The sequence below is a fragment of the Lygodium microphyllum genome, chromosome 10 (assembly GCF_053477565.2).
Source record: "Lygodium microphyllum isolate KBCC chromosome 10, Lygodium_microphyllum_v1.1.10, whole genome shotgun sequence".
NCBI classification, from domain to species: Eukaryota; Viridiplantae; Streptophyta; class Polypodiopsida; order Schizaeales; family Lygodiaceae; genus Lygodium; species Lygodium microphyllum.
The window spans coordinates 76,060,472-76,326,184 of NC_141144.1; the positions used below are offsets into that span (position 1 = coordinate 76,060,472).

Below are 265,713 nucleotides of genomic sequence, written 5' to 3' on the forward strand. Positions count from 1 at the left end.
CCTTCCTGAACTTGAGTAAAATGCTTGGACTTGTTTACCATTTTTTTCAGATGAGTCACCCTGCATATTGATCTCTTTGGTAATCATGAGAGAGATCAGCTCATCAAAATCTGGAAATGGCTTCCGTACGTATACTGAAGTAACAAATGATTTCCATACCTTCTTATTATTAAGGCCACTTAAAGTGGATGAAATCACATCATCATCATCAGGCATTGCATCAACTGATGCTAAAGCATCTGCAATGCTTATCACCTTTAAAACGTACTCATTGATAGACATTTTTCCTTTCTTCAAGGTATTCAACTCTTGCTTGAGTTGAAGCTTCCGTGCTTTTGTATTTACTGAAAACACGTTCTCAAAAATTGTCCAAGTTGCATGTGAATTTTTTGCATTTCTGATATATCTCAACATCGTATAATCAATGACTGTAGATAGCCAGTACATCACCTTTTTGTCTTTTGCATTCCATTCTTTCCATGCTTTTAATTCATCTGCAGTCCAGCTCTGGCTCATTTTCTTCACCTGAAACAAACTCATAAAGGTCCTTTCCAATAAGGAAGTTCATCACACGAAACTTCCATGAATGGTAATTTTTTTTGTCAAGCTTCTCAATAATGAGATTTCCACTGTTCTCTATCATTATCACAAAAAAGGATACAACACAACAATACACCAAGCAACCTTTTTCACAGATCGCTCAATAGTACATGTAATTTGCAACCTGTTTGTAGATGAAACTTATGTTTGCTTCCTGCAAAAACCTCAAAAATTACAAATTTAAAATCTGAAACCTATGCACCTACTTTCGGTTAATACAGTTGAAATCACAGTGTATCCTGAAACTGTTATATGCAACCTTGTGGCTCTAAAATGGGGCCTGAAACGGCCTCAGATGCCAAAAAGAACTACGAAAAAGTCCTAAAGAACTAATATGCAGAATATACAATGCTTTTCTCGCACAGCAAATCTCACAATAATCTAAGATTTTCACTCTACCCTGCTTTCGGTGCCTCCACATGCACTATTCAAGAAAGAGAGAGTGGAAGAATGGGAGAGCTTCTTACCCATTGCGTGCTTGCTCGAACCTTGCTTTTTCTCCTTCACTTTAGCCTTCAAAATTAGCCTCTCTCAATGGCGTCGCTCTGATACCATGTCAATAATCGTGTGGTGGGGGGAGACTTGCTTGAGCAACTACGCCAAACACACATTGTATACATAAGAGGAAGCTCACTCAAGAACACAAGAAGAGAGATGGAGGCCAAAACATTTTCTTGCTGATTTCATCTTCTTCTTCTTCCACACACTATACAATATACACAAATTATAGATAAGATACAGCATAAAGGAAAGTGACGTATTAAGTCAAACAGTGCATAACAAACTACACCAATCGACTGGCGCTATATCTTTGCAAGCTGTAAATAGGTGTAACAAACTAAATATAATAAGTGATAAGTCAGTGGCTATGTGAGTATCATAATGACCACCAACGTACTAAGCGTAAACGTGTAGACTCATCTAGCCAGGCGGTCCATTATCAATGTTCGTGTGTGTTGAGCTTGCCATCTCAATACTTTCCATGGTCTTTCGTGCCTTGCTCACCACTATTGATTGCAATGGTACTAAGATGGAGTGTGAAAAAAGAATCGTGCAAATGGGTCAGGGTGATAGGCCTAACCATAGGCGAGACAAGCTCCCTAAGTATGTATTGCCCTTGATGTGCCCTGAACAATTGTGGGGGATGTGTAAAGGGCTAGGGGACTAGGGATGAAGCCAGTCAACCAAGGTCACTGGACGTACCTAATTTGAGGACCCCTAGGTGTTGTGCAGTGATCTGGGTGCATTTCTTCTTTTTTTCCTTTTCTTTTCTTTTTTTTGTTCTCTTTTTTTTTTAATAACATGAATACAACCATTGCAATATGTTGAGACTATCAAATCTAAAGGTTGTGAAAAATGGATATTACAAAGATGATTGTGTTACTAGCCTCAATGCTAGAGGAACAATTGTTGAGATGGAGAGATACACTTGAGATTTTACAAACCTCTTTGTAACATGTGAGACATCGTGCAATTGAGGTATCAATTGTAGTGAGCTGGATGTAGAGTTTGGTCAAGAAAGAGAGAGTAGCCAATGACTATGCTTTGGGCCATGCTCAAATGTAATGTGTGCTTTCTACATGGGTGATTTTCTCTTTCCGCAGCAAGGCTTTCATCATGGCTCTTTGTTCTTGCTATTTCTATTGCCTTTTCTATAATGGCTCTTTGTCGGGTTGGTGGTCTTGTGGTGACTTGGACATTGTTTATTTATATACCTGTTTATAAATCAACCTACGCTTGATTACCATTGCTTATGTGAGTGGGCTAGCTTTACTTCTTTTGGTATTATTTATATACAATCACAAAACACATTGTTTATTTATATACATGTTTATAAATCCATGTTACTTCGTGAGGATAAAAGCCAATCATAGAACTTGGAGTGTGGCACACACATCTAGTACTCGTGGTAGCCTACTCAATAACAACAAGTATTTTACAACATCGAGTAGCATGGTACCTTGTCCAAGTCTACTAGCAACATGTAGTATTGCATGTCATAGTTAAGCGTGGTTCGTCAGCTTTCTCATCAGAGATGAGTTGCATGCATTCATGTAGGAGCTTGTCATAGTGCTCGTTATGATATTCTTGCTCTTCTTAGGATAGAGGATATGGCAAGTATTCCTCAAGCTGCTCCTTAGGGAATGTGCCCATGTCTGCAAGGACGTAAGCACATGCGAATAATTTGAGTTTAGCCTCCAAATTGGTCAAGCACTCTATGACACTTCTATGTTCTATGAAGGCTTGCTTGGTTGCTATCTCATGCAAGGTTCTAGTAGTTTTCCTAGGCTTTAGCATAGCTAGGGACTTAGGCCTAGATGAGAAAGATTGGTCAATGCTAGGATTGCTTATATTCTCGAGGTTTTCATGTTTCTCCTGAGGCTTTATTGCTATTGTGTCATGGTTCTCCTCGGATGTGACCGGTATAGTTATGTCAACGTGTTGTGATAGTGTTGTATCCACTCTTGATTGGTCAATGTAAGTTTTGTTGTTGATGGATTGAGTGTTGCAAGAAAGCGTTAATGGTAATGGTTGATTTGACTTATCAGAACACACGGATGTGTCTAAGGTTTCGCCGCTGTTAGGAGAGATGGAAATGGGTTCATTCATGGGTGGGACTATATGCTTTATTCCTTAGCTCTTCAACACTCTTTGTCTCAATCTTCTTAGTGTCTATAACCACTTGCAATTCTTGTTGTTTTCATTGTTTTCTCCTCTTTTTCTTGGGAAATTGAGGTGTATCCTTTAAAGATTCAGGACCCTAAACTAGGTCAGCTGTTGATGTACTTGGTTGGTGGGCCTCAGCCTTTTCTTTCTCTAATGTGTCCTCATGGGACGTAACTGCGACCTGCTGAACAACCTCACTGGGTTGTGAGGGTACAACTGCCTCTCTTCTTGGACTTTAGCTAATTCTCTTTTGTTTAGCCCCTCATCCATTTGCACTGGCAGTTGCTTCTAGTTCTGGATGTTTGCTCCATACTCTTGTCTTTATCCATTGGAACATGCCTCCATTGCTTCTTATCAGTGCCGATGTTGTGTTTAGAGCTGTTTTTCTCTTGCTCAGGAGGTTTGGGTGACTCTAGTATAGAACCAAGAAATAGTTTAGGATATTTATCATCATGTAAGCTTGGACCAAACCAGCTGAAGAAGTTAGGGTTGTATTGATGGGAAGCATAAAGATCTAGGATTGCAGGGTCTTGAGTGAGGCAAAAGACATATGTGCTAACATCAAGTACCATTCTCCCTACTCCTAGATTGCTAGTCACATGTAGATCTTCTTTTAGAAGCAGTTTATCGTATAAGGGATGTTTTTGGATCGTGGCATAAAGCTGAACCTCATGGACCATTGCCAACACTCGTAATGAGGTTGGGGCAACTTACATGGGATCATGTATTGATTTCCAAAGGGCTTTCCTTTGCTCAACGAGTGTCATTAGCTGATGGCTAATTTTGGCTACCAAACTTTGGTTGGAGTACCATTTCTACACAAAGTCGCCTTATTCTTTACCTTTTCATTTTATTGCTTCGAGCTTTTCCTTGTTTGTCTTATATTGAGCAGTATAGAGTGAGGGTATCAAGTGCAATTCTCTGGCCGTGGCCTTTGGGATGTCCTTTATGACTTTCGCAGTAGCAACAACTACATAGCTGGAGCAAACATGTTGTTGCTCGTCCCAAGTCAAGGGTTTGGCTATGAGCTTTGTGTGCTCTGGTGTTGGCCTTCCAATGTCCACATGGACATATGCCTGTGTGATGGTTGTTAGCTTTGATCAAGCTTCATCATGCACTTAATATCTGGTTCATTAGTTAGATGCACCATCTCCTTGGCAAATCTTCGAGAGATTTCTCCTCAACCCTAGGATTTACGTGCTTTGGAAGTGCTAAAGGTGTCAAGGATGTTGGTTGCGACACATCTTCCACATGTGAATTACTAATGAAACGTTCCTCAAGGGCCATCGTCACGGCCAAAGGCTGTGACTGCTGGGATTCCTGATTGGAAGTAGTAGCACCTAGTTCAATGGCTAGGCTACTGTTGGTAGACTGTGGTGTCAAGTCCTTAAGTAGATCAGAAGTGGTCATATCTTTTGTTGCCCTGTGTGCATTCATTTGTGCAGATCGAGCTAGTCATGCAAGATTACACAAGCATATCCTTAGGCTGAGAATTAGGGATGGTGTCATGTCCTGCATCTTGGACATTTGGAAGCTTAGATGGAGATTGAGATAGGGATTGAGCACCTGCACTCGACGACTGCTGTTCAACTTCCTATGTTTGTTTAGGAAAAGAGGGTATAGGAGATTTGGGACTCCTAGGTGGACTTAGCAATGGGTAAAATATTTGCTCATGGCTATTAGACGATTATGCCATTTGCTTTGTTAAGAAATCAGCCTTATCATGAGCAACATTGTGCTTGTGGTGCTCATTATCCTCTTAGAAAGTCAAAGGCTCCTTGGGCACTAGTGGTCTGTGCACACTTGACGGTTATATCTGACATCTGCTTGTTAGGCATGTTGGTTGAGGATCTACCTTTTGAATAGTAATGTTTGGTTTCTTGCTTTGAGACTTAGTTTTTCGATTAGATCTCCTCGAGACAGAGGTGGTTTATCAGGGGGTTTTGATACCCAAATCCATCGGTTATCTACGTAACACCCTTAAGCATGTAGCCACACTTTGGATATCCATCACGGCATTGTGCTGGCTCTCCATCGATACCTTCATCTATAAGGCTTAGGCTTCTTTTATAGTCTTCTACAATATTTGTAAGTCCAAAGCCTATCCTTGGCATTGTCTCCTGGCCTTCTTGTTTCAAGCATAGCCTTGCTCACTGGTTCTCTATGTTCAACATGCGCTTCTATCAACTCTTTCAACAAGTCCTTGCTCTCGTTACTAGGCTTTCCTGGCATGTTAGAATGTTCCTTGTCTTTTCCTCAAGATTTGATGACACTTTGGATATCCATCACGGCATTGTGCTGGCTCTCCATCGATACCTTCATCTATAAGGCTTAGGCTTCTTTTATAGTCTTCTACAATATTTGTAAGTCCAAAGCCTATCCTTGGCATTGTCTCCTGGCCTTCTTGTTTCAAGCATGGCCTTGCTCACTGGTTCTCTATGTTCAACATGCGCTTCTATCAACTCTTTCAACAAGTCCTTGCTCTCGTTACTAGGCTTTCCTGGCATGTTAGAATGTTCCTTGTCTTTCCCTCAAGATTTGATGAGGTCACCCTTACTAAAAGTTGTGATTACCCTCGCACCCGGTAGTGTCAAGTGTATCCTCTGTGCTACATAATTAGCTTCACACTTCATCACCCCTTTGAAGGGTCCTTTCCACGATTAGCACTATTTGGAGGAACATGAAATAGGATAGGCAAGATTTCAGTTTCAATAGCTACAAGGATTTTACACTTCTCTATAAGTGCTTATGGGTGTCCCATGTAGGGACTAAGAGTTGCATTAGTTGGTATGAGCTCTGGTTGGCCTAGTAGGGTCCATGCTTCATAGGTCAAGATATTAAAATCAGCTCCTTCATCGATGAGAGCATCGACATAGTGCTCTCTTTTTGCGGTGAGTTTGACCCTAAGATAAACAGGTGTTACTATGTCTTTATCTTCCGGGCCTTGGCTTATAAATTCAAGCCTTCTAACACATGCATTTGAGTCCTCAACTACACAACCAGCTGTGGATTCTCTGTTAATGTCTTGGGTCGTCTGTGCACTGCCATTCAAGGTGCACCTATCGTCAGGATTGTCATGTCTAGTTATCCTCGCAGTTGTAGCTTGATGTTATTGTATTCTACTTTGACTAGATGCAATTCTATTGCAACCTATACATGTTTTTGTGGTATGGCCTTTTCGCCCTTGTTGGCTAGATTGGCCCATTGAGGTTCTAGGGTCTCTGTTTGTCTGTTTTCAGGTATGGGCTTTTGGTGGTTGTTTTGCGAGTGAGAATCTATGCTTGTGTAGAGCCATTACTACACTAAGGTCATTTGGAGTACCTGTCATGGTGTGTGTTTTTTCTCCAATCTACTTGGGGGAGGTGCCGAGGGGACGGAGCCCCCTCTATGGGGGTCCAAGGGGGCAATCCCCCCTAGCCCGCAAGGCCATTACGCTAAATACCATGTGTGATTGAAAGGACCGTGTGTTCATAGCCAAATTTTGAACTACTGACTCTAGATTTCAGCTTGGTTATAGATCTATGATGTGCTTTCGGCTCTATATGGTCTCTAGGTCAGTTTCAAGGCTTACATGTATTGAATTTGCATTATGTTCACCTGTCAAATTTTGACAGTTTTCTGTCCGATTCTCAGGAGTCTGATTATCAAAATCGAACGTTCGATTTTCGATTGGGGTTCGATCAGCCGATCGGACGGTTAGAGTCCGAGTGGTCCGACTATGGGTTGGTCTGATTTTTGTGTGTTTGATTTTCATGCGTCTAATTCTGGGAATCGGACATTCGATTATGGGATGTTCGATCTTCGTATATCCAATTCTAGCAATCGGATGCTTGATTTGACAAGTGTCCGATTTTGGATGGTTCGATTATGGGATCTTTGATTTTGATTGGTCCGATTTTTGTGCATCCGATTCTAGGATGTCCGATTTTCAAAATTGGACAGGGTATGTCTGATCAGACAGGATGGGTTGGTTTGAGTCTGAAAATGAGACTGTTCAATTTTGGGAATCGGACCGTCCAAGTCCGATTTTGGGAATCGAACTTTGGTAACAGTGTCCAATTCCTGCGAATGAGTTTCAGGGATGACAAAAATCAACTCAATTCTAACGATTTTGGTTACGAGGGGTCGCACAAACTTCCAAAACGTAAGAATAGACCCTAATGAAGGATTGTGTATACCTAGAATAGCAAATAAACTCCAAAGTACAAATCGGCAAATAAATCAAACCCTCTTGCCCTATTATGACAGTAGAGACCCTAATGCCTATTTTTCTTTTTTTCTTTGTTTTTTCGTATCCCAATGCATCTAAATCACAAAGAAAAGAGCTACACTACTCCAACCTACTTTTCCAAATTCAAAAAACCAAAAACCTACTAGCTAAGGAGATCGAATACCTCTTCAAACTCCCTCGCTTCCTACCTATCTACCTCAAGCACCGGTTCGAGGAAAACCCTACTTCAATGCTCGATTCGAAGCACACAAGCACTCAAGACTTCAATCCGTTGGTCTCGACAACGAAACCAAAGTATAGAGGCGAACCGCCAAGACCCTTAGACTGCTTATTATTTCAAGCATTTCAAGCCGAGCACTAATGGCTACCTCTCACATAGCCAATGCCCTATCTCTCTTTATAAGTGTAGTAAGCTTATCTCCGTGCCCAATTGAGTTGCCTCCTCTCTCGAGCAGTTTGATAGCTCCATGATCCAAGTGCAAGCTTCAAGTGAGCTCGATCCTTAAGCTCCATGCTCCAAGCTCCATTGCCATGAGTAAGAGAAGAGAAGAGAAGAATATAGGAGAGAATGGAGAGCTTCTCCACCACAGTCCCTCACCCTCACACACTCACACTTCCTCTCTCAAGCACAAGCTCAAGCAAGCAAGCAAGAAGAAAAAGAAGAAGAAGAAGAAAAAGAGAGCCACTTTTGGCCACATACAAGAGTGAGCTTCTCATTCACTTTTCAACTTTATATACAAAACCCTAAATCCCTTTTGGGCGGTCATTCCCTTATCCCTTTGTAACATGGCCAATCATGGCCTACGACCTTTTTCCCATTGTCCCCTTATCTTCCTAGCTTTCTTCTTATTGCCCCCATCTACCTTTATAATTTGCACGAGTGAGAGCATGTCGCTCTTAAAATAAATCATGGTGCACCTTGTGCTCTATTCACTTGCACTTTTTATTGTGCGCCTTTCTCGTTGATTTAAGACTTTTTTACACTTCTTGTGTTTTCAGATTCTTCTTGGTACGCCTTCGTCTTTTCCGTTTCACTTCTGCCTTGGCCTTGTCTTCTGCTTTAGATTTCCTAGATTCTCCACCTTGTTCGTCTAAGGGTTAACAAGGTTCAACCTCACTAGAAAGATCCAGGCCACTTATGAAGTCTTCGCTTGATCCTTCCACTGAGTCATATGGATCCATGTGGGATTTCCTATGAAGATACTTTTGTGTTTAGTACAAGGCACAAGATTGAACATCTATATCCATCACACAAATGCACAACATTCTGTGTAATCCATTACTATTACACAAACATACCCACACCTACCATGTGCAAATTTGTCCCTTGTGAAGTGTGTTGTAAGCCTTTTTGGGTGAGAATTGTTGAGTTGTAAATTATAGTAGTTGTTTAGGTAATCATTTGGCTAGCCTCTAAACTTGATCATCTATGAAGAGCATGTATATTTGATTTATCTCATTCCCTATATCAAAGCCATAGCATCCTTGATTACATATGCTCTATGCTCTGCATTTGGAAGCTTCATAGTCATTAAAACTCATGTATGAATCTCAAGAAGCAATGTTGGCAAAAATAGATTTTATCATTCAAATGTATAGGTGCAATGTATTGTCACACACACACACACACACACACATTATGTATAGAGATATGTATTTGAAATCTTGACCACAGTCTAGATATCAATTTTTGGTACGTCCACGTATTTGAAACCCAAATAAATATGGTCAATGTGTAGAGTAATCTTTCCATGAATATATCATATCTTTTGTATCCCCTTGATCTTAAGGCTTGACTAACCCTTAATAGGAAAATCTTGTGGAGAAAACCTTAAGCCTTTGAAGGACTAGATTCTCACACATTACTCAAGTGATATTCATGGTTTGATTTACACATCCAAAAACCTTAAGGAACTTGCTCTATTGTCCACATTAAGCATTGAGAGCAACTTTGCCCTTGGTAGAATTGCAAAGTTCTATACATCTATGCAACTTTGCACTATTGGTTCCTAATAGTGCATACATGACTACAAAAATTCATGCCACTACTTTCCATCACCATAAGATCCACAAAGAACCACATCATCAATGTCATGGATGTGTTGAGATTACCCCAACCAAAGCCTATGTTCAGTTTAGAATACAAGAGGAGCCTATAGTCTAATATTGGACTTATTTTTATGGTTTTGCATATTTAGTATTTTTTAAATGCAAAGATAATGTTTCCTTGCAATTTTTTTATCTCGAAGACTTATTGTTAAGGGATTGAGACTCAAGTTGTCCTTGCTTGCAAGATGTAAGGGATCACTTTTACCTTTGGTTTGATTGTGTTGTTAAGATGTTGAGGTGTAAATTGTAGTGGTAGTTGTTTAGGTAATCATTTGGCTAGCCTTTAAACATGATCATCTACCAAGACCATGTGTATTTGATTGATTTCATTCCCTATATCAAAGTCATAGCATCCTTGATGACATATGCTCTACGCTCTACATTTGGAAGCTTGATAGACATCAAGACCCATACATGAAACTCAAGAAGCACTATTGGCAAAAACAAATTTTATAATTCAAATGTATACGTGCAATGTATCATCACTCACATTTTATGTATAGAGATATATATTTGAAACCTTAAACACTATCAATTTTAGGTAAGTCCACCTATTTGAAGGCCCAATAAATATGGTCAATGGGTAGATCCATCTTTTGACGAACGTATCATATTTTTATCTCTCATATCTCCTTGATCTTAAGAGTTGACTAACCCTTGTTGAGCAAATCTTGTGGAGAAACCTTCTAGCCTTTGAAAGACTAGGTTCTCACCAATGTTTGCATTACTCATGTGATATTCATGCTTCAATTCACACATCCAAAAACCTTGAACTTGCTCGATCAGCCCCACTTAAGCATTGTGGACATCCTTTGTACATGAGTACAAAAAAAATTCATACCATTATTCTCTATCAACAATGTCGTGGATGTGTTGAGATCAGCCCAACCAAAGCCTATATTGGGTTTTAGAATTAAAGAGCCCCCTTCCCCCTCGGATTGAGATTTAAGATAGAAGAGTCTGTAAAAAACAAAAAGGTTTTCAAGTATTCTTCAACAATTGACTTTGAACTAATTTGGATCAATTGGTATGATTTCAATACAAGCAATGTGTGAAGTATGCAATGCATGTGTACATTTTAGAATTGTTATATTGTTCTTTGAATCCTTATTACCATACAAAAGGCTTTCACATATAATTTGAGTTGGCTCTCATGACTTTGATGTTAAATCTCCCTACAATTATAGCAGTTAAAGAAGGATGGGGATTCTTAACTATGAATTCCATGGCAAAAGCGTACAATCTGTAAAACTATACAATGTATGTATAAGCTTTACAATGATTGTATTCTTCTTTAAACATTGTTACCATACAAGACAAAACAAGGAGTGGAATTGAGCATATAGACCACCAAGTCTATTTAGAAAAGGATACATCGAAGATAAATTTTGTCAATCACCTTTCAACATTGAAACTTTTTGTGTATTATACCAAATTGTAGGTCACAACCTAGTACATTTAGATAAATATAGCATAAGTTATAGCATATTTAGTGATAGTAATTATTACAACACAACCTAGTACAAAAGTTTTAAAGTATAATTCATCAACACCTAACTCTATGCTAATTTGGATAAATAGACATGATTCCAATAGAGGTAATGTGTCAACTATGAAATGTATGTGCAAGTTTTAGAATTGTTATATTGTTCGTATATTTGTGTTCGACTTGTGTTTGGGTCCACATTACGTAATTTTGTCTCCTAGCAATATATGCAAGCATGCTTTCTTTGCCTTGAGTAAGATATTCTAGGACATAGTTTGATCACTATGTACTAAAGCTCTACCATTGAAATTTGATTCTTTAGTGTTCATGCTATAAGTGTGTTTCAAGACGAGAAGTTTCACTTGCTTCCACTATGTTATTCATGAAAATACAATCACTACCAAAATGAGCTCCAACATGAATATACATGAAGTTGAAAATAAATCCTCATGTTAGGAGCACGCATGAATTACAAATGGAACAAGGCCATGCATGAAGTTGAAAACAAATCCTCATGTTAGGAGCATGCACAGAATATTATGATTAAGAACATGTGCTTGCAATAAAGGGAAAACTGCAGAAGTAATCACTACAGACCAGACATTCACAAGTGTCAACATATGTGGCATCATCATGAAGTGGCCTACTACAGGCAACAACTCGGAAGAAACACATGGAGTTCCACCAATTTTTGCCTTGTTGGGACTTGCTCCCTTATTATGCTAAAGTTCCTGTTGAAATAAGAATTAGCTCAGCCACCAAACAGACGCCAGTTGAGAATCTTAAAAGTAGCAAGCACAAGTCGAAAGATTTCTGCTGCAGGCATCACTCCAGCAAGCTCAGCAGGAACAGTTGTTCCAGAGCCCATGACTTCTGCACTCTCACTCTGTTCACTGATTGCAGAAGTACAAAGATGAGTAGACAGTTGCAGGAACAAAGCTCCTCATACAGAAATATCAACAGAGGTGATCGAATTCCAACTGAATGCAAAATTACAACCAGAATTAGCACAACTTATTACATGATTAAAACACAGACCTTTTTTGGGATGCAACCATAGTATGATTAGAACTTACAACATGACCACACTTAACAACTTAGTACATGGTCAGAACGCAACCACTGTTGTCATCAATCATTAATGCACATCACAGATAGACCTGAGCATGTGAAAGGTAGGGTAGGTCCAGCTATGTAATCCAATCCCAATTCTGAAGGACCAGACAGTTAAAAAAAGGGTGAAGTGCTACACTCATCACCATGTGGTATCTCATGATAGGTCACCAGCAGCTAATTCTAAAGCTTGAAACATACTTTCTCATCATGTCTGTCCATGACCAAAATCTAATGCAACAAGAATACAAAAGGGAAAGCGACAACAGGATCAAAGCAGACAAAAGGGAACCAATGCAGGTCCACCGCTATCTTGAATATTGTCAATCAGCTGAATTATAATAAAAGGTGCATCCATCCACATGTTCCAGTAAAGTCACTTATGAAGATACTGGCACAATGTACATTCAGCATTACATGCACATCATGGAGCTTGTGTAATGCCATTTCAATAAGAACAAATAAAATTTCTCTGAGATCTAAATCTATAAGAAAATAAGTCCCATGAATGACTTGGACATGGTATCATGGCACATGATGATGTGACATATTGACCTTGGCAATCCTGTACTAATCCATATCAAACTAAGATATGTTATACACTACTCGTGTGGGTTTTTCCGTATTGATATGTATGTTGCCAAAGTGATATCTATGTCTGCCTTAGGATTTTTAAAACACAGATTTTTGTCCAATCTGTGGAGGTAATCCGTGGAGGTGGCACCATTGGTGGCAGAACCAATACTCGCTATGGCAATGATATTCGTGGCATGGAGGGAGGCCATATTGACCACCATGATACTTTTTTAAGCTTTTATGCTTTTCTTGAAGCCTATATAGGCTGCCTATCCAAAGTGAGAGAGATTATCCTGGTTTTGAAGTCGCATAAAAATCCGAGAACCTAACTATTCATTTCTATTAGAAGAGTACATGTTTTGACACCATACTGCTGGTGTGACCAGTGTGCTTGCTGGTGCTATTGACGTGAAGGAGTGGTCTGCTGCTATTGTAGGTTGGAGGCAAAAATAACTGGGAGATGGCAAAATAAGTGGTCTGCTGCTATTGTGGGTTTGTGAAGCTGAGAAGGCAGAGGAGTTTGCTGCCTCTATTTTGTGGTGGTTGAGGCCAGGTTGGCTGTCCATTGTGTGGCAAAGAAGGCAAGGAACCAAGTTAGTGGTTGAGGATGCTTACCTTGAAGGCCTGGCAATTTCAAGTGTGCCCACGGAGGTGTGGAATCGACTTGTGGAGTATTAAGTCCTTGCAAGTTGGAAGAGCGTTGGAGAAAGACCTCCCCTAAGGTGATTTGAGTTTTTCTACTCGCCTACGTGTTATGGAGTTGTAGGAGGATTGTGATGCTAATGCTCTCAGTTTCCGAGCCTTGGGTGGAAAGCTTGGCACTCCTTGATAAAGAATGAGTATGAAGGTCCCACCATGTCTGATATTGAGAGTTGTTTTGTGTCTACCATTCCTAAAGAGGTTATCCTTGCCAAGGAGTTATCCTCCTTGTGTGAGAGCTACTAAGTTCAACAAAGAGCAGCTGTAAAGTAGACACGCCTTCATATACCATGTACCAATGAGTTGTGGCCATGAAATTTGTGATGCTATATTATGTTTCTACGAGCTACAAGAAGTCTTGAGTTATTGTACACATGTTTTTGGTATATGGTGTCGACCTTATTCCATCTTTCTCTTGGCTTGAAGTGCCTTGGGCTTTGCAGTGAATTTGAAATCTTACTAGTTTTTGGATCTAAGGTAGTGTTCTAATTTTCTCTCTTTTAAGCTTCATATCTTTGAGATGCCCTTTGCCAAGGATCTTTCTACAAGATTCAGGCAAAAAAAATTTGCCATAGAGTTCAAGTTGTTTCTTTGGAAATGGTGCAATTTGTTGAAGACTTTAAAGTGGTATGCATAGTGAGTGATCTAAAAGAAAAAAACTGATTGAAGATCTTTTGTAATAAGATACCAAGAGTGGCTAGAGAATGGTTGATTGAGTATACGATCCAAGAAGCTACTAAAAAACCACCAATGGCCATGCATATGAAGATGCAAAGCTAGTCTTGATTCAAAAGTCTACAAAGATAAAGCATGTGCAGAAGGAGAACTAGAGTGTGGTGCAATTCACTCAATGGTTTGAAGCTCTATGGAGCCAATGGAAAAGGATTTCAGTGAAAAAGAGCCCCTAGCTATGTTTAAAAAAGATTGCAGTATAACCAATCTAAGGGCCCCAATCTGTCTCAAGTTGGGAGTTAAGAAACTTGAGACTTGTCAAGAAGTAGTGATAATCCAATACTGTCCGTTTAGTTCCTTGCAACCTCTGTTTGCTGTATGTCCATAAACTGCAATCATGCTTGTGAATGAGTCCTCCTGCAAAGTCTCAAAAAATCTGCAACTTAGAGACAGTATGTATAGCAAATCTTGATACTTATTTAATTGAACACAGAATGCCAGCCTTGGCTCCTAATGCAAATGAGGAAGAGATGAAAAAGCACACTGATTCTGAGCTGATAGTAAAATGCAATAAACATGCTCAGGATGCTCCCAAGCATCGATCAGACAGGTCATCATCATAAATGCCAGAGGTTATCTTCAAGCTGCCAGTCAATCAGACGTGTTACAGTATTTAGATTGGGAACATTTGCTGGAATTCGCAAACACCTTGCTGCCTGAATATGTGGAACACAATCATGATAACCTTCCAGAATTTGATGTGGAGGATGTTCTTGATACAGATGTGAGCATGAAGAAGCTGTTAAAATCTTTTACTTATTTTCATGAAAAAGGTGTTATCTTGTACTTCACTGCTTGAATCTCCTTGTTATGGATTAGGCAGCGGCTACTATGCAAGAGGAATGTGCGGAATAAATTTTTGTCTCTTCGAGAGGCTTTTATGAAGTTGTGTTACAATCAGCTGACCAACCAACATACAAGACCCTTCAGCAAGCTCTTGTTGTTCTTTGACAGACACTTGGTTCATGTTGTACCTTGGAGACCCATGCTTGACTTTTAGCAGCTGCTTAAGCAAGAGTGTACTATTTGGGTGGAGGTTGAAGGCTGGCCAGTTGTCTATTGGCCACCCTTGACAGATGCCATGACTGCAATTGGGAAGGTTTTAGCCCCCCCAATGTAGATGCAACTACAAGGAATTGAGTATGCATGCTTTGGGACCCAAAAATGAAACATCCTAATTAGCAATGTAATAACTGCATGGACATGTATCCTTGGTTCAGGCTGAAATGGGGCAGATTTGTTGTTCATTGCCTCTCTTGTGAGGAATCGGGTCACTTCATGGTGGAATGGGGAAATATAATGTGTGTGTGTGTGGGCTACAGCCAGCTCGATTGCATGTACGTTGTACATGAGTCATGATGACTCTCTTCTACTGAAGATTTTGGAGGTAATAGTTCATCAGCAATATGTGCCTTTTTGTTGAGGACTGAATTGACTTGTTTTCAAGGTGGTTCCATACGTAATGTACGGCACGTATAGATACGTACTATATGTCGTTCTGTATGGATAAATTTTTTATGTACATAAAAATATGTACCTTTGTAAAAAAATAATAAACAAGAGGATATTTTAGGGTGTTTCCCACTGTACATTAAGCATAAAGATATATACATTCCCTACTTAGTACTTATGACCATGTCACATCACAATTGAAACCTTTAAGCATTAAACACAGTGTGACAAGAAACGGCCGGAACGGTCCCCCGGCACGTGGAATCGCCGTCCCCGGCATGTATCTGTCGCGGACCGCGTTTCCAAATGATGGAACGTTCCCTGTCCCGTTTCAGACAGGGAACGCCACGTGGCAAAAATTACCTACGGACTGCTCGCTAACTGTTTCCGCATGCGCCCAGTTCTCCTGCGTCCTGCTCCCGCCTGCATCCTGCTCGCACCTGCTTCTGCCTGAGGCTTGAGCCCAGTCCTAGCCTACGTCTTGCTCCTGCCTGGGCCCTGCATCCTGCTCCCGAGACCCGCCTGCATCCTGCCCCCAGGCCCCAGGGCCCAGCCACCTTCTTTCTCTTCCCTCTTCTTCTTTCTTCTCTTCCTTCTCTTCCCTCTCTTCCTTCTTCTTCTTTCTCTTCTTTCTCCTCCCACCTCCAACCTCTTCCTTCTCTTCCTTCTTCTTCTTTCTCTTCTTTCTCTTTCTTCTCTTCCTTCTCTTCTTCCTTCTCTTCTTCCTTCTACCTTCTCTTCACTTCTCCCTTCTCTTCTTCCTTCTTCCATGAGCCTTCTTCTTCTTCTTCTCCCTTCTCTCCCTTTTCCTTCTCTCTCGACTCTTGAGTGAGTCTTCACTCTTGAGCCTTCTCCCTTCTCTCGAGCCTTCAATAATCAATTTTCAGCCTTCAAACTTTCCTTCTCTCGACTCTTGAACCTAAGACCTTCAATTTTCAGCCTGAAATCATAAATAGCTTCATCTTCCCGCCCCGCTCGTCGGGTTGGTGGTTGAGGAAGAAGGTCTGATGATTGGTCATGGTGGGAAGAAGTAAATGCTGACCGCCCTTTGAGTGGTGGAGGATCTCAACCATGGACTTGCAAGCTTTGCCCATACAAGCGAACTAGTGGAGCAAACAAGGTAATTCATTGAGCCGAGCATTTGTATTTCAAATTTTTATTGATTTTAATTTTTCAAAGTTACTTAAATATTAGAATATGGACTACCAATTGCCACTTGTTCCATTTTAATATTTATGCATAATCAGGTCCGAGCTCATCTCCTACATGAGCCAAATTCAAAGGTGCAGTTTTGTCCAAATGTGACCTTGGAGAAGCAAAGGGAGCTTCGTGACTATGTAGCAGGTCAACAAGCTTATCTTGCATCTAGACCACGACGTGTTGCAGTTGACCCTGCAACTTTTGTGACACCATCCCCATCAGATGTATCTAGAGCAGGGTCAGTATCAGGAAGTGCTACCTCCACACCTACTGCAGGCATTGCATCGGCCATGGCATCAACAACACCACATGTTGCACGTAGACAAAGCACACTTGATGCTAGTTGGGATCCCAAGAAGAAGGAAGAGGTGGATACATCAGTGGCATGTTTTTTTTTATCATGACCACATTCAATTTCGTACAGCCAGGTCAGAGTATTTTAAATTGATGTGCAAGAAGATTGGTGAGTATGACCCTTCGTATGTACCTCCATCATCAGAGACCTTATGCACCACTTTGCTCGACAAGGAAAAGCAACTTGTTGAGCAAGCAATAGTGACTAGAAAGAGCATATGGGCTAGAAATGGAGTTTCCTTGATTGCTGATGGTTGGAGTGATACACGCAAGCGATCCATTCATGGAATGGTTGCTTATTCTCGTAGGGAAATGTGTTTTATATCTTCACATTATGCATCGGGGACAGGAAAGTCAGCAGATGTACTTGCAGCAGCAGAGTGGGTTACAGGTGTTGAGCTTATTGGCCTAGAGCATGTTGTGGGATTTGTTGCAGATGGAGAGCCTGCAAATAGGACAGCAGGTGCTATTATTCAGGGATATTATCCGCATATCACAGTTTCATATTGTATGGCTCATTGCTTGAACAACCTACTAAAGGATATTGGTAACCTGTCATGGATTGCACATGTCATAGAGCAAGGAGCTCAAATGGTTAGCTTTGTTTTGAATCACCAATTTCTTCGCCATCACTTCTCTTTGCGGTCGAAGAAGACACTTTTAAAATACTCTGATACCAGATTTGCCTTTAACTTCTTGATGCTAGGCAGGTTAAGAGAATGCAGTGGTGCCTTGAGGCAGTTATTTCTTAGTGATGAGTTTACCACAGGTATCTTATGCTTGGAGAAAGCAAATAACTCCACTTTTTGGGATGATGTAAAGCGAATAGATGCTATGGTATCACCCATTGTACATTTATTGAGGGTTATGGATGCTATGCAACCTTGCATTGGCAAGGTATATGAGGCTATGGATAGGCTGAATGAAAAGTTGCAAGAGTTGGCACCAAATGATGAGGCGTATGAGGAAATACACCATTTAGTTGTAACGAGGTGGAACTCCTATAGCTCACCCATGCATGCAGCTGCATTTGTTGTGGATCCTGAGTTCCAGGGCAAGGGTCAGGAGAATGACAGTGAGGTTATGGATGCATGGAGACTTATATTGTCTCGTCTAGTGCCTGATCATGGCACTAGACGAAAGATCAGAGATCTTCTTTCATGTTATAGGACCTTTCGGGATTCTTTTGGTTGTGGGGATGCACAGGAGGATCGCTGTAAGATTGGGGCAGCTTTGTGGTGGAAGGACTATGGTTCAGATGGTCCTGAGTTGCAGCAACTAGCCATCCGTATTTTGAGTCAGTCAGTTAGCTCCTCTTGTTTGGAGCAATTGTGGCGTACCTACGCTCACATTGCTTCAAAGAAGAGGAACCGTCTTGGTGTGGAGAGGGAAAACGATCTAGTATTCGTTAGTGCTAATTTGAGGATGTTATGTAACAGTATGACAACAAAGCCTGATCCATTCACAAAGTGGGAGATGTAGCAAGAAAAGGAGACACATGCTGATGTTGAGGGAGATGCAACAATTCATGATACACATGATGATGAGGCTGGCACTTCAGGAGTGGCTAGAGCAGCCTCAGATCATGATCATGATCTTTGATTTAGCTTACTTATCACGAGTCTCATGATACATGACACATTTACATTATATATGATATTATGATCATTGATGACACTGTGACACTTGGGTTGTTGACAGTTATGCCATGCCGATATTATATTTGTACTTGAGTCTTGCAGTTGCCCTTTGGGCTATTTTGACATGCCGCATTTTGCTTTAGTCTAGAGATTAGACTTTATATTTGCAATCTTTTTTGGGGCAATGAGCATGTTCTTTCAAAGATTAAACTTTTAAGTTTTTTGGCAATGGTACCATAGGCATGTTCTTTTAGCTTAGACTTTGAAGTTTAGTTCATTGTTCATTGTTTTATCATTTATGATTTTTGGCATATGTATTATGGATTTTATTATTTATAATTGAATAGCTTACCTCTTGAGCCTTGTAAGTTGCAATTCAATTTCTAATGAGTAGTTTTAGAATAATGCATGATATCTTAAAGTTAAAACTTAAAATGATTTGTCCTTGTGGATTATATACCTTGGTTTTACGTTTTAACACTCCAGAGTCCACATGGATTATGAGTGAAATATTAATTTTTTTTCATGAATTTTGATTTTTTAAATGCCGTTCCCATTCCCACGTCCCCGTTCCCTAGGTTTGGCGTTCCCGTCTCCGTCTCCGTCCCCATCCCCATCCCCGTTCCCCGTTTCATGTTTCTATGATTAAACATTTAACACGTGCATAATACTGAATAGTGAAAACTGAAATTTGAGACTATCAAACTAACATTGAGGAAGTCTACATGATAAAGAGCCAAAACATAACATAGTACACTGCATCAAACAACGTACAATTGCTAACAAGGAAGTTATGAACAATCCACCAAGGTGACAAATGTCAAGTCAAGATGGCTCCTAATAGAGCATACATATGTCATAACCAAAAACACCCAACTGAAATATATGAAAATTTAAAATTTTTAGATCTGACTGTAGTCACTAGTGCCCACAGTCCTCTGCCTAGGCTCTAGCAAAACTCATGATCAGAAGAGGACGATGATGAGGCTGAAGAGAGCATGTCTCCATCCGCCATGACATTGCCATCGTCATCAAACTCTAGCTCTACCATCACAAGGCCTGTAGCCTAGACTGCATCACCTAGATCCTTCTCCTCCTCAATGTGAATGAGACGAACTGCCTCATTCGCACGTCGCCGAGGAGTCCGAATGGGTAGCTTCCCTCTGCGAATGCCTTTCCGTCGAGCACTCTCTGGATTTGCAGCTTGCTCACGTAGTGGAATGCTATAAGCACGTGCGCGTGACCTCGTCACATGCCTATCCACCTCCTCCATCTCTCTATGAAGCATATGCAAAATCTCCTCCTGCTCGTCCCTAATATGCTAGTCCTCATCTGTGATCGGATGATTCGGATCAGCCACCAGCTTTATACGTGAGGGATCAGCCTATTCAAGATGGCAACATAGCATACATTTGTTAACATTGAACAATAATGTAAATTTTAAATACTAATATAGAGATATAATATTTCAAACATGTAAATAGCCACTAGTTCGAACCTCCTTGGGTGTCCCCAAGGCATGGTAGGCGCGCACAAGCCTCATATTGGCCCTGCAATACACTAACTTCTCCAATTGAGAAGTGCGAAGGCAATTCCGGATCTTTGTATGAATCAAAGAATAAGTACTCCAATTGCGCTCACAAGCACCCGCTGAGCAATCCTGCATTTGCAGGTGTCATTGGCTTTATAATTGCCATTGCTACACTTGAGAGAGAGAGAGAGCACAGAGAGTGAGTTACCAGTGACAGGATACGTAGAGCCAAATAAGTCAGACGTGGAAGACCTTGCTGACCATAACTTTGCCACCATGTGAGAGGAAGACTAATAGCCTCCGAACACAATGCCACTGCCCATGAAAATGATGGTCCCAAGTTATTCATGAAGCTGCACATCTCTGCATCTATTTGAAGCTGCTCCTCGTCAAAGATACGTGCAATGAACTTGTCTTTCAGTTGCATGAGATGCTGCTCATGGAACAAGCCTGGGGTCTTGTAGAAAGGATAGAGTAAAGCAGCCATCCCATGAATGGGACTCCTCATAAACTTCCACCGACTCTCTACAAGAGTCAAGATATCATCTTGACTGCAAAAATCAGCAACATCAAAGTTTAGACACATTGCAAGGCCAATGCATGTGCTGTACTATATAGCCTATGCATTAAAATTTAATAATAAGTAAATAGCATATGCAAGCAGCCATAAAGAAATACAAGAAAAAAATCTAGTACTTACCGCTGCTGGGACAAAGCTTCGCATGCTGTGATATGGCTCTTCATTTGCATGAAGAGGTGATAAACCAGACCCAATGTGGAGCCCTCTATGTTCATGACTCATAGCATCACATACATGGGCTCCAAAGCCACTGTCAAATCCTGCACCTCTGTCCAACAAGACTCATCTAGGATACGCCTTTGAATGGCTTTGGTCGCCTCTTTTTCTGCATGAGACATGTCCCTCCACTTTGGGTCCACAACTGTCTGCAAAAGTGAATCCCTAAGCTTGAAGAGCCTTTGGAACACCAAAAACATGTATGCAAATCTGGTCTTGGAGAGTTGCACCATATCTAGATTACTGTGGCTACGAAAGATGGCTAAAGCATGATGCTTCTTTCGAAAGAATGTGGTCATCCTAGTAGCATCTGAAACTGTGGGCTGCACCCAAGGTAGTTTGCCTGTGTCATCCATAAGCAAGTCTAGACAATGGGCTGCACATGGAGTCCACACAATGTGTGGGAACTCCGCCTTCACCATTTTTCCCATTGCCTTGCAATTGGATGCATTATCTGTAACAACTTGGACCACATTCTCTTTACCAATCTCCATGATGGCTGTATGAATATGCCCATAGATAAACTCACCTGTGATCTTCTCTCCTGCCTTCCCTGCATCTACAGCACGCAAGAAGTAAGTACCAAGACAAGAGGAGACAAGTATATTTATGATGTGCCGCCTGCGTATATCACTCCATCCATCAGAGATGATGGTGCATCCAAACTGCTGCCAACCAGCTTTCACTGGGATCAATGCCTTATCTATTAAGGCCTTTTGCTCGTCAAGTGCAGTGGTGCGCATTTTTTTGTAATCCAGCCCACACCGTGAATCTGTAGCACTAGCACCCACTTGGGCAATGGCCCTAACCATCCTCTTCCACTGCTCAGTCCTTAAGACATTGAAACTGATGTTGCACTCAACTCAATGAGAGTGCGAGCAATCTCCATCTCAGCCACCTTCTGACGCTCTCTCACCCAAGACTGAGAATGCACACGTGAAGGCAAGGTTGTTTGCCTAGGCACATGCACATCATTAGAACCTTCCTCCTCCTCCTCCTCCTCCTCCTCCTGCATGACACGGGCCCTCTTTCTACTAGCAGATGGCTGCTCTGAGGCAACGGGCTGAAACACAAAACTCTCCTCTACCTGTGTAGGAGGATCACCAAACTCCCCAATTAGAGCATCGTGCAAGGCGTCTTGTGTTTTCTAGGATCATTGGCCTTTTGCTGCTGCCCCCAGTGCTGGGAAGTTTTCAGCAATCAACTTCTCTCGGACAGCTTTTGGCACCTTGTTGCACGCGCTACAGTTGTTTGTGCAATTGATGCACGTCAAATGCTTCACCACACGCGTAATTGTATTGGTCAATGTGAAATTGCAGAATTTGCATGATCACCTGCGACTACCTAAACCAGCTTGCACGGGAGTGTTGACGATATGGAGTATATTGGTATACTCCTTCCAATAGGGATTGACTGGTTTCGGCATGATGGCTCCTGGAGCAAGATAAGAGAGAAAAACATCAATAAATATGTGTGCGCGTGTGCACAAGAATCAACGCGAGCGAGCGTGCACGTGGGCGTGCGAGAGAGAGAGAGAGAGAGAGAGAGAGAGAGAGAGAGAGAGAGAGAGAGAGAGAGAGAGAGAGAGAGAGAGAGAGAGAGAGAAGAGAGAGAGAGAGAGAGTCCATTACGAGAGAGAGAGAGAGAGAGAGAGAGAGAGGCTCCAGCATGCATGAATGTGAGCCCACAGAGAGAGAGAGAGTATATTAATGTCTCTAAAAGGCCAATGTGGCCTATGAGACCAAAGCAGTACATACAATGATGGTGTGTTTCTCATCTGGAACGAGAAAAAAGATGAAAAACATGCCTATAAGACTGAAAAGGAAATGAAATAGTGTCCTATAAAAGGGAAACATGTCAGTGATCTGAAAGTGAGAGTAGAGAAAGGAAAGCTCTCCATCAATGATATGTCTGTTCTCTAGGGAGGTGTATCTCTACATGGCTGAGGTGTCTCGGCATCTGTCTCCTGTGGCGCTCAATGATGGCTTTAATTTGTCTGTGGTGTGGATGTCTAGGCCTTCGTCCAAGTGGACGTGGGCGCCTAGACCGGCTAAGTGCCACTGCTCTATCCAAAGGGACACCTACAGAAGATGAGAGGTCCAATGATGATGTACTCCTGTAGGCTGTGTGGCAGTAGTAGTGGTATCTGCCATACTTTGTCGTGTATCAGAGAGAGAGAGACAGAGAGAGACGAGACATACCTAGTCTGTGCACGTTGGCGCCTCTTGTAGCTCACGTAACCTGCAAACACTGAAACAATGAACACGTTTGGGGCTTTTTTCTCAATTTGCCCAGGAAAATCCACAAATAACCAAGCGATGCAGAAATCGTTAGGCACATCACGTTTTGGGCCTCAAATTTTACATATGATCACGTTTTTTATGTTCCATACGTACACAAAACATACGATCAGTACGTACCGTACGGTAACGATCCGTACGTACGTACTGAACATACCTTGCTTGTTTTTTGGGCTGATTTTTGTTGTTCTTTGTGAGCTGAATCGTTTATTTTGTAATGGATTGATTGGTTTTTGTTGAGTTTGGAAGTGTTTTGGATTAGGTAGAGTAGGTTTGAGAAGCTCATGATGGTTTAGTTAAGATATGATGCGCTCTTAGGTTTTGTGAATTGTTTGTGTGGTTCTGTTAGGGTCTGTTTTGCCTCTGTTTCGATTTATTTTCTTTTTGTTTGTGAGGTTGAGATTGTGAATGAGTGTTTTGAAGAATGATTGAGAGTATGTTGAAAGGTTTTTGATGGTTTGAGCTGGTTTTGGTTTGAGCTATATGGTTTTTATGCCTTCTGTAAAATTTCTGTAGTGTACTATTGAGCTTCTGTATGTGGTCTGTAAGCCTTTGTTTGCTTCTGTATATGTTCCGATAGATGGATGTTAGCTTGGGGATGTATTGCAATCTTGAAAGAGGAAAAATAATAGCTCAAAATAGCTCGAAGAAGCAATAGCTGATGAAGACTTGAACTGAAGACTGAAGTGACAGTGATAATAATGAGGTCCCAAAGGTTACCGCAATGTCTCTAGTGTCCCTTCATATCAGGAATACCTCTTGAGAGGGGTATCCACGACCAAGAGAGAATTATTGAGAATTATTCTTGGTTATTCCATTGTACTATTGAGAGAGAGTGTATGAGAGAGATTGAGTAAAAGACTATGAAAATGATGAAATATGAATACTATGTGATGAATTTCATTCAAAGTTGATCATTCATTTGTTTTCTTTTGATTCTTGGATGGTTTCTACGAAGAATATATTGAAGATTTGTTGTGATAAATCTGTGGGAGATTCGCTACATGATGCTGCGTAAAGATTTGTGGTTCTTGATGTTCTTTTTCTTCTTGTGGTTGATTAAAGTATGAAGAACATGCTAGATGGTGTGATAAGAAAGATTTGCTTGCAGTAATTTTCCCGTTTTCTTGGTGTTCCTCTTGGGGCTAACTGATTAGGATTACTGAGATTCACCATTATCTTTCATTTCATTCCATAAGAACATGATCCCCCCATTCGAAACAAAAAAAACTCCTATTTTTTCATTTAAATACCGCATTTCAAACTTTAAATTATTAATAACGACCATATTAAATTATGGATTTTATATATTATCACTCGCAATCCTCAAAGATATGTCAAAAAATGCTCATATAAATGATCATACCATATGCACTTCATTTGGACCATAAACTACATAAACAATTAAACTTAAGTCGTCCTCTAATAACTGGTGGAAACATATGTCTCTAGAATGGAGTTCATACTGAAGAGATGGACCAACCATAACTTGGATGAAGGCATCTAGAAGGGAGTTTTTCTTAAAAATCTACAACCCAGAAGTTCGTAAGTTTGTGGAGCTCAGACGACCAATCAACCTGTAGGTTGCAATGGGAGGTACAAGATTGTATGATGAAGTGGAAGCAAGGTTGTCGATAACCTCAAGAAGATGAGTCTTGCCTCCTCCCATGCCAAGAACGATATACCTACCAAATGCAGTCCCAAGGACTGTTCCTTATTTCTACCCTCAGACGCAAATAGTGCCTTAGTACAGTGCACCGAATCGATAGTGGCTATATATAGTAGTGCCTCAAATGATGGTTCAACCACAACAACAGTGGCCTCAAACCGTTCCCTCAATAGCAACTCAGCAACAATAGTGGAACCCTACCAACTCGAATCAACAACCAATAATCTCAACAAGAGCTTAGAATCAGAATCAAGACAGAGGACCCTCTAGACTAACCCAATAAGTCTATGTAGTGATTACAGAGACTTCTCAACACTCTACTACGAGTACTCAAAGAACAGAAAATTTGAAGGACTATTTGTCCAATTTAGTTGCAAACATCAAGAAAGAGCTTATGGATGTGATTACAAAACAGCCACAGACATTGAAGGTCAATACCACCACCATATCCAGCACTGTAGGAGGTGGAAAAGATGTGATACGATCACATGGTGCAGAAAGTGACATCAGGCGGATCATGTAGGCACTGAATGTACCCGAGAGTCAACCATACCAAGAGCCTTCTGTCCATATTTTCTACGGAAGAATCCTACAAAAGACATCTGTTCTCTGAAGACGATGCATGGCAGAAGGAAGAAATATGAAGAAGCAAGATTCAATCAGCTGAAATCCGAGATGACAACCCAAAATATCGGACCAAAGCCTAGAGAGTTCGGTTTTAATTTTGGCCCAAGGAAGTTTCCCTCCCAAAGCTATAGAGGATGATAGTTTGGCAGTGGCCAACGATCAGAGACTTGTTTCCAGGCTGCGCCCTGTTTCTGGCGCCCCAGTTCGTGGCAGATTTCGACTATTTAATAGTCGACACTTTCAGCAGTCTATACACTTCTTCTCTGACGCAGATTACAGACCGGTGACGCGCAGTCTCTGTCTCTGTTCACGGATTTCAGACAGCAGACTGCAGCAGACTTCGAGGTGGACAACAGGTCGCATCGTCGAGGTGGAGACACGCAGTCCAGCGCACTGCGCCCGTGTATATCTTTGCATTCAGCATTCTTTATACAGCAGATCTTCATTGTCCACTGTCTGTTTCTCTCCCTTCTCTCTCTGCGTTCTCTCTCTCTCAGTCCTACGCTTCCGCACCGCTGCACTCTGACAGTGATCACATGATCATGAACCTAAGATCTATTATATGCTTGTGTTGAGACTACTTTGAGGACCTTTTGGATTCACAACAGGCATATTCTCCTCATGTAGTCTTTTGTACCTTGGTCAAAGAACAAGTTTACCATGACATGCAAGGCACCTTAGAGATTAATATTCATGAGGGTGAAGTATGGAAGTTTTGTTGCATTTGCCTAAAGATAAAAGCCCGAGCTAGAATGGTATTACAAATGAATTCTTTGAAACCTATACATCTCTGTTGGCAAAACCATTAGTGGCTATGTCTTAGTAGGTTTAGGTTTCTAGCAACATGCCTTTATCGTAGAAAGAAGAGGCAATTAAGTTAATCCCTATACTTCCCTTCCCTTCAAAGCTTGCAGATTGGAGATTGATTTCCTTAACGGGCACTATGTATAACATCTTTGTGAAGATGTTGGCAAATCGTCTTCATAGACACCTACCTAATCTGGCACATCCTCATCACTATGGTTTTATTAAGGGCAAAAACATTCTACACAATATCCTAAATATGCAAATGGCCATAGATTATGCGTAACAAACACAACAGGAGGTTGTTCTAATGGAGTTGGATTTTGAAAAGGCCTTTGATTTCTTGGATTTGTCTTTTCTTGCAAATCCCACGCAAGCCATGAGTTTTAGGCCTCATATATCTAGGCTGATCTAGACCATCAATATGGGCACTACTTCTTGTGTTATGCTAAATGGTGGAGCCACTGAGCCCTTTCCCCTCACATGCTGTAGTTGACAAGGCTGTCCTTTGAGACATGCTCACTTTGACAAGGCTGTCCTTTAAGACCACTCTTTTTGCGCTTGCTACTCACCCCATTCTTTCTATCTTATCACATCTTGTTGATATGGGACAACTACTTGGTTTCTCTCCCCCTTTCCACCAACATTTTATTGGTCATGCTGAAACCTGCCTTCCTTCTCGGATAGGGTGGTTTAACCTGATTAAGCACTTAATTACAGCAATTAGCAAATAAACATAACTAAAATGCTCACTTACCTTCATAAACTTGGACAGTGGACACCCTGTTGGCCCCAAAACTGGCACCCCTTTCGGTATTTCTTTAATTTCAATTGTTGATGGATAAATTACAAGCCAGATTTCACGATCTCCTTGGCTGATTCAAAAGCCCCTTGCTGTTCCAATAATCAGCAAAGCATTCCGGAAAATTGCTCTTGATTTTCACCCAGGACTTCCTCTAATGAAACCCCAACTGGTCAAATGCTGCCCCAAATTCACAATAGATGGGTTGGCATCTGAAATCCTCACAATTCCACGAATTTTCGATGCTGATTTCAGTGTACAATGCCTTTGACTGATGGCACTGGTCCCAAGGTGGCTGCTAAATCCTACTTACTGCTGTAATTTGGGGTTTACAACACTAAACTCTCTGCTGTCCACCAAATTCGGCTGTACTTTGCTACCAATGGCTGAGAATTACTGAGAATACTTGAGCATAGGCTGGAGGAGATGAGAGAATGTTGTAGAGAGAGAGAAAGTCAGCTGAAATGTATCTTTTGATTCGTAGCTCTGAATGACAAATCTGATGGCACCAACAACTTCAAAAGGGGGTAAAACACCATCTCAACTCTTAGCTAACAAGCCCTCCTATTCTACCGCCACCTCTCTTGAGGCGCAAGAGAAATCCTGCTGCCCCTGTCTTGTCGCGGCGCGATCAATCGTTGCCGCCTCTTAGAGTCAAATCTGATCACCTCCTCTCCCTCTACCAAGCTCCGAACAGCTACAATTCCACTTCCACCACCCTCCAACAGCCTTCTCCCTAGTTGCATGGGAAAGTTTTGCCAAGTGGCAGCCTTCCTAATGCATTTTCAGCCATTAAATTAATTTTTCAGAATTAATTAATTCTGAAAATCAATTTCAGCCCCTTTTAACCCTGTCCAAAATTAAACATGCCCATCTGCAATGAAATTGGCTAGGCCATTTGCAACTTGGAGTGGTTCCCAACCTCTGTTGACCCTTAGACTAGCATTAATTAATTAATTAATGCTAGTCCCTAGTGTCACCACTGACACTTAATGGCCAAACAATTGTCCTAGGGTCCAACCTCGCACTAACTGACCACCAAAACCCAGTTGACATAACTGAACACAACTTTTGCCTTTAACACCCACTGCATCCTCGGGGTCCTTGGCCCGTTCCCATGAAATAACTGCCATGTGCATCACATGTGCTAAACAACCTTGCACATTTGATTAATAACTTAATCAAATAACTTAATCAAATGTTACTAGCAAGATCAAAGCATCTCAAAATTTCACATCCCCGTGACATGCATTAGTTGATGATACATTCATGGTTTTGAAAGCAAATGCTTCTAACCTTTGCAAAGCATTAGATGTTTGGAAATTGTTCGGGTCTCCGTATTAACGTTCCCAAATCCTCCCTTATTGCTTGTAATGGCTCGAGTTTGCAAGATTTGGGGTGGCAAGGTGTGCTTGTTTAGCAGGGACACATTGTAAGGCATCTCAGTTATCCCTTGGGTATTGGTATGCAACCAAGACTCTTGCTGAAATCTTCCCTTATTGCTTGTATTAATGTTCCCAAATCCTCCCTTATTGCTTCAAATCCTCCCTTATTGCTTGTATTGGCTCGAGGTTGTAGGATTTGGTGTGGCAAGGTGTGGTTGTTTAGCAAGGACACATTGTAAGGGATCTTACTTATCCCTTGGGTATTGATATGCAACCAAGACTCTTGCTGAAATGGATATCACAAAAATTGAAAACCGAGTTTATTTATTGGAAATCTCAAGCTTGGCCATTTCATGTGCACCTTAAAGTGGCGCAAATCACTATGCTCCCCATGTTCACTTAATTTTTGCCACTATTGCCTTGGACTAATATTACCTTAAAGGATCTCACTTGACACTTTGCATCATGCTCTCGAAGAAAGATTCTATGCATGTGCCTATATATCTTGGATATCTTGGAGCCGTATTTGTACCTTGAAATCCATGGGAGGTGGGGCTGTTTTGGATGTTTAAACCCATATGGCAGCCCTTCGTTCGTTTCTTTTTCAAGTGATATGTGCTACTTAACAACCTTGGACTGTCATTGCCTATTTTTTCCTTGAGGATCGAGGCCTTTGGTATGGTAATACAAAGATTCAAGGTTTTTTTGTAGTAGCATGTGCTTGATGTTGAGGTTCGGTGTTCTACATCTGTATCAGTTCTCCTCAACCATTTGGTATGCTCATGGAAAATGGTGCTTTGCAACGTCCAACAGCGGTTGGCTGCCAATTCATTCCAAATTGAAATTCTAGCAGTGTCTTGTCTCCTTTCCTCGGAGGACAAATTAGAGGAGAGACCTAAGTTTAATTGCATGGCTCACCTCGGATTGGTCTTAGTGGGGTTGATGCCATTCTCTTGCCTTGAGGCACACACATGTCTTTTCACACCATTAGACGAGTCTTTTGGGTCCCTCTTGGCTACTTTGATCTTTGAGGCAAGGTCTCCAAACTTTTGCAAGACTGGCAACCCTTTCCTGTCCTAGATACTCAGTGTCCATAGCAATTGAGACCTTGCAAGGTGTTTGAGCCTTGAGTCTTCTTCAATCAATCAAATTTATCATCTCATGATCAGAGATCACTCATGGTTGACCACAAAGGCCAATGTGCTTTGGGGATTGCACAAATCAAAAGCTTGGTGGAAATTGACAATGACTGAGGGATGGATCAACAAGATGCCATCCAAATGTAAGGTATTCATTTGGAGAATGCAGGTGGATCCGAGGATATGGATCAAGTTGATGCAACCTTGGCCCCCAACATGGACATGGAAGAAGATGTGGAGGAAAAAGATATGTTGCCCTACATAGATGATATGGTTTCACTCCTGCCAGATGCTTAGCTATTTGTAAGATGCAACAAGCACCTCCATGATGAGTCTAATGCTACCCCAGAGACCCATCCATCAAGTGATTCTCCACCTCGCTCGTATGCTCAGTTGACTTCTAATTCACAAGATTTGCATGAACCAAATTGGGAGCAATTGCTTGAGTTTCCAAATTCACTTTTGGAGGAGTATGTTGAGCACAATTATCAAGCCATTCTTGCCTCCGCAGAGGAAGAGATTTTGGATACACAGGTTGATACTCAAGAGGTTCTTCGCTCTTTTTTTGCTTTTCAATAGCGAGATGTCATCCAGTTCTTCACCGGCCGGGATTCTAGCGCTCACTCGGATCCGTCAATGGTTGACATCTTCTTCAGGCTGATTGTGTGTCGAGGAGATATTTGCTGGCCCATATGGTTTATACGAGGTTATGCTCCTCTTTGCTTCGGCATGCAAATTTCTTCTCCATCAACCTCCTCTTTTCATTGAAAAACAATTGGTACATGTTTCACGGCATCCAATGGCAAACTTCCAATGACTGCTTAGGCACGCACGTCCAGTACAGGTGGAACTGGAGAGTTGTTATCAACTGTTTACTGCACTCTTCTCAAGGATACAATGGCTGTAGTGGGTCACGTATTGGTGCCCCCAAGTCTGAAGGCAGCAAACCAAAATAGACTGTGTATACTATGGAATACCACCAGAAAGAGATCCAACTGGTTGCGCCAATATAATGCCATTGACATATACAAGACCTCCTGGCTCCTTGTTGAGAAAGAGGTAGCAGATTCTTTGATAAATTAGCATCCAGTGATGGTATTCTTGGCCTCACCCTTTCTTGAATTTTAACTTTATCAATGTATAGAATTCACCATAAGCTGGAAGTTAATGTAGACTAAAACAACTTACAAGTAGCTTACTGAAATTTATGAAATCTATCAGAGTACAAGTTGCACTGGCTACAGATCAAACAATCATATCATTTTGCACAAGACACTCACCTTATCACTAACGGTTCATTCACAGTGATCAGAACATCTGTGTGTGCATTACGCACCCGAATATTGGCAAGGCGTACCTGCAAAAAAGTGATGCACAATATTGAGCACACAATGATGCCCTCACAACCTAAGCATCATTCTGCAAGTTCAGGTATGCTATCTGGCATGTGACTCAACAGACAATGAATCAAGTGAACAAGATAAGAGGCAGGTATTGTTTAGACACAGCTGATAACAGGGGAAAGAAAGAAAAGCATACTTAGAGAACGACAATTAACAGTGTAATGAGGATTTTGCTCAACTCATATGCTGATTTAAAATTGGAAATGACATCTAGAATGGAGGTATGTTCATTTGATTCTTATGGCATAGCGAAGTGGTAAAAAGTCTGCATCAGAGACCAGAGTCTATTACATTTTGCAATCAATTGGTACTCTTATCTCACAAGATCGAGTATCTGTGGAGATTAAGTACTGTTTCCCAAATGAGACCAAGAACAATGTTGCAGACAAGGATTTCATTAATCCCTACAAGATTTAGGGGATAGCGTGCTAAGTGCACAACATTCAACCAAAAATGGTAAAGACATGTCATAACATAATTGAAAATCCCATGTCTTCTATTAAGACAAGGCAGAAGGTAAAAGGACACTTGTTAATCGTACTAGCGAAAATGCAAAACCACCAATCTCCAAAAGCATTGCTGATGGCACAGGATCACAATGGCCAGCATAAGGCACCACCTTTCAAAAAATGTTGTTCGGCATTTAGCAGTCATGCAAGGTGGCTAAGTCAATTTATTGGGGTGCCATGATACTATTATGTCAGAGCTTGAATCTTTTCATCCGTGTCAAAAGCAGCATATACTGTCAAACAACAATGTGATCCAGCTCACGATGCTGGTATCATATGCCATGGTACTCCTCCAATCAATGAGGTGACTCAAGGAAGGCTAGTTCTCTGTCAGCCCTGTCCCCTATGGAATGGAGCAAACAAGAAACATATCCAAAGGTAACTATTTAGTTTTAGAAAGCATACAAAGGATATTGCTGCAACTCGGCTAAATTACTACATTTCATTTTCACGGGAAAACTCAAGGCAAAGGAATGTTATTCACTCCAATACAAATGTGTTGGAACTTGACCTAAAAGCTTGATAAAGAAGTCCCCAAACTTTCTGAGTTGTTACAAAAACATCTTATTTACGTGGCTTTTAAAGCCCTTGGCATCCAGCTCATGATAGTTCTTAAAATTCACCAAGTATCTCTGAGTGGTGTATTCATAATTTCATTTACAAGGTCCTTTCTTTGTGTGTCAAACTTATCTCTGGCTACAGAAGTTTACCTCTTACACCCCATATGGTTGCTAGCTCAATCAAAAGTGCAGGTTCAAGAGTTTCAACAAACTTGCATGAAATAATACTCCAAAAGTGCTAAACTAAATTCAATGTTATAAATGATGTCAATAATCTGAAAATGCCAAATCGCTGCTTATCCAAAAGTTTTCTTTATTTTTTGGGAAAATTAAAATTTGGCTAGTGATATTACTCAGAAGAAACTCAAAGAAGTACAGCTGCTATACAACCTAGCTGGAGTAAAACAAAACAAGCCAAATGATATGAGTACAAGACCTCTTGTCGTGATTTGGGTGAAAAGGGGAGAGAAGCCAAGCTAGGGGAGTGCAACACCACCAGCGAGTACCATCCTGTATTGTAAAAACATGCTATGGTAACCCCATGTGTGAACAGTTGTTGAAGCTCATATCAATCCAAAGAATCTCCATGTAGTTGCTCCCAACACTCTTGAAGGGAGTGCATGATGGACAAAGCTCCACCAAGACTGTTTACCCTAAAGGACTCTCCCTACTGAAAATCAGCTAGCAACAAGCCCTACCCTATGAAGCTCCCTATAAGCTCCCACACCTGTCATCCACATAGATGACTATGACAACCAAACCTGCATCACCTTTCCTCACATAAAGTGAGTGATCTACATCCGGAACATAAAAGCCAATGTTAGCAAGATATTCTCCAATTTTTTCAGACCATGCTCTAGGTGCTTGTTTCAGCCCATAGAGCAACTTCTTTAACTTGCATACATATGTGGAATGCTCTAAATCCTCACAACCTGTTGGGTGCTCCATATACACCTCTTCTTGCAAATCAACAAGCAAGAATGCATTCTTCACATCCATTTGCTTTATAAACTCCAACCTTTGGCTACTATCAAAGCAATCACACATCTAACAATTGCCATCTTAGCAATTAGACCGAATCTCTCTTTATAATCTATGCCATATGTTTGTGCATAGCCTTTTGCAACTACCAACCTGGCCTTATACTTGCTAACAAAACCATCTACCAACAAAGGAAGGCTCCCCATGTGATGCATCCAAGGCTGGGCTCTAGTCAAGGGCCAACAGTGGAGGATCCTCCAAGTCTCTCTCCACACCTGCATTGTGTAAGCGAAGAAATGGAATGCAGTGTGCAGTGGTGGTGTGGCATGTATAACCACTTGTGCCACCTACACATAAGCACCCACTGATGAGAACTACCTAGAACCATCCAGGCAAGCAAACCCTAGCAAAGAAGATATAGCTCATTTCGATTAGCTATGTGAGATGCAAGATCTTCCAATGCCCTTATTCAGTGATTTAGACATGAAAAACAAACCTCTGCTGATTCACCTGTGAAGCATTTTTTATTGATCGATACTGAACCATGAGACAATTTGCACCTGCATCATGGATTTGTATAAGACATGCTTGACCTTCTCTCTGTATATTGCCTTCAGATATGACCAAGGTCTGAAGTTACCTTGCTTGTGCAGCATTAGGATTCTAGTCATGACCAACTAACTTCTAATCAAGAATGACGCATAAGCCCACGCGTTCAGGTTTTCAGCTCAAATACATTGCGAAGACCTAAAACCTTCATTCTGCAACCTTTTTAAATGGAAAAGATTACGGTGTAAACAGATCCCAAGATCCCATATCTGCAGTAACTTTGGACTTTTCAAAATTGACACCACTTGAGCCATGCTTTTCAAGAAAGCTATTTTGCACAAGAGTTGCTAGAGCAGCAGAAGAAACTTAGAATGAAGCTGAAAATGCCAAACTGAAAGATAGAACAAAAAAGCTGCAAAGCAAGTGCAAGGGCTGAGAATCTTATTGAGCACCATCAAGATGCTCCCACAATTGCATGCTTAAAGCCAGACTGCCTTTGTGTTTGCTGATGATTGCAGCATGTCCAGCCTTCCTTTGCAGTCTTACATAACGTATGTCAAACCTTCTCCCCAAAAAACCTAAGGACAACTGTAAGTTGTTGTGCTTTTAAATCTAGTGATCCCAAGAGTTATAATCAAATCCATGGCCAAAACATGTGCTCATGTATCTTGGCACAGCTTGTGTGACAGAAATTCATACTTTCAATCGCGCACACAAACCCAACGCAATATCTGGAAGGCAGTCAATTTTGCCTATATTGCCCCCCCCCCCCCCCCCCGCCCGAAAAAAAAACAAAACAAAAAAACCCACCTAAAGTTGTCTGCTTTAAAGAGATGAGATCACACCAGGAAGTACAACAAAAGAAACTTCATCCTTTTAAGCATCATATTCCCCTTCAAATATGTATTCACCAAACTAATTTCTTTACCAAGAAAAGCTTGCTATATATTACCCACATTCAAATATGCGTGGCGGAATTGTTGATGTGACCTGCTTGCCCTGAAGTCACATGTCTGCCCATGCCTGTCCGCTGAAGTGCCAATAGCCCCGTCACACAGTGCTCTCTCAGATGTCCTGCTCACCACAGCCTCGCCACCACAGGCCCATCGTCACAACCCCGCCAAAAGTCCACCGCCACAGCCCAGCTCATTCTGCCATCACTCTGTCCAACTGTGCCACCACACAGACCCTCCATCACAGCACTGCTGAAACAGTCCGCCGCCACAGCCCAGCTCATTCTGCCATCACTCTGTCCACCATGCCACCACAACCCTGCCACCACTTCTCAGCCTGTTACTACCTGCTTGCTCTTTGCCCAAACTTCTGCCCATCCGGCCAGCACAGCCCTGCCCTGCCCCACCTCACCCCCAGCACAAACTCCCAGTCCTCTCTACCTGCCATTCTGCACAACACTCCCACCCGACTTCTGCCCATCCAGCCAGCACAGTCCTGCCCTGCCCCACCTCACCCCCAGCACAAACTCCCAGTCCTCTCTACCTGCCATTCTGCACAACACTCCCACCCGACACTGCTTCTCCTCCCGCCCCCGCACGTACACTAGCCGCATGACAGCCCACCTTCCCACTCTCCACCCACCCTACATACCCCCTCGACATACGCGCTCCCTTCCATCCAGCCTCACAACATGGACACGTCATCAGCCTCCTCATCCACTTTTGCAGCCTTTGCATGATTTATCACCCAAGCAGCCTCCGTCTCCCCTTTTCCCACTCAACCACAATAGGCGTTACTGCTGAGTCGAAGCGGAAGCAGATCAAGAAAGAGAGCTGAGAGCAGGTACAATAATAGAGGAGTTCAAGGATTTAGAGCTGAACAATGTTTCTAAAGATAGAGAGTGAGTCGTCGGATGGGTGTGTACCACTGTGGTACACACAAAGAATGAAAGAATGTATTTATACTTAGGGTACAGTACACTTACACCCGTTAGGGTGGGTTCACATGTATGAAGTAATATATACACGGGAGAGCGCGTAAAGGACCTTTACACCCAACAACCTCCCACTTAAAGGTCCTAAGCGAATCTTTCACCAACTCCCACAAGTGTAATGCAATGCTCATGTGAAGCCTTTGCAAGACTTTTAGTGTGAACATCTACACGGTTCTCTTGTGATTTGATCTTAGTCAAGGTGACTAGACCATCATCCAGAACCTATCTGATAAAGTGATACCGAACATCAATATGTTTGATACGTACATGAAACGCAGCATTCCTAGCTAGGCATACAGTGCTTTGGCTATCACATCTAAATATAGGTGTTTTGGTGGGCAGCCCAAAATCCTTGACCAAACAACCAAGCCAAATTGCTTCTTTTGAAGCCTTAGTGGCTGAAATACATTCAACTTCAGTGGTAGAGAGTGCTATTTTTTGCAATCTAGAGCACCAAGAAATCGCCCCACCCGCCAAGGTAAAGATATACCTGCTAGTAGATTTGTGAGTATCCAAGTCACCTGCCATATCTTCATCACAATACCCCTGCAGATCCAACATATCCTTGCCATAGCAAATACATTTTCTTTGTGCGCCCTTAAGGTACCGTAAGATACATTTCACTGCTTCCCAATGTGCCTTGCCAGGATTGGACATGAACCTGCTTACAACTCCCACTGCATAAGCAATGTGAGGTCTAGTAGCAACCATAGCATACATGAGTGAACCACAAGCTGAAGCATAAGGAACACCCTTCATGGTATTGGTTGCCTTGTCATCTTGCGGGCAATCTGCTTTGCTGAGCTTAAGGTAGAGTGGAAAAGGTACACCAAGAGGCTTAGCATCAGACATAGAAAAACGATCAAGTACTTTGCTAATATATTTTTCTTGTGAGAGAAATAAGAGTTGTTGCTCTCTATCTCGTGTGACACGCATGCCCAAAATATGATCAGCTGCACCCAAATCCTTCTTAGGAAAGGTTGAATTCAACTGTCTTTTCAATGCATTAATCTAGCTTTTATGCTTACCAACAATAAGCATATCATCCACATAAAACACAAGTATAATAAGGCTTTCATTATCAACCTTCTTAATATATAAGCAATGATCTGCACTGCTCCTTTTAAAGCCATGTGAAAGCATGAAGGCATCAAACTTTTTATACCATTGTCTAGGAGCTTGTTTCAACCCATACAAGCTTCTCTTAAGTTTACATACCAAATGCTCCTTTCCATATATAACAAACCCTTCGGGTTGTTTCATGTACAGCTCTTCTTCTAGATCACCATGCAGAAATGCAATTCTAACATCCATCTGATCAAGTTCAAGATCCATAGATGCTACTATGGCAAATAACACTCGAAGAGTGGTCATTTTGACAACACGAGAAAACACTTCCTAAAAATCAATGCCCTCCTTTTGTCTATAGCCCTTAGTCACAAGTCTGGCTTTGTATTGGGTTTGCCATCCACACATTTTATTTTATAAACCCATTTGTTAGGAATGGCTTTTCTATCCTTGGGCAATGTAACCCAATCTCAAGTATCATTCTGATACAATGACTTCATTTATTCCTACGTAGCAAGTTCCCACTTTTTCTTTAACTCACATGATAAGGCCTTTATATACATAAGAGGCTCACCTTCACCTATGAGCAAAATGCAATCCAAAGAAGGATCAAACCTTTCTATAGGTCTTCTAACACGTGTAGACCTTACCCAATGATCTATGTTATCAAGTAGTGGATCCACATCCAAGGGAATGTCAACGACGTCATTGTTTGGCTACTGAACTGCATGTTCAGATTGCTGTAATACAATTTCAGACTGCTGTAATTCATTTTCAGCATGCTGATTTTGGTGCTCAAGCCGATGTTCAACCTCCCCTTGCTGCCCATTTTCATCTGGCTCAATGATAATACACTGATTGTCATAATCAGCATCAAAAGAAGCCGAATTTTCAGTGGGTAATGGCTGCTCTAGCAACTGATCATGCTGAAATTTAACTTTCTTTTTGTCTGAGTTGTTAGATGTGACATTTTTCAGCAGCTTTGACTCATGGAATATCACATCCCGGCTGTGTAGCACCTTTTTAATACTTGGAACCTATACTCCATAGCCCATTTCACCTTTATCTCCATAATCCATGAAGATGCCTCTATGAGATTTCATGTCAAGTTTGATACTGCTATCAACATGTACATGTACATAGCATTCATAGCCAAAGACTCTTAAGTGGTCATATGAAGCAGGTTTGCCAGATCAAACCTCTTCAACAATGCCACTATCAACTGCACGATGTTGAGATCGGTTGCATATATGCACCGCGGTTTTAAGTGCCTCCTCCCAAAACGAATGTGAAAGATTAGCTGTGGACAGCATGCACCGAATCTTCTCACATAACGTGCAATTCATTCGCTCATCCGCCACACCATTAGAAGATAGATTGTAAGGAGCTGTAAGCTCTCGTTTAATCCCATTGTCACCACAAAACTTATTGAATTCTTTAGATACATACTCTCCCCCATTATCTGTTCTTATGCATTTTAACTTTAGGCCTTTTTTAGTATTAACCAATGCATAAAACCTTTTAAAAGCATCCAATGCCTCACTTTTCTGTTTAAGCAAGTAAACCCATAGCTTCCTAGAGTGGTCATCAATAAAAGACACAAAATAACGGAAAACACTATGAGTTTTTATTGGCATAGTGCAAACATCAAAATGGACTAGATCCAAGATGCATGCCTTTCTAGAGGCTCCATGAGAGTAGGGACTCTTTACATGTTTACCAAAAATACAATCATCACAAAAGTCAAGCTTTGAACTTTTCACATCAACTCTTCCAAGTGAGAGTACCTGCAAACCCTTTTGGATCATATGTCAAAGACGCTTATGCCATAACTCCATATGTGATTGTACTTTAGCAACTGCAATAAACTTTCCAAGAAGTGCCTTGCAATAGAGATAATACAGAGTCTCCTTTTTACCACCTCTAGTAACTAGCATAGATCATTTCTGTATTTTCCACATGCCACCACCAAAAGTAGTGAAGTAACCTTTGTTGTCAAGCTGCCCAACAAAAAGCAAGCTCTTCTTGATACCAGGAACATACCTAACATCATGAAGAATCAATTCTTGACCATTTTCTAGAGCCAGGTGTATGGTGCCCATTCCTTCGATATCACATACATGATTGTTGCCAAGGTAGACTTCTCCAAGATTACATTCTGCATAAGTAAAAAAACACTCAAGAGATGGAGTTACATGAAAAGAAGCACCGCTATCAACAATCCACGATTGTGACAAACCATCATGAGCTGACAAAAAAGCATCTATCACATCTGTTTTAGTGATATACATGTTCTCCACTCTCATAGCAAGCGGATCTAAAAATGCAACCAGCAAATCAGCATCTTTATCATCTTCTATCTCCTCAATAACAACACTAGATACCACATTTACTTTTTCTATCTCTTTAGGGATAGAGCTGCCATCCTTATCATTCTTTTTGCTTTCTTATCATTCGTTTTGCCTTTTGCATTAGCCTACTTCTTACGTTTTTGTTTCTTTTTAAAGTACCTGCAATCGGGCTTTTTATGCCCTTTGCGACCACATTGATAACAAGTTACATCTTGCTTTTTTTCCTTGCTTTTGCTGCAATTTTTGTTTTTATTTGCAGCATTATATCTTTTTTGAGGTCCTCCTCTTACATTGTAGGCTGATCCACTGTTTTTCCCACTTGCCTTGCGTCTAATATCTTCATTCAGAATAGAACCACGCACACTATCAAATGTCAAGTTGGGATTATTGCTCAATGACACAACCAATGCTTCCTATGAGTCGGGCAAAGTCATGAGCAAGAAGATAACCCTCAATTTAGGATAAAAAACTGGCAAACTTGCATCCTATAACTGACTCAAAATACCAATGAAAGCATTGAAATGCTCTGAAGCAGGTTTGGACTCGTCAAGCTTCAAGTTAACCAACTTCCGCATGAGATTTACCTGATTGACAAGAGTTGTATTCTCATAAGTAGCCTTAAGCTTTTCCCAAACTACATAGGCTGTATCAAGCCTCTTTATATCAACCAAGATGTCATCTGTGATGGCCATTTTAATGTAAGTAATGCCCTTTTTATTCATTTTAGCCCAATTCTCATCTGACAAAGCAACAAGCTTATGTTCTTATAAAGTATCATCACAATCCTTTAGAAAAAGTATACCCTGCATATGATCTTTCCAAAGATCAAAACCATTTCTGTCAAATTTAGGAATCTCAAAGAGATTCTTGTGTCAGATGTATATGCACTGCCAGCCATTTTCAGCAATACACAATTGCAATAACAGGCTAAATGCTTTCAGCCAATAGCAAGGTTTCTAAGTTGTAACAGCAAGTACACACTCTTGTAGTTCCAAAGTGCCCAAGAAGCAGATGTTTAGCTGCAAATTTCAGTCTCAAGTACTGATTACAACATGTGCACCAATAAAATCTGATACATTTGCATTAAGGATAGCTCCCACTTCAGTAGTACATCACCAAAATTCCCAAATGCAATGACTCAAATGCTGTATTTACCACTGTTTCACTCCATAATGAGTATTCAATAATGCATGTACCAAGAGAAACTACCCTTTTTCGACATTTGAAGCATCCAAAACTATAAAGACTCCCACTCAGCAGTGAATCTGCTGTAGATTTCACTGTCCAGTCTCAACACGACTCAAAAATACATCACCAAAGTGAAAAGCCCAAAATTTCAGCAGTGAATCTGCTCCAATTGCATGAATACATCATCCTGAGCATCAAGTGCGGGCTGATGTTGCAGAAAAATTTCAGGGTCCAACAGTGCACAATTTCCATGAAATTGGCTCATCCAAGCAAAATTTTCACTTGCATTTGAGAATCCCCAAAAAAAATTTGAGACCTGTGCACTCAATGTCTGCAATTTATGGTCCAGAGATCACTGCAATATGTGTCAGGCACCAGATTTGGGAGAAGCCCCAAATTTTAAGACCCAAACTTGCACAAATTTGCACTCTGTGCTTATAGATGTGAACACTTGGTAGAAGAGGGAAAAACAAGGTGATGAAAAAATTAAACGAAAAATGTCATTGACCTTCTGCCGGTCGATCGTGCAGCCCATTCATCGTGTCACATGCCTGCAGTCGCATTGTGCAGATCGCCCCGTCACGCAATCTCGTCAATCATCAATCTGCGACTGACGTTCGTTACACCTACCCACAACCAGTCATCTCGCCCGTTTGTTGCCGCTACAACTGACGTTAGTTACAAGTGCCTACGACCAGTCGCCTAGTCCACCCGATTGTTGACGCCTGGCCCGTTAGCTGCCTCCGACCAGTCAATCGCCTTATACATGCTCGTCTACTCCTCAACAGCCTGACAGACCGATTGCCTACTTGCGTGAGCCATTAGCTCTGATACCAGTTTGCTGAGTCGAAGCGGAAGCAGATCGAGAAAGAGAGCTAAGAGCAGGTACAGTAATCGAGGAGCTCAAGGATTCAGAGCTGAACAGTGTTTGCTAAGGATAGAGAGTGAGTCATTGGATGGATGTGTCCCATGTGGTACACACAAAGAATGAAAGAATGTATTTATACGTAGGGTACGGTACACTTACACCCATTAGGGTGGGTTCACATGTATGAAGTAATATATACACGGGAGAGTGCGTAAAGGACCTTTACACCCAAGAGTTACCACATCACAAATCAAGAAGCATCAGTATCACAAACATGGAGCTAGTATATTGCCAAAGATTGCAACCGGTCTACTACCACCACCAGGTGGCTCCAACGCAACCCCCCACTCACATTCAGTTGATGCCTTCTCGAAGATTCGCTTTGCTCTGGATATAGAGTTGGCGCTCATGGACAAAGTGATGGCTCCTAGGCATCTTCTCCAACTTGCAAAATGATTGGAGATCACCCGTTGATTTGCATTCTTAAGGACTCCCCATCAACTCTCATTGGCACTCCAGCTAGAGTCATATGAGCGATATTCCTAAGGAAGAGGTGCTTCAAGCTTTAGTTCAATTCACCTTAGTAGATGGAGGCAACACTTGCTACAAGCTTGGACCCTCATTCTAAAAGTAGTAAATTGTGTCTTCTCGTAATTCTTACTAAATTTAGTTGTTTCTATTCTTGATAGCACTCAATCAAAAAAAAAAAAGCCATATAGGAAGGAGAAGTGTCAAGACACTTGTCACACAAGCTTCCAAGTGTTCTACCACTTGTTACACATCATCACATGGGGCTAGTGGACATTGGTTGTGCTACTTCACTTTCCCTTTTTACACTAGCTTTCCCCTTTCTTTTATAAAGGGAGCTTATTTTTCTCATTCTATATCAATTTTATTGGCTGTAAACTCTTGTACAACAACTGAAGATAGCCTAAAGTAAGCCCCATACATCTAAATCATCGTCCTCCACTCCATCATTGAATATGTCAATATTCCCTCATCTTTCGCTGCTGTTTTACAAGACAACAGACCTATAAATCATTTCAGCCCCTCCTTTTGAAGCTCTTCTTCCATTTCATCCATCTATATCATCATCCTCCACTCCTGCATCATTGAATACCTCCATATTCCCTCTTCTTTTGCCCACTTTAACCCTTAATCTTATCTCCATTAAGTTTATGTTTCCATGGATGCAATTTTCTAAATAATTGTCATCTCCAACTTAAGCATTTATTTTCTCCATTTCTTGAAATGTTAAGTCTCAAAAACAAACGAATATTAAAATTGCTGAGCATGCTACATTGTTCAAGGCATTTACACTTCCTTTAAGGATGAGGGAAGTAGCAAACCCAAGCCGCAGAGGACGCGACGTGGCAGAGACGACTCAACATTGGAAAAGCAAAGACGGTAGCGCAAGTGACAACGAGAACCTGCAGATGAGAGACAAGAGTAGGAGCAACGAGCCCTAGAGCTATAGCAATAGGCGGAGAGGCGGCGAAGAGTGGTTGGAGACCTCAAACCACCACCTTGCACAGCACTATCTCAAACTCCTATCACGGATCTCCCTTGGTTACCCAAGATCCAGATAACCCACGACCCCTAATTGTAGTAATGCCATAGATAGATAGACAGCCCACAAAGGCAATGATACCAACAATCCCTTGAGAGATTCAACATGCTATAAATGCACTAGTCTCCTGGACTATTTGCTCACCAAGTGGAGTCTCCAAATTTAATCCCATCCCAACTACATGATGCTTAGCAGGATGGGGAATATAAGGAGACCCAAAAGAGTAAGCAAGAAGCAAAGGACTAAAATGTATACTTTGAGGACTTTGCCCCATTACATGCTACAGCACAGCTAGCGGAGATGACACTTGAGAGAGTATATACTAGGAGATAATAGAGACAAGTGTGGGTTGTAGAGCCACGTTGATTTGAGAGCCCCGAATGCACTTCATGAGGATACTCTCGAGCAATGTACGAGGCTTCAAAAGGCCTCACTTCAAACACGCTAGAGCCTCCTAAGGCAAGATTTGCATAGAGCATTAGTGGGAGGATCAATTGATATTCTCATACTGCAGGAGCACCACCTCTTGGCTGCCTATGGAAGCTACAAAGATACGAGCTAGAGTATACATATGTGTTACAAAGCAATGGACCCACTCGGTACAAGGTTGGGAGAGAGCCATGTGAATCTTTGTAAGAGTTAAGGAGATGCTTGTTGGTCTATTGGTCATTTATGCCTCGAATGGCCAACGAGATAGGAGAGAGAAGAGGTAGATGCACACAAACTATTAGAGTATGAGAGCAGGCTGCCTCAAAGGAGCTCTTATTTCAAATTAGAGGCCAGAACCCATGGTTCATAGCAAGAGCAATAAATGACTTGAATGAGAGCCTACAACACATCACTTCCTTCTTTAGGGAGGAGGCCATGAGGAGAAGGTAGGGCCTTCTAGAGAAGGAGAGGGCTGCTAGAGCATCATTGATTGCCCTATAGAGAGGGAAGGAGAGTCAACCAAGGTGCAGATGGACAATTGAGAGGATGCATCTTGTCAAAGCAAAGACTGATTCCATGAAGAAAACCAAACCAGAGTATAGGTTTTACACGAGAGCTTCCTTCTCGATTCAGTCTAGTAGTGACAAGGTCAATGGGTTCCTTTTTATGCACCACATGGCCAAAACAATATAGACAGGGCGTACAGAGACTCAAGAGAGCTGACGGATCCTTTGCAAAAGACCCTTCAAAGGCAAGACAGCTGGCTACACAATCTTACACAGCTTTGCTAGGGACCACCACTAAGCCTCCCCACTGTGAGAGGGATAGAAAGACGATATAGCAAAGTACCAAGAGGGTGGTCACATACAAGTTGATGAGGCACTTTTGGCACTACCCTTACACAAGTGTCCAAGAGAAGATGAACTCAATATGTCCTTTTTGAGCTATTGAGAACTTATCAAGATAGGTCTCATTTCAACTTTTCAAGAGATTATGGCATTCAAGTTTATGCGAGAGAGTCTTTCTAAGGGGCTGATTCACCTCATTCCCAAAGGAGATAGACTAGAGATCACGCATTGGAGACCAGTCACTTTGCTTGGAACAGCCTATGCGATCCTTGCAAACGCAACTAGCCTTAGACTAGTTCCATTGATACTAGATATTATAGGTTTTGTTCGAGAGCATAGCATCTTGGATAATATCTTCCCTTCAATCACTATTTGAGATCCCAATCTGGTCATGCACTTGGACAAAGAACATACTTATCATGGGGGGAGATTCTCTATACATGTAGCTTCGTTAGTGGAAGATTGGTTTGTATTCGCGAAGCTACCACACAAGACTCAAAGACAGTGACTACAAGGTCCGAGGGACATAGAGACAGGAAACGCCTGTTCTAGCACATAGGAACGGATTAACACATTCCGGGAGGTCCGAGCCTAGGAAACGCTAGCGAAACATTCCAACCTCTTCCCTGTCCCGTTCCAGACCGTTCCCTATTTGGAATGGTCGTTCCAACAACTGACTTAAAAACGAAAAAATAGTCAATTGACGTCCGTTTAGGTCGCGATTCGTTGACCGGACGTCCCATTCACTAGCCTGACTCTCTCGCCTCTGTCGCCTGCCTTACCCAACTACCCCGCCTACTCCCGCCTATCGCCTGCCCCGCGTGCCTTGCTCACTTGCTCTCGCTTCTCCCACCTGCCCTACCTGCCTCACCTGGGCCCTGCTTGCTCCCGCCTGTCTCTCCCGCCTCTCTTGCCTGCCTCTCCCGTCTGCCTAGCCTGACTCCCGCCCATGATAAGGTGAGGTCCGAGGAATCTCGTGTTGAAATTTTGGCTGAAATTTCTGCAATTTCATTGAGCTTTCAACTTTGGCTGAAAATTCTGCAATTTCATTGAACTTTGACACATGCATGTTGAAATTTTGGCTGCAAATTTCTGCAATTTCATTGAGGTTTACCGATTATTTCTCACTTTTATATAGATGGCAATATTAACATCTATGGGATCTTCATCATCCTCAGCAGGTACTTCATCAACAACTAGACGAAGTCGAAGCACTACTTGGTCATGGTGGGATGAGGGAGATGCAGGAGTGCCATTGAGAGGTGGAGGGGCTCGGCCTTGGAAATGCAAACCTTGCTCTTATGCTCGCACTAGTGGGGCTGATAAAATGAGAGCCCATCTTCTACATGAGGAGGGGAAAGAGGTGCATTTTTGCACCAATGTATCAATTGAGAAAAGGCACAAGGTTACTTGACCGCATAGCCACTTGTATGGGGAATTCACATGCCAGGAGGACGCTAAATATAGCAGTGGATTCAACAACATGGACTACAATGCCAGTAGGGCATGGTGCTTCATGCAAAAGACCACCAAGATTAGTGGCTACGCAGTCTTCTCGTGGGCCATCAGTGGGGCAGCAGGTTGCCTAGAACCCAAGAGATATGGAGGAGCGCCCTTAGGATGTTGTTCCATGGCACAACACAGATCATTTTGGCATCTTGGGGGACTGTTGCTTGGGTCACAAAGAGGCCAAACATGTGGCTATGGGGATATTCAAGAAAGTTTTCCTATTCTCATCACTGAACAGCATCTAAATAGGATCATCGCTCCAAATTACTTGGAGGCCCAATGCCAAGGGGACCCAAGGACAAGGTCACAATCTCACAAATGGGAGTTGATTGCTAATATCATAGCTTGATACATCTGGACCGCCAGATTAATGGCCTACATGCCATAATGGGCATCATGGTAATAATGGGCAGCATGGCTATAATGGGCAACTGGGATAAATGCACAACATGGTATGTATAGACAGCAAGGTATATACGGCCATCATGGTATGTATGGACAACAAGGTTTTCATGGGTAGCGAGGCCCTCATGATCTCCGCGACAAGATCTTTCTCACTAAGTACAATCGGCAGTCCCCATCGCCATTACATTTAGAAGAATGGACCTCCAAATTAGAGACCTACACATGGTGGTGCTATCTCAATTGAGAGAACCATCAATTTATTGATTGGGAAGAATTTAATTGGAGAGATTATGGTTGCATATGATCTCTTAGTTGAATCTTTTATTGTATGCATGCTACCTACATAAATCAGTATCCCACTTGCTCCCTTTTGCCTTCCAATGCATCATGATTGACTCTCCATCATTTGTTTATCTGATCATGTATGCCTTGGATTAATCCCAAGTAGATAATAAGCCATTGTAAATGGGTAAGTTAGCTAGTGAGTCACTAGTCTGCCAAGATAAACCCTACCCAAGCTCTTGATTCAACCCCTACATCTCATGAAAAGACCCAATGCTTATTTTCCAATGCACATTGTGCTAGTTGCTTAATTAAAAATTGTCTACCATGTATACTTCGGCTAAGGAAAAATATCTACCATGTATACTTCGGCTAAGGGAAAAGGCTGATGCCAAGCAAGGTGGTAAGCCAAAAGAGAGGTAACCCTCCCTTACCACTTATGACCCTAAAGGGGTGCACAACCTAGCTTGGGGGAAACTTTGCTTACCTCCTAATGATCTACAGCCTGATACCTCTATGCAGGTGTAGGTACACTCCATGGTCACCCTACTCCCAATGAAATATCCCCTTTTGGACACCCTTTCAGTGCTCATGGCACCCACGTATGACACATGACGTGTATGTGGTCAAAGGGAATTTATGGCATTAAGATCCACTTATGCAGTGATGACAAAGAGAATGGATATGTAAATGTACTTGGAATTATGCTCAGTATGCCCACAATGTTGTTATGATGATGCTCAGGCCCCTCAATCCATGAGCCATTCACACAGTGCAATTGGAAAAAGGGATAGACAAATGCAATCATGCTATTGACCTTTAGGATGTATCCACATCAGACACTCTATCCAAGATCTAGATAGAGATTATTCTTACTCTCCATGGGAAATGGTAGATGATGCAAGGCAGCTGTGAGAGGATGAGGAAGAGAAGAGAGCCCTTCTTGCAGACATGGGACTCGGGTCCTTTCTTCCACACTGGTCCACCAGATGGTTTGGCATTATAGCCCGCCAGATTGGTTGTTCACACAACCATTGTATTTGTAATGTACTCACTTGCTCTTCATAGAGTTCCCTGTACCTCGTATTTTGCCTCGGGTTTTCTTTGAGGTGTAATTCATAGAATTTCTTTTCTCTAAGAAAAATAATAATAAATCCAAATCGATTCAATTGAGCATGGCATGTATGTTACCAAAAGCACAATATTAACAAGTACACTGGTGGTCTGTTGAGGTGAATCGTCCTACCAAGAGAACAGGCACAGTTGTGAAAAAAAGAGAACATACCCTCAAAATATTTCGAGCTTCTAAACCCTGTCTGCCTTTTGAAACCGCCTGCAGAAAGTGAACGAGGTCCTCAGAGATCATAAGTAGCACAAAGGTTCACTCTATAGACTCAAAGCTTGCTCAAAGACTGGCACATACCATTTGACCAACAGCAGTGGTCACTGAAATTGGAGGAGAGAGAAATGGAGTATCCAAGGTGGTCAAAGTATTCACAGTTTCTATAACCTGTCACACATTAGAAAACCTCAGATTAACAATCTGCAAGAAGAGATTCTAATTTCTCAGGCTACTAAGTAAATATCGATAGCCTGTCACACATTAGAACACCCCAGATTACCAGTTTCATAATACACAATAATCAGCAAGAAGAGGTTCTAATTTCTGAGGGTACTGATAAAATTTTCTTTTTCAATGAAGATCCTTGTATCCCTTGAAAGACAGGACAGATAGGGCTCCAACAGTCTGCAGAGCTTGCTAATCCTATGCCGATCACGGTGAAGTAAGCTTACAGTTTCAATGCCGGGTTTCTGACTCTAGCTATTTGGACAGGTGTTTGGCAACAGTTACTGTGTAAAACAGATTTGACTTCTGTTGTCCTGGTTGATAGAGAGGGTAGTTCTTTATTCCGAGTATGATTAAGCAAACAGCATCTTGAGTACATGATACGTGATCTTTGAATCGGGAAGCGAGGATGGTTGCAGTTACCATGAACCACAACATAAAGCTTTGTACTGCTGTAAAAAGATGCAGTCACTAATATCTGGCTGAAATCAGAGCTATCCGAGTTGAAACGCAAAAGAGATCACAGCAAGGAAAACAGAAAGCTTGCATTGAAATAGTAGTGCAAACACCGGCTTGCCAGTGTCAGAAGTGGAGCAGCGGTGGAAGCATAAACATGTGCTGAAATAAACTGCTGAAACACGAGACAAAAAGAAAAGAAAGAAAGAACACGATACAGATGAGAACTCAGATGTATGCACGGGAAATGGAATCCATATATCTGAACACGAGACAGTCGCATACAACAGTGAGTCACTGGCTGCGTGGGCACTGGCACTGGCACTGGCTCCTCTCTCCACAGAGTCTGCAGATGGTGAAGATGATGATAATGACTAAGGAGGAGCCACCGAGTATAAATAGGCTGAAAAGTGGGGAGCAATAAATGCTGGTCGGCCAGTATTAATGCTGGCCGACTGATGCATAAAATGCTCCACTGGCATAAAATGCCACACCAGAAAAATACCTAAAATACCTAATAAAAATGCCCAGCCCAGATCAAGCTCAGACTCACACATGAGCTAACAAATACTCTGCTAACACCCTCTCTCAGATCATGGGTGATCTGATACAATACAATAGTACAAGGAAAAGGGATCAGAAACTATACAACATAGAAGCACCAAGTAGAACCATGGATACCCAAGCAGTGGGTGATCAAGCCACCACCAAGGTGCCTTGGAGAGAACCTGATGTCGATGTCGATCGTACCAAACACCTAAAAATAGAGAACATCATAGAATGTCTCTGTGTCCATCACCAATGTCTCGCAGTAGCATACAAGACCATCCTGTCAAAAATGCCCCTGAACATAGGTGACCATGGATTCCCCGCCTTTGGCCAGACCGCAAAGTGTCCCCTCATGTGAGCTCCAGACGAAAGCCTCCCGCTCTCTGTCAGATAACCAGCTCATCATGAACCTGGATGTCAATCCCAGCTCCAGGATTTGATTCCGCCAGACTGAAGTTGATGCGTCTGGGACGTCCCTCTCTGAAACCTGTGCACCTGTAGAAAAGTATAGATGAGGCGCAGCTGCCCCATCTGAACACCCGCTCACACGCCCTCTCTGGCACAAGAGAGTTGTGAGGGATGACCTCATCACCACCACTAGAAAGCAGCCGAGGAAGGGGCCACCAAGCCCTTCCCGCGATCCGAAGAAGAGGATCCCTTCCGCGACCTTGGACTTCACCTTGGTCGAAGGATCTGAGTCGGAGTCTGATGAAGGAGAGGACTCATCGGTAGAGTCAACAGCCCGCTTCGTCTTCTACTCCTCCTTCCTGGAAGCCGCTAACATCTTGCAGTCCTTCCACAAATATCCCTTCTTGCCACAGTGGTAACACTGGGCCTTCAACTTCTTCTTCCCGTTACCCCTCTCTAAAGCTACATAAGCCTCGCCTCCATAATGTGCCGGAAGCCGCCCCTGTAACCTCAAGGATATCTCATGCTCAAGAAGCATCGAGGTCATATGTGTAAAACTGACAGAAGTCGATGATGTCTGCGCTCACAAAGCATTGGCCACTCCATCAAACTCCGGGGAAAGCTTGGAGAGGACCGTCCCGACGAGATGCGCCTCGGGAAGAGCAGATTGCATGTGCCGAAGCTGGTCCTATACTTGCGTAACACGAAGAAGCAAAGACTGAATAGTATCTTTCGGCTCAAACTTCATCTGCTCAAGCTGGCCATAAAGTGTGACTGCCCACATGGTGGAAGGTGCCTCGTACATCTGCTGCAACTTCTGCCATACTTCAGGAGAGATCCTACAAGAGGTAACTGCCGGTAAGACCGCTTTAGAAATACAGCGAAGCAACGCCGAGTAAGCACGGGCATCGTCCGAGTCCCATGTGAGCACCGCTTCCTCATGGTTGTCCTCATCAAAGTCTTCAAGAAGAGGAAACGGACGGAGAGGTCGAGCAATAGCTACACAGACGATGTACCATAACCACTTCTGCACAAACCAACCTTTCACGACAGCACTCCATGTGAGATAATCAAATCCATGTAACTTATCATCAGTGGAAGTGCACGGAGGAGCCATATGGAGAGGATAAGAAGAGAAGTAGAGAAGAGATGGAATTGAGAGAGGAAACACAGCCAAAACACAAGCACAGACTGCAGAAAATGAGAGTTCACATGCAATAGAACCCAAAATCTGATCAATAGAAGACAAAATCTGCTGTAGAAAGTCAAAAAATCAGTCAAAAACTGCCAAAAACAGCAAAAACGGCCTGAAGTAACAGTCACCCAGCCACGAGAGACGTTGAATCAGCAAAACGCAGGCTGTAAACTAGAGAAAAACAGGTAGAAAACTGTCGCCAGCAGCTACAGATGAAAAACGCAGGCAGTAGAGGGTGCGTAGGCAGCAGGCGATGGTAAAATTGCAGAAAACGCAGGTCAAGCAGGTCGCCTGTAGGGAGCAGCAGCCGCCAGAGCAGAAAAAGGGGAAAACAGTCTTGAAATCAGCAATAAAACACAGCAGAAACACAAATCCTCAAAACTGATACCATATCAGAAGTGGAGTAGCGGTGGAAGCATAAACATGTGCTGAAATAAACTGCTGAAACACGAGACAAAAAGAAAAGAAAGAAAGAACACGATACAGATGAAAACTCAGATGTATGCACGAAAAATGGAATCCATATATCTGAACACGAGACAGTCGCATACAACAGTGAGTCACTGGCTGTGTGGGCACTGGCACTGGCACTGGCACTGACTCCTCTCTCCACAGAGTCTGCAGATGGTGAAGATGATGATAATGACTAAGGAGGAGCCACCGAGTATAAATAGGCTGAAAAGTGGGGAGCAATAAATGCTGGTCGGCCAGCATTAATGCTGGCCGATTGGTGCATAAAATGCTCCACTGGCATAAAATGCCACACCAGAAAAATACCTAACAAAAATGCCCAGCCCAGATCAAGCTCAGATTCACACATTAGCTGACAAATACTCTGCTAACAGCCAGAAGGTGCAATATAGATGAGACTTATTAAAAAATAAAAACGAGTGGCAACACATACTCACTATAGCTGTATGAGATTAGCACTTGTGTGAAAACCTGAGACGAGGACAAGTTCAAACCCCAAAGCAGAATATTCACTGCCATAAATCTGGCCATTTTGAAAGCAAATGCCTGTCAAAGGCCAAGGATAATTCTCCTAGAAATCCTTCTCATGTGAGAATACACTAGGGTTTGCAGAGAAGACACAGAGTGTATGAACACAACAAAGACAATAAAATCAAACAAAGCACAAATGAAGAAGAGAATGAGAGCTGAAAACTGGATGACAAAGAGGACTATCACAAGCAGCAGTTCCAGAGACAATGAGGGAAGAATGTGATGCCATCATGCCAGAGAGCTGAGTGGCAGAAGAAGTCAAGCTAAGAGCAAAATGCAGCAGTGCATTATCACAGCAAATACTATGGACCCCAACACGGCCTGGTTCTTCACATTACCAGATGGCCACCCCCATGGTATAACATGCTCCTCCTTGGCTTTTCCCCCAATCCCTCCAAACCACCCTTGGAGGTGTTCAACAGTTTTCTAATGACGGACTTAAGCTGCAGCTAAACTGTTGAGCCCTTGTTATTTTTTGGTTTTTGTTATATAAATAGATACACCTTTTTATGCCCCGAAGAAAACAAACAACTTGAAGACAAGCACAACAGCCAGAAACTTCCAAAACGTTTAGAAACAAAACGTCAGAAACGTGTTTCCTAAGTTTCTTTCAAGAGGGGGTAAAATAAGAAACACACCTTTTTTTATATAGGGAATTTTAATAGTTTTGACTAGGGAAAGAGGTTTTAAACCTCTATGGAACTCTCTCTTAAACAAAGAATGGCCAATTGAGCTTGAGTGATGATAGAGTCAATTGAGAATAATACGTTACATATCCATGATCCATTATTGACTTCTCACTTATGTCAAAGTTGGTCTTTGGACAAGCTATAAAAATGGTTTAGAACTCAAACATTATGTTTCATACATATCATAGAAAGAAAATTAAAATTAACATGTAAATAGCCTATCTACAATATAGATTGAGTCAAGTTGCAACATCATGAGTCTCATTTCAAAACAAACTGACAAAATGTCAAAATCGAGAAAGAATCATAAATAACTCATAAATGAGACTAAAGTCATATAATATTCACCTCTCAAGACAAGAATAGATACTCGATTGACAAAGTCCAATAACTAAACAAAATCACAAAAAAATCAATCTCTCGTCCAAAATCTTGAGCCCTCATGAGTCATTCCACATCATCATCATCATGTTTAATATTGCCCAATAATTTTTGTCAAAAAAACCATGTTTTGGGTTCCAACTCACAAAGAAAAAAAAAAAAACGTCCACGTTTTTTACTCTCAGAAACATTTCGTACTTTAAGAAGCGTTTCGTAAGTTTCAATTTCAAAGAAACATGTTTCTTAGCTGCTATGGATAGGATCTAAGCCTTTTTCATACTAATGGAGAATATATGGTGTGAATATGGAAGAAAAGAGGTGTGTCTAAGGCTTTATGGAAAGAGGCGTCTTAAAAAGTGTTTCCCGTCCCCCTTTTATAGTTTAAAAAATGGATATTCGTCAAATATAAATAAGCTTTTATAAGCTTATTTGATTATTATAAGCTTTGTAAAAGCTTAATGCATTACATGGTGCCCCTGCGTTGCGGTCGCCTAGAATCATATTTGGGAAAGGGCGGGCGAAGGGGTGGGGGGGGGGGGGGGGGGGGGAGGAAACGAGGATGCACCTGCACTTGTTCACTCACTCAACACGACACAAAAAGGTAACAGGATATGTGAGAGCAAGGTATACTCTTGTATTATTCAATAAAAGAAACCGTACAACATAGACACATCCCAGGACTACACCCTCATGACGCCGCACATAAGAGAGTTCACCACTAGGTATAGGGAATCACACGTAGAATGAAAACCAAGCACGGCTCGAAGTCACTACTACTCCCTATATAGATGTTTCCCGTAGCAATGCCATGGTATAGCCACAAATCCCTTACTTTCGCCCTCGCTTACTGGATTGTTGTCCTCAGCAATCTAAGGGTGGAGGCTATTTGACTCATCCGAGGGTCTTAACACAGCTTCTGCTAACAAGCTGACCAGTGTCTGCTAACAAATTGGCCAGTGTCTGCCGGTCTAGGACTTTGAGACATTCATGACGTCTTAACACAGCCTTTACTATCAAACTCGCCAGTGTCTCACACTAGGACTTGGGGGTCTTAACACAGCTTTTTCTAGCAAGCTAGTCAATGTCTCCTTATCTAGACTTGTTAGGGCTTTTTGGTTTTTTCGGGCTACCATGCAAGTCCACCCTCGACTCAACTACATTTGAGGAATGGAGGCATACAGGGCCTATGATGAGTGCCATCAGGATGACTCAAGGAACATTGGAAGAATTGGTGAATTTCTCCTTGAGCAAGATGGCGAAGGCATCTTTGCCACATTCGGGCGTCTCTGCTTCCGAAATCCAAGGAATCCTTTGTGCTCCCAGCACAGAAGGAAGACCTCTACATTGAAGGGGCCATTGGAATGGAGCATTGATACCTGCCGTCCACATTGGTTATCGGGATAGAACCTGCGCAAAAGTGAAGCATCAAATGCATTATGAACACAAACACTTTCTGGCGGGTCAAGTTTGTATGTGACTGCATTCAATACTTGAGTAATACGGTAACGTCCATATTAGCGGTGATTGAATTTGAGACTCATATTTTTTGGGAGTGACATATACTTGGAGTTGACTAGGATCGTGTCTCCCTTGGTGAAGAGTACTACCTTTCTCTTTTTGTTGGCTTGTTCTATCATGGTGATTTTGCTCTGTTCTAGGCTCTGCTTTGCTGCAGCATTATGGTCTCTCCATTTCTTTAAGAATTCTTCCGCATCTTGATCTTCAGCTTTGGCCCCTCCTGATGCTAGGCAACGGGGGTGATGACTTCTTTTCCCGCGGCTAATTCAAAGTTTGTGTAGCCAATGGCAGAGTGGATTGAACTAGTGTAGTAAAACTCCAACACATCGAGGTACAAGGCCCAATCCTTTGGTCCACCCAGGCCTTCAATGCCATGGTTGACTCGCTTTGTTTGCCCATCTGTTTGTGGGTGGAAGGATGATGAAAATCTCAACTTTGTTTCCACGGTCTTCAAGAGTTCCTTCCACATGTCACTTATTAATCTTCCATCTCTATCTGACACTATGGCTAAGGGTAGACCATGTAGCTTGAACATGTGTGAAGAAGAGACTGGCTACCTCCTTGGCATTCAATGGTGGCTTAGCAAGTATGAAGTGAGCTTGCTTGGAGAAATAGTCCACCACTACAAAAATAATGGGGTATCCATGGGATTCGGGAGGCTCCACAATGAAATCCATGCTAATTACATCCCATGGTTGGCAAGATACTGGGATTGGTTGGAGTAAGCCTGCTGGCTTAGAGCGTGGTGCCTTCACAAGTTGGCACGTAGGACATATCTTGATGTAGTCTATGACTTATTCCTTCATGTTAGACCAAAAGAACTGCTTTCTAAGTACTTTAAGTGTTTTGCTTTGTCCTTTATGTGTGCCTACTTTCCCATCATGCACTTCATGTGAAATGACTTTCTTTAGTTCCACGTTGTTGGGGATGTACAATCTCTTTTCTACAAACAGAATTCCCTCCTCGTGGGTATACATGTCATGTGGTGTCTTGTCAGCTTTCACATCTCCTATAATCTTGAGCATGGCTTGGTCCTATTCCAAAGCCTCCTTCACTAACTTGAGGAAGTTGGTACTGAACACAGTGATGGCTTTCAAATCAGCTTTATGACTTAGAGCATCTACTATCTTGTTAGTGGATCCTAGCTTGTGTTTGATCTCCAAGTCAAATTCAGTTAGGAAGTAAAGCCATCGAGCTTGTTTGGCAGATAGCTTCGATTGGGATTAGAAGTATTTGAGGGAGATGTTGTTGGTGAAGACTGCTGTGTGTTTGTCCTAGACATAATGCTTCCATTTTCTAAGACAGTGGATTACTGCTAGCATCTCCTTCTCGTGTGTACTCCATCTGGTTTCGGCATCTGTGAACTTCTTGGATTCATAAGCTATGGGGTCGCCTTCTTGCACCAAAATGCCCCCAATGCCATAATCCGATGCATCTGTGATCTCAAAGGGCTTCATGAAGTTGGGTACTTTCACGACAAGGATTTGACTCATACATTTCTTCATCAGCTCAAAAGCAGCCTGTTGCTCGCTTCCCCATGCAAACGTGTTATCTTCTTTGGTGAGGTGGAATAGTAGTGCGGTGATGAGGCTATAATCCTTGATGAACCTTCTACAAAATACTATGAAGCCTAGAAACTCTCGCACTTGTCTCATAGTCTTCAACATAAGCCAATTCTTAACGACTTCTACTTTCTTGGGGTCCACTTTGATACCGCCTCTCCTACAATGAATCCTAGAAATTATAATTCCTTTACTGCAAAGTCACATTTTTCTAGCTTGGCATATAGCTTATGTTATCTCAGCTTCTCAAAAACTAGGCGTAAGTGTCTTTTGTGTTTCTCTAGAATTTTGCTATATACTAGGAGATCATCGATGTAGATAATGACAATGACATTTATTTCGGGCCTAAATACTCCATCCATGAGGCCACAAAATGTGTCTGGCCCATTACTTTGTCCAAAACCTAAGACTAGCAATTCAAAACTACCACATTCGGTGCGGAAAGCTATTTTGGGGATATCTTCTTTTGCTATGCGAATCTAATGGTACCTTGACCTAAGGTCTATACGGCTACAAGAACTGCCATGCATTGGGGGCGAGCACTGACTATCCCCACCCTTGCATGGTCTATGCTCTCATCACTTCCACTGGGGATTTCTTGGATGCACTAGTGGTTGCCACTCTAGACCTACTTGATGAGGTTGTGTTGTCCATGGGGCATCTATTTTGATAGTGGGGTCCCCCGCATTTGAAACATCTAATCCCTATGGTTGGGCCTTGGGGTCTCCACCATGATGTATTTGATCCGGTGGGCCCATATGATGCACTCGGAGTTGGTCTATAGTCGTTACCTCCTCCTCCCCTATCTACTAACTTCTCCTCTTGGTACTAGGGCATATTGTAACGCGGCTGGGGTTATGCTTGAGTTTTGATTCCGCGTCTCCGGGAATGGGTCTCTAGGGGTATTGGTTCTCGGGGTCCAAGAGTCGTTATTGAGGTTTGTGTTGAATTTGGTCCTCCTTCCTTCTAGATCCACTAGTCTTTCAATCATTCTCATGGCCTCAGCCAAACTGTTTGGCTCCTGTCTCTCTACATCTCTTCTCGCCCATTCTTGCATGCCAAATAAGAATCCATATAGCTTAGTGTCAGTGTCCATGTTGTGTAACTGCAGCATGAGCTGCCTGTATTTGCTGACATACTCCTTCATCTTCCCTTGTGTCTGTTTGAGGTTTCTCCATTCATCACTAACTTTGAATTTCTCCATCCTTGGAATGAAATAGTCTTTGAGTTCCTCTTGGAGTTCTTCGCATGAAAAGATGGTGCCCCCTTGATCATGTTTCAGCACCTACCAACTAGTAGCATCCTCCTCTAAGTAGATTGCTACCACCTCTTCCTTCCTGTCTTCAATGATCCTTGCATACTTCAAGTATCTAACTACTTCGGCAATACATTTCTTCAATACCAACCTGTCTCTCTCTCCTTTGTACTTGGTGAATTGGGGCATTTTGAAGTTGCCGTAGTCGTCTTTTCAACTGTCACTCTCCTCCTCTTCTCTATGTTTGTGTCATTTTTCCTTCTTCTTACTTCCTACTTCCACTACCTTCTCCTTGTCCTTTCTTGTATCTTGTGTCCTCCTAGAAGTCTCCTCTCTCCCTAACCTATCCATCTCCTCTCGCACTTTCTACCTTCTCTCCTCTTCTTCTTGGTGTAACACCCACTCTCTGCAACCCTACTCCACTTTTAGTTTTCTTCTCCTTTCCTCTTCCTCCTCTTTCATCTGCATGTCCTCCAAATTGAGTCCAATAGGCTTGATATGCCTTCCAACTGCCTCTCTAGTGCGGCTACCTTCTCCTCTTGAGCTACTCTCCATTCTTCCCCTCTGCACTTCTTCCTCTCTTCCATTGTTGGGATGGGTGCGTTCTCTCTGTCGTCCTCCATATGGTCGTGGGGAGCCGCACCTCAGCTTTCAAGGTTGTCAACACGGGGAAACTGCATTTCGCCTTCGGATGGTGGATGTTCCGCAGGGAAGCAGCATCGCGTCTTCAGGTATTGGCTGGTATTGGGTTTGCTATGTCGAGGTCCTCACGACGAGGGTCGACGTGGCACATCTCGACGTGGGGTGACACGACATGGGTTGTTTCGGCACGATCTCTTTGGACACTGAATCTCTTCTCCTACTTCCGTGAGCACTCCTTTACTCCGAGCAAGAGTTGCTCCGATACCAAGTGTGATGCACCTGCACTCGTTCACTCACTCAATACGGCACAGAAAGGTAACAGGATATGTGAGAGCGAGGTATACTCTTGTATTATTCAATCAAAGAAACGGTACAACGTAGATACATCCCAAGACTACACTCGTGACGCCGCACATAAGAGGGATCACCACTACGTATAGGGAATAACACGTAGAGTGGAAACCAAGCAAGGCTCAAAGTCACTACTACTCCCTATATAGGTGTTTCCGGTAGCAATGCCACAGTATAGCTACAAAGCCCTTATGAGGGCGATAGTGGTGTATGCCAAGTCATTGTGGGGAAGAGGGGGAGATGGACAAGTTGTCGGGGAGTTTAGTGGAGTGAGGTTTGTTTTCTCATGTGGGGAGGTAGGGGGGTGCACTCTCTCACTTGCTATACCACGCTATCCCTTTCCACACGCATATACCATGACGCGACATACTCCACTCTACATTATGACCCGACACGCTCTCTTGTTTCAAACCCAAAAATCCCTAACCTCCTCAATGTTAAATTATAGAATAAATTATATAATCCTAAAATATTTTTTTAAGGAAGACTAAGTCAATCTATTAATAATGCTAATAAACTTAAGCAATGACATGTTACTTGGAAAAAATTAAAAATTTAGAGAAAAACTAATACTAGTCATGCAAAAATATTTGCAAAACTAAACGGCATAATGGATGCTAACACATCTTAATAGTAAAATTGTGTTTATGGAAGACAAATATAGGCTAAGTAGATTATCATAGCAAGTAACAAATCCACCATCATAGCCTATAAGTACTAGTAATATACCTAATGTTTCACAAAAATTGAAAGATAACATATTCGAAAAAAAATTAGATTAGGGAAATTTATTTATTGTAGAAAAGTTGGGTTATGAGCTATCCCTTACCACCTAGGGTTAAGATGAGATAAACTACTTATAGGCGAAGTAGACTGCCATGGAAGGCATCAAATCTACCATCATTGGCTATAAACGCTGGATATTTACACAAAGACTCAACTAAAGCTGAAAGGCAATGGATCTCTTAGCAGAACTTAAATTAGGAAAAGTTATTTGCAATAGAAAAGATAGAATAAGAGTGAACAATTACCACCTACGGTTAAGTAAAGTCTACAGTACTTAAAGAGGCAATATAAGTTATTGACAACTATAATCTTAAAATTTTCTAATAAAAACTTTTGATGCAAAGCTGAAATAGTATCTCATAATTATATAACTATTAAGTGGCAAGGAAGAGAGAGTATCATGCAAGAAAACCTATTATCAATTTACCATGTAATTAGGCAAATTCCAAATAGTTGAGTATAAAAACTTGCTGCATTGATCCAGGATTTAGGAGGAGATACAGTTTTGCTGAACCAAAAACTTATTTTCCACCATACACATTATCATCAATCAAGTATACATAAAATGATATTGCAAATAGAGTACAATCTATCAAAGATGTGGAACCAACAACATGCAAAGCCAAGAAGTGGCTTCTGATAGAATCACAAACTTCAAAGGCCATACATGGCTGAAAAAGACGTGCATTAAAAGATCGAATCCATGTACCAAAAGGAGATGCTGATCAAATGATGGCCATGCAGAAATCATCCCCAGGCACAAGAACAAAAGCTGAAATATCTTCCATTTGCAATCCAAATGTTGCGACAGCACAATAAAAATGAAGTAACCAAATTCCCGGCATGCAACTAGAAAAAAATTATTGCCATTAGTTATACCAAAAATTTGTGGATCAAAGGCGTCAAAGACATTATTCAAAGGAACTCGTTAAAAAAAAAAGGGGGAAGTTTACAGTGCGCAGTAGAAAACTTGCCCATGCACATTCAAGTAAAAAGCGAGAGCAGGCGGCGTATCGTCTGCAACCAGAACGTCAGATGCCATGTGATCCAAAGGCTATGTGATATCATAAGGTGAGAAGGCCATGTGATATCAAAAAACATACCCTGGCGTAAGCAGACCAACTTCGTCACCATGCCCGTCCAAAGAGGAAAGGGAGTAACCAAAAACTGAGATCTGTCAGTATTACTTACCATCAGAAGCACCAAAAGCCAGTGCCCGTAGGTAAGTGCTAGGGAAAAAAGGGGGTTTTAAGGCTAAATAGGTAGGGTCCCTAGCCTTAAAGCTTCTTTTACACCAAGTGGGGTACAACTGAAAGCATCCAATGCCCAATTGATAAGGATTAAGGGTCCAACGTATTCCCCATGCCCATTAAAGTGGATGTAACCAAGAGAATGTTAGCCTAAGTAGCTGCATGGTCATGGCTATGAACAATTAGGTAGGTAATAAGATTTTTAAATACAAAAGACACAAGCACATAACCAATGAAAGGATAATAAGATGAAAATTTATTAGAATGCTCATTGTATGCATGCCATAGGTAGTTCTACCTAGATAATAGAGAGGGCATTAGTTAGTCAGTTTTTTCTTTAAGGAAGCCAAGTTAAAAGAAGATTAGAGCTAAAAGCAATCAACATACATGATCAAACTTATAATTTAACCTTAGCCTAATGAAAAAAAGTAGCAAAGGGCAAAAAAGTATCAAGGGCAAATAAGACCTATCAATGTTTAAACTAAAGTATGGATCCAAGGATCAACCAAGTTGGGGTGGTGGTGATCATTACATATTCTCTTGATAAAAAGAACAAAATAGCCAATAAGAGTGAGTCAAGAATATTGCAATAAAACTATATTGTTCCATTGTTCTAAGAGTTCAACAATATTCTAAAGGAATAGACATACTAAGCAAAATAGGAATAATCAAAATTAAATCATTACCTTAACTTAGTGTCACATGGAATCAATAGCCAAAAAGGGCTTGACAAAGTCATAGTATATTAGGGATCAAAGGATCAACCAAATCAAGGTGGTGAAAATCACTAATCATTCTTGTGATAAAATAGCCAATACAAGTGAATCATTCTTGTGTGTGTGTGTGTGTGTGTGTGTGTGTGTGTGTGTGTGTGTGTGTGCGTGCGTGTGCGTGTGCACACGCACGCACATGATATAAATGTATAGTTATGTAATTACTTGGTTATTTGTAATTAAATAACTCATTATTCGTTGCTATTCTTGAACATGAAACTAATTAGAATTAATGTAGTTTGCTAATTCAGTTGTCTCATCATTACAAGCTTGACTTTGGCAAGGCATCTACAATTTTCATACGTACACTCTTTCACAAGATTATAATCCATCTTTTGTTTTTTTTATGAGAAAGGCTGAAATGTCTAAAAGATGCCTCAAGGGTATACCCAAGGTTTGAACTCACGCACCCATGTACACGCCCACATACCCTTTGGGCACAGCATAACCCCAACCGCGTCACAATCCGCCCTAGTACCAAGAGGAGCAATTGGCAGATTTTTTTTGGGGGGGGGGGGGGGGGGGGGGGGGGTGCGGGCGGTAGTAGGTAACCACTATAGACCAACTCCGAGTGCATCATATGAGCTTGCAAGATCAAATACACCATGGTGGAGACACCAAGGCCCAACCATAGGGATTAGATGTTTCAAATGCAGGCGACCCCACTATCAAAATAGATACCCCATGGACAACACAGCCTCATTAAGCAGATCTAGAGTGCAGCCACTAGTGCATATGGGGCAGAGGAACCACAGCCCCCGCACATCCAAGAAATCCCCAGTGGAAGTGATGAAAGCATAGACCATGCAAGGGTGGGGACAGTCAGTGCTCGCCCCCAATGCATGACGGTTCGTGTAGCAGCAGTCTAACAGTTATGCATCAACAAGGGCATAGTGAGTGAAGGGAATCAAGCCATTATGGTGGACACAGTGGTCACCCAGAACTTCATCACACCAGACTACGCAGCCAAACATGGGCTAAAATTGTCTAGAACCCCAGAAGGATTAACAGTAACTTTTGCACAAGGAGAGGCCAAGGAGATGAAACAAGTCTTTGCAGTACAAGTAGAAGCAGGAATGTGGAAAGCTAAACTCAACTTCTTAGTCATTTCCATGGATGATTTTGAAGCCATATTAGGCTTGGAATTCTATGACAAGTATGCCATCGCAATGTTTGAGAAAGGAGTTAATGAGATGATGTTAGATATGCAAGGAGAAGGCATTAGAGTACCCTATGAAAGAATGCAACTACCGAGCATAAGATCAATCAAAGTGCAAATGAAAGACAATAAGCCTGAAGTCTCATACCAAACAGTGAAACCAAGTATAAGCCAACAAGGAGCACCAACCCAAGCACCGCCATGTCAAGTTAACCATATCAAACCTTGCATCATGACTTGCAGTGCCAAGCAAGTGGAGAAGTCTATAAAGTAAGGAGACATGGTGTATCTATGCACAATTTGACCCATTGAGCAGGAGGTTACCAAGAAGCCCAAACCCCAAGCCAGTAATACAAGAGTGATAGAAATACGTAAGGAGTTTAAGGATGTAATGCAAATAGAACTATCCAAGGGCCTACCACCCAAATAAGATGTGGGTCACAAGATCGAACTCATTCCAGGATCCGCCCCACTGGCTAGAGACCCTTATCCTATGAATCACACAGAACTCACAGAGTTGAAGAAGCAATTGTATGAATTAGAAGAACAAGGTTTCATCCGCCCCAGCAAATCCCCCTTCGGTGCCTCAGTGTTGTTTGTCAAGAAGAAGGATGGGGGACTCAAGCTATGTCTAGATTATAGGGCCCTTAATAAGATCACTATAAAAAACAAATATCCCATGCCTATAGTTGAGGACCTCTTAGATAGGCTACATGGAGCCAAATACTTTAGCCGTATAGATCTTAGGTCAAGGTACCATCAGATTCACATAGTAGAAAAAGATATCCCCAAAATAGCTTTCCGCACCCGACATGGTAGTTTTGAATGGCTAGTCTTAGGTTTTGGACAAAGTAATGGGCCAGACAGCTTCTCTGGCCTCATGGATGGAGTATTTAGGCCCAAAATAAATGTCTTTCTCATTATCTACATTGATGATCTCCTGGTATATAGCAAAATTCTAGAGAAACACAAAAGACACCTATGCGTAGCTTTTGAGAAGCTGAGACAACATAAGCTATATGCCAAGCCAGAAAAATGTGACTTTACAGTAAACGAATTAGAATTTCTAGGATTCATTGTAGGACAGGCCGGTATCAAAGTGGGCCCCAAGAATGTATAAGCCGTTAAGAATTGGCTCGAGTTAAAGACTATGAGACAAGTGCAAGAGTTTCTAGGCTTCACAGTATTTTGTAGAAGGTTCATCAAGGATTATAGCCTCATCACCGCACCACTATTCCACCTCACCAAAGAAGATAACACGTTGCACATGGAAGCAAGCAAGCAACACTAAAGAAAGTCATTTTACATGAAGTGCATGATGGAAAACTAGGCACACATAAAGGACAAAGCAAAACACTTGAAGTACTTAGAAAGCAGTTCTTTTGGCCTAACATGAAAGAATAAGTCACAGACTACATCAAGATATGTCCTACATGCCAACTTGTGAAGGCACCACGCTCTAAGCCAGCAGGCTTACTCCAACCAATCCCAGTATCTTGCCAACCATGGGATGTAATTAGCATGGATTTCATTGTGGAGCCTCCCGAATCCCATGGATACCCCATTATTTTTGTAGTGGTGGACTATTTCTCCAAGCAAGCTCACTTCATACCTGTGCCAAGCCACCATTGAATGCCAAGGAGGTAGCCAGTCTCTTCTTCACACATGTTCAAGCTACATGGTCTACCCTTAGCCATAGTGTCAGATAGAGATGGAAGATTCATAAGTGACATGTGGAAGGAACTCTTGAAGACCGTGGAAACAAAGTTGAGATTTTCATCATCCTTCCACCCACAAACAGATGGGCAAACAAAGCGAGTCAACCATGGCATTGAAGGCCTGGGTGGACCAAAGGATTGGGCCTTGTACCTCGATGTGTTGGAGTTTTATTCCAACAGCTCAATCCACTACGCCATTGGCTACACACACTTTGAATTAGCCACAGGAAAATAAGTCATCACCCCTGTTGCCTAGCATCAAGAGGGGCCAAAGCCGAAGATCAAGATGCGGAAGAATTCTTAAAGAAATGAAGAGGCCGCAATGCTGCAGCAAAGCAAAGCCTAGAACAGAACAAAATCACCATGATAGAACAAGCCAACAAAAAGAGAAAGGCAGTACTCTTCACCAAGGGAGACACGATTCTAGTTCCCCCCCCCCCCCTTCTGTGCTGTGTTTAGTGAGTGAACAAGTGTAGGTGCACCCTCGTTGCCCCCCTTCCCCTAACATGATTTTAGGCGATCGCAATGCAAGGGCAGTATGTAATGCATTAAGCTTTTACAAAGCTTATAATAATCGAATAACCTTATAAAAGGTTATTTATATTTGACCAATATCCTTTTTTAAAACTATAAAAGAGGAGCGGGAGACACTTATTATGACCCCTCTTTCCATAAACCCTTAGACACACCTCTTTTCTTCCATATTCACACCATATATTCTCCATTAGTATAAAAAAGGCTTAGATCCTATCCATAGCAGCTAAGAAACGTGTTTCTTTGAATTTGAAACTTACGAAACGCTTCTTAAAGTACAAAATGTTTCTGAGAGTAAAAAAAGTCGGCGTTTTTTTTTTCTTTCTGAGTTGGAACCCAAAACATGATTTTTGTGACAAAAACTATTGGGCGATATTAAACATCATGATGATGATGTGAAATGACTCATGAGGGCTCAAGATTTTGGACGAGAGATTGATTTTTTTATGATTTTGTTTAATTATTGGACTTTGTCAATCGAGTATCTATTCTTGTCTTGAGAGGTGAATATTATACGACTTTAGTCTCATTTATGAGTTATTTATGATTCTTTCTCGATTTTGACATTTTGTCAGTTTGTTTTGAAATGAGACTCATGATGTTGCAACTTGACTCAATCCATATTGTAGATAGACTATTTACATGTTAATTTCAATTTTCTTTGTATGATATGTATGAAACATAATGTTTGAGTTCTAAACCATTTTTATAGCTTGTCCAAAGACTAACTTTGACATAAGTGAGAAGTCAATAATGGATCATGGATATGTAACGTATTATTCTCAATTAACTCTATTATCACTCAAGCTCAATTGGCCATTCTTTGTTTAAGAGAGAGTTCCATAGAGGTTTAAAACCTCTTTCCCTAGTCAAAACTATTAAAATTCCCTATATAAAAAAATGTGTGTTTCTTATTTTATCCCCTCTTGAAAGAAACTTAGAAAACACGTTTCTGACGTTTCGTTTCTAAACGTTTTGGAAGTTTCTGGCTGCTATGCTTATCTTCAAGTTGTTTGTTTTCTTCGAGGCATAAAAAGGTGTATCTATTTATATAACAAAAACAAAAAAATTACAAGGGCTCAACAGTTTAGCTACAGTTTAAGTCCGTCATTAGAAAACTGTTCAACACCTCCAAGGGTGGTTTGGAGGGATTGGGGGAAAAGCCAAGGAGGAGCATGTAATACCATGGGGGTGGCCATCTAGTAATCTAAAGAACATAGGTATATTTTGCATAATGTCTCCTCTTGCAATAGGATTTGCGATGGATAGACTTATTGCATCTTGACCTCCATTAGTTATAGGTAATGCCAAATTATTGTTAGGACCTAGACTTGAATAGAGATTTGCCCTAGATGCATTAGGGGATTCATGAGGATTGGCATAGCAAAATTAGAAGGAGTGGGTAACATAGGTATATTTTGCATAATGTCTCCTCTTGCACTAAGATTTGCGATGGATGGACTTATTGCATCTTGACCTCCATTAGTTATAGGTAATGCCAAATTATTGTTAGATGGACTATTTGCATCTTGACCTCCATTAGTTATAGGTAATGCCAAATTATTGCTAGGACCTAGACTTGAATAGAGATTTGCTCTAGATGCATTAGGGGATTCATGAGGATTGGTATAGCAACATTAGGAGGAGTGGCTAACATAGGTATATTTTGCATAATGTCTCCTCTTGCACTAGGATTTGGGATTGATGGACTTATTGCATCTTGACCTCCATTAGTTATAGGTAATGCCAAATTATTGTTAGGACCTAGACTTGAATAGAGATTTGCCCTAGATGCATAAGTCGCTTGTAATCGGGACTCTATCTCCTTTTCTTGTATAATGGAAATATCTATATTAGGAAAAGAAACACTACTCAACTTCGCTTGGATGTTGAAATCCAATCCATGTAGGAAGAACTATAGTTGGGCACCAGGTGGAGTGGGAATAGAGTCTTATAATTTACAGAACACCTCCTTCAATTTCTTAGCATAAGTTCGAGAATTCTCATGAGGCTCTTGACATATTATATTCAAAACATGCAGCCAATATCCACGACCTTTGTCAGGGGCAAACTTCCTTTGGAGGTATCCATGACCCATTATTAACTTGTCACTTATGTCAAAGTTAGTCCGTGGACAAGCTATACATTCATTCTCGATTTTGACATTTTGTCAGTTTGTTTTGAAATGAGAATCATGATGTTGCAACGTGACTCAATCCATATAATATATCATAAATAACTCATAAATAAGACTAAAGTCCTATAGTATTCAACTCTCAAGACAAGAATAGTTACTAGATTGACAAAGTCTAATAACTAAACAAAATCACAAAAAAATAAGTCTCTTGTCCAAAATCTTCAGTTCCAACTCACCCAAAAAAAAGAAAAAAAAAAACATCCACGTTTTCTACTCTCAGAAGCGTTTCGTACTTTAAGAAAAGTTTCGTAAGTTTTAAATTCAAAGAAACGTGTTTCTTAGCTGCTATGAAGACAAGCACCCTATAAACCTAGCTAGTAACAAATATAATGCATGAATTGAATGTTCTATGTGAAAGGAAACACAAAACAACACTCTCTCACTCTCACTCAAAGAACATATTAAGCAAGGAAGAATCACTAGTGATGCAAGAATGCGGGATGAAATGAATGCACGAGGTCCTATAAATAGACCCAAACATGGATGCCACACAAGGTGTGGCAAATGTGAACGAAAGTAGAGACTAAAGTAGCTGCGCCCAAGAACTCAATAGGCATGCCCAAATTTGAGTTGGAGATACTATCTCAACACTAGGCCAAGAGTTGATTGAGTTAGGTACAAAAGAAACCAACTAATTGTCTATGGTTGATTGGGTCTTAAAAGCTGCCATGAATGGCCATATAAAAGGATCACTGGTTTTCTTAACATCATGAAGACCATCATGTAGACTAATAGTAGTAGATATGGATTGCGATGCTATGGCCGCTTTTGCAGCATATGGCACCACTAACCAAGGGTCATAGGCCAATCATATGGCCTACTTTTGCTTTCAAGGGCTATTGTAGCCTACTATGGATGCCTTTTGAGATGGCCACGAACAGAAGCAGGGTGCTTTTACATCCTAACAAGCATATAAGGACTATATTTCAGATTTATATCATGTTTATGCTGGTTGGAAATTTCCAGTAGGTTTGGGGCATGTGGCATGGTTGGACAACACTAGCCAATGTTATGACTATGATACCTTATGGAAATTCCAATGCACTATGCTTTTCTTTTGGCACAATGCACTGCAACGGAGAAAGCCTAAACAACACCTACAACTTACCCCAACAGTCACCGCAAATGGTCAAAAAAAGGCACTTTAAAACAATCGGACAGTTTCCATTGGACACCATTAGACGTGTCGTACTGGACAGGATGGATCAGACTAAACAATCTGTCTGTCTAATATGGACAACCAGGTTCCAGTCCCCTCATTGGCACCTAAACCTCTATGTCGATCCTAATTCAAACCAAACTCTAGCCAACTCTCAACATTAACTACCACCAACCAACCTGACACCACACCTCCAGTCCCTCATCCCCATCATCCGGTAAGGATCCACACATCACCACCCCCCCAAAAAAATCCTCCCATAACATGTCCACTCAAATAGACCCCCCTCATCCTCAAAGACTTCTCTGGCAGACAGGCCTCATTTCCTCCATTCCTGGGCCAAAGACAGACTATGTTGCTAAGTGCCATTCCCTTTTTATTCTAACACCCTTCAAATTGTCATCACTGCCAAAGATATTCACATGTATAACATACGTTTTGTTTCAAGCTATCCAGTTTAAACAAATAAAGAGCAAGCTACATCAGAATTGAGGCTATGCCACATCCAGCCAACAAATGATCTTTAACTTTTTCATCAGCACTGCAGTGACATTATATTTTCAAACACCTCATATATTTGGTGCAGGGCTCCCTCATCCCAGTAATAAACAAGCTGCAAGCCTACCATTAGAAAACAAAAGATATCTTCCTGTTAAAACACAATTTTTATGATCTTATACGAAAGCACTGGAGCACATTAGAAAGAGTATTTGTACATAGTCAAGTGCAGAGACTCCAGTGCATACTAGAAAGAATAACAAAGTGAAGTGAAGATACCAGATTCTGACTTGCATCTTGTTCGTTGGCAAGATCCTGAATAAACCAAAGGGCACTTTGATTATCCGCAACATCTTGCTCAAGCTCTAAGAGCTCTACAATGATGCTCTCATCACGATTTGGATCAGCATAAACTTCCTAAGCAATCAAAGGTTGAGCAATTATATGCAAAAAAGGTAGAAGACCACATCCAGAACTATCCTCACCTGAGTACGCATAAAGCATTGAGATTCACACCTGATTGTCAGGCACGTCTCTGATGGAGCTCACATCCTAGCATTGCCATGACAAACAGAAATATGGTGATTAGACATGAACAGGTATATAAACGCATGAGCCCCAAAAAACCAAATAAGAGATACCTTCAAATACAAAGTCAGAGGAATTTAAACCAGCTCAAAGTAAACCAGCTCAAAGAACAGTCTGGAACAAATGAGCATCAATGTCCAAAATATATCTGTAGTCCTGTACTGCTACTGGAAACAATGGCTCAGTCAAACACTGGACTAGCTATTACACCCAAACAAGCAGATTGCCTCATCAGGAGATTGCTTCCAATTTTGTTAACCCTCTTATCAAGGTTGCTTTTTTGAGAAATCAGTAAGCAAAAAGTAAACCTTGGCGCTTGTGTGAACGTATAATGCACCTGTGCATGATCCCTTTCTAAGATGACTCTGTTACCCCACATCAATCAAAGGAAAACACCCTGCCACCACCTACAAAAGGCACAGAAGCAGTTCTAGGGACTTGTAAAATCCAGAAGCAAGTCCGCCACCAGCCACGCCAGGTTTGCCACCAGCAGCACCACAACAGCCTCTAGCAGCGCCTCTGCTCCCAAGCAGCACCTCTGCTTGCAACTCCACCATCAAGCGAACCAAACCTGCATCTGCCAACCTCCAACTCCCTGCCCGCCTGCTCCAGTCCTGTGCACCGTCGCCCCAGACATCCTACAGGCTGCGCCTCTAGCAGTCCTATACGCCGCTGCCTCCAGCTCAGTTGCTGCCCCACCTATGGCCTTAGTTTGTGCCACTGCAATCTTGTCTGCCACCACAGCAAAGCTCCAGCCACCCCCTTCAGCAGTGAGCTGAGCTGCCAACACCACCACCAAGTCTGCCAGGTCCCTCTGCCTGATTAAGCTCTATACCAACTGTATCAGAGGTAAAAAGGAAAAACTTACTAATTTTTTACTTCAGATTTACTTCTCTAGAAGGGGCTTGTTGCCCAAGCAAGCATTTACACATGCAGTTATGACTCTTCTTGGGTTGATAGAGCATTTAGCTCTACTGAGGATGCGAGTATAGGGGTTTTTGATAGTGCTGCTTCCAAGTACATCACATCTCGCAAAGATTTGTTTGCTTCTGTTATTGTAGCCCTAGTTGGCAAGTCTATACAATGTGCAAACGATGCATCATAGCCTGTTAGAGGTATTGTGGAGATTGTGTTGACAGCCATTGATGGCTCTACTCTCCGCTTGCAGGATGCCTTGTTTGTGCTAGGCATAAAGAAGAATTTGTTATCTATTAGTTCTTTGGCCAAATGTGGCTTGCAGGTCACCTTTGATGATGGCAGATGCATTGTGAGAGATAATGAACACATGACTTTGGTTTGTCATGGGTTATATGAGTTGGATGATGCACTCTTGATTCTGCTATGTCACAAGCGGAGTTATGGCATGCTCACATGGAGCATGTAAACACATTGTAGCTTGATGCTTATGCACCGTACACAAATGCTTCATGGTTTACCTCTCTTGGAGAGACCTCCTAAGCGCTTATGCGAGGGATGTATTTTGGGAAAAATGCATCGTTTTTCGTTTCCCCGTGATGTTGCTTTAAAAGCAACTGCCAAGTTACAGATTGTGCACTCAGATGTATGTGGCCCTATGCAGACAAATTTATTGGGTAGTGGTTATTGTTTTGTCACTTTCATTGATGACTTTACTCATTTTTGTTGGGTCTATTCTTTGGTGAAAAAGTCAAAAGTGTATGATGCATTTTGAGCTTTTATAGCACTTACTGAAAATGAATTTGGCTGCAGGGTAAAGACTCTCCGTTCGAACCGAGGGGGGAAATACATGTCCTCTATGCTGAATTCTTTTTTGAGGCAAAAGGGCATTGTTCATCAATACACTACTACTTATACTCCACAACAGAATGGGGTTGCAAAGAGGAACAATCGGTCACTCATGGAGATGGCCAGATGTATACTGAAAGCAAAGAGCTTGCTGCATAGGTTTTGGATGGAAGCAGTTATGTGTGCTTGCCAATACTTGAATAGGTGTCCCACGAAGGCATTAAAGAATGTCACGCCTTTTCAGGCTTGGAACAGCCGGAAACCTTCTATTGGGCATTTTTCGTACTTTTGTGTGTCTTGTATACGCACAAATTCCCAAGGTACTCTGGAAAAAGTTGGATAACAAGGCTGTTAAATACATTTTTGTGATGTACAACAATGAGAGCAAAGAATATAGGTTATATGATCCGTTCTCTAAAAATGATGTGCTTTTTGATGAAAAACCTGAATTATCCCTTGCTGGTTTTGTTACATGTCAAGCTGCCAATGATGTATTTGAAGGGCTGCTGCCCATTTCTTTTGATGATATAGCTAGAGCTTCAGCAAGTGAACTTAATGTCCAGCCAATTGCTCTATTGGGTAATGCAGAAAATCAGCCCATGGCTAATCTGAATATTCGGCAAGGTGCTGAATTTGAAATTCAGCGAGAGCTTCTACATAGTCAGGAGGCTAGACAAATACCTAGATGGTATTTGCAGACTATGAAAGATAGTCATTTGGATGCTCCTATTGTTGGTCATACTAGAAGGCAAACTCATATGCATGATGGTGCACATACCATGGAGTTTGTTATGGCAACAGATACATTTGATGATGAGGAGCCTGAATGTTTTGAGGATGCACAACATAGTGTGCATTGGATGGCAGCAATGCAAGCTGAGTTTGATTCCATCATAAAGAATCAAACATGGGATTTAGTGTCTTTGCCAGTTGGGAAGAAAGCCATTGGTACAAAGTGGATCTATAAGCTGAAAAGAAATGCTGATGGATCCATTAACAAATATAAGGCCAAGCTTGTGGCCAAGGGCTATGCACAAAAGAAAGGCATTGACTATGAGGAGACATTTACTCCTACCTCCAGCATGACTACCATTAGGCCTATGGTTACTTTGGCTGGCCATTATGGATGGACTGTGCATCAGCTTAATATAAAGACTGCATTTTTACACGGGGAACTTCAAGAAGAAGTATATGTACAGCAGCCCATTGGTTTTGCAGTTGAGGGATCGGAACACTTTGTGTGTAAGCTAAAAAAGGCTTTATATGGCTTGAAACAAGCTCCTCGAGCTTGGTATGCAAAGATTGATGCTTTTTTACTCTGCCAAGGGTTCATAAACAGCTCATCAGAGTCTACCCTTTACGTATGTAAAGAGGGGGAATCCTTGTTGATCATATGTCTATATGTTGATCTTTTGCTTACTCAGCTCATTCATGATGCTAGAGGCATTGGATTGTGACAGTCGAGATACATTGGTAAACTTCTTGAGAGGTTTGGCTTACAAGATTGCAAGCCAGTTTGTACACCAATGGAACCTGGATTGAAATTATCATTGGATGATGAGAGTGACTCGTTTGATATCCATCCATATGCTCCAGGAGTTGGATGTCTTATCTAGCTATGCAACACAAGGCCAAACATACAATTTGCAGTTTCAAACCTGAGTAGATATATGCATCAGCCACGCATGTCACATTGGAAAGCTATCAATCATGTTTTCCATTACTTGCAGGGTACTAGGACTCTTGGATTGCTTTATGCCAAGGAGAGACCACTACACTTACATGCTTACAGTGATTCTGATTGGCCTGGTGATTATGATTCTGATCACTCCACTAGTGGAAACAGATTCTTTCTTGGCTCACCTTTGCATCTCTTAATTTAGTAAGAAACAATCCACTGTTGCCACATCGTCATGTGAAGTTGAATACAAGGCAGCTTTCACTACCACAATTGAATGTGTATGGCTTAGACACTTGTTAGCTGATTTGAATATATCTTCTCACGAAGCCTACTCCTTTATTCACTGACAGTCAAAGTGCCATTGAAGTGGCACAGAACCCAGTGTTTCATGCACGCACAAAACACATTGAGATCCATTATCACTTTGTCAGAGAGAGGCCACATGCAGGTGATATCAGCCTTGTCTACTGTCCTACCACCAGTAATGTGGCAGATATCTTCACCAAAGCTCTTCGTCATGACAAATTTGAAGCATTTCACAATACTTTAAATTTGATCTCCCTTGGTGGATGACCCTTGTATCTTGATAACTCTTCACTCCAAGGGGGTTTGTTGGGTTCGATTCAATGCCTATGCTCACAGAGGAGTGTCAGTGATCTTCGGTAGGACCCTGGGACACTTTTTACTCTCCGTACTACAAGAGATTTCTTTCCCCAGATTTATTTCCTTTTTTTTATGTACCCATATCACACAGTTTTAGGCACTTATCATGTTTCACACTCTTCACGTGTGAACACCCTCTTACAACACTAAGGTTTAAGGATTGTACTTTGTTTGCACCTTACACTTCAGATTATCGCATTAGGTGTCATGCTCTCACACTCTACACTGTCAACCATACTCTCAGCTGAGCTTTGATCTCTTCTTCCTCTCACAAAAAGCATGAAAAATGGAATAGCAAAGAAAACGCAAGGAAAGGTCAAGACCACAGCTTTACGATAAAATATAGCTTATAAACTTTAACAATAGAGATCGTGGAGTCATTGTGGTTGTCCTTGGGTAGAGATTGTCTGGCACTAATAGTTCGTGTTTTCCCAACCTATTGCTAACTTGAAAATTGGATTTGGTGATGCTATTGTATAGGCATAATGATGTTGATAATGTTGTTCTAGAGCAAACATTGGCTATCCTGAGGTTGTTGATGCTCTTCAAGGGCAAGGTGATGCATGCTAGGCCTAATCCTGTGCTTGTGAAGCTGGTTAACATTTATGAGTGCTTTTGTTGGACTAGGAGGTATCAAAGCATCGTCCACTTGTGCATGGAGATCAAATGGATGGCATTGCTGCCAAGCCTAGGGGACCAAGGAGGACTAATACAGCCAATGATCTCAGGAGGATGTGAAATTTTTGAGCTTTTCTTAGCATTTGATTAAGAATTAATCAAATGTGCAAATGTACATTGCACATGTGATGATATGCAAGTTAGTTATTTCACTATCTTGAGATGTCTGTGGGTGACACAGGCAAAAGTTGTAATAAGTTGTGCTTGATAGATGCTAGGTCGCGCTTGGTGACAAAATTTGCCCTAAATCACTTTACTAGCCATAAATGTCAGTTGTAATCCTAGGGACTTCGCATTAGTTAATAAATTAATGCTAGTCCACAGGCTAATAAGTGCTCAGGAATAGTTGCGTGATAAATTGGCCTAGCCAATCTAATTACCACCCTTTCCCCAAAAGGAAGGCTGGTTTTAGATTATGCTTTATTCAGAAAACAGTTGCTTAACACAGTTGGCAGGTTCACTAAGCTCTCTAGTAAAGCAGAGACTTTTGCCAAGCTTATGAAGCATCCCAACTTTGGTGCATTGTTGGATTCTTCAAAACCGGCCTCAGGAATTGGTCATATGGCGTCAACAAGAGTTCTAGACGAGGCCGTTTGAACTTTCATTTGCTTATCCACGCTCTCTGGACCGTGCTTTGCCTCTACGTATTCTGGCCAAGATCAAGGATCTGGCTAATGATCTTGCAAACAGGTGGATAGAGAAAAGAAGCCTCATAATAACCAGATGGAGGCAAGAGCCTGAAGACTACTTGCAAGACAAGGTAAATAGGGTTCCCAAAACTGTCCAAGGCTACAAGGCACTAAGGGGAATAATATTCAGCAAGTCCTGCAAGCAATTTAGCTATCATCTATGCATCCTATGTGGTTGTCGATATTCAAACTAGTCCACCCAATGTTATGCGTGGGAATGTGAGCCCAACAGTCAGCGAAGCTTTCCAATTGGAATGCAACCCCGTCCAAATAGAATAACTCTGCCCATTATCTTGGAGTGTGAATTTAGACCCAACAGTTGGAATGGTCAACAATCTGGCAATTCAAATCGGCCTAGATCTCTACAGCCACCTATCTATGACATTCTCACTCCTAAGAAAAAAGTAAAGGATTAAAAAGTACGAAAACCAATCAAGTTTGAAACTTTTAGTGGTATCTAAATGAGACAAAGGCTTTGACTGTTATTCACCAATTTGACATAGCCTATTAAAGAGGAGTTACAATGAATGCTTCAAGGTGAGAAAGACCTCGATTTTCCTCAAGGGAAATGCACAAAAGTGGTGGATAAATATTTGTTCTAAGAAAAAGCACCGAAAGACTTGATATAGTTCACATAGGAGTTCTATAACATGTGGCTTACTAGCACCTTTGAACTTAAAAGTGAAGACTGCATAGAATCAGTTGAAGGCAGCGAACTGCAAGGACTTGGAAGACTATAACAAAAAGATTTGGGATGCTGTGCTACTTGTTGGCTCTTCCAAAGATAGAACCCTAAAGGAACTGCTAGAAAAGTATTGGTGTGGGCTGCCTAGGTAAATATGTGACTATCAAAGTGTATGAGAGATTTTAATTTCTAAAAAGTTGGCACCTAGATTGGGCATCCATCTAGATGGAGTCGGATGAGTGAGGCAAGATCTCTTGCCCTAGTCATGCTAAACTTGTTAAACCTAATATTCAGAAAATGTGGATTCATATTCAAAGCTATGTGGATACTGAGAGTTCTACATCATGTCACTTGAGGGTTGTGATGTTGTATTGGGTGCCCTCTGGTCTCAAAGGGTTTATTAGATGAGTGAGACAAGATTGCTTGTGCTGGTCATGCTAAACCTATTAAACCTAATATTGGGAAAATATGGATTCATATTCAAAGCTATGTGGATACTTAGAGATCTACATCATGTCACTTGAGGGTTGTGATGTTATATTGGGTGAATGCTGGTGTCAAAGGGTTCATAAAGTAGTGGACATGTTTAATAACAATAATACTTCAGAGAATAGGGGAAAGACTCATGTTTTAAATGTGACGCAACAAGCATAAGAGAGAATCAATCCCTCTTGTATTACCTAGCTATTTCTAATCCAATGAAAAAGCATACACCTATTTTTTTGGTCCAAAAGGAGGGTTCATGGCATGTAATGATTACCATGCCTTGAACAAGATTATCATCAAGAACCATTTTCCCATATTCCAAGGATAGATGATATCCTTGATAGGTCCGAGGAATCTACAATATTCAGTTAGATAGAATTGAAGAGTGGGTATCATTAGATATGCATCCAAAAACATGTGCATAAAGAGGCTTTGAGGACAACGTTCAGCTTGTATGACTTTTTAGTACTGCCATTTCTGCTTGCCGCTTACTAATGCCTAATGACATTCAATCGAATAACAAACTAGATCTTTAGTTAGCATAGTCCCTTTGTGAGGACATTCTTTGATGATATTGTTATCTACTACTACAAATTCCCAAATCTAGGAGGGTATGTGGGCAGTCTACAAAGATGGTTTAAGTCATTGTCACAAAGGGGAACACAATAATGATGTGCACCATATGACACCCGACTAGAGATAGTAGCATGGAATTGCAATGAAGAACTATGGACAGAAGCAAAGCTTTTTGTGGAGACATTCCAGGGCAAGACATCATATTTTACAGGCAGGTACACCGGTTTCAAAGTAGCAATTTACCAAAGCTGCAAGAGTACAAATGGCATAAACCATCCCTAGTCACATACAACAAAAACCACAATGGTATTAAACCACCAAGAAATTGCCACTATTTATTCATATTTTTTGGCATTTTTCTCGCTCTAAAAACAATCCTGGAAAAGATTAAATATATAGCATGACAATCTAGAATATGTAGTAGGATGACTGATTTACAGCCATGACAAACTTTCATGGCAACTCTCCTCCATGATCTGCCATCCCCATAATCCTCTTGCTCTTCACCATCAGCATCATCCCTTGGCTTCCACTCTGCCAGCCACTTTTCATCATCTCTCGCTCATCATCAGCACCACCAAAGTTGTATTTGGACTTTAGCACCTGGCCCTCATCATTCTCAGCCTGGCCATCATCATCCAGCAGCTGATCATGACCATCGGAGAGGTGCCACTGCTGCATTTTGATCGGCAGGCTGACTTTCTAGCCTTTTTGATTGTTGAGCCAGCCCCTGGAATAGTTCCTGCCGCTGATCATCATTCCCTGGAGGCCTTTCAGGCTGGCCCTTTCTGCTATTGTCTATGCCAATTCCCAGACATAGCCCTGTGTTCACACCTGGAGGTCTACTGGTTGCTGCATTTTGTTCTCACACTACTGTAGACGGCCTTTGCATCCTTATTTAATCATCCAGCATCGAGCTTGGTCATTGGCTGTACTCAAGCTTCTTTGTATTTTGTCCCAGTTCATGGTATTAATTGTGTATGCACACATTGTGTTTCCTCTGCAAACCCTTCTGTGTCCTCACAGTGGAAATGTAGGGGGGTTGCCATGCTCTATAGAGAGGAGCGAGAGATTGTAGTATTGGTGGTCATGCAAGATGAGGAGGCACACTTTATATGGACCCCAATCAACACGAGGAGATACAGAGACATCTACCTAGCAACATGCTGCTTTGCACCAGCCACCTCACAATTCGCAACACAAGGAGAGTCACTACACACCTCATTACACAAACATAATGAGATTCTCTAGCCTTGGAGATACCCTTCTGCCAAGAGATTTCAATGCTTGAATGGACCCTAGTTACCAGGGGTTTCAGCAACAGGAGGTATGAAACGGGCTTCAAAGGTTTCATTCCAGATGAAAATTAATGAAATTTTATATACATATAAATATACTTCAAGCCCCATGGGCCACAGCAAAAGACATATTAAACATGATTCAACATCGTATACAATCTTAAGTAAACGCCCAATAGACCAACACTTTGCATACACCATGTTTTACGATCCATCATCCATGCATATAAAAGAAGCATAATGCCATATATTACAAACAACTCGAACATACAAAGTAGAATCATTGAGAAAATAGCAATAACAATCCATACATCTGTATCACTTGAACATGATAATTCAATTTCAGCATTTCCTGCATTTCAGAAACATGCAGCTGTTTCTAAGGTTTCCAGCTATAGGAAACGTGTTTCTTGGAAACTATCAACGGACAATATGCAAGCATCACACTTATCACCTAGAGGACCTATGTATCAAAAGATCACTATTGAGCGCACGGATCTCATGAGAGTCTCACACAGCAGACTACGTAGAGCATGGATAGAACTTCCATGCACCTAGTGCACATAGCTTGGCTATTTCTAACAATCTCTCACAATGGCCCCGATCTAGCCTCTACACATGCTATCCATTTGGTCATGGTGCTAGAAAGGAGGATTATTTGATGGGCCCCCTTTCCTCAATATGAAATACATGACTTTGCCATCTCAATGCACTATTGAGCCACGAATACTTGGGTTTGCGTACGAACATATGTATGGTGCATTAGTCCCTAATCTAGTCTCCTTAAAACAGCCCCAAAAAGCATCGCAGGCAAAATTACCAAAATAAATAGTGCTATTTTGGAAAATAGGACAAATGCCCAAAACTCCTCTATAAATAGGAGCTTTGTGTCTATGCATCCCTCATCCTGATGATCACTATCATACTCAGCTCTCAACTTTCAGCCTCTCCCTCTCAGACTGCTGCGGACACCCCTCCCAGAATACATTGACAAAAAGTGGAGGATCTTCATTGGCTGCTGCCCCATGCATTCAGGAGCTGTCCAGCCTTGGCAAGGGACTGCATCCTATGCACAACAGTACCTGTGCTTTGTCAAATACCAAGTCACCCTACAGTTCTAGATCATCCCAAGCCTGTTGCCTGCATACCAACAGTTGCATTTTGCAGTTCTGGGCATCTACACCAGCAGTTGCATCAGTTTTACGCTGCCTTTCTGCTCCAGTCACACTGCCAAGCAATCATACTGATTGCTACCATCTTTCAGATGTTCGGCCTGGAGCTCGTATGTGTGGACCAGCAGGCTATGGCAGATGGAACTCCATTTGTGTTTGCTGCAGGCGACTCTTGCAAGTACACACGAACTGAATAGATGGCGATGGTATCACCAAGCACTAAATGCTTGGTGGGTCATTTTTCGCTCGCTGTCGAAGAAGAGCACGCAAACCATTGCAAGTGTGTCATTGGATGCTTCGAATGGCAACATGAGAAACCCCAAATTTCATTAGTGAACTTGCGAGAACTTTCAATTAAAAATTGACAATCCCCAAAATCATATGAACAGCCCCTTATGAAACTTTAAAGCTTTATTTAATTAAGGTTTTAAGGTTTTAATTAAAACCTTATCCTTCCTAGGAGTGTGTGACACACCAAGACTAGATGACATGGATGCGTCTTGGCAACATTGTGTTGAACACACTCCACATGGCAACATTGTGTTGAGCAGACTTCACACATGCAGGAGGGTGTTCACACTTGAAGGATGTTATGATAGGTGGGTGAGCAATAAGGAAGAGGCCGGAAATTGCGTGGCACGTTTGGTTGGAGATCAATCATTAAGTTCAAGGTGACATGTTAGCATGTGGAAGCAACCACACGTGGCAAAGCTCAACGCGATGCTGGTCAACGAGTGGGGTAGGAAGCAAGACATGTTGCGAGGCATCGAATCTAGTGACCAGGCTGCCAGTCAACGCTGCAGGCATGCTGACGTGGTGCAAGGAGCACATCCAAACTATAGGTGACGTGTCAGGATAAAGATGAACAAGTCACGCAGCACACAGCAGTGGACTTGGCTGAAGGGAAATGGCATGGGATAGGCAACGGCAAGGCTACAAGTCTTGATGGTGCTCAACAAGACAGAGGAGCAAGCTAGAAGCAAGTGTTTCCTCCTCATTTTTCTTATTCTTCTTCTTCTTGAGGCAAAGCTACTATGCCGCACTAAAAAGGACAAAGGCCACCCACTATAATAAAGGAGCTAGTGCAAAAGGTTGAGGCATTTCCATGTTCGCCAAACCATTTCAATCCAAGCAGACTGGTCACCAAAACAGAGCAGTCAGAGGCTGAAATCTAGTAAACGTAGTAGTGTACCACTAGAGAAGGCTGAAACTGATCACCCAAGGCAAAGAAAGGTCAGGCAACAACACGAGAGCCTGCTAGACAGCCAAAACACAGATACTGCAACAGTCGCCTGATGGGAACAAATGCTGAAAATGCAGGCTGATCAGGTGCTATGATGATGCGGCACATGGAGACCTCCAAACAGCAGAGCCATAGCTGGAAATAGGCCCCCTAGGGCTGGATAGAGATGGGTTGTACTCAATGATGACTCGACAACAAATGGGAGGTGAATAATGGCTGAAATCTACATGGTAGTGTGAGAAACCTACAGAAAAGGATGAAGACTGAATGGGGCCAACCTATCTATTTATAGATGTGGATGGACCCTCCCAAATTAGGGTTTCACATAAACTTTCTCAAACCACGCACCTTTCTGCATTTTTCATTACATAAGCATGTTTTGGGGTTGTTTAAGAGGCTAATTAGCACATAATGCATTAATGCATTTCTTAGCTCAACACCCCCTCTCAAGCCCAAAACAAGGCTAGAAAGAAAGGCCAACCTAGGGTTGCCCAAGGCGTCCCACCCCAAAGTAGCCAAGGCTTCGGACAAAGGATGCATAGTGGCTACCCACTGGCCTACCAAGACTACATAGGCAATGGTTATCTTACCAAGGGAGTCCAAGTAGCCATCCCAAAGAGGACAAGGCACCGGATAAAGGGTCCTTGTTGGCTAACCATTGTCCTACCAAGCCCATCTTTTTTCTCTATGGGGTTAAAAGAATGTGATTTGAGAGATGGTTTGCGGTCGATTAAGTAACTATATCATATGGGAGAATAAGAAGAGATTGTTAGGTTCAACCCATCACAAAACCAACAAGCTACCCATCCACTCCAAGATGTCGATGATGAGGGAAGGGTGATGAAGTAATGGTGGTGTGGTGTACAAACCTCCAATGGAAACAACCTAGGATCTATCTAGTGGCGTATTGCACAATGAGTATGATACATTCTCCGAAATGCTCATGCAAAAGGTGCCACTTGGATAGTGTCTCTTGTGGATAAATTGTCCACTTGCCTAAGGGCCCTTAACAAAGATGATGAAATCATGCAATGAAAAAGGAGGAGGTACAATAGGGGGGAAAGGCCGATGTCGAAGACAAGTGCCGAAACTTGCAGAATACCAAAAAGGGTAGCAATCCCCTCTCAACTATGGATGTTGAGCCTAACCGAAGAAAGAGGAGCCACGTGTCCATCTTCATGTGGTAGCTAGAACCATGATGTAAGGAAGTATCCCAACTAGAAGAACAAGACAGAAGTCACCACCATGATAGCATCAAGAGTAATGCTGCACAAACAGCCGTAGGAGGCAAAGCCTCCATACTGGTAGAAAAGCAAAACTCCTAGAAAATAAAACCCTGAATGGAACAACATGCATCCCAAGTCTACAGCCCACGTAGGACTGGTACAAACCTGCATGTTAGCCCTACACTAAAAACCAAACCCTACAAAAGAGATGAAGATATGTAACCACAGACCTCAGTAGTGAGATGCTCCAAAAAAACCAAACTGAAATGAAAAGATAACTGAATGAACAATGCAATGATGCAAATGTGTATGTGTATGTAAATAAATACAATGAAAGACTTAAGAATGAAAAAATAAGGACAAACTCCTATGGGTGTGACTCAATAGCCTAAAGACCTAAGAGTGCAAAGATAGAGATATTCTAAGAATCTAGCTACCATCACATACACCCACTAGTAAGGCTCTCTGAATGAAACGCCTCACGAGGTGAAGTAGTCCTAGATAGAGGTAAATGCGAAGTAGATGCCTAAAAGTGCAATGGAATCGGTACTCGCAAACCAATAAGGCAACCCATCAAGAGTAGAGGCAATCACAACGGTCTCCTGAGGTTTCTTAGGAGGAAGCCCAGGTAGGAGGAAGACCCTGGGCCCTGGTACAACACTCCTTGTCCACATAGCCTAATCTCTCGCAGTGTGTGCCAAACCTATTTTTCTTAAGGAGTTGTTGCCAAATGTGATCTTTTGATTCTTTCAGAGGAAAGGGTGACACCCTTATTTTAAGTTACCCTCGCATCTTGCGAGTTCTTGCCATTGTTGGTTTTACCTTGCGAAGAAGATGCAATCAGCCCCCTCTCTTAATAAGTATGTATGGAGGATTTCTTATGGACTTGGTCATGCAACCTTGTGTTACGCAAGAACTAGCACTCAAACTCGTAGAAGGTCAACAATCTAGGTAGGGAGATAATGTCTAGATAAAATGGAAGTATTTTTTAAGAAACTTGTTCAAGAAGAACGTGGCTTGATCATCATCAAACTTTGGGGAACGAGAAGTGGTAAACTCTACGAGTAACCACCGATATTTGGCCAACTTCACTTTTAGATCATCCCCTTTCTTAATGCAAAACTCCTGAAGCTCAAAATCAATATTGATACGTCAATTGCAAACCCTTGCTACATATCAGTAAATGAAATGACTCCAACGCTCAGATGCAAGGGACAAAATGCTATAATTGAGAGTGGAACTCAAGAAGCAACCCCTACACTAACTCAACATTGACTATGGTATTGTGGGCTCTCCATTGACGCATGTGATCACAGTGAGCTAATCGAGGGTCCGGCAAGGGCTCTAAACCAACAACGAGATCCCAAAGTCCCTAAAACTCAAACACTTGTTGCATGAAGTTCGACCAAGTGGTGAAATTCAACCCATTGAAATGAGTCTTATCTATGAAGGCATTCTTGGCCGTTGCAATAGGAGCAACAGTGCTCAAAGAAGAAGCATAGGGTGGGTAGAGTACTTGGAACTAGGTACCAAAGTGCCCACCTTGCATACAAGAAGTATGCACAATGGGCCCAAAGCTGGGTATTGGCTAACTTGCGGAAAGGTAGAGGAAGCTATGTTAGAGGGTGCTATGCCCTACAACACAACATCATGGTGCAAAGTGGCTTGAGGGTAACTGGATGATATAGTGTCAAAGGGTAGCATTTCCCAAAATGATGCACCGTGATGTGAAGTGGTAGAAAAGTGTGAATATGGAACGGGGAATCAGAGTGTACTAGGAGCAGCAACAGAGGTTTCAACTCCTAGTATAGGGGATATAGATGTGGAGCGTAATCCAAGGTTTTGGAATGAAGAAGAGAAATTCAAGTTGTGGGCTAGAAGAGGGTAAGATGAGAGGGATTTGAGAAGATTTGCTTACATATTCAAATGAAATAGAAGATGATGTAGATATACCTAATGAAGGATTATTGCTTCAAGAGCCCTCTCTATTGAAATTTACATTTAGAAAATCATCCAAATCCTACACACCAAAAGGAGAAACAGAAGATTGTTTTGATTCATACAACTCCAAAGGGTTGTAGGAACCTGACGCTAAGCCTAGCTACGATGATGAAGATGGGTCGCTAATCATCCTAAATGTCATGTATCATCCATGATCCGAGAGGTGACTAGCCTCATCAACAAGTCCAAATGGAGTGGCCAAGTTGGTAGGGGTGTAAGTTTGACTATAAGTGATACACAAGTACCCTTAAAACTACTACTCTAACATAAGCCTAGAGTCTGGAACAACATAAAATAAAGAAGATAAAGGTGAAGATGGGGTGTCATCTTTCTTGTTGAGTCCATAATGTCTCCTTAGGGACAACTTGCGATTCTTCAATCTCCTCCTGCTAACCAATTGCCCTTGCTGTTATAAATGACCAGCAAGCCTTTTGGGTCATTTGCCCCTTGATTCACCCAGGACTTCTTCTCCAATTTGACCCTTCACTGGCCAAATGCTGCCCCAAATCAATTCGGGATGCACTGGCTCCTGAAATCCCTTGATAATCTTCAATCTCTGGCACGGATCCCAAGGTGGCTGCTAAACCCTAATTTCTATTGTAAATTAGGGTTTACTACAAAAATTACAAATCAGCCCACCAAAAATGGCTGACATCTCCTCCGAATGGCTAAGAATTGCTGAGAATGGTTGAGCATAGGTCGAAGGAGATAAGAGAATGCTGTAAAGAGAGAAAATTTTGAGATTTATCGCGAAGAATTGATCAAAATCAACTACTGCCCTGCTGTACCAACCCCAAACGAATGCACCAACAACAATAGAAGCATCGAAGACTGTAATCTTCAGGAGAAAGCGCATCAGCAGCAATTGTCAGCTTCCCAAGGTCAAGAATATGCAATCTCCATCACCAAAATGGTCTCCAATGGCTGGGAAATGGCCCCAAAATCTGGTAGCAACAGTCCAACACCTCTTTCCAACAGCTCCAAAATGAAAAAACAAGATTTCCCTCTCCCTTCAGCCCTATTTAACCTTTCCTCCACTTGCATGGGAAAGTCTTCCCAAGTGGCAACTTTCTTAATCCATTTTCAGCAATTTCCAGCCATTTAATTAATTTTCAGAATTAATTAATTCTGAAAATTAATTCAGCCCTTTGCCTAGAAAATTGACCTTGCCCATCCAAAAATTAATTGGCTAGGCCATTTGTAACCCAAAGTGGTCCCATGCATTAATTGACCCTTGGACAAGCATTAATTCATTAATTAATGCCTAGTCCCTAGTGTCACCACTGACACTTAATGGCCAATTAATGGTCCTAGGGGCAAACTGACACCAAAATTCACCTAGAATCTAACAAGTGTAGCTTGTTACAATTTTTGCCTTTGATACCCATCTTTTTCATAGGGTCCTTCAGCCTTCAACTGTGAAAAAGTAGCTTGCACCTCACATGTGCAACACATGTGCATCTTTTAATTGCACATTTGATTAATCATTTAATCAAATGTCAATTAAACATAAGCAAAGCATCAAAGTTTCACGTCCTCGTGACAGATCCACCCTTTGAAAGGTGAGAAGGATCAAAGCTTGCTTGAAAGAGCTATGGCAAGAGATCAAGAGCAAGAAAGAGAGAGAGACCAAATGGGAACTCCAACACTCACAATGTGTGACTGGGCCTTCCTTTATTCAAACTGTCACTAAAAGAATAAAGAATAAAGTGACTTTGACCGGCGTCCGCCACCTGCAGCGTACAATGGCGAGTACTGTCAGTGTAGTAATACACGCGCGGCTAAGCAGAGGCAACTTTACCCCCAACAACCTCCCACTTAAAGGCAAATCTGCCCCAATGAGAAGTGAAAAGAAAAAAGAAAAAACAGTACAATGTACACATGTACAACAGGATGAGGAAAAACGTGATCTCATCCAATGGCCATCAATCTTCTAAGGAAGACAAAGCGCTCGGTAGTGAGGCTTTGCATGAGCAGATCTCCAGGATTTTCGTCAGTGGAGATCTTGACAAGGTCAACAGACTTGTCCTCCACAACCCCACGTATGAAGTGATACCTCACCTCAAAAGTGTTTCGTCTTCGCAAAGCGTGGAAGACCGGATTCTTGGCTAGCTGAATAGCACTCATAGAATCCGAATGTAGCATAGATATAGAATCAATCCCAAGGTCATGAACCGAACGGCCCAACCATATGGCATCCTTGCAAGCCTAAGTGGCTGCAACATACTCAACCTCGGTAATAGAGAGAGCCATACACTTCTGAACCCTGGACATCCAAGAGACAGCACCTCCAGCATAGGTGAATACATAGCCAGAAGTGGACTTCCTACTATCTGCATGTCCTGCATAATCGGAGTTGTATAGCCCACAACTCCAGTAGCCTGGCTACCATAGCAAATAGACATATTTGTTGTGCCCTTCAGGTATCTCATGATACCCTTTACGGCATCCCAGTGTTTTTTGCTAGGTGTAGCCATATAGCGTACCACAACACCAACTGCAAAGGCAATATCTGGACGAGTGGCTATCATGGCATACATCAAACTACCCATGGCTGATGCATAAGGAATCTTGGCCATCTCGGCCCTCTGCTTATCTGTCTACGGACAATCGTTCTGTGAGACCTTCACATAAGAAGGTAATGGACAGCCAATAGGCTTCACGTCTTGCATGCAGAAACGCTCAAGGACTTTATGAATGTACTCCCTCTGTGAAAGGTAGAGTAGTCTCTGAAGCCTGTCGTGCTTAATGTGCATACAAGGAATGTGAGAGGCATGTCCCAAATTCTTTATCTCAAAGTTGTTCTTCAACTAAGATTTAAGAGCATCCAGCTCATCATGAGCTTTCCTTGCTATCAGCATATCATCCACATAAAGTACCAAAATAAGCAATGAGCCATCACGGGCTTTCTTCGTGTAAAGACGCGAATCCATAGCACTCCTGCTATAGCCCTGTGATTGCAAAAATGCATCAAACTTAGATAACACTATCTAGGTGCCTGCTTAAAGCCATAAAAACTTTTCTTCAACTTGCACACTAGGTGCTCCCTGCTAGGTTCTGCAAAGCCCTTAGGCTACTCCATGTATATCTCATCATACAAATTCCCATACAAGAATGCAGTCTCCACATCTATCTGATACATGTCTAAGTTAAGCTGTGTGACTAAGGCCAAAACCAAGCGTAGGGTGATCATCTTGACCACAGGGAAAAAGACTTCATCAAAGTCAACTCCATGCTCCTGTTTAAAACCCTCGACAACAAGTCTTGCCTTATAAGCCGGCTTGGGGTGTCCAGGGGTACTTTTTAGCTTGTACACCCACTTGCATAGCAAAGCCTTCTTGCCGTTAAGCAATGCAACCAAATCCCAAGTCATATTTTTATGCAAGGAGTCCATCTCAGACTGCATAGCCCTCTCCCAGGAGTGACTGTCACCCCTGTACATAGCCTCATCATAGGTGAGAGACTCTCCTGCGTCTGTAACCAAGACATAATGCATCGAGGGCTCAAATCTATCAGATGGACGTCTAGCTCTAGTAGACCGTCTCACTGCAGGCTCTGCTACATGTCTAACATCATGTCCAACATCCTGGCCATGTGTACCAACTGTTGCTGCAAGCTCTCCAACTGGCTATGCAAGAGCACATGCTAAAAAGATCCTTGATCACTATGTGAAACTTGTAGGAGAAAACCATTTGCTTGCAAAGGTAAAAAGCATGAGTGATACAAAGCTTTGATACAATGTTCACAATGTGCCATATTGTAACTGTGATTGGACACTTGAAGGAAACCTTTGCAAAACTAAATAAAGGTTTTAATCATGGGTGGAATGAGTTTTGACACTATTGCTAGCAAGTGCATGCAAATGTATCATGAAACTATGGGAAGTAAGTATCATCATATCTAAGTACTACAATCAGTTGTTCAATAACAATGGACTACATTTTAGTCCTTTGTTTGGTGTTGATGCAAGCCATCAAGTTTGTGAGCCATCTATGATTCCTTCCAACCTTTGATCCACTAAGTCATCAACAAATATTACACATCCTATAAATGCTTCAAATGATAATACACACAATCAAAATACTTCTTTTGCTATTATAGCATCATGTTTTCACGATCCAATAGCCTTAACAGGTGATAGAATTTCGTTCTTCCCAATAAATACATGATTTTTACATCATGGCTGCGGATGACTTTGCGCACCTGCGGATCTCAGAGGCAATAACCCATGTCACCTATATCTCCATAGCCAAGGAAAATGCATTTTAACACTCTTAGGATCCAGCTTACTACGCTTGTCCTTGGGCACATGGCAGAATGCCTCACATCCAAAGACACGTAGATGCACATAAGACGAAGGTTTCCCAGTCCATATCTCCTCTGCAACTTGGAAATCCAAACCACTGGAATGTGATCTACTTATGATATGCACAGCTGTACAGATTGCCTCAGCCCAAAAGCTCTGTGGTAGGCCTGCATGACTAAGCATATTGCGAACATGCTCCTGGATGGTTCTATTCATCCGCTCAGTCAAACTATTCTGGGATGGGGTATAGGGGACAGTCAACTAACGCTTAATACCCCTCTCGTCACATAGCTGCTCAAAGGCACATAACACATATTCACCCCCAATTGTCAGTCCTAAGGTATTTCAGTCTATGCCCAATCTGGTTCTCAACCAATGCAAGCCATCTTTGAAACACAGCCAAGACATCTGACTTAAGCTTAATGGGGTAAGCCTAGACTTTACGCAAAAAATCGTCAATGAACATCACAAAATACTTTGCACCACTCAAAGACTGGCAGGGATGGACCCACAAACATCCGAATGTATCAATGCCAGGAGCTCACTCATGCATATCCTACCAAACTTCTTATGTGTATTCCTAGTCTGTCTGCCATAAAGACAATGCTCACATGAATCAAAACATGTATAGTCAAGGAGCAGTAAGTATTGCAAACCAGAAAGCATTTCCATTCCCTTCAAGGACATATGGCCCAAACGAACATGCCAAAGACATACATGTGGGATAAAACTAACTGACAAAACATGGTCAACAAAGAACCCATCAACTATAAGAAGACATACATGTGGCACCTCTAGCAAGCACAAGTCTGCCACGGGTGATCTTCCAGGCAGAATCTCCAAATGAAACATGAAATCCAGCATCATCAAGCTACCCCGCAAACATAAAACTGCATATAAGCGCAGGTACATGACGTACATCTTGTAACAGAAAAGTATTGCCAATAGAGAACTGCAGTTGTACACCCCCAATGCCAACAATAGCAAGTGACCTATCATCACCCGAGCGAACTGAACCAGAGACACTGCGGTAGAAATGACACCACTCACAGCATGGTGTAATATGAAATGAAGCACCAGAATCCAAAAGCCAACACTGCGCATACATAGAGTGAACCTCTGTCAACGGCATAGCATCACAAGAACTAGCTGTAAGTATATACTCCGTATCGGAGTCATCAGTCTACATGACATTTATCTCCTCGATTTTCACATTGGATTTCAAAGCATAATGCCGCGATCAAAGGATTTTTCGTATACTTTGTCTTTCCCCTTCTCTTTGCATTTCTTATTGCGCAACTCGTGACACTCTGGGCGTATATGACCCTTCTTGCCGCAATGATGACATGTCACACTAGCATTTCTCCCACGAGACTTGCTATGCGACTTAGACCTAGACTTTTGCGAGTCTCCGCCACGCCCACACCCACGCTCATTCTTTCCATTACCATCTCTACCTCTAACAGTCAAAGCATGCGACACACGAGACGCATCCAAGTTCTTACAGTTGATCAGAAAAGCACTCTCTACATCAGGCAAGTTTAAAATAGTAGCAGGAGTACATAAGGCAGTGCAGAATACATTCCATGACTCACTCAAAGTCCCAAGCAAAAACAATGGAGTAACCTCATTCAATAGGCATAATTCATACCATCAAGCTTAGTGATGTTGAAAATAGAGCTGTCAGTGGAAGAATATGCCATACTACTATCCAAAATGGTACAGACAGTTCAAAACTGCTTCTTGTTTTCTGCTATAAACAGTCAAAATACCACCAAAACCAAGGCAAAATGACCACGAACTGATAGCTAATGATGATGCCCACCAAGTACCATCAAAAGTACATAAAATCACGATGATTCAGCATGAAAATTCCACGTCAGTCCATACATAACTGCTTACTGTAATAAATTATAGCCAACTACAATAAGAGCAAACTCTATGCAAAATGAATGCACCAAGTCAACCACTAACTGTCAAAGCATAACCAGCATCAAGCGGACATAAATCAGTATGTGACAGTCATACGGACATCGAGCAAACACCCAAGCATGTCAAACGAATCCGTCAGTAAGCCAGCACACCCCCTATGTAATAAAGCAAAGTGTATACAACACTGGCAAGACCTGACACAAAGAGGTGTATGTTCAGGAAGTGCAAAGCCAAAATCAGCCCAAGTACATCTGTGTGAGAACCACTGCATATCAACCATGCAACATCCAAGTGAAGATCCCAATCTCAAGTATCCGAATGCTCAAGTAGCATAAATTTCCTGCTCAATGTCTGTCAAGCGTATCAAGACACTCCCACTGGCATAAAAGCCGTAAATATCAAGCAAATAAGCTCAACAAGACATATGATAGCACCAATGCCAGAAGATCCAAGATCAAGCATCAATAAGACCTCATGAGTATATAGGTCATGTAGCATCCATACATAGCATCCATAGACATCAAGTACAGCCAAACTATAACTCTGGCAAGCCGAGAAATAGCCAAAGTGAGCTCCAAGCAATCAAATGTCAAGCCAAAGCAAGGCTCAGTAGCATCCAACTCCAAACAATGTAACGGGCATATAGTAGTGGCATAGGCCAGGCATATCGAGACCGGTCAGACATAAGCAAAGTACATGCCATATGTACAATAAGGATGAAGATCCAAATGCTATGCGAAGCGAGCTCAAGCTCTCAACCAATGATTTGAGAGCAAATCCAAGCTCTATGTCGATCTCCGTGAGTTACTACATCAATGTATACATCCAAGACATAGCCCGAATGCAATAGGCATATCCAAACATAAGCAAAAGAGCTTCAGCCTTGAATATTCCAGCAACAAATAAACGTCCAAAACTGAAGAAACAGTGGCTCAATCCATTCTCAAAACCATAGACAAACCATATGCATACTTTCCCATACATATAGGCACCAACCGGGCATAATCGGGTATCAAATGATTGTGTAGCATGAGCATAAAGTGTAATAACATAGGGCTGCCCTGTTTTGGACTGCCTGTGGACTGTGTAAAACAGTCAATGACTGAGCAAATTCAGCCCCAAAAGCATCTCACATCATAAGCATATATTCCCCTAGCATTCGGGGCGTATTCGGGACCAACCGGGCAACCAATGTCAATGCCAAAGTGGTCCAGACATAAAATGCTAATGTAGCACTACTGTGGGCTGCTTGTAAACTGTGTATAACAGTCCCAAACCTGATGTAAATCACATCAATGCTCAATGCCAAGGCTCGGGATCAAATGCCAAGCATAAACCAAGTATATAGTGCCCAAATAAGCTTGCCAATGATTGGAATGAGCTAGAGGAGATCAAACAACTGATCATGTGCAATAAATGCACTTGGAAAAATGGTGCAAATCTACCTGGGGTTACTACTCACGTTTTTGAGCTAGGCAGAGTGGTAGGAAGCTCAAGTGGATGCCAAAGAAGGCACACAACAAGCCTAAGGAGCCCCAGTAAAGCCTATGTCAAGATATGGAGTACTGGAGCTTCAATGGTGCTGTTCCCTTTCTCTTCTCAAACCTATAGACCTGTAACCAGCATGAAACCCTGAAGCAAATAAATGAATACCTTTGTTGGAATGCCCTAAGGGTGCCCAAAGGGGCAGAGTACGTGCTCCAGAGGCCAGGGAGTGACGAGAGTTCGAGAGAGTTGGCTATGGCTGCCAAGAAAGAGACCTAATGAGTGTAGATAATCGATAGGAAGCTGAAGGAGTCACGAACCAAGTTGGAATACTAAAGCAACCATACTCTGATACCAGTTGAAAGGTGAGAAGGATCGAAGCTTGCTTGAAAGAGCTATGGTGGGAGAGCAAGAGCAAGAAAGAGAGAGAGACCAAATGGGAACTCCAACAGTCGCAATGTGTGACAGGGCCTTCCTTTATTCAAACTGTCACTAAAAGAATAAAGAATAAAGTGACGGTGACAGGCGCACGCCACCTACAATGTGCAATGGCGGGTAATGTCAATGTAGTAATACACAGGCGGATTGGCAGAGACGCCTTTATCCCCAAAAACCTTTGCTCCAAGACAAAGGTGAGGGTATTTCTTGCAACTCCAAAGGGTGCGAGGTCTTCCCATGATGAGGACACATGGGATATCTTCTATACTTCTCTAGAAAATTTCTATTAGAGTCGGAAAGTGACTCTGACTTCTTCCTCTACTCTTTCTTCTTCATGGCTTGTCCTGTACCTATAGGTAAAGTGGCAAAAGCACAACTACGTGCATGAGCTCTACCAAAATCTGCCTTTCTGTGACACACATCTTGTTGAAGCACCAATAGGGCTAGCTCCTTGCAAGTGATAGTCTCCCACCTACAAGAAGTGAGAAAACTAGTGTAGAACATGTATATGCTAGTGATGGAAGATGTGAGGAAAGAATCACAGCTAGGTCCTCCAAAGAAATGTCCCAACCAAGGGATGCAAGCCATCCCAAATATCCTCCATCCTGAGAATATGATCCCTCATCATAGGGAAATCTACACGACAAAAGGTTATTGTAGTTGCAACTCAAAAGAAAGACCATGCCCAAATGTCTGGATCCAATAGAGAGATGTTAATCTTTTCCAAACTGGCAGTACGGATACGCCTAACATGCACAAGCACAAAATGTGCTCAACTCAAAAAGAGAAAAGAGCGAACTCTAGCATTCAACCAATCCCATAAAGTTACTAAGTCCAAGGTCACACCATCACAAGGATCCACAGTAGGTCAAGATATAGGGACGCTCATAAAATCCCGAAGGTCATAGGTGTCGAGTACACAGTCAATTTGGCACGACCATAAATAGTGGTTTATCCAATCCAGCTTCTCAAATACAGATAGTGAGGATAGGACATGCACCTTCTCAATAGATGCCATCAATGCCAATCGAGGACTAGAAGCCATAGAAGAATATGACAGCCAAGAGAGAGGATGGTGGTCGGTCTGAATTGTCCCGAACCACAACTATAGAGGGTAGTACATCCCATCCAACTTCTCGGATGGGGATAGAGAGGGTAGGACAAGCACCTGCTCAAGAGATGCCATCAATGCAAATTGGGAACTCGAAGTCCCAGAGGAATATGCAAGGTGAGATAGATAGGATGTTAGCCAATCTAATCGTCCTGAACCACACGATCCCTCGAAGCATAGATGTCGGCCATACATGTCCGTCAATAAGTGCCTGCAAGCAAAACAAAGGAGATGCTACCGCTAGGATGAAAAGCAACCACAAAGACGTGTCCTCAGAGTATCCAATGCCAAAAGAAACACACAATCCTGGGCAGAAATGACAGGACTGATAAATGCAGATTTATAGAGGGTGAGACAGCCTGTTGAAAGGTACAGGAATGAACAGAGTACTCACTGAAGTAGTAATCTGCAATAAATGCAGATATACAGCCATGAAGTGTCTCAGGCCACCCAGCACATGGAGAAGATCACCCTGGTCAGAAAGAACCAGCCCAACATAAAACACAGCAACAAAGACCTCTATCGACCTAAAAATGGGTCGTCTAGCCTGTGTCAAAGCTGTTCTGCAGAGAAGAAACAGCCCTAGTGCAAAACGCAGATAGTAAAGGAGCTGATCCTTAAGATCCTGCAGAAAACACAGGTTTGCTGCAGAGTAGACAGCCACCAGAGAGGACAGGAATGTGTAGATGACTCCGATGCACAAAAGCAGCTGTTATGGTGATCTGTCCAGCTGCCAATCAGGTTACCCAGCCTGAATAATGCTGCCCAGAGAAGGAGGAGGTCCTGTACACCAAAACAGAAGAGTACATAGGCCTGACTGCGCTGAAACAATGGCCTGTCCAGCAGAAATGGAGGCACCTAGCAGAGAAGGACACCACCCTGCTGTAAAGGAAAAGTTTCCAGCTAATGTGCATGAGAAACAAGCCACCCACATGTAAAAATGAAGATCTATAGACCCCAAAGATGGCATACAAATGGCAGGTACCTTGAACAGAGTGCTCCTCTCTGAACACTCCAGCTCCCGTGTGTGGCTCTGATACCATTTGAGAGAGTGCAGTGGAAAGGAAAGTGAACATGAAGAGAAGGAATAATCTGACAGCAATGGCTGAAAGGTACAAGGCTACACAACAGTCAGTCAAACACACAACTCTACAAGCCCACTGGCCCCCTCTTCCCCCTCCCCCCCCCTTCCCCACTTCTCTACATCTATCTCGTAGGGCCTGTACTACAAGTCCTCATATAGTTGTGATGGCTCCTTTTGTTCAGGTGCCATTGTTTCCTTCTCTCCCCAAAGGGGATCAACTTGTTGGTGTGAACCACTCCCTTTGGTCCTACAAAGTGGAGTGTATCCTTGACACCTTCCACTTACAGTGGTTTATTACTACCCCAAATCCCCTGTCCAATGGAGAATGTCCAAATTGGTTCTACGAGGGATCAAGCAACCCTTTTGGATGGGCTCAATTCTAGAGCAAGAGCTCTTCTCCTAATAAGTCTGCAAACAAGATTCTGTCCTTGTGCATGTACACAGACTTCGAATCGCAGCAGAGGTGTGGAGGAAGCTCTCTTCTCTCTACCATCACAAGACCTTTGCCCACCATCTAACCATAGAGAAGAAACTCTGAATGCGTTCTACTGATGATTCCCCTTCTATGCAAGACCACATCAACAAAATGGAGAACATGCAGGATAAGCTTGCATCCCTTGCTAGGACAATCTCATCAAAGGACATAGCAATGATTCTCATTACTTAGTTGCCATCTCCCAACTATGATGTCTTCTACACCAGCTTGCTTATCTCCAAGACTCCGGAGATTCTTCTATGGGAAGAGCTAGCTCCACTCGTTTTGAAGCTAGAAGAGTGACTCAAGAAGACTAATACTAGCCTAGTAGGTTTTTGGGGACAAGTCATACCCCGAATGCCTTGTCCTCCTAGGGAATCTAGCCTTACTAAGGCTTTTACTGCAAGTTCAAGAGGGTGCAACACGAGGGGCAAGAAGGCCCAAAACAAGAAGAAGAAGTAGGTTAATTTCAAAGTATTCCATGGACATTAAAACAAATTCAAAGAAGCCTAAATGCCCACATTGTGGGCAAGGTACACATCCGCAGGATAAGTGTTGAAAGAAATACCCTCACCTTTGTCTAGGAGTGACGGATGGAGCCAAGACATCTAAGCCCTCCTCCTACTTTCTCATAGATTCTTACACACGAGTCTGTGTTCCTTCATATGCATGAGATGGAGTCCTCTTCTTCATTAGCTACAGAGAGGCCTTGGCTAATAAACAAAGGTGCTTCAAGTCATATGACCCTTGGAGGAGATTAGCTACAGGATCTTTGGTGAGATTTTTCAGTGCCGTTATTGCCTGTCCGTCCATCAAGCTCCATTTCAGAAGTCCTATATGTTCCACAGTTGTGCTTTCCGCTCTTCTCAATTCATGGTCTTACTAGACTTGGAACCGAGGTTGTCTTCACTAAGCAAGCTGTTTCGGAGGCAGTCCTCTATATTCGCACCCGTTCCCAATTGTGCAACATCTTTAACACAAGTTCCATCCCCTCCCCATCTCCCTTGGTGATTCCCTCGTACCCCCCCATCCCTTTCAAAGAGGGATGACATCGGTGATGGAGCTGTGGATTCACTCGCCCCTTATGTTTCAAAGGGGGATCCCCAAGATCGTGAGGAGCTTCTTCATTGATGAACTTCATCTGCATTGGCAGTTGCGTCCTGCACAATCATCTCTTGCTTGAACCACATCCAAGATTTGAGAGGGGATGTTGGCACTCATGTGTCCTGAACAATCATCTCTTGCTTGTGAGCCTAAGTTTGAGTCAAATGTGGACATTAGGAGCCCTGACACTCGGTCAATCATGTGTTTTGATGGAGGAGGCAGCTCTCTCTAGAGGATGCATTTCTTTTTCTATCAGATTCAGGAGAGTTTACACTGCTTGGTTCTTTTCTAGCCCAGTGCATTTCTTTTTCAATGGGTGTGGTCCGTGGACTATGTTCACAATGGACATGTCGCGATTTGACCATGCAGGCTGTATCTAGTGATTTTATTATTATTTTATCCACATGCAGGCCAGCTAGCATTTTCACCCCCTGTTTTACTAGGTTGGCCAATTTTGGGCGGTTTCTGCTTTTTATAGGAGGCCTAGTCAGTTGACTAATTATTCACAGCTTCATCCTTTGCAAGTTTCAGCACACTCTGACATACAAGGACTCTCCCTCATCTTCTAGTGCCACCTTCATCACCCTGATCTGGTGCCCTCACTAATACTTTGGATTGCATCCACAGACTAAACTATCCTCTTTTGTATTCAGCTTCCATTCAGGTCATGGCAGATTTTCTTCTTCCATTATCTTCTTTCATTTCAGTCTTTCTCTTCCCTTCTCTCTCGGCACTTGTATTTCCTCTTTCATTGCGCACTCTCATATAGGTAACCATTGTAGAGAAGTAATTAGGAAGCTCCAAAAAACAATAGCTACATTGTACATGTGCAATCTTAAAGAGAGACAACGTAAGCCCAAAAAGGAACCAAGGAGAAGAAACAAAATAGAAAAGTGACAAGCATGAACCATCAATAATAAATATGGGCCCTAGATCATGGGTCACTGGGTCCAGGCCATGACTCATGAAGCAAGTTACAACCTTGTGAATCATCAATGGAAGCATCATCCTCATCAATATCCTCATGTGAAGGATCTATTATCGGGCCCAAGGTGATTGGGCATGTGGTCTAGGCCATGGCTCATGAAGTAAGCCATAGTCTCATGACTCATCAATGGAAACCTCATCTTCATTGGTATCCTCATGTGAAGCATCCTCCTTCACATATCCAATGTAATTAATCACTCATTACCCTTTCCATTGTTTCACATACCCAATGTAGCTCTATCCTCTCAAAGCCTCTTTCTTTAACTTTGCAGATGAGCCGTAGATTTGTATGTATGTACAAAAGCTTCTTTGTACATGCAAGATAAAAGCATGTTTCTTATCTTTCTGTGTATAAGAGAAAAGGTGCTCCGCTTCATTTCAAGGTGAGGCACATATGCCTCAAGAAAGCACTTGGAGAGCTAGTACTTGCAATTTAGGCGTGCAAGCCCCGAATGTCTCGCACCATTTTACGCCCTGTTGTGACCTTTTCTCATCCTTGTGTACTTGAGAGAAACCAAGGATGAAAGGAAAAGTGGATACCCCAGTCTTATACATGTGAAGCTCATCACGAGCAATGTCATATCATGCCTTGTATACCTTTTAAGCATTGTCACCTACCCTTCATGGACCTCTCTACCACTATCTTGATTTTTCCCTTTCCAAAGAAGATTGAAACCACTGGATACAACATGTAGCCCACACCACACAAAGATATTTGCAACACATCCAATCAACCAATGCGATTTCATCCATTAGCTTAATTTCAGCATCTTGCACTTTTTGCAACTTCTCTACTATCTGATAAGTAACTTTGTAAATGAGACCCATTATTACTCCCTCCCCATGTATCAAGAGCAATACCTTTAGAATGGGGGAACAAATATTCACAATGAGTTTGCTTTGTTGCCAAAATGAAGTGTGGTACACAAGTTCAAACACCTCCAAAGCTTGTGGAGTTTTGGCCACCTTCATTTTAGGAAACATATCATCAACCATCAATTGCCAAAACCCAATGTATACCCATCATTACTCCCTCCCCATGTATCAAGAGCAATACCTTTAGAATGGGGGAACAAATATTCACAATGAGTTTGCTTTGTTGCCAAAATGAAGTGTAGTACACAAGTTCAAACACCTCCAAAGCTTGTGGAGTTTTGGCCACCTTCATTTTAGGAAACATATCATCAACCATCAATTGCCAAAACCCAATATATACCTCTCATCCAAGAGGCCACTCAACATTATGAAAGAGTATGCAAGGCGAGCTGTTGCAAAATCTTTCATGCAGAGTCTCACGAAAACTGCAAGGGTTGTAGACTTTCTTGTAACAAATGCCACAATCTTTGTTGCTTTCTTCAACATAAAGGAGACCCAACCAAGTTTACCAATATCCTCAAACAATAGGTCCAAGCACTGGCATGTATATCTCATAAAGAGCATATTTGGTCATTCTTGTTCAACCAAGTGCCAGCCTGAACACAACTTGCCACATTGTCCATACATACTTGAACCACATTTGATTCCACCACTTCTATGACTACTTGCTTTAGATGCTAACATATTAATTCCCCACACTTGTACTCCTAGGCGGTGTTTACAGCGTTCAAGAAAATGCTCCCATAAATGGAGCAAGCCATGAAATTAATGATGGGTCTTCACCTAGACTAGCGCTAGAGTCTTCAAGACAACTTGCAGCAGAGGGAGATAGACAGTGTTCGTATGCACACATGAGCACGTGGCTGAATTTGCACAGATAGACTAGCACCGTTTGATTACAGCCTCGAATGCCCTACTTTGAGCCTTAGTCGTGCAGAGCTGAATAGTGTAATCAGGGCAGACATCACTAAAGTGGAGATAGAAAGGACTTGGTCCAAGTCCCCCTTTCCCATTAGGCACGAAAACGGCACAATACCAAAGTCACTTCTTGCAGCTTTCTCATGACGGTTTCATAGTGAGGCCTAGATACATGGATGTTCAACTATCCCATGGACTCCGAGTTGCTATTAGTTAGATCCACACCTCATCGCATCAGCTGATGATTGAGACAGGTCGGTCGAGCCATATTGCAGCTGATGAGAGGATGTGCCACCTTTGTGGATGGGAGCTAGAGACGAAGGAGCACTACATTTGTAGATGTACTGTATATTATGATAACCGAGGCCATTATCATTGCCTCTTTAAGGAGGGCTTTGGACCACTAAGATGGGTGATGGACTATGAGGACCAAAAAATGTCTGGGCCTTTTCTTGTTGGAGCTCCAACAACGCAGAGCATTATTGTTACAAGATAGGAAGCGACCCCGACATCATCCACCCCTCCAGAGAGCAATTACAGCCTACTTCATCGTAGCTGAACCCCTAGCTGCAACCACCCCGAACACTACATCTCCTACTGATAGGCGTTGCCGAGATACAACATCAAGAGGCATCACACTTGACAGAGCTACAACGCTACGTAGAGCACGACGCCCTAGAGTGCCTACACGGCAACATAGGCGTGCCCATATGTGCCATATTCGCATCACAGTTGCTCGATAAAGAGGCAAATTGGCGTGGTGACTCAGTCGGAGGTAGCTTGCAGAGTCTTGGTCGATTCCATAGACTGAGGGGGAGATACCCTACACTCTTGATCTTTTTAAACTTAGTTCTTTTTCCAAGTTTTTCAGTTTTTCAGTTTCCATATATCTCATTCCAATATACCATGTAAACTTACATATAAATTTTATCTCTTCTTATCTGATGAGATATGATGATACCAGTTGTATTGGTTATGGTCTCGTAGGCCACTCTGGCCTTTTAGAGATGTTTATAGATCTTTCTTCTCTATGACATAACTTCACATAATGAAAAAGAATTAGATTGCGACGTGTAACTTATGAACAAAGGCCTCAATTTAGAGGGGTCGAATTTATTTTTAGAGGATTAAAAATGACTAAATTTTAATTTAAGAAATTTATTCCATTGTTCAGCGAAATTTGTAAGAGAGACAGAGAAAGAGCTCTCACACCTAAATTGAGTACTATGCCCCGTGTGTGTGTGTGTGTGTGTGTGTGTGTGTGTGTATCGAAAAAAAAACCGATTTTTTTAAACCTTGAGCAAAATATGAAAAGAATTCTGTACCTACTATACGGAAACCTTTGCAAACATGAGATACATTTTTGTTATGCATATGAAAAAAACTATGTGCACACACGTGGATGTGTGTATGTATTCATTTATGTGCATATAACTATAGAAAGACACAACCCATTGTCCACACTTGAAACTTAATCTTTCATCATTCATTTAGGGAACTCGGAGTCAAGCTCAAAATTTTGAAGTTCCAACTCACAATAGGCACTAGCTATTCATATTCATGACAATAGAGACATAATCGCATGTTAAACTAAGCATGAAATTTCTTGCTTGAAAAACAATACTAACCAATGAAATTGAACTATATTTACCATAACTACATTTTCTTCATGGCTGAGGTTACAATTTAAACCTAGAAGAAGTAGAAACATGTTTCACATTTCTAGAAATGCCAAGAAATGGAACCGTCATTTCCCAAGCCCAGAAACTGTCTATCATGCAACTTGGCTTCCTACTGTGAAGCATGAACCCACTATCACTGCCTCTTGCAAGAGGGTTTGGTCTCCTACATTATGTTATGGCATCCCCTAAAAAGAGATACCTAGGACTACATCTTTTGAAGATCTGTAGACATTGAAATTCACAAAGCAGAACCCAAACAGCAACAACTGTGGTGATGTTAGGACTTCAGACAAGGGGCAACACACACTTTCTCAGATCATTGCCCCACTAGCACCCGCTCAACCAGCAGGAATGGCTCCATCCAAAAGAGCACTATTGGGGGTGACTTTATAGCTATGCAGTTGTATGATATTAGGAGTGCCAGGAGCTCTTGTATATATAGATGGCATTATCTTTTAGTTCATTTTATTTTTTCTTGTTTATTCATGGTGAGACATAGCATGGATCTTTTGAAGCCAGTACGTTGGTCTCATAGGTCATTTTGGCCTCTGGTAGGCATTAATATGACTTCCTCCCTCCTCCTTGAAAAGAAAAAGGAACAAAGAAATCAACTTCTATGTTCCACTTTACAGAACCTTACAAAAACATGTTAAGCCACAAAAAGTTAATGTCAAAAGAGCACCTGTAGTCTATCAGGAAAAAAGCAAGAGATTGCGCCACCAAAAAGGAAGTGCTCTGAACATGATTCAACTGGGGGTGCCAAGTCTGGCATGATGTAAATTAAACTAAAGTGCTAAAATTCGTATTCTGCAAAAAACGACAACAACAATTTAGCTACTATGCAATCTACCTCTTCTCCCACTCCTCTCCACATTTAGAAATTGATAAATATGATAAACTCAACAGCCATAGAGAGTCATCACTCAAAATGCTAAAACAAACTTGCCAACAATAGAAGCAATCATCAACAACAAAATACTCAAAGACTGGGCATTAATAACATAAAATCTTATTATTGGCCATGGTTGACCATCGTCAAGAAAGAAATAGCTGAGGTAATAACCTTGTGCCTACTATGCAATCTAAGGTGACGATGTTTACAAAATCAATAATTGATAATACTCACTAGAATAATCAACAAGACATAATGTGTTAAGCCAACAAAACAAAACACTTTAAACTAGAATTTGAGTGAGAAGACTTACATTCAAAAGGAGGCTCATGGCAGCATTGCTTTCCTCATCATTGGACAGCAACTAAGCAAGACCCCCACTCCAACTCCAATTTACTCACAACCGCAGTGGACCGGGGGACAATGTCATAGATGGAAACTGATCGTTGTAGACTTTCAGGATGTATGCACAACACAGACTCTTTCCAGGATTTGGACAAAGATCGTGCACACTTTCTGTGGGAGATGGGAGAGGATGCATGGCAGCTCAAATAGGATGAGGAAGAGGAGGAGAGATGCCTTCTTATACAAGCCAACAACTAAATTGGCCAGGCGCCATCAAAGCAATCCCAAGCATTTATTAGCCCTTGAACTAGCATTAATTAACTAATTATGCCTAGTTCCTAATGTCACCACTGCTATTCATGGCTAATAAAATATTCTAGGCCAAAATTAATCAATAGACACCACCTCGTACTTGACTGATACAACTTATAACAAGTTTTGCCTTTGAACCCACTAACATCTCAAGGTTCTTAGCCCATCATTGTCAAATAACTAACTTGCACATCACGTGTGTGTATCACATTTGCACATTTGATTAACAATTTGGACCTAGGACACCTGTACCTTTTCTCATACTAGCCCATAGATGGTCTAGCTCTAAGCAGATGAGGATGGACCTAGGACTCCAATACCTTTTCTCATGTTGCCCCTTTGATGGTCTAGCATTCTAGCCCACCACATTGGTTGTTCACACAACCATCATATTTGTGATGTACTCTATATTGGATTCTTGGTACTTTATTTTACCTCAAGGGAATCTTCTTCAAGGTGTTGTTGATAGAATTTTCTTTTCTTTGAATAAAAAGACTTGTATTCAAAATGACCACTAAGTTCTTTGTAGCAAAAGCAATATAAGATATGGACCCAAATATAGGACATATCTAACAAATATTGATACACATCTCTATTTATAGTTCAATCTGTACAATGCATAGCGATTGCATACGATTTTGAGTGTGTATATGTGTGTGCCTGTGCTATCATGAGAATGGAATTAGCTAATCCACAGATTGCGTGAGACTAAAGTGTGCATACATTGTGGCATGTGCTGTCATGAGAATTGAATTAGCAAATTCACATCCTGTTTTATATACATAGTCTTTTCTTTTTTCCAAGCTAACCCTATTGACTTGTTGCTAACGCCACCCTATTCCCTAACACGTCACCTCTAGTGCCCCCACACAATCCCCCATCCCACGTCCCCTATTTTTGCTCGTCCCCATCCTCGTCACCGTCCTCTTCCCTCGTCACTTGTGACTATGCATTAGGCTTTGCCCAAAATTACCAAATTCTAACATTTCCCTACGATGCCAATGTCATGAAGTACAAGGATGATCCATAATCAACGGCTAAATTCTAACTTCTCACGTGGTAGTGCTTTGGTGAAATGTCCGAACAATTTTACTATGTGGGTACATATATCATGTTGATCTCTCCTACATAGCATCTCTCTCTGACACAATGCTAATGTACCTCAATGTGTTTCGTGCGAGCATAAAACACAAGAATTCGTGCTACTAGAATAGCACTCTCACTGTCAAAAAGAATGGCTGTAGGACCCTCCGATGGTAAATGTACATCAACCAACAATCTGCACAACCATACACATTCCACTATTTCTGTGAAGGCTGTCCTGTCCTGTACTCAGCCGCACAAGATGAGGTAGCCATTGTAGGTTGTTTCTTGCTTAGCCATGAAATGCATGAATGGCCCAACCTATGTCCACTAATATACTGCCAAGTATCTGCATCACCAACCCAATCTAAATCATTGTAAGTCGGTAAGTGCAAGTCCCCCCCCCAAGACATAATAATGCATATGACTAACTACCTTGCAAGTATGTGAAGATCCTCTTAAGAGCTTGCCAATGTATAGTCCGTGGGCTATGCACATATCTGCTCGCGTGAAATATAGCATACTAAATGTCAAAATGTGTGCTGCAAGGGTAAATGAGGCTGCCAACAACCTAGCTGTAAATTACAACGTCATGCATCCCTTCACCATCATGCATATACAGCTTTAAGCCTCGCTTTACCATGCTAATTGGGGGTGAATTGAATCCCCAAATAATAGTGTAAACAGCCCATGCTTGACATAGCAAATGCATGTTTTAATTCAACCACAAAATCTGCAATTTTTCCCTCTATAGATCCGATGAGCAACATGTCATCTACATAAAGAATGATAATCAGCAAATCCCCCTCTTCATTCTTAATTTATAGGGTCAAAGCAATTGGACTATTTTTGAACACTTTGCTGGTCAAATATCCATCAATTTCTTAGTACCATACACGAGGAGCATGTTTAAGACCATAAAGAGCTTTGTGCAACTTATATACCATGTGCTCTTTCCCTTCAATCACAAACCCTGGAGGTTGTCACATATAAATATCCTCATGCAAATCCCCATTCAAGAATGCTATCTGAATGTCCAAGTGATGTACTTTCCAACCATAATTTGCAGCCATCGTAATCACATGTCCCACCGTACTCATACACGATGTAGTAGCGAAAGTTTCCTCATAATCTATGCCTGCTTCTGCGCATAGCCCACTTAGTGCCAATGGCCTTCTTGCCAGGTGATAAATTCACAAGATCCCATGTAGAGTTAGTGGCTATGGAGTCTAACTCCTCCCACATGGCCTACATCCAATGTACACCTTGCTAAGCTTCATCCAAGGAAGTAGGGTCATCATCATCCAACAGGAGATCATAACACGTGCTCATCACAATCATCTACTTCCATCATATCAGCCAAATGAGCCCCCCTTGCATCATGTGTTCCATGCCTAGCAGCCCCTCTAGTGCGTTGAGGTAAAAGGCATTCATTTTACTCTCTTTCAGAGTTTGTAACAGCCATCTCAAAGCTGTTTTGGCTCCATTTACAGCAGCCCTTTCATGCTAAACTACTGTCTCCATTGCATGTGGCAAACCCTCATCAATATCCTATTGTTCGGGACCATATATAGCCACAACAGCTTGGTCTAATTAGTATGTCCTACGATTTACAGCAGGCACGGACTCCAAAGAAAGCGGTAAAAGGCCTTCAAAGGCATTAACAATGTCATGGGTGGTTGGCATTTGAAGCTGGTCATGTGAAAATGCTGCACTTTCAGCAAATATAGCATCCCTACTAACAAAAACCTTCTTCGTGCGTGAGTCATACATGGGATACCCTTTGCTTTCCAAGTTGTAGCCAACAAAAATGCATTTTACAACCTTATCATCAAGCTTCCCATGGAGCTCTTTCGGAACATGCAGGTAGGCTAAGCAACCAAACACCCAAAAAGTAGTCAACTTTGGGTTTCTTGCTATGCCATGCTTCGAATGGTGTAATCGTCTTCAAAGCCTTTGTGGGTGCACGATTCAATAGAAGATTTGCACATTGAAGACCTTCAAACCAAAATTTATGTGGCAACCCCGTGCTTTTCAACATACAACGAGTCATTACCATAAGAGTGTGATTCTTCCTTTCAACAACTCCATCTTGCTAAGTAGTCATTCTAACAATGGCTTGATGAGTAATGCCACGATCCAACAAATATGTCTCCAATGCATGAAACATGTACTCCCCCCTCCATCCGTGCGAAGTGTCTACACTTTTAAACCAATATCAGCCTCATATTTAAAATGAATGAATACATCAGATTAGGCCTTCAACACATACACCCATGTATACCATGAGCACTAGATAGTCATCGATGAATGTAACAAAGTAAAGATGACCCCCAACTTCCAAGTGCACGTGTTCTCATTGGACCACAAATATTAGAGTGAAAAAGTTGCATTTTTCGAACACCACATATACTACACCATTCTTTTTTACGGCAAACATGTGCATTTTGCCCAAAATACATCCCTCATATGCATGAGGAGGTGGAGTCTCTACTATAGGCAAAGCATCTACCATGTGACACCTATAAAGGTTCATCAAACTCCCAAGGCTCATATGTCCATAACGGGCATGCAAAAGCTCCAAATTCTGTATAGTGGGTGTAAGACTAGTTATTGCCAAAGCATCATGAGAATGTCTATCATAAGTGTCTGATAAGAATAAGCCCTTGTACAAGGTGCCAAATAGCCTATATGCATCATCCATCTCTCTGTCTCTAACAATGCATTTGTCATCCTCAAAGATGACCCAAAAGATATGCTTATTGAAGGCAAAAATAGACAACGAGTTCTTTGTAATGCAAGGCACAAATAAGACATCGAGAAACATGAAGTCGAAACCATCTGTAACAATAATAGTGACTATCCAAATGCCATATACATCATAACACTAATGTACACACATGTGACACGCTAACCAGCAAGGGCCGAATGCAAAGAAATAAACAAGCACTTTCTGGAAGTGATGTGCTTTGATGCACCGCTATCAAAATAACATGTTTGTTGCATTTCACGGCATTAAATGCTGAATCAGCCATAGAAGAATCAAAACTACATGTGAGAAATGCATAATCCTCCTCTACCAAGTTAGCTGAAGCATCACTATCTACTAATTTGCTGGCTAATGCCTCTTGAATTGATAAACCGGAGTCTTTCTTCTTCTCCTTGGCCAATCCCTTTTGGCATTCATCAATATAGTGACCAAGATTCTTGCAATAATGACATTTTCCCTTGTTTTCAAAGTTATTTGAGTCTTGGATTGTCTTGTTTGATGGCTGTCAAGCATCCCCCTTTTGCTAATTTTTTGCATTTTGCCTAGTTTTACCCTTGCCTTTAAACTTGAAAAGCATATCCACATCACCTGAACCCAATGCAACATTCTTCCAAGTCTGCTCCTCTTGCAACAAGAGGCCTTTCAACTCCACAAATGTAAGAGGCTATCCCCTCCCCCCAAAAAAAGCCTTCCCCCCTCAAGGACAACATCAAAGAGGTGTGGAAACCAAGATATAACTCTGGAAGAGAGTTCAATGTGATGTTCACCAATTCAGCATCATCAATAACCTCATCAACATTGAGCAAGTACTCACACAAATCCTGTATATAAGTAAGGTAATCTGTCATGCTATCACCCTCATCCATGTTCACATTTGCCAACTCTCTGCAAAGATAGGAGATCCTAGCCTCATTGTGGGCTGCAAACATACGCTGAAGTATATCCCGTGTTGATTTTGAAGTCTTACAAGACCAAACGTGTGGAATGATGGTCCTTTTTACTAACATTGCTATCAAAGAAAGTCCATGAGCATCCTTCGAATCCCATTTCCTCTGATCCTCCCTAGGAGGGCCAAAAGACAACACCACCAGAAACAACAATCTGTCCTCATGTGTAATGCTAAGGTGTCTAAGGTGCGACCAAGTCATCTATGACATAGTCCCGCAACTCCTTCGCAACAACAAGATTGTGGACCATAAAACACCACAACACGTAGTTGGAGCCATCAAGTTTGTCCTCCTAAGTGAGGACACCAAGAGTGTTGCTTTGATCATTATTTCCATTACATGCCATGCTGTCAGTAATAAACAAAAATCTGTAGTCAAATACTTCAAGGCTGAAGTATAGAGTTTGTACTCCTCAAAGTACCAAAAATCCCACAGGATTACCAAACAAGTACCAAACTGTCACACAGATGCCAAAGTGTGCACAATGTCACCTAAAATCAGCACTAAATCAAAAATTAACAGCAATGCACCGTTGTACCATACCTACCTTGTAATGCATGCCCACAAAAGTACAATTTCCAACAATTTCATGTCGATTGTCACAAAAATTTTTGAGTTTTCCTAAAATTTTCTGCTCAATCTGACTACAGCAGCAATTAAATGCTGCTCTACCACTTATTTCTTGCCTTGAAGTGCATGCAAGTTAAAGACCCCAATATTCTTCCTGAAATTTCAAAGCAACTGGAATCTACCACCGTATGCATCCCAAAGCTTCTATGCCAACAAGCCCCAAATTTCATGCACAAATCATAAAGAAATTGTGCAATGCCGGCCTTGTCATTGAAGATTCGTGCATGGGAACACAAATTGGGCAAAAACCCAAAATTTTTTGGCAGCACAAGTTGAGATTTGGGCGGGGTCTTCACAAAATGTTGAGCAAGAGCCCAGGAGACATATCCTCTAACACATCACCACAAAAGGCCTCAACAAATGGACATGAAAGGCATTGTGTATCCCCCAATGTGGAGGTAATTTCAGCCAATATGCCACATCACTAATCTTTTTCAGCACCTAGAAGGACGCATAGTATCTCATACTTAACTTTGGATACAATCTCTCTCTTCCTTTCATCTTTTTCAGCCTTGCCTTTTCAACATCAACGATGTAGTTGTGTCATCTGTTGCAAAAGCATATAACATGGGCTGATTTTGTGGTACAACCAAAAAGGATTTTGCGAAGATGGATCCTCTTATAGCGCATGATAAACCTTCAAGTCTGTCCATGAACAATCTAATATTTCTCCAGTACACAACACACACGTTGAAACAAGAATTTAAAGAACCCAAGTTCCTATCAACGCATTCTATCCATGACGAGGTAAAATCTCAAAAAAAAAAAGGATGTCAGAATAGTTGAGAAACATGAGTTATGGACGCATCCAATGGATTTCTAGCAACACTTCTGGATTGTATATGCTAGCTTAAATTTTCAACAAGGTTTTGGGGCATGTACCATGGTTGGACAATAATGCGCAATGTTGTGATTGCGATGCTCTACGGAAATTCCAGTGCAGTATGCTTTTCTTTTAGCACAATGCAGTGCAATTGAGGATGCTTGTAGGGATTTCAAGGGGGAGGTCTCTCACGGGATGTGAAATTTTGAGATGCTTTAATCTTGCTCATAACATTTGATTAAATTATTACTCAAATGTGCAAGGTTTTTTAGCATGTGATGCACATCACAGTTATTTCATGGTAACAGGCCAAGGATCCCAAGATGCATTGAGTATCAAAGGCAAAAGTTGTGATAAGTTATGCCAACTAGGCTTTGTTGGTCAATTAGAATCACCATCTCTAAACTCTGAAAAAGAAAGTAAAAAATGCTACCATTGCAAAAGCTATGCAAAAGGGAGCATAGTTAACATGTAGAAAACAAGTCCACTAGACCAAGGATTCCCTGAGTGGGTAAAGAAAAAGACAGCAACATCAACCATTTGCACATATCCAAAGAGCAACCATTACATACACACATACTCTCTCTCTCTCTCTCTCTCTCTCTCTCTCTCTCTCTCTCTCTCCTAGGCATATCAATGGAGTAGTTAGCAACCGCATCATAGTTGAGATCATGTACAAACCTTAAGATCAGCTAGATCCTTCAATCTCTACCGCATCTTTCTATACATAGTTCCTAGACATGGTTTCACTATTGCATAGTCCCGTCCTAAAGTTATTCTTAGCCTTGTTACATAGGCCATTTACTTATTTTAATATTATCTTCACCTTACTGATGAGATCACATTAGACATGGATGTACTTTGGATTTTGTCTCATAGGCCACATTGGCCTTATGTAGAATCAATATCACTCACTCACTCTCTCTCCATGAGCAGTTCCACACTACACTTAAAAGTGCATCTAGATTGTATCAAGTTTGTATACCATTTTGTAACTACTCACCTAGTTTACCATAACACTAGCTAGTAGCTTTACTGGGACTTGGAAAACTTCTCAAACATTTTGTATATAGCCTTTTGGTCTCAGAGGCCAAATTGGCCTTTTGAAGACGTTAATATAACTTTCTTTCTTTCTTCTCTCTCTCTATATCTTAGTCGTGTAGAGCTGAATAGTGTGATCATGGCAAACATCACTAAAGTGGATATAGAAAGGACTTGGTCCAAGCCCCCTTTCCCATTAGGCACAAAAACGGCATAATACCAAAGTCACTTCTTGCAGCTTTCTCATGACGGTTTCATAGTGAGGCCTACATACATGGATGCTCAACTGTCCCACGGACTCCGAGTTGCTATTGGTAAGATCCCCACCTCATCACATCAGCTGATAATTGAGACAAGTCGATGGAGCCATATTGCAGCTGATGAGAGGATGTGCCAGCTCTGTGGATGCGAGCCAGAGACAAAGGAGCACTACATTTGTAGATGTATGGTACACTACGATATGCGAGGTCGCTATCATTGCCTCTTTAAGGAGGGCTTTGGACCACTAAGACGGGTGATGCACTATGAGGATCAAAGATGTCTAGGCCTTTTCTTGCTGGAGCTCCAACAACGCAGAGCATTATTGTTATAGGATAGGAGGCGACCCCATCATCATCCACCCCTCCAAAGAGCAGTTACAAACTACTTCAGCATAGCTAAGCCCCCAGCCGCGACCACCCCAGACACTACATCTCCTACTGATAGGCATTACTGAGATACAAACATCAGGAGGCATCACAGCTGATAGAGCTACAACACTACGCAGAGCAAGACACCCTAGAGTACCTACACGACAACATAGGCCTGCCATTATGCGCCACATTCGCATCACGATTGCTTGCTACAGAGGCAAATTGGCACGATAACTCAGTCGGAGGGAGCTTGGAGAGTCTTGGTGGATTCCATAGACTAAAGGGGAGATACCCTACACTCTTGATCTTTTTAAACTTAGTTCTTTTTCCAACTGTTGAAGTTTTTTCAATTTCTATAAATCTCACTCCAATATACCGTGTAAACTTACATAAATTTTCTCTCTTCTTATCTAATGAGAGATGATGACAGCAGTTGTATTGGTTATGGTCTCATAGGCCACTGTGGCCTTTTCAAGACATTAATAGAACTCGCCCCCATAATGGAGAAGGTCCAGATAGAGCATATGATTACCAATGCCATTAACAAAGTCAAGGAGAAGTATGACAACGGACTTAGCATAGTGAACAGGCAGCTGAACGATAAGATTAAAAAGCTGGAATTGAAGATAGAAGCCCAAGATGGGGAGATGCAATCACTTAGACACCTACTGACTGACATTCAACTCAGCTCCAAGCTAGAGGAAGGAGAAATTCAGCCTAGCATGACCGAGAAGCTCACCCACATCAAAGAGGAAATACAACATCTCCAAAAAAAGGAGGAGGAGACGACAAAGGAGACTACTTCTCGGGTATACATGCTCAAGAAAACCCAACAGCCAGTAGAGGAGGCGGAGCAATGGATTCAAATTGCAAAGAAGGGGAAACACCTAGCACACGCACCTACAACAACCATAATCAATGACACATTGAAGTAGGAACAAAAAAGGAAAATAAAAGCACTCCATGTTCACGTGACGCGGCTGAAGATGCATGAAAAGTCGATGAGGACACCAAGGTGCTATACACGTTAATGAATATTAAGAAAGACACACATGTCTCCACTTGGAGAGCGGGCAAGAAAAGCACAAAAAGGGAGAGCTCAAAAGAGCGTGCACTCATTCTCCACTTCCCCACCCTGGAGCCTAGCAGAGATTTCCTAGCCCAACGCCGTACATTGAATGGGACCAGTGTGTTTTTGGGTGACAATCTCACACCAACCCAACTAGCCCAAATGAGAGAGTGCATACCAAAAATTAAGGCAGCCAGGGAGGAGGGCAAATTCGCCTTCTACAGAGAATGGAGAGTGGTAGACATGGAGAGGCGCCACAAATGACAGCGTGGGACCTATGGGACCAGCCTTTTGCAATGGCAGTCTGGAACTATAATGGAGCCCTCCGATTAGATGTGGGAGCTTTTCAAGACACATTCAAAGGGAGAGATATAATGTTCTACTCAGAGACACATCAGGGGCCACATACTACACTTCCACACGTGACACGCTATAGGTGGGAGCAAACTTGCAAGAAGGAGACACGCACAAACCACAGTAATCGCGGGTCGGGAGAACTAGCAGTGCTAATCAGGGAGGAGCTACAGCAGATGATCCACCTACTCCGCAGGACGAGCAAGCCAGATACATGTGGGTGAGAGTGTGGAGTGAGGAACGCACTTTGTATATTGCCATATGCTATTTCCCCCCTATGACGTCCCAATATGCCCCACCCAAGGGGAAATCACCATATGTGGCTTTGGATGAGGATATTTTGGAGTTCTCGAAGCAGGGAGAGGTTATCTTACTAGGAGACTTTAATGCCCGGATAGCCTCCCATCAGGTATCTTTCTTTGATGCATTTGAGGAGATGCTACAGGAGCAGAATGTGTCAAAGCGACAGCTGGAGAGGACATCTCAGGATATGGGGAAAGTCGCCGAATCTGGGAGATACCTTGTGGAGATGGGCACAACACACAGGTTGGCCATTCTCAATGGCCTGGCTAGATACCACCTATCCGGCGCCTCCATATATTATCCTCATCGACATGGTGCCACCACAGTAGGCTATGTTCTTGCCCCACCAACGTTGATATCTCACATCCAGGACCTCTCAATATCCTCACGCCTTCTCGGAGTTGCAGTGGATCATGCCTACCTATCATTCACCATCGACCTCCAATTCACTGACACGCAAACCCATCATGCAGCTCACCGCCACCCAAGATACCTCTTTTCCAGAGAGACAGAGGATACCTATGAGGCAGAGATCCTTAGACTGTTACATGATGCAGACCCCGATGTTCCATTACAAGAGCTGACTCAGCAATTCAGTGAGGCCCTACACATCGCTACAGGCGTAGCCTTCCCACACTCGTGACCCACACAAAGAGCCTCCATCGGGGGGGGGCACCTCTGAACAGCTGGTATGATGATGAGTGCCGTGAGACCAGAGCACGACTACAAAGAGAGATAGCACTGGGGTCCACTACCCACAGACAGGCAGTGATACTCTTTAGACACCTCACACGGTGAAAGAAGAGAACATTTTCGGCCCAGCTCGAGCGAGACCTATATCAATTATTCTCGAGCCAGGACTCTAGAGAGGCTTGGAGGCTTTTCAGAGAGCATTTCCCGACCAAACCTATTACGTCCACCGTTGTATAAGAAGAGTATGCAGCTAATCTCTATACTATGGAGGGTCAGCCAATTCTTCCTGACCCACTTGAGCCTTGTCCAAAGACCACCACTTTCTTTACAAAAAGTAGGGTCCGGAAGGCTATTGACAGACTTAGCAGAGGAAAGGCACAAGATCATGATGGACTAGTAGCCGAGCACTTGATCCATGCTAGAGATTTGGTGGCAGGATTCCTAGCTTACATGTTTAACAGAGCCATGTGTGAAGGCCTACCACAAAGCTGGAGCACGAACACTATTGTGCCTATCCTCAAGTCAGGGGACCCTACTCTACCCAGTGGACGATCATGGTTGGGAATGCATTGGCTAAGTTATATGCTTCCATCCTTGAGCATGAGTTAAGCAGGTGGGTAGAGAGGTGGGGTCTTGGAGCACAGGGATAGGCTGGCTTTAGGAGAGGCTTCTCCACATTGGATCACATTCTCACACTCAGAGCAATCATTGAGGAGGAAAGGGCCCATGGCCGACGGACCTACTGCTGCTTTCTGGACTTCCGCAAAGCCTTTGACACAGTACCAAGAGACAGGCTGATACATAGATAAGATGCCATGGGAGTACCGAAAGAGCTCAGTTGGGGTATTTTGGCACTGTATGAGAGAGTTGTGGGCAGAGTCCGGACACCTAAGCGCCTTTCAGCACCTATTTACTCCAGCATTGGGGTGAAGCAAGGATGCCCTCCTCTCCGACATTATTTGGCGTATATATTGATGGGATTGCTGATTACATTTCCCTTGAAGGAGATAGAGGAGCTCCACTAGCTGGCACTTGGATACATCTCCTATTGTATGCAGATGACATTGTATCGATAGCTGACTCTCCAGAGGGTCTACATAGAGAATGAATTACACTCCTATACTTTAGTGGGCTTTCAGTGAACCTTGGTAAAACCAAGGTGATGGTATTTAATACTACACCATAGTGGATCAAGAGATCAGCACCCAAATTCACATATGGATCTAAGGAGCTGGAGTATGTGGATTCTTATACATACCTGGAAGTCTTATTGACAGGGCCTACCTTTTCTATGCGAGAGACGGCAGACACTAGACTGACTTGCGGATACACAACACTAGGTGGTTTGAAGAGGACGTGCTCACAGGTGCAATTCCAAGAACCCCGCACCAAGCTATGGCTCTTCGATACACTGGCCACATCCACACTACTTTATGGAGTACAGATATGGGGGCCTAGTCTTGACCACCATAGCAGATCAGGGCGCAGTTATGACGGATGGAGGTCGACGGAAAAACCCCTAGTATCCATGATATCATGGATGATCAGATGTAAGGCCTCAGTACCAGATGAGATCATCAGAGTTGAGCTAGCAACTACATCGATTGTGGTAGACACCCTCACCCGATCGGTCGCATATATACATAGCCTATGGAACTTACCCAAACACTGTTGTCCCTTGAGTCCTCCACACCCTTGAGTCCTCCAGGCAGCCTGCCAGAGAGGGTGATAATTCATATTGGTATGCACAGATGTCAGCCTGGTTTGAGCTGCATGGCTTTAGTATGGACAAGTTACCCCCCTTTCAATACTCCCTTGATGCACCATCTCTTGATCTGAGGAGGTTAGAGATCCGCAAGATCATCAAGATGGATCTTACCCAGTTGGACATCGGGTGGACATGGTTGATGCCAGGGCAGGAGCTAGGGACAAAGAGGGCTTTCTACCGCAAGCATTTCCTTCATATTACAAATGATGGATTTATGGACACCCACCTTTCCGATGGGATCAAATCTACTATTGGCCAATTGTGCACCTCCTCACATCAGCTAGAGATTGAGATTGGCAGATATAGATCCATCCCACTAGAGGAGCGCATATGCAAGATATGCCAATTAGAGCGAGAGACGGAGGAGCATTATATCTGCCGCTGCCCAACATATTATAAGGTTCGTGGTCGTTTCCATTGTCTCTTTAGAGACGGAATTGGAGCACTATCCAGAGTCGTGGATTTTACCGATCAGCATTGCCTTGGCCTCTTTCTTCTTGAGATACGACAGCTTCATGACATGCGCCTCAGGAGTACAGCTGCTCCAGGACATCGAGGCCCTTCACAGAGGCAGCTCATAGACTTCTTTGCAAAGGAGACTCAGAAGACTTCAATACAGTTACAACCACAGTCCACACGAGAGCCTCTCTCACCGCCACAATCCACACACAAACAAGGAGTACTAATTGATCAAGCCGTTCAGCTTAGCCGATCCAACGTCCAACGCCTCGACACAGACAACGAGGACACCTCCATAGGCAGATACAGGGGATTATTGCTTAGGCTAGAGCTAGGCCCTCCATACCCACATGAGATTGTACCATTTGGAGCTCATTGTTACTAGATAGAGCTCTATGTTTTACACATGGCCATAGTTAGTTTTCCTTTCTTATTTTGCTTTGTGCTACATATTTTGCCCAGACAGTTGTACCATCGTACACATGATTGTAACTCATGGTCTCATAAGTCATTTTGGCCTTTTGTAGACATTAATATACCATTTTCATTTTCATTTCTCTCTCTCTCTCTCAATGGTCTGCGAAAACCATATAGTGGCATCTCCCAAGCCCTAATACTGTCACAAGCTCCAAAGACTTCCACACCTACAAACCTTTCGCACGATCCAAAGCGCAAATACCAAAGAAGCACCACATCTCCTCGTACCCATCACCTACAACACGTGCCTCCCATGTTTGCCTTCTCGCTAATACATCCTATATCGCCCTATTTAGAATAATGGCAACCAATCAGAGTGGACCATTACGATCCAATGAGTGAAGAGTGGTTTTCTATGTGGTGTTGTATCTATGCCAAAGAGCAAGTAAACATTCCCCTTGGATCTAGCCTACAGACAAGAGACAACACAAGTTGTACCCATGAAATATAACCACAAAGGGGATGGACATCAAACTCACCACCCCAAGGCTCACCCTCAAGCGTGAGGCGAGTAGTATACTGAACCACAATCACATCCCAATAGCTAGCATCTGATACCACGAGCCCACACCATCCACTGTAGATGACAGCAAGAAACAGTTGAGACTGCGATATCCTCCAAGAAAGGGGTGGGGCAGCAAGCTGAAAACACTTGAAACCTACAAAAACGAGATATGTAGCTGAATGGATGGTAGCATACCTATTTAGGGAAAGTTTAGGCCCTCCCAAGTGGGTTTGTGCTTATGGGACACATACACTCTCTAGGAACGCATTTCTTTAAAATAAACAAGGTTACTTCATTAATTAAGCATATTTTGGGGCTATTTAAGTGAAGCTAATGCATTTTTAGCTCAACCAGGCAAGCCGTCTATACTTAGGCAAAAAGTGGGAAAACTCTAAATAGGATCAAAACCCTAAAAATGGCCAAAGCTGCCCAAAAAGAAATGCACTAATGTGCTCTTCATCTAAAGTGTCTAAATCACATAAAATGATAGACAAAAACAATATCAGAGCTCGTAATGTCCTTGTTTGACTCAAACTAAGGATCACAAGCAAGAGATGACCACACAAGACACACATGATTGCTAACACCCCCTCTCAGATCCTTGATGTGGTGGAAGGCTAAAGAAGATGCGGATATGAGGGTGGCAAGAAGAGTACCAATGCCAATGAAGCCTATTGATGAAGAATGCCAACTGAGCAAGACCCCCTCTCCATAGAAAAATCTAATCAAATGAAAGGCCACCAAAGGGCAAGGGAAACGAAGAGGCCCTGAACAAATCACTCTTGAAAACTCCAATTGGGGAAGGGTGAGTCAAACCTCTAACCCAACGGAGGAACAATAGTGAGAAACTATCGAAGGCGCATAAGCTTTATAGAAACAATAAGGACCAAGGGCCAAACAACAAGTGATGGTGGCCTGATGACAAAGAAAAGAGGTTGCTACATAAACGAAAGGCCCAAAGGAGAGCTGAAACACTGAAGAAACTCCTCACAATCTTGGAAAGCCCGCTCTAAAACACAAAGGACTAGGAAATCCACAAGCAGATCACCAATATTGTCCCCCTCTAAAAGCGATGGCATATATGAGGAAACCACCATAGATGGTGGGGGATGGAATGGAACCTGTGGGATCAATGGTACACAATCCAGAATGAGTACGGCAATAGAAAGATGTCTCCGAGGGCCCCACACGATGAAAGGGGAATGGAGCGTAGATAGCCCACTCTCCTCCCAACATGTCAACAAAATTGGCTCATGTAGAAGAATCCTCGAACAAAGATGGTGGGCTCAATGAAAGCAATATAGGTCCTAAGTCTAGAAGGACAAAAAACTGAGAGGAGAGGAAAGCCCAAATCCAAAACATAAAAAGCCTCAAAAACAGAGCTCAATGGACAGCCAGACAATAGAGACAAGGTGCCAACACCACTAGTAGACACCAAAGAACGTCACTAGCAGTTACAATACCCTCTAACGAACGGAGATCTTGTGACAAATCATCTCAGAGAGTCATATGACTCCATGCATCATAGTCAATGAGCCAAGGATGCTCAAAAGACACAACAATTGAATAAGGATCCTTTGCCTAATAACTGTGTAAAAACATTGACTCGATAGTAATAGTGGGTAACAAAGTAGAGGTAGATAAAGGCTACGATATAGATCCACCCTTCGCTCCTAGACGAAGGTGAGGGTCTATCCTCCAATACTTCTCCTCGAGGTGTAAGGTCTTCTCACAATGAGGACACGTGGGATATCCTCTACACTTCCCCACAAAATCTCTATCAAAGTTGAAAGATGACTCAAACTTCTTCTCTTACCTTTTTTCTACTTAGCTTGTCCTATACCTGTGGATAAAGCCGCATAAGCACCACCATGTGCATGGGCTCCGCAAGAATCTGTCTCACTATGATGCACATCTTACTCAAGCACCAGGGGCACTAGCTCCTCCAAAGTGACAGTCTCCAAGCTACGAGAAGTGAGAAGACTGGTATAGAAGACATCACGTGTCGGTGATGGAAGATGAGAGAGGAGTATCATAGCTAGGTTCTCCAAAGAAATGTCCATACCAAGGGATGCAAGCTCATCCTAAAGCTCCTCCATCCTATGGATGCGATCCCTCATTGTTGGGAAATTTGCCGATATTAAGTTATCGTAGCTTCAACTCAAGAGATAATCGATGCCCAAATGTCCGGATCCGGAAGAGAGAGACCAATTTTCTCCAACCTTCGCAGATCCATGGTAGGTCGAGGTAAAGGAATGGTAGCAAAATCCTAAAGGTCACAGTCGTCGAGGAGCAAATCCATGCGGCACGACCATCAATGGTAGTTCATAGCATCCAACTTATCAAATGCTAATAGAGAGGTTAGGACTAACACCTCAAGAGATGCCATTAATGCAAGTTGGGGACTGAAAATTCCAAAAGAATATAGTAGGAAAGAGAGACAAGATAGTGGTCGGTCTGAATCATCTTGAACCACACAATCCTCCAAAGCATACATGTCATCCATAGATGTCCTATAATAAAGTACCTGCCAGAAAACAAAGAAAAATGTTGTCATTGGGATGTTATCCACCTGTAGGGGGTCCGTCGAGTTGCAGGTCGACAAAAGATGAATCTGCAGCAATGTAGACCGAGAGTATCTGTCACCAGGTGGTGATACTTTTTGTAGTTGCTTTTCTTATTTACTTATATAAATATTTTATTTATCTTTTCTTTAGTTGCTATTGCTTTTTACCCCCATAGTTCTCTTGGATTAAGCCAGAATCTTTGCATGGCCAGAAGAGACAGTCATTGGGACAAATTGGACTAACGATTTGTCTGAGCCTTAGAACCGGTTCCATATTGGATGGGCACTGAAGAATACAATGCCAGTGGTTTGGGAATGTGTGCTTAGCCATTGGAGATAGTGCAGGACAATGAGTCTTGCCAAGACAGAAGATGCGCATGTGAGAATGCTCACAGAATAAATGTCACCGTAACTGAGACACATTACACTTTTTGATGTGGTTGCAATGATAAAAGTTGCTCAGAACAACTTGAGAAATGCAAGGGTCACCATCCCTAAAATTTAGGAAGTAACTATTTTTGGACCCAGAATCTATTCGTGTCATTATCTTCGTTTTTGCAAAAATCCACCTCTAGCTATGTACTTACTTTTGCTAGACGTGTTGTTTCTTGGATGTCTAGGGTGCAGAAACACATGGCCTTGTCTACTACAAAGGCTAAGAATATTATAACCCCATTGAAGCTTGCAAGAAGGCCCTATGCTTAGATAGTCTAGTAGCAGAAGTTGGTATGACTATGACTCATATATTGCATTCAAACTCTATGATTGACATTCAATTGGCACATAGTCTAATCTTTTATGTGAAGACCACGCATATTGAGATCTATTATTACTTTATCATAGAGATAATTGAGAATAAGCAAATTGAGTCATCAAGTTCTCACGACTGAAGAGAATCCTTTAAAACTTCTCAATAAAAGTCTCCTAGTAGAAGGCAAGAGCTTCACTGTCCAGGTTCAGGAGCAGCTGATTGCTTCTCCATTGCAACAACTAAAGAAAGTGATGACCATGCCACATGGGAATAGGGTTTTCAGCTCTGATTTAGTGCTGTTTGTGGGACTGTTTTACTGTTGGAATGATGCCACAGTCAAAGGGTTTGTAATCCAACTGGTTTGGAACAAATCTGGAATGGAATAGGGCTGAGAACAAGTCAAGAAACAGGTAAAAACAGTGAATACAGAGTTCTACAAGCTCCAATTCTACACTTGAATTATTGAGTTATGGTCACACAAAGTGTTTTCCTTGGGATGTTGTTCCGAATATGCTGGACAGTAAAAACATTAAATACAGAGTTTTACAAACTGCAACTCTGCACTTGAATTATTGAGTTATGGCCACAGAAAGTGTTTTCCTACTTGAGATGTTCTGGATATGCAAGACAATAAATACAGTAAATACAGAGTTCTGCATACTACAATTTTGCACTTGAACTATTGAGTTATGGTCACAGAAAGTGTTTTTCTAAAAGGGATGTTGTATTGTCCTTATGCAGCTGAGATTTACTCAGAAAATATGAAAGCCAATTGTTCACAAGTTTTGTACTTTGGAACATTTCATTTTTGTAACTTTCCATCTTTTACTTGATAAAGAAATACCGAAAGGGGCACCGGACTTCGGGGCCAATCTGGTGTTGAGTGAGGGAGTGAGGCCTCTGTTTGTGTGTGTATGTGAAAAAAACTAGGTATTAATTGAAGGATCTACCACTTTATGTGAGTCATAGACCGGTTTTAGTATCCAAGGTGAGAGACAACTCGATGTGGAGGGGGGGTAGTAAACACATATGAATACAAATCTTTAGCCTATACAAAGAGGCCACCTAGCACCAAGAAAAAGTCACCCTGGTCAGAAAAGACCAGCCAATTTGAACGCAGCAAAGGAATGATTATGTCCACCTGTAAATAAGCTGCCCAACCTGAACAAGTGCCGCCCAGCAAAGAAATGTTGGGAATAAAGTGTCACCGTGCCTTTTACAGTGCTCAGGTGTACATGCACCCTTACACATGTACTATAAATATATTATCAAAAACCTAAAGTGGTACTTTGGAGATTGTACCCACATTGAGTCTTGTGCTCTCTCTCTCTCTCTCTCTCTCTCTCTCTCTCTCTCTCTCTCTCTCTCTCTCTCTCTCTCTCTCTCTCTCTCTCTCTCTCTCTCTCTACTCTGCACTCACTCTCTCTTATTGTGCAAACTACAGCATCGTGTCTCGATCCTCATGCACTCTGCTAACAAATTGTATTAGAGTCAAGCATGAGCTATGAACAAAGCAGACGATAGGCTAGACACTTTAAAATTTCTGCACTCTCTTCTTTCCACTAACGGCCGTTCGCATGAATAAGCAGAGTGTAAAATTTTGAGCTGAAAAATTGGGCTTTTCTCGGAATTGCGAATTTTAAAGCATAACACGACAATTTCATATAGAAATTGCAAATTCGGTGCACATTTGACAAGGAAATTTGGGGCTTTTCGCATTTTAGTGAAGTTTTGTAAATTTCACTGAAATTTGTGCACACTAGATGCGAGAAAATTGGGGCTTTTGCAGAATTTCATCAAATTGTGCAAGAATTGCCTAGTATATGCACTCGGGTACATGTATTGATGCAATTTGGGCAGATTTGCCTTTGAAAATTTGGGGCTTTTGACCGCAATCATCAAATTTGTGCTCGAGAATGCATTTGGAGCAAAAATTGCAGCGGAATTTTAGGGATTTCACATGCAATTGATGCATTGGCCTATAAATCTGGCTGTAATTGATTGTGGAGTGCACTAGTAGACATTCTCTAATTTTGGAAATCAATATGCAGATCTGAAATTTCTGCAATTTCTTGATTTTCACTACTAGTTGGCACTTGCAATGTTTCCCGGTCATTTGTGTGACATTTGGGCTTGCATTAGCTGACATTTGAGTCAATTTAGTGCTGCAAATCATGGCTGGAAACAATAACAACAGCAACCTTTTGCACATCAAGAAGCTTGAGGATGCACACAATTTTGCAATATGGCAAAAACAGTGTTACAATGTCTTGGAGCAGAAGAAACAGGTGAGGCCCATCAAAGCGAAGAGAATAAGACCAGTAGGTATGGAACAAGAAGAGTGGGATGATTTGGATAAGCTTGCATGCTCTATCATAGAGCTCTCAGTGTCAGCCAACTTGCTCTTTAACATTGACAAGCTGAATTCTACATATGAAATGTGGCAAAGACTAGAGGAATTGTATGCTCAGGTTTATTGGCTGAAAAAGTTAATGGACCTTCGCATGAAGGAAGGTACAACCGTGTCTGTACATTTGAATGAATTCGACTCAATTTTCAATCAACTGAATGCTTTGGATTTCCACATTGATGATGAGTTCAAGGCTACTTTCTTGCTATGTACTTTGCTTGAAAGTTGGGATACTTTCAAGAGAGCTTTGAGTAACTCAAATGCTCAATTCTTATATTTAGATGTGGAGAGTTCTTTGTTGATGGAAAAACTCAACAAGCAAAATAATTCAAGAAACAAGTCTTCTAATGCATTGCACACTAGGGGTAGATTTCAGTTTGAGGGTGGCGTTTAAGTGGTGCCCTTGGACATATCAGAGACATATGCATTACATAACACAGCAGTAGCAGTGGCAGCCCCAATCCAATTTTCATACTCATCACTAGCAAATAGCTCCCTAATTGCATCTTTGCAATAGTGCAATCGACTAAGCATAAAAAAGATATATGCAAATCGTGTATCCGAGTATTTGAGAAGTTCTTTGTCACTTCTCTTGCGAAACTCAGAATACAAACAAGGCAGCAAGAAACATTTTAATGGCAATGTATCCACATATCACCTTTAGTCCATGCATGGCACATTGCATGAATAACTTGTTGAAGGATATTGGGGACTTGCCATGGATTGCATCTCTTGTTGCGAAAGGCAACAAGATTATCACATTTATATGTAATCATCAGCCTGCACTGCCTTGCACCACTCGGATGCCAATACATCTGAACTCTTTCCAATCTCTAAAGCATCATGACTACCAATGAAGTATACATCCCCACGAGAATATGCGACAATACCATGTATGGACCTATGGCGTGTGTCACTCCATCCATCTTCTATCAATGTCACTCCATTTCTTGCCATTGATTGCGAATATTTGCTGTTGGAATCTTTATGGCTGTTTTCTCCTTCTGAAGCAATGTAGTCCTCATAGTTTCTGATGAAGTGTGCCTCTGTTGCATCTATTTCCTCTTTTTTCTTTGGATCCCATGAAGTGTGCAATGAACTCTGTCTAACACCATGACCTGCTGCCAATGATGGTCCATGAGAAGGCTGCGTAGCCACTAATCCTAGTGGTCTTCTGCATGAAGCACCATGCCCTGCTTGCCTTGGAGTCCATATTGTTGGATCCATTGCTATATTTGGCATCCTCCTGGCATGTGAATTCCCCATGAAAGTGGCTATGCCGTTAAGTAACTCCTGCCTTTTCTCAATTGATACATTGGTGCAAAAATGCAACTCTTTCCCCTCCTCATGTAGAAGATAGGCTATCACTATGTCAACCCCACTAGTGCGAGCATTCGTTTTACTGAAAATGCCACAAATTTGGGACATTCCAGCCCACATTCCCTTATTGAAAACTGCCCCAAATTTTGGCGTATTTTCAGCTCCCAAATTTTGGGCAATGACTGATTCAAAATGCCACAAATTAGGGGCATTCCAGCCTGCATTCCCTTGCTGAAAATGCCCCAAAATTTGGCGCATTTTCAGCTCCCAAATTTGGGGCATGATTGATTCAAAATGCCCCAAATTTGGGGGCTCTTTTAGATCCTGGGATAATGGATCCCAATGCCCCAAATTTGGGAACATTGCAACCAAATTTGGGCCCCAATCCTTGACAAAGCCCCAAATTTCGGGGCAACTGCCAACAACTGATCCAAAATGCCCATAATTTGGGGGAGATAATGGTCCTACTTAACAAAAATCAGTACTGAGTAGACAAACACTTTGGTTGGTGCTTGATACACGATTCCTCACCTACTCACAAGCAGGAGTCGGGCCAAGCAGGCAGGAAGGGTAGGCGGAAGCAAGCACACAGGGCATGCGACGCAGGCGGGGCCTATGGGGCAGACGGGAGCATCAAGCAGGGCAGGCGGGCAAGGCAGGACAGGCGAGAGCAGCAGGCAAGGTAGGCAGGACATGCAGGGCAAACGGAAGCAGCAGGGAGGCAAGCGGAAGAGGCAAGAGAGGCGAGGCCAACAAGAGAGACAAGAGAGGCAGGAGTCGTCAGGCCACTAGCGAATCGCGACCCTAAACGGGCATGAGTAAACGACCTTTTTTATTTTTAATTTCCATTGCTGGAACGACCAGGGAAAGGCCCGGAACAGAAGGGAACGGAACATGGGACGGGCTGGAACGTTCCGCTAGCGTTTCCTGGGCTTGGACCTCCCAAAACGCGTTAATCCGTTCCTATGTGTTGGAACGGTCGTTCCCTATCTCTATGGCTTTCTCATTTGGATTATTTGTCCGTATTTTAGGTATGCTGATTTTGAACAATGCATTACTTTTGATGATGATGCCACACGCAAAGTATGGGTTTATCCAATCCGTCATTAAGACAAGGCCTTGGATAATTTTTAAAAATCCCTGGCACTTGTTGAAAATCAAACCATCAAGACATTAAAGTGCCTTTGCTCTGACAATGGTGGGGAACATGTGTCCAAAGCCTTTTAAGAGTTTTGTGATAGCAAAGGGATTAAAAGGGAGCTCACCGCCCCTCACAATCCACCCCAAAATAGTGTTGCAAAGCATATGAATAGGACCATCAAGACATGGTCCGTACAATGATGTCACATGTTGCTTTACCTCATGGATTTTGGGCAGAGGTTGTTATGACAGCCGTACACTTGATAAATCACTCACCAAATAAGTCTTTTTTTTTCTTTTTTCTTTTTTCTTTTTTTTTCGCGTGGGGGGGGGCAAAGGGGGAGATCCCTCAAGAAGCATGATTGAGCAAGTCAGCTTTGTATGCTCACTTGAGAGTGTTTGGCTACCAGGCATTTATACACATTTGCAAGAAAGAACACAGCATACTTCAACCAAAGTCCTGCAAATGCATTTTCCTAGGATATGATAATGAAGGTGAAATGGGATATAGGTTATGGGATCCCAAAAAAAGTAAAATTGTACACAACAATGATGTTATCTTCTAGGAAGATCACATGCACAAACAGCCAAAAAAGACTGAGGAAGTCAAAAGGGTTGTATTCCGGGAAGAGGTATCGATAGGATAGCAAAGAATGCCCGCTAGACAGCAGCAAATACTTGCTATAAATGGCCCTGAAAATGCAAGGAATTAAGCTGAAAATGATCAGCAAGATATTGCCCATGAGATACCACAACTTCAGCAAGAATAAATGCCTTTGAAAACCCCATAACTGGCTATATAGCATGTAGAACAAACCTACAAAACAGTAAGCTGTTAATGCAGATTTGCAAGCTAAACGGCCCACAAATCTTGATCGTTGGGTCCGTAGATTGACCAGAATGCAAAGACAACCAGATATGTTTGTTCCTTGTGTCAATTATGTGGCTGATTATGTCATGTTGACAGATTGTGGTGATCCCTCATGCCTCAAGGAAGCAATGGACTAAAAAGACAATATAAAATGGCATAAACCTATGCTGTCAGAGATGGAATCTCTCATGAAAAATGGTACTTGGGATTTGGTGCATTTGCCTAAAGGGTAGAAATTGCTACCATGCAAATGGGTTTACAAAAGGAAAGTCACTTCTAGTTCTTTGCCAAGATACAAAGTACGACTGGTTGCTAAAGGGTACAAGCAGAAACATGGAATTGATTTTGATGAATTTTTTTCTCCTATAGTCAAAATGACTACTTTGTGAATCATTTTGGGCTTCGTTGCATCTGAAGACATGAAACTCATACAAATAGATGTAAAAACAGCTTTCTTACATGGTGATATGCATGAGGAGATCTAGCAACCTAAGGGTTTTGTTGCAAAGGGGAAAGAACACATGGTCTATAAACTCAACAAGAGTTTGAGTGCGCTCAAACGCGCACCACAAGAATGGTATCATAAATTTGATACATTTATACAATCTCAAGGATTCCATAGATCTCAAGCTAATCACTGCTTATACACCAAGAAGGCAACAGATGGTAGCCTTATTCTCTTGGTTTTGTATGTGGATGACATGCTGATTGCAGGCAGGGATGTTCATGCTTTGGACACCTTGAAACAAAGCCTACACAGTAGCTTTGATATGAAAGATCTTGGTGAGGCCAACAATCATAGTCTTGGCAAGTGTATACTCAGGGATAGATTGCATGGTCTTCTCTATCTATCAAAGCAAAAGTAGGTTACTAAGATTTTGCAGCGTTTCAATATAAAGGAGGGAAAAGCCCTTGGTGTACCGTTGCTTCTATATGTGAAACTTAGTGCAAATGACAACCCTACATTTGATGATGGAAAGATTGAGATGGCCAAGTTTCCTTATGCTTCAGATATTGATAGCTTGATGTATGCTATGGTTGCTACACATCCTGACATTGCATTTGCAGTGGGAGTGGTTAGCAAATACATGGCATATCCTAGCAAAAATCATTGGGAAACAATGAAAGGTATCATGAGATACCTTAAGGGCACAAAGGACTTGTACATCTGCTTTGGGAAGCAAAAGTCCTCTATTGTTCACTTCAAGAATGTAGATTGTGCTGGTCATCTTGACTACACGAAGTCTACTTCAGGATATGTGTTCACGTTCACAGGGGGAGCAATCTCTTGGATATCCACACTGCAAAAGTGTGTTGCATTGTCTACTACAAAAGCAAAATATGCAGCTACCACTAAGGCATGCAAGAAGGCTTTATGGCTTTCACGTCTGGTGAGAGAGCTTGGCATTAACAAGGTTCCTATCCTCTACTGTGATAGTCACAATGCTATCATGCTAGCACAGAATCCAATCTTTCATGCAAAGACAATGCACATATAGGTGAAGTATCATTTTATTAGGGAGGTACTTGACAGCAAGAGAATTGAGCTTGTCAAGGTACATGCCAACGATAACCTTACCTACCTTCTCACGAAGGCTCTTTCAACAGAGCAATTTGCTCATTGCCGCAAAATGATGGGGGATGGATAGTATATGACTATTTACCCTTTGTACAAACATAGACCTAGCTAATTCTTTCATCTATCTTTGGGCACATTGCCCTTAGGTGGTTGGGAATAAAGGGTCACCGTGCCTTCTACGGTGTTCGGGTGTACACGCGCCCTTATACAAGGCGCTAGGCTAATTTTATCGTGGTCAACACGCACCTCTTCAAGATCACTGGCTCCCACCCGTGGCTTTGATACCATGTGAGAGTGCGCAAGGAAAAGACAAAAGTGAACACGGAGAGGAGAAGGCAAAGAGAGAACCCAAAAGAGAGAAGGAACAATATGACTGCAATGGCTGAAGGTACAAGGCTGCAACAGTCAGCCCCAACATGCAACTCTACGCATCAATGTAGGTGCTAGACGATAGTAGGGGGATGAGAGAATGAGGAGGGCTAGCTATCATGAAGGATCAATGATGGATGATGAGAGAGAGGGCAGGCCGCCTATATAGGCAAAAAGTGGGGAAACCCTAAATAGGGTCGAAACCTTAAAAATGGCCAAAATTGCCCAAAAAGAAACGTACTAATGTGCCTTCCATCTAAAGTGTCAAAAAGCACAAAAAATGATAAACAAATACAATGTCACAGCTCCTAATGTCCTCATCTAACTCAAATTGAGGCTCACAGATAGGAGATGACAACACAAGACACACATCATTGCTAACAAAAACTTATAGAACAGCTCCCCGTTTAATGAAACTTTTGGTAATTTACTATTTTGGGGCTGATTTAAAGAACTAATCAATGGGTAATGAATTTTTAGCTCAATAGCTATTGTCTATGTCTTTACGTGTGTAACTCACCTAATAATGGCAAGATACTTGTACTAATAGAATTTTGGTAACACCACTCAATGCAAACCCAGCATATGCAACTATAAAATAGTCCCTCCCCATGTGTGTGTGTGTGTGTGTGTGTGTGTGTGTGTGTGTGCGCATCACTGGCTTAAAAATTTCAAGTGGGCAAACTTATGCTATGCAAGGCCACTTACTGATAGCATGGGTCCATTAACCATCCCATAGTAATCTATCCCCTGAGCCATGCAGGAAGTCATGTGCTGGACTATTATTTCTTGCCTCTTTATACACTCTAGTTGTCATAAAGCAGCAGATTCAAAGATATGTCAGAATTGATCTATTCGTGGCCACTTTTCAAATCAACTTTGCAATAGTAACCCTTTAAGGCTGTACATTTCAAATAGCCTCATTTTACTTTCCACCAAAATAGCATGATGTTACACTATATTCCTTAACTCCTTTCTGATATGCAGGTACTTACATACACAAAGTTCAAGCATATGCTCAAGTCACCCAACCATCGCAGCTGCTTCTGATTACTGCTTCCAAATCATTTTACAACATGACATATCCTCATGGGCTCTTGTAGGGTACCATATCATGGTTTTTCTTTGCATCAAGAAGGCCCGAAAGAGATGCACAATGCTTAGACTTGTTACTGCACTTCTCACAGCAAGCTTGCAATGCCTTTATGACATTTAGACACCTGAAGAAATGGTGACATTGAACAGTCAACATCATTCAAGGTGAGAAGCTCAAAGAAACAAATAATCCCAGTAAAAAGCAACATCCATAAGCTGCAGAAAAAAACAAGCACCATTAAAGTCTAACCAAGTTCTACCTATAAACATATCTTCAAACACGACACATAGTGCAACCTTATGCTAATAACTTGCTAGAACAAAGTGATCTATGATGGTAACCCAATCTTTAAACCTCAATTAGGCATGCATATTGAAGGACATAGAATACAAATCAAAAAATAGGGATAGTATTATAGTTAACCCAATCTTTAACACAAAATGCTAATAGGACAATTGATACATATGCAAGGCCAGCTTGAAAAGGCCAATCCAATGCTTTTTGGACAGCAAGGCAAGCATGTTAATGTGGGTCACCCAAAGTACCTTGGTGCTGGTTTGGTTTTCCAAGCAATGGCTGGTAATGCTTCAGCCATAGGGATGCAAGGACCAAATGTATTTGGTTGGCAGCCACCTATGCATAGTATACAAGGCTCAACGTAACCCAATATGGTTAGTGGGATACAAAATCCTGTGTAGGCAACATTGGCATGATGTTGGGGCACAAAGTGGCATCTTTGGTAATGCATTTGCTAAACCGACTGTATTTGGAACTCATGATATCAATGTTGGTCAAGCATATGCTTCGTATAGTGCTGATCATGAGGGAAATGTAGCCAATCATCAATGTACCTTTGGCAGCAATGTGATAGTTCCAAGGATCTCTGTGATCCAAAGGGAAAAAGGCCTAGAACCTAGTGTAGGTTCTGGGACATGGAGTAAGAGATAAAGTTTCCATGTGCTTCTTGGTAAATTTTCAAAATATTTCACATATGGAACGATGAAATGAAAGGAGGGTGATATGGTAGATAATCCATCCTCAATGTTGCACCTTACCTTGATATGTTTAAGTTGGAGCCGACTTGGGATCGGGCTTATTCAAGCTTAGCAGAGCATAGAGGGTCCAAAGTATTGCTTGATGCTCAAGGGGGAGGTTGCCAACCTTAGTGATGGGCAGCTCAATTATGTAGTGGATCTCATTTTGATGTGTCCCTTATGGTTATGATTCATGTGTGTGCATTGCAACCAGTTGAAGTGGTTGGAATTTCAAACATGCAAAGTGCATGAGTATGGTTAAGCAATAGGTGCACATATTGTTTGACTATGGTGCCAACATGCATTTCTTGCTGGGAATAAAGAGCCATACGTGCTTGGGTGTAAACACGTCCTTGCACTTCTACTTTACTCCTTTACATATAACTATCAAAAACCTAAAGAGTGGTACATCTTTTCGTAACCACACATCGTGCACCACTCTCTAGAGAGTGGTGCATCTTTTCGTAACCACACATTGGACTTGAGTAGATCATTGCAAGAATGTACAAGGGATTTAGCAGAGCCCATACATGGATCAGCCATGTATGCATTCCCACACAACTTGCCCCGATGTAGACCCACACGATCTACTGCTCCCCAAAATAGCCGGTATGATGATGAGTGTAGAGTCACTCGAGCTAGCTTACAGAGAGAAGTGGAGCTAGACACTCAAACACATCGCTAAGCAAAGGCGCCTTGTACGGAATAAGAAACGAGCCTACTTAGCGAAAGCAGAAGCAGAGATATATCAGCTATTTTTGGGGCGGGATAGCAAGAGCGCATGGAAGATGTTTCATGAAAGACAGCCCCCCATACAGATTACATCACCAGCTGCTTGGCTTGACTATGGGAGACAGTTGTATGACCTGCCAAGACAGCCACCTATGCAGCCCCCACAAGCTTGTAGGCCAACATAGTGGTCTTTCTTCACATGGAAAATGGTTAGAGATGCAATTGATAGATTACAAAATGGGAGGGCACAGGATAAGGATGGACTAGTAGTAGAACATTTCTCACATGCTTGTGACATATTAGCACCCATATTAGCACATATGTTCAATAGAGCAGTATGTGAAGGTTTCCCTATGAGTTGGTCAAACAATACTATAATTCTACTATTTAAAAGTGGCGATCCCCTGATTCCTAGCAACTACAGGACTATCATGATCGCGGTCATACTTTGGCCAAGATATATGGATCTATATTGGAGCATGAACTCAGTGAGTGGGCTGAAATGCAAGGCAAGAGAGCACAAGGACAGGCAAATTTCAAACAAGGATATACCACGCTGGACCATATTCTCACACTTAGAGCCATTATTGAGAAGGTTCGAGCCCAAGACAAGAGGATCTATTGTTGCTTTGTAGACTTTTGCAAAGCTTTTGATACAGTGCCTCGTACACGTATCATGTAGAGATTGCAGGACATTGGAGTACCAGAGGGTATACGATGGGGTGTCTATGCATTATATGAGGCAGTGACAAGTCATGTACGAGCACTTGGGGGGCTATCAGAGAGGATTGACAATACCATAGGAGTGAAACAAGGATGTCCACTTTCACCCACATTGTTTCGTCTATACATATATGAAGTGTCTAATTACATAGACCGAGGAGGAGGAGCTGGAGCCAACCTAGCAGGGGTGCTGATACCGATATTGCTATATACAAATGATATTGTTCTCATTTCAAATTCATCGGAGGGATTGCAGTGCCATCTAGATGCTTTGCACATCTTCTATAGAGATAAAGACCTCACATTGAGAACCTTGGGAAGACCAAAACCATGGTTTTCAATACTTCAACAGCATGGGTAACAAGATCTATGTACCAGTTCACATTTGGGGGAGACATACTGGAGCATGTGAGGGTATATGTCTATTTGGGAGACACCTTCTCTAGCCCACATCTTTCGTTGAGAGGGGCATCAGAGGCACGTCTGGCAAGTGGATACGCAGCACTAGGGGCACTCGAGAGTCAATGTGCTCACATACAGTTCCAAGAGCCCTGCACCAAACTCTAGTTGTTTGACACCCTAGTCACACCTATACTACTATATGGAGCAGAGGTATGGGGTTGCAGCTTGTACCATAGGCGTCTTAGCCCACTCACTGATCAGATTGGAGTAGAGAGGGATTATTATGATGGTTGGGATAGCATGGAAAGGCCATTGATCATGACGATAGCATGCATGATTAGGAGTAAGCCCTCCACCCCACATCCCATTGTCAGAGCAGAGCTAGGGGCAACACCGATAGTTACGGAGGCACTCTTAAGGGCACTGACCTTTTGGCACAGACTATGGGAACTTCCACGCCATAGATACTCTAGATTGGCACTAACCTCATCTGGACAACTAGCAGCAGGAGGCGAGAAAAACTATTGGTTTTCACAGATGGCTATTTGGATGAGCCTACATGGTTTGGATATTGACCGTCTTCCACCTTTGGATTATAGCCTTGACTGCCCTACTCCCTCTAGGATCGAGGATGGAGTTCTACAGGAGTCATTTCTTGTGTCTCTCTCATGATGGTTTCACTATTCGGCCAGCATATATGGACACCCATCTCTCCCATAGCGTACGGGTTGCTATCGGACAAATTCGTGCCTCCTCACATAGGCAGGTTAATGGACAAATACCCTAGCAGAGAATAGGACTTGCCAGCTTTGTGGTCGAGAGCCTGAGACGGACTCTGTGATCGATTTGGACCCCTTCGCCGCGTCATGGAGTACGAGGACCACAGATGCCTAGGTCTTTTCCTCCTGGAGCTCAAGAGGCGCCGAACTACACTACTGCGAGACAAGAGGCCAGCTCATCCGGAGAGACACAAATAGAGAGCACTGGCAGAATTTTTCTACAAAGCCGACCCTACTGACACTACCAGCCTAGCAGAGACAGAGCCACCCTGCCAGACACCTTACAGGCCACGGCATGGAGTCACATTGAATAGAGCCATCTCCCTTCGTCGAGCACGATGACCCCGTCTACCAAGACCACGTCCAAGAAGGCCACACCACAGTCGGATTAGAGCCATTATCACGAGACACCGAAGACTCACCACCAGGCATATCAATGAAGCAACTAGGGACCGCATCATAGCTGAGATCATGTGCAGATCTTGAGATCACCTACAGCCCACACTTTTGTACATGGTTCTATCAAATCTAGTTTTCCTTTCCTTTCCTTTTCTTTTCTATCGATGGAACAACACTACACATGGTTCAACCCTAGTATAGTCCCATCGTATAGTTATTTTCAGTATTGTTTCATAGACCACCCACTTATTTGTAATGTTATCTTTACCCTATTGATGAGATGACATTAGACCTGGATTTTGCCTCATAGGCCACATTGGCCTTATGTAGACGTTAATCTCTCTCTCTCTCTCTCTCTCTCTCTCTCTCTCTCTCTCTCTCTCTCTCTCTCTCTCTCTCTCTCTCAAACACACACGCTGGCGTGACGAAGATCTCTCTCTCTGTGCCCCGTCCAGCCTGTCACCCCCCGTCACTGCCCAGTCTGGCCTGCCCGTCAATCCCTGTCACTGCCCCCGTGAGTCCCCTTCACTGCCCCGTCCAATCTGCCTCACCTCTCGCCATCCCTCGTCACTATCCGCCTGACCCGTCTCTCTCTCTCTCTCTCTCACTGCCCGGTCACTGCCCTGTCACCCCCCCCGTCACTGCCCCCCTCACTGCCGACCATCACCCCCCGTCACTGCCGACCATCATCAGGCCTCGTCATGCTAGACGAACTGCCGCCCGTCACATCTCTGCCCCGTCGACGATCACTGTGCATGCTGCATATTATCGCCGCCACTGCCCCGTCACGGTCATGATCACTGCCACATGTCACTGCCGTCACTGGCCCGTCAGTCCACCACGTCACTTGGTTGAACGTCCAATCACGTCACTGTCGGGAGACCACATCACTACCCCGGCCTATCTCTGCCGCGTCACTGTTCCTCATATACACTAAAATGGTTACCCTCGAACCAGAACTCTGAATCGAGCTCCCCCACAAGCCCAACACAACAAGACGGAGTTCGCCCCATAAATGGAGAAGGTCCAAATAGAGCACATGATTACCAATGCCATCTACAAAGTCAAGAAGGAGTATAACAACGGACTTAGCATTGTGAACAGACAGCTGAACAATAAGATTAAAAAGATGGAATTGAAGATAGAAGCCCAAGATGGGGAGATTCAATCACTTAGGTAGCTATCGACTGACATTCAACTCAACCCCAAGCTAGGAGAAGGAGAAATTCAACCTGGAATGACCAAGGAGCTCACCCGCATCAAAGAGGAAGTACAACAACTCCAAAAAAAGGAGGAGACGACAAAGGAAACTACTTCTTGGGCATACATGCTCAAGAAAACCCAACAGCAAGTAGAGAAGGCGGAGCAATGGATTCGAATTGCAAAGAAGGGGAAACACCTAGCACACGCACCTACAACAACCATAATCAATGACACATTGGAGGAGGAACAAAAAAGGAAAATGAAAGCACTCCATGTTCGGGTGACGCGGCTGAAGATGCGTGAAAAGTCCATGAGGACACCAAGGTGCTATACACGTTAATGAATATTAAGAAAGACACGCATGTCTTCGCTTGGAGAGCGGGCAAGAAAAGCACAGAAAAAGAGCGTGCACTCATTCTCCGCTTCCCCACCATGGAGGCTGCCAGAGACTTCCTAACCCAACGTCGTACATTGAATGGGACCGGTCCCACATGAGGGAGTGCATGCCAAAAATTAAGGCAGCCAAGGAGGAGGGCAAACTCGCCTTCTACAGAGGAGGGAGAGTAGTAGTCATGGAGAGGCGCCACAAATGATGGCGTGAGACCTATGGAACCAGCCTTTTGCAATGGCAGTCTGGAACTGTAATGGAGCCCTCCGATTGGATGTGGGAGCTTTTGAGGAGACATTCAGAGAGAGAGATATAGTGTTCTACTCAGAGACACATCAGGGGCCACATACTACAATTCCACGCGTGACACGCTATAGGTCGGAGTCAACTTGTAGGAAGGAGACACGCATAGACCACAGTAATCGCGGGTCAGGAGGAGTGGCAATGCTAATCAGGGAGGAGCTACAGCAGATGATCCAGCTACTCCCCACGATGAGCAGGTCACATATATGTGGGTAAGAGTGTGGGGTGAGGAATGCACATTGTATGTTGCCATATGCTATTTCCCTCCTATGACGTCCCGATGCGCACCACCCAAGGGGCAATCACCATATGTGGCTTTGGATGAGGATATTTCGGAGTTCTCAAAGGAGGGAGAGGTTATCTTACTAGGAGACTTTAATCCCTCTTACTAGGAGACTTTAATCCCTGGATAGCCTCCCATCAAGTGTCTTTCTTTGATGCATTTGAGGAGATGCTACAGGAGCAGGATGTGTCAGAGCTACAGCTGGAGAGGACATATCAAGATATGGTGAAAGTCACCGAATATGGGAGATACCTTGTGGAGATGGGCACAGCACAGAAGTTGGCCATTCTCAATGGCCTGGCTAAATACCACCTATCCGGCGCCTCCATATGTTATCCTCAACGAAACAGCGCCAGCATAATAGACTATGTTCTTGCCCCACCAACGTTGATATCTCACATCCAAGACCTCTCAATATCCCCATGCCTTCTCGGAGTTGCAGTGGATCATGCTTACCTATCATTCACCATCAACCTCCAATTCACTGACACGCAGACCCATCATGCAGCTCACCGCCACCCAAGATGCCTCTTTTCCAAAGAGACAGAGGATATCTATGAGGCGGAGATCCTTAGATTGTTACATGATTCAGACCCGATGTTCCATTACGAGAGCTGACTCAGCAATTCAGTGAGGCCCTACACATCGCTGCAGGTGTAGCCTTCCCACACTCGCGACCCACACACAGAGCCTCCACCGGGGGGGCACCCCGGAACAGTTGGTATGATGATGAGTGCCGTGAGACTAGAGCACGACTACAAAGAGAGATAGCACTGGGGTCCACTACCCACAGACAGGCAGTGATACTCTTTAGACACCTCACACGGTGAAAGAAGAAAACATTTTCGGCCCAGCTCGAGCGAGACCTATATCAATTAATCTCGAGCCAGGACTCTAGAGAGGCTTGGAGGCTTTTCAGAGAGCATTTCCCGACCACACCTATTACGTCCACCGTTGTATAAGAAGAGTATGCAAGTAGTCTCTATACTGTGGAGGGTCAGTCACTTCTTCCTGACCCACTTGAGCCTTGTCCAAAGACCACCACTTTCTTTACAGAAAGTAGGGTCCGAGAGGCTATTGACAAACTTAGCAGAGGAAAGACACAAGATCATGATGGACTAGTAGCCGAGCACTTGATCCATGCTAGAGATTTGGTGGCAGGATTCCTAGCTTACATGTTTAACAGAGCCATGTGTGAAGGCCTACCACAAAGCTGGAGCACAAACACTATTGTGCCTATCCTCAAGTCAAGGGACCCTACTCTACCCAGTGGACTATCATGGTTGGGAATACATTGGCTAAGTTATATGCTTCCATCCTTGAGCATGAGTTAAGCAGGTGGGCAGAGAGGTGGGGTCTTAGAGCACAGGGATAGGCTAGCTTTAGGAGAGGCTCCTCCACATTGGATCACATTCTCAACTCAAAGCAATCATTGAGGAGGGAAGGAACCATGGCCGACGGACCTACTGTTGCTTTGTGGACTTCCGCAAAGCCTTTGACATAGTACCGAGAGACAGGCCGATACATAGATAGCATGCCATGAGAGTACCGAAAGAGCTCAGTTGGGGTATTTTGGCACTATATGAGAGAGTTGCGAGCAGAGTCTGGACATCTGAGGGCCTTTTGGCACCTATTTACTCCACCATTGGGGTGAAGCAAGGATGCCCCCTCTCTCGGACATTATTTGGCCTGTACATTGATGGGATTGCTGATTACATTTCCCTTGAAGGAGATAGAGAGCTCCACTAGCTGGCACCTGGATACCTCTCCTATTGTATGCAGATAACATTGTATCGATAGTTGACTCTCCAGAGGGTCTACACAAAGAATGAATTGCACTCCTATACTTTAGTGGGCTTTCAGTGAACCTTGGTAAAACCAAGGTGATGGTATTTAATACTACACCACAGTGGGTCAGGAGATCAACACCTAAATTCACATATGGATCTGAGGAGCTGGAGTATGTGGATTCTTATACATACTTGGAAGTCTTATTCACAGGGCCTACCTTTTCTATGCGAGAGGCAGCAGACACTAGACTGACTTGCGGATACACAGCACTAGGTGGTTTGAAGAGGATGTGCTGACAGGTGCAATTCCAAGAACCCTGCACCAAGCTATGGCTCTTCGATACACTGGTCACATCCACACTACTTTATGAAGTACAGATATGGGCGCCCAATCTTGACCACCGTAGTAGATTAGGGCACAGTTATGACGGATGGAGGTCGATGGTGAAACCCCTAGTGTCCATGATTGTAGACGTTAATATACTCTCTCTCTCTCTCTCTCTCTCTCTCTCTCTCTCTCTCTCTCTCTCTCTCTCTCTCTCTCTCTCTCTCTCTCTCTCTCTCTCTCTCTCTCTCTCTCTCTCTCTCTCTCTCTCGTAAAAGGTAATTGTATTAATTACGAAAAAAATACAAGATTACTTGATTACAAGAACATGACGACAATCCAAGCCATCATGTGAGGAGGTGCTAAGTACTACAGGTTACAATTTCATGGCAAGGATGCGGAGGAAATTGCCATATACCAAGGACGGAAGTCCTCCGTAGAGAGCAAGTCAGAACGATGGAGAAGAGCTAACTGCCAATACAAGAGGCCCTTAAGCCTTACAATATGCCGCTGAACATTATGGGCGGAGTCAAACAGAAAAGCATTCCGAATGGTCCAGTTATGCCAACAGCCCCAGTATCGAAGAAAGTGATACATGAGCTTCATATGTGGCTGTGCGGGAGTAGGGTATTTGGGTTGGGCCAAAACCCAATCAAAGGGGCGCAGTGTGATACCAACCACCCCTCGCCAAACGGCCGACAAAAATAACCAGACTTTCTTAGCGACGGGGCAAGAAATAAATCAGTGTCGAGCGGATTCCATAGTAGTGGTGCAAAAGAAACAGGTGCCATTGGAGATTCGTCGCTTGGAGAGAGCCGAAGCAAGCGGAAGACCCCCAATCATCACTCTCCAAAGAAAGACTTTGTATTTAAAGGGTGTCTTGTTGACCCAACCCTCCATCACAGTTGCCTGCCACCATGACCGGGATTTGCGCAATCCCCATAAAGCATTCGCTTTAGTAACTAGCCATTGATTATCTTTTATCAGAAGATGATATACTTGGTTAGCGGAAGCTTTGCTCAAATGCAGCCGTCCTTGTAGGTCCCAATCCTGCCAGGGATGATCCGAAGCAAGAGCAGGAAAGGGTTGTCTGCTCTGGATCACCGTCAAAAGCTGTTCCCATAAAGGCCTATATCCACGAGGGATCCTGAAAAGCCATCTAGCAGTACGAAACGAGATAAGCACATTGCGACTGGCAAGGGTGGCATCCGCAACTGAAGACAAGCCCAAACGTGCCATTCGGTTGAATTGCGGTCTAAGTTCATGTTTACCTTCCCACGAAAGCAAACGCGAGACTGCCAGTAATTCCAATTGAAAAGAGTTAGCAACCAAGCGATCCTCCGGTGGGTGCCACCGAGCCTTTTGAAGGACGTGCTTCCAGGAAGACACCAAATGAGTGAGCAGCGATGAAGAAGAACTGGAAAACCGCGAATCAGCATTCAGAACGTGCCACCAAGAACTCCGGAGTTGGGTATTGCCATGCCGAAGCCCATGGCCCTCGAGGAAATAACGGGCGATAGCGACCCACGGATGATGATCATCCGAGCACATGGCGCGGAAAAGGGACCAACGAAGAGCCTGCATGTGAGTTTGGGCATCTAAAATAGCTCCGCCACCCATGCGTTTGGGGGTGCAAACATGCGACCAGGAGATCCAGGAAATACCTGCATGCAATGAATCCCTCTTCCATAGCATGAAGCGAATAGACTGAGTGAGAGCATTCAGAGTCGTAGGAGTCCAGGGCAACAATGGCAAGAAATATGTGAGCATTGGCAACATAATGATCTGGGCTACTTTGAGGCAGACATGAAAAGGCCAGGCCTGAGACTTCCAATACATAAACTTGGCCACCATTTTCTGAGAAATCCACTGCAGAAGCTGCTTTGGGGGAACATCAACACCCAAAGGGTATCCAAGATGCCTGACAATGGAACCTCGAGGAACAACCAGACCCTGCCAATCCAAGGACTGCAAATCCGACTCCGTGCAGCTTAGAAGGGCTGATTTGAGCGCATTGATACGAAGGCCTGACGCCTGACCAAAGAGACCCCAAACATCCAATGCTTTTCGAAGGTTATCCTTGTCTACACGCAAAATCATAAAAGTATCATCCGCCAGGGATTGGCTAATGAAGTGTTGTCCTGTAGGAAGCGACAGTCCGGCCAACTGGGAGGAGGCGGCCATATGTGATAACATGGAAAGAACTGGATGTGTCGCAAGGGCAAAGAATAAAGGGCTCAAAGGGCACCCCTGTCGGACAGAACGGGCAAGGACAAATGGCTCAGTAACACCTCCGTTCAGCATGACTCGCGAAGATGCCGCAGCGCTAATGGTGTAGATCAGACGAGACATCCGAGCACCAAAGCCCATAGCAGACATAAGGTCATCAACGAAAGACCAATCCAGGTAGTCAAAAGCCTTTTCCAGGTCCAGTTGAATCAGTACCATCTCCTAATTAGAATGCCGGGCATAATCAATGGCCAATTGGGCATTCAAAACATTGTGTAGAATATTTCGGCCCTTAATGAAACCATACTGGAGAGGGTGCACAAGGGCAAGGAGATGCTTATGGAGCCGATTCGCCATTACTTTGGAAAAGATTTTGTACATTGAACCCATCAAAGAAATGGGGCGCCACTGTGTCAACTTAGATGGCGAAGGAACTTTTGGAAGCAGTTTAATAAGTCCTTGTTTCCATGAGGGAGGCATGATCCCCGTTTCCCATACCTGCTGAAACAAAGCCTGCAATGGTTTCGCCAGTTGGGTAGCAAAAGCTTCAAAGAACTCATTGGTGAGACCATCCCAACCCGGCCTTTTATCTTTGGGCAAGTGTAACAAGACATCCATAACCTCTGCTTCACCAATATCTGACTCCAAAGTAGCTTGCATGTCCTGCGGAAGCTAATTGCGGACCAGGTCATAAAAAACCGAACGGGCCTGAGTAATTTGGGCGGAAGGAGGAGAAGCGGAACCGAGAAGGTCACGGAAATAATTCCTGCACATATGCACAATAGTCTGTGGATCCAGGATAAGGTGGCCTTGTGTATCCTGGAGTCTGGTCATATTCTCTCGAGCAGGAGAGGCATGGAGAGCTCGAAAGAACTTATGGGTCTGACATGCACTATCTTGCAAAGTCTCTGTCAGATGTTGCAATTTGGCCTGCTGATACGATTTCAACTGGAATTCTTTAAGAAGATCGGCCACCCGCATGGCCAGTGCAAGCAGAAATGCATCATCCGGAGTGTCCACCAGCAGGGAGCGAACCAAAACCAGCAGGTCCTCCGCTGCCTGTCGACGGCGCCGACAAAGAGAAGCATGATAGATCCCAATTGCCGAGCAACCCGCTGCACGTTAGAGAGCAATCTTTCGAATGACGCAGTGCCCTGAGAGGAAAAGTCCAAGAGGAATCTGTCAAGCAATTGCTGCATATAGCCCTGGAAAATTGTATGCTTTAAGTAGGACGAGTTGAAACGCAAAGGGAATCTCTCCAGAAATTGCTTGAAAGGGGCAATGGGTTGTGCAAGCAACTCGAACTGCAGAGGGAAATGGTCCGACAAGACATATTGCTGCAACACTTTTATTTCGAGCATCTCAGGCAGAAAATCATCATTCTGCATGATATATATACGGTCCAACCGCGACCATGTTGTGACATACTGGGCCGAATGGAAAGTAAAGCCGGAAGAAGACGAGTGTAGCCAGGACCAAAGATCTTGCTTAAGAACAGCAAGAGCCAACTCTTGCCACATACGACTTTCCGGCGCATCCATGACCGAGTGTTCCGATGTAGACTGGGAAGAATCAACACACATATTGAAATCTCCCATGAAGAAGCCTCGTCTGCCAAGTGACAAGGAAGTCTGCAAAGTCTGCCAAAGCTCCCGGCGAGATAACGAGTCATTCGGAGCATAGAGGCCAAGTAACCATAGGATTTCCCCTTAGAATAAGATTTCAACCACCAGAAAGCGGCCATGAACATCATTTTTGACAAGAACAGGCTGATATTTGGCATGCACAATCATGAGCACACCCGAGTAATGCATGGCCTGTGTTCCTGCATAGAACAAACGAAAGCCATGGCAATCCACAACTTTACCGGCATCACTATGACTCTTGTGCTCAACAGCACACAGGACATCCCACTGATTCTCATACAATGCAGTCCACATGGCATGTTGCTTGTGGCGAGAACAAATTCCTCGCACATTCCACGTGGCTATTTTCATGTGTATACAAAACACAATCAGGTACGAGGCACCGCTTGCCTCGATTTGACTTTGTCGGCGAGAATATCCAGGACTCCCTCATCCAAGAAATCCGCCAACACCGCAAAAGAGTTCTGAGGACTAGATTTGGAAGTAGACGGCATATCTGCGTGCTTGGGGTTGGAACGTGGGTAACGACGGTCCCACGGAGTAATAACGTTGCCTCTTGTATCAAAAGCCAGCTGGGCAGGTGGACCCTTTAGGCGATCCGAATACATTTTCCTGGCGGGCTGATGACGGGGAGCTGAAGAAACCATAGTAGGAGCAGAGCGCTCGGAAGACATCATTTCCTTCCTGCGCATATAGGTTCGCATGGAATCTTGTTAGGTAGTAGGCACAGTACTCTCCATGCCAGCACCAATCCTGTTGCCTTTTTTTGGACGAACTTCAACCCAATCAGTGGCACGGGAATCCAGACCCGAAACCCGTTGTTTGCCTTTGGCCAGAACTTGGGGCGGGTGGATAGTATCCAACGACGGAGCATCACACACCATATCTTCCATGGGCGGAGCAACATGACCCGTATCTGAAACGTATAGTTGCTCTGGGCACTCAGCCATAAAGTGCCCCAACTGTCCACAGGAAAAGCAATGGCCTGCAAAATTGCCCCATTTCAAACGAAAGTGTAACAGATGCATACCAAAGCAATTGAGGCGTAACCACGCAGGCCGTTTCCTTGCAGTATCCCATAACATGCACAAGCGGTTGCGATTCACAGCCCTGAGACTGGGAGGGACCAGAACCGTGCCCACAGCAGCCATAGCATCCTTCAATAGCGGCCAATAAACAGCCGGACAATTTTCCACTTCTACCCACACAGGGCATTCACGTTGCAGGAGACGCTGGAAATCTACCATCGGGCGCCAGGGAACCACATGAACCAACCGACGATCAAAAAACAAAGGCAGTTTAGACAGGAGAGCAGTACGGTGCGTCTCTGTTTTCAAGAGGACCTCAAAAAAACCGCGGGATCCAACAAAAATCTCTTCAACACATTCCCCTTGTAGCAGACTCTGCAGCCATTGGCGAATACGGGAAAGCAGCGGGATGCGACCAGTGAAGAAGAGTATCAACGCGCGATCATAAAATACCGAAAAGGAGCGCAGGACAGTTTTTGGGTCGACGGTAGCTTCCAGAACATCGTCTGGAGCAGAGTCAGAGAAGGCTTCCTGATTATGTTGAGCATATTCACCAAGCAGAGTGTTGGCAAATTCCAACAGATGCTCCCAGTCCACCTCCTGAGAGTCCACAGAATCCGAAGCAACCTGCGCATAGGAACGATCCGGAATAACACCTATCTCTGCCGGGGTATGCTTGGTACGTTTACCCGCAGGCTGGATGTCAGGACCCGGGGGCAATTCTTCAGGGCACGGAACCATATCCTCCGGTTCCTCAGCATCAGAGTCCGGGCCAAGTGCTGCCACCATTTGGTCTATGAAATCCAGAACCAAACCAGCCATCGTGTACGACGAGCTGATCTCGAAGAAAGACTGACTGACAGTGCAAATCAGTGTCAGCTGTGTTAGAAGGCTGCACCCCTATAAGCTGGTTGCGCACATAGCTGAGGACGACCCACAGGACGTCACACGGACAGGTTGCAGGCGTTAAAAGTCTGGCGGGCGAGGGCAGCGTCTCTCTTTCTCTCGCTCTCTCTCTTGCGCCTTCTCAGGCAGAACAGGACAGGCACTGGAGCAGCGGCTTCAGGCGTAGCCTGTCCCAATATCGCGAGTGACAGGGCACAACTCTGACAGTGCACGTGCAAGAGGGCGAACCACAGGGGGGGCAGAGGACGTCAGGTCTGGACAGGCGACGAACGAAGGTAGGGGCGGCGATGGTCAACAGGGCTAAGGTCCGTCTGCAGGACGGGCGAGGCAGCAACGGCGCATGGCAGGGGTCGGGCGCGGGCAGAAACCCTACGCACAGGGCGGGCGAACGGGCGCCAACCAGACGGACGATGGCGACTGCTGGCGAGCAGGCGCCCGACGGGCCAGACGGGCGCAGGCTGACGCAGGGGGCGAAACAGCGAAACGCGACGGTCAGACGACCGTCAGTAGGGCGACAGAATCAGGCGACGCCGTCGCGAGCCTTCTCCCCGCCATCGCGATCTTCCCACTCTCTCTCTCTCTCTCTCTCTCTCTCTCTCTCTCTCTCTCTCTCTCTCTCTCTCTCTCTCTCTCTCTCTCTCTCTCTCTCTCTCTCTCTCTCTCTCTCTCTCTCTCTCTCTCTCTCTCTCTCTCTCTCTCTCTCTCTCTCTCTCTCTCCGCAATCAACATTGCCTAACATTGAACATTCATTGTTCCTCAACCACCACAAACTAGTATTAGATATGAAGGTTGCATTGTTGAAGGTCGTAGGTCAAAGTCAAGTTGCAAGCCCTCAGTACTGGTCAAGTGTGCAATAGCCAACATAGAAGATAAGTGAGTGCAAGCCAAACAGACCCTCGACAAGCAGTGCAGCAAATCGTCCAGGTGGTAGTGTGGCAAGTCGTGAACGAGCAAGCCACAAGTCGCGGGCAAGCGCGGAACAAGTCACTGCACGGCAGGTCAACGTGGACACGAGATCCGACGAGGACAGGCAATCAGCCATCACCCGTCACACCCTTTCTTTTCCTTAAGGAAATCTTTTTTTTTTAACAAAGGTTTATCCTTTGTTTAAAATTTGCGAGCCTTCGTACGCACACAAGCATAGTCAAACAAATCTCAGAGATTGCGCATACTTTCAACCCCAGAATTTGGGAATTTTGGCATACCCGAGAGATTTTACTCCTCGGAGTAAGCTTTCAGCATTTTTTTTTACACTCGGTCTCAAACATTGAGGCTTTTCACACATGTGCAGAAACTACAATGGGACAGGTGCAATTCTTTGAATTTTGACACATTGGACCCTTTACAATTTGGGGTTTTTGCTAAAATTTTGACACATTCGAGCCTGTACAATTCAGAGCTTTTGCTAAAATTTGCAAAACTTGGGTCAAATCTAGTCTTGATATGTACTTGCAATGCAGTTTCTATGCAAATTGAGTACATAGAACCCCGGATAAATTTGGGACTTTTGCAAAATTTGTGAAATTTTGGCAAATTTGGCTTGTGCAATCCATTCGCGAGTTATGTTTGATGTCATTTGAGCTGTTTGAGGAGAGAAATTTTGGGGGTTTTGACCATGAGAGTCAATCAAGTTGGTGACCATGAATGCATTTGGAGCACAAATTGCAGCTAAATTTTGGGGCTTTCTCATGTAACTGATGTATTGGCCCATGATACAGCTACACTTGCTTGTGGTGTGTTGTAGCACACATTTTGTACATCTGAATATTAATTTGCAGATCTGAAATTTGTGCAATTACTTTAACTTTCATTGCAGGTTGGTACTTACTTTGTACCTTGGTCCTTTGTGTGACATCTAGGCTCACATTTGTTGACCTTTGAGTCACCTTTGAGCTATAAATCATGGCTGACAGCAATGATAGCAGCAATCTTTTGCACATTAAAAAGCTTGAAGGTGCACACAACTTTGGTGCAGAAGAAACAAGTGAAGCCCATCAACACAAAATGAGTAAAATCAGAAACCATGGATCAAGAGGAGTGGGATGATTTAAATGAGCTTGCAAGCTCTACCATAGAGCTTTCAGTGTTAAACACTGTGCTTTTCACCTACTCTCAATACATTACCACTGCACTCATAGTGAGCTAGTTTTCTCTAGCAAGTGTGGATTGCATTTCCAACAGCTCGCACTCTTGGATTCTTCTTCAAAGCTTCCCCTACCCTCAAGAAACTCCACCTAATGGCTCCTATTAGCTTATGTATCTTGAATTCTCTGACTACTATTGATTACTTATATTGGATCACACATTTACTATCATGTACATACAAACAAATTTTAATTAAACATTTTTTTCATGTGGTACCTTAGTCCAAAACATTCTAAAGCACTTACTCACACACTTAATCTCTATATGTAGGAAAAACAATGCACTATTCATGTCTTGCCTACACGACCCTTAGGTGCTCTCTCACTTTGACTCACATTAAATAATGTTACCCTTAGTAACCCTTGACCCTCACCCACTATCCATTATTTTCCCTAACGCTAAACGTAGCCTTTCCTTACATTATATACTAACCCTCTATCCCTTATTTCTCCTAACCATAATCTTCGCCCTATATTCCTACCCTTTCCTCACATTATATACTAACATCTTAATACCTTAGAATCCCTTTTGGGGATACCCGACCTTTGTCGCTCATCATGATGCCTGAGGTAACCCCCCTAAACCCACTCGGTCGGCGCTACTCCTTTCCTCACATTATATACTAACATCTTAATACCTTAGAATCCCTTTTGGGGATACCCGACCTTTGTCGCTCATCATGATGCCTGAGGTAACCCCCCTAAACCCACTCGGTCGGCGCTACTCCTTGCTTGCAACGCACCTACTCCTACGATTTGCAGTTATAATAGCTGCTACTCTCATTGTGTTGGTGCATGGCCTTTTCTATTTTGTCTTGTTTCTTCTCAACTGCTCCACACATTGATGCTACCCTAGCAATACCAGTAAATTGTGTCACTGCTATTAACTTTGGCATCTACTTCCTACCTTTGCATTTCCCTTTTACCTAAGATTCTCTATGTCCTTTTCACAAATATGCAAGGCCCTAATAACTGGCACTTTCAACATGACTCGTGATGCCCTACTCCACGGCTGCTCTAACTTCATGAGAGATGTTTGACATAGCCACCATCTTGAATGCCCCCATATAGTTAGCTTCCCTCCACCATCTTGAATATTTATTTTATTAAATAATCAATTGAAATGCCCTTTTACGGATCAGAAGTTGGTTAGACTCATGCATAATCGTGGACATGCTATGATACTCATACCTAATATAATCCCCTAACTATCATTTGTTCACCATATGGGTTCGTATATCCACCCCACAAACGATCCTTATTGGCTGCCCATACACATTGTGATTTTTAATAAATTTGTATTGGTATTTTCATTGCCTTATCTATCTAGGATGTTATAATGAGCTTGTTTTGTCATTTCCCTCCTATTATTGTGTTGTATGCTTCATTCACATCTCCGACGGCATTAGAGAACTGTAGTTTCGCTCCCTCAACGACTGTCCTTCACATTCCAATGATTACTTCCATAGCCCACTGCCCAGAGGACTGCAGTTTACTCCCTTCACTGTGAAGATTTCCCACAAGTGCTGCTGCCTAATTCAAACAGGAGAGTGCAGCTATCTTTTGAGCATCGACTCCGCTATATGAGCTTTTCTTCTCATAGCATGATTTAGTGCATCCTCATCGAGTTCTTCTTGTGTTTCTAAATTTCTCTTCTCCCTCAATGTTCACTTTGTGCTCCTCCCCGTAAACCCTACTCACTCTCTGCACTGTCGCTTATTTTGACATGGTATCAGAGTATACTTGTTATTTTGACATGGCATTAAAGCATACCTGTTATTTTAACTTGCATTGGGAGCTGTGGCATGCTATATGACTACATCTAGCAAGCAGCATTGTATCGTGAGGGACCTTAAGGGCACTACAGATATGTGCATACGTTATGGTGGCCAAGACACAAGAATCGTAGAGTACTCTAACTCTAATTATGTAAGACATGCAGACAGTAAAAAGTCCACCTCTGGCTATGTCTTCACCTTTGCTAGAGGAGGTGTTTCTTAAATGTCCAAGGTGTAGAAATGCATGGACCTCTCTGCTACAAAGGCAGAGTATGTTGCAGGCACTAAGGCTTGCAAGAATGCTCTCTGGTTAGGCCGTCTGGTGGCAAACCTTGATATTACTGATGTGGTTCTTACACTGCATTCGGATTCTATGAGTGTTAATCAAATTGGCCAAAATCCGATCTTCCATGTGCTTTGTCACTATATCAAAGAGAACATTGAGAACAAGTCCATTATGCTTGTCAAGATCTCAACCAAACAAATTCTTACAAATTTTCGTACTTAAAGTTTCTCACCCATGATTTTGCCTTACTCCCCTCACCACTCTCTCACAACAACTGGTGAAGCCGATGGTGAAGCAATCTCTTCCTCCACTAATGATGGAACCTCAAGAGGCATTGGCTTGGGTGCCCAACCATTACCCAAATCTCCAAGAATGGAATAGTCAACACCCCCCTTCCCTGGAACCTCAAGAGACATTGGCTTGGGTGCCCAACTATTATCTCGATCTCCAAGAACGGAATGGTCGACACCCCCCCTCTAGAATTGGAAACTCCATCAATCGAACATCTCGACTCGTGTTTACCTCCCATGAAACAAGATCATAAATCCTGTGTCCCTATGAATGCAAACTATAACCCACGAATATCTATCTTTTAAAAGCCGACTCAATCTTATCCCTCTATTTCTTCGAGATGTGAACATAAGCATCACACGAATACCCTAAAATATGATACATCTAGCATCTGACCAAAGTAAGCCTCCAACAAGTGTCAGACCAACCACAATCGAGGTAGGGGATTGATTTAGGATGTGTACAGCAATGGCCATTGCTTCAACCCTTAAACATTGGGGTGCATGCCAATGCTGCATCATAGTCCGCGCCATCTCAATCACACTCTCATTCTTCGGCTCTAATATGCGATTCTCCTAAGATGCGTTCATATCGGTAAACTCCGGGTGAATGGCTCACCCCAATCTCTAGCAATCCACACACAAGTTGACCACGATCTACCTTCCCACGGCACTCGTAGTTCAAGTGGCCGAATCCAACATGTCGTAGCTCAATCTCAGTCTATAAAGAAAGAAGAAGAGAAGTAAAGGCTCATGAAATCCGCATCTTGTAGACTCCATTCTCCTTGCATCCTGCACAGAGAACCTGTTCAAGAATCTCCATCAAAAACTTGAAAGGAGTCCTTATCAAACTCGACTATAGAGCCAAAAACACAACCTTGCCCATCCAAACTTAGTTGCATATCACCTTTGCCTTTGATGAGGAAAGACTAAAGAGCCATCACCAATGAGAATTTGCACATGCATCAAAAACATACAAGCAATACCATCTGTCAAAGGAGTCATGTGGTAGGAAGCGCCACTATTCACAATCGACTCACGAGAGAGTAGGGCCATCATCGTGCATCAAAGGCTACCAGAGGAGCATCCTTAATCACCTCCAAATAGAGGATGGCGGCCAATGAAGGAGCACCCACCGCTCTCAAGTCCTTCGTAGTTTTCTTCTCCTTGGTGTCCTTCTTGTCCTTGTTGGAGTAGTCCTTCTTCCAATATCCTGTCTTGCCACAAATGTGACAAGTAGACTCGTTGGCTTTATCTTGTTTGGTCTTCTCGTCCTTTTTTTCTTGATGTGAGCTATCACGGCCCAAGCGCAAGAGAGAAATAGGAACAATCGGATGCGCACATTAAATTTGTCTCAATGTTCTTGTACCTTCGCTAACTCAACTTTCTCACAAGCAGAAGGCTTGGAGATATCACGGACTGTAGGATGGTTTATGCCTCAGTCATAAGCTCCGCCAAATCATAGGGCTCCAACATGGCAAGCATCATTACCCACAGGATGCAATAATTCCTCCCGTTGAGCTTCTAATTGGAAGGAAGAGCCGGTAACACAAGGCCCTTATGGTCCACATCAAGCTCGGAAGACATTGTCACCTAAATAACTTGCACAATAAACACAATTCCCTCTAACTCCCAACACACACCCTGCTAGGGCTTCCTTTGCTCCTCCTGAACTTGTTTCAACAGCCGAAGATAATGAAAACGCAAAAAATCTACACCAAAAAGCTGAAAACGCAGCCTATTCTCCTTCATAAACACTAAAAATGTGCAAAAAAACAGCAACTTTGCTCCTTCCCGTGCTTCACTTGTTCATCTCAACCTTGTGTTAATGTGCAGCCCTCCTACTCCCCCTCAAACATTGAAAGCGCAGCGTTGAAATCTCCCCTTCAGATCTGCCCATGATCAATCAGCCCTTTGATGCTACTTTGATACCATCTCAAAGCACGGTGAATGTGGAAGGGTATGCCCAAATTGAAAACAAATGGATACGGAGAGAGGAGGCAAAGAGAAAAAGACAGTAGAAAATCAGAAATCTACAGTGAATGAACGCTGAAATGAAGAAGGCAGACATGTACAAGGGCAGTGTATACATATGCTGGCTATATCTCTCCACCTACACCTAAAAAAGACAAGTGCCAAAGACCGAGAAGGGATTGGGCATAAATAGCCCAAAAAACGAATAAAAATAGCAAGTAACCCATTTTACCATTTAAAACACTGGCTGACTGTGCAAAATCTCCAGCAAAAATGCTGCGCACTGCCACGTGGCACCTACTAGCTCAAAAAAATAACTATACCAGCTAACAATCAGATTGGCTAGGCGAATTTGTCATCCAAGCAATCTTGAGCATTTATGAGCCCTTGAACTAGCATTATTAAATTAATTAATGCCTACTTCCTAATGTCACCCTTAACGTTAATGCCCAATAAAATATTCTACACCAAAATCTGACACCAAGTACCACCTAGTACCTCTCAAGTATAACTTATTACAACTTTTGCCTTTGACACCCACTGATTTCTCAAAGTCCTGTGCCCATCATTGTGAAATAATAAACTAGCACATTACATGTGAAACTCACATTTACACATTTGATTAACGCTTAATCAAATGCAAAGCAAAGCATCAAATTTTCACATCCTCATCATAAGATTGTTTAGTATACAATTAAATTATAACTTATGATTCTTTTCTACATGATTCTTGCATGTATGTTGTGGTTTCAAATGATTGGAATTTTAACAACAGTGCCATTGAGCATATTACTTCACAACGCAATTTCTCCGCTTTTGTTGAGTCTACCCCTAAGAGTAAGACTATCACGTGTACCGATAACTCCTCTTATCCTATTAAAGAAGTTAACGAGATTGTGTTGAATGCTACTACTGGTACTTTTGCACTCTCAGATATTTTCTTTGAGCTAGAGATAAAAAAGAATTAGTTATCAATTTATGCACTTGTCAAAATTGGCTTAATTGTCAAGGCAATTATCTAGACTTCGTGACTTTAGTCTTTCATTGATGATTACTCCAAGTATGCATGGGTATATTCTTTGAAAGCCAAGTCCAATGAATTTTTGTGCTTAAAACAGTTTGTATGTATAGCTAAAAATCTATCAGGATCTACAGTGGACATTCCGTTTTGGTCAAAGGAGGGAGTATATATCTAAAGAGCCTTATGCATTTCTAGAAAGTGTGTAGATATGGTTTAAAGCAAGCACCTTGGGCTTCATATGAGAAAATACATACATACTTGAATACACATGATTTTCAAAATAGTCCAACTGAGAGCGCCTTATATATCACACACGAGCATGATATGCCTCTAAAATCATTGTGATTCATATCAATGATATTCTACTCGCTAATCCTAGTGAGATATATCTTGTTTATTTTAAGGCTGAGAGAAATTTGACTTTTGGCGTATCAAATTTAGGCCTATGCATCATTATTTAGGCATTCACTTCAAGCACTCTAATAGGGGTATCACTTTCTATCGGACAAAGTATGTTGAGACATTATAACAAAGATTTGATCTTGAGGATTGCAAGCCTATTGCTACTCTGATGGAGATAAGTTCGAAGTTGAGCCTTTATAATACCAAAGACTACTTTGATGGCTTTTCCTATTAATAGGGTATTAGATGCTTGATTATATTGTGAGAGTGCGCAGCGAAAGAAGAACACGAACACAGAGGAGAGGAGAGAGGAAGCAGAGAATGAAGGAAGAAAGTCTGCACTGACTGAGATGAATGCTGAATACACTGGAATGGACAGAACAGTCCCTGCACGCAGCTCGGAGCGTCAGTGAGGGAACCAGGACAGACTGGAAGCAGAGGCAGCACCAATGCCGGAGACGGAGACGGAGGAAGCAGTGCTGTACCTGCAGAGAGTGAATGCTGGACTGACTGGGGGGGCTGCTATAAATAGCCCCCAGCCAGCAAACTGGCCGACCTGGCCAGATTTGGCCGACCAGCCAGATCTGGCAGACTATGGCCAGATCTGGTCCGACTGCCCAAAATAATGGGCAGTCAGCCCAGAAACAGCCCAGATTGGGCTGTAAAATGCCCAAGGCTGCATGCTGACTAAAGCATGCCTAAAAACACACTGACAGAGCTCCTCTGTCTCCTGTCAGACTCTGACAGGAGCTCACAACCAGGAGATGACAGACTGAGACTGAATAAGAGCAGGATAAGCTCTCGAACATAGTGATACTGAACCTCAATGTGCTTCGTACAAGCATGAAACACCGGGTTCTTGGCCAGAGCAAGAGAACTCTGGTTATCCACGCGCAGCTCTGTAGGTCCGGTCTGGGAAAAGCCAATCTCCGCGAGTAAGCGACGAAGCCAAACTACCTCCATAGCGGTCGAACATAGGGCCCGATACTCAGCCTCTGTAGAAGAAAGTGCCACAGTAGGCTGCTTCTTGCTGCTCCAAGAGACAGCACCAGATCCAAGGGTGAAAGCATAACCTGTAGTGGATCGTCGCGAATCCACATCACCTGCCCAATCAGAATCACTCCATCCAGAAAGGGTAATCCCATCTCCATACATGATCCCAAAGGATCGAGTCCCCTGCAAATAGCGAAGAGCCCGCAAGGCCGCCTGCCAGTGATCCTGGGTAGGAGCCTGCATAAAGGAAGACAATAAAGCCACCACAAAAGAGATATCCGGCCGAGTGTGAAGCAGCCAGATAAGAGAGCCGACAAGGCACCTGTAACGGGTGGGATCGGTAAGAGGAACTCCAGCTGTCAAAAGCTTGGACTCAGGTCCATAGGGCATGAAATAGGCCGACACTCAGCCATATCAAACTCCGAAAGAAGCTCGGAGATGTACCTGTGCTGCGAGATAAAAATGCCCTGTGCCATCTGATAGATCTCCAGACCTAGAAAGAAGTGAAGGATCCCTAGATCCGTCATGTCAAACTCCTGCTGTAGAATGGACCGTGTATGCTCCACCTGCTGAGTGTCGCTCCCTGTAATGATAAGATCATCCACATACAAGATGAGGAACACCGAAAGAGAATCCACAACCCGTAAGTAGAGGTTGGGATCATAAGCGGAGCGTGCAAAGCCACTCTGTAGAAAGAAGCGGTCAATCCGCTGGTACCAAGCACGAGGAGCCTGCTTTAGGCCATAAAGAGCCTTCCGCAGCCTGTAGACATGATCCTCCTTCCCCTGCACAAGAAAACCAGGAGGCTGTGAAACATAAATCTCCTCCTCAAGAACGCCATTCAAAAAAGCAGACTTGACGTCCATCTGATAGACAGGCCAACGGTGGTGAGCAGCAAGAGCCAAAAGCACTCGGATGGTAGACATCCTAGCTGTAGGAGCAAAAGTCTCAAAGTAATCCAACCCTGCACGCTGGGCAAAACCCTTGGCAACAAGCCTAGCTTTGTGCTTGTCCAAGGAGCCATCTGCAAGATATTTGGTCTTAAAGACCTATTTCACACCAATCACCTTCCGTTTCGCGGGACGCAGTACAAGCTCCCACGTATGATTTCGCTCGATGGAGTCGAGCTCGGCCTGCATAGCCTGTCTCCAAATATCCTGTGCAAGAGCCTCCTCCACAGTGGAAGGCTCGGAATCCTGAAGAATCTGTGACATAAGAGCATAGTTCACACATAGTGAACTGTCCCGCTGGGCCTGTAAACGGGCTGAACGATGTGGACCTGTAGAAGAAGCAGAAAAGTGAGTAACACCTGAATCCTGCATGAGCCGGCGATACCATAAAGGAATCCTGAAAGACTCCTGCTGCTGTGAGGGAGACCGGGGGATCTCCGGAACCTGTAAAGCACCCAAATCGGAGAGGGACTCCCCCTCACCGAGGGAAGGTAGATCCTCCGTATCTGAAGAAGGCTGTATATCCCGTGAAGATCCCGAAGAGGCGGTAGAAGAGCTCGTAGTAGACGAAGGCACATCCACCAAAGGGGAGAGGGAAGCCGAAGGAGGAGGAATAGGGGGGGTGCTAAGAGGCATCCTAGAAGGAAGTGAAGGAAGAGAAGGGGGGGGGGGGGGGGGGGGGGGGGGATCCGTCAATGATGAAGAAACATCTGAAATAGAACCATCAATCGGATCCTCAGAGGCCGAAGCCTCATCAAAGATCACATCTCTGCTCACCTCAACCTGCCGCGTCGTCGGGTGGAAGAGCCGATATCCCTTCGTGGTCGTACTATAACCAACGAAGATAAGCCGTCTTGACTTAGAGTCAAACTTCGTCTTCCTCTTCTTCTTGTCCACATGGACAAAAGCATCGCACCCAAAGATGCGAAAATGGGACACGGAAGGCTTCTTCCCAAAGAAAGCCTCATACGGAGTCATGTCCTGTAATGCCGAAGTCGGAAAGCGGTTGCGTATATGCACCGCTGTAGCCACCGCCTCACCCCAAAGGAAATGAGGAAGACTCCTATGCTCCAGCATAAATCGGGCCATCTCAATCATGGTCCGATTCGCACGCTCCACCACACCATTCTCTGATGGTGTGTTCGGATGGGAATACTCCACCCGAATACCATGATCCCTGCAAAACTGAGAGAAAAGGTGAGAAGTGAACTCTCCACCGTGATCAGCTCGAACACCACGAACCTTGGAAGTTGTTTGGGTCTCCACAAACACCTGCCACTCACAAAAACGGGAGTATGCCTCGCTCTTGTACTCCAAGAAATAAGGCCACACATAACGACTAAAGTCGTCCACAATCAGCATCAAATACTTGGCCTTCCCAAGGGAGGCCGTGCCCATAGGTCCGCAAAGGTCGATATGTACCAACTCAAGCGGAGAAGAAGCCCGCCTAGAAGCAACCTGCGGGTGAGGCTGCCGGTGCTGCTTGCCCCTCAAGCAGCTAGGGCACAAAGTGTAAAGAGGAGGGAAATCAGGAAGTCCCTCCACCATCTTCCTCCTAGAAGCCCGGCGAAGAGAATCGAGGTTCAAATGACCATAGGGTGGATTATGGATAGCCTTCGGGCGGATTATGGATTATCCTACGGGCTGGATTTTATGGATGTATTCCAAAGATAAGTAAGATAACCTGTTAAAAAGGAACCTATTTGGCACTATTTTTCTATGTCAAGTGCTAAGATTATGTGAAGGAACGAGTGTCTAACTGGCTAATTAAGGAAGCTGCTTGAAGCATGTCCAACTAAATATGGTAGGTAATTAGACAACTAAAGCAACCCTGAGGAAAGTGTGCTGGATGTGGCCATGGGTCCGTCTTACGGATGGGTGGTCCTGGTAGGCCAAGAACTTTTCTCAAACGAAATGGACAACAGGTTTGCTCGAAGGAAACGAACAGCAAGGAAAGTTGACCTAGAATCTAGGTTACTAAAACCTGATTTATGTTGTTTTAGGGGAATGGAATGGGACTATGCCTTATGGGTAGAGAGGTCGAGCTTTGCAACCCTCTCATTTCCCATTCTCCTTGAACTAAGTGCAGCATGAATCCGCTTTGACCCTGACGTTTCTGCGTAAAGTAGTTCGCCTGGGGTTCAACGCTAGTCGTTCTAGGAGTTTGACCACTAGGAAGACCCTGATTTAGGTCGGTCCGAAGTGGGAATAGCCGAAATACTTCATCATCGCAGATGCGCCTTCGCCACAGTGGTTGGTACTCATATCGGGGCACGGACTGAGGCACTTCAAAAACTTTATTCTGCCAGTATTCTGCATCCTTGGTGCCCCAAAGGGTGGGATTCTTTTCTCTTTTCTTTAGCCACTATTGGCTTAGTCGGCTTCCGACATTGATCACCTCATCCACTATTTGGGTGGGAAGAACTCTGCACAGGGCATTGGGGATGAGGAAGTTGAAGGTGAAGAGTTGCTTCTCCTGTTCCTGTCTCTCCCAGAGTATGAGCTCCGCATGAAAACTGGGAGGCATAGGGTTAGCTCTTAACCTTTGTATGGCTTCTTCCACCAGTTTCCTCCCCTTCTCCCTCAGGATGGTATTCCTCTCCACATATGCATCTAATACCGAGCATGCCAGAGCAGCCCAAGCTCATGGGAAGTCCGCGCAGCCAAGGCTGTGAGCGTATAAAGCCCACCCTCCTGTGTACCTGTCCAAAGAGCATCACCTGTAGAAGCATCCTCCACTGTGACTACATCCTGAGTAAAAATGACTCGGGTACCTAACTGAGTAAGACCATGCACAGATAATAGGTTAAAACCCAAATCAGGCACATAGAGAACTTTGGCGGAGGAAGACCGCCTGTCAGAAAACATAGGTAAAGTCCCCACTCCATGAACAGGAACCGTAGAATTGTCACCAATGGTGACTGTACCCCCTCTGGAACGATGATCCTGAAGCCAATCCTGACGGAAGGTCATATGTGAAGATGCCCCACTGTCGACGAGCCAAGGCTTCTCCTGTGTGGTAAAAGCTAGGGCAGTGTCTTCCTCAACAAAGAGATGCACAAACGCAAATTCTGTTGTGGCGGGGGCCGCCTTCGAGTCCTTCTCCTTAGGCTTCAAATGGGGATACTTCTGCCAACACTTCTCCTCGGGATGAGTGCCCTTCCCACAATGGGGACACTTGGGCTTCTTCTCCTTCGCATCCTTCTTGTCCTCCTCCTTCTTGTCCTTGGCCTTCTCCTTCTTTTGTTTCTTCTTCTTGCCACCACCTATGGAAGCCGTAAATGCCTTGGTGGAGCCACTGGCTCCCACCTCTTTGAGTCGCTCGTCATGCTCCAAGACAAGCGGGGAAAGCTCCTCCCATAGGAGAGTCTCACGGGTCCTCGAAGTGATGAGGCTGGTGTAGAAGACATCATAACGGGGTGATAGCAACTGAGTCAACAGAATCATCGCCATATCCTCAGACGATATCAGACGACCAAGAGAGGCTAGCTCGCCTCGCATATCCTCCATCTTCGTGATGTGCTCCTTCATGGAAGAAGAACCATCAAGACTGAGCATCCGCAACTTCTTCTCCAGGGAAATCTTGTGGGCAAATGTCTTGTGCTGATACAAAGACGCAAGCTTTGTCCATACTTCCGCCGCGGTCTTTAACCTATGAACATGTACAAGAACAGAATCATGGAGACTCATAAAAAGAAAGGAACGGGCTTGAGAGTTGAGCCTATCCCATAAGGCTGCACGGTCCATAGAGGTGCCATCGGACGAATTCACGGGGGGTCGGTCGATGGGCGAAGAAACAAGCTCCCAAAGATCAAAGGTATCAAGGATGCAAGCCACCTTGCATGACCATAGGGAATAGTTGGAACCATCCAACTTGTCTTCCTTCGGAAAGGAAGGGAGAATCGGCACCTGGATAGAGGGAATCAAGGAAGGCATCCACACATCTGATGCAGTCTTCACTGAAGAAACCTTCGCAGTAGATGGAACCCTCTGAGATGCATGGACTGAAGAAGGACGAGTGCGAGGAGGGTCTTCCCGATGTCGAACTTCACGATAGTCCCACCTCCGCTCAGAGGAATGATAAGAAAGAAGCTCATCCTCTGAGTCTTCAAAGCCTGAAAACTGGTAAGACATCTTCCAATCTGCAAAATACCAAAGAAAGTTGTGCCGCTAACGAAATAGGACCAGCAATGTGGTCACCAACCACCAAGACGCAGGCAGAGAGTGCCTACAAACACCTGGATCTGCAAAACGCAAATAGATCTGATGTCGAACACCAGAATCGAGACCACCAGCACCGGGAACAAGCCCAGACAGAGGTCGCCTGCAGGAAAGGAGCAGCCGGGGGTAGAAGCGACCTGCAGAGCAGCAAAACGCAGGCTGTAGGAAGGTCGCCTTGCAGCAGAAGAGGTTGCCTGGCAGCAAACGCAGGGTTGCTGCGTCACTGGATGATGTGGCAGCCCCTGTGTACAGCAAACGCAAACTGTACAGCCTCCTGATGCAGTCGCCTGGCTGGGATGGACCTGTTGGCAGCCGCCTGAAGCAATCGCCTGGCTGTTGTGGAACTGTGGGCAGCAGCGGTAAGGTATTTCTCTCGTCCTCCGTGCTCTCAATCAGGCGATGATACCATGTGAGAGTGCGCAACGAAAGAAGAACACGAACACAGAGGAGAGGAGAGAGGAAGCAGAGAATGAAGGAAGAAAGTCTGCACTGACTGAGATGAATGCTGAATACACTGGAATGGACAGAACAGTCCCTGCACGCAGCTCGGAGCGTCAGTGAGGGAACCAGGACAGACTGGACGCAGAGGCAGCACCAATGCCGGAGACGGAGACGGAGGAAGCAGTGCTGTACCTGCAGAGAGTGAATGCTGGACTGACTGGGGGGGCTGCTATAAATAGCCCCCAGCCAGCAAACTGGCCGACCTGGCCAGATTTGGCCGACCAGCCAGATCTGGCCGACTATGGCCAGATCTGGTCCGACTGCCCAAAATAATGGGCAGTCAGCCCAGAAACAGCCCAGATTGGGCTGTAAAATGCCCAAGGCTGCATGCTGACTAAAGCAGCCTAAAAACACACTGACAGAGCTCCTCTGTCTCCTGTTAGACTCTGACAGGAGCTCACAACCAGGAGATGACAGACTGAGACTGAATAAGAGCAGGCTAACATATATATGCATTATGAGACCTGCTATTGTTTAGAGGCCATCTCACAAATGAGCAAGCTTATGTATAGCCCAACCAGCATGCATTGGTAGCACTAAAGTATATGTTTCGCTATTTGAGTGATAGTTGGCACCCTAGGCAATTTTATCCCAACGGGAGATCACTACCACTAGATTTACATGCTTTTGGGAATTATCATTGGATTGGATATTACAACACTCATGTACCCACAAATGATTGTGAAGCTAAGTACAAGGTAACTTTCACAGCTATGGTCAAGTGTGTTTGACTCAAAGATCTTTTCATTGATTTGGGTGTTGGAAATTCATCTGCTACCACAATCTTCACTAATAGGTCGGACCACATTGGCAAATGCATCTGCCACGAAACCCAATGTTCCATGCTCGTACTAAGCACATTGAGGTGCATTATCATTATATCAAGGAGAGACACTCTACAACACAAATCACTTGTCTATGTGCCAACACAAGGCAACCTTGTAGATCTTTTCACAAAGACTTTGCCTTGTGAGAAGTTCAAAGCTTTTCACAAAGATTAGCTTATTTCCCTTTATGGATTGATCATAGGCCACTAGACTTCGCACTTCCCTATATATGAGTGCCTACTCTTATTCATTGCATCACTCCTAAGGGATTTTATTACCAAAGATAGTGATGCACACGAACATAGTTAAACTTGCCAGGATGCTTTTTTCCTCTCTAGAATATCCTTTTTCCCTGGCCTTCTCTATAAGGCTACTTTACTCCAGGGTACAGTTAGTCTTGTAAATCTCCTACTTTGACACCTCTCAATACACGTTCAAGCTTTTCCTCCTCCAAAATATATGCACGCATTTCTGTTGTCACAAGAATGAGAAATGAACTTCTAAACTTCATAATTTAGTTAAACTTCATGAAGCTTTTTAATTAAAATGAACTTTCATTCCGATACCCCTAGCTCTTGGCATGGTGACCATTGAATTGACAATGAAAGATTTCATATTGGGACATGAGGTGGATAAGTGTACAGGCCATGTGGTACATGTTCAAGGCTAAAGAAACAAGATGCAATGTAAAACTTTCATTAAATTCAAAGTTTACACCTTGAAATTGAGTTACATTTAAAGTTTTACCCAGTAAGTAGCTCACTTAGGGCACTTGAGTTGTTAATTAAGCAGACCCTAAGCTAAAGTTTCACCCAGTGAGTAACTCACTTATGAATAACAACTAAGTCATTAATTAGCTCTTAATAAAAAACATGAGGATTAACAAGCAGCTGATTACTCATTTAAAAAGCTTATCTTGCTATTTGGCACTGCTTCTCTCTCATTTTTTGAGAAACCCAAGTTTCAAGAGGCACTCTTATCTTTCTTACTGCAAAGAATTCCAAATTTCGGTCATGGAATGAGCTTACAACATAGAGATGGACTATGGACAACAACCATTTTTTTTTCTCTTAGCATGAAGATTCCATTGGGCAGCCTCGTAACTCCATATACAACAACCCTAGTGCACTTTCTGGGCAATTTTGTCACGAAGAAAGTAATATTCTCATAGTTTCATCGCAAGAAATCCCTCTATTTATGAGAAGAATAATGTGGGACTACGTGGGGACTATACAAGAGAGTTATCTTAGCAAATGCTCCGCAAAATGAGATTCAAATGGTTGTTAGCATTTTTAGGATTTGGTAGGCTAAAGTGTTCATTCGCTGTTTTCAACACTCCACAACTAGTTGCAAACCAACAATCAAAGCGTCAAGGCCATTGTGCACCCATGGATTAGTTATGTGGCGAGAAATCGTTGAAATATAGCCATTTGTTACCAATTTTGAGCATATTTCAATAGTCTACACATCTTTGAGCCCTTTGGTTTCCGATCTTCCACTTTGTAACACAATCTCCCTCCCCAAATGTACCTGTCTATCCTTCAATCCCTCTCCTAGCATCTTCATTTTACTTTTTGTTGAGCCCATTTCTTAGACTCCCCCGATGTGCTTCCAATTCGACAATTTTCACCTATGCCACCTACTCCCCTTTTTCAACCATCCAAGCCATCTTTACAACTTAATATGTAAGCTCATATGGATATGTTGCATTTTTACAAGATAATTGTATCGTGCAACCCTGTTTATTTATCTTTACTATATGCTAATCCGTAGTCCTCCTATAATTTAAGCAATGGTTAATAGACACCTCAATAAAACTGAAAGTAACTATCATTACCTGTTTGCATATTTTAAGAAAAGCGAAAACATTTCGAGATACAAGTTGGTGATAATGTTTGAATACTTGAATGAAAAATACCTTTCAAGAACAAAGTCGTTATTCTGCAAACACGTCTGGATATCGCATGCCTCACGACTACAAGGTTGCTTACTTTTTGGCATTTATGAAGTTGGTTACCAAAACCTGAAGATAGATTTTTTAAGAGACGCATGGTTACTCAAAAAAAAACTGGCATAGAAAAGAACAATAATAATAATAATAATAATAATAACAACAACAACACATAGAGGCCTCATTATTTCTCCTATAAGCAACAAAAAAAACATATTAACAATATTTTCAAAACAACAAATTACCAAAAAGAAAAAACTCCCTTCGATGTGTGTGTAGAGCACGCTCATCATCAATCAGCCTTGATTGAAGAAACACAAAATTCGAAGACAAAGACCTAGGTATAGAAATAATAAACAAAAGTCTTGAGAGTTTACATGAACTTTTGTTGAATGAATTAGGCCTTTGCAAAGGAGACTTCGATATTCACCCAAGAACTATCTTTAAGAGTCATCTTCAATTTGTAGGCTTTGAAAGTCTTTTTAAAAAAATAGAAACAAGTTTTTAAAAATCCCGTAGAATAAATAATCCCAAATAATATGAATCCTTTGTATGAATAGAATAATAGTTGCATCTTCCATAGTGCACCAAAATAGCCCTTTAGAATATCCCACAAGGTAGAATTTACTACATGCGAACATAATCTTGTTACTTAACAGCAAGAGCATTGAGCTTGTCAAGGTACATGCCGATGATAACCTTACAAACCTTCTCACGAAGGGTCTTTCAACAGAGCAACTTGCTCCTCACCGCGAAATGATGAAGGCAAGATAGTATATGTGTATTTCACGTTTGTACAAACATAGACCTAGCTGATTCTTTCCTCTACCTTCGCATACGTTGCCTTTAGGTGGGAGGTTGTTGGAAATAAAGGGTCACCATGCCTTTTACGATGTTCGGGTGTGCACGCACCCTTACACAAGGCGCTTGGCTGATTTCATTGCGGTCAACACGCACCTCTTCAAGATCTCCGACTCCCACCCGTGGCTTTGATACCATGTGAGAGTGCGCAAGGAAAAGACAAAAGTGAACACGGAGAGGAGAAGACAAAGAGAGAACCCAAAAGAGAGAAGGAACAATATGACTGCAATGGCTGAAGGTACAAGGCTGCAACAGTCAGCCCCAACATGCAACTCTACGCATCAATGTAGGTGCTAGACGATAGTAGGGGAATGAGAGAATGAGGAGGGCTAACTATCATGAAGGATCAATGATGGATGATGAGAGTGGGAGAGCAGGCCGCCTATATAGGCAAAAAATGGGGAAACCCTAAATAGGGTCGAAACCCTAAAAATGGCCAAAATTGCCCAAAAAGAAACGCACTAATGTGCCTTCCATCTAAAGTGTCAAAAAGCGCATAAAATGACAAACAGATACAATGTCACAGCTCCTAATGTCCTCATCTAACTCAAATTGAGACTCACAGGTAGGAGATGACCACACAAGACACACATCACTGCTAACAGAAACTTATAGAACCACTCATCGTTTAATGAAACTTTTGGTAATTTACTCTTTTCGGGCTTAAAGAACTAATGAATGGGTAATGAATTTTTAGCTCAACAGCTATTGTCTATGTCTTTACATGTGTAACTCACCTAATAATGGCAAGATACTTGTACTAATAGAATTGTGCTAACACCACTCAATGCAAAGCCAGCATATGCAACTATAAAATAGCGCCCCCCCCCCCCATATATATATATATATATATATATATATATATATATATATATATATATATATATATATATATATATATATATATATTGGAATAGTGATATAGTCTTAAGAGACCTATGCCTACGAATGCCTAATACCTTGTCTCTTTTATAACATGAACCAAATGGGCCACATGACTTCAAAAGCACTCTTTTGGTCCACAGCAACAAAGGTAAGCGAAAAAAAAAAATGCCTTCGTCATCTCCAAACTCACATGCATCACTGGCTTAGAAATTTCGAGTGGGCAAACTTATGCTATGGAAGGCCACTTAAGACTGATAGCATGGGTCCATTAACCATCCCATAGTAATCTATCCCCTTAGCCATGCAGGAAGTCATGTACTGGACTATTACTTCTTGACTCTTTATACACTCTAGTTGTCATAAAGCAGCAGATTCAAAGATATGTCAAAATTGATCTACTCGTGGCCACTTTTCAAATTAACTTTGCAATATTAACCCTTTAAGGCTGGAGCATTTCTCCCACTTCAAGGATTGGCTTCTCTTTAAGGAGAACCGATTGGGCCGGCAATTGAAGACCTTGCGCTCCGACAAGGGTGGTGAATTTGTTTCTCATGAGTTTGCTCGTTTTTGTGCAGATAGAGGCATTCACCAGGAGTTTACTAACACCAACACTCCTCAAGAAAATGGCATTCTTGAGCGAAAGAACCGAACTGTGATCGAGATGGCGCGCACCATGATGGAGCACCGACAGACACCTCAGTTTCTTGTGCCCGTGTATATATCTGCATATCTTTGTATACAGCACACCTTATACAGTAGATCTTCATCTTCCACTCTCTTTCTCTCTCTTCTCTCTGTGTTCACTCTCTCTCTCAGTCTTGGTCCCACACTTCCGCATCGCTCCACTCTGACAAGGTTGCCTACCTTAGTGATGGGCAGCTCAATTATGTAGTGGATCTCATTTTGATGTGTTCCTTATGGTTATGATTCATGTGTGTACATTGCAACCAGTTGAAGTGGTTGGAATTTCAGACATGCAAAGTGCATGAGTATGGTTAAGCAATAGGTGCACATATTGTTTGACAATGGTGCCAACATGCATTTCTTGTTGGGAATAAAGGACCAGACATGCTCGGGTGTAAACACACCCTTGCACTTGTACTTTAGTCCTTTACATATAACTATCAAAAACGTAAAGAGTGGTGCATCTTTTCGTAACCACACATCAGCCAGTACTCTCTACTATACTTTTTTTTTTTCATAAAAGTTTCTACTACTCTCTCTCTCTCTCTCTCTCTCTCTCTCTCTCTCTCTCTCTCTCTCTCTCTCTCTCTCCCCGCAATCGCCATTGCCTAACATTGAACTTTCATTGTTCCTCAACCACCACAAACTAGTATTACAGATGAAGGTTGCATTCTTGAAGGTTGTAGGTCAGAGTCATATTGCACACCCTCAGTACTGGTCAAGTGTCCCAACAGTCAACACGGAAGACAGGTGAGGCAGGCCAAACAAGCCCTCGAAGCAGTGAAACAAGTCGTCCAAATGGTAGTGTGGAAAGTCATCAACGGGCAGGTAGGTCGGGCCAGCATGGAACAAGTCGTTCCGCACGGCAGGTCAACACGGACACGGGATTCAACGAGGACGGGCAATCAACCGTCGCCCGTCAAACCCTTTCTTTTTTTAAAGGAAATCTTTTTTTTTCATCAAAGGTTTATCCTTTCTTTGAAATTTGCGAGCCTTCATACGCACACAAGCATAGTCAAACGAATCTCAGAGATTGGGCATGCTTTCAAGCCCATAATTTGGGGATTTTGGTGTACGCAAGAGATTTTACTCCTCAAAGTTAACTTTCAGCATTTTTTTTTACACTCGGTCTCAAAAATTGAGGCTTTTCACACATGTACAAAAACTGCAATGGGACAGGTGCAATTCTTTGAATTTTGACACATTGGACCCCATACAATTTGAGGCTTTTGCTTAAATTTTAAAACATTGGAGCCCATACAAATCTGGGCTTTTGCTAAAATTTGCAAAACTTGGGTTAAATCTAGTCTTGATATGTACTTGCAATGCAGTTTCTATGCAAATTCAGTACATAGAACCCCGGATAAATTTGGGACTTTTGCAAAATCTGTGAAATTTTGGCAAAATTGGCTTGTGCAATCCATTCGCGAGTTATGTTTGATGTCATTTGAGTTCTTTGAGGAGAGAAATTTTGGGGGTTTTGACCATGAGAGTCAAATTGGTAACCGTGAATGCATTTGGAGTACAAATTGCACCTAAATTTTGGGGCTTTCTATTGTAACTGATGTATTGGCCCATGATACAGTTGCACTTGCTTGTGGTGTGCTATAGCACACATTTTGTACATCTGAATATTAATTTGCAGATCTGAAATTTCTGCAATTACTTTCACTTTCAATGCAGGTTGGTACTTACTTTGTACCTTGGTCCTTTGAGTGACATCTGGGCTCACATTTGTTGACCTTTGAGTCACCTTTGAGCTATAAATCATGGTTGACAGCAGTGATAGCAGCAATCTTTTGCACATTAAGAAGCTTGAAGGTATACACAACTTTGCTATATGGCAAAAGCAGTGCTATAATGTCTTGGTGCAGAAGAAACAAGTGAAGCCCATCAAAACAAAAGGAGTAAAACCAGCAACCATAAATCGAGAGGAGTGGGATGATTTAGATGAGCTTGCAAGCTCTACCATAGAGCTTTCAGTGTTAAACACTTTGCTTTTCACCTAGTCTCAATACATTGCCACTGCACTCATAGTGAGCTAGTTTTCTCTAGCAAGTGTGGATTGCATTTCCAACAGCTCGCACTCTTGGATTCGTCTTCAAATCTTACACCACCCTCAAAAAACTCACCCTAATGGCTCCTATTACCTTATGTATCTTAAATTCTCTGACTATTATTGATTACTTATATTGGATCACACATTTACTATCATAAGCATACAAACAAATTGTAATTGAACATTTTTTTCATATGGTACCTTAGTCCAAAACATTCTAAAGCACTTACTCACACACTTAATCTCTATATGTAGGAAAAACAATGAACTATTCATGTCTTGCCTACACCACCCTTAGGTGCTCTCTCACTTTGACTCAAATTAAATAATGTTACCCTTAGTAACCCTTGACCCTCACCCTCTATCCATTATTTTCCCTAACGCTAAACGTAGCCTTTCCTCACATTATATACTAACCCTCTATCCCTTATTTTTCCTTACCATAACCTTCGCCCTATATTCCTACCCTTTCCTCACATTATATACTAAAATCTCTAATACCTTAGAATCCCTTTTGGGGATACCCGACCTTTGTCGCTCATCATGATGCCTGACGTAACCCCCCTAAACCCACTCCGTCGGCACTACTCCTTGCCTGCAAGGCACCTACTCCTACGATTTGCAGTTATAATAGCTGCTACTCTCATTGTGTTGGTGCATGGCCTTTTTCATTTTGTCTGGTTTCTTCTCATCTGCTCCACATGTTGATGCTACCCTAGCAATACCAATAAATTGTGTAACTGCTATTGACTTTGGCATCTACTTCCTACCTTTGCATTTCCCTTTTACCTAAGATTCTCTATGCCCTTTTCACAAATATGCAAGACCCTAATAACTGGCACTTTCAACATGACTCGTGATGCCCTACTCCACGGCTGCTCTAACTTCATGAGAGATGTTTGACATAGCCACCATTTTGAATGCCCCCATATAGTTAGCTTCCCTCCACCATCCTGAATATTTATTTTATTAAATAATCAATTGAAATTCCCTTTTACGGATCAAAAATTGGTCAGACTCGTGCATAATTGTGGACATGCTATGATGCTCATACCTAATATAATCCCCTAACTATCATTTGTTCACCATATGGGTTCGTATATCCACCCTACAAATGATCCTTATTGGCTGCCCATACACATTGTGATTTTTAATAAATTTGTATTGGAATTTTCATTGCCTTATCTATCTAGGATGTTATAATGAGCTTGTTTTGTCATTTCCCTCCTGTTATTGTGTTGTATGTTTCATTCACATCTCCAACGGCATTAGAGAACTGCATTTTCGCTCCCTCAACGAGTGTCCTTCACATTCCCGTGATTATTTCCATAGCCCACTGCCCAAAGGACTACGTTTTGCTCCCTTCACTGTGCAAATTTCCCACCAGTGCTGCTACCTAATTCAAACATGACAGTGCAGTTATCTTTTGAGCTTCGACTCCACTATATGAGCTTTTCTTCTCATAGCACGATTCAGTGCATCCTCATCGAGTTCTTCTGTTTCTGAATTTCTCTTCTCCCTCAATGTTTGTCGTACACGCTTTGTGTTCCTCCCCGTAAAACCTACTCACTCTTTGCACTGTCACTTATTTTGACATTGTATCAAAGTATACCTGTTATTTTAACAAGGCATTAAAGCATACCTGTTATTATAACTTGCAGTGGCAGTTGTGTCATGCTATATGGTTACACCTAGCAAGCAGCATTGGGATGCCGTGAAGGGTATTAGAAGGGACCTTAAGGGCACTAAAGATATGTGCATATGTTATGGTGACCAAGATACAAGAGTCATAGGATACTCTAACTCTAATTATGCAAGACATATAGACAGTAAAAAGTCCACCTCTGGCTATGTCTTCACCTTTGCTAGAGGTGGTGTTTCTTAAATGTCTAGGGTGCAGAAATGCCTCGCCCTCTCTACTACAAAGGCAAAGTATGTTGCAGCCATTGAGCCTTGCAAGAATGCTCTCTGGTTAGGCCGTCTAGTGGAAAACCTTGGTTCCTACACTACATTCGGATTCTATGAGTGCTATTCAATTCGCCAAGAATCCGATCTTCCATGTGCTTTGTCACTATATCAAAGAGAGCATTGAGAACAAGTCCATTGAGCTTGTCAAGATCCCAACTAAACAAATTCATACAAATTTTCTTATTTAAAGTCTCTTGTGCAATATTTTGCCTTACTCCCCTCACCACTCTGCATCTAATAAAGTCTCTGAAACATCCATTGGTGCCACCACATTTGGTGAAGCCAACGGTGAAGCAATCTCCTCCTCCACTAATGATGGAACCTCAAGAGGCATTGGCTTGGGTGCCCAACCATTACCCAAATCTCCAAGAACGGAATAGTCAACACCCCCCTTCCCTAGAACCTCAAGAGACATTGGCTTGGGTGCCCAACTATTATCTAGATCTCCAAGAACGGAATGGTCGACACCCCCCTCTAGAATTGGAAACTCCATCAATCGAACATCTCGACTCGTGTTTACCTCCCATGAAACAAGATCATAAATCCTGTGTCCCTATGAATGCAAACTATAACCCACGAACACCTATCTTTTGAAAGCCGACTCAATCTTATCCCTCTATTTCTTTGGGATGTGAACATAGACATCACACATGAATACCCTAAAATATGATACATCTAGCTTCTCACTAAAGTAAGCCTCCAACAAGTGTCAGACCAACCACAATCGAGATAGGGAATTGATTTAGCATGTGGACAGCAATGGCCATTGCTTCAACCCTTAAACATTGGGGTGTCTACCAATGCTGCATCATAGTCCGCGCCATCTCAATAACACACTCATTCTTCGGCTCTAATATGCAATTCTCCTAAGATGCATTCATATCGGTAAACTCCTGGTGAATGGCTCACCCCAATCTCTAGCAATCCACACACAAGTTGACCATGAGCTACCTTCCCACGGCACTCTTAGTTCAGGTGGCCGAATCCAGCATGTCGTAGCTCAATCTCAGTCTATGAAGAAAGAAGAGAAGTAAAGGCTCATGAAGTCTACATCTTGTAGACTCCATTCTCCTTGCAACCTGCACAGAGAACCTGTTCAAGAATCTCCATCAAAAAGTCGAAAGGAGTTCTTATCAAACTCGACTATAGCGCCAAAAGCACCAGCTTGCCCATCCAAACTTAGTTGCATATCACCTTTGCCTTTGATGGGGGAGACTAAAGAGCCATCACCAATGAGAATTTGCACATTCATCAAACACATACAAGCAATACCATCTGTCAAAGGTGTCATGTGGCAAGAAGCGCCACTATTCACAATCGACTCGCGAGAGAGTAGGGCCATCGTCGTGCATCAAAGGCTTTTGGAGGAGCGTCCTTAATCACCTCCAAATAGAGGATGGCGGCCAATGAAGGAGCACCCACCGCTCTTAAGTCCTTCGTAGTTTTCTCCTCCTTGGTGTCCTTGTTGGAGTAGTCCTTCCAATATCCTGTCTTGCCACAAATGTGACAAGTAGACTTGTTGGCTTTATCTTGGTCTTCTCGTTCTTTTTTTCTTGATGTGAGCTATCACGGCCCAAGCGCAAGAGAGAAATAGGAACAATCGGATGCGGACATTCAATTTGTCTCAATGTTCTTGTACCTTCGCTAACTCAGCTTTCTCACAAGCAAAAGGCTTGGAGATATCACGGACTGTAGGATGGTTTATGCCTCAATCATAAGCTCCGCCAAATCATAGGGCTCCAACATGGCAAGCATCATTACCCACAGGATGCAATAATTCCTCCTGTTGAGCTTCTAATTGGAAGGAAGAGCCGGTAACACAAGGCCCTTATGGTCCACAATAGCCTAAAATTCCACATCAAGCTCGGAAGACATTGTCACATAAATAACTTGCACAATAAACACGAGCAATTCCTTCTAACTCCCAACACACAACCTGCTAGGGCTTCCTTTGCTCCTCCTAAACTTGTTTCAACAATAGACGACAATGAAAACGCAAAAAATCTACACCAAAAGGCTGAAAATGCAGCCTATTCTCCTTCATAAACACCAAAAATGTGCAAAAAAATAGTAACTTTGCTCCTTCTCGTGCTTCACTTGTTCGTCTCAACCTTGTGTTAATGTGCAACCCTCCTACTCCACCTCAAACATTGAAAGCGCAGTGCTGAAATCTCCCCTTCAGATTTGCCCATGATCAATCAGTCCTTTGATACTACTTTTGATATTGATACCAGGTCAAAGCACGGTGAATGTGGAAGTGTATGCCCAAATTGAAAACAAATGGACATGGAGAGAGAGGGCAGAGAGAAAAAGACAATAGAACACAGAAATCTGCAGTGAATGAACATTGAAATGAAGATGGCAGACATGTATAAGGGCAGTGTATACGTATGTCGGCTATATCTCTCCACCTACACCTAAAAAGACAAGTGCCAAAGACCGAGAAGGGATTAGGCATAAATAGCCCAAAAATGAATGAAAATAGCAAGTAAGCCATTTTACCACTCAAAACACTAGCTGGCTGTGCCGAATCTCCAACGAAAATGCTACGCACTGCCACGTGGCACCTACCTAGCAACTTTCTAATTGCATTTTTCAGCCCAATTAAATTAATTTTCATTTTGAAAATTAATGTAATTATTGATTCTTGCCCATAAAAATAACTATACTAGCTAACAATCAGATTTGGCTAGGCAAATTTGTCGTCCAAGCAATCTTGAGCATTTATGAGCCCCTGAACTAGCATTATTGAATTAATTAAGCCTACTTCCTAATGTCACCCTTAACGTTAATGGCCAATAAAATATTCTACACCAAAATCTGACACCAAGTACCACCTAGTACCTCTCAAGTATAACTTATTACAACTTTTGCCTTTGACACCCCACTGACTTCTCAGAGTCCTGTGCCCATCATTGTAAAATAATAAACTAGCACATTACATGTGCAACTCACATTTACACATTTGATTAACGCTTAATCAAATGCTAAGCAATACATCAAATTTTCACATCATCGTCATAAGATTGTTTAGTATACAATTAAATTATAACTTATGATTATTTTCTACATGATTCTTGCACATATGTTGTGGTTTCAATTTATTGGCATCTTTTTTTCGTAAAGATAATTGACTTAAGTAGTAAATATTTACATCAGACCGTCACGTCAACATTCTCTCTGTATCTCTTACATTTTATTACATCAGACCATCAGGTCAACATACTGTCTCTCTCACACTCTCTCTGTAGAATATTTACATGAGGCCTGTAAGCTCTCAAAACAACCGGAACAACCGATCACATGACCAATTCTAATAAATCACGCAGAAGAAACAGCTAGAGTAGAGCAAACAATCACCAGCCAAGGAGCAGCAATATCCAGAAGAACCAAGTCATCTAACATCATAGAAGAGATTTGCCATAACACCAATCCACGCACACAGGCCACATGCCCATGGATGTCCGATGCCGAATCAAAAATAAAGGCATTGCGAGTACGCCATATATGCCACACGGCTATCCATCGAAGGAAATGAAATAGGCAAGAACAAACTGAAGGCAAAGAGGGCATAGAGGACATATTGCCCATAATCCACGAACGAACTGGTGTACGGTGCTAAGCCACCGAGAACCACACACAAGAAATGAAATTCAAGATCTGTCGCACAACAGGGCAAGAGACAAAGAGGTGAAGCAATGTCTCATTACATGTAGTACAGAAAACACAACGATCTACATAGATTTTTCACGCACGGAGCACTTCTGTTGGAAGTCCCCCAATGAGTAACCTCCACATGAATACTTTAACCTAATACGGAACCTTAGACCTCCAAAGCTAGATAAATCTTTTCCGCCACTTTTTTTTGCTATCCCTAAGATGCCAAAGCTTATTAACCTTCCTCGTGATCCATCTCTTAGCTTCCACCATCTGATGATATATCTGATTAGCTGACCTTTGCCCAAAGTCATCGAGAAGCACAAACATCAAGTCACGCCATGGATCCAATGGTTGTAGCACAGACAAAGGAGAGAACCTCTAAAGACTTGTCCTGTATGAACAACCAAATATCCCTATATCCACGAGGCACCCTAAAGTACTAACGAATACCCCTAAAAGAATAAAGGCGAGGCTAGCCAAGAATAACACAATCATAGATTGTCTTCAACCCTAACCTAGCCATCCGATTAAACTTGTCTCGCTGCAAATCTTATTGTGGCCAATCCAACAACCTTGAGGAAGTCAGTATTTCTTCTTGCAGCCAATTTTCCTTCTTAAGATCTGCCCTCTGCAGACATGCAATTGAAGCTCGAGAAGGAAACTGCAATTGCTGGGAGCGAAAAACATCCTGAGGAGGCACAGGCCTTCCACAAGCATCGAATCGCAAGGCTAAATCAGAAGTCCTTCTATCTTCCACTGCCGGAGCACGCAAAGATTGAGGTTTCATATAAAACCCCTTGCCTTTGCGTTGAAAGTCCTGAGTGATTGGGAGCGGCGGAGGATGGGCAGGATTCAATCGAGAATCTTGCCTAGCATTACGACGAACCACAGTGACCCAAGAATCCCCCCAAGGAGACAAATTTCGCCCAACCACAATCGAAGGACGCTCCCCACCCTCGTGAGGAACATTCTTCTTGCCTTCCTCACCACCTTGTTGGGAAATATGCTTTGGATCACGTACTGGTTGCTCAATCATCTGCTGAGGGTGGTGGTCTTGTATTACCATATCTTCATTCATAGGGTCCTGCACTACCTCCGTATTTTTGTCGCATTCCGAAACGAAATGGCTGAACTAGCCACATCTGAAACAGTGTCCTACAAAAGTATCCCATTTCAACTCATACACCAACGTTTGTAAGCTTGGAACTTCAAAATGAATTTTTGTCGGGCGAGGTTTGCCAGTATCCCATAGCATACATGCCCTGTTCCTCTTGCGGAAAGGCAGCCAAGATTCCACCAAAACCTCACCAAGGGTTCTTAGTACCATAGGGAGGAGTCTCCAAAGATGCACAAGGAAATCCACCACCTCTACCCAAATTGGGCATGCTTGTCTCAGCATGTCCTAAAATTCAGCCATGGGCCTCCAAGGGACCACATGAACCAGCTGCTCATCCATAAACAAAGGAATGCATTGCATAACAAGAGCCCGTACTTCCGCAAAACGAAAAAGAACCTTAAAGAACCCCTTTGGGCCATCATTAATCTCTTCAACCAGGGGAACTTGCATATGCCCTGAAGCATCATCTGGGCACTGTTCAAAACTGACAAGCATAGACTGCAACCAAGCACGAATTCTAGTGATCAAAGAAGTCCTTCCAGTAAAATAAAATATGGCTATCCTCTCATGGAAAGCAGCTATCTATTGTGTAGGACCAGGTCGGTTCCCATGACTGCAACTACTTGATCCTTATCCGGTAATGTGTTAGCTTTATCCTCGTTACAATGGACATAATCCAACATAAGATGATTGGTAGTGGCCAGCATGAACTGTAAAGCCCCATTAGGTTGCGAACACGAAACATGAACCTCAGGCTGAGGCAAATTTGGGCCGAAGGCTGGTTCTTCAACTGACATCCTACGATGTTTGCCCATCTCTTCACTATCCAGCAACGGCCAAGGTTGATCAGTCAAGTAATCACCATCCAAGTCAGCCAGGTCCTTGTCATTCCCTTGCCCAATCTGCTGATCAACAAAGGCCATATCGATACCATTAATTAGATTCCTACAGATTTGCCATAGCAAAAGCAGATTCTGGTCCCAAAATTCTCTCTCACTCTGTGCAAAACCCTCAGGATGTGCTGCAGGCTCTCTGCGTAGGTCTTGAAACTGCGAACTGACAGTTCGCTATTGAGCAGGCTGTCTGTACTGGCCTTCTCACTCTTTCTATCTTTCTCTTACACAGTTGCAAAGCAGGGCAGCACAGGAAAGAAGGGCGCACGCAGTACAGGGCGACGGCTGTTCACAGGCAGGGCAGGGCTCGAGCAGAGGAAAACGAACCAGACGGTTGCACAGAAGCAGGGAACCACAGTGCCTTGGTCCGTCAGCTCTCTCTCTCTCTCTCTCTCTCTCTCTCTCTCTCTCTCTCAGAGGAGGGCGACCCAGAACAGCAGGTCGCACGGCAGTAGGCTCTGAAGGACGGCAGGGTACTTACAGGTTGGCAGGGCGAGATATTGTCGTCAGGGCGAACCCCACGCTGGTCTGAGGGGAGATCTCCCGCAGCGCACAGGTCAGGACGCGCGTCACCAGGTCAGGCCCCAGCCAGTTCCGCCATCGCTAACGAACCAAAATGATTGGCATTTTAACAGCATTGCCACTGAACACATTACTTCACAACGTAATTTCTCCACTTTTGTGGCGTGTGAATAGGATCTTGAATCACACGCATGGAAGTGCAAAATATTATCTAGCAACAAGATTATGTTCGCATGTAGTAAATTTGACCGTTGTGGGATATTCCAAAGGGCTATTTTGGTGCACTATGGAAGATATATTGCAACTAGTATCCTATTCATACAAAGGATTCCTATTCTTTAAGATTATTTATTCTACTGGATTTTTAAAATCTTGTTTCTATTTTTTTTTAAGACTTTTCAAGTCTACAACTAGAAGATGACTCTTAAGTATAGTTCTTGGGCGAATATCGAAGTCTCCTTTGCAAATGCCTGATTCATTCAACAAAAGTTCATGTATACTCTTAAGACTTTTGTTTATTATTTCTATACCTAAATCATTGTCTTCGAATTATGTGTTTCTTCAACCAAGACTGATTGATGATGAGCACGCTCTACACACACACCAAAGGGAGTTTTTTCCTTTTTGGCCATTTATTTTTTTGAAAATATTGCTAATATGTTTTCTTTGGTTGCTTGTAGGACAAATAATGAGGTCTCTATGTATTATTATTATTATTATTATTAGTAGTATTAGTATTGTTCTTTTCTATGCATTTTTTCTTTCTCGGTAACCATGTATGATGTGTCTCTTTAAAAATCTATCTTTAGGTTTTGGTAACCAACTTCATAAATGCCAAAAAGTAAGGAACCTTGCAGTCGTAAGGCATGCAATATCCAAACGTGTTTGCAGGAGAACGACCTTGCTCCTAAAAGGTATTTCTCATTCAAATATTCAAACATTATCACCAACTTGTACCTCGAAATGTTTTCACTTTTCTTAAAATATGCAAACATGTAATGATAGTTACTTTCAATTTTATTGAGGTGTCTATTAACCATTGCTTAAATTATAGGAGGACTACGGATAAGCATATAATAAAGATAAATAAACAAGGTTGCACGATACAATCATCTTGTAAAAATGCAACATATCCATATGAGCTTCATATTAAGCTATAAAAATGGCATGGATGGTTGAAAAAGGGGAGTAGGTGGCATATGTGAAATTTGTGGAATTGGAAGCACATCAGGGGAGCCTAAGGAATGGGCTCAACAAAAAGTAAAATGAAGATGCTTGGACAGGGATTGAAGGATAGACATGTACATTTGGGGAGGGAGATTGTGTTACAAAGTGGAAGATCAGAAACCAAACGGCTCAAAGATTGGTAGACTACTGAAATATGCTCAAAATTGGTAACAAATGGCTATATTTTAGCAATTTCTTGCTACATAACTGATCCACGGGTGCACAATGGCCTTGACACCTTCATTGTTGGTTTGCAACCAGTTGTAGAGTGTTCAAAACAGCAAATGCACACTTTAGCCTGCCAAATCCTAAAAATGCTAGCAACCATTTGAATCTCATTTTGTGGAGCATTTGCTAAGATAACTCTTTTGTATAGTCCCCATGTAGTCCCACGTTGTTCATCTCATAAATAGGGGGATTTCTTACGATGAAACTGTGAGAATATTGCTTTCTTTGTGACAAAATTGCCCAGTAAGTGCACTAGGCGTGTTGTATATGGAGTTATGAGGCTGCCCAATGGAATCTCCATGCCAAGGGGAAAAAATTTGGTTGTTGTCCACACTTCATCTCTATGTTGTAAGCTCATTCCATGACCGAAATATGTAATTCTTTGCAGTAAGAAAGATAAGAGTGGCTCTTGAAACTTGGGTTTCTCAAAAAATGAGAGAGAAGTAGCGCCAAATAGCTAAGATAAGCTTTTTAAATGACTTTAGTCTTTCATTGATGATTACTCCAAGTATGCATGGGTATATTCTTTGAAAGCCAAGTCCAATGCATTTTTGTGCTTTAAACAGTTTGTATATATAGCTAAAAATATATCAAGATCTATAGTGAACATTCCGTTTTGGTCAATAGAGGGAGTATATATTTAAAGAGCCTTATGCATTTCTAGAAAGTGTGTAGTCATCAATGAAAGACTACAGTCACGAAGTATAGATAATTGCCTTGTCAATCAAGCCAATTTTGACAAGTGCATTAATTGATAACAAATTCTTTTTTATCTCTAGCACAAAGAAAGTATTTAAGAGTGCAAAAGTACTAGTAGTAGCATTCAACACAATCTCGCAAAGTTGCTGTTTTTTTGCACATTTTTTTGTGTTTATGAAGGAGAAAAGGCTGCATTTTCAAACCTTTGGTGTAGATTTTTTGTGCTTTCATTGTCTTCTACTATTGAAACAAGTTCAAGAGGAGCAAAGGAAGCCATAGCAGGCTGTGTGTTGGGAGTTAGAGGGAATTGCTCATGTTTATTGTACAAGTTATTTAGGTGACAATGTCTTCCGAGCTTGATGTGGAATTTTAGGCTATTGTGGACCATAAGGGCCCTGTGTTACTGGCTCTTCCTTCCAATTAGAAGCTCAACGGGAGGAATTATTGCATCCTGTGGGTAATGATGCTTGCCATGTTGGAGCCCTATGATTTGGCGGAGCTTATGACTGAGGCATAAACCATCCTATTGTCCGTGATATCTCCAAGCCTTCTGCTTGTGTGAGAAAGTTGAGTTAGCGAAGGTACAAGCACATTGAGACAAATTGAATGTCCGCATCCGATTGTTCCTATTTCTCTCTTGCGCTTGGGCCGTGATTGCTCACATGGAGAAAAAAAGGACGAGAAGACCAAACAAGATAAAGCCAACGAGTCTACCTATCACATTTGTGGCAATACAGGATATTGGAAGAAGGACTACTCCAACAAGGACAAGAAGGACACCAAGAAGGAGAAAACTACAAAGGACTTAAGAGCTGTGGGTTCTCCTTCATTGGCCGCCATCCTCTATTTGGAGGTGATTAAGGACGCTCCTCTGGTAGCCTTTGATGCACGATGATGGCCCTACTCTCTCGTGAGTCGATTGTGAATAGTGGCGCTTCCTGCCACATGACTCCTTTGACAGATGGTATTGCTTGTATGTGTTTGATGCATGTGCATATTCTCATTGGTGATGGCTCTTTAGTCTCCCCCATCAAATGCAAAGGTGATATGCAACTGAGTTTGGATGGGCAAGGTGGTGCTTTTGGCGCTATAGTCGAGTTTGATAAGGACTCCTTTCGAGGTTTTGATGGAGATTCTTGAATAGGTTCTTTGTGCAGGTTGCAAGGAGAATGGAGTCTACAAGATGTAGACTTCAGGAGCCTTTACTTCTCTTCTTCTTTCTTCATAGACTCAGATTGAGCTATGACATGGTCGATTGGGCCACCTGAACTACGAGTGTAGTGGGAAGGTAGCTCATGGTCAACTTGTGTGTGGATTCCCAGAGATTGGGGTGAGCCACGTGCCATGTGTATCTTGCATTTGTGGCAAGCAGCATAGAGATGTGATTCCTAGCAAAGCTTCGCTATGGGCAAAAGAGCTCTTGGAGCTTGTTTCGATGGGCTTATGTGGATTGACGAGGATGATGTTCCTTAAGGGGAGTCTATGCTTTATGCTAATTGTTGATAACTTTAGTAGGATGGCATGGGCGTATTTCTAGGAGTTGAAGTTTGAAGCATTCTGACACTTCAAGGATTAGTTGATATTCGAGAAGAATAGGTCTAGTAGGAAACTCGAGACCTTGCCTTCCAACAAAGGGGAGAGGGAGTTTGTCTCCAACGAGCTAGGTAGGTTTTATGTAGATCCCCACATTCACCAGGAGTTTGCCAATATCAACACATCTTAGGAGAATTGCATATTAGAGCCAAAGAATCAGAATGTGATTGAGATGGCGCGGACTATGATGCAGCATTGGCAAACACCACAATGTTTAAGGGTTGAAGCAATGGCCATCACTGTCCACATCCTAAATCAATCCCCTACCTCGATTGTGGTTGGTCTGTTGTAGGCTTACTTTTGTGAGAAGCTAGATGTATCATATGTTAGGGTATTCTTGTGTGATGCCTATGTTCACATCCCAAAGAAATAGAGGGATAAGATGGAGTCGGCTTTCAAAAGATAGGTGTTCGTGGTTATAGTTTGCATTCATAGGGACACAGAATTTATGATCTTGTTTCGAGGGAGGTATACATGAGTCAAGACATTCGATTCATGGAGTTTCCAATTCTAGAAGGGGGTGTTGACCATTCCGTTCTTAGAGATCCAGATAATAGTTGGGCACCCAAGCCGATGCCTCTTGAGGTTCCACCAGGGGGGGTATTAACTATTCCATTTTTGGAGATCTAGGTAATAGTTCTCAAGCCAATGCCTCTTGAGGTTCCATCATTAGTGGATGAGGAGATTGCTTCACCACTGGCTTCACCAGTTGTGGTGGCACCAATGGATGTTTCAAAGACTTTATCAGATGCAGACTGGTGAGGGGAGTAAGGCAAAATCTTGGGTGAGAGACTTTAAGTAGGCAAATTTGTAAGAATTTGTTTAGTTGAGATCTTGATAAGCTCAATGGACTTGTTCTCAATGTTCTCTTTGATATAGTGACAAAGCACATGGAAGACCGGATTCTTGGCCAATTGAATAACACTCATAAAATCTAAATGCAGCATAAGAACCACATCAGTAATACCAAGGTTTGCCACCAGATGACCTAACCAGAGAGTGTTCTTGCAAGCCTCAGTGCTGCAACATACTTTGCCTTTGTAGTAGAGAGGGCCATGCATTTTGGCACCCTGGACATTTAAGAAACAACACCTCTAGCAAAGATGAAGACATAGCCAGAGGTGGACTTTTTATCGTCTACATGTTTTGCATAATTGGAGTTAGAGTACCCTATAGCTCTTGTAACCATAACATATGCACATATCTGTAGTGCCCTTAAGGTCCCTCATGATATCCTTCATGGCATCGCAATGCTACTTGCTAGGTGTAGTCATATAGCATGCCACAACTCCCAGTGCAAGTTAAAATAACAGATTTGCTCTAATGCCATGTCAAAATAACAGGTATACTCTGATACCATGTCAAAATAAGCAACAGTGCAGAGAGTGAGTAGGGTTTACGGGGAGGAACACAAAGTGTATACAACAAACATTGTGGGAGAAAATAAATTCAAAAACAGAAGAACTCGATGAGGATGCATTGAATCATGCTATGATAAGAAAAGCTCATATAGTAGAGTGGAAGCTCAAAAGATAACTCACTGTCTTGTTTGAATTAAGAGGTAGCACTTGTGGGAAATTTCCATAGCGAAGGGAGCAAAACGCAGTCCTCCGGGCAGTGGGCTATGGAAGTAATCACTATAGTTCTCTAATGCTATTGGAGATGTGAATAAAACATACATTACAATAAGAGGAAAATGAAAAAATAAGCTCAAATAACATCATAGATAGATAAGGCAATGCAAAATACCAATACAAATTTATTAAAAATCATAATGCATATGGGTAGCCAATAAGGATCATTCGTGGGGTGGATATACAAACCCATATGGTGAACAAATGATAGTTAAGGGATTATATTAGGTATGAACATCATAGCATGTCCACAATTATGCACGAGTTTGATCAATTTTTGATCCGTAAAAGGGAATTTTAATTCATTATTTAATAAAATAAATATTCAGGATGGTGGAGGGAAGCTAACTATATGGGGTATTCAAGATGGTGGCTATGTTAAACATCTCTCATGAAGTTAGAGCAGCCTTGGAATAGGGCATCATGAGTCATGTTGAAAGTGCCAGTTATTAGGGCCTTGCATATTTGTGATAAGGACATAGAGAATCTTAGGTGAAAGGGAAATGCAAATGTAGGAAGTAGATGCCAAAGTTAATAACAATTACACAATTTACTGGTATTGCTAGGGTAGCATCAATGTGTAGAGCAAACGAGAAGAAACCAGACAAAATGGAAAAGACCATGTACCAACACAATGAGAGTAGCAACTATTATAACTGCAAATCCCAGGAGTAGGTGCCTTGCAGGAAAGGAGTAGCGCCGACCGAGTGGGTTTAGGGGGGTTACCTCATCCATCATGATGGGCAATGAACCAAGGTATCCCCAAAAGGAATTCTAAGGTATTAGGGATGCTAGTATATAATGTGAGGAAAGGATAGGAATATAGGGCAAAGGTTATCGTTAGGAAAAATAAGGGATAGAGGGTTAGTATATAATGTGAGAAAGGGCTACGTTTAGTGTTAGGGAAAATAATGGATAGAGGGTGAGGGTAAAGGGTTACTAAGGGTAACATCATTTAATTTGAGTCAAAGTGAGAGAGCACCTAAGGGTCGTGTAGGTAAGACATGAAAAGTTCATTGTTTTTCCTATATATAAAGATTAAGTGTGTGAGTAAGTGCTTTAGAATGTTTTGAACTAAGATACCACATGAAAAAAATGTTTAATTAAAATTTGTTTGTATGCACATGATAGTAAATGTGTGATCCAATATAATTAATCAATAATAGTCAGAGAATTCAAGATACATAAGGTAATAGGAGCCATTATGGGGAGGTTTTTGAGGGTAGGGGAAGATTTGAAGAAGAATCCAAGAGTGTGAGCTGTTGGAAATGCAATCCACACTTGCTAGAGAAATCTAGCTCATTATAAGTGCAGTGGCAATGTATTGAGACTAGGTGAAAAGCAAAGTATTTAACACTGAAAGCTCTATGGTAGAGCTTGCAAGCTCATCTAAATCATCCCACTCCTCTTGATCCATGGTTGTTGGTTTTACTCCTTTTGTTTTGACGGGCTTCATGAAAGGTAAGCAAGTGAGAAGGATTGAAGCTTTCTTGGAAGTGAGCTATGGTGGAGAGCAAGAGCAAGAAGAGAGAGAGAGACACACACAAATGGGAACTCCAACAACCACAATGTGTGGCAGGTACTTCCTTTATTGAAACTATCACTAAAAGAATAAAAAATAAGTGACTGTGACGGGCGCTTGCCACCTGCAGTGTGCAGTGGTGGGTATTGTCAGTGTAGTAATACACGGGCGGCTAGGCAGAGGCGCCTTTACCCCCAACAACCTCCCACTTAAAGGCAAATCTGTCCTAGTGAGAGAAAAAAAAGAAAAGACAGTACAACATGTACACATATAGAATAGGATGAGGAAAAAGACGTCATCTCATCCAATGCCCATCAATCTCCTAACGAGGCAAAGTGCTTGGTAGTGAGGCTTTTCTAAGAAAGTATGTAGGTGCTTAGTCAGAATCTTGATAAGGTCAACAGACCTATTCTCAACGACCTCTCGAATGAAGTGATACCTCACCTCAATATGTTTCATCTTCACATGGAAGACTAGATTCTTGGCCAACTGAATGGTACTCATAGAATTCGAATGCAGTGTAGGCATAGCATTTGTTATACGAAGGTCTGCAATCAAATGGCCTAACCAAATAGCCTCCTTGAAAGCCTGTGTGGCTGCAGTATACTCAGCCTCTATAGTGAAAAGAGCCGTACACTTTTGTGCCATGGACATCCAAGAGATAGCCCCTCCAGCATAAGTGAAGACATAGCCAGAAGTGGACTTCCTACTATTTGCGTGTCCTGTATAATCAGAGTCAGTGTACCCCATGACTCCTGTATCCTGGCTGCCATAACAAAGACACATATCTGTTGTGCCCTTCAGGTACCTCATGATACCCTTCACATCCCAATGTTTCTTGCCAGGTGTAGTCATATAACGTGCCACAACCCTAATTGCAAAAGCAATATTTGGACGAGTGGCTATCATGGCATACATAAGATTGCCCACGGCTGATGTATAGGGAATCTTGGCCATCTCAGCCCTCTACTCATCTCTTTGTGGACAATTGACCTGTCAAACCTTCACATGAGAAGGTAATGGACAGCCAATAGGCTTAACATCCTGCATGTGGAAGCACTCAAGGACTTTATGAATGTACTCCCTATGTGACAGATAGAGTAGTCCCTCATATCTATCACACGTATGCGCATACCAAGTATATGAGAGGCTTGGCCAATATCTTTCATCTCAAAGCTCTTCTTGAGCTGAGCCTTAAGACCATCTAGCTCTTCATGAGATGTATCTTCTAAAAGCATGTCATCCACATAGAGTACCAAAATCAGTAAAGAACCATCACGGGCTTTCTTCGTGTACAAGCATGGATCCATAGCACTGCGACTGTAGCCTTGTGACTGCATGAATGCATTAAACTTATGGTAGCATTCCCCAGTTACCTGCTTCAAGCCATATAGAATCTTCTTTAGTTTGCACACTAGGTGTTCCCTACCAGGGTCTGCAAAGCCCTTAGGCTGCTCCATGTAAATCTCATCATGCAAGTCCCCATGTAAAAAGGCCGTCTTGACATCCATCTGGTACAAGTCCAGGTCAAGCTGTGCAACCAAGGCCAAGACTAAGCATAGGGTGGTCGTCTTGACCATATGAGAAAAGACTTTATCAAAGTCAACGCATACTCCTGCTTAAAACCCTTAGCAACCAATCGAGCCTTGTATGCCGACTTGGGGTGTCCAGGGGTACTTTTCGGCTTGTACATCCACTTGCATGGCAAAGCCTTCTTACCTTGAGGCAAGGAAACCAAATCCCAAGTCTAATTCTTATGCAATGAGTCAAGCTCAGACTGCATAGCCCTCTCCCAAGAGTGACAATCACCTTGGTGCATAGCCTCATTATAAGTGAGAGGCTCTCCTGCATCTGTAACCAGTACATAATCCATAGAGGGTGCAAAACGATTAGGAGGTCATCTATCTCTAGTAGAATACCTCAATCCAGGCTCTGCTCCCTACCCAACATCTTGTCTAACATCAGCATGTCTAACATCTGGGCCATGAGCATCAGGTGATGCTGCATGCTTCTAGCTGGCCGTAGAGTGCGGGCTGAATGGGAGCAAGGGGCTCCTCCTGAAAGATAACTCTACGTACCTCAACCACTTTTTTAGGTTGCATATGCATTTTGTCCTCATGAAATATGACATCATGACTGCGGATCACTTTCCGCACATGCAGATCCCATAGATGGTAACCCATCTCTCTTGCATCTCCATAGCCAATGGAAATGCATTTGACACTTTTAGGATCCAGCTTATTGCATTTGTCCTTGGGCACATGGCAGAATGCCTCACATCCAAAGACATGCAAATGATCATAAGAGGGGGGACTTGACTGCCTATACCTCCTATTCAACCTGAAAGTCTATACTACTGCTAGGTGACCTGTTAATGAGATGCACCATAGTAGTAACTGCCTTAGCCCAAAAGTACCGCGATAAGCCAGCCTCGCTAAGCATGCTACAGACTGTTTCCTGAATGGTGCTATTCATATGTTCAGTCATGCCATTCTATGGTGGGATGTAAGGGGCAATCAACTGACGCTTAATACCCCATCACAAAAATCCTCAAAAGCACATGATACATACTCACCCCACATTATCTGGCCTTAGGCATTTGAGCCTTTTCCCAAATTGGTTCTCTGCCAATGCAAGCCAACGTTGAAATGTGTCAGACACCAGATTTTCTCTTTATGGGATAAGCCCAAACCTTACGTGAGTAATCATCTATGAAAGTAACAAAGTACTTTGCCCCACCAAGTGATTGACAGGGCATGGGCCCACATACATCTGAGTGCACAAGAGCCAAGGGCTTACCCATGCATTTCTTACCAGACTTTTACGTATTTCTAGTCTACCTTCCATACAAACAATGATCACAAGAATCAAAATGTGACACGAAAGATACTACAAAGCATGAAGCATTTTCATTTCTTTAAGAGACATATGCCCCAAATGAGCATGCCAAAGGGATACATGGGGAATAGAACCCATAGACAAAACATGATCCAATGTTGCTCCTAATACAAGTAAGGGATAGAGGCTACCAGACTTGGCACCTCTTGCAAGTACAAGCCTGCCACGAGTAATCTTCCATGCAGAGTCTCCAAAAGACACAAAATACCCTACATCATCAAGATGCCCAGTTGACATAAGGCTGCGAGTTAACACATGTACATGTCGTACATCATGCAAAACAAAAGAACTGCTAGAAGGAAACTACAGCCTAACATCTCCAATGCCCACTGTAAAATATTACACGGCGCAGCGAACAGAATCTGAGAAAGAGATAAAGAGTACACAACAGATAAGAGGAGAATCAGTAAATTCTTTAACTCCAAACAAGTGATACAAAGATGGCTCTGTCCACCCGTGCGCTTCCACTGTGTGAAGCTTAGATGGCGATCTAGACAGAAGATAGGTGAAGAGCTTAAGGCTAGCTGGAACAACAACTCTGACTGGTGAAAGATGAGTGAGTGATGGCTGCGAAGGGGTTTAGCTTTTATAGCCTGCGAAGGTCGTTAGGTCGGCCTGCTGACCGACCTACCATATGAGCCTCCACTAGTCGGCTAGGGAATATTCCCTTTACCATCAGGCCGGGGGCGCTGGCCCCGGACCCCACAATAGGGGCCCCTTTTAACTCCCTTACACCGCAACTCGATGCAATGCGCCTCGAGTTGCTACCAGCTTAACCACTCCGTCTAACCCAATGATTAGACCCACAATGGTCACCTTTTTGCCATCTGGTCACATAGACCTCATCTGATATACAAGTCAGGACTCCACCAATGTCTGGGCTCACACTTGGCTTCTCCTCATAATGGGGGCCTTACAACTTTGAGCACCATGGATCATTGGTAGCACCTAATGAGGGTGGGGCATTGATCATATCTAACACCCCCCCTCAATGTCCACCCATAGGTGAACTATCTCCTCGGCCCAATGCCGAGTCTCTGAAGATGAACTTGAAGCAGATCCCTCGTAAGTGCTTTGGTGAAGATATCTGCTCCATTCTCCTCTGTTGGACAGTAGACCAATTCCACTATCCCATCCTCCATCAAATCACGCACATAGTGATACTGGATCTCTATATGTTTGGTGCGTGCATGAAACACTGGATTTTTGGCAATGGCGATGCAACTCTGATTGTCACATCTCATCACAGTTGGTTCTTCATCCTGCACTCCCATATGCCATAGAATCCTTCTCAACCATACGGCCTCACATGCAGCAAAACAAGCTGCCTTGTACTCTACTTCGGTAGAAGACAATGCCACTGTTGGTTGCTTCTTACTAATCCAAGAGAAAATTCCTGAACCCAAAGAGAAACAATAACCAGAAACTGACTTCCTGGAATCAATGTCTCCTGCCCAATCTGAGTCACAGTTCCCCACAAGAGAAGTTCCGAAACTGTATGTGATACCATAGTCAAGAGTTTTCTTCAAGTATCTGAGCACCCGCATCCCAGCCTTCCAATGACTCTCATGAGGTTTGTTTGAGAACCTGCTCAAAACACCAACAGCAAAACTGATATCTGGTCTGGTGTTACACAAGTAGATCAGACTGCCGACCAACCTCCTATACCTCCCAATGTCTGCTAGTGCTGATGTATCCTCGACGGATAACTTTGCATTCATCTCCATAGGTGTAGCTATCTCCTTGCACTCGGTCATGCCAAATGCCTTCAAGATCTCCCATGCATACTTCTTCTGAGAGATGAAGATCTTTCCTGGCTCTTGCCAGACTTCAATCCCTTAACAATAGTGCAGCAAGCCCAAGTCTATCATTTCAAACTCAGAACTCAAAGCCTTTCGAGTTTGGTTGATCATATCTTCATAGTCACCTGTAATAAGAAGGTCGTCCACATATAGGACAATCACTACAGACTTTTTACCATCCCTGTAAACATACAAGTTAGCATCTGAGGCACATCTTTTGAAGTTTAGGTTTAAAAAGAACCTATCTATCCGCTGGTACCATGCTCTGGGGGCTTGTTTCAGCCCATACAATGCCTTCTTCAGTTTACACACTTTGTTCTCAGAATGGGGGGCCTCAAACCCTGGTGGCTGAGCCACGTACACCTCCTCCTTGAGGTCACCATTTAAGAACGATGACTTAACATCCATTTGGTATACTGGCCACTTCTCATGGGCAGCCACTGCAAGTACCGTGCGAATAGTGGTCATTCTGGCAGTTGGGGCAAATGACTCTTGAAAATCAAACCCTTCAACTTGTGAAAATCCTTGGGCAACTAGTCTAGCTTTGTACTTTTCTAAGGTACCATCAGCCTTGTACTTTACCTTCCAGATCCACTTGGTGCCAATAACCTTCCGCTTTGATGGTCGATCCACTAGCTCCCAAGTGTCATTCTTCATTATGCTGTCATACTCCGCCTGCATAGCAGCCTTCCATGATGGATCTGCAAGTGCTTCTTCTAAGTCAGTTGGCTCCTTTACTTCTCTCATAATCTCAACCATCAAGGCCATATTGACTATGTGAGCAGAAGCTCTCCTTTGCTCCTCTATTCTCTGAGACCTCCTTGGTCCGTCTGCCTTCTCCTCAACAGATGCAGGCATAGGCTTATTGTGATCATAGAGCTGCTTCACCCAGCGCGGCAATGGCTTTTTCGGTGGGGTGATGTCAGGTTGGTGAACTTTTTCCTCATCATCTGAAGATGATGCTTCCTCCTCCTTAAGGATAGGGATAGCTCTCGGGACAGATTCATAGTGGACTACTTCTTTGCTTGATGATAAAGTGGAAGAACTTGCCTTCTCCTCCTCCATTGTATGCGGCTCCTCCTTGAACACCACATCACGGCTCGCGATGATCTTCTTTGCCTCTTGGTCATATAATTTGTAAGCCTTCTGCTCATCACTATAACCCAAGAAGATACATTTTCTGCTTTTTGGTTGTAACTTGTTTCTCTTCTCATCTGGAACATGTGCATAGCATTCACATCCAAAAATTCTGAAATGTGAGACAGATGGTTTCTTACCAGTGTAAGCCTCATGAGGTGTTTTTCCCTTGAGAGCCTTTATATAGCTCCGATTTAGAATGTAGACTGCAGTATTAACAGCTTCAGCCCAAAAATGGTTAGGCAATCCCTTGCCCTTTAGCATGCATCTTGCCATCTCCACAATGGTGCGATTCCTGCGTTCCACAACACCGTTCTGCTGAGGTGTGTGAGGCGTCATCAATTGACGCTTGATCCCTTTGCTCTTGCAAAATCCTTCAAACTCCTTTGAGTTGAACTCACCACCACCATCTGTTCTAAATTTCTTCACACTTTTCCCTGTTTCATTCTCAACAAGTATTAGCCATTCTTTAAACTTACCAAAAGCTTGAGCCTTATCACGAAGGAAGTACACCCACATCTTCCTACTGTAGTCGTCGACAATCAACATAAAATAAGAAGATCCCCCCAAGGCCTGTGTAGGCATCTTACCACACAAGTCAGCATGCACCAACTCTAGAGGAGCCTGTGCTCTATTCTTGCTTTCTTGTGGAAATGCCTTTCTCTGTTGCTTGCCCATCATACAAGCTTCACATGGTTCCTTCAATTCAGTTATTGTAGGTAGGTGAGCAACCATACCCTGCTTTTGCATCTCCTTCAATACTGCAAATCCGATGTGTCCAAACCTTTCATGCCAAAGCTTACTTGTGCCCACTCCAGCGGTGGCTGTAAGAGCACTTAGCTCATACAGGTTGTTCCTTCTTTCTCCTTTGCCAACAATTGTGCCAGCATTATCAATAATTTCTGCACCTGTCTTCTTGAACCTCACTTCATGACCAAGATCAGTTATGGCAGCAACAACTGATAAGAGATTTCTCCTGATTTCGGGAACATACAACACATTTGAAAGCTTTTTGACTTCACCATTTGCAGCAACAAAAGAAATAGTACCTGTGCCCGCAGCAGGGCATTTAGCATCATTTCCAACCGTCACAGTGATGGATTCTTGTAGAGGCTGCATAGAACTGTATAGACCTTTCTTGTTGGTCATGTGACGGGAGGCCCCACTATCCAACACCCAAGAGTCAGTAGTAGATTCTTCTTGCGCCGAGGAGCATACTTCCTCAATGGTCGCCATGAATAATTCCAACTCTGCTTCAGCCGTATTGGCTGTCTCTTTCCCTTTACTTTTAAGGGTACCATTCTTTTCATCTGCCTTCTTGACATGACAATCTGCAATTGCATATCCTTTCTTCTTACAGTAGAAGCACTCTCCTTGAAACTTCTTCTTGCCGCCCTTCTTCTTTTTGTCACCATCATTTTTGGTGGAGGAAACACCTTTGCCTTTTGCATTGGCAGAGAATGCAACATCTCCATTGTTGCTTCCTTCTCGGGCTTTCAGCCTCAACTCCTCCTCCATTAATAATGCACAAAACTCCTCAAAAGTCAAAGCTTGAGGTCTCACCCGAGTATTAAGGGCAGTTACTAGTCCATCAAACTTTTGTGGACAAATCCGAAGACACCTCCGAGCTAGCTCTTCACTAGTCTTTTGTATCCCAGTGCCAGCCATCTGGTCGCGCAGATTCTTAATCTGAGTGATGAATGCTTCAACCGTCTCTCCAGCAAACTTCTCCGCTGCTAGTTGATTCTCCAAGTTTTGAATCCTTGTTTGGTTTCGTGTTTCATACTGACTCCTTAGTACATTCCAAGCATCTGATGCTTTGGTTGTATGCTGAATCAGAGTCAAAACACTGTCAGAACAGCTTGTAACTAAGGCACACAATGCATCTGCATTCCTTCATTTCCAAGCTCGTAGAAGATCTACATTCGGAGGAATCATCACACTAGGATTTGATGGGTCGGGGGTAGGCTGTGGTTCTGCGTCAGTCCCCAGCACAGTCTCCAGAAGCTCATAAGAATCAAGGATAGTTGTAATTTTGATCTTCCACAAGGTGTAGTTTGTACCATCTAACTTGCCTTCGCTGAAGGTTGGTGGACGAATCCTCAGTGTTTGAATAGCCGGTACAGCAGCACCACCTCCTGCACCGCTTCCTGATGCGCCAGAACTGCTTCCCGGAGTCGACATAGTTTCTCTTTGCTGTTGAAGCCTTTGCCTCTTGCACGCTCTCCGATCTCTAGAGCCCCATGGGCTCTGATACCATGTAAAATATTACACGGCGCAGGGAACAGAATCTGAGAAAGAGATAGAGAGTACACAACAGATAAGAGGAGAATCAGTAAATTCTTTAACTCCAAACAAGTGATACAAAGATGGCTCTGTCCACCCGTGCGCTTCCACTGTGTGAAGATTAGATGGCGATCTAGACAGAAGATAGGTGAAGAGCTTAAGGCTAGCTGGAACAACAACTCTGACTGGGTGAAAGATGAGTGAGTGATGGCTGCGAAGGGGTTTAGCTTTTATAGCCTGCGAAGGTCGTTAGGTCGGTCTGCTGACCGACCTACTATATGAGCCTCCACTAGTCGACCAGGAAATATTCCAGGGAATATTCCCTTTACCATCGGGCCGGGGGCGCTGGCCCCGGACCCCACAATAGGGGCCCCTTTTAACTCCCTTATACCGCAACTCGATGCAATGCGCCTCGAGTTGCTACCAGCTTAACCACTCCGTCTAACCCAAAGATTAGACCCACAATGGTCACCTTTTTGCCATCCGGTCACATAGACCTCATCTGATATACAAGTCAGGACTCCACCAATGTCTGGGCTCACACTTGGCTTCTCCTCATAATGGGGGCCTTACAACTTTGAGCACCATGGATCATTGGTAGCACCTAATGAGGGTGGGGCATTGATCATATCTAACACCCACAATGTCAAGAGACCTGTCATCACCAAGACACACAGAACCAGACATGGTACGATATGTATGAAACCAATCTTGACAAGGTGTCATATGAAAGGATGCACCTGAATCCAAGAGCCAGCATTGCACATACATAGAATGTATCTCAGAAGCCTGTAAGGCATCGCATGAAGAAGCTGCAAGTATGTAATCATCATCTAAATCAGTGGCATGCATGACATTAACCTCTTCTATCTTCACACTGAACTTTGTACTAAGCTTAGAAGAATTTTCCTGCACTTTTTCTTTTCCCTTTTCCTTGCGCTTATCATCGTGCATATTATGACACTACGGCATAATATGTCCTGCTTTCCCACAACAATGACAGGTAAGATCAAACTTCTGTCCATGGGACTTACTGTGACCACGTGACTTGGACCTGGACTTCTGAGAGCCCTACCCTTATGATCGTTAGCATGCCTGCCATTTTTGCCACCTCTAACGATCAATGCATGTGAAGAGCAGGAAGTATTATTGTTTCTCCTGTTGATGTTCTCAGTCAATAAAGCACTCTCATCATCTTTGATTTTTAGCCCATCAAGCTTGTTCGTGCATATGGCAGTACAGAAGACATCCCATGATTCAAGCAAGGTGCCAAGTAGAAACAATGGGTGCAAGTCGTCTTTGAACTCAATACCTTGTGACAACAGACTCTTCATGATAGCATGAAACTGACTGAAATGAGATGAAAGGGAGGTCCCCTCCTTCATGCGAAGGTCCATTAACTGCTTCAGCTAATACATCTGTGACGCAGGACTCTGCTACGCATAAAGGTCCTAAATCTTCTCCCATAAATCCCATGCACTTTGATTCTCATCTTCAACAACATTATGATGGACCTCTTCTGAGAGTGACAAAATAATGGTAGACTTGTATAGCTCATCAACTTCCATCCAAACATCATCATCCATATCCTCAGGTTTGACACATTTGAAACGCAAGGGTTTAATCTATAATTTCTGCACCAAAACCTATCATATTTGGGACTTCCAATACCCATAGTTAGTACCATCCAACTTGGCAATGTTAAAGAGAGCTGTGTCTTTCAAATGACTAACCATACTGTCCCAAATCAAAGAAAAAAAGTAAAATTGAAAATTGCTGTAATTAGTAGAAAATACACTAAAACGATTACTAAAACTGACTGAAAGGGTGCATTTCACCAAGAAAAGCACTTGCCCACCAAATATAACCAAGATAACATCAAATACTAAGCATTACCCTCAGAAGTGCTCAAAATCTGCAGATTTCAGCTTGTTATAATAAATGACAACAGTATGTAAAACGGACCCAAAATGAAGCAATCACTGAGACATATGTCACTGCAAGTGCTAGGTAATAAGATACATCCAACTATGAGTTTCCAGGGGCAAGAAGGTACCAAGAACTGTCAATCCAATAACCTGTTAAGGCAAGAGATATCTCATAGGTCTAGAAGTCATGCATGTAATGGGTCTTGAGGTAAGAGAAGAGACCAAGCACAAGCATAACTAATAGAGCAAGAAGCTCAATACTTAACCATCCAATATGCATATAAAACTGACAAACTTGTGACAGAGATAGGTGCTTGCTCCAATAGGCATATCAAATCAGCCCACTACAGACAAACTGCAGACATAAAGCTCCCAAGAGAGTAAATGCATGTAACTGTCCCACAATCTCAAGCTCATCTGTAAATAAGACTCTGTGTACATCCAAATATACCAAGAGGCTCCCACTAGAAGTGAAGTCAAATGCAAAGAAAGCAAGCAACGCTCTAATACATCAAATACATAGCATCAGGCATGTCAAATCCTAGTAGGGTACATCTAGAGCATAAATCCCAAGCTATCTCAGACCCGTAAAGCATAAGCCTGCAAACATTCAAAGCGCATGTAACTGACAACCAAATGTAATTCCTAGTAGTTCCAAAATGCTCAAATACATCTGAAGATGAAGCTCTAAGTGACTGTTAAGCATGGGCAGACCAAGTGGCATCCATATCTGACCAAAGCATAAATGCAAGAGGCCTAAATGTCAAGCAGTGACAATAGGCATAGACCAGTCCAAAGCATGCCAACTAAAGCTAAATGCCAATGAAGAACAACCAAGTCGGAGCTTAATACAATCTCAAAAGCATTCCGGAACCAAAGACAAGCTTGATGTCCTACCTCGAAGGTCAATACTTCATTGTATATCCCAAAGACATAGCCCAAAACCAATAGGCATAACCAGACATGAGATAATACGCTTCAGCCCACTGTGGTACAAGTAGTGATTTAATGTTCAAAACTGAGTATTTTCAACAATAAAATCTTTTCAAAATGATGGCATATCATGTGCCTTGCATCCCCCAAACAATCAGGCATCAGTAGGTACCAAACTGGTTAAGTAGAAGTGCCCAAACAAGCATAGCATTAGATGCCAATGTTACTTCTGCATAACATGACTATGGGACTGCTGTAAACAGTCTTGGGAATGTATAGATTAGACCCAAAACTAATGCCAATGATCAAGGAGGCTTCAACCAAAGTTAGAGACCATTGCCAAGTGCATTGCCAAGCAAGAAGAAGCGTGACATAGCCATCAATGAGGAGTAGGTGAGCTGCTATAGTGTGCTGTCCAGAACACCCAAAAAAATGGCACAAATTTGTTGATCCCTTCTTTTGCTCCTGCGCATCCACGTGGCCTCAATGGTAGTGGTTGGAGGCTCCGAGGGGTGCCCAGGGAGGCCCACAACAAGCCTCAAGTGCCCAAATTAAGAGGGAGCAAGATCTAAGCTCCAAGGGTTTTAGCTATCGCTGCCATGTTTGACTGCAACCTGAGAATTGAAGAAAAACACTAAAAGAACACTTCAATACCTCTATAGCAATGCCTTGAGGGTGCCTCAATAGGTCGGGAAGGTGCTCCGGAGCTTGAGAAGGTCGGCTATGGTTGCCGAGAAGGAGACATAACGCTGTAGGTATTTGAATGGAAGCTAAGAATATCATGAACCAAGCTCGGGAAGTTAAGAAGCCTCGCTCTGATACCAGTTGAAAGGTGAGAAGGATCGAAGCTTGCTTAGAAGTGAGCTGTGGCGGAGAGCAAGAGCAATAAGAGAGAGATAGACACCAATGGGAACTCCAACAACCACAATGTATGGTCGGGCCTTCCTTTATTCAAACTGTCACTAGAAGAATAAAGAATAAGTGAGTGTGACGGGCGCTCACCACCTGCAGTGTGCAATGGTGGGTACTGTTAGTGTAGTAATACACGGGCGCGATTGGCACCTCGGCTAGGTGGAGGCGCCTTTACCTCCAACACTTCACATGTTTCTTCTGCACCAAGACATTATAGCAGTACTTTTGCCATATAGCAAAGTTGTGTGTACCTTCAAGCTTCCTAATATGCAAAAGATTGTTGCTATCACTATTGTTAGCCATGATTTATAGCTCAAAGGTGACTCAAAGGTCAACAAATGTGATCCCATATGTCACACAAAGGACTAAGGTACAAAGTAAGTACCAACCTGCAATGAAAATTTAAGTAATTGTAGAAATTTCAAATCTGCAAATTAATATTCATATGTACAAAATGTGTGCTACAGCACACCACAAGCAAGTGCAACTGTATCATAGGCCAATACATCAGTTACATGAGAAAGCCCCAAAATTTAGTTGCAATTTCTGCTCCAAATGCTTTCATGGTCACCAATTTGACTCTCATGGTCAAAAGCCCCAAAATTTCTCTCCTCAAACAGCTCAAATGACGTCAAACATAACTCGCGAATGGATTGCACAAGCCAATTTTGCCAAAATTTCACAGATTTTGCAAAAGCCCCAATTTTGTCCATAGAAACTGCATTGCAAGTACATATCAAGACTAGATGTGACCCAAATTTTGCAAGTTTTAGCAAAAGCCCCGAATTGTAAGGGCTCCAATGTGTCAAAATTTTAGCAAAAGCCCCAAATCGTACGGGCTCCAAGGTGTCAAAATTCCAAGAATTGCACTTGTCCCACTGCAGTTTCTACACGTGTGAAAAGCCTCAATTTTTGAGACGATCGAGTGAAAAAAAAATGCTGAAAGTTTACTTTGAGGAGTAAAATCTCCCATGTATGCCAAAATCCCCAAATTATGGGGTTGAAAGCACGCCCAATCTCTGAGATTCGTTTGACTATGCTTGTGTGCGTATGAAGGCTTGCCAATTTCAAACAAAAGATAAACCTTGGATGAAAAAAAAAGGATTTCCTTTAAAAAAAGAAAGGGTGTGATGGGCGATGGTTGATTGCCTGTCCTTGTCGAATCTCGTGTCCGCGTTGACCTACCATGCGGAATGACTTGTTCCGTGCTGGCCCGACCTACCTGCCAGTTGATGACTTGCCACACTACCACCTGGACGACTTGTTTTATTGCTCGTCGAGGGCTTGTTTGGCATGCATCACCTATCTTCCCTATCGGCTGTTGCACACTTGACTAGTACTGAGGGCTTGCAACCTAACTCTGACCTACAACCTTCAATAATGCAACCTTCATCTCTAATACTAGTTTGTGGTGGTTGAGGAACAATGAAGTTCAATGTTAGGCAATGGCGATTGAGAGAGAGAGAGAGAGAGAGAGAGAGAGAGAGAGAGAGAGAGAGAGAGAGAGAGAGAGAGAGAGAGAGAGAGAGAGAGAGAGAGAGAGAGAGAGAGAGAGAGAGAGAGAGAGAGAGAGAGAGTAGTAGAGAGTGAGCACGATGTGTGGTTACGAAAAGATGCACCACTCTTTAGGTTTTTTATAGTTATATGTAAAGGACTAAAGTACAAGTGCAAGGGTGTGTTTACACCCAAGCACGTATGGCCCTTTATTCCCAACGAGAAATGCATGTTGGCACCATAGTCAAACAATATGTGCACCTATTGCTTAACCATACTCATGCACTTTGCATGTCTGAAATTCCAACCACTTCAACTAGTTGCAATGCACACATGAATCATAACCATAAGGGACACATCAACATGCCAATTCCTAACACTAGGATCACCAAGGCATTGTTATGCATGAATTGAGCATAAACAACACCTCATATCAATTATGAACCACATGTAGTTGCATAAACTTTAAAGCATGCATTAGCTACAAACAACATGTGACTTATGCAATTGTACTTCTCGTGCATACTTGCAAATATTTATTGCTTGCCATCCATGTATCCCATACAAGCCTTGCAAATGCACATCACACCCAAATGTACATTTCATTCCATGTATTCCATACTTGCTAGTGACCTTGCAAATGTATGGTTTGAAAGCCTAGATGCAAACCATACACATCTATATACCAACTCATAGTGACTAGTACATTGAATAATGATCCCAATGGTAGAAATTTGGTTGGCATACAATACCCTAGATGCAAACCAAGTACATCCAAGATCCACTACATAATTGAGGTGCCCATCACTAAGGGAGGCAACCTCCCCCTTGAGCATCAAACAATACTTTGGACCCTCTATGCTCTGCTAAGCTTGAATAAGCCTGATCCCAAGTTGGATACTACTGAAACATATCAAGGTAAGGTGCAACATTGAGGATGGATTATCTACCATATCACCCTCCTTTCATTTCATCCTAACATATGTGAAATATTTTGAAAATTTACCAAGAAGCACAAGGAAAAGAGGAAAGTAAACATGGAGAGGAGGAGACAAAGAGAGAACCCAAAAGAGAGAAGGAACAATGTGACCGCAATGGCTGAAGGTACAAGATTGCAACAGACAGCCCCAACTTGTAGCTCTACGTGTCAATGTAGGCACTAGATAGTAGTCACAAACACAAAGTTCAAGAATATGCTCAAGTCACCCAACTATCACAGTTGCTTTTGATTACTGCTTCCAAATCATGTCACAACATGATATATCCTCATGGGCTCTTGTAGGGTACCATATCATGGTTTTTTCTTTGTATCAAGAAGGCCCAAAAGAGATGCACAATGCTTAGACTTGTTACTACACTTCTCACGGCAAGCTTGCAATGCCAATATGACATTTAGACACCTGAAGAAATGGTGACATTGAACAGTCAACATCTTTCAAGGTGAGAAGCTCAAAGAAACAAATAATCACAATAAAAAGCAACATCCATAAGTTGCACAAAAGAACAAGCACCATTAAAGTCTAACCAAGTTCTACCTATAAACATATCTTCAAACACGAAACATAGTGCAACCTTATGTTAGTAACTTGCTATAACAAAGTGATCTATGATGGTAACCCAATCTCTAAACCTCAATTAGGCATGCAAATTGAAGAACATAGAATACAAATAAAAAAATAGGGATAGTATTATAGTTAACCCAATCTTTAACACAAAATGTTAGTAGGAGAATTGATGCATATGCAAGGCCAGCTTGAAAAGGCCAATCCAATGCTTTTTGGATAGCAAGGCAAGCATGTTAATGTGGGTCACCCAAAGTACTTTGATGCTGGTTTGGTTTTCCAAGCAATGGTTGGTAATGCTTTAGGCATAGGGATGCAAGGACCAAATGTAGTTGGTTGGCAGCCAGCTATGCATAATATACAAGGCTCAACGTAACCCAATATGGCAAGTGGGATACAAAATCTAGTGTAGGCAATGTTGGCATGATGTTGGGGCACAAAGTGACATCTTTGGTAATGCATTTGGTAAACCCACTGTATTTGGAACTCATGATATAAATGTTGGTCAAGCATATGCTTCGTATAGTGCTGATCGTGAGGGAAATGTAACCAATCATCATTGTACCATTTCTGGGAGCAATGTGATAGTTCCAAGGATCTCTGTGATCCAAAGGGAAAAAGGCCTAGAACCTAGTGTAGGTTTTGGGACATGAGGTAAGATATAAAGTTTCCAGGCACCTTGTGTAAGGGTGTGTGCACACAGGAAGATCGTAAAAGGGATGGTGACCCTTTATTCCCAACAACCTCCCACCTAAAGGCAATGTGTCTAAAGGTAGAGGAAAGAATCAGCTAGGTCTATGTTTGTACAAAGGTGAAATACACATATACGTTCCAACCCCCATCATTTGGCAACAATGAGCAATCCGCTCTATTGAAAGACCCATCGTGAGAAGGTATGTAAGGTTATCCTCGGCATGTACCTTGACAAGCTCAATGCTCTTGCTGTTAAGTACATCCCTAATAAAATGATACTTCACATGTATGTGCTTTGTCTTTACATGAAAGATTTGATTCCGTGCTAGCATGATAGCATTGTGACTATCACAGTAGAGGATAGGAACTTCTGTAATGCCAAGCTCTCTCACGAGACGTGAAAGCCATAAAGCCTCCTTGCATGCCTTAGTGGCAGAAACATACTTTGCCTCTATAGTAGACAATGCAACATACTTTTGCAACATGGATATCCAAGAGACTACTCCCCCTGTGTACGTGAACACATATCCTGAAGTAGACTTCCTACATTCAAGATGACCAGCATAGTCTATATTCTTGAAGCGAACAACAGATGACTTCTACTTCCCAAAGCAGATGCACAAGTCCTTTGTGCCCTTAAGGTATCTCATGATACCCTTCACTGCTTCCCAATGCTTTTTGCCAGGATATGCCATATACCTGCTAACCACTCCCACTACAAATGAAATGTTAGGATGTGTAGCAACCATAGCATACATCAAGCTACCAACAACTAAAGCATACGGAAACTTGGCTATCTCAATCTTTCCATCATCAAATGTAGGGTTGTTATCTGCACTAAGTTTTACATATAGAGGCAATGGTACACCAATGGCTTTTCCCCCCTTCATATTGAAACGCTGCAAAACCTTAGTAACATACTTCTTCTCTCATAAATAGAGAAGACCCTGCGATCTATCCTTGAGTATATGCATGCCAAGAATATGATTGGCCTCACTAAGATTCTTCATATCAAAGCTACTATGTAGGCTTTGTTTCAAGGAGTCCAAAGCATGAACATCCTTGCCTGTAATCAACATGTCATCTACATACAAAACCAAAAGAATAAGGCTGCCATTTGTGGCCTTCTTGGTGTATAAGTGGTGATTAACGTGAGATCCATGGAATCCTTGAGATTGCATAAATGTATCAAATTTATGATATCATTCTTGCGGTGCGTGTTTGAGTGCACTCAAACTCTTGTTGAGTTAATAGACCATGTGTTCTTTCCCCTTTGCAACAAAACCCTCACGCTGCTACTTATAGATCTCCTCATGCATATCACCATGTAAGAAAACTGTTTTTACATCTATTTGTATGAGTTTTATATCTTCAAATGCAACCAAGCCCAAAATGGTTCACAATGTAGTCATTTTGACTATAGGAGAAAAATTTTCATCAAAATCAATTCCATGTTTTTGCTTGTACCCTTTAGCAACCAGTCGTGCTTTGTATCTTGGAAAAGAACTAGAAGAGACTTTCCTTTTGTAAACCCATTTGCATGGTAGAAATTTCTACCCTTTAGGCAAATGCACCAAATCCCAAGTACCATTTTTCATGAGAGATTCCATCTTTGACAGCATAGCCTTATGCCATTTCTTGTTGTCTTTTTTGTCCATTGCTTCCTTGAAGCATGAGGGCTCACCCACAATCTATCAGCATGACATAATCAGCCACATAATTAACACAAGGAACAAACAGATCTGGTTGTCTTTACATTATGGTCGACCTACGGACCCTATGATGAAGATTTGTTGGTTGTTCTGCCTGCAAATCTGCATTAACAGGTTAGTGTTTTACAGGTTCAACATGCTGTACAGCTAGTTCTAGGTGATTCTAAGGCATTTGTTATTGCTAAAGTTGTGGTACCTTATGGGAAATATCTTGCTGATCATTTTCAACTTCATTCCTTGCATTTTAAGGGCTATTTATAGCAAGTATTTGCTAATGTCGAGTGGGCATTCTTTGCTATCCTATCGGTACATCTTCCCAAAATACAATGCTTTATACTTCCTCAACCTTTTTAGGTTGTTTGTGCGTGCGATCTTCCCGGAAGATAACATCATTGTTGCATACAATTTTGCTTTTTTCAGGATCCCATAGCCTATACCCCATTTCACCTTCATCACCATATCATAGAAAAATGCATTTGTAGGACCTTGGTTGAATTTTGCTACGTTCTTCCTTGCGAATGTGCACAAATGCCTAGTAGCCAAACACTCTCAAGTGAGCATACGAAGGTGACTTGCTCGATCATGCTTCTTGAGGGACCTCCCCCTCCAAAAAAAAAGAAAAAAAGAAAAAAAAGATTTGTTTGGTGAGTGATTTATGAAGTGTATGGTTATCCTAACAATCTCTGTCCAAAATCCATGAGGTAAAGTAGCATGTGACAACATTGTATGGACCATGTCTTGGATGGTCATGTTCATACACTTTGCAACACCATTTTGGGGTGGATTGTGAGGAGTGGTAAGCTCCCTTTTAACCCCTTTGCTATCACAAAAGTCCCGAAAGGCTTTGGATACATGTTCCCTACCATTGTCAGAGCAAAGACACTTTAATGTCTTGCTGGTCTGATTTTCAGCAAGTGTCAAGATTTTTTAAAATTTATCCAAGGCCTTGTCTTTATAACGGATAGGATAAACCCATACTTTGCATGTGGCATGATCAACAAAAGTAACGCATTGTTCAAAATCAACATACCTCAAATACGGCAAATAACCCAAATGAGAAAGCCATAGAGACAGGGAATGGCCGTTCTGACACATAGGAACGGATTAACGCGTTCCAAGAGGTCTGAGCCCAAGAAACGTTGGTAGAATGTGCCAGCCCATTCCATGTCCCGTTCCCTCTCGTTCCAAGCCGTTCCCTGGCCATTGCAGGGCCGTTCCTTGTTTGGAAAGGTCGTTCCAGCAATGGAAAAAAAAAGAGATTGTTTGCTGGCGCTCGTTTAGGATCGCGATTCGCTGGTGGCCCAATGACTCGTGCCTCTCTCATCTCTCTCGCTGGCCTCGCCTCTTCCACCTGTCCCACCTGCCTTGCATGTTGCTCATGCTTGCCCTGCCTGTCCCACTTGTCTCATTGCTCATGCCTGTCCTACCTACCTCGCTTGCTACTCCCACTTGCCCTGCCTATCTCACTTGCTTGCTCCTGCCTGCCTAGCTTGATTCCCACCTACGATTAGGTAAGGAATATCTGAGGGAATATCGTATCAAGCATCCACCAAAGTGTTTGTCTACTCAGTATTGATTTTTGTCCAATAGGACCATTATCTCCCCCAAATTTGGGACATTTTGGATCAATTGTTGGCAGTTGCCCCAAATTTTGGGGCTTTCTCAAGGACTGGGGACCAAATTTGGATGCAATGTCCCCAAATTTGGAGCATTGGGATGTTGAGATGTTTGCAATCACACCTACTTTAGTCTCTTTGGAAGGAGTAGTGAGGGCTCGGGACTAGAATCCCATAAGCACAATAGGAGAAGTGCTACCATCTAGTTTCCTATAAAGATTTGTACTTGCTCTTTTTTCAAATGAAAATGTCATAGTACTTTTGTCCTTCAGTAAAGTCTCTATGTCATTGTCAGTCTATACACAAGATTATGTTTATGAGTCCAAGCTTCCATCTTGGAACCTAATTCACTTGTGTAACAGTCAGTCATGTTAGTGTTTTCATGAACTCACTCTTTCTCTTCCAACCTCCATAGCTTCCGCCTCGAGCCATGTTCTAGATCCATGTTTTTACATGGTATCCGGGCCTGGCTCAGCTCGGCTTAGCTCTTCTTTGCTCTCTCTCAATCCCTTTTCAACTCTGGTTAGCTCATTTCTAGGCCATGACTTCATCTCTCAACTCTACCTTCACTTGAGCTTCCATGGTAGCCATAGCCAGCTACACCATGTCAGCTTGAAGCTCTTATATCTCACTCCATAGGCCAAATCTCTTGGAGCTTCCTTATAGAAAAGTGTTCCCTTGCTTTCAGAGCTTCTTCTTGTCACCTCAATCATTGACATCAGGCAACCATAGGCTTAGCATTGTCAAAATTCTCAGTCACACTGTCGTAGCTTGCAATTGTGACCTGTAGGACATGCCATGCTTGGAGTCCCTGGATCTCTCAATACAAAGCATATCTCCTCTTGCTTTCTTCTAGAGGATCACTCCTCAACTCAAGGTGCAGCCTGCCATCATACAAATTATTGACATTATTGCTCCATGGCCATGGCATTATGAATATTTCAGATTGCTGATAAAAATGTGCATGTCCTTCTACGCATGGCGAGCTATAACTAATCTTCAAGATGCTCATAGGGCTTTGATAGAGCATCAAGTCAACTTCATTTTCATTAAAAAGGTTTCAAAAATCATCAAGTATAGCTCCTGCAATGTCAAAAAAACCAGGCCACTGTTAGAAACCCTAATTGTGACTCCATAGCCATTTTCACATAAGCTAAAAAATCTCATTATTTTCTCTCTCCTGACACTCAAACCAAGCCTCTGCCACTCTGATCCACTGAATTTGAAGTTGTCCAGCACTTTTTTCAGCATCAAATCAAGGAGGGGAGATTCTGAAGGACTCAAGCTTCGAGCCACAAGCATACTATTCATCTAGTGTCTTTTGGCACTTGTGCTTGTCAAGTATGCTCAAGATCAAGTCTTCTGTTTTGAAGCTGATTTGTTGTTGATCCTCCAACTCCAGTATGGACAAGGACTCTTTGACTGTTCGCTTCAAAGGGGTCGGGTTTCACACCTGGTAGACCCGCATCAAGCTCATCCCAATGAACAAGGGTCTTTGGGCCATCACTAGTGGCAAAGAGAAGAAGCCTTGTGATGCGGACCATGTAGTCACTTGGCCAAAGAATGATGATAAGGCCCATGCCATTATCAAACTAAAGCTAGACGACAACTATATCCACCATGTGGATAACTGTGATAATGCATATGATACATGGAAGAGACTTGACACCTTGTTTGGTGCACAGTCTAAGTCATCAAAATATGGTCTCTTGATTGAATTTTTCAGGCTTGACATGAAGTCCAACACATCACTTGCCACACATCTAAATTACATGGAAGGACTTCTAACCCAGCTTACAAGAATAAATATTAAATTAGAAGAAGATGTTTGCATTGGTGTTCTGCTTAAAAGTTTGCCTCCTAAATATAATAATGTATCAACAACCTTAATCAGTATGCCAAACCCTAAGCTTGTTGATATCCAGGCATCACTGTTAGAGGAGGAAAATAATCTAAAAACTAAGGAAGAATCAAGCACCTTTAGAGATGAACAAGCATTATATATTGGCAACAAGTACAAAGGTAAGAAGGACCAGCTTTTCTATGATTTTTGCAAAAGGACTGGACACATCGAGAAGTTTTGCCACGCCAAAAAAAGGTCCCAAAAGGCCTATCTTGTTGCAGTTAAAGAAGAAGAAGACCATGGAGCAAAGGGAGAAGAAGATCACTAAGAGAAGGACAAATCTCATCAGTCCTTCTATTCGGATAGACTTTTTTATCCTTGTATTGCCTAATGCTTTGGATATGAACTTGTAAACTCCTCATATAGCCTTGTACTAAAGCCTTTGTACACTTTGTGAGGCCCCTGTTACAGCCTCTGGATGTCCACCATGTTTGTGGTACCCACACTTAGCCTTTTCTGCAACAGCCTTTGGTGTTTTGACATGTCTATAGTGTGCCCACACTTTGCAGGTGTTGCTTTCACTAAGCTTCTATACGCTTTGTACTTCTGGTTGTGATTGAGGAGGGGTGTTGAGATGTTTGCAATCACACCTACTTTAGTCTCTTTGGAAGGAGCACTGAGGGCTCAGGACTAGAATCCCATAATCACAGTAGGAGAAGTGCTACCATCCAGTTTCCTACAAAGCATTGTACTTGCTCTTTTTTCAAATGAAAATGTCATAGTACTTTTGTCCTTTAGTAAAGTCTCTGTGTCATTGTCAGTCTATACACAAGATTGTGTTTATGAGTCCAAGCTTCCATCTTGGAACCTAATTCACTTGTGTAACAGTCAGTCATGTTAGTGTCTTCATGAACTCACTCTTTCTCTTCCAACCTCCATAGCTTCTGCCTCGAGCCATGTTCTAGATCCATGTTTTTTACATGGGATCCATCATTCCAGGATCTAAAAGAGCCCCCAAATTTGGGGCATTTTGCATAAATCATGCCCCAAATTTGGAAGCTGAAAATGCACCAAATTTTGGGGCATTTTCAGCAAGGGAATGTATACTGGAATGCCCCAAATTTGTGGTATTTCGAATCAGTCATTGCCCCAAATTTGGGAGTTGAAAATACACCAAAATTTGGGGCAATTTCAGTAAGGGAATGTAGGCTGGAATGCCCCAAGTTTGTGACATTTTCAGTAAAAGGAATGCATGTTGAAGTAGCACCAAAGTTCGGGCTTTTTAACAAACATTTAACACATGCATGTTGAAATTTTGGCTACAAATTTGTGCAATTTCATTGAAGTTTGTTGATTATTTTTCACTTTTATATGACATCTATGGAATCTTCATCATCCTCAATAGGTACTTCGTCAACAACTGGGCAAAGTCGAAGCACTACTTGGTCATGGTGGGATGAGGTAGATGTAGGGGTGCCACTGAGAGGTGGAGGGGCTCGCCCTTGGAAATGCAAACTTTGCTCTTATGCTCACACTAGTGGGGCTGATAAAGTGAGAACCCATCTTCTACATGAGGAGGGAAAAGAGGTGCGTTTATGCACCAATGTATCAATTGAAAAAAGGCAGGAATTACTTGACCACATAGCCACTTCTATGGGAAATTCACATGTCAGGAGGATGCCAAATATAGCAGTGGATCCAACAACATGGACTCCATGGTGCTTCATGCAGGAGACCACCATGGGAACCAAAGAAAAAAGAGGAAACAGATGCAGTAGTGGTACACTTTTTTTACCATGACCATATTGCATTCAAATAAGCCAGGTCACCTTATTTTTTAAATATGCTGACAAAGATTGCAGAGTATGGACCCACATATAAGCCCCCTTCATCGAAAAGTATGAGGACTACATTGCTTTTAGAAGGAGAAAGCAGCCATAGATATTGCAAAAGCAAATATTTGCAATCAATGGGTAAGAAATGGAGTGACATTGATAGCAGATGGATGGAATGACACATGCCGTAGGTCCATACATGGCGTTGTCACATATTCTCGTGGGGATGTATACTTCATTGGTAGTCATGATGCTTCAGAGATTGGAAAGAGTGCAGATGTATTGGCATCCGAGTGGTGTGAGGCAATGCAGGCTGTTGGGGTAGAAAATGTAGTGCAGTTTGTGGCAGATGGTGAACCTACAAACAGGGCAACATGAAACATTTTAATGGCAATGTATCCACATATCACCTTTAGTCCATGCATGGTGCATTGCTTGAATAACTTGTTGAAAGATATTGGGGACCTACCATGGATTGCATCTCTTGTTGCGAAAGGCAACAAGATTATCAATTTGTATGTAATCATCAGTACTTGCATGCTAAGTTTCGCAAGAGAAGCGACAAAGAACTTCTCAAATACTCGTATACACGATTTGCATATAACTTTCTTATGTTTGGTCGCTTGCACTATTGCAAAGGTGCAATTAGGGAGCTATTTGCTAGTGATGAGTATGAAAATTGGATCGGGGCTGCCACTGCTACTACTATGTTATGTAATGCATATGTCTCCGATAGAGATTTTTGGGATGAGGTGAATCGCACCAACCAAATGGTTGATCCCATTATGCACATGTCGAGGCTTGCAGATGTCATGGATCCATGCATTGGGAATATCTATGAAGGTATGGATCGCATGATTGAGAGGTTGGAGAGTTTGGAACCAAATGCAGACAGGTATGAGTAGATCAAGGAGTTGTGCATCAGTAGATGGAATGAGTATGACTCTCCTATGCATGCTACAACATATGTGCTTGATCTTGAGTTTCAAGGAAAGATGCAAGAAAGAGACCTTGAGGTGGTCAAGGCTTGGAACACATTGCTTGCAAGGCTTTATCCTAGCCGTGAAATGCAACACAAAATTAAAAAGCAGCTCTCTTTGTATCGGCAAACATTAGGGATGTTTGGTATAAAGGATGCACTACTAGAGGACATGACAAATATTGGGGATGCTTTATGGTGGGAGGACTACGGGGTAGAAGCTCCACAGTTGCAGAGTTTGGCTATTCATATTCTTAGCCAAACAATTAGCTCTTCTTGTTTAGAGCAACTATGGAGCTCATTCAATCACATTCACTCAAAGAAGAGAAATAGTCTTGTTATAATGAAGACGAATGACCTAGTTTATGTGAGCTCCAATCTTTGCTTGCTACATCAGTTGCAAAGGTTGATTCTTTTATACATTGGGAAAAAGATGACGACGATGATGGTGATGGTGATGGTGATGATGATGGTGATGGTGATGGTGATGGTGATGGTGATGGTGATGGGCAGGATGTTGTTCAATAAGATGAGCATTCAGGCACAGTGACGCCATCTTCCATGAATCAAAGCACTTAGCGGCTAGCATTTTGGAGCTTTAGAGTATTGACTTGGAAATTGGAGCTCTTGTAACTTGGATCTTTAGACTTTAAAGTTTAGTGCATATTCCGTGTCTTTGTAATGCACACTTGTTGGACTTATAACATTGTTGATTATGATGTTCAATCATGAATGCGACAATCCATTGTTGATTACAATGTTTTGAATCTTTATTATTGTTGATTATTATGTCTCTAATTTCACGAATTATGGTTGATATGATTTTTTTTTCTCTCTCTCTAGATTCTAAGACTTGTGTCGACTCTCTCTCTCTCCCCATATATATATATATATATATGCCATTTCCTTCGTTCCCGTTCCCTAACTTTGGGCTTTTGCCCATTCCTGGTAACTATGGAGAAAGCACTTTCATTACAGTAGTCTGACTCATGTGTCCCAACCAACTATGTGACAAAGAAACACTTGACCGCTCGGTTATGGCAACTACATGGTCATGCGTGCTAAATACATACAAAGGATACAAAGTATTACTTTTAGAGCCCTTGGCAACAATGCAAGAGCCCTTACAAATTTTCCATTTGGTATCCTCTAAAGTGGTATGATAGCCTTCATCATTTAGCTGCTGTGTTCTTATCAAGCTCTTCTTGAGCTGAGGTACATGCCTCACAAGTCACATTATGCAAAACAAATATGGAGCCATGCTAAAATTCCAATTTTACACCACCAATACCTGCAATTTTATATGCATAATTATCCTCCACGTGGACAACACCACGTGCACCACCATTGTAGTTAGAAAACCACTCGTGATGTGGTGTGACATGAAAAGACACACCTGGATCAAGTATCCAAGTGTGCATGCCATCATCAGAATCTGCAATCTAAATGCATGTGGACTCAAAGAAGAAGCAAGGAGTACATCACCATCATTGTCATTCGCATGAGTGACTACATTTACCTCCTCTATCTTCACACTGCTTTTCTTTACAGGTTGGCTGTCCTTTTTCTTAGCCTTGTTGTCTTTAGTGTTTTTGCTTTTTCCTTTCTCTTTCTTCAATTGAAAACAATCCCGTTTGTAGTGCCCTTTCCTACCACAATGATGACACTCTACATTTTTGCCACGATGCTTGCTGTGTGCTTTATTTTCAGAATTGCCCTTTTGCTGAAATCTACCCCTGGTGTGCAATGCATTAGAAGACTTGTTTGCTAAATTATTTTGCCAGTTGAGTTCTTCCATCAACAAAGAACTCTCAACATTGGAATATAACAACTAAGCATTCCTAACTTCCAAGCAAAGTACATAGCAAGAAAGTAGCCTTGAACTCATCATCAATGTGAAAATCCAAAGCAATTAGTTGATTGAAAATTGAGTCGAACTCATTCAAATGTATAGACATGGCTGTGCCTTCCTTTACGTGAAGGTCCATCGACTTTATTAGCCAATAAACCTTGTTGGCTGCACTTTTTTGAGCACACAATTCCTCAAGTCTTTGCCACATTTCATATGTAGAATTCAGCTTCTCAATGATAAAGAGAAAGTTGTCTGACATTGAGAGCTCTTTGATAGAGCGTGCAAGCTCATCCAAATCATCCCACTCTTTTAGTTCCATACCTGTTGTTGGTCTTATTCTCTTCACTTTAATGGGCCTCTGGGCAAGCCATGGCTACCCATAGCCTTGGTCGTGCAACAATGGGAAGGACAAAAGATTCCAATATCACTATTAAGGAAATCAACGAAGAAGAAGACCCGCCCATGGAAGTTGAGATTGAGAGGGCATCAGTTCATGTTGCTCTCCATAAAAAGGGCCAAATCGCCAATTTTCAAAACCCTGATTAACTGTGGCAGTGCTCACTTTATTTGGTAAGAGATAATATTTAATCCAAGCTTGATAAAATTTCCAATAGCATAAAATGATTGTTACTCTCTTGTATTTGTAGCATATCCTTCATATCCATGGGCCTTACTTTGTGGAGGAGCAATGTCCCCTAGCAACTTATAGCAGCCAAGGCATGGAAAAATCTCACTATCAAGCACGTATAAGTTTTTTTCGAAGCACAAGACATAGAGGAGGAGTTATAAACATAAATGCTCTTGAGGAGCTATTCAATTGGTTTTTTTGACGATGACAACTTCAAAGAATAAATACTAAAGATGACGATGAAACTTGAGAATTCATAGTATTTTTCAATATAAAAAAGTACAAAGTTAGCTCTCAAGAGCCTTTACATCTTCCTCGCCTGTTTCTTTTGCTCCAAGACATTGTAACACTATTTTTGCCATATTGCAAAATTGTGTGCATCCTCAAGCTTCTTGATGTGCAAAAGGTTGATACTATTATTGTTTCCAGCCATGATTTGCAGCACTAAATTGACTCAAACATTAGCTAATGCAAGCCCAAATGTCACACAAATGACAACGAAACATTGCAAGTATACCCTAGCATTGAAAATCAAGAAATTGCAGAAATTTCAAATCTGCAAATTGATTTCAAAAATTAGAGAATGTCTATTAGTGCATTCCACAATCAATTATAGCGAGATTTATAGACCAATGCATCAATTGCATGTGAAATCCCCAAAATTCTGCAGCAATTTTTGCTCCAAATGCATTCTCGAGCACAAATTTGATGATTGCGGTCAAAAGCCTCAAATTTTCAAATGCAAATATGCCCAAATTGCATCAATACATGTACCCAAGTGCATATACCATGCAATTCTTATACAATTTTATGAAATTCTGCAAAAGCCCCAATTTTCTTAGGTCTAGTGTGCACAAATTTCACTTTTAAATGTGAAAAGCCCCAAATTTCCTTATCAAATGTACACCAAATTTGCAATTTCTATATCAAATTATCGTGTTATGCATCAAAATTCCCAAATTCGAGAAAAGCCCAAATTTTCAGCTCAAAATTTCACATTGTGCTTATTCATGCGAACGGCCGTCAGTGGGAAGAAGAGATTGCTGAAATTTAAAAGTGTCTAGCCTATCGCTTGCTTTGGTTGATGTGTCTAGCTCATCGCTCTTGCCTGATGTCGCTTGTTGACACTGATTTGTAGTGAATTTGCAGATTCCATCGCCTACTTGCCGTCAATCATAGCTCATGCTTGACTATCATAGTTCACGCCTGATCTGTCTAGTCAAGACTAACCTATTGCTTGCCTTGGGAAGCACGCCTTTGTCCTAGCTCTAATACCAATTTGTTAGTAGAGTGCACGAGGATCGAGACACATGATGTTGTAGTTTGCAGTTTGCACAATGAGTGAGAGAGAGAGAGAGAGAGAGAGAGAGAGAGAGAGAGAGAGAGAGAGAGAGAGAGAGAGAGAGAGAGAGAGAGAGAGAGAGAGAGAGAGAGAGAGAGAGAGAGAGAGAGAGAGAGAGAGAGAGAGAGAGAGAGAGAGAGAGAGAGAGAGAGAGAGAGAGAGTACAAGACTCAATGTGGGTACAATCTCACAAGTACCACTTTAGGTTTTTGATAATATATGTATAGTACATGTATAAGGGTGAGTGTACACCTGAGCACTGAAAAAGGCACGATGACACTTTATTCCCAACATTTCTTTGTTGGGCGGCACTTGTTCAGGTTGGGCAGCTTACTTACAGGTGGACATAATCATTCCTCTGCTACGTTCAGATTGGTTGGTCTTTTCTGACCAGCCAAGGGTGGCTTTTTCTTGGTGCTAGGTGGCCTCTTTATCAGATGTGAAGCAATGTAGATCTGTGTTTATTGCAGGCATTGCCCTTCTAGGCACTCTTGGTATGATTTGGGCCCTTGGATGGGTTGTGTTTATAGGCTGAAGATTTGTATTCATATGTGTTTACTACCCCTCCTCCACATCAAGTTGTCTCTCTCACCTTGGATACTGAAACCGGTCTATGACTCACATAAAGTGGTAGTTTCTTCAATTAATACCTGTTTTTTTTCACATACACACACAAACAGAGACCTCACTCCCTCACTCAACACCAAATTGGCCCAGAAGTTTGGTGCCCCTTTCGGTATTTCTTTATCAATGAAAAGATGGGAAGTTACAAAAATGAAATGTTCCAAAGCACAAAACTTGTGAACAATTGGCTTTCATATTTTATGAGTAAATCTCAGTTGCATAAGGACAGGACAACATCCCTTTTAGGAAAACACTTTCTGTGACTATAACTCAATAATTGAAGTGCAGAATTGCAATATGCAGAACTCTGTATTTACTGTTTTTATTGTCCAGCATATCCATCCCAAGTAGGAAAACAGTTTATGTGACCATAACTCAATAGTTCAAGTGAAGAATTGCAGTCTACATAACTCTGTATTTATTGTTTTTACTATCCAACATATCTAGAACAACATCCCAAGTAGGAAAACACTTTTTGTGACCATAACTCAATAAATCAAGTGTAGAATTGCAGCATGCAGAACTCCGTATTTACTGTTTTTATTGTCTAGCATATTTAGAACAACATCCCAAGTAGGAAAAACACTTTTTGTGACCATAACTCAATAAATCAAGTGTAGAATTGCAGTATGCAGAACTCCGTATTTACTGTTTTTATTGTCTAGCATATTTAGAACAACATCCCAAGTAGGAAAAACACTTTTTGTGACCATAACTCAATAATTCAAGTGCAAAACTCTGTATTTACTATTTTTACGTATTTCTTGACCTGTTCTCAACCTTATTCCATTCCAGATCTTTTGCAAACAAGTTGGACTACAAACCCTTTGACCCTGGCATCATTCCAATAGTAAAACAGTCCCACAAACAACACTAAATCAGAGTTGAAAATCATATTCCCATGTGGCATGGTCATCACTTTCTTTAGTTCCTTGCTCCTGAACTTGGACAGTGAGGCTCTTGCCTCAACAGAAGCGCAAAGAAGACACAGAATTGTACATTCGATGGAATCAGCCCATCATGCAAACAATTTCCATTGGGAATAGAGAGAGTTGACCAAAGGGAGCAAGCTCTACCTCCGTACATGAGTCAGAGATGAAGAAGTACTGTCCATAGTTGATGTACTTGCAACAATCTACCCTCAACCCCTAAAAACTTCACTCTCAGATCTACTCCTCTTGCCTATTACGTTTTTTTAAAATGCTCTCTCTCTCTCTCTCTCTCTCTCTCTCTCTCTCTCTTTTGGGAATTTGCACCCAAATTGTGCCACATTGGCATACATGCAACAATTTTCCCGTTTAAACCTTCCGGTGTAAAATTGTCCATGATTAGTGCAAAATTTGACCTCCGCACAAACCATAGAATTAATCCTCGTGCAAAAACAAAGATAATGATGGAAATAAATTTTGGGGTTCAAAAATAGTAACTCCCTAAAGTTTAGGGATGGTGACCCTTGCATTCCTCAAGTTGTTTTGAGCAACTTTTATAATTGCGACCACATCAAAAAGTGTAATGTGGCTCCGTTACTGTGACTTTTATTCTGTGAGCATTCTCACATGTGCGTCTCCTATCTTGGCCATGCTCATTGTCCTGCACCATCTCCAGTGGCTAAGCACACAGTCCCAAAGCACTGGCATTCTATTCTTCAGTGCCCATTCAATATGGAACCGGTCCTAAGGCTCAGACAAACCATTAGTCCAAATTTTCCCAATGGCTATCTCTACTGGCCATGCAAAGATCCTGGCTTAATCCAAGAGAACTTTGGGGGTAAAAAGAGACAACAACTAAAGAAAAGGAAAATAAAATATTTATATAAGTAAATAAGGAAAGCAACTGCAAAAAGTATCACCACCTAGTGACAGATAGTCCCGGTCTACATTGCAGCAGATTCATCTTTTGCTTACCTGCAATACGACGGATCCCCTACAGGTGGAGAACATCCCAATGACAACATTTTTCTTTGTTTTCTGGCAGGTACTTTATTGAAGGACATCTATGGATGACATGTATGCTTCGGAGGATTGTGTGGTTCGAGATGATTCAGACCGACCACTATGCTATCTCTCTTTCCTACTATATTCTTTCGAAATTTTCAGTCCCCAATTTTCATTGATGGCATCTCTTGAAGTGTTAGTCCTAATCTCTCTATCATCCGATAAGTTGGATGGTATGAACTATCGTTGATGGTTGTGCCGCATGGAGTGGTTCCTTGATGATTGTGACCTTTGGGATTTTGCTACCGTCCCTATACCTTGACCTACCATGGATCTATGAAGGTTGGAGAAAATTGGTCTCTCTCTTCTGAATCTAGACATTGGGGCATCGATTATCTCTTGAGTTGAAGCTACGACAACTTTCTATTGGCAAAATTTCCAACGATGAGGGATCACATCCATAGGATGGAGGAGCTTTAGGATGAGCTTGCATCCCTTGGTATGGACATTTCTTTGGAGGACCTAACTATGATACTCCTCTCTCATCTTCCATCACTGACACGTGCTGTATTCTATACCAGTCTTCTCACTTCTCGTAGCTTGGAGACTCTCACTTGGGAGGAGCTAGTGCCCCTGGTGCTTGAGTAAGATGTGCATCATAGTGAGACAGATTCTTGCGGAGATCATGCACATGGTAGCTAAGTAGAAAATAGGGAAGAGAAGACGTTTGAGTCATCTTTCAACTTTGATAGAGATTTTGTGGGGAAGTGTAGAGGATATCCCACGTGTCCTCATTGTGGAAAGACCTTACACCTCGAGGAGAAGTATTGGAGGATAGACCCTCACCTTCATGTAGGAGCGAAGGGTGGATCTATACCGTAGCCTTTATCTACCTCTACTTTGTTACCCATTATTACTATCGAGTCAATGTTTTTACACATTTATTAGGCAGAGGATCCTTATTCAATTGTTGTGTCTTTGAGAATCCTTGGCTCATTGACTATGATGCATGGAGTCATATGACTCCCTAAGGTGATTTGTTGCAAGATCTCTGTTCGTCAGAGGGTATTGTCATTGCTAGTGATGTTTCTTTGGTGTCTATTAGTAGTGTTGGCACCTTGTCTCTATTGTCTAGCCATCCATTGAGCTCTGTTTTTGAGGCCCTATATGTTTTGGACTTGGGCTTCCCTCTCCTCTCAATTTCTTGCCCTTCTAGACTCAAGACCTGTATTGTTTTCATTGAGCCAACCTTTGTTAGAGGATTATTCTACATGAGCCCCTTTTGTTGAGAGGTTGGTAGGAGAGTGGGCTATCTATGCTCCATTCCTGTTCCATTGTGTAGGGCTCTCAGAGGCATCTTTCTATTGCTGTACTCACTCTGGATTGTGCACCATTGATCCCACATGTTTCATTCCATCCCCCACCATCTATGGTGGTTTCCTCGTATATGCCATCCCTTTTAGAGGGGGACAATATTGGTGATCGGCTTGTGGATTTCCTAGCCCTTTGTGTTTTAGAGTGGGCTTTCCAAGATTGTGAGGAGTTTCTTCAGTGTTTCCACTCTCCTTTGGGCCTTTCGTTTATGTAGCAACCTCTTTTCTTTGTCATCAAGCCACCATCACTTGTTGTTTGGCCCTTGGCCCCTATTGTTTCTATATAGCTTATGCATCTTCGATAGTTGTGCACTATCATTCCTCCGTTGGGTTAGAGGTTTGGCTCACCCTTTCCCACTTGGAGTTTTCAAGAGTGATTTGTTCGGGGCCTCTTTGGTTCCCTTGCCCTTTGGTGGCCTTCTGTTTGATTAGATTTTGCTATGGAGAGGGGGTCTTGCTTGGTTGGCATTCTTCATCAATAGGTTTCATTGGCATTGCTAGTCTTCTTGCCACCCTTAGATCCGCATCTTCTTTAGCCTTCCACCACATCAAGGATCTAAGAGGGGGTATTAGCAGTCATGTGTGTCTTGTGTGGTCATCTCTTGCTTGTGATCTTAGTTTGAGTCAAACAAGGACATTACGAGCTCTGGCATTGTATTTGTCTTTCATTTTATGTGATTTGGACACTTTAAATGGAGTGCACATTAGTGCATTTCTTTTTGGGCAGCTTTGGCCATTTTTAGGATTCTGGTCTTATTTAGAGTTTTTCCACTTTTTGCCTAAGTATAGACGGCTTGCCTTCTTGAGCTAAAAATGCATTAGGTTCACTTAAATAGCCCCAAAACATGCTTAATTAATGAAGTAACCTTGTTTATTTAAAAGAAATGTGTTCCTAGAGAGTGTTTGTGTTCCATAAGCACAAACCCACTTGGGAGGGCCCAAACTTTCTATAAATAGGTATATTTCCCTCCATTTAGCTACATATCTTATTTTTGTAGGTTTCAGGTGTTTTCAGCTTGCTGCCCACACCCCTTTCACGGAGGACATCGCAGTCTCAACTGTCCCTTGCTGTCATCTACAGTGGACGGTGTGGGTTCGTGGTATCATATGCTAGCTATTGGGAGATTGTGGTTCAATATACTACTCGCCTCAGGATTGAGGGCGAGCCTTGGGGTGGTGAGTTTGATGTCCATCCCCTTTGTGGTTATATTTCATGGGTACAACTTGTGTTGTCTCTTGTCTGTAGGCTAGATCCAAGGGGAATGTTTACTTGGTCTTTGGCATAGATACAATACCACATAGAAAACCACTCTTCATTGATTGGATCATAATGGTCCGCTCTGATTGGTTGCCTTTATCTTAAACAGGGTCATATAGGATGTATTAGCGAGAGGGGCAGACATGGGAGGCACGTGTTGTAGGCAATGGGTACGAGGAGATGTGGTGCTTGTATGGTATTTGCGCTTTGGATTGTGTGAAAGGTTTGTGAAAGGTGAGAAGGATCAAAGCTTGTAGGCGAGAGCTATGGCGAGAGAGCAAGATCAAGAAAGAGAGAGACTAGAAATGGGAACTCCAACAACCACAATGTGTGGCCGAGCCTTCCTTTATTCAAACTGTCACAAAGAATAAAGAATAAGTGACTGTGATGGGTGCCCACCACCTGTAGTGTGCAATGGCGAGTACTGTTAGTTTAGTAATACACGGGCGGCTAGGCAGAGGCGCCTTTACCCCCAACAACCTCCCACTTAAAGGCGAATCTACCCTAGTTAGAGAGAGAAAAAATAAAAGACAATACAACATGTACACATGTACAACAGGATGAGGAAAAAGATGTCATCTCATCCAATGCCCATCAATCTCCTGAGGAAGGCAAAGCGCTTAGTAGTGAGGCTCTTTATGAGCAAGTCTGCAGTATTCTACGCAGTCAGAATCTTGACAAGGTCAGCAGACCTGTCCTCAACGACCTCGCGAATGAAGTGATACCTCACCTCAATACGTTTCATCTTCGCATGGAACACCGGATTCTTGGGCAACTGAATAGCACTCATAGAATTCGAATACAGTGTAGGCATAACATCTGTCATACTAAGGTCTGCAATCAAACGGCCCAACCAGATAACCTCTTTGCAAGCCTCTGTAGCTGCAATATACTCGGCCTGTGTAGTAGAAAGGGCCATACACTTCTGCGCCCTCGACATCCAAGAGATAGCCCCCTCCAGCATAAGTGAACACATAGCCAAAAGTGGACTTCCTACTATCTGCATGTCCTGCATAATCAAAGTTAGTGTACCCCACGATTCTTGTATCCTGGTTGCCATAACAAAGACACATAATTGCTATGCCTTTTAGGTACCTCATGATACCCTTCATGACATCCCAATGTTTCTTGCCAGGTGTATCCATATAACATGCCACAATCCCAGCTGTAAAAGCAATATCTGGATGGGTGGCTATCATGGCATACATAAGACTGCCCATGGCTAATGCATAGGGAATCTTGGCCATCTCGGCCCTCTGCTCATCTGTCTCTGCGAACAATCGACCTGTGAAACCTTCACATGAGAAGGTAATGGACAACTAATAGGCTTAACATCCTGCATGTGGAAGTGCTCAAGGACTTTATGTACGTACTCCCTCTGTGACAGATAGAGGAGTCCTTGAGATCTATCGCGCGTGATGTGCATACCAAGTATATGAGAGGCTTGTTCCAGATTTTTCATCTCAAAGTTCTTCTTGAGCTGAGCCCTAAGAGCATCAAGCTCCTCATGAGCTGTCCCTGCTAAAAGCATGTCATCCACATAGAGTACCAAAATCAGTAAAGAACCGTCACGGACTTTCTTCGTGTACAAGCATGGATTCCATAGCACTGCGGCTATAGCTTTGTGACTGTATGAATGCATCAAACTTATGGTACCATTCCCTAAGTGCCTGCTTGAAGCTATATAGACTTTTCTTTAGTTTGCACACTAGGTGTTTCCTGCCAGGGTCTGCAAAGCTCTTAGGCTAGATCGTCTTGACATCCATCTGGTATGAGTCCAGGTCAAGCTGTGCAACCAAGGCCGAGACTAAGCGTAGGGTGGTCATCTTGACCACATGAGAAAAGACTTCATCAAAGTCAACACCATGGTCCTGCTTAAAACACTTAGTAACCAATCGAGCCTTGTATGCCAGCTTGGGGTGTCCAGGGATACTTTTCAGCTTGTACACCCACTTGCATGGCAAAGCCTTCTTACCTTGAGGCAAGGAAACCAAATCCCAAGTCTAATTCTTATGCAATGAGTCAAGCTCAGACTACATAGCCCTCTCCCAAGAGTGAAAATCACCTTGGTGCATAGCCTCATCATAAGTGAGAGGCTCTCCTGCATCTGTAACCAGTACATAATCCATAGAGGGTGGAAAATGGTCAGGAAGTCATCTATCTCTAGTAGAACACCTCAATCTAGGCTCTGCTCCCTAACCAACATCATGTCTAATATCATAATGTTTAACATCTGGGCCATGAGCATTAGGTGATGTTGCACGCTGTCTAGCTAGTCGTGGAGCGAGCTGAATGGGAGCAGGGGGCTCTTCCTGAAAGATAACTCTGTGTACCTCAATCACTTTTTCAGGTAGTATATGTATTTTGTCCTCATGAAAGATGACGTCATGGTTGCGGATCACTTTCCGCACTTGCAGATCCCATAAACGGTAACCCATCTCTCCTGCATCTCCATAGCCAATGAAAATGCATTTGATACTCTTAGGATCCAGCTTATTGCGTTTGTCCTTGGGCATATCACAGCCAAAGATATGCAAATGATCATAAGAGGGGGGCTTGCCTGCCTACACTTCCTCTGCAACTTGAAAGTCAATGCCACTGCTAGGCGACCTGTTAATGAGATACACTACAGTAGTAATTGCCTCAACCCAAAAGTGTAGCGATAAGCCAGCATGGCTAAGCATTCTACGGACCCTTTCCTGAATGGTGCTATTCATGCAGTTAGCCATAGCATTCTGGGGTGGGGTGTAAGGGGCGGTCAACTAACACTTGATACCCCGCTCATCACAAAAGTGTTCAAAAGCATGTGATACATACTTACCCCCATGATCTAATCTTAGGCATTTTAGCCTTTTCCTAGATTGGTTTTCTGTCAATGCAAGCCAACGCCGAAATGTGTCTAAGACATTGGATTTTCTCTTTATGGGATAAGCCCAAACCTTACGTGAGTAATCATCTATGAAAGTAACAAAGTACTTTGCCCCACCAAGTGACTGACAGGGCATGGGCCCACATACATCTGAGTGCACAAGAGCCAAGGGCTCACCCATGGGTTTCTTACTAGACTTTTTATGCGTATTTCTAGTGTTCCTACCATACAAACAGTGATCACAAGAATCAAAATGCAAAGAGTCAAAAGGCAGAAGATACTGCAAAAGCACGAAGCATTTTCATTCCTTTAAGAGACATATACCCTAAACGAGTATGCCAAAGGGGACCCATACACAAAACATGATCCAATGTAGCTCCTGATACAAGTAAGGCATAGAGACTGCCAGACTTGGCACCTCTTGCAAGTACAAGTCTACCACGAGAAATATTCCATGTAGAGTCTCCAAAAGACACAAAATACCCTTGCATTATCAAGTTGTCCAATTGACATAAGGTTGGGAGTCAATGTAGGTACATGGCATACATCATGCAAAAGAAAAGAACTGCTAGAAGGAAACTCTAGCCTAACATATTCAATGGTCACAATGTAAAGAGACATGTCATCATCAAGACACACAGAATCAGACATGGTACAATAGGTATGAAACCAATCTCGATAGTGTGTCACATGAAAGGACACACCCGAATCCAAGAGCTAGTACTGTGCATACATAGAATGTATCTCAGAAGTCTGTAAGGCATTGCATGAAGAAGCTGCAAGTATGTAATCATCATCTGAATCAGTGGCCTGCATGACATTAAGCTCTTCTATCTTCACACTAGACTTTGCAGGTACTATGTTGCGCTCAGAAGACTTTTCCTGCACTTTATCTTTTCTCTTTTCCTTGTGCTTATCATCGCGCATTTTATGGCACTGCGGACTAATATGTCATGCTTTCCCACAATAATGACAGGTAAGATCAAACTTCCGTCCACGGGACTTACTGCGACCACGTGACTTGGACCTGGACTTTTGAGAGTCCATGCCCTTATGATCATTATCATGCTTGCCATTTCTTCCACCTCTAACGGTCAATGCATGTGAAGAGTGGGAAGCATCATTGTTTCTCTTGTTGATTTCCTTAGTCAATAAAGCACTCTCAAACATCTTTGATTTTCAGCCCATCAAGCTTGTTCGTGCATATGGTAGTACGGAAGACATCCCATGATTTAGGCAAGGTGCCAAGCAAAAACAACGGGTGCAAGTTGTCTTTGAACTCAATACCCTGTGATAACAGACTCTTCATGATAGCATGAAATTGATTGAAATGAGATGAAAGGAAGGTTCCCTCCTTCATGCGAAGATCCATTAACTGCTTTAGCCAATACATCTATGATGCATGACTCTACTACACATAGAGCTCCTAAATCTTCTCCCATAAATCCCATGCACTTTGATTCTCATCTTCAACAACATTATGATGGACCTCTTCTGAGAGTGACAAAATAATGGTAGACTTGCATAGCTCATCAACTTCCATCCAAACATCATCATTCATATCCTCAGGTTTGACACCTTTGAATGGCAAGGGTTTAATTTGCAACTTCTGCACCAAAACCTGTCATATTTGGGACTTCCAATACCCATAGTTGGTACCATCCAACTTGGCAATGTTAAAGAGAGCTGTGTCTTTCAGATGACCAGCCATACTCTCCCAAATCAATGCAAAAAGTTAAAATTGTAGGTTGTTGTAATTAGTAGAAAATGCACTAAAATCACTGCTAAAACTGGCTGAAAGAGTGGATTTTACCAAGAGAAGGACATGTCCATCAAATATGACCAAGATAACATCAAATAGTAAGCATTACCCTCAAAGAAGTTCTCAAAATCTGCAGATTTTAGCTTGCTATAACAAATGACAGATTTTAGTAAATGGGAGTTAACTGTGCCAGAAGTGGATCCCAAGTCAATCATATACTGCCAAGACCATAACCAGCATCATGCGGGCATAGCATAAGCATATGACAGTCGATAAGCATTAAAGCAATACCCGAACATGTCATGAAATATCTGTTAGTGAGTAGGCACACCCCCCAGTCAACGGAGCAAAGTGTGCCTACCACTACCAAGACTTGACAGAAGTAGGTGTCAGCTCACAAGGAAAGGGATCCAAGTCAAAGAGTCAGCTCTTAAGCATTGGAAGGAACCAAGACATATAACCCATGCATCATCCCAAAGGGTAAAAAATCCCAAATAGTCTCAAAAGCTCAAATAGCATAATGTCTGTCAAGCATCCAAAGATGCTCCCACTGGCACAAAGGCTGTAAATATCAAGCAACAAAGCTCGAACAAAGCATGTACAAGCACCGGTGACAAGTGTCCAAGATCAAGCATCAATGAGACATCCTGGACATGGAGCCGATGTGACATCCATATGTAGCATCCATAGACATCAAGTATATCCCAAAATAAACTCTCGCAAGTGAATAAATCTCCAAAATATACTCCACACAATCGAATGTCAAGCCCAAGTAAAGCTCCAATAGCATCCGAGCTCAAACAATGTAACTGACATATGTAGGTGACATGAGCATAAGTGTATGTCCAAAGCTGTCAAGCATAGACCGATAAGTGCCCAGATACATCCAATATAAATATCCAAATGCTATGAAAAGTGGAGCTTAAGCTCAACTAATGATTAAGAAGTAATGTCGAACTCTTTTCCAATCCCCGATGGTCAATACATCAATGTACATCTCTAAGACATGACCCGAATAGCATAGGCATAAGCATACATGAGTAGAATAGCTTTAGCCCAACTATTTAAAGTAGATATTCACTGCTCCAGATTGAGTATTTCAGGCCTCAAATCAGTACCAAAATGATGGCAAACCATTAACATAGCATCTCCATACATGTAGACATCATCCGGGCATCAATATGCATCAACTGATCAATCCTGGTAAGCATAGACTTCAAGAGATAAGTGTTACCTTGTTTTGGCCAGATCTGGGACTGTTAAAAATAGTCAATGGCTGAGCTAAATCAGCTCCAAACGCATCTCACATAAGAGGCATAACATCCACAAGTGATCCGGTATCAATAGACATTAGTAGAAGCATCACATAAGCCATAGGCATACAAATACATGTTATCTCAGACCTGAAATCTGTTGCAGAATATTTTGTCATCAAAATTTGGCAAATTTGACATCACCATCACATCCAGAGCATGCCAAAGAGTGATTTTTGAGCCATTTTTGCAAATATACACAAATAAAACGTGAGCATGCTACTGTACTTGAGGGGCCAAATCAGGGTGGGTAGGGGATAAGCAAGAGCCCAATAAAGGCCTACAATAGGTCTACACAAGCCTAGGATAAGTCTAAGCAAGAGGTGAAGAGAACAAGCTTCAATGATGGAAGCTATGGTTGCCTCTTCATGAAACCCTACTATTCATGTCAAAGAATGGCTGAGAACTGAGTGAGAAGCAAGCTCTTATACCTCATGTATATGCCGGGGAAGGCCGGAAAGCGCTCGTGAAGGACCTGCTCTGATACCAGAAAGGTGAGAAGGATCGAAGCTTGCACGCGAGAGCTATGGCGTAAGAGCAAGAGCAAGAAAGAGAGAGACCAGAAATGGGAACTCCAACAACCACAATGTGTGGCCGGGCCTTCTGTTATTCAAACTATCACTAAAAGAATAAAGAATAAGTGGCTGTGACGGGCGTCCGCACCTGCAGTGCGTAGTAGCGGGTACTGTCAGTGTAGTAATACACGGGCGGCTCGGCAGAGGTGCCTTTACCCCCAATAATTTGTAGGTGTGGAAGTCTTTGGAGCATGTGACAGCATTAGGGCTTGGGGAGATGTCACTCCATGGCCTTGGCAGACCATTGAGAGAGAAAGAAAGAAATATATATATATATATATATATATATATATATATATATAAACGTCTACATAAGGCCAATGTGGCCTATGAGACAAAATCCAGAGTACATCCATGTTTAATGTCATCTCATCAGTAAGGTAAAGATAACATTACAAATAAGTGGGTGGCCTATAAAACAATACTGAAAATAACTATATGATGGGACTATATTAGGGTTGAACCATGTGTAGTGTTGTGCCATCGATATAGAAAAGAAAAGGAAAGGAAAGGAGAACAAGATCTGATAAAACCATGCAAAAAAGTGTGGTGGAGACTATGGGCTGTAGGTGATCTCAAGATCTGCACATGATCTCAGCTATGATGCGGTCCCTAGTGATAACTCCTTATTTTGTGCCATTTTTATACTATTTTTGGCAAAACTAAAGTGTTTTGGCTTTGTATTCTATATTATTTTTCATAAATTTTAATTAAAAATAGGGATGTAAAGCCATATTTGAGCAGTGTTGGGGGAGGATTTAGAAGTTGAGAGTTAGGATATTTTTTAGTGGAAAATTTAGGGAACGAAAAAATATTAAGTGGTAGAAGGCGGATGCAGGAAATTTTTAAGTGAAAAGTGTAGACAAATTGGAGACGGGTATAATTTAGCATGCATACACAAATTTCGGGTTAAGAAGCTGTGGGCAAGAGGGGGGGGGACAAATTAGGTCCAGAGATGTGAAGAGATGCAAAAAGAAACCGGTTTAAGTGGGAAATGGTCAATTTTTGAAAAGAGGTTGATCAATAAGTTATGTAGAGAGTGTCTTGTGAAGAGAGAGGTTGAGGGAAGAGAGGAGAACACATAAAAAATGGGCGCCATCATGCAAGAAGATGCTGATGATTTCTATGAATTCTTTGCCTCATTTCCAGCAAAGGAAGGTTGTATTTGATCCCCTCTTGCATCTCCTGCAACCTCATTCCATTCTTGGCAACCATTCTTGGGTATTGAGAGAGAGAATTTCTGCAAGATTTAGAGAGGATTAGTGAATATTAGTGAGAGGATTGGAAGATTAAGAAGTTTGTTGATTTCTGGAAGTGAAGGGAGTGGAGGAGCAAGCACCAGCACTTTCAAATACAATGGAACAAGTCTAATTACTTGGTTAATCGGGTATGTTAGTTTTCATTGAAATTTGATTAAGAAATGGAAAGAATTGATGTTTTGTGATCATATGCATTTAGTTTCTGATTTCTGAAGGTGAAGTGGCACAAAAAAAACAAATTTCTTGCATTAGATGCATTAAAATGATAAAGGAATGGCTGAAATTAGGGTAAAAACTGCATTTTTTGACCTTAATTAGTGGAAATTAAGAATTTTGCATGATGTTAATGAGAGATGAGTAAAAAAAAAGTAAAAAAACATTAAGAAGGACCTAAAAATGAAATCTCATAACTTGGAAATGAGTTTATGAGAGATGTAAGCATTTTAGTGCGAAAAATTGTTGTTTTTGACCCTGATTAGTGATAATTAAGAGTACTAATATTAGAGATGAAAATATAAAAAAAAGTTAAATTATGTGGTAATGCATTCACTAATGAAATCTTAGGTGAAATGGATGTCTAGAATTTAAGTTGTTGAATTTTTAAGTGTGGAAATGACAATTTTTGGGTATTTTTTAGTGATGATTAGTGAATATGAAGAGCAAATGAAGGAATTTATGGTTGTAAACTATTATATCATCTACATGTATCATGATGGATGTGTGGTTAATTGGGTTTGATGATTTATGGCCATATATAATTTTTACGAATATTTTTATTTTTTAGATTGTAATAATAGAAAATTAATAACTTTTGATAATGAATGAATTAAGAGATGAAGTAAAAAAAAGTAGAGTTTATTTCCTATGTAGAACATTCTCCTAGATTTTTATTAAGAATGGATTCCGTTTGTAAGTACTTCTTTTGTAAAAAAATGTTTAGGGTTGAAATGATAATTAGTGAATATTAGGGTTTATATTAAAATATTAATAGAGATTATGGATGAACCAAGATATTTAGAATAATGTATTTCTCTGATGTAATTCTTGAGTTTATTGAAGTTTATAATCTATGAGTTGTAGTTCAAATTGAGAGGTTAGATGGTCATGATAAGAGGATAGTAGATAAGTAAAGAAAGTTATTATTGGATGATAGTTGGACTATAGAGATAAATGAAAGGATACTTTTATGTGAGTAATTTAGAAGTAAAGAAAATATAATTGTCCATCCTAAAATCTTAATTAATAAATGGCTTCACACATAGTCATTTTCCCCACGTATCTGGGGGCTTCTTAGGGGGTCGTCATTTTTGGTGCATTTGCCAGGAGGGGCAAGCGTGTTAATTAAGGAGAAGAGGGGATGGCTGTTGGCTAATCTAAAATATAAGCAAAAAGGAAATAAATTGTAAGTTAAAGATGAGGCATTAAAAAGGAACAAAAACGGAGGGGAAGATCTAGAAGGTTATTTAATCATTTGAAACCACACTCTCTTTAAAGTTCAACATCCTGAAAGGGGCAAGTAACAAACCGCCACAAGTTTTGTAGGAGCAATCTTTAGCTTCTCAATAGCTGCTTGAACATCTTCAAGCCTTCTTTCTAGCTGCCATATGTGCAAAGTCAGCAACTCTTCTCTAATGATACCTTCCTCCCAAGGTAGAAGACTCCATGTGAGAATAGATTTTTCAATTGGCATAATTGGTTGTTGTCCATGCATAAGTTCAGTTGGCATATAGCGAATCACTAAACTGTGAGTAGTCCAGTCAGCCCATAATGCAAAAGGTAGCATTTTAGGCCTTTCTTTGATCTTTCCTCTACAAGACTTTGCTAGAGCTTTGAGAATAGGGTGATGAACTTTCTCACTCTTTCCATTGCCTTCAAGGTTGTAGGCTGATGTTAAAGCCAACTTAATACCCAATTGAGCAAAGAAGTTGCGTGCCTCATCAACATCCAACTCTCCTCTATCTGTAGTTACTTTACCCACAAAACCATATGTACAAAACACTTCTTCAAGCAAAAAACGACAAACAGCTTGAGTGGATTTGGTTGTTAAGGCTTTGTCTTCAACTTGATTGGTTAGATACTCTCTTACAAGCACTAAATACCGCATATTCCATATTCCTGTAGGCATGGTTACAATATCAATAACCCATCTATAATGTATAGACAAGGGATAAGTTGGTTGTAACCCATCTCGATGCTTAACCATAGAATACATTTGACACACATAATAGGTTTCAATAAAATGTGCTATGTCCCGATACATGTTTTGCCACCAATATTTTTCTTTGACTTTACTGAAGGTTCCCCATATGCCTCTATGGTCAGCCCATAGGCTTTCATGAAATTCCTTCTTTACCTGTTGTTGTAATCTTTTATTACCTAAAACTCGGACAGGCGCTCCTTTCTTCTTCTTTGCGTGCTTCCATAGATGTCCTTCTTTAAGAAAAAAGCCATAAGCTTTCCTCTTGATATGCTTGAACTCATCAGTCCAAGTCTCCTTCTTCTTCATCGTGCTCAAATATTGGCCGATCTTTAGCCAATCTTCTTCAAGGAAATGAACTAGAACTTGAGCAATGCAATGAGCATGGTGGCTTCTAGTTGACCATCCTGTTGTTTTCAGCTTTGGACCAGTATATGTAGTAATTGAAAAGGTATTTTCAGCAACCATGGAATGAAATTCAGCAAGTATAGATTCTTCAGCTTCTTCTTCTTCCATTAGCTTTTCTTCATTGTCATATCTTGCACAACTGGATTTGCCTTTCCTGCAATATGCTTTAATTCGGGGTTGAGAGATTTCATATATGCAATCCATCTTAGCATAGCAATGTCGGATGTAGAGGATTTGGCAATCATGCCCAAGAGTGGAAGACAATCAGTTTCTACCACTACGAAAGCACCTATAAAGTATTCACGATCACACTTTAATACTGTTACAACTTTTCACAATTCCCTTTTTACTTGTGCATACCTTCTTTGACGTTCATTGAGAACTTTTGCTCCAAAATGAATTGCATACCTGTTACTTTCAAGATCCTCTTGGCCAACAGCCCATCCTATCCCAATGGGACTTGTATCCATAGTAAGGATGATGGGTTGACCATTTGAATAATCAACCCTTTTGAGAGTGGGGGCTGAAATTAACAGCTTCTTTAATTTACGTATAGTGAGAGTATGCTCATTACCCCAAGAGAATCTTTGGTCTTTTCTTAATAATTGATAAAGATTTTCGGCTACATGAGCAAAATGTGGTATCCATATGAGATAGAATACACATGTGCCAAGAAATCTTCTCACCTTTGAAACATTTGTGCATTTTTCTTGCATTTTACTGATGGCATCTATCTCGATTGGAGAAAAATTGCATCTATAGGGGCCACATAGATGACCGACCACTAGGGCTTCTTCTACTCCCAAAATTGACTTAGCTCCAGAAAGGGTAAGATGTACCTCTTCTAGCCTTGTCAAAATCCTATCATAATCATGAATATTGTTAACTACAAATGTCCTGCAGCCATCTTCATCAAGCTCCTCATTATTTCATTGACTTCACATCCCTTGATAGGTACATCATCAAGAAATAGAAGAGTAAGTTGTGGAATAAAGTCCCTTAAGACTTTGTACATGGCATTCATCATATGGGCTACGGAGTTTGTTACACTTGTGGTAGAGTGCACATGCAGACCAATCCAAGAGGTGTCTTCATTGTGGTAATGTCTCAGTTTTCTAATGAAAGATGAAATTTGTCATATCCTAAATATAGGTCGCCCATAGAATAAATTGCTCTACCTGCAAAAGCTTCAACAAACTCATCAACAATTGAACCCGAACAACATTTCGGATTGTGATACGATTAACAAGCTGTAGATCTTGAATGAATCGTAAAGATCCATTTTTCTTGGGCACGGTAAACCATCGGTTTGAGTAGGGTGTTGAAGAAGGTTCTAAAATCTTCATTCTGATATTTTCATTTAGAAGTTCTAGTAATTTGGGCAAATGCGCCTTGGAACAGGAATAAGCTTGAGGTTCCAAGGCACATGTGGAACCGTAAAAATGACCATAGGAGCCACAATATTTGGATCCACACAGCCTATTTCACTTGGTTGAAATGCAAAAGCTTTTTCATGTTTCATTAGCATTTGCATAAAAGAGTGTTTTTCAGCCGACAAAAGGAAAGAATTTTCACTTTTAAGCTCTTTTACACTTTCAGATGTGAACTTGTGACCAATGTTGGAAGGATCACGAAGACTTGGCTAGTTTGATGCCCTATCAGCTAGCCCTTCACTTTCAAGAGGCAGTGGGACTACCACAGGTTTGACTTTCTTATCCACCATCTTGTATTTTGTCTCCACTTGCACTTTAACCTTGTTAAGTAAACCAATGTCTTCCTGCTCAACAAATTCTTGAATTGTTGATAAAAATCCAATGTACATACTTCTATGGACTAATTTTCTACCTGATTTTCTACATGAGCAGTTGCATATATTTCAGCCAATGTGTCAATAGTAATCAGTAAAAAAAAAAACCCGAAATATCTTCATTTTCAGCCACCATGCCATAAGTTTTTAGCTCCCTTTTTACATGATATAAATATTTTCTTTCAGCCGTAGTCATGGCCGAAAGAGACTTATAACAACCCATACTATTGGCTGTACATACATACAAATTTGCTAGAGACACAGTTTCTGTAGCATAAGGAGGTTCGCACTACCATAGCCTTCTTTTATAGTAGTATAGCCCGAAAACCCTTGAATTTTCGAGCATTAGGAGGCATAGGATAATCACGTAGTCGATCTCTATTTTGATGATGGTCAACACACAGAGTAAGAAATTGGACAACTCGTTCATTATCCTTGCTTCAGATTCAAGCATAGGAAGAACCGTCATCAAGAGCTTTTGTTTCCAAGTGGGCTTCAGAAATGTAAGGTTGCCCAAGAATGATAGGGTAACTACAAGAGTCTTGAACAAAAAAGTGAAAATTGTCTTTTATGTCTCCAATAGTTATCTGCACATTAGGACATGCAGTATATAACTCTCCAGAAGAGTTGCTTGCAGCTCTCATTCGCCATCCTGGATCAACATCTATGGGCCATCCGCCACTTTCATAGAGACTCCTTGCCATAACATTTATCTCTGAGCCATGGTCTAAGAGTGCAATACATGGTGTTTCTTTTTCTCCAATTTTGATGACTATCTCTGTTGTTGCTCTTGCCCAATGCGTATGGGAGTAGTGACTACTTGGAATGAACTGAGCCTCTTCCTCCTCATGCATGTGCTGTAGACGGCCTTCTTTTTGAGAGGTGGACTGCTCAACTGGTTTGGACCAGCCGACCATAACATTTTCAGCTTTCACTTCTTTAATTTTTGCATTCATGTTTTCTTTATCTTTAGCTTCAATTGCTACAATTAATTCTTTAATTGCTTCAAGATGAATTCATTGTGAAGTCAGCTTCTCTTCATCTTGCACAAAAACTCGAACTTGCAAAAACGCATGCATCGTTTCTTCAACTTCATCACCAACATATTGTCTTTCCCTTTTGATTACATTAATAATTACGTCATGGAATTTATGTTTGGCGATTCCAAGAATTTCATCTAAGGTGAATTCAATTTTGCTTTCTAGAATTCGTTCTTCTAGGACTCGTTTGAGATCGGTTGCAGATTCTATGTCAGACTGCAATTTGTAGCCTAGTTGCTTGCCTTTCTTCTTTCCTTAGGTCTTCTTTGTTTGTGGCGCATCTTCCATCTCTTGATCTGGGGTTATATTTTCAGCAAGCTTTGGTTGTTCAAGCGTTCTTCTAGTTACCCGTTTTGGAGGGCCAAAAGAGGAAGGCCTTGGTTCTCATCTTCTCTTCTTCTCTTTTCCTCAATCAAGACTTCTTTATGATTGACGTCAGCACCCAAATATGCAAAGGCAGAAAAAGAATCTACCGGTTCTTTCTAACCAGTTATTCCTCGAATGCACTAACTGGCGTTAGCCAAATCTTCTTTGGCTGCTTTACCACATTCCATTTGATCTAGTGCATGTATCCATACTTTAGATTGCACATTAGCTTTATATACTTTCAAACTTGACTTAGTTGGCTCAATTTGCAGCCCATAGGTAGCTGCATCAATTGCTGCATAGGCATTCTTTACAGCTAAATCTTCTAATCTTTTCTTCATTCCACCATTGCCAAAATTTGGCTCCAGTGGAAGACTTGTTTTAGCTGCATGGTTTTTTTCGTCTTTCCAAAAGACAAGCTTTTGTGCTTCAGCCTCATGGAAGGCAGAATACTCCCTCTTGTCATGTTGTTGGCTGTCGCACCAAATACAACACCTCTTAAAAAGCCTTCTCTCATGGGTTTTTGAGTTGATGATCGTCCTTGTTCTTCAACTTTGACATCCAACTTCTCTACTTTGGAACTAATTTCTGTAAGATTCAAATGAAGGTCACGCATGCTTTTAATAAGTTAATCCATGACATCATTTTTAGAAGGAATAGAAGAAGAAAGAGTTGGTTGATTAGTCAAAGGAATAGGGGATTTTGAAGGTGGAACAAGCTCCATCAATGGAGTTGTTGAAGTTGAAGTAGAGCCCAATCTTAGTTGCATTCGCTCTCTTCGAGCAATCATGTTAGCTGCATCAGTAACATCTGTCCATGCAGTCTTGACTCTTGATTCGGAGGTAGCATCTTTTAGGCGATCAGCATGGGATCTGCAGCCCTAAGGAATAATTCAATCTTCTGACCTTCCATACTTTGTTGGTCTTTAGCATCAAGTTGTCCAAATTTATTTTCAAATTCATGGTATAGAGCTATTGCAGCTAAACCTTTGTTGGGTTTTTCAACCCATTCAGTGAAACTTTTCTTTGTCATAAGGCTAGAGTCTTCTAAGAAGAATTCTTCGCATAGGGATTTTTTGAATGTAGCCCAATCCGCAACTTGTTGGAAAATACCATGGATTCTTTCTTGAAGACCATGCTTGGCTAGTCTGGCAAAATAACAGCTCCATGCATGTTGCGATACACCAAAAAAGAGCATTTTCTCAACATACAAACGAATGAAAACATAGAAATTTTGACCATTAAATTGTTTTAATTCACGCCCAACTTCTTCTAGGGCCTTGATAGCTGTGGAATCAATCTTCTCTTCTTCTTGCCTTTGTTGTTGTTGTTGTAACATTTGGATTTGTTGTTGTTGAGTCTGTTGCAATATGCGCACCAATTGTTGTAGAGTATCTCTTGAAGAATAACCGATATTGGAGTTCTCTTACATCGACCTCCATGTCGGGTTCACCAATGTCGCAACGCGTAGGGTTGAAGGTCACCACAGGGGTTTGGAAAGAGAAGAATGTATGGGGGTTTAAGAGCTTAGACTCTAGAGATGGTAGAGATAAGAGAAGGGTTGAAGGTTCAAGCCAAGATCTTGAAGATAAGTGACAGTAGGGTGAAGGTGGATTCAAGGAGAGGAGTAGATGGAAGAGAAGTGGTTTGAAGAGATTGAAGATGTAGAAGAATACTTCAAAAAATAATTAGAAAATATAGAAGAATACTAACAGAGATGAAGCTTGTCAGTTTTTTTCAGCATTATGAGAAAATGTAACTCTAATAGACAAAAACGTGTACAAAATAATACCTTCCTCTAGGCTGCTCAGATCGCTAATCTGATCCTTGCAATGGCTTCGAAAGGGGGGTTAAATACAAGGACACCTGGTCAAAATCCTACCAGATCACTCCTTCTTCATCTCCCACTTTCGGAGTGTTGTTCACTGCTTGAAAACAGCGATCGCGCATCGCATAATTTTGCTAATCTCTCTTTTTACATAAAATCCTCTCAAATTAGCTGAAAGCTACATGCTTTCTTTTACATATCATCCTAATCTAGAAGTTGTCTATAGTTTTGTAGATTTTTTTTCAAGAGATAATATCTAAAATATTAAAAATTGACTAAAATCTAATATTTTTGAACCATGGACACTAACACTAATGTCTAAAATGGCATTGGCTCTCTAAATCTAAAAGCCACACTCTAGATTTTTTTTTACACAGTGTGCGCGTAGCGGCACGACACCGATTCGCCACCCAATTCGGAGGATTAGCCAATTTTACCAATTCCTTTGAATTCCCCAAAGATTAAGGAGGGAGTGGCTCAGTTTCCTCAAATATTGAGAGCTTCAAAGGTAGCTAAAGAAGACGATAAGAAATCAAGGAAATCCTTTGATGTGTGGGATGAGTTGGAGAGTTTACATTTGTCGATTAATTTAAGACAATTACTAGAAATTGCCCCTACTTGTAAAAGGGAGATCTATCGTAGACTAGTATGAAGAAGTGCAAAAAGGGGTAAATCTGTGACTGTTTCATCTTATGCGAAAACTGTTAAAGCGGATAAAAGTATTCAACCCGTAAGGATTGTGGATTTGTTCTTGGATCTAGGGGCTCTAGTTGTAGACATGGAAGTGATGAAGCATATGATATTCGGAGCTTAGTTGGATGGTGGGGCAGCAATGAATCTAATAACAGAGGAAACAATGCTTAAGTTAGGGTTAACCGATAAGAAGGAGATTACCACTATTGTTTTACGTTTAGCTAATCAACGAAGGGTCACACATTTAGGGCTTTTACATCAAATTCCAACTGTTATTGCTGCTTTGGAGTTTAGTAGTTATGCGACTTATTCAAGGAGCTACTTCTTATCCGATTCTTTTGGGTCTTGGCTATTGGAGTCTTGATGTGACCAAAGTTGGCATAGAGGTATCATAATGATAGGACCTAAGCACGATCGGGTGCAATTGCGAGTTGTAGCTAGGGAATTTTTGCATGAACCAACGGAGGAAAGCATAGATATGAATAGATCTGATGCCTCCATGACAGAGGAGGAATCAAATGAGAGCTCAGAGAGAGCAAAATTATGTGTGGTTATATAGAGATCTACGTCATTGAGCCTCATTAGATGGGGACAAGACTACACTTAATATGGTGTATTAAAAGAATGTTGCGAAACCTTTAGGAATGGGGGAATATTCTGCGCATTATTCTTTGGAAGACGACATTTATAGTGATATTGCCAATTGGTTGACTACTTCCGATAGTGCTTTATTTGATTTATTGGCAGTTTCTGTGGAGGAGGAAATATGGAGGATGAATGGGAAAGTTCTCTTCTTGATGTTGGAAGCTTAGTGAGGGAACATACAAATTCAATTGTTGATGAACGCAAGAGCAAGATCATTCTCAAGTTTTCTTTTTCGGGTATGATTCCCAAGTTGTGATACAAGCAGAAGAATTTGAAGATGAAATAGTGGAGATAGGCGAAGAGCCAATTATTGAAGAGCTAATACCAGTAATGGAAACCAATGGAATGTTGATAGAGGGTCTACGTGAGACCTTGGCTCCTATCCTGAGAAATGAGATTCCATTTGGGTTTGGTCAATTACCTTTGTCCATACAACAACTTTACTTCTATCTCACTGGAGATAGAAAAGTTCATGAATCCCATAGTAGCGGTTGTAGACCTTTTTAGTCCTCCTCTTGCAAGGAAGATAAGGATGATCCTTCGAATGGCAGAATTGTTTCATGTTATGCTACAATGATTGATTGGAAGGAAAAATGGGAAGATGAAATAAACCCCAACCAACAAGTAGTTGAGGTGTCTCAGGAAATGGTATCTTATTCAGTGGATATGCTGAATGATAAAATATTATATTATGAGAATGAAATTGTAGATGATAGTGCCCTTGTTCAACCATTGTTGAATAAAATTACTCAACTACAGATAGATAAAGCCACTGCAGAACGCGAGGCATTAAAAAAAAAGAGTTGGTTCCATCCTTACAGTCTTATTATGATGAAGAAATGAATCATTTAGAAGATATTGTGTTTCAAACCGAGAATTTTGCTGAGCAAATATTGCAAGAAAAGCAAAACCTAGAGCAAGTACAATCTCGATTAATGGATGAACTAACTATGTAGACTATCGTGATTAGTGCCTTGTAGGGGGGAATGAATTCAATATTAAAACATGAAAGAGTTGTGATACCCACTAATAGGGGGTAGGGGGTTACTAATGTCCCTTGGCTTTATCATCAACTCGATTGAGTAAATTACTTTGATAAAAGCATGTCTTTATGATCGACGATGGGACGTTCGTCTGTGCATGTAAATGGTGTGTGTAGTATAAAAAGGGTTTTACCTCATCCTAGTGAAAAGGTCAAGATTTCACAATTTATGGTGATGGGATTTAACTGCCTCTTTTAGGGTATGAACTAGTGGTTCCAACTAATTTTATTGAGCTTAAGAGGATTATTCATTATTTAGGTTGTCGTATACAGGGTGAAGTAAATGAAAATCTTCATTAGTTGATACTCAAGTTGAAACGGAAGACATGGAGGTGGACTTATCAAGATCAACAGTGCTTGAACATCATAATCAGATTTTATGATGTTATCGTCAGGAGTTGCATGATAAAAATAAAAGTAAGCATACAAGTATACAATATGGATCTAAGGATCGACAGTTATCCATGGGGGACCACGATGTGTTAGACCATTATATGGTGGAGATTACTAAGTTTTCACAATGGGAAGAGTCTTCCAAAGCACTAGTTGTGTATCAAACATATTTTAAACCTCCATCTCAACACTTATCATCTAATATCAATGATGGACAACCTATGGGAGTGAGTACTTATTGATTAACCTTCCGGGTCCATCGCAATACAATCACTCAAAACTATATGACCTAATAATATACCCTGTGGTACTCCAAAAACACACTTTGCTGGATTTAAGGAAACTCCTATACTTTCACAACATTGGAATACCTCTTCCGATCGATCAGCCATATTTTCATCATTGGCATGCACACAAAAGTCATCCAAAAAGACTTCCATCCACTTAATTAGAAAATCTTAAAAAATTGCCATCATTGCTCTCTGAAAAGTAGCAAGTGCATTACACAAACCAAATGGCATTACTTTATAGGCAAAAGTCCCCCATTCAATAGTAAAAGTAGTTTTGGGCTAATCTTCCGGGTTAATCAATTTTTTATTATAACCACTAAACCCATCCATAAAAGAGTATAGTTGATGTCATGCCACTCTATCTAATAATTGATCGGAGAAAGGCAAAGGAAAATGATCCTTACGAGTGTGCTTATTCAATGCACGATAATCCACACAAATGCGAATTTCATTAGAATTATTTTTGGGAACAATGACTATAAGTGAAACCTAGTCACTGTACGCAACAAGTTAGATAAAACCCACATCTAATCATTTAGAAATTTCACCGTGTACCTTATCTGCATAGTTAGGATTTGTGCGTCGTTGATGCTGACGTATAGGTCTGACACCTAGTTCAACATCAATATAATGTTGACACAATTCAGGTTTCATACCTTTCAAATCCGCGTAGCTCCAAGCAAACACATGTGCATATTTCTTAAGAACATTCTGTAATTTCTCCAAAGCAGCACCTTGCCAACTACCCAATAAGAGAAACTTATTTGGTGACACTTCAAAACGAGTTGTTTCAATTTTAGAATTGTGCACATAAGTTCTTTGAACCTTGTTAGGTTTAATAAGTGGTACCTCAACATATTTCTTCATTGATATTAGATGATATTAGATTGTCCGGAAGGTTAATCAATAAGTACTCATCTAATATTTCTTCATTGATATTAGATGATATTGATTAACCTATGGTACCTCAACACTTATTGATTAACCCGGAAGATTAGCCCAAAACTACTTTTACTATTGAATGGGGGACTTTTGCCTATAAAGTAATGCCATTTGGTTTGTGTAATGCACTTGCTACTTTTCAGAGAGCAATGATGGCAATTTTTTAAGATTTTCTAATTAAGTGGATGGAAGTCTTTTTGGATGACTTTTGTGTGCATGCCAATGATGAAAATATGGCTGATCGATCGGAAGAGGTATTCCAATGTTGTGAAAGTATAGGAGTTTCCTTAAATCCAGCAAAGTGTGTTTTTGGAGTACCACAGGGTATATTATTAGGTCATATAGTTTTGAGTGATTGTATTGCGATGGATATGGCTAAAGTACAAAAAAGTGCTAATTTACCCATGCCACAAAATTTGAAACAATTGCGTGGGTTTCTGGGTCATTTAAAATTTTATCGAATCATTTGTAGCAGTGGCTTCTCCCTTGGCTACTTTACTTAAGAAAAATCAACCTTATGATTGGGATTCAGTATGCCAAGCTGAATCTGAGAAATTAAAACTTCGGTTGGTGGAAGGACCAATTTTGGTTTTGCCGAATTAGTCTAAAGAGTTTCATATTCATGCCAATGCTTCCATGGATACAATAGGAGTGGTTCTATGCCAAGCAGATGATAAGAACATTGATCATCCAATTTATTTAATTTAAGTGACACCGAGAAAAACTATACCACAACTGAGAAAGAGTGTTTATGGATGGTGTTTGCTATTACCAAGTTTTGGCATTATTTGTTGGGCAATAAGTATATTTTTTATGTGGATCATGAGGCACTAAAATACTTATTGAATAAACTCGAGCTTAGTGGTCGAGTTACTTAGTGGATGTTGCTTTTTCAAGAATTTGATTTTGAAATTATTACTAGTGCGGGCCGATCCCATGTTCTTGTAGATCATATGTCTCAATTAATTACGGATGATACAGAGAAAGGTGTAGATGATGACTTGCCTGATGCTCAATTATTTGACGTCTCTACTACATTACCTTGATATGAGGATATTGGTAATTTTCTTAGTACGGCTAAGTATCCACCAACTGCACCTAGGCATGAACACCATAGTATTTTGTTGCAGTCATGCTTCTATGTTTTAATGTCGGGTTATTTATATAAATATTTTCCTCGTGAGGAGATTTATCGAAGGTGTGTTCATGAAGATGAGGTACCATAATTTTAACTACATTACATGATGAACCATGTGGGGGTCATTTTGTAGGAGATCTGACAGCACGGAAAGTCTTATTTGCTGGTTATTGGTGGCCTACCTTATACAAAGATGCATATGAACATTGTCGCAAGTGTGATAAATGTCAACGTACTAGGCAACCGACCAAGCACTTGGCCATGCCATTGACTCCTATATTGGCCTTGGCACCTTTTGAAAAATGGGGTATAGATTTTGTTGGTCCCATTGATCCACCTACATGATATCGTTCTAATCGTTATATTTTGGTGTGTACGGACTATGCCACTTAAAACTAATCAAGGCAAGGACATTGCTCTCTTTCTTTATGAGAACATTATTACTTGTTTTGGTTGCCCACTGGAATTAGTCAGTGATCGTGGATCTCATTTTTTAGAATAATTTAATTTCAGAATTGATGGATCTTTATAAGATTAAGCATCGTAAGTCTACCCTATATTATCCACATGCTAATGGTGTTGTAGAGGTTACCAATCGTGTTGTGATGGAAATTTTAACCAAAACAGTCACCGAGAATAGACGGGATTGGGATGAGTGCTTATCAGAAGCACTCTGGGCATATCAGACTGCTTATAAAGTCACAACTAATAACACACCTTTTAGTTTGGTTTACGGGACTGAAGCTGTATTTCCTATCGAATTGGAGGTTCCTACTTTATGCATGGCATTGTCTGATCGTCTTGGTGAGCGAAAAACTCGTACTAACCATCTGTGTAAGTTAGTTAAATTGGATGAGGATCCTATGTTCGCTTTGCAACGTATTGAAGCTCGTTACAAACGAAGGAAAGCCTAGCATGATAGACGTTTAAAGCTTAAGGATTTTGAGCAGAATGATTTAGTTCTATTGTATGATAGTCGTTATTATACTTTTCAAGGGAAACTTCGTATACAATGGTTAGGTCCCTTTCAAGTCAAAGAAGTGTATGATAATGGTTCAGTGGATATTCATGATTTAAAGGTAGTTCATGCACCTTTTCGTGTCAATGGTCTTCGTTTGAAACCTTTTCTAACTTAGTTGAATCATTTGAGTATGGATAAATGGTTTTTTAAATTGCTTTATTGCTTATTTTTTTTGTTTTGTTTTGTTTGGGTGGGGAAAATGATTTTTTATGGCATACATGTATGGAGATTTTATGGACGGATGCTCTGTGTCCTCGTCTTGATGATGATAGTCCTGACCCTGCTCATGCAGGCCCTTATAATATTCCACAATTTCAAACGCATGACATGTTCTTATATGCTCTGCGAGAGGGGAGGCCTGTTGTGGTACATCTTTTGTAGTTGTCTTTTGCTTGCCGTATCATCCACCATTTGATTGTAGGTCTTGTCAGAGGCATCTGTTGATTCGCGCTCAGTTATTGTGTTGGCAGTGTTGCACATATTTTTGACGCTATGGTACCACTACCATGTAGGATATGATAGGTCAAGATTTTACTAGTGTCTTTTCTCTTGAGCGTGGCGTTGGTCAGTTCAGGGTGGGTAGAGAGCAGCATGAATTTGCTCGATATCGATCTACTATCTACTACCTTACTCCATCTTACCATGATATGCAGACTATTGTTCCATGTCCATGTTGGGATTATATTTGTTGGTATATGGATGCGACTGAGGGGCATTCGTTAGATGCTTTACCAGTGGTCCTTATGCCTTACTATGATGATGATGCCTCAGTTCCACTCCATGACATATTGGAGACTTCTAGTGATGCACTTGATAGTGATTCTATGATCTCTGATGTTCCTATATTAGAGGTCATTCACGAGCATCCTATAGATGGTAGTTTAGGTGATTTGTTTGATTTTGATAGTGTTATTGATTTTGAATTAGGGTTACTATTTGCATTAGAGGATCTTAGGGAGTTTGAGGATTTCGGTTTAGGGTTGTTGTTTTCTTAGAGTTTTTTGTGTTTTTATCTTCTTTTCCCTTTTTACAAAAAAATAAAAATAAAAAACCAGACTTTCTGATGTTTTTGGGGTTTTACTTCTTAGCACACTTTAGGTTAGTTAGTCTTCACGATGTTAGGTAGTTAGTTGCACGCACGGTTCCTTTAGTGGTTCAAGTTTACGTTTCGGTTATTTGGCTAAGTGCTTGGTCTGAAATGCATGAGTTTTATTTATTTCTTGATTGAGCTAATTTGTTAACGGGTTAGTGGTTAGTGTTGGAGTTTTGTGTAGCTTGGGTATGTATTTCACTTTGAAGACCACTACCTCCTTATGTTAGCTATCTTTTGGCGCTTCATTGTTCAATTGTTATGCTAGGTGGTTTCATTACTTTTTCTTTATTAATTTTTGTTCTTTTGTACACACAGTGCTTTATGGAGTTATATCTTTTGAATGGCATGATTTCTTGTTTTACACTAATTAATTTAGGATTAGGAAAATTAAAAAACTAGGGTATTTGTATTCAGAGTGTTATAATAAGGGGAGAGATGTTTGTGCATAACTTAGTGAATTTCATAATATATGGTGTACTGATTAGGAATCTACTAGAGTATGTTCCCTTTCTTTATCACTCTGTAGCGATGTGGGGTAGTTGAGTAACAAGGTTCTCTCCACAAAATTTTGACTAAGAGTAGTGTGGAAGAGAGATGCTGAGCCGGTGAGTCTCTTTGCTTATCATTTGCCCCAGCAATGTGACTAGTATTATGCGCTAGATTCGATTCCTCGAGTGAAGTTGTTGAGTTGAAATGTTTGACCATTCAATTAAGTGATGCATTATTAGCCCTCTAGTTGATCCTTAAAAAAAAAAAACCTTAAAATCCAATCCAAATAACAAAGTTCGAAAGAGTCTATATATTTATTCTTCGAAAAGCAAGAAAGAAATAAAGAAAAAGGAAACAAAAGAAAAAAAAAGAAGCCTTGAGACTGCAGGGTTCTTGAAAAAAAAAAACAATACCAAAAGAAGATAACCATCGCCTCTGAGGTCCTGGTAGGCTGTAGGGATTTCCTTGACGGGTGCCTTGCGTCCGATGCCTTGCATCTCTTTGGGGTGGGGCCTTTTGGGTTGGAGAATCGATCTATATACTCTTCTGACTTAGAAAAAAAAAAACAAAAAACAAAATAAAAACCCACAACCACTTAGGATAGTTGGAAGTTAGGGACCATTCCCTGGTTGTTCTAGTATATCATGATGGGCTAGCAACTATACCATAGGAGTCCTATTTGGTGTTGTAGTATTAGCTTGCCTTGTTTGGGTTCTTTATTAGGTCTAAACCTTATCCGTAAGGCTATTTTTGAACCCCTATTTTTAGTAGGAAAGTAGTGTTTCGAGGGATTATTGTTGCTTAGTGGCTCTAGTTTGTTTCTTACTTGGTTTGGTATATGTTTTGGATGCCACTCAGTTATGCACTTTAATGAGATACGTGAGTTAGTGAGAGATGGTTCCATTATTTATCATTTTTATCTCTTTAATGGGCATATTTTATTCTCTTTTCGATGTCTACCAATCTTTTGTGTCTATTTTGCAGAGTTTGTAGCAGTGTTCGTGATCCTTGTTGTAGCTGTGCTTGCGGGGACGCTCGTGGCTTGGCGGGGGAGAGTAATTATTTTTCCCATGAGTTGTTGCTATTGGAGCTGTTATTGAAGACTAGAGCAGTTCGTAGGAGCTCACTGAAGCTAGTGAGGGAGGAATGATAACTCCTCATTTTGTGCCATTTTTACATTATTTTTGGCAAAACTAAAGAGTCTCGGCTCTATATTCTGTATTATTTATCATAAATTTTAATTAAAAATAGGGATGTAAAGCCATATCTAAGCAGTGTTGGGGGGAGGATTTAGAAGTTGAGAGTTAGGATATTTTTTAGTGGAAAATTTAGGGAACGGAAAAATATTAAGTGGTAGAAGGCGAATGCGGGAAATTTTTAAGTGGAAAGTGTAGACAAATTGGAGACGGGTATAATTTAGCATGCATACACAAATTTTGGGTTAAGAAGCTGTGGATTGGGGGGGGGGGACAATTTAGGTCTAGAGATGTGAAGAGATGCAAAAAGAAACTGATTCAAGTGGGAAATGGTCAATTTTTGAAAAAAGGTTGATCAAGAAGTTATGTAGTAGAGAGTGTCTTGTGAAGAGAGAGGTTGAGGGAAGAGAGGAGAACATACAAAAAATGGGCACCATCATGCAAGAAGATGCTAATGATTTCTCTGAATTCTCTCCCTCATTTCTAGCAATGGAAGGCTGCATTTGATCCCCTCTTGCATCTCCTTCAGCCTCATTCCACTCTTGGCAACGATTCTTTGGTATTGAGAGAGAGAATTTCTACAAGATTTAGAGAGGATTAGTGAATATTAGTGAGAGGAGTGGAAGATTAAGAAGTTTGTGATTTCTGGAAGTGAAGGGAGTGGAGGAGCAAGCACTAGCACTTTCGAATACGGTGGAACGACTCTAATTACTTGGTTAATAAAGTATGTTGGTTCTCATTGAAATTTGATTAAGAAATGGAAAGAATTGATGTTTTGTAATCATATGCATTTAGTTTCTGAAATGAAATGGCACAAAAGAAACAAATTTCTTGCATTAGATGCATTAAAATGATAAAGGAATGACTGAAATTAGGGTAAACATTATATTTTTTGACCTTAATGAGTGAAAATTAAGAATTTTACATGATGTTAATGAGAGATGAGTAAAAAAAAAAGTAAGAAAACATTAATAAGGACCTAAAAATGAAATCTCATAACCTGGAAATGAGTTTATGAGAGATGTAAGCATTTTAGTGCTAAAAATGGCTGTTTTTGACCCTAATTAGTGATAATTAAGAGTATTAATGAAATATTAGGGATGAAAACAAAAGAAAAAGTTGAGTTATGTGGTAATGCATTCACTCATGAAATCTTAGGTGAAATGGATATCTGGAATTTGAGTTGTTGAATTTTTAAGTGTGAAAATGGTAATTTTTGGGTATTTTTTAGTGATGATTAGTGAATATTAAGAGGACATGAAAGAATTTATGGTTGGAAACTATTATAACAACTATATGTATCATGATGGATGCGTGGTTAATTTGGGTTTGATGATTTATGTTTAGATATAAATTTTATGAATATTTTTACTTTTTTGGATTGTAACAATGGAAAATTAATGACTTTTGATAATGAATGAATTAAGAGATGAAGTAAAAAGAGAATGTAGTTTATTTCTTGTGTAAAACATGATCCTAGATTTTATTAAGAACGGATTCTGTTTGTAGGTACTTCTTTTGTAAAACGATGTTCACGATTGAAATGATAATTAATGGATATTAGGGTTTATATTAAAAGATTAACAGAGATTATGGATGAAATAAGAGTTTTAAAATAATATCTTTCTCTGATGTAAATTTTGAGTTTATTGAAGTTTATAATCTATGAGTTGTAGTTCAAACTGAGAGGTTAGATGGTAATGATAAGAGGATAGTAAATAAGTAAAGAAAGTTATTATTGGATGTAGGTTGAACTACAGAGATAAATGAAAGGATACTTTTATGTGGGCAATTTAGAAGTAACTAAAACATAATTGTCCATCCTAAAACCTTAATTAATACAATGGCTTCACACATAGTCATTTTGCCCAACTATTTGGGGCCTTCTTAGGGGGCCGTCACCTAGCTGCTTCATTAATATGTATGGTGCTGAGTCTTCGGTGTCTCGTGATAATGGCTCTAATCCGACTGTGGTGTGGCCTCCTCGGACATCATCCTGGTAGATGGGGTCATCATGCTCGACAAAGGGAAATGGCTTTATCCAATGTGACTCCACGCCGTGGCTTGTAAGGTGTTTGGCGGGGTGGCTCTGTCTGCTAGGCTGGTAGTGTCAGTAGGGTTGGCTCTGTAGAAGAAGTCTATCACTACTCTCTATGTGTGTCCCTTTGGATGAGCTGGCCTCTTGTCTCGCTGTAGTGCAGTTTGGTGCCTCTCGAGCTCTAGGAGGAAAAGACCTAGACATCTCTGGTCCTCGTACTCCATGACGTGACGAAGGGGTCCAAATCCATCACGGAAGAGGCAATGGTACTGTCCTCGAATGTCATAGTATAACTGTGCATCTGCATATGTAGCGCTCCTCTGTCTCAGGCTCTTGACCACAAAGCTAGCAAATCCTATCCTCTGCTAGGGTATTTGTCCATTTGCTTGTCTCCATCTAAAGCCTATGCGAGGAGGTGTGAATCTGTCCGATAGAAACCCGTACGCTATGGGAGAGATGGGTTTCCATACATACTGGCTAAATAGTGAAACATCATCAGAGAGACACAAGAAATGAATCCTGTAGAACTCCATCCTCGATCCTAGAGGGAGTGGTGGGTGGATCCGTGTCCAATCCTCAAGATATCAACTCTTTTCCTCCTGGAGCTCGAGAGGAGCCAAACTGCACTACAACAAGACATGAGGCATCTTTGGTCATCATACTCCATGATGTGATGAAGGGTCCAAATCCATCACAGAAGAGGCAGTGGTACCGTCCTCGTATGTTGTAGTATATTTTGCATCTGCATATGTAGCGCTCCTTCGTCTCAAGCTCTCGACCGCAAATCTAGCAAGTCCTATCCTTTGCTAGGGTATTTGTCCATTTGCTTGTCTCCATCTGAAGCCTATGTGAGGAGGTGCGAATCTGTCCGATAGCAACCCGTACGCTATGGGAGAGATGGGTGTCCATATATATTGGCTGAATAGTGAAACCATCATCAGAGAGACTGAAGAAATGACTTCTATAGAACTCCATCCTCGATCCTAGAGGGATTGGTGGGTGGATCCATGTCCTTACTGTCTCAATCCTCAAGATATCAACTCTTTCCTCTTGAAGCTCGAGAGGTGCCAAACTGCACTACAGTGAGACATGAGGCATCTCTGGTCCTCATACTCCATGACGTGATGAAGGGGTCCAAATCCATCATGGAAGAGGCAGTGGTACCGTCCTCGTATGTCATAGTATACTGTGCATCTGCATATGTAGCGCTCCTCCATCTTAGGCTCTCGAACACAAATCTAGTAAGTCCTATCCTTTGCTAGGGTATTTGTCCATTTGCCTGTCTCCATCTGAAGCCTATGTGAGGAGGTGCGAATTCGTCTGATAGTAACCCGTATGCTATGGGAGAGATGGGTGTCCATATATACTGGATGAATAGTGAAACCATCATCAGAGAGACACAAGAAATGACTTCTGTAGAACTCCATCCTCGATCCTAGAGGGAGTGGTGGGTGGATCCATATCCTTGCTATCTCAATCCTCAAGATATCAACCCTTTTCCTCCTGGAGCTCGAGAGGTGCCAAATTGCACTACAGCGAGACATGAGACATCTCTGGTCCTTGTACTCCATGACGTGACGAAGGGGTCCAAATCCATCACGGAAGAGACAGTGGTATTGTCCTTGTTTGTCATAGTATACTGTGCATCTGTGTTTGTAGTGCTCCTCAGTCTCAAGCTCTCAACCACAAAGCTAGCAAGTCCTATCCTCTGCTAGGGTAATTTGTCCATTTGCTTGTCTCCATCTAAAGCCTAGAGGTGCGAAGTTGTCCGATAGCAACCCATACGCTATGGGAGAGATGGGTGTCCATATATATTGGTTGAATAGTGAAACCATCTTGAGAGAGACACAAGAAACGACTCATGTAGAACTCCATCCTCGATCCTAGAGGGAGTGGTGGGTGGATCCATGTCCTTGCTGTCTCAATCCTCAAGATATCAACTCTTTTCCTCATGGAGCTCAAGAGGTGCCAAACTGCACTATAGTGAGACATGAGGTTCCATGACATGATGAAGGGGTCCGAATCCATCATAGAAGAGGCAGTGGTACGGTCCTCGTATGTTATAGTATACAGTGCATCTGTATATGTAGTGCTCCTCTGTCTCAGGCTCTTGACCACAAAGCTAGCAAGTCCTATCCTTTGCTAGGGTAATTTTCCCATTTTCCTGTCTCCATCTGAAGCCTATATGAGGAGGTGCGAATCTGTCTGATAGCAACCCCTACGCTATGGGGAGAGATGGGTGTCTATATATACTGGTTGAATAGTGAAACCTGAAACCATCATTAGAGAGACACAAGAAATGACTCTTGTAGAGCTCCATCCTCGATCCTAGAGGGAGTGGTGGGTGGATCCATGTCCTTGCTATCTCAATCCTCAAGATATCAACTCCTTTCCTCCTGAAGCTCGAGAGGTGCCAAACTGTACTACAACGAGACATGAGGCATCTCTGGTCCTCGTACTCCATGATGTGATGAAGGGGTCCAAATCCATCACGGATGAGGTAGTGGTACCATCCTCATATGTCATAGTATACTATGCATCTGCATATGTAGTGCTCTCTGTCTGAGGCTCTCGACCACAAAGTTAGCAAGTCCTATCCTCTGCTAGGGTATTGTCCATTTGCCTATCTCCATCTGAAGCCTATGTGAGGATGTACAAATTTGTCCGATACCAACCCGTACGCTATGGGAGAGATGGTTGCCCATATATACAGGTTGAATAGTGAAATCATCATCAGAGAGACAAAATAAATGTCTCCTGTAGAACTCCATCCTTGATCCTAGAGGGAGTGGTGGGTGGATCCATGTCTTTGCTGTCTCAATCCTCAAGATATTAACTCTTTTTCTCCTAGAGCTTGAGAGGTGCCAAACTGCACTACACCGAGATATGAGGCATCTTTGGTCCTCGTACTCCATGATGTGACGAACGGGTCCAAATCCATCATGGAAGAGGCACTGGTACCATCCTCGTATGCCATAATAGACTGTGCATATGCATATGTAGTGCTCCTCCATCTCAGATTATCGACCACAAAGCTTGCAAGTCCTATCCTCTGCTAGGTTATTTGTCCATCTGCATGTCTCTATCTGAAGCCTATGTGAGGAGGTGCAAATCTGTCCGATAGCAAGCCTTACGCTATGGGAGAGATGGGTGTCCATATATACTGGCTAAATAGTGAAACCATCATCAGAGACACACAAGAAATCACTCTTGTAGAACTCCATCCTCGATCCTAGAGGGAGTGGTGGGTGGATCCATGTCCTTGTTGTCTCAATCCTCAAGATATCAACTCTTTTCCTCCTGGAGCTCGAGAGGTGCCAAATTGCACTACAACAAGACATGAGGCATCTTTGGTCCTCCTACTCCATGATGTGACTAAGGGGTCCAAATCCATCACGGAAGAGGCAGTGGTACTGTCCTCGTATGTCATAGTATACTGTGCATCTGCATATGTATAGTGCTCCTCCATCTCAGGCTCTTGACCACAAAGCTAGCAAGTCCTATCCTCCACTAGGGTATTTGTCGATTTGCTTGTCTCCATTTGAAGCCTATGTGAGGAGGTGTGAATCTCTTTGATAGCAGCTCGTATGCTATTGGAGAGATGGGTGTCCATATATACTAGCTGAATAGTGAAACCATAATCAAAGAGACACAAGAAAAGACTCCTGTAGAACTCCATCCTCGATCCTAGAGGGAGTGGTGGGTGGATCCATGTCTTTGCTGTCTCAATCCTCAAGATATCAACCCTTTTCCTCCTGGAGCTCAAGAGGTGCCAAATTGCACTACATCGAGACATGAGGCATCTCTAGTCCTCGTAGTCCATGTCATGACAAAGGGGTCCAAATCCATCATGGAAGAGATAGTGGTACTATCCTTGTATGTCATAGTATATTGTGCATCTGTGTTTGTAGTGCTCCTCTGTGTCAGGCTCTCGACCACAAAGCTAGCAAGTCCTATCCTCTGCTAGGGTAATTTGTCCATTTTCCTGTCTCCATCTGAAGCCTATGTGAGGAGGTGCGAATCTATCCGATAGCAGCCTGTACACTATGGGAGAGATGGGTGTCCATATATACTAGCTGAATAGTGAAACCATCATCAGAGAGACTGAGGAAATGAATCATGTAGAACTCCATCCTTGATCCTAGAGGGAGTGGTGGGGGGATCCATGTCCTTGTTGTCTCAATCCTCAAGATATCAACTCTTTTCCTCCTGGAGCTCGAGAGGTGCCAAACTGCACTACAACGAGACATGAGGCATCTCTGGTCCTCGTACTCTTCCATGACGTGACGAAGGGGTCCAAATCCATCACGGAAGAGGCAGTGGTACCATCCTTGTATGTCATAATATACTATGCATCTGCATATGTAGTGCTCTTCCTTCTGAGGCTCTTGACCACAAAGCTAGCAAGTCCTGCCCTCTACTAGGGTAATTTGTCCATTTGCCTGTCTCCATCTGAAGCCTATGTGAGGAGGTGCGAATTTGTTCGATAGCAACCCCTACGCTATGGGATAGATGGGTGTCCATATATACTGGCTGAATAGTGAAACCATCATTAGAGAGACACAAGAAATGACTCATGTGAAGCTCCATCCTTCCGCAATCCTCAAGATATCAACTCTTTTCCTCCTGGAGCTCAAGAGGTGCCAAATTGCACTACAACGAGACATGAGGCATCTTTGGTCCTCGTACTCCATGACATGAAGAAGGGGTTCAAATCCATCACGGAAGAGGTAGTGGTACCATCCTCCTATGTCATAGTATATTGTGCATCTGCATATGTAGTGCTCCTCCGTCTCAGGCTCTTGACCACAAAGCTAGCAAGTACTATCCTTTGCTAGGGTAATTTATCCATTTTCCTGTCTCCATCTGAAGCCTATGTGAGGAGGTGCGAATCTGTCCAATAGCAACCCATACACTATGGGAGAGATGGGTGTCCATATATGCTAGCCGAATAGTGAAACCATCATCAGAGAGACACAAGAAATGACTCTTGTAGAACTCCATCCTCGATCCTAGAGGGACTGGTGGGTGGATCCATATCCTTGCTCTCTCAATCCTCAGGATATCAACTCTGATCACCTGGTTCAGCTTTGATCGGCTCACAGAAAGTGTAGGGTAGTCAAGGCTATAATCCAAAGGTGGAAGACAATCAATATCCAAACCATGTAGGCTCATCCGAATAGCCATCTGTGAAAACCAACAGTTCTTCTCACCTCATCCTGCAGTTGTCTAGATGAGGTTAGTGCCGATCTAGAGTATCTATGGCGTGGAAGTTCCCATAGTCTGTGCCAAAAGGTCACTACCCTGAAGAGTGAGTCTGTAACTATAGGTGTTGACCCTAGCTCTGCTTTGACAATGGGATGTGGGGTGGATGGCTTACTCCTAATCATGCGTGCTATCATCATGTTCAAAGCATCTCAAAATTTCATGTCCTTGTGATAGACCTCCTTGAAATCCTTGCAATTGTCATGGATTGCATTGCATCATGCCAAAGGAAAAGCATATTGCATTGGAATTTTCATAAGGTATCATAGTCACAACATCAGCCACTGTTGTCTAACCATGCCACATGCTTCAAACCTGCTGAAATTTTCTAGTGAGCATAAACATGACATAAATTTGTAAAACTATCTAGAACTGTTCCTAGAAACCCATTGGATGCATCCATAGCTCATGTTTCTTAACTATCTTGATCCTACAACCATAGTTCAGTATAAACCATAGCTGAAACTGTCAATGAAATTCACTAATATGCTAATGTCCATGGAAACGGCTGTAAACCATTGAAAATTAAGCATGAAGTGCTAATAAACTGATCACTTTGCTAATTTGGAAATTGATCACAAATTGCTGCAAATGTGATCCTAAAGTGATCAAAGAGTGATTACAAGAACTGATCAGTAGTTGATGCCAAAACTGATGCAAAACAGATCCCAAAAGTGTCCATAAACAGTTCTCAAATTGATTTAATTTTGAGGTGAAAGTAATTAGAATTTAATGTTGAAAATGAGGCAAAAACTCATGCCAAACTGATCATAGACTAGTTCCAAACTGATGCAAAAGTATAGTCTCAGAGGCGTGATGGCAACCATACTCATCAACATACATCTCATAATGACTAGTACATTGACCCATCTTAGACATACTATCAACACAATACCTTGGATGTATGTTGAATATATGTGAGATCCACTGCATATGTGAGTTGTCTCTTGTTCGACGTGTGGAAGTGCTACTTGCCCCTTGAGCATCAATCATAAATGATCCAAACCCTTGCTTTGCTGAACGTGACTGAGCCTGAATGGAAGTCAACTCTAATTGAAAGACATCAAGGTAAAGTTGCCACAACAGAGGATGATTTGCTAAGTCATTCTCTTCCATCTATTTTGGATTCATTGGTGAATAATTATGAAACTTCAATAGATATCTCCTAGAGACTTTTACCTTTGACCTTTCTTTCCTTGTGTGCAAAGATATTCTCAAGTATAAAGATCTCATCTAGCTCCTCAACCTTAGGCTAAATTTCAATAGATACATCCTCTCGCACATCTCCACGAAAATACCTCAACAAATTGACATGAATAGCATTGTGTATCCACCAATATGGAGGTGATTTCAGCTGATATGCCACATTGCTAATTTTTTCCAACACCTGGAAGAGCCCATAGTATGTCATACTAAATTTCAGATACACCTTCTCTCTTCCTTTCATCTCTTTCAGTCTTACCTTTTCAAAATGCAACAATACATAATTGCCCTATGTAAACTGCAAAGCACGTTTATGGCAATCAATTGTGTTCTTTTGCTTTTCATGTGACCTTTGAAGTGTATATTTTATATTTGCATAGGCTACATCCAAGTTTTCCACATATCGATCAGCCTCAAAGATCTCATTCTTAGTTTACAAGATAGGTCATATCTTCTTGCCAACCTTAATGGCCTCCAATGGAGCTATGCACCGTGTTGTTGTATGCAAACTCAACCAATGGCAAATACTGCTCCCAGTGTATCTTGTGGTTTGAAATATAGCACCTCAAAAGATCCAACACTGTGAAATTTGCTTTCTCATAGTGATTATCTGTCTGTGGATGAAAGGATGATGAGAATTTCAGCATGGTATCCATATTTTCAAACAACCCCTTCCAAAATGGTCTCGATCACCAATGATGGACTCTATTATACCATGATACTTAAAGATGGGCTACAAAAACTCTTTATTTTCTTCGTTATCAGAATGAAGTAGGCTTGTTTGCTAAACCTGTAAATGATAGTCCATATCCCATCATTCCCTATAGGTGTCCTAGGAAGCTCAAAAATAAAATCCATTAGGATGCTTTGCCAAGGCATATTTGGAATAGGCAAGGGTTGCAACAAGCTAGGTATCTTTTGCCTATTATACTTCACCTCTTGACATATGATGCATGTCCTGACAAATTTCTCTATATCATGCCTCAAAGTTGGCCAATAAAATAAATGCTACACTGCCTTAATTGTGGCATTAATACCTGTGTGTCTTGCACACGGAGGAGCATGACTTTCATTTGTAACTTTGGGCCTCAATTGGTTTGTGACACCTGGTTGTCCATGTGTCATGGGGATGCAAATTTTTGAGATGCTTTAATATTGTTGATAAATTTTGATTAATTTATTAATCAAATGTGCAAGGTTATTTAGCACATGTGATTTACATGGCAGTTATTTCATGGTAATAGGCCAAGGAGCTTAAGGATGTAGTGGGTGTTAGAGGCAAAAGTTGTGATAAGTTATGCCAGCTAGGCTTTGGGGGGTCAGTTGGTGTCAGCTTTGACCATAGGATAGTTATTTGGCCAATAATAAGTGTCAATTGTGACACTAGGGACTAGCATTAATTAATTAATTAATGCCATTCTAAGGGTCAACAAGGTTGGGGACCACTCGAGGTTGCAAATGGCCTAGCCAATTGAATTATGGATAGGCACATTTAATTTTGGGCAGGGTCAGAAGGGCTGGATTTAATTTTTAGGATTATTTAATTTTAAAAATTAATTAAATGGTTGGATAACACTGAAAAATGGGTTTAGAAGGCTGCCACTGTTGGCGAAAATGCCCATGCAAATTGAGAAAACGTTTTTGGGGGTTGGGTCTTAGCCATTCAATTAGTTTTTACAAAGAGAGTTGTTGGTCCATTTTCTAATTAGAGAACACCAATTTGTTGTAGAAGATAGCCATGTGGGGCCTCAATAGGCAGGAAACAGTAAGGAGTCACCTTCGAAGGGCTGGCAACAACATTGCCGATCAAGTGACAGCATTTTGGAGGTGTTTGGCAATAGATGACTACATTAAATGCTGGTTGGAGCATGCAACAAGCAAAATTTAGGGTTTTCTTGTGAACAAAATCAGATTTCTCTCTCATCTTGGCTTTTCCTCACCTTCTCCAACCCCTTTCTCAAGAGATCTCAACACTTCTCAACCATTTTGAGCTGATCTTAGCCAAATTTGGTGGACAGCAAAGAGATCTCTATTATAACCCCTAAATTTCTACAAAAATTAGGGTTTGATAGCCACCTCGGGACCCATGTCAACTGGTGAAGACATCGTACACTGAATTCATCACGTGAAATTTGTGTAATTGTCAGGGAATTTAGATGCCAGCCCATTTATTGTAATTTGGGGTAGCATTTGGCTAGTTGGTGGTTCCATTTGTGCAAGTCCTGGGTGAATAAGCAAGGGCAATTGGGCCGAATTGATTGATTGTTGCTACAACAGAGAGGTTTCTGGAACAACAAAGGAGATTGTACATCTCAGCTTGTACTCATTCCATTATCAATCAAGTTATATAAATATTGAAAGAAGGACCACTTTTAGGGCCAATAGGGTGTCCAATGTTCGAGATTATTAAGGTAATTTGTGCATTTTAAGTTATGTTCATTTGCTGATTGCTGTATTTAAGTGCTTAATAAGGGAATTACCACCCTTTCCAAGAAGGAAGGTTGGTTTCACCATGCATCATCAAAAATCCATCTTTAAGCACAAACTGCTCAACCTCTGGCCATTGCAAAGCTTATGATAAACCATGGATTGAAATTTGCGGCTTATATGACAATGCATTAGCCATAACATTCTGTTTACCATTAATATGTACAATCTGAAAATGAAACATAAAGAGAAAATTTTCCAATGTCATATGTTTCTTAGACAACTTTGGATGCGTCAAAAAGTACCTCAAGGTCTGATGGTATGTTTGCACTATAAAATCAGCCCCTAACAAATAATGTTTCCACGTAGACATTGCATGAATTACAAAAAATAACTCTTTCTCATAGATCTGCAAATTATTCTCTACACTGTGGAGAATTGGGCTCTCATAAACCACAGCTCGGCCATCTTGCATAAGAACATGCCCAATGCTGTTACCACATGCATCACACTGAACCACGAATGACTTCGTTGATCGGGAAACACAAGCACATGATGTGAAGTCATCTTTTCCTTTAACTTTTCAAATGCTGAAATTTCCATTGGTGTCCATCTAAATGATACATCTTTGCCTTGTTGGGGTTTGGGATTTATTTGGAGTACGACATACTCACTTGCTAAGTATCTTTGCCTCAATCCTTGAGACATGAGAGTTTGGGGTACAATTTTCATTCGTGCATGATTGGTTTGTTGCAGGAGCATTGTATATTCGGTTATTCATCCATATTTCCATTATGTTCATTGTCTGTGAGTTACCCTAACCCTAATTGTGTTTTGTTGAGATTATGCTTTGTTGTACATTTTCATTTATGTTTTTGCGTTAGTGTATTTCTTTAGATGGTATCACAGCAAGGTTTTTTAATATGAATCCTTGGCCTTTGATTTAAAAGCCCTTCACAAAAAGCAAGAACAAGAGGAGGGCAAGATGACTTTGAACATAGCTTCACCATGGTGTCATGATGCTCCTGAGCCTAACACATTGAGACACAAGATAGAGTGGGCTTCATTGCTCACTCCTCCTTCTGACACGATCGAATAGTCTTTGGACTACCATGGAGTCCATCAGACTATGTGAGATCTCATGAGAGGAATGTGATCTCATCATCATGTATAGAGCTCAACACAGTAGATTGAAGATAAATTTGAGTTTTTTCCTTTAGATTCGGTGGAGTGGTCTAATGATTTTGCAGGAAGGACAAAAGCCCGATAGCAATCTTGTTGTGCAAATTGACATGGAGTACAAACCATTTTCCTCTCTACCACCATCATTTTCATCTTTATCTTTTTCATACTTTTTCACATACTTCTCTATTTTTATTCACTGCTATGTTAAGTACACATATTACTACTACTCAATTTTTTGAGTGTACTTTCTCTTTCAACAAGTTATTGGAGATGCTTATGATAAAGGAACTCTTCAAATGAAGTATTGGTCTTAGCCTCGAAGAGGATAGGTTTTTTTGATCGCACTCACGAAAAGGTAAATAAAAATTGCAAGAATATGTGGTGAGTGCTCCTTGTTCATCTTTTTCTTCAGCTTTTACATCTCATGGTCAATTTGATTTTGGTGATTCATCTTTTTGATCATTTGTATTTAATGTACAAAAGGAATCTATAAGTTTTCCTACTACACAAATGATAAATCCATTTACTCTCTCACTCATCCCACCCATCAATGCACCTTCCTTTCAACCTCCATTAAATGCACCTTTCATGCCTATATACATCACATCGGGGGATTCTTCACCCTTAGGCATGCCTTTAGAACCTCGTATTTTCCGCAGTTGGGTGGCATCTCCATGATGGAGATTCATTCTCCTAGCCCTACACTTTCAGGTTTTTCACAGCTTGGGAATGCCACCTAGGCATCACCAAGTGTGGATTAGTTGATAGCACAATTTACCTCTATGGCATTACCTTGTGGGTCCTCTGGTAACTTTTCTTGTCCCCTAGCCAACCTTAGGATAAGGCTTACATGTCCTGGTGCCTTCATCTCCATAGGCACTTTATGAAAACATTCATGTTCTAGTATCTTTGCATCAATCCGCACCCATTGGACATTATTAGTCTATTTTTGCCTACACACCTCCCCCCTTGTTATCCCCCTCCACCACCTCATTCTTATGCCACTTATTTGACACCTCATGGTTCTTTCTCCTCCATGGGATTCCACTCTGGAGGGTCCCACAAAATCTGGCAGCTTCCACCTTAGCCTTTTTTTGCACCTTGAATGGCAAGAGGCCATGGAAAAGGAGCTAGAGATTATTTATTGGCCGAAATGATACTTGGACCTTGATGGATTGTTCGAGCATCAAGATAGTCATTGGGACGAAGTGGGATGCCAGAGTCGATGTTAGTGATCCAGGTCCTCAGATGACTAGTTTATTTTCAGAGGGGTTGTTTGAGAACATGGGTACCACATCCGCAGACAGATGGTTAGTTTAAGGAAGCAAATTCCACAGTGTTAGATCTTTTGAGTGGTATGTCACAGACCAAAAGACACAATGGGAGAAGTATTTGGCCTTAATTGAGTGTGCATGCACTTCAGAGATCAGAGGAAAAGCAAAGGAACTTGATTGCCATAGATGTGCTTTGTAGTTCGCAAAGGATGATTATGTATTGCTGCGTTTTGAAAAGGCAAGGTTGAAAAAGATGAAAGGAAGAGAGAGATTGTATCCAAAGTTAAGTATGAGATACTATGGGTCCTTCTAGGTGCTGAAAAAGATTAGTGCTGTGGCATATCGACTGAAATTACCTCCACATTGGGGGATACACAATGCCTTTCATGTCCATTTTTTGAGGCCTTTCGTGGTGATGTGTTAGAGGTTATGTCTCCTGGGCTCTTGTTCGACATTTTCTGAGGACCCCGTCCGAATCTCAACTTGTGGTGCCAAACCAAATTTTTTTGGGTTTTTTCCTGATTTGTGTTCCCATCCACGAATCTTCAATGACAAGGCCGACATTGCAAAATTTCTTTATGATTTTTGCATGAAAATTGGGGCTTGTTGGCATAGAAGCTCTAGGACGCATACGGTGGTAGATTCTAGTTACTCTCCCCTATTGGCATGCATCCCGAGGTGACATTCTACAAAAATTCGAACTATGAGGTAAAACTTTCTTCAATTTCTTTGAAATTTCAAGAAGAATATTGGGGCCTTTAATTTGCATGCACTTCAAGGCAAGAAATAAGTGGCAAAGCAGCATTTAATTGCTGCTATAGTTAGATTGAGCAGAAAATTTTAGGGAAACTCAGAAATTTTTGTGACAATCGACATGAAATTGTTGGAATTTGTACTTTTGTGGGCACACATTACAAAGCAGGTATGGTACAACGGTGCATTGCTGTTAATTTTTGATCAAGTGCTAATTCTAGGTGACATTATGCACACTTTGGCATTTGTGTGACAGTTTGGTCCTTGTTTGGTAATCATGTGGGATTTTCAGAACTTTGAGGAGTACAAACTCTATACTTCAGCATTGAAGTATTTGGCAGTAGATTTTTGTTTATTACTGACAACATGGCATGTAATGGAAATAATGATCAAAGCAACACTCTTGGTGTCCTCACTTAAGAGGACAAACTTGATGGCTCCAACTACCTATTGTGGAGTTTTATGGTCCACAACCTTGTTGTCGCGAAGGAGTTATGGGACTATGTCATAGATGACTTGGTCTCACCTTAAACACCTTAGCATCACACACGAGGACAGATTGTTGTTTATGGTGGTGTTGTTTGTGGGCCCTCCTAGGGAGGATCAGAGGAAATGGGATTTGAAGGATGCTCATGGACTTTCTTTGATAGCAATGTCAATAAAAAGGACCATCATTCCACACGTTTGGTCTTGTAAGACCTCAAAATCGACAGGGGATATACTTTAGCGTATGTTTGTAGCCCACAATGAGGCTAGGATCTCCTATCTTTGCAGAGAGTTGGCAAATGTGAACATGGATGAGGGTGATAGCATTACGGATTACCTTACTCATATACATGATTTGTGTGAGTAGCTGCTCAATATTGATGAGATTATTGATGATGCTGAATTGGTGAACATCACATTGAACTCTCTTCCAAAGTCATGTCTTGGTTTCCACACCTCTTTGATGTTGCCATTGAGGGGGGAAGGCTTTTTTTTTGGGGGGGGGGGGGGGGGGATAGCCTCTTACATTTGTGGAGTTGAAAGGCCTCTTATTGCAAGAGGAGCAGACTCGAAAGAATGTTGCATTGGGTTTAGGTGATGTGGCTATGCTTTCCAAGTTTAAAGGCAAGGGTAAAGCTAGACAAAATGCAAAAAATCAACAAAAGCAGGATGCTCGACAGCCATCAAACAAGAGAGTCCAAGGGAAAATGTCATTATTGCAAGAATCTTGGTCACTATATTGATGAATGCAAAAAGGGATTGGCCAAGGAGAAGAAGAAAGACTCCGGTTTGGCAATTCAAGAGTCATTAGCGAGCAAATCAGCAGATGATGATGCTTTAGCTAACTTGGTAGAGGAGGATTATGCATTTCTCACATGCAGTTTTGATTCTTCTATGGTGGCTGATTCAACATTTAATGCTGTGAAATGCAACAAACATGTTATTTTGATAGCGGTGCATCAAAGCACATCACTTCCAAAAAGTGCTTGTTTATTTCTTTGCATTCGGCCCCAGCTGGTTAACGTGTCACATGTGTGAACATTAGTGTTATGATGTATGTGGCATTTGGATAGTCACTATTATTGTTACAGATGGTTTTGACTTCATGTTTCTCGATGTCTTGTTTGTGCCTTGCATTACAAAGAACTCAATGTCTATTTTTGCCTTCAATAAGCATAGCTTTCGGGTCATCTTTGAGGATGACAAATACATTGTTAGAGACAGAGAGATAGACAATGCACATAGGCTATCTGGCACCTTGTATAAGGGCTTATTCTTATTAGACACTTATGATAGACAGTTTCATGATGCTTTGGCAATAACTAGTCTTACGTTCGCTATACAGAATGTGGAGCTTTTGCATGCCCATTATGGATATATGAGCCTTGGGAGTTTGATGAACCTTTAGAGGTATCACATGGTAGATGGTTTGCCTACAATGGAGACTTCACCTCCTCATGCATATGAGGGATGTGTTTTGGGCAAGATGCACATGTTTGCCATAAAAAAGGATGGTGTAGTATGTGGTGTTCAAAAAATGCAACTTTTTCACTCTAATATTTGTGGTCCCATGAGAACACGTGCACTTGGAAGCTGGGGGTCATCTTTACTTTGTTATATTCACCGATGACTATCTAGTGCTCACGGTATACATGGGTGTATGTGTTGAAGGCCTAATTTGAAGTATTCATGCATTTTAAATATGATACTGAAATTGGTTTAAAAGTGCAGACACTACGGATAGAGGGGAGAGTACATGTTTCATGCATTTGAGACATATTTGTTAGATCGTGGCATTACTCATCAAGCCATTGTTAGAATGACTCCTTTGCAAAATGGAGTTGAAAGGAAGAATCACACTCTTATGGAAATGACTCATTGTATGTTGAGAAGCATGGGGCCGCCACATAAATTTTGGTTAGAAGTTATTTAGTGTGCAAATCACGTATTGAATCGTGCACCCAGAAAGGCTTTGAAGACGATTACACCATTCGAAGCACGGCATAGCAAGAAACCCAAGTTGGGTGTTTGGTTGCATAGCCCACCTACATGTTCCAAAAGAGATCCATGGGAAGCTTGATGATAAGGCTATAAAATGCATTTTGGTTGGCTACAACCTTGAAAGCAAAGGGTATCCCATGTATGACCCACATATGAAGAAGTTTTTTTATTAGTAGGGATGCTATATTTGCTGAAAGTGCAACATTTTCACATGACTAGTTTCAAATGCCTGCCACCCATGACATTGGTGATGCCTTTGAAGGCCTTTTATCGCTTTCTTTGGAGTCCGTGCCAGCTGTAAATCACAGAATAGACTCATTAGACATGGTTGTTGTGGCTATATATGGTCCCAAACAACAGGATATTGATGAGGCTTCGCCACATCCAATGGAGACAGTAGTTTAGCATGAAAGGGCTACTGTAAATGGAGCCGAAACAGCTTTCAGATGGCTGTTACAAACTCTGAAGGAGAGTAAAATGGATGTCCCTTTACCTCAATGCACTAGACGGGCTGCTAGGCATGGAGCGCATTATGCAAGGGTGGCTCATTCGGCTGATATAACGAAAGTAGATGATTGTGATGAGCATGCGTTATGATCTCATTGTTCGATGATGATGACCCTACTTCCTTGGATAAAGCTTAGCAAGGTGTACATTGGATGTAGGCCATGTGGGGGGAGTTAGACTCCATAGCCACTAATTCTACATGGGATCTTGTGAATTTATCACCTGGCAAGAAGGCCATTGGCACTAAGTGGGATATGCGCAGAAGTAGGCATAGATAATGAGAAAACTTTTGCTACTACATTTTGTATGAGTACGGTGGGACATGTGATTATGATGGCTGCAAATTATGGTTGGAAAGTACATCACTTGGACATTCAGATAGCATTCTTGAACGGGGGTTCGCATGAGGATATTTATATGTCATAACCTCCAGGGTTTGTGATTGAAGGGAAAGAGCACATGGTATATAAGTTGTACAAAGCTCTTTAGGGTCTTAAACAGGCTCCTCGTGTATGGTACTAAGAAATTGATGGATATCTGACCAGCAAAGGGTTCAAACATAGTCCCATTGCTTTGACTCTATAAATTAAGAATGAAGAGGGGGACTTACTGATTATCATTCTTTACGTAGATGACATGTTGCTCATTGGACTTAGAGAGGGAAAAATTGCAGATTTTGTGGTTGAATTAAAACATGCATTTGCTATGTCAAGCATGGGCTGTGTACACTATTATTTGGGGATTCAGTTCACATCCAATCAACATGGTAAAGCTAGGCTTAAAGTTGAATATGCATGATGGTGAAGGGATGCATGACGTTGCAATTTACAGCTAGGTTGTTTGGTAGTGTCAGTTTGCAGCACACGTTATGACATTCAGTATGCTATATCGTAGGTGAGCAGATATGTGCATAGCCCACGGACCATACATTGGCAAGCTCTTAAGCGGGTCTTCACATACTTTCAAGGTAGCAAATCATATGCATTATTATGTCCTAGGGGGTGAGACTTGCACTTACAGACTTACAATGATTTAGATTGGGTTGGTGATGCAGATACTTGGTAGTCTATTAGTGGGCATAGTTTCTTTCTGAGCCATTCATGCATTTCATGGCTAAGCAAGAAACAACCCACAATGGCTACCTCATCTTGTGCGGCTGAGTACAAGACAACCTTCATAGCAATAGTGGAATGTGTATGGTTGTGCAAATTGTTGGTTGATCTACATTTACCACCAGAGGGTCCTACACCCATTCTTTTTGACAGTCAAAGTGCTTCTAGTAGCACTCTGGCATTTACCATCAGAGGGTCCTACACCCATTCTTTTTTACAGTCAGAGTGCTATTCTAGTAGTACGAATTCTTGTATTTCATGTTCTCACGAAACACATTCAGGTACATTACCATTATGTCAGAGAGAGATGCTATGTAGGAGAGATCAGCATGATATATGTACCCACATAGTAAAATGTTGCGGACGTTTCACCAAAGCACTACCACGTGAGAAGTTAGAATTTAGCCTTTGGTGATTGATCATCCTTGTACTTCATGACATTGGCATTGTAGGGGGATGTTAGAATTTGGTAATTTTGGGCAAAGCCCAATGCATAGTCACAAGTGACGAGGGAAGAGGACGGTGATGAGGATGGGGACAGGAAAAAATAGGGGAGGTGGGATGGGGGACTGCATGGGGGCACTAGAGGAAACGTGTTAGGGAATAGGGTGGCATTAGCAACAAGTCAATAGGGTTAGCTTGGAAAAAAGAAAAGACTATGTACATAAAACAAGATGTGAATTTGCTAATTCAATTCTCATGACAGCACATGCCACACATGTATGCAAACTTTAATCTCATGCAATTTGTGGATTAGCTAATTCCATTCTCATGATAGCACATGCACACACATATGCACACTCAAAATCACATGCAATCGCTATGCATTGTACAGATTGAACTACAAATAGAGACATGTATCAATATTTGTTATACTCTCTCAATTTGGGCTTTTGGCTATCCCCATGCCTTGTCCCCCCCCCCTTCCCCCAAAAAAAATAAAAAATAAAAAAATCCAACACGAACCCCAACAAAGATGATTTCAAGGCCATATCTTATATTTGGGTCCATATCTTATCTTGCTTTTGCTACAAAGAACTTAGTGGTCATTTTGAATAAAAGTTTTTTTGTTCAAAGAAAAGAAAATTCTGTCAATAACACCTTGAATAAGATTCCCTTGGGGTAAAATAAAGTACCAAGAATCCAATATAGAGTACATCACAAATATGATGGTTGTGTGAACAACCAATGTGGTGGGCTAGAATGCTAGACCATCAAAGGGGCAGCATGAAAAAAGGTATTGGAGTCCTAGGTCCATCCTCATACGCTTAGAGCTAGACCATCTACAGGCTAGTATGAGAAAAGGTACAGGTGTCCTAGGTCCAAATTGTTAATCAAATGTGCAAATGTGACACACACACGTGATGTGCAAGTTAGTTATTTGACAATGATGGGCTAAGAACATTGAGATGTTAGTGGGGTCAAGGCAAAACTTGTTATAAGTTGTATTAGTCAAGTACGAGGTGGTGCCTATTGACAGACTTTGGCCTAGAATATTTTATTAGCCATGAATAGCAGTGGTGACATTAGGGACTAGGCATAATTAGTTAATTAATGCTAGTTCAAGGGACAACAAATGCTTAGGGTTTCTTTGAAGACAAATTGGCCTAGCCAATTTAGTTGTTGGCTCATATAAGAAGGCATCTCTCCTCCTCTTCCTCATCCTATTTCAGCTGCCATGCATCCTCTCCCATCTCCCACGGAAAGTGTGCACGATCTTTGTCCAAACCCTAGAAGGAGTGTGTGTTGTGCATACATCCTGAAAGTCTGCAATGATCAGTTTGCATCTATGACATTGTCCCCTGGTCCACTGCACTTGTGAGTAAATTGGAGTTGGAGTGGGGGTCTTGCTTAGGTGTTGTCCAATGATGAGGAAAGCAATAGGCTCCCATGAACCTCCTTTTGAATGTAAGTCTTCTCATTCAAATTCTAGTTCAAAGTGTTTTGGTTTGTTGCCTCAACACATTATGTCTTGTTGATTATTCTAGTGAGTATTATCAATTATTGATTTTGTAGACATCATCACCTTAGATTGCGTAGTAGGCACAAGGTTATTACCTCAGCTATTTCTTTCTTGACCATGGTCAACCATGGCCAATAATAAGATTTTATGTTATTAATGCCCAATATTTGAGTATTTTGTCGTTGATGATTGCCTCTATTGTTGGCAAGTTTGTTTTAGCATTTTGAGTGATGACTCTCTATGGCTGTTGAGTTTATCATATTTATCAGTTTCTAAATGTGGAGAGGAGTGGGAGAAGAGGTAGATTGCATAGTAGCTAAATTGTTGTTGTAGTTTTTGGTAGAATACGAACTTTAGCACTTTAGTTTAATTTGCATCATGCCAGACTTGGCACACCCAGTTGAATCATGTTCAGAGCACTTCCTTTTTGGTGGAGCAATCTCTTGTTTTTTTCCTAATAGACTACATGTGCTCTTTTGACATTAACTTTTTGTGGCTTGACATGTTTTTGTAAGGTTTTGTAAAGTGGAACATAGAAGTTGGTTTCTTTGTTCCTTTTTCTTTTCAAGGAGGAGGGAGAAAGTCATATTAATGTCTACTAGAGGCCAAAATGACCTATGAGACCAACATACTGGCTACAAAAGATCCATGCCATATCTCACCATGAATAAACAAGAAAAAATAAAATGAACTAAAAGATAATGCCATCTATATATACAAGAGCACTTGGCACTCCTAATATCATACAAGACTCATAGTAGAGTTACAATGGAAGGATTTTAGCTCCTCTATGATAAATGATGAGCGATGATAGCTTGGATCCTCGGGCAATCTTATGGATGATGCTTGTCCTGTTGGCAGTGGGCTCCTAGGTTTGCATAGCTATAAAGTCACCCCCAATAGAGCTCTTTTGGATGGAGCCATTCGTGCTGGTTGAGCCGGTGCTAGTGGGGCAATGACTCTGAGAAAGTGTGTGTGTGTTGCCCCTTGTCTGAAGTCCTAACACCACCACTGTTGTTGCTGTTTGGGTTCTGCTTTGTGAATTTCAATGTCTACAGATCTTCAAAAGGTGGAGTCCGAGGTATCTCTTTTTAGGGGATGCCATAACATAATGTAGGAGACCAAATCCTCTTGCAAGAGGCAGTGATAGTGGGTTCATGCTTCACAGTAGGAAGTCAAGTTGCATGATAGACAGTTTCTGGACTTGGGAAAGGACGGTTCCATTTCTTACCATTTCTAGAAATGTGAAACATGTTCCTGCTTCTTGTAGGTTTAAATTGTAACCTCAGCCATGAAGAAAATTTAGTTATGGTAAATATAGTTCAATTTGATTGGTTAGTATTGTTTTTCAAGCAAGGAATTGCATGCTTAGTTTAACATGTGATTATGTTATTGTCATGAATACGAATAGCTAGCGCCTATTGTGAGTTGGAGCTTCAAAATTTTGAGCTTGACTCCGAGGTCCCTAAATGAATGATGAAAGATTAAGTTTCAAGTGTGGACAATGGGTTGTGTCTTTCTATAGTGATATGCACATAAATGAATACATACACACATCCACATGTGTGTGCACATAGTTTTTTTTATATGCATAGCAAAAATGTATCTCATGTTTGCAAAGCTTTCCATATGGTAGGTATAGAATTTTTTTCATATTTTGCTCTGGGTTTTAAAAAATGGGTTTTTTTTTGTTACACACACACACACACACGCACGCACGCACACGCGCGTGCGCACGCACACACACACGAGGCATAGTACTCAATTTAGGTCTCAATTCAGGTGTGAGAGCTCTTTCTCTGTCTCTCTTACAAATTTCACTTAGAACAATGGAATAAATTTCTTAAATTAAAATTCAGTCATTTCTAACCCTCTAAAAATAAATTCGAGCCCTCTAAATTGAGGCCTTCTTTCATAAGTTACAGGTCGCAATCTAATTCTATTTCATCATGTGAAGTAACATCATAGAGGCTTTTTCTACATATGGTCCATATGTCAGATCCAGAGTGGTAGTATGTCAGGAAATTGAAGCCACAAGGAAGAGGACAATTCACATGTAAATGTATTTTTCGTGGTCAGCTAGGGGATGGAGGTCTAGATTGCATCAAGGGATACATTTTGTGTTTGCCTGGTCATGGTGTGGTTACGTGGAAGAAAGCAGCTAAGTTGATGATTTAGGTGGAGATGCTCAAGGTGCCATAGGTTCTGCAACATAGTGCACAAAAACAAGTGCAGATGCTAGTGGGTCATCAAGCAAGAAACAAAAAGTTTTGAGATGGGGGGGGGGGGGGACTTGCCAAGCACATGGGACTTGCAAGCATTGAAGGAAGCTACCACTGCCTTGCATTGTTTCTTCTATGCTGAGGGTATACCTCATTCGAAAGTGAGGAGTCTATACTTGTTAGACATGATGAAGGAAAATGGGAAACACATAGAAGCCTTCAACTTACAATGAGTTGTGCACAAAGAGCTCGAGGACAAGGTCAAATGCATTTGATAGTGAGCTCATGGCCTCATGGGAAAAACGAATTAAGTATGGATGCTCTCTTGCATGTGATGGTTGGTTAGACATAAGGTGAAGACCCATCATTAATTTCATGGCTTGCTCTATTTATGGGAGCATTTTCTTGAAGACTGTAAACACCTCCCGGGAGTACAAATGTGGGGAATTAATATGCTAGCATCTAAAGTAGTCATAGAAGCAGTGGAATCAAATGTGGTTCAAGTATGTATGGACAATGTGGCAAGTTGTGTTCAGGCTAGCCACTTGGTTGAACAAGAATGACCAAATATGCTCTTTATGAGATGTACATGCCAATGCTTGGACCTACTATTTGAGGATATTGGTAAACTTGGTTAGGTCTCCTTTATGTTGAAGAAAGCAACAAATATTGTGGCATTTGTTACAAGAAAGTCTATAGCCCTTGCAGTTTTCGTGAGACTTTGCATGAAAGATTGGCAACAGCTCACCTTGCATACTCTTTCATAATGTTGAGTGGCCTCTTTGATGAGAGGTATACATTGGGTTTTTGCAATTGATGGTTGATGATATATTTCCTAAAATGAAGGTGGCCAAAACTCCACAAGCTTTGGAGGTGTTTGAACTTGTGTACTACACTTCATTTTGGCAACAAAGCAAACTCATTGTGAATAGTTGTTCCCCCATTCTAAAGATATTTCGCTTGATACAGAGGGAGGGAGTAATGATGGGTCTCATTTACAAAGTTAATTATCAGATAGTAGAGAAGTTGCAAAAAGTGCAAGATGCTGAAATTAAGTTAATGGATGAAATCACATTGGTTGATTGGATGTGTTGCAAATATCTGTGTATGGTGTGGGCTACATGTTGCATCTAGTGTTGTGCTAAGAATTTCTCTTAGCCACTTAAACAACCCCAAAACATGCTTATTTTAGGCTTATTTTAGCCAAAACCGGATCGAAAGAGTTAAGTGGGAGAGGATCTAGAACCCTTATTTTCTATAAATTGGTAGCCAATCCTCCACTCTTCCTTGAATCTCGTTTTTGCAGGTCTCAGGTGTTATCAACTTGCTGCCCACACCCCATTCGTGGAGGACATCTCAGCCTTTGTTGTCCATCACTGTTCCCTATAGTCTGGAACCTGCTTTCAGCCCTCCACATGCTGATTGCTATTGTTTCTACCTGGCAACTGGCTGCTCATCATCTGCAATGCTGTGCTATAGCCTGCCATGTCAGCAAACTGATGCGTTTGTAGGCTCCAACTGCCACCGTGACAGCTTTCTCTCTCCTAGTGCAATCACTGCAGTCTTTCTCTCACCTGTCAACTGCAGTCTGCAATTTTCTCTCTCCTACTGCAATCGTTGCAGTTTTTCTCTCACTTGTCAGTTGTCGTCTGTAGTTTTCTCTTTCCTGACATTTACGTTTTTAGTCTTTCTCTCTCCTAGAGGCTGTCCTACCTATTTTATTAGTCTTTCTCTCATCTGCTACCTACATTTTTAGTTTTTCTCTCTCCTCACTAATGTCTGCATCAAATTCAGCTTCTCACTGCTGCGTTTGCTAGTGTTCGACATCCGGAGGTTGCCTTGCTGTGATTCGAGATCCGTTCGGAGTATGACACACTCTCCTGCTCATTACCCCTACCCTGATCCTTGAGATACATGAGTTCAAGGTTCAGTATTCATTCACTGCATAGTGTGTTTGTTGCATGAGCATCGTATTATTAGTAGTCACATCATTTCATTCATTCACTGTGTTCACTGTCTCTGAGTTACCCTAACCCTAACCCTAGCTGTGTTCTTTTATCAGTATGTGCTTTGTCGTACGGTTTTTGTTTATGCTTCTGTGTTAGGGTATTTTCTTTACATGGTATCAGAGCCTAGTACTCTCTGAGAAACCTAGGCCTTTGATCTGAGAGCTCAAGAAGCAAGAACAACAATAGGTTCAAATGACTTCGAACACATCAATACCAATTCTGTCTCCAGAACAGCCTATGCCGAGAACCGAGCAAGAGTGGGTCGATCAGCTTGCTCCACAAAGTTTCGACATGGTGGAAGACACATCTGAGTACATGGAAGAAAAGATAGGCAAGCTGATCTCTGAAGAATATAAACTAATCATAGCCTATCGACAAAAGAAGATTGAGGAGCTCAACCAAAGGATTGCCCTTCAAGAAAAGCTTATGAATGAAGGTATGCATGATTTTCACTCTTCAAATGTTGCACGTAAGTCTGATGCTGTTGCAAGGCCGTCGAGACCTCCATCAAGGATGGGGCCCCCTCTTGGAGAGCAAGATCCGGAGTATTTTCCATTTTTTCAGACTCTTCCGTCCTCTCTAGTGTAAGATACTTTTGATTCATCTTTTGTGCCTTCTTCTTTTACCTCTTCTGTTTTGCAATATAATGGTAGAGATCATGTGGAAGAAATAGTCCAATCTGCTGATTACGAAAAAGGTCCTCTTGAGGACCAATTCTTGTATGTTCACACACGTTGCAAAGATTATAAGAAAAAGTCAGGTACCTCTTCTTCTGCCCTTCCTTCTTTTCCATCTAATTCACATAATCAGAATGAATTTGTTGTTCCTTTCACTTCATTACATGGTGCATCATCATCTTCACAGTTTCATTTTCAGTCTTTAAATGATAAAAACGAACAAAAAGAATTTGCACCTCATACACATCACTTTCAAAACCCACACATCCCACCACATTCTTTCGATGCTTCACCACTTCCATTTACACCATTTACATTTCTATTTTAGACACCTCATGTCACACCGCACATCACATTAGGGGGGTTATGGAAACATAGCCACATCCTTTAGGCTCTCATCCTTCCCTCAACCGGGTGGTGTTCCACCTACCTCATACACACTTTCAAGATCATTGCAGCCTAGGTATTCCACTCAGTCTCTCTCGAGTGTGGATCGATTTCCTCCACAATTTGCCTCCATGACATTGCCTAGTGGACCTTCTGGTCATCTTGATGTGTCCAAGCCTCACTTTGGACAAGGCTACCGTGTCCCAGTGTCTCCACCTACACCGGCACCTTATGGAAACATTCATGTTCCAATGCCTCCGTATCAATCGGCACTCATTGGACACTCACAGCCTCCTTTTGCCTACCCACCTCTTCCCCCTCCCTCTTTCTCTTATCAGACACACCCACCTCCATCATCTTTCCCACCATCATCTTACACTACCTACTTGACACCTCATGGTTCTAGCTCATCTTCTACCAAGAATGCATTTAATGACAAGACTCATTTTAACGGGTCAAACTTTATTACTTGGTCGAATTTTATGAGACATGTCCTTGACTCATAGAACCTATGGGATCTTGTGCAGGGGTTGGAACCCCAACCCAATCCCGCATTTGTTCCATATGACGTCGTCCACTCATGGAAAGCCAGGAATGTATCTGTTATTGTCAAGCTGATGCAAGGCTTATTGCCTAAGTTTCATTCTCAGCTTCAGCATTTTGACTTAGCGTCAGAGCGATGGGCACACTTGACTGACCGCTATACGGCTCGGGATAGTACCCGTCGTATTAATCTTGACCATGAGCTTGAGCTTTTCAAAATCACTAACCAGGATGACTTGAAAGTCAAGTTGGCTGAGTATCGGCATCTCCTCTCTCGCTGAATTCTCCACTACGGGGACTCCCAAGTCCTCTAGCAATCAGGTCACATTGTTCCTAAATAACTCCCCAAGAAATACTTCAATTTTGTGGAAGGAATAGTTTCAAAGCCTACCATGCCTACATTCTATGAATTTGAGTTTCAGCTGTTGCATTACGCACGGTTGTTCGATCAGTTTCATATGAATTCCTCTTCAAAGGGGGCTCTTCTTGCTCATTCTCAGAAAGGGCAACAAGGGAAGGGCAAACCAAACCAAACCTCCACTCAAAATCAAAATCAAACTCAAAAGCTAAATCAATCTGGGATTCTCAAGGAAACTCCTAGTCACAACTTAAACCAGGGTGGCAGAATGTACCTAAAAAGAATAGGTATTGTCAACATTGTCAAAAGGCTAGCCATTTTGATGACGAGTGTCGATCAAAGGCACGAGGCACAACACCAAAACCTAAGTCTTAGACCCCCGCCCCTCACTCAGGCAACCCCCATCAGGAGAGGCAAGGTGATGGCAAGGGGCAGTTTAAAGGTCAGACTCACACTGCCACCACACAGCCATCTCAGTCGACAATGTTCTCAACTCCAGAGGGCTTGTCTAACTAGTCTGCAGAGGCCCACATCGTCTCCGTAGAGACATGTGATGCGAGTCTCGTTCACATTTGTGAGTTGCCTCCTGAAAATGTTACTACTGAGGCCCACTCATCATAGACGAGCACTTCAGGTCCAGTTTGGATTCTGAACAGTGGAGCTACACATCACATGACTCCTATAGAGGACATTTTCCGTACCCAAGCCCTTGTAGCCGGGGGTGGGTTCGTGTAGCAAACAACTCCTCGGTCAAGATTTAGGCTCAAGGTTGCATTAGTTTTGCCACTGACAAAGGTCCGGATCTCGCTTCACTGGACAATGTATATAATGTCCCTCAGCTTAGGGTGAACTTGTTATATGTTCAGCAGCTTTGTCGATTGAGGTGAGCATTTTTCTTTACAACGACCACAGTCGAGGTCCTTGACTCTCAGTATGGTTCAGTGATTGCTCGTGGTGAGGCACAGCCTAATGGCCTATACCACATGACTCATTTTCTCACCGAGCCGACTGTCGAGGGATCCGTGTTCCATAGCTTCCAAGCCTTAGCCACATCTCGGGAGCCTAAGCAAAATGAGTGTCTTTGGCATTTTCGCTTAGGCCATCTTGGTTATGACTCACTTTATGAGTTGTCACGCCATGAGATGGTTGAGGGCCTTCCATGCCTGAAGCTAGCTCGAGATGTCTATAAACCATGTTAGCTCGGGAAGCAGCACCATACCCCATTTCCTCAACAGTCTACACATAGAGTTGAGGAGCCTCTTAGATTGATTCGTGTTGATCTTTGCGGGCCGACATCCACTACCACTTTGAACAACGTGCTATACTTCTTTTTTATAGTGGATGATCATTCTCGATACATGTGGGTGCACTTCCTCAAGCATAAGTCAAATGCTTTCACATATTTTTCTGCTTGGGTGCTGCTAGTTCATAACCAGACTGGTCGTCGTGTCGAGTGCATGAGGAGTGATAGTGGTGGTGAGTTTATCTCCCACGAGTTTTTTGATTTTCTACAAAAGCATGGTGTTTCTCGCCAGCTCACCTCTACCAAACCCCCCCCCCTCTCAGAATGGAGTCATAGAGTGTAGGAATCGCATAGTCATGGAAATGGCACACTCTATGCTGTTTGTAGCAGAGCTTCGTGAGCGCCTTTGGTTCGAGCATGTTAACACTTCGGTGTACATCCTCAACTGGTGCCCGACTGCGGCTCTTCCTCAAAAGACCCCCTATGAGGCATTTTTTGGCTCTCGGCCTGTTATTTTCCATTTCAGAGTCTTCGGGGGTCGTGCGTACACACACACACACACTTGATGACAAGATAGGTACTTCGGATCAGACATGGCCAATGGCCATGCCTCTTGATCCTACTATCCACTTGTCAAAGCATACCCTAAGATAGCCTTTCGATGCACACACCTATCATTATATCGTAGGAGAACTTCTTTGGTTAACTCACACTAGGCCAGATTTAGCTTACTCAATTAACATACTCAGTCAGTATTTCACAGCACCTAGGATGTCACATTGGATTGCATGTCTTCGTGTGTTGTGTTATTTGCGGTGTACTTTTTCTTATGGTTTGACATATAGTTTTGGTTTATGTTTGCAAGGGTACACTGATTTTGATTGGGCAGGAGATCCTAACACCCGGTGGTCCCATGGTGGCTACCTCTTTACCTTGGGCACGGCTCCCATTTCTTGGTCCAGCCGTAAGCAAGAGACAGTGGCGGCGTCCACGACCGAGGCTGAGTATCGAGCTCTCTTCGATGGCACCACCGAGGCCATCTATTTGAGGAGTTTACTGGCGGCGCCCCATTTTCCATGTGACTCTCCCACAGTTGTCTACTGTGACAAACAAAGTGCCATTGCCCTTGCAGGTAATCCGATCATGACACCACAGACACGGCATGTGGGAGTCCACTTTTATTTTTCCAGAGAGCATGTTGAGCTAGGCACTATTTGCCTAGAGTTTGTGCCTTCATTAGATAATTTTGTAGATATCTTGACCAAAGCGGTCAACCGGTCGGTTCTTCAGTACCTGCTACCCATGATCGGCTTGGGTACACCCTCCCCTACTTCTTCAACTTGATGGGGAGAGGGTGCTTCCCTCTTGCTTTCCCTTCTAGTTTGAGAGGGGGCGGCTTAGTGACAATGATGATGCTTATAGTTTTTAGACATTATATTCACTTATTCTTTTGTATTGTATTATGGCCATTTGTAACTTCATCCGCACTGTCAGGATGACCTGATTGTAGGACACTTGGACAAGTGAATAATTCCCCTGCGAGGGCACTGTCCTTGTGGCACCATTGCATAGCATTTTGCATGAGCATGACCTCTTGCATCTCCCTTTGCATTACCTCATGCATTGTCATTTTGTTCATATAAACATGCATTTGTGTGCATTTATCCCTTTTCGGTCTTTTGGAGCGGTCGACTCTAGGACCCCCCATATTTGTAGCATAACACATGGCAGTTCTCCTAACAGTAGTTTCCCTACCCTTGTTGGCTTACTTGTTTTGCTTGTCTTGCTAAGCCTACCATCTTCTTTTTTGCCTTTCCACATATTCACCACATGATTGGCACATACACACACTTGTTCTCATCCTTAGGCACTTATCCTAGTCAATGCGAGGGATTGGTCTGCTAGTTTTGTGCTTGTCTTAGGTATAAAACTCTCTTTATCTTTTTCTATCTGTCACTTAATCGACTACTACCCCTATATTACTTATGTATTTTCAAAACATTTCAAAACAAAAAAAGTCCATTGATTCCATTCGCCTTTGTAGGACTTGGTAGGCCTTGGGCAGTCTCACCGAGCACCCTTGGTCCAATGCCCTGGCCTCTCTAGGGTGATCACTTGGGCTCCCTTGGTAAGATAACCAATGTCTCTGTAGTCTTGGTAGGCCACTGGGCAATCGACGTGCACCCTTTGTCCGATGCCCTGGTTGCTTTGGGGTGGGATGCCTTGGGGTAAATCAAAATTTAGGTTGTCCTACTTTTCTCGCTCTATTTTGGGACTAAGAGGGGTTGTTGTGCTAAGAATTACTCTTAGCCACTTAAACAACCCAAAAACATGCTTATTTTAGGCTTATTTTGCCAAAACCCTAAAACGAGGAGTGGATCGAGAGAGTTAAGTGGGAGAGGATCTAGAACCCTAATTTTCTATAAATTGGCAGCCAGCTCTCCACTCTTCCTCGAATCTCATTTTTGCAGGTTTTAAGTGTTATCACTGTTCTTTATAGTCTGGAGCCTGTTTCCGACCCTCCACACACTGATTGCTATTGTTTTTGCATGGCGATTAACTGCTAATCATTTGCACTGATGTCGTATAGCATGCCACATTAGCAAATTGCTACGTTTGTAGGCCCCAGCTGTCGCCCTAACAGTTTTCTCTCTCTTGCTGCAATCGCTGCAGTCTTTCTCTCACTTGTCAGCTGTCATCTGCAGTTTTCTCTCTCCTGCTGTAGTTGCTACAGTATTTCTCTCACATGTCAATTGTCGTCTCCAATTTTCTCTCTCCTCACAGTTACGTTTTTAGTCTTTCTCTCTCCCCACTACTGTCTGCATCAGATCCAGCTTCTCACTCCTGCGTGTGCTGGTGTTCGACATCCGGAGGCTACCTTACTGCGATTCAGGATCCGTTTAGAGTATGACACACTCTCCTGCTCATTGCCCCTGCCCTGATCCTTGAGATACAGGAGTTCGAGATTCAATATTCATTCACTGCATAGTGCATAAGCATCGTATTATTAGTAGTCACATCATTTCGTTTATTCACTGTGTTCTTTTATCAGTCTGTGCTTTATCGTATGGTTTCTGTTTATGCTTCTATGTTAGGGTATTTTCTTTACATCCGGTGGTTTGGATCTTCTTTGGAAAGGGAAAAATCAAGATAGTGGTAGAGAGGTCCATGAAAGGTAGGTGACATTGCTTAAAAGTTATACAAGGCATGATATGGCATTGCCCTTGATGAGCTTCACATGTATAACACTCGAGTATCCACTTTTCCTTTCATCCTTGGGTTTCCCTCAAGTACACAAGGATGAGAAAAGGCCACAACATGGCCTAAAATGGTGGGAGAAATTCGGGGCTTGCACGCCTAAATTGCAAGTACTAGTTCTCCAAGTGCTTTCTTAAGGCATATGTGCCTCACCTTGAAAGGAAGTGGAGCACCTTTTCTCTTATACACACAAAGATAAGAAACATGCTTTTACCTTGCACGTACAAAGAAGCTTTTTTACATACATAAAAATCTACGGCTCATCTCCAAAGTTAAAGAAAGAGGATTTGAGAGGATAGAGCTACATTGGATATGTGAAACAATGGAAAGGGCAATGAGTGATTGATTACATTG

At 42.1% G+C, this 265,713-nt stretch overlaps 2 protein-coding genes, 1 long non-coding RNA gene and 2 pseudogenes across 9 annotated transcripts; 2 read left to right on the forward strand and 3 right to left on the reverse strand.

Moving 5' to 3' along the window:
- Positions 1–11,432: 11,432 nt before the first annotated feature.
- On the reverse strand, positions 11,433–170,689 carry LOC148030179 (uncharacterized). Of its 7 annotated transcripts, XM_087686455.1 has the most exons (10): positions 170,499–170,689; positions 157,858–157,962; positions 99,860–99,984; positions 68,515–68,581; positions 68,309–68,344; positions 68,100–68,152; positions 47,804–47,890; positions 47,666–47,713; positions 31,193–31,269; positions 11,433–11,986 (listed from the first exon to the last, which is right to left on the reverse strand). In XM_087686455.1, exons 4-10 carry the CDS (start codon positions 68,531–68,533, stop codon positions 11,845–11,847), a joined length of 462 nt encoding a protein of 153 aa, XP_087542581.1. In that variant the 5' UTR covers positions 68,534–68,581; positions 99,860–99,984; positions 157,858–157,962; positions 170,499–170,689; the 3' UTR covers positions 11,433–11,844. The 7 variants fall into 7 exon arrangements, with proteins under 7 accessions (XP_087542581.1, XP_087542582.1, XP_087542577.1 ...); XM_087686456.1 differs by lacking the exon at positions 68,100–68,152 and having other exon boundaries at positions 170,499–170,687; XM_087686451.1 differs by lacking the exons at positions 68,100–68,152; positions 157,858–157,962 and adding an exon at positions 126,395–126,506 and having other exon boundaries at positions 68,309–68,446; positions 68,546–68,581; positions 170,499–170,685.
- LOC148030180 (uncharacterized) lies at positions 18,017–18,960 on the forward strand. The gene has a single exon (XM_087686449.1). The coding sequence runs from the start codon at positions 18,054–18,056 to the stop codon at positions 18,699–18,701; it is 648 nt and encodes a 215-aa protein (XP_087542575.1). The 5' UTR covers positions 18,017–18,053; the 3' UTR covers positions 18,702–18,960.
- LOC148030181 (uncharacterized) lies at positions 19,462–22,624 on the reverse strand (annotated as a pseudogene).
- LOC148030182 (uncharacterized) lies at positions 59,350–60,834 on the reverse strand. The gene is made up of 3 exons (XR_015692142.1): positions 59,845–60,834; positions 59,695–59,758; positions 59,350–59,590 (listed from the first exon to the last, which is right to left on the reverse strand). It is a non-coding gene; the product is annotated as an uncharacterized LOC148030182 (long non-coding RNA).
- Positions 110,605–111,680, forward strand: LOC148030183 (uncharacterized; annotated as a pseudogene).
- Positions 170,690–265,713: the final 95,024 nt, after the last annotated feature.

Coding starts and splice junctions, on each gene's coding strand:
- LOC148030180 (XM_087686449.1), top strand. CDS start 18,054: ATGGTATCACCCATTGTACATTTATTGAGGGTTATGGATGCTATGCAA.
- LOC148030179 (XM_087686453.1), bottom strand. CDS start 99,949: ATGCCAGACTTGGCACCCCCAGTTGAATCATGTTCAGAGCACTTCCTT. Junction 68,582..99,859: donor TTTTTCCTGATAGACTACAG/GTGCTCTTTTGA, acceptor TGGCAATGCTAG/GATGTGAGCTCCATCAGAGA. Junction 68,447..68,545: donor GAGACGTGCCTGACAATCAG/GTGTGAATCTCA, acceptor TTGATTGCTTAG/GAAGTTTATGCTGATCCAAA.